The sequence below is a fragment of the Nycticebus coucang genome, chromosome 17 (assembly GCF_027406575.1).
Source record: "Nycticebus coucang isolate mNycCou1 chromosome 17, mNycCou1.pri, whole genome shotgun sequence".
In the NCBI taxonomy this organism is placed as follows: domain Eukaryota; kingdom Metazoa; phylum Chordata; class Mammalia; order Primates; family Lorisidae; genus Nycticebus; species Nycticebus coucang.
In genome coordinates this window covers 84547767-84836124 of record NC_069796.1, presented here as the reverse complement: position 1 = coordinate 84836124, position 288358 = coordinate 84547767, and the positions used below count along the sequence as shown (strand labels likewise).

The 288358-nt window shown below is 48.1% G+C and overlaps 2 protein-coding genes across 5 annotated transcripts; one reads left to right on the top strand and one right to left on the bottom strand.

Annotated features, from left to right (window-relative positions):
- The first annotated feature begins 9500 nt into the window (after positions 1-9500).
- ZNF354C (zinc finger protein 354C) lies at positions 9501-24987 on the top strand. 2 transcript variants are annotated; one of them, XM_053567199.1, is made up of 6 exons: positions 9501-9786; positions 11090-11152; positions 15517-15622; positions 20552-20678; positions 21178-21273; positions 22868-24987. In XM_053567199.1, exons 3-6 carry the CDS (start codon positions 15548-15550, stop codon positions 24271-24273), a joined length of 1704 nt encoding a protein of 567 aa, XP_053423174.1. In that variant the 5' UTR covers positions 9501-9786; positions 11090-11152; positions 15517-15547; the 3' UTR covers positions 24274-24987. The 2 variants fall into 2 exon arrangements, with proteins under 2 accessions (XP_053423174.1, XP_053423175.1); XM_053567200.1 differs by lacking the exon at positions 15517-15622.
- Positions 24988-50749: 25762 nt separating this feature from the next.
- ADAMTS2 (ADAM metallopeptidase with thrombospondin type 1 motif 2) lies at positions 50750-281125 on the bottom strand. 3 transcript variants are annotated; one of them, XR_008375251.1, is made up of 23 exons: positions 280862-281125; positions 279459-279853; positions 216917-217076; positions 147050-147252; positions 120315-120398; positions 98184-98340; positions 94208-94313; positions 93387-93530; positions 92807-92939; positions 91516-91629; positions 79045-79190; positions 77483-77658; positions 76270-76403; positions 71386-71509; positions 70210-70290; positions 68349-68515; positions 66799-66958; positions 64810-64942; positions 63777-63984; positions 62224-62353; positions 61691-61780; positions 53512-54150; positions 50750-53350 (listed from the first exon to the last, which is right to left on the bottom strand). XR_008375251.1 is itself a non-coding variant. In XM_053566963.1 (22 exons), exons 1-22 carry the CDS (start codon positions 280983-280985, stop codon positions 53693-53695), a joined length of 3627 nt encoding a protein of 1208 aa, XP_053422938.1. In that variant the 5' UTR covers positions 280986-281125; the 3' UTR covers positions 50750-53692. The 3 variants fall into 3 exon arrangements, 2 of the variants coding, with proteins under 2 accessions (XP_053422938.1, XP_053422940.1); XM_053566963.1 differs by having other exon boundaries at positions 50750-54150; XM_053566965.1 differs by lacking the exons at positions 216917-217076; positions 279459-279853; positions 280862-281125 and adding an exon at positions 188649-188735 and having other exon boundaries at positions 50750-54150.
- Between the last annotated feature and the right edge of the window lie 7233 nt (positions 281126-288358).

The window sequence follows — 288358 nt, the reverse complement described above, 5'->3', positions numbered from 1 at the left end:
ATCAATGGGCAAGAGACATGAATAGAACTTTCTCTAAAGATGACAGACGAATGGCTAACAAACATATGAAAAAATGTTCATCATCTCTATATATTAGAGAAATGCAAATCAAAACAACCCTGAGATATCATCTAACCCCAGTGAGAATGGCCCACATCACAAAATCTCAAAACTGCAGATGCTGGCGTGGATGTGGAGAGAAGGGAACACTTTTACACTGCTGGTGGGACTGCAAACTAGTACAACCTTTCTGGAAGGAAGTATGGAGAAACCTCAAAGCACTCAAGCTAGACCTCCCATTTGATCCTGCAATCCCATTACTGGGCATCTACCCAGAAGGAAAGAAATCCTTTTATCATAAGGACACTTGTACTAGACTGTTTATTGCAGCTCAATTTACAATCGCCAAAATGTGGAAACGGCCTAAATGCCCACCAACCCAGGAATGGATTAACAAGCTGTGGTATACGTATACCATGGAATACTATTAAGCCATTAAAAAAAATGGAGACTTTACATCCTTCGTATTAACCTGGATGGACGTGGAAGACATTATTCTTAGTAAAGCATCACAAGAATGGAGAAGCATGAATCCTATGTACTCAATTTTGATATAAGGACAATTAATGACAATTATGGTTATGGAGGGTGGAAAAAGAAAGAGGGAAGGAGGGAGGTGGGTGGGGCCTTGGGGTATGTTACACTTTATGGGGGCAAGACAAGATTGCAAGAGGGACTTTACCTAACAATTGCAATCAGTGTAACCTGGCTTATTGTACCCTCAATGAATCCCCAACAATAAAAAAAAAAACAAAAGAAGAAATACAGAACAAAAGAGAACAATTTTACACCAACAAATTGGATAACATGGAGAAATGGATAAATTCTTGGAGATATACAACCTATGAAATTTGTTCCTTTTTTCCCTTTTCTTTACAACCTACTAGATTTGAATTATGAAGACAAAAAAGTCCAGAAATGAATGGCTTAACTGCTCAGTTCTAACAATATGTAAAGAAGTAATACAAATTCTTCTCAAACTCTTCTAAAACTTAAAGAAGGAAGAATGCCCCCAAACACATTCTTCAAGGCCAGCATTACCTTTGATACCAAAATCATACAACAAACAAAAAAATAGCAAAACAATATGCCAATATTCCTGAAGATAAATGTCCAAATCCTTCACAGAATATTAGCAACCTGAACAACAGTGTATTAAAAAGATCATTCACTATGATAAAGTGGAAATCATCTAAGGGAAGCAAGAATTATCAACGTATGCAAACAAATACACGTGATACATCACTTTAACAAAAGGACAAAAACCATATGACCATTGCAATAGATGCAAAAAAAATTATGTGACAAAATTGTTGAATTCCTTCAGGATAAAAACTCTCAACAAATTAGGTCTAGAAGGTATGTACCTAAACAAGTAAAGGCCATATATGACAAACCCACAGCTCACATCATTCTGAATGAGAAAAAATTGTAAGCTTTTCCTCTAAGACCTGCAACAAGAAAAATATGCCTACCCTTCACAACATCTATTCAACACAGTAGCTGAAGTCCCAATGACAGCAATTGAACAAGAGAAAGAAATAAAAGGCATCCAAATCAGAAAGGAAGACGTTATATTGTCCCCGTTTATAGATATCATAATCTATATTTCTTTAAATTTTTTTTGTTCTTTTTTTTTTTTTATAGAGACGGAGTCTCACTTTATCGCCCTTGGTAGAGTGCCGTGGCGTCACACAGCTCACAGAAACCTCCAGCTCCTGGGCTTAGGCGATTCTCTTGACTCAGCCTCCTGAGTAGCTGGGACTACAGGCACCCGCCACAATGCCTGGCTATTTTTTTGTGGCACATAAGAATGTAGAACATTCAAAACATATTTATTCCAGTGGTATTAAAATACTATATTTCCTAGTAAAAAAAAAAAAATTTCTTTGCTTAGCTTCTTTTTGGAGGATCTATCCAGCACTGCTAGAGGGGTGTTAAAATCTCCAACTACTGTGGAACTGGAGGAAATCAAGTTGCTCATGTCTATTAGAGTTTCTCTTATAAATTGAGGTGCATTCTGGTTGGGTGCATAAATATTAATAATTGAAATTTCATCATATTGAGTATTGCCTTTAACAAATATGAAGTGTCCATCCTTATCCTTCCTTATTTTGGTTGGTTTAAAGCCTATTGCATCTGCGAATAGGATTGGAACGCCTGCTTTTTTCTGCTTTCCATTTGCCTGGAGTATAGATGACCATCCCTTCACCTTGACTCTATATTTGTCTTTTAATGTAAGATGAGATTCTTGGATGCAGCAGATATCTGGCTTGAGCTTTTGTATCCAGTCAGCCAACCTGTGCCTCTTTAGAGGACAATTGAAATCATTCACATTAATTGAGAATATTGATAAGCCTTTTGAGGGTCTGGTGGACATTTTTAATCCTTTTGCGACTGTGGAAGTTGGAATTTGATTAAAATTTTCTGGGTGGGTTTACTTTTGTGGTAGAGGATTACGCTGGTCTTTATGGAGGATAGGTCTGAGAATATCCTGGAGAGCTGGTTTAGTTATGGCACATTTCTTCAACATGTGAATGTCGTTAAAGTATTTAATTTCACTGTCATAAATGAAACTCAGTTTAGCTGGATACAGGATCCTGGGTTGAAAGTTATTTTGTTTTAGGAGATTAAAAGTTGATGACCATCTTTTTCTAGCTTGAAAGGTTTCATCAGAGAGATCTTCAGTTATTCTAATATGCTTGCCCTTGTAGGTGATGGTTTTCTTTCGTCTGGCTGCTTTCAGAATTTTCTCCTTCATATTAACTTTAGTGAAATTGATTATGATGTGTCTGGGGGATGTCTTATTTGGGTTGAGTCGTGCTGGAGTTCTGAAACTATCTACTATCTGAATTTCAGAATCTCTTGGCATGTCTGGAAAGTTCTCTTTCATAATCTCATGCAGAAGGGACTCTGTGTTTTGTGAAGCCACTTCATCACTTTTGGGGATCCCTGTAAGACGAATATTGGTTTTCTTTGAATTATCCCAGAGGTCTCTGAGAGAGTGATCTGTTTTTGCCCTGCATTTCTCTTCCTCTTTGAGAGTTTGGGAGTGTTTGAAAGCTTTGTCTTCAATGTCAGAAATCCTTTCTTCTGCTTGCTCCATTCTGTTATTGAGGGATTCTACTGTGTTGCTCAGATCTTTGAGGGCTGCAACTTCTTATCTCAATGTGTCAAACTCTTTGGTCATTTGGTCTTTGAATTCGTTGAATTCTTGAGATATCTTTTGGGTTAGTGCTTGGAATTCTAGTTCGATCTTATTTGCTATCTAGATTCTGAATTTGATTTCTGACATCTCAGCTATTTGTTTGTGCATGGGATCTTGTGCTGTGTCTGCCCCATTGATCCTTAGGGGAGTTGATCTACTCTGATTATTCATATTGCCAGAGTTTATCCATTGATTTTGCCTCATGATTGTGTTTTCACCGTTGCCTCTAGCTGGCCTCAGAGTTTGGGAGGTGCCTCTCCAAGATTAGACCCAAGCGGGATCACTCTATTGTTGCTGGATCTTTGTAGGGAGTGACCCTGTGTAGCTCCTCTGGGGCTGCCCCAGCCAGGGAATTCTGGTTGTGGGAGCAGCTCCTGAGTGTGACACAACTGGATCCAGCAACAGGGCAGGGGGTGGCGCACATGGTTCTGGGAGTGCCTCATGCCCAGTGACTTTGGCTTAGAGAGCCCAAGGCTCCAGCAGTCTCTAGCCAGGAGAAGGGCTCTGCACAGAGGGAGGAGGGCTCCGTCGGGCAGGCGGCTACCAAAGTCCCTGGCCAGACAAGCAGGCCAATGTGGAGGCAGGGAGGGTACAGAAGGGAGGAAGCAGGGTTGCACGGCTCCCAGAATTGCTGGCCAGGGCTTGCAGAGGCCCAGCGGGCACAGGTCTTACCAGGGTCTGGGTGGGGGCAGATCGCTGATCACGGCACAGCTCTTACGAGGTCCGGCTGCTGATCACTGATTGTGTGCAGCTCTTACAGACGTCCAGGTGCCAATAGCTGATTGCGCGCAGCTCTTATGGAGGTACGGGCACTGATTTCTGATTGCAGTGCAGCTCTTACAGGGGTCCGGGCGCGGATCACTGATCAAAGCACAGCTCTTACGGAGGTCTGGGTGCTGATCGCTGATTGTGCGCAGCTCTTACAAGGTCCAGGCGCTGATCGCTGATTGCAGCGCAGCTTTACAGAGGTCCGGGCCTGTCTGGCTAACTCTTAGCTGTGCCTTTTCTTCTGGAGAAATCAGACTTCTATCACAGCTTTTGCCTTATGACCCTACATTACTTTAATATAGGTGGTTTTAGACCCTCCAAAAGAACTCTAACAGGGACGTAACATCCCTTGTACATTCCCTTCTACTGACTCTAAGCTTACAAAAAGCTTAACTCTCTCAACCAATTACAAATTAAAGAATCTCTGAATCTGCCTATAATCTATAAGCCCTCCACTTTGAGGTGCCCTGCCTTTTGAGGCCAAACCAGTGTACACCTTCCATGTATCAATTTCTAATTTTACCTACAATTCCTGTCTCCTAACGTACATAAAACCAAATTATAACTTGACTACCCTAGGACCACTTTCTCAGGACCTCTCCCTAGCTGTGGTCACTCATATTTAGCTCAGAAAAAGCTTCTATAAATTACTGTAACATTTGATGTTTTTCTGTTAATAGTATAAAACTCAAATATCATAACAAAAGAGGAAATTACAAGGGTTTTAGAAGCTCTGTGCCATCAGCTGGAGACAAAGACCAATATTTCTCTTATATTACAGGATATCATATTCTGTTGAATTTCCTTAGACTTCTCTTTTATAGGATCATCCTCATGTTCCAGATCTTTAATAAAGAAATTGCTTCAGGGGATAAGACTTTGAATTATTTCCCTTTTACATCTCTAATCCTATCCTTCTGAGCACATAGTTTTATACTATTTACATGATTATCAAGTTCATATCACTTGACCTTGATTCTGTACTCAAGACTCATATACACAATGGGCTCCACAAAATCCTTGCTGGATGTCTAATAGCTTTCTCAAATTTAGTGTATTCATAACTCATTTCTCCTATCTTTATCCTTCATCCCTTGTCACTGGCCCCTTCCAGACCTACTCTTTCCATAGTTTTCCCAGTCTCAGTTAATGGCAATTTACTTCCTTCAGATGCTCAGCTCCAAAATTCCAGCATCATCTGTCTCTTCTCTTTCTTCTACACCACTCATCAGCTCTACTTCCAAAATGCATTCAGAATCCAAGCTCTTCTCATAGTAACTCTACTCATTTCCAAATGCTGTCTTTTCTCACAGAGAATCCAGAATAGCCTAATGAATCTTAGTATTTACGCTTTTTCCTTGAGCCCTTCACTTTATTCTAAGCACAGCAAGCACTATGGGAAAGCCAGGAGGATCACTTGATTGCAGGAGTGCGAGTCCAGCCTGAACAAAAGCAAGACCCCATCTCTACTAAAAATAGAAAAATTAGCCAGACCTGTGGCAGGAGCCCATAATCCCAGCTACTTGGAAGGTGGAGGCAGGAGGATCACTTGAACACAGGAATTTGTGGCTACTGTGAGCTTGGCTGATGTCACAGCACTCTAGCCTGGGCAACAGAGTGAGATTCTGTCTCAAAAAAAGTAAATAAATAAAAATAAATAAAAACAGAAGCCAGAGCACATCTCTTGTTAAAAAATTATTCTTACATTGAGGTAAGAAAGACTTCATTCAAGGGTGGTACAGTAGGGGCATTGCAATAGGGGAGAGAGACTTGGATTGACTGCAAATACAACAGGACAAGTGGAGATTTATAGCCAAGAATCTGGTTGAGGGGGGGTCATGTGGATGGGCAATTACTAAGGAGAGATACCAAGAGCAGGGGAATTCTTGCTAAACTGGCCTTACAGCATTCTTGCTAACACAACAAAGGCTGGGGATGATGAACTCTATCAGATATTAAGGGTGATCAGATATCAAGGGTGGGGAGATTCTTGCTAAACTAACTTATCAGAATTATTTGCAAAGATTGGGCTGGGTGGGCCAAAGATAGGTTGGAGGACAATTGTTAGGTAATTGCCCCAGAAAAGCCCCTCCTACTTTCTACAGACCAAGATTAACTATGGCCTGCCCCTAATGCCTCTTCTGGCCAGGGCAGTAACTCCTTATTGGCTATTCTACCCTCCCATCACCATTCTAAGACTTCCCCTAACCAAACCTATATAACTCTCTCTCGCACGCATGCTCTCTCTCTCTCTCCCCTCTCTCTCCTCTCTGTCTCTCTCGGTCTTGGTCTCTCTCCCCCTTTCCTCTCTCTCTCTTTTCTCCCCTCTCTCTCTTTCTTCCCTCACTCCTCCTTGGTGTTGTCCTGCAACACCCCCCCCACCAATAAAGACCTTTCGTACAAGCCTTGGTGGTCTATAAGATCTCTGCCGATGGAGTGCCCCCCACTTTCAACAATTAAAAAGAGAACTCAGACAAACTGACTGAAGGCTTGCCATGAAGAGAGTTTTTGTGACTCTCCACTCTCAGAACATCCTCATCTCATCCAGTTTAAAATTTAGTGACAAAATCCAAAAAGTGCCCACACATTCTGGCCCCCTTGCTTCTGGTCCCCTATGACTCTCGCCTATTTCTTTCTGCTTCAGCAACAATATCTGAAACTATCCTTTATAAAAATAATAAAAGGCTATAAGGTTAAGAACAATGGTAGGGACCCAAATACCACAAAGATATAGCCATAATGTATGTGTGTGTGCATGCGTGTGTGTATACATACATATGTATATACACATATATACCAGCCATTGCTTCCTAGCTTGCTTTCCTATAATTGCTTACTACTCAGGACTCACATAGCTGATAGTCATAAAGATTCTTAGCTTTGTTCATTGCTCCCACAGATAAATTACCCTTGTGAAACCTAAGACCCGTCTTTGAGATACCCTCCAGACCCTACATCCTGGTAGACTGACAAAACAAGACCAGTGGCCTAAGGAACCAACTCAACTGGTCTTGAGGCTCAGGGAACTGACTTAGCACAAGATGACAATTTCTACTTCCTAATCCTATGAGTTTATTCCCAGCCCATCAGCAGACCCAATTCCTTAGCCTGTTGCCCACCACAACCCTTTCTCCCAAATTCTCTGAAATATGAATTTGAGATATTCCTCCATCTTCTCACACGGCACCTTTCTCTGCTATAACCCCTGTTGTCTCGGTGTATTGGCTTCCTCATGAGCAGCAGGCAATGAATCTGGTTGGGCGGTAACACATCCTTATTGTTCTTTCAACAGGCCATCATCTCATGGCATGTGAATCAGCTTTTCATTCTGCCAGAGCCTTCCCACAAATACTTAATGTGGCTCCCTCCTCATTTTCTGTAGGTCTTTCTTTCCACCACTTTCTCAGTGAAATGTTTCTTAACCAATTTTGTAAAACCTCCTTTTCTCCTGAGTTACTGTTCCCATTCTTATTCTTGTTAGCACTTCTAAGGAAGTTTAAATTTGTCCCCTGAAGGTTTGATAATTTTGATTCTCTTATAAAAGAAACTGATAAGACAGATTAACAGGAGAAAAAGGCATACAAGTTTTGTTAATGTGCATGTAAGCATAAGGGTCATACAAAATATAAAAACTCAGAGGAAAGCAAGACGGTTGACACTTTCATATCATCTTGAGGTTACAGGAATAATAGGGATTTGAATTATGGCAAAGACAGGTTATGGGAGGGAGAAGAGAAAATATCTGGAGAAAAAGTGGTCTTGTTTGCAGATGTAACCTCACAGGTTGCAAATAGATGGTAACCTGTGGTTAAAGTTTCTCTGTCAGATTTTCAAAGGTGTCAAACTCTCAGTAAATCTTTCCTAGATCTGGACAAGGGAAGACCTCAGAGAAAGCCAGCCTATTCACATCTGTTGTTTATTTCACTTTATTTCCTCTACAGATAGAAGTCTCCTCTACAAAAGACAGCTTTGTAGGGCTGTTCCTGTCTGCAAGCACTCTAAATAGCCATCTCAAAAATATGTCAAAGAAGTACATTTTGGGGTGAAATATTTTGATCTCCTTTACACTCATCACTATCTCAAAACAGGTTCCTTTTTTTCATAAAATAGCTCATTAATATTCTTGTTTATAACCTGTCTTTTCTCTCCCCCAGTAGAATTCAAGCTGCATATGTGCACAGGTTTTGCCAGTTTTTGCTCACTGGTGTATTTCTAGAATCTGGAACAATGCCAGGCACAAGATAGGTGTTCAATATTATATCATTTTTTTTTAAAGTTGAACGAATGAATGGAATCCTGTAATGAAAATGAATGAATTTTGGATGTATTTAGATGAATTTAAAAGTGTTTGTGATGAACTTTGGATGCATTTAGACGAATTTAAAAGTGTTTGTGTTGAGCAATAACCGAAGGGGGGTGGAATGAATATATATACACACACACACACATATATATATATATATATATATATATATATATATACACATATACATTTAACATTTTGTTCACATAAAGATCAAAAAACCTTGCAAAAGTAAAATTTAATGTTTAGAGGCAGATGCATATGAAGTAATCATCAAACTAAACAAGGGAATACTGTAAGCAACTCAGGAAAATGGAGAACCTTGTGGCATAGGCTTCCAAAATATGGTAAAGCCAAGGAAGTTTGGGGTATGTGGGTATTCATTTTATTATTCTAAAAACCCACCTATGCATACGTTACCTTCCGTGTTTGGTACGCATTAAAATAATTGAAAACAATCATCAGGAGTGGTGGGAGCAATGGCACACTGATACTCCTTAATGCATCCGAAAGAGTTCTGGACAGCGCCAGCGGTTCACGCCTGTAATCCCCCGTACTTTGGGAGGCCCAGGCGAAGACCAATGGTGGCCAGCGCCTTCAGAGCCAGCTACTCGGGGGGCTGAGGCAGGGAGCTCGCTTCATCAGCCATTATACCCTAGCCCCCGGCGACAAAAGGAGACTCTAAATCTCAAAAGGACACCAGCCCCATATACCCAGGGTGGTGGGTTCAAACCCAGCCCTGGCCAAACTGCAACAAAAAATAGCCGGACATTGTGGCAGGCGCCTGTAGTCTCAGCTACTCAGGAGGCTGAGGCAGGAGGATCCCCTAAGCCCAGGAGCTGGAGGTTGCTGTGAGCTGTGACGCCAATGCACTCTACCAAGGGTGACAAAGTGAGACTCGGTCTCAAAAAAAAAAAAAGCTAAATGATTGTTTTTCCAAATCGTTTTGCCTGCTAACAGGACAATCCCGCCGCTGACTCACGCAGCATCTCCCGCAGCAGGAGCTCTGGAGCCGGCGCTCTCCCTCGCAGGAAAATAGCTCGCTGGGCAAGGGCTTTTCGTCACCCAGAAGTCACCGCGCGCACCGCGTGGCCCTCTGGGAAGCACGGCGGCGGGGACCCGAGGCATGCCGGGAGTCGTAGTTCTCTGGGGGGAGTCGGGGCTACCGGAACAGCTCGCGGCCTTTGTGGGGGTCTCCTGGCGTGCTGCTTCCTGGCTCCGCGAGGACCGTCCACCTGGGGCTGAAGCGCTCCCGGTGGCCTCTACTGGACTGCAGTTGGAGCCTGCGCCTCTAGCCGAGCAAGTGGGGCAGCGTGCGGAGCCTTGGCAGGGTCCGCGCGGCCAGGGGGTCCAGAGCCGCTGGTCTGCGGGCGGCCTGGGTGGCCGGGCCCTGTGGGGCGTCGCGCTGGCACCCCGGAGGCCCGCGCGGAGGGAGCGCCCCTGCCAGGTGAGCTGGGCTGTGCCGGGACCGCGGGGATGCGTGTCTGTCCGTCCTTTGTGGCCGCTTTTCTGACATTTCTTAATGAAACGGAAATAATAAAAACAATAGCTAATACCTACAGAGAAGGTACCCATGCCAGGCCCTAGGCTAGCGCCTACAATCAATTAACTCATCAAACCTCAGATAACAGATGCGTTGGCTGTACGCTTCCCATTTTACGGATGAACAAACCGAGGCTCGGAGTGGCTAGGTAATTTGCCGAACATGGACTCGGACCAGGATTGCCCTTCCTACCTCTATTATTTTTCTTCTTGGTGACTTTGGGCAGGTCATGGCTCCCTAGTTCTCAGTCTCCCTGACATATGGACAGTGGAGCAGCAGTATTTATAGAGGTGTTGTGAAGATTAAAAATAACCCACTGGAAGCATTCACGATTTCTTGGCATGGAGGAGGTGTGGGAGTACTTCCACTGCAGTTTTTCTCCACAGGTTTTCCCTCTTCAGGCACTGCAGGTTCATTCAGAAGCTGCTTCTGGCATCTTCTTCCCTTGCTCTCTGTAGTCAGGTGGGGTTTCCACCCCTCCTACCTGGGCTGTCTGGGAAGCTGTGTCCTGCTGTGATTTAAGAGGGGGAACAGCCACGTGTGTCTTGGGTGGGGTTGGAGGTTGCTGTGAGCTGTGTGAGGCCACGCACTCTGCCGAGGGCCATAGAGTGAGACTCTGTCTCCACAAAAAAAAAAATCATATTACCTTAGGTGGGATATGATAAGGCCAGACCCAGACCTGGAGAGAGAGACTGCAAAGTTTACTGTGTATTATATTCACAGTTCCTTAGAGAAAACACAGCACTCCAGGGTAGGGCCAAGCCCTGGGGCCCATTAGGAAGCAGAGAGGTGGGGGGATATGGTCAAATCTCTACTGCAGTTCCTACAGGGAGGGAAGGGCAGGCAAGGCAAGCAAGTTTAGAATAGGCTAGCTAAGTTCAAAAGTGGCATCCCCAAAAGCTTCACATTCACTGTGAGTGCTAGAGTGTGTAGTATAAAGCTGTCTAATGACTGGATATCTGTGGGTGAGTCACAGTTTGCTTACAGGTCGCTAATGGGCCTTAAGGTGGCGATGTGCAGAAATTAGGGCAAGGAAAGGATGGAGGTTGGCAGATTGGCTTGGTAAATGCTCTTTCTGCTTGGTTCACATTATTTACGTGGGGTGACTTTGTTGGAAGCTGTTGGCCATTATGGGTGGTTGTAACTTACTTTCTTCAATACATCCCTTGACACCAGAGTTCCTCATGACACCTTTTTTTCTTTCCAGATCTACCTTGACAGGAAAACTAAGAAGGAAGCAATGGCAGTGGATTTGTCTACTCAGATGACAGTAAGTGAAGTTTGTCTTTTTTGTTAATTGTCTTCTGGATTCAAAAATGGTAGACACATTTCCATACTTTGTCCAGTCCCTGGGGCATATCCAGGGACTATAGAAGAATCTGCCTCTTTTGTTCCCAGAACACTTTTGACATACCCCAAACTCAATTTGTTACCAAAATTTGAACATATATGCTTTCTGCTGTAATAGGTGCTTGGTGAGGAATATGGGGTATTAGGCAGGCTTTAACTTCACAGAGGATATAGTCACATTTGGGGCAAAGACATGGAAGGGGGGAAAGACACCCTTGATAACCATTTATTAAGCACTGACCATGCACAGGATCCTGTGCAGCACACTGGGATTACAAAGATGAAAAATGTTATTTCCTTTCTTGGGAGTTCATGGTACTCATCTAGGAAATGTGATTAAATGTCAAGGGAAACATCCAAGAAGCAAGGATATTTTGAGTTGATGCTAAAGGCCGGAACTGGGAAGACTAAAGGCATCCCAGAAGGAGTCAGCGTGGGGCACTGGGAGTTCATGGGCCTGGAACCTTTGTCTGCCTAGTGTAACTATGAGGTTACACTGTCCAAATGTCCTTTTTTTTTTTTTTTAATTTGTGAGACAGGGTCTTGCTCTGCCCACAGTCCGGAGTTCAGTGGTACAGTTATAGCTTACTGCCTTACTGCTCACTTGAGCTCCTGGGCTCAAGCAATCCTCCTACCTCAGTCTTCCAAGTAGCAAGGATTAGAGACATGTGTCACCACACCTATTTTTTTTTTTTTTTTTTCAATTTTTTGTACAGACAGGGATTCACTGTGTTGCCTAGGCTGGTCTTGAACTCCTAGGCACTTAGGATCCTCCTGCCTCAGGCTCACATAGTGCTGGGATTACAGGCAAGAGCTAAGGTGCCAATTGTCCCTCTTATCTGATTAATCAGTACTTTTACCACCTTCTCTGGTCCTTTCCTTCCCCTCCCCCCCACTTCTTAGACTCCCTACCAGGGCCCTTTTTTTATTTTTTGTTCTTTCCCTGTTGAGATTCATTTTCATTACTTAAACCATCTGCTTTCTGAATATTTTCCCCAAATCTCTATTCTCAGGCCAGATCTTTTTCATAAAGTTCCAGTTTGTCATTCCCAATCCTTTATTCAGTGTTTCCATGTGGAAGTCCCATCTTTCCCACAACACTGGCTCCCTTTCCTCATTGCCTCCTTTGTGCAGATTTTCTGCCATACCCCGAAACCTCTGTTTTCCACTGCCTGCTTTCCAAAAAGTAGTGGTAGCCTAGAGGCTAAACATGTGGACTCTAGAATATGACTTCATGATTTCAGATCCAAGGTAGGGATGTGACTCTGATCAAGTTATTTTATCTCTCTATGCTTCCTTAAGTGGGGTTAATAATACAGAGGGTTCCAAAAAAATGTATACACATTTTAAGCAAAGAAAAAACTGTATTAAATTTGTAATACTCAATATATCTTCTTTTTTTTTTAGAGACAGAATCTCACTTTATTGCTCTTAGTAGAGTGCTGTGGCATCACAGCTCACAGCAACCTCCAACTCCTGGGCTTAGGCGATTCTCCTGCCTCAGCCTCCTGAGTCGCTGGGACTACAGGCACCTGCCACAAAACCCAGCTATTTTTTGTGCAGTTTGGCTGGGGCCCAGTTCAAACCTGCGCCCCCCACCCGCCCCATGTGGGGCCAGCACCCTACCCACTGAGCCCCAGGCACCGCCCATCAATATATACCAATAACGAAAGATGAATACAATTCACATTGAGCACCTCTTATAATTGCAGACAGAAGTCAAATGTGACTTGACTATTACAAATTTAATACAGTTTTTTCCTTTCTTAAAATGTGTAAACATTTTTTTGGCACACTATACATTCCTCTTGAGTCGGTGTGAACATTGATATCAGTAATAACTACATTTACTGTGTAGATCCTGTAAAATGCAGGATGTATTTAAGTGACCCCTATGAAAGAGTCTTTCGACCCCCAAAGGCGTCACAACCCATAGGTTGAGAACCGCTGTCATAAGAGGACTAAATTTTACAGATGAGGAAACTGAGCCACAGAGAAGCAAGTAACTTGGTCAAGGTAACACAGTCGGCTTTTGAATCCAGACAAGACAGCCTATATACTGTTACCATTATGGTCTGAGAAAGCAGAGAATAGTGGATATACTTAATAAAATATCAATAAATGCTGGGTGTTACTATTATTATCAGCAGCAACAGTATTTTAGGACCTACTAAGTTTGGTGTGCTTCACTCACTAGGCTGGGCTTTACTTTGATTCCTTAATTACAAGGAAATGGACATCTTAGGAAAGCAAAATAAAAGAGCGGCAAAATGGAGTGTAAAGCAACACCCAGCTATTATCTGGGCTACCCTCTGCCCAAAGGTAGGGCTCTATACATATCTGAGATTTCCTGCCTTATTTAAACTCATATATACACAAGAGTTTGTTTGCAACTTGGCATCAAGTCTTTTGTGGACAACTAATTCAATATCTAACCCTTTCAATTAAGTCTCTTAAAGATCTAGGGTGACCCAATTATAGGCCTTATAATACCCCATTTGAGTCAGTTCAATAGTAATATCTAATCTCAACTTCTGTCCTAATTAAGAGTACTGAGGGATAAAGTTCTCTCTTCTGCCTGTTAGAAAAATTAAGTAGCAAAAAAAGTGTAATATGCGGGGTGGGGGTGGGAATAGGCTCTTTGTACATTTCATAACTGTTGCTTATCTGTTTCCATTACATAATTTATCATCTAGGGAAGGGTACATGGAACTTGGCACTGATTGCTTAATGGTCATGGTTTCTTAATTACGTTGTTTTTTGCAGTATTTAGTACCTTGTTTAGGTATTGTCCATATTGTTAAAAAGAATAATCTTAAATTTTTTACAACAGTTTTAGGTTAAAGAAAAATTGCATAGTTACCATATACTTGCAGCCACTTTTCCCATATGAACATCTCACATTAGTATGGTCCATTTGTTACAATCTATAAAGCAATATTCATACAGTGTTATTAACTCAAGTCTATATTCACATTTCTTTAGTTTTTACCTAATGTCCTCTTTCTGTTCAAGGAACCCATCCAGCATATCATGTTACGTGGAGTTTTCATGTCTCCTCAGGTTCCTGTTGGCTGTGACACTTTCAGACTTTCCTTGTTGGTAATGACCATAATGGTTTTGAGGAGTATTCTTTAGGTATTTTCTAGGCCACCTCACTGTATTATAATTTTTCTGATGTTTTTCTCTTTATTAAGCTAGGATTATGGATCTCGAGGAGGAAAACTACAGAGGTAAAGTGTTATCTCATGACATCCTACCAAAATTTCATACTCATTACATGATTTATCACTGTTGACGTTGACCTTGATCAGCTAAGGTCGTGTTCATCAGGTTTCTCCATTATAAAGTTTTACCTTCTTTTTCTATCCCATGTAGTCGTCTTTGGATGGAAGACACTATGTACAGCCCACATTTAAGGAGTGGCGAGTTATTCCTTGAGGGAATCTACATAAAATATTTGGAAATCTGCATGGAAGATTGTCACTTCTTCCTATTCAGTCATTCATTTATATCAGTATGGCAACCAGGGACCTTTCTGCTGTCTCTGTGTATCAGTTATGCATCTTTTTTAAAAAAAATATTTAGTGGTTACCCTGTACTTTTTAATATAAACTTAGAACTAGTACAAGTCCACCTTCAAATAACGTACCGTTTCCTGGGTAGTACAAGTGCTTTACCAGTGAGCATCCCCAGTTCTTTCCCCTCATTTCTGTGACGTTGCTATCATTTGTTTCACTCATCTATACGCTGTAATCACCTGGGACACTGTTAGTATTAATACAAGCAGTTATCTTTAAATCAATTAAGAATATGAAAAATACAATATTCTAGTTTGTCATTTATTCCTTCTCTTTCATTCCTCTTATCTTTATGTAGATTCAAATTTCTGACCTATATTATTTTCTTTCTCCCTAAAGAGCATCTATCATTCCTTGGAAGGCAGGTCTGTTGGTAATGAATTCTCTCGTTTTTTGGGTTTGTTTTTTTTTTTGTCTGATAAAGTCTCTAATTCTCATCCCTTTTGAAGAACGAAATTTCACAGACTATAGAATTCTAGGTTGGCAATTTTTTCATTCAACACTTTATTATTTTTTTTGTCTTTTATTTTTTATTACTCAAAAAAGCTTCATTTTCTTATTTAGCTTTCTGACCCTACGCTGTGCCTTCAACACTTTCACAGTGATTTTCTGCTCAATAAGGAAAGCATGCTTGATCCTGTCACAAACACATTTAGCACACATGGACCATGTGCCCCGCTGACATGTTTTTTTTTTGTTTTAGACAGCCTCATAGGAACTTTAGGTCTCATAGCATGAACCCCTCGAAGTCTGCCTGGGCACACACCACATGCAGATTTTGGTGCTTTCTCAACCTTCTTGGTATAAAGGTAAACAATTCTATTACCAGGGATTTGGGACAGCCTAGTTGTGTTAGAGGCTATATTGTAGGAAAGCCTACAACGGTATGTCAAACGCTGTACCATTCTGAGTGCCCCTAGACAGCATCCCGGGAAGAGCATTTAACACTTTAAATTCATTTCACTGTCTTCTTATCTACATTGTTGCTAATAAGATTTACTGTGATTCTTATCCTTGTTCCTCTATAGGCACAGTGTTTTATTGTGTGTATTTAAAGGTTTTCTCTTTGACTTTGTTTTTCTGCAGATTGAATATGATTGCCTAGGTATGCATAGCTCACTGAGGTACACTGAGCTTTCTGGATTTGTGATTTGATATCTGTCATTAATTTTAGAAATTTCTCCAGCCATTATTACTTCAGATATTCCCTCTTCTGCATTTTCTCTTTCTTCTCCTGCTGGCATTCTAATTATTTAGTAATTTTAAATTATAGAAACAGCTTACCACTCAAAGTCTGGAGTCTCAGCTGAGAGATTTAAAGACTTGAATCTTTAAAGGCTAGAATCCTCTAAAGTCTCACATGTATAGTAGTCAGTACCTGCTCTTAGCTCATGGCTGAGACCATAGGCAGGACTATCGGATGGAACGTCTACTGTCATCTCTCGTGTGTCTTAGGCTTACAGCATGGTGGCAAGGCTCCAAAAGTGACCGTCCAGTTAGCCAGCTGAAACGTGTCTTCTTCTACTGCCTCTCCTTGGAAGTCACATAGCATCACTTCCACTGAATTTCACGGGTTACAGCACTTAGAAGCTCTTGCACAAGTTCAAGGAAAGGAAATTTAGAATTCACTTCTCAGTGGGAGAAATGTCAATGTCACATTATACGAAGAACATGTGAAATGGGAGATAAGTTGGTGTTGTCTTTGTGGACACCAATATAGCCTTCCACATCTGTTAAGAGTTGAAAATGTGCATCAACTTTGACCCGATTAGTTCAGTTTCTAGCAGTTTCTCTTATAAATGTAGGTGTACATGTACCCAGAGATAATCTGCGTGAGATTGACCATTGTGCATTGCGTCAGCAAAAACAAGAAAACATCTAAATACCCATCACTAAGGGAAATGGTCAAATGAATTATGTAGGTAATACAATAAATTATGGAATTTATTTATTATAAAGGTCACAAACTCTATAGCCACCCTACATAGTGATTAAAAAGAAAGAGGTCTGTTTATGCAGATGTGACAGAATCCATTAGACACTACATACAAGTAAAGCAGTATTGAACTTGTTCCATTAGAAAAGGATACATGTACATATGTATATTTGCATTAAAAAAATCTCTGGAAAGAAAGAAAGTAAACTGATGCAACTTAGGATATATTTCAGAATTCATATCCAATTACACAGGAAGGGGTTCTTCTGCCTGTTTTCTTTTTGTTTTTTTAGAGACAAGAGTCTCACTTTATCACCCTCAGTAGAGTGCTGTGGCATGACAGCTCACAGTAACCTCCAACTCCTGGGCTTAGGCGATTCTCTTGCCTCAGCCTCCCGAGTAGCTGGGACTACAGGCGTCCACCACAATGCCCGGCTATTTTTTGTTGCAGTTTGGCTGGGACTGGGTTTGAAACCACTACCCTCGGTATATGAGGCTGGCGCCCTACCCACTGAACCACAGGTGCCGCCCTTCTTTTGCCTGTTTTTTAAACAAAAGGAAAACAGATACATGCTAAGGAATAGAAAGAATTAGAAAGAACACAGCTGATATGTTAAATATTCCTTCCCAACCCAAATTAGCAGTCCTACAGTTTCTCATCAGAAACAACAAAGGCCAGAAGACAATAGAGTGACATTTTACATGCTGAAGAAGGAAAATATCAACCTGGAATTCTATTCCGATGAAAATATTCTTCAAGAATGAAGGTGAAAAAACGGCATTTTCAGAACAAAGGAAAATTAAGTTAATTCATTGCCAGCAAGCCTACACTATATGGCATGCTAAAGGACATTCTTCAAGCTAAAAGGAAAATAGGCCAGATGGGAACTCTGATTTTAGGAAGGAATGAAGAGCATTAGAAATGGTAGCTATTCAAATAAAATTCTTAGTTCTCTCAATTTGTTTAAAATGCATACGACTTTTTTTTTTGTAGAGACAAGAGTCTCACTGTACCGCCCTCTGGTAGCCGTGGCGTCACACAGCTCACTGCAACCTCTAACTCTTGGGCTTAAGCGATTCTCTTGCCTCAGCCTCCCGAGCAGCTGGGACTACAGGCGCCCGCCACAATGCCCGGCTATTTTTGTGTTGCAGTTTGGCCAGGGCTGGGTTTGAACCCGCCACCCTTGGCATATGGGGCCAGCGCCCTACTCACTGAGCCTGGGCGCCGCCCAATGCATATGACTTTTTAAAGCAAAATTATAATATTTCATTATGGGATTTATAACATAGGTAGATGTCATGTATATGACAACTGTGGAGATGGAATTCGTTTTCATCAGTACTGGAAAAGCTCTCTCTTCATCACTGGGGATGCTTGCATCTCTATTTATAGACTCTTGGCCGAAACAATATAAGGGCAGCCTGTGTCTTGTTTAAAATCTAAATGCCCCTGGCTATCTCTGGTAAACTTATTTACTATTGCTTGCAACTGGCCTAAATGATTTGACAAGCCTCGCTTGAATATACAAAATACCCTTGATGAGAGTTCTTCCTTTGAGCTCTCCCCAAACCAAGATTCTTCACACAGATCCAGAGACAAGGCATAGTCTGTGTGTGCAACTAAGGGAGACTGGGCCTGGAAGGTCTCTTGGCTTCCCTGCTCTCTTTTTTTCTCTTGAGACGTTGTACTTTGCCTTTAAAGAAAAGCTTTATGTAAGTACGCTCAGTGAACTCTAGTGAGTCCTGTCAAGTCTGAACTGGGAAAAATCTTCATAACAGTTATAGCACAAATAAGAGGTAGTGGTGTCCTATATACTTACAAGGTTCTGGTGTTCAATGTGAAATGAAACATTATCTTTGAATACTGTGAAATCCCAAGAATGTATATTATCATTCTCAGGGTGATCACTAAAAATGCAAAATGGCGTAACCAAAAAGTCAACATATAAATTAAATTGGAATATAAAAAAATTCCAAAGAAAGGAACAGAGAGGGGGGGAAATGTAAGCCTAATGGAAGGGCATGAAGTAAAAAGTGAAAGATTGCTTTTCTCCCATCTCCACATATATCAAAGAATAATCAGGGTGAGAGCTTGTATTCTTCCGGGCATTTTTGAATATGCCATGCATATGTATAAACGGATGAACTTTTTCTTTTAACAAATGTAGACTGTTCTGTAGCTTGCTTTTTCATGTGAATCAATAATATGTCAAGGTCAAATTCCAATGTCAGCATAGAGATTTACCTCATTCTATTTAATGGCCGCATAATATTTCATGGAATAAATGTACTATAGTTCGCTTATCCCTTCTCTTATCGGTACCAGTGTAGGTTGACTTCAACTCTCTGGCATTGTTTCTATTTCCTATTGCTACTGTAATAAATTACCACAAACTCCGTGGCTTAAAACAACATAAATTTATTCCCTTATGGTTCTGGAAGTCAGATGTCTGAAATCAGTTTTACTGGCTTAAGGTGAAGCTGTCAGCAGGGCTGTTTCCTTCTGAAGGCTCTGCAGGGAAAACCTGTATCCTCAGATTTCTCCTTCTGGTGGTTGGCTGCAGTCCTTGGCTTGTGGCCCTTTGTCCATCTTCAAAGCATAGTACTTAAATCTGACTAATTCCTCTTGGGTTCTTACAAGGATTGTTGTGATTACGTCAGATCTGCCTGGATAATCATCCAAGGTAATCTACCATCAGGAGATTTTTTATTTAAACAGATCCCAAAGTCCCTTTTGTCATACATGTAACATTTACAGATTCATTGTTCAGCTCATCACAACCATTTACTTAAAGTAATATTGCAGTAAGCATCCTTGAGCAAGCATTCCTACCCAGTTGTGTGATTATTTCTTGTGAAGTACAGGGACAAAGTGATGTATGTTTTACATTTTTTACATTTTGATATATTCTCAGCAAAGTGTCCACTAAAGCATTGTACCCAATTTTACTTCCCTTAGTTCTTTCATACAAGAGAGGCTGTCTGCCCAGCCTCTTGCTTTCTCACGCTTTGGGGCTTAACTGGGGTTCTTACTGAAGAACTTACTTTCTCAACACTTCCCTCTTGCACCTGTGTAGCCTTTCAGGTCATTTAGTTCTTTTAATTGTCATAGTTAATGGAAACCCATCTTAGAGGGCTGTTTACCTGAATTCAAATTCTAGCGCCACAATTTCCTAACAGTAAATGACCTTGAGAAGGTTATTTAACCATTGTAAAGTTGTTTCTTCATCTGCAAAATGATTTAATTATAGTATTTTACTTACAGGATTTTTATGAGACTTAAATACTACAGACAAAGTTTGTATCATAGTCTCTAATGTATTCCATAATTATTAACTGATTCTATTTTTTTTTTTTGCTTTATATCTCCCATATTCCTTTATGGTTTTGTTCTGATGGCATTTTCCAAGTTTCCCACCATTTCTCTAAATATATTCTGACTTATATTATTTTATTTGGATTTTGAGTGGAAAGGAAGACGTAAACACGTATGTTCAGTCTCTTACAAAGACCCCAGGTTGGGGAATTTATTTCACCTGTTGGCAAGGACTTTGCCTTTTTCCCCTATCCCTGCTCTTCTCCTCACCTATGTGAGGACACCCATGTGTCTTTACCCCTAATTGGTACTCAATAAATACTTGCTTAATTAATTAGTTAATGGGTGGTTCAAAACATTGCATAACTAGTTGATTTGAAATACTTAGAATTCATGAGACAGTTTCACAATTGATTGCTACACATCCCAGTGTCGCCTTCTGTGGAAGATGGTGGTCTGTGAACAGGAATGGGTTTGCTGTTACAGGAGTCTGTGACATTCAGGGATGTGGCTGTGCTCTTTAGCCAGGATGAGTGGTTGCACCTGGACTCTGCCCAGAGAACCTTGTACCGAGAAGTGATGCTGGAGAACTACAACAACCTGGCCTCACTGGGTAAGGAGTTTTGCGGATACTGAAGAATCTGTTGTAGGAACACCTTCCAGCTTTGTCTTTGAGGGTCAACGTCTGTAGTTTTCTCCCCAGATGTGCGCCTGGGAAAGGTTAAATTGCTGTGGAGTTGAAAGTGTACACTTTCGTTGTGATGCCCTTCTTGCTATTCTTTTCTCCTTCTCTGCTCTTCCTCACACTCAGTCCCCAATCAGAGTTTCTGCTTTGGAATGGGCCAATGACTAAATCCCGTTTTAGATTCTGGAAAACATAGAAATGCCCCATTTTAGAAGTGTTCATTGCCAGGGCCTTATATTGTTTCTGAAATGAGTCCTCCCTCATGACACACATCCTGAAAGCTCCAGAACCCCCAATAGTGCCAGTGCGGCTACTCTGCCTCCTAAGCCTTGCTTTCTTTGCCTTGGAGGTTAAGAGTGAGTGGTATTGAGTCCAGGATTGCTCTTCATGCCAGTTGTTCAAACTCCATTTCTTTCCTCATGAGCAGGGATTCCATTTTCAATGCCAAAGGTGATCTGCCAGTTGCAACAAGGAGAGGATCCCTGCACTGTGGAAGGAGAAGTCCCTTCAGACTCCTGCATAGGTGAGTGAGAGACTGGGAACTAGGCACAGGGAGTTGTTATAGATGCGCTGGTCAGGAGGAGACAGTACTCTGGAAACTTTCTTGGAAATACGGAGCCCTGTTGAGATGGTCAGGGCCAATTAGATTTAATTTTGAGTTGTGTAAATTATTCAAGTACACACAATTACCTAATTGCAATGACTTAATTTTAATCTATTTCCAATTATGGATTTATTACATAAAACCAAGTTTTAAGTTAGAATACTCACACCTCAGCTCATGCTAAATTCATCTAGAATCAGAACTGAGCTTGGGGCTTGGGCGTATTTCAGAAATTTAAGACACTGACTTCAAATCTTTTATGGATTTTCATTATTCTCAAAAGATTCCTACAAAGAGAATCTTTTCAGTCTTCTGGTTCTAGTTTATTAGAAGAAATGAATATATGTATTTCTCCTCATGTTCAAATAAAAAGGAGAAAGGTGATAAAAGGGTAGGAAGAAGAAAATTGTTACTCCTCTAATAATCAGGCATAGGTTGGGTGATTTACTCCATATTTTTCTCTTTTTTTATAATGTGCATCACATCTTGAACTTAGATCAAATATTGTCCACACACAGTCACATTTTGGGGCTGTTGTAATTTTTTTTTTGTGGTTTTTGGCCGGGGCTGGGTGTGAGTCCACCAACTCCAGCATATGGGGCTGGTGCCCCACTCCTTTGAGCCACAGGCACTGCCCAGGGCTGTTGTAATTTTTTAAACCTGAATGTCCTCTTTTTTTTTCTGAGTCAGGGTAGAGTGCAGTGGTATCATCATAGCTCACTGCAACCTCGAGCTCCTGAGCTTGAGCAGTCCTCCTGCCTCACCCTCCTGTATAGCAGGGACTACGGCATACTCAACTGAGTCTGGTTAATTTTTTTCTGTATTTTTTAGAGATGGGGTTTCATTACATTTCTCAGGCTAGTCTCCCACTTCTGGCTGCAAATAATCCTCCCTCTTCAGCCTTTCAAAATTCTAGGATTACAGGGGTGAGCCACTGTGCCTGGTTCTCAATGTCCTCTTTTTACAGACTGTCTACCTTTTGACACATTATGATAGGAAATCACAAACATATATGAAACTATATAAAGTTTAAGGGAAACAATCTGAATATTTAACAATTACTGAGTATGGAGTTTCAGAAAAAGCATGGGAAAATGATGAAAGTAACATATGAGTAGGAAGGAGAGAATAAAGACAAGTTGTCTGTTTCGTTGCTTAGTATATGCAGACTGGAAAATGCTCATAAACTGAAGTATCCCACAGTATTTAAGTTTATCATCTTACATTTTCTGTAGCCTCATGTCTTCTGCTAAGCCTGTTCTGTCTTACTTTACATTTCTCAGGGATCAGTCTCTTCATTTTTAGTGTTAAAGTACCTAGTTTATTCTCCCACATCACTCTTTTACCCATTTATCTTTCTTTCCATTATGTTTTCCTCCAGATTCAAGTCTATATTTGAGATCAGATGTTTGCAAACCTGTTTTATGAGTATTGTTGCTAATTTTGTGCCCTACTGATGTATCAGTTTGTTTTTTCCAGCAGGGGAAGCATAAATACTTCTGATTTATTTCAGGTTTCAAGACCTGGCCTGAAATAGAAGGATTGCCTCCCAGACATGACATGTTTATGGAAGAAACCTCTTGGGGAATAATAAAGAAAGAATCAACTAAGTATAGTCATGGGGTCATCAACTTTGGAGAAGCTGTGGAATCTGAGAGCAATATAGAACAGGAACAAGAGAGGAAACCTCTTAGGGAAAGGGTAGCCTCACTTGAGAAAACCATCAGTGGAGATGGAAACCATACAAGTCTTGAATTGGGGGAAAGCTTATTTACAAATACAATTCTTGTTACGCAACAAAATGTTCCTATAGAAAGTGTACCCCGTATGAATTATACTTTTGGGGAAGATTTTAAACAGACTTTTAATCTAAGAAGATGCCTCCAGATTTACCCAGGAGAAAAACCTTATATCTGTAGTGAATGTGGGAAAAGCTTCAACCAGAGTCTTTATCTTATTGAACATCAGAGAATTCATACTGGTGAGAAACCCTACAAATGTAATGAGTGTGAGAAGACCTTCAACCATAGATCATCCCTTCTTTCTCATCAAAGAATTCACACTGGAGAGAAACCTTACAAATGTAATGAGTGTGAAAAAGCATTTAGCAACAGTTCAACCCTTATCAAACATCTCAGAGTACACACTGGAGAGAAGCCCTATCGGTGTAAGGAATGTGGCAAAGCCTTCAGCCAGTGTTCCACCCTGACTGTACATCAGAGAATTCATACTGGAGAGAAACTCTATAAATGTAGTGAATGTGAGAAGGCCTTCAATTGTAGAGCAAAACTTCACAGACATCAAAGAATCCATACAGGTGAGAAACCCTATAAATGTAATGAGTGTGGGAAAGGTTACAGCCAGTTTACATCTCTAGCTGAACATCAGAAACTTCATACTGGAGAACAATTGTGTAAATGCTTGGAATGTGGGAGAACCTTCACACGCATTGCAACCCTTATTGAACATCAGAGAATTCATACTGGACAAAAACCCTATCAATGTAATGAATGTAAGAAAACCTTCAACCAGTATTCATCTTTTAATGAACATCGGAAAATTCATACTGGGGAAAAACTTTATACATGTGAAGAATGTGGGAAAGCCTTTGGTTGCAAATCCAACCTTTATAGGCATCAGAGAATTCATACTGGAGAGAAACCCTATCAGTGTAATCAATGTGGAAAAGCTTTCAGCCAGTATTCATTCCTCACTGAACATGAGCGAATCCACACTGGAGAGAAACTCTATAAATGTATGGAATGTGGAAAAGCCTATAGTTATAGATCAAACCTCTGTAGACATAAAAAAGTTCACTATAAAGAAAAGCTGTTTACATGGAAGGAATATGGGAAACCTTTTGTGAACAGCTCCTCCCTTACTCCATATCAGAGATTTCTTAGAGGAGATAAGCCCTAGGAGGTTTAGTTCATCTCAAATAATCTAAGACTTCTACATGGAGAATAATCAGGACAAATATAAATAGGATACAAACTTCTAACAATTTAAGTCTTTTACTTCTCCTACAGGGAATATGCTAGTTACCACTAAGTAATGGTAAAATTAATCAGTGAAAATATAAAGATCCTCAACTTGTCAAGTTCTTTTTTTTTTTTTTTTTTTGTAGTTTTTGACCCGGGCTGGGTTTGAACCTGCCACCTCCAACATATGGGGCTGGCGCCCTACCCCTTTGAGCCCAATTTGTCAAGTTTTAAAAGAACCATAAATTCTAGGGTTTCTGAAAATCTACAAATAATTTTTTAATTCATAGAAAAATGTAAAAGGTCTTTTTATAAAATGATGAAAAATAGTTGAACGTAAGTTTTGTTTCTCTCCTTAGACCACATTCTCTTTATTAGAGTAAGCTTCAAGACATGACTTTTCTTCTGAAAACAGTCATTGAGTTATTAATAATGTGAATAAGTATGGGACTTTGTTTTCTAAAATGATAGGCTGACATAGGAAGCTTGCCTTTTCATGTGGAGATGCCAAAGATAAGAAAGAGTTATTTAAATTTGACTATTCACAGGGAAATAATAAAGTTCTTTATATGAGCTGCTGCAACAGCAAGTAATATACATAAGTGTACAAATACAGAATGCATATATGTGAGTGTATACATTTACACACATATAAACATCCAGTTTTGAAAAACATTTTTTCAAAGCCCTTTATGATTAAAAAATTCAACTTTATTAATTTAGAATTTCATTTTTAGAATTAAAATTTTGCCCAAATGAAGACTTTCTTACTTTCCTTTATCATTTCTTTTCTTTTTTAAGAGTCAGGGTCTTGCTCTGTTGCCAAGGCTAGGTACAGGGATGTAATCACAGCTCACTGCAGTATTGAACTAGGCTCAAGTGATCCTCCAGCCTCAGCCTCCCAAGTACTAGGGGCTACAAGTGTATATCACAATGCCCAGCTAATTTTTCTTACTTTTTGTAAAGATGGTGCTTCACTGTGTTGCTTAGGCTGATCTCTGACTCCTGGCCTCTAGTGATCCTCCTGCCTTGGTCCCTCAAAGCACTGGGGATTACAGGGGTGAGCCATTGTGCCTGGCCCACGTTCCTATATTATTTCTTAATTTGATGTGTTTCTGTATAACTGAACAGAATCTTATTATATTAGTATAATATGATGATACTTATAATAGTACTGTAGAAGGTAGAATATACTGAAGCAGTTGAAAAGACTCGTGCAAATACTTGTTATCTGTAGCATGAGACATATATTTGACAGTAGAACAGACTCTATGTCTGGTAGCTTATTAGAGCAGGGAGAGATTTTAGTGTAATTTAATTATAGCCTTTCATTTTACTAATGTTAAATTTGAGATTAGTAGGCAAAATCAAGACTAGAATCTAGGTCTTCAGGTCTGACATTGCATGATAATTATATTTTATCTTATTTCTGTCATCAAATCCCAAGACTACTATTTGTTTTATAACCTGGTTAGACACAGTTGCAGTAAATTATCAGTCACCTTTTTATCTTTAAGGGATTTTTTTCTGCCTTTAATCTTAGAAACTGACTTATTTACAACCACATTTTTTTTTCTTGAGACCCTCATTATACCTGTTTTCATAATAGCTATAGTTAAATCTTCAAAGCCGCCTGAGGTCCAGATGGTGTAAGTGCTTTGAGGGGTTTCATATAAATTACTATACATATTTTAAGAATTATTTTATGTAAAGCTAAATATGAATAGCTTATTATTAAACATTCATCAGTTAAATTTTTCATTTCCCCGCAGGCTTCTTTTTCCAATTACATATTTGACTTTTACAATTGGTATCAATTAAAAAGTTGTTCTCATACAATTAGTTGGACCTGCCTAAGAACCGTTTTAGAGTTAAACTCAAGCAGTCACTATAACCTTTTTTTTTTTCAAGACAGGGTCTCACTCCGTCACCTAGGTTGAAGTCCAGTGGTGTGATCATAGCTCACTGCAACGTTCCACCTCCTAGGCTCAAGTGATCCTCCCATTTCAGCCTCTTTAGTAGCTGGGACTACAGGCATACACCACCACACCCAGCTAATTAAAAAAAAAAATTGGGGGCAGGGGAGACAGAGTGTCACTTTGTCACCCTCAATAGAGTGCTGTGGCATCACAGCTCACAGCAACCTCAGACTCTTGGGCTCACACAATTCTCTTCCCTCAGCCTCCCGAGTAGCTGGGACTACAGGCACCCACCACAGTGCCTGGCTATTTTTAGAGACAGGGTTTCACTCTAGCTCAGCCTGGTCTTAAACTCATGAGCTTAGCTGATAGCCCGTCTCGGGCTCCCAAAGTGCTGGGATTATAGGCGTGAACCACAGCACCCAGCCTTGGGATGCTTTACTAAGAAGAATGTGTTCCACCTCCATCCAGGTTAATACAAAAGATGTAAAGTCTCCATCTTTATGGATTAACAAGCTGTGGTTATTCCATGGTATATATACATCACAGCTTGTTAATCCATTCCAGGGTTGGTGGCCATTTAGGTTGTTTCCACAGTTTGGCAGTTGTAAATTGAGCTGCGGTAAATAGTCTAGTGCAACTGTCCTTATGATAAACGGATTTTTTTTCTTCTGGGTAGAATGAGATTGCAGGATCAAATGTTAATCCATTCCTGGGTTGGTGGCCATTTAGGTTGTTTCCACAGTTTGGCAGCTGTAAATTGAGCTGTGGTAAATCGTCTAGTGCAACTGTCCTTATGATAAAAGGATTTTTTTTTTCTTCTGGGTAGTAATGGGATTGCAGGATCAAATAGGAGGTCTAGTTTGAGTTGTTTGAGGATTTGCCATACTTCCTTCCAAAAAGGTTGTATTAGTTTGCAGTCCCACCAGCAATGTAAAAGTGTTTCCTTCTCTCCACATCTACACTGGCATCTGCAGCTTTGAGACTTTGTGATGTAGGCCATTCTTACTGGGGTTAGGTGATATCTCAGGGTAGTTCTGATTTGCATTTCTCTGGTGATTAGGGACGATGAGCATTTTATCATGTTTGCTAGCCATTCATATGTCTTTAGAGAAGGTTCTATTCATCTCTCTTGTCTATTGATATATGGGATTGTTGGCTTTTTTCATATGGATTAATTTGAGTTCTCTGTAGATCCTAGTTATCAAGCTTTTGTCCAATTCATAATATGCAAATATCTTCCCATTCTAAAGGTTGTTTGCTTTGGTGATTGTTTCCTTAGCTGTACAGAAGCTTTTCAGTTTAATTAAGTCCCTTTTGTTTGTTTTTCTTATTGTTGAAATTACCACGGAAGTCTTCATAAAATCTTTCCCCAGGAGATATCTTCAGGTGTTTTCCCCATACTTTCTTCAAGGATTTTTATGGTTTCATGCTTTGGATTTAAATCTTTCATCCATATTGAATCAGTTTATTTACAGGGAAAATGAGGCTTTTAAACAGTTCTCAATGTTTAGCATTGTACCCATAGCCATGAGCATTCTTAATACCCCAGTTTTGGTTTTTAAGTGCCATTCCCCACACTGGAACGAACCAGGGCTCCTTGGAGAAATGGCTGATTACATGTTGGGAGCTGGAGAAGTGTACAGTGTGCCTGGTTTACCTTTTAATAAAAGGGAGGAAAAGTCAAATACCAGTAGGGTGATGTCAGAAGGACACAAGAGCCAATTTGAAAGTGCTCCCACAATTCATACATCAAAAAGAATCTCATCACTGTAATTGATAACACTAAGGAGGGAAAGGGAGCCCATAGTGATGAAAAATAGAGAACAAAAGGTATTTGAAGAATGTCATCCTTTATTTGTACACAGAAGGAAGATGTGGGGAAATTACCATTTTACAACCCTCAATGTATAATAATTAGTCTGGCAAAAATCTATGGATGATAAAACCCATTAGGTGAAAAAAAATTTTAAGGAACATTGTTTATGTGGTGTCAAAAAATCGCTGATGCCAATTGCAAAGGACTGTCTTTATGGTGGGACCAGACTGTCAAGCTGAGTGGTAGGTATTACTTGTGGAATAAGCATAAGACATTCTACATCTCCTGATAGGATGCAAAGTAGAGCATATATGATCATCTATGATACACTGCCAAACTGTCTAACCAGAACCTAATTAAATCTTATCTACAGTTATCTTCCCTTTTAAAGAAATACAAAGAATAGAGGAACAGATTGAATTTCACAGGTGTCTAAAACTAGACAAATCCAGAATTTGTACAAGACAACTGGTCTGGACTTCTGAAAAAGCAACGTAATAAAACAAAAAGTGGGACTCTTCTAGATTAAGGCAAGATACATAACCAAATACAAAGTGTGATCCTTTATTAGCTTCTGATTCAGAAAAAAAAAAAAAACAGTTGTGAAAGACATTTGGAAAGATATTTAAGGATGAAGGAAGATGGATGGGTATTAGTGTGGTATATTTAACATTTCTAGAAGTGATAATGGTACTGAGGTTAAATAGGATAACATTCTTAGGAGAGGCATGCAGAAGTATTCTTAAATTTGAAAAATCGCGATGTCTATAGCCTATTTTCAAATAAATATGTAAAATATTAGTTAACCATTCTTTGTGGTAGATATAGAGATGTTCATTGGTCATTTGATAGACGTTTCTGTCTGTTTAAATTTTTAATAAAAATTGAGGGGAAAAGTGATTGGATGAAGTGATGAATGTGAAATTTCTACTCAGAATTCTCCCTGTATAGTCTCAGAGAAAAAAATCTTGTTTGAGAATTTATCCTCCAAGGACGCAGTCATTGAAAATAAAATAACTGGGCAGTGCCTGTGGCTCAGTGAGTAGGGCAGTGGCCCCATATGCCGAGGGTGATGGGTTCAAACCTGGCCCTGGCCAAACTGAAACAAAAAATCGCCAGGCATTGTGGCAGGATTGCCCGTGGTCCCAGCTACTCAGGAGGCTGAGGCAAGAGAATCACCTAAGCCCAAGAGCTGGAGGTTGCTGTGAGCTGTGATGCCACAGCACTCTACCCAAGGTGACAAAATGAGACTTGGTCTCTAAAAAAAAATAAATAAATAAATAACTTTGGATTGGCACTGATTTGCCTTTAAATGGAGTGGGGACAGTCTATCTTCTCTCTCATACTAAATGTAAGTAATGCATGGAGCAGTTGTACAGGAAAACATACAGCAGTCATTAGAACCACACCCCACAACGGTGGACTGGAACTCTGATTACAACCTAACTAGCTAACTGGAACACACACACACCCCAGTATGAAGAATTAAAATACCCAGAGCGTCAAAATACACAGGATGCAAAGCAGAATTATATGAAATATATAATTAGGAGAATTTCAACAGTTCATAAGGAAAGGCATAACAGACACTAATCCCTCAACATCACAGATGTTGAAATCATGAGACAAAGATTTTAGGTACTACAACAATGTTTCAAAAAGTGTGACTATTCCAGAAATTGGTAGAATGTCAATTTTTTCAGATAATATAAAAAAAGAACCAAGTGGAAATTTGAGAACTAAAAACAAATTTGCATCAAAAAATCATTGGAAGGATCCAATAACAGAATGGAGATGACAGAGAAGAGTCGGTAAGCATGAAAGTGGATTTAAACATACTACCCAAACTGAAAAACAGAGAAATACGTCATCTTATTAAATGATGCAGAAAAAAGTGTTCGACAAGTACTCGTTTATGATAAAAACTCAGAAAATTCAAAGTAAAAAAATAACCTAATAAAAAGGGCATCTATCAAAACCTCACACCTGACATCATGCTGGATGATGATCAACTGGATGCCATTAAAATCAGGAACAAGTCATGGGTGTCCACGCAACATGTCCTAGTCAAGATTTTACTGGAAATCCTTGCTAATGCAATTAGACAATATGAAAAGGCATTCAGATTGGAAAGTAAGAAATAAAATGTCTCTGTTCACAAATGACGTGATTTATCCACTTAGAAAATCCTGAGGAATCAACAAAAGAAGGTCTTCAAACTAATGCATTTCACAGGATCACAGATAAAAAGGTCAGCTTATTCTGTATCTTTACGTACTGATAATGAGCAGCTGGAAAATGAATTTAAACGAGATACTCCATTTGTAATTTTAAAAAGGAGGAAATACATATATGTAAATTTAGCAAACATACAGGATTTCTGTGCTGAAAACTGTAAAATGATGGCAACAAAGAAGACCTAACTGGAGAGACAGACCATGTTTACAGATTAGAAAACGTAATGTACTTAAAATGTCAGTTCTCTTCAATTTAATCTACAGATTTAACACAGTTCCAAAATTTCAGTAGTGCTTTTTGTAGATATAGACAAGCTGGTTCTAAAATTTATATGCAAAGGCAAAGAAAATAAGGATAGCCAAAACAATTTTGAAAAAGCAAATTTAATGTTGAAGCTCTCAAACTACCCAACTTTAAGTCTTATTATAAAGCTAAATAAAGATACTATAATGCTGGTGCAGGGATATATAGATCAGTGGAACAGAATGCAAGTCCAGAAATAGGTGGTTTCAAAATTCTGAATTTTTTTTTTTTTTTTTTGAGACAGAGTCTCACTGTGTCATACTCTTATAGAGTGCTGTGGCATCATAGCTCATAGCACCTCAAACTCTTGGGCTCAAGTGATTCTCTTGCCTCAGCCTCACTAGTAGCTGGGACTACAGGTGCCCACACAACACCTAGCGATTCTTTTGTTGTTGTTGTCGTTTTTATAGCAGGCCCAGGCCGGGTTCGAACCCACCAGCCCTGGTGTACGTGGCTGGCGCCCTAACCACTGGGCAACAAACACCAAGCCAAAATTCTGAAATTTTTTGAGATGCTTCCATCCAAGTGATGGAGCTTAATACCCTGCACTTGAGTATGGACTGGATTTAGTGACTCACTTCCGATGAATAGGATCTGATAGAAGTGATGGGGTATCACTTAAAATACTTGGTTATAAAAAGAGTGTGGCTTCTGTGTTGGGCATGTGCTCTCTCAGTTCACTCATCCTTTGGGAAGCCAGCTGCCATGTAATGAGAACACAGAAAGCCTATGGAGATTTCCATGTGGCAAGTAATTGAAGCCTCTGGCCAACCGCCAGCAAGTAACCAGGGCCTTCTGGCAATCTTGTGAGTGAATTTAGAAGTGGATCCTCCCTCACCTGAGCCTTCAAATAAGATGCAGCCACAGCCAACTGCTTGCCTATGGACTCATGTGAGACACTGAGCCAAAAACACCCAGCTAAACCACTCATTCCTGGCTTCTTAACCCTCAGAAACTGTGAGTTTGTGGTGCCTGTGGCAGTGAGTAGGGCGCTGGCCCCATATGCCGAGGGTGGTGGGTTCAAACCCAGCCCCAGCCAAACTGCAACAACAACAACAAAAATAGCCGGGCATTGTGGCGGGCGCCTGTAGTCCCAGCTGCTCGGGAGGCTGAGGCAAGAGAATCACATAAGCCCAAGAGCTGGAGGTTGCTGTGAGCCGTGTGATGCCACGGCACTCTACCGAGGGCAGTAAAGTGAGACTCTGTCTCTACAAAAAAAAAAAAAAAAAACACATAAAACACTTAAGTTTTAAAACACTTAAGTTAATATTGTTATTTAGCAATAGAGAACTAATACAAAATGTGGTACTTGGAGGTAGATCGTTTCTATAATAAAAATGTGAGAGCGGGTTTGGAACTGGGTAATGGGTGATTGAGCTAAGTAGGCAAGTACTAGTAAAACCTAAAGTGCTTTGCAGAAAGCACAGAAGCCTGTGACCTTCAGCAGGGCTACAGATCAGGACTTGTATACAAGTGAATGTAAGTGTTATTGGCAACCGGAGAAAGATCTTTTAGAATGGCAGACTGTTAAGAAACACACTAGGGAGATTTCCAGGCAGAATGTTGAAGGTGTGACCTGACTTCTTGCTTATAACAAAATGTGAGGAGACAGACAAACTGTAGGAGAGACTGTTAAACAAAAAGGAGCCAGGACTTGATGGCTTTGGAGATTCTCAGCTTTACTAAGACAATAGGATGTGCTAAAATAAAATTCTTCCTTCCTAGGAAAGATCAAATTTAGGGAACTGCCTGGAAAACACACTCCAATAATGAACCTCAGTTATATTCAAAACAGGAAATGTAAGTGTTAAGTGTTGACAAGGATGTGAAAATATTGTAATCCTGAGACACTTCTGGCGGGAGTATAAAATGGTGCCGCCTCTTTGGAAAACAGGCTGGAATTTCCTTAAAGGTTTAGATACAGAGTTACCATAGGACTCAGCAGTTCCACTGCCAGGTTTATACATAAGAGAAATGCAAACTTGTTCATGAATGTGAACAATAGCAGCATTAATCATATTAGTCAAAAGTGTTCATCAACTGGTGAATGAATAAGTAAAAGCAGCATATTCATGCTATGAAATATTCCTTAGCAATAAAAAGAAATGAAACAGTGATGATGCTACAGCATGAGCCAACCCTGCAAACATGGTACTGAATGAAGGGAGCCTGCAAGAAAGGACCACATATTACGTGATTCTGCTTACAAGTGATGTTCAGAATAGGTTAATATGTAGAGACAGAAGAAAGATTATTGGTTTCCAAGGCTTGGGGGGGGGGAATATGGGGTGACTACTATAGAGTTTCTTTTTAGGGTGGTGAAAATGTTCTATTAATAAAATTGTGCTAATTATTGCACAAGTGTGAGTATACTACAAAGCATCAGACTGTACACTTTAAATGGGTGATTTGCACAGTGTATGAATGCCGTCTCAATAAAGTTGCTGTAAAAAATCTGTTCCAAATGCTTATCTGTTAATACCAATCTAATGTTTTGTGTATTTCATCTTTGAAAATGTTCTTTCACATGGATAGGTATTGTCAGATACTGATAACAGTGCATGGGCATATGATTTTAATTGAGCATATTCATTGCTTGGCAGTCATTTATAAAATGTCATTGGATTCTTCTTTAGATGTTTGCCTTTCAATATATCATTTCTTTGCAGATTAATCGCTTCAAATTGAAGGGTTAAGTGGATGCTCCTCAATTGGACTATTAAGTGAATTTTGAAATATGTAAATTTCCTTTGCATTTGCATCAAATCTGAAAAACGCTGTTGGAATTGGAGTTTTTGCTAATAATCTGTATGTGTGGGAAATATTTGTGAAAATCAAGATAGCCCTTCTTGTTTTAAACTTTGACAGCATGAGAAAGATGCATAGAGCACCTTGACATTATTTGTGATTCAAATATTAGTTGCCTTTGAAATGATTTTACAAGAGAATGAGTTATGTATGTGAAGGTCACTATGAAAGTTTTGGGACAGATTCTGTTATGGTCCATTATTTTACTTCCCAGCGTCCTTTCTGATTCACTCATTCAGGTTTCAACTTGCTTAGCTTATAGGTTAAGCTATTGTTGCTGGGAGGCTTCATTTGTTCCTTCTGTAGCAGTTGGCATCAGCCATGGACCTGGAAAGAGAGCACTTTTGTGCAATGATTTTCTATGATTTTAAAAGTGGGTTAAACAAGTCTCAAAGTCTTGAGCATTTACAACAGGTTTTGGGTGACCTTACTTCTTCCCATGCAATAATTTTTCAGTGGTTCCAAGAATTTAGAAAAGGCCAAACTTCACTGAAAGATGAGGAGAGGAGTGGGCTTCAGCAACTGCAGTGATGGAGAAAAACATCACCACTGTGAAAAAAATGTTTGTGAAAATTATCAAGTGACATTTAAGGACATTAAAGCAGCACTATAGATTGAATCAGCAACAATGGCCAAAATCCTGCATGATTATCTTCAAGTCAGGAAAGTTTTATCCTCATGGGTGCCTCACATTTTGACAGATGAGCAAAAGGGTATCTGTATTGAATGGTGTGAAGAAATGCTGCTCGGATTTGATGGAGGCAAATGTACACGTGTTTCTGACATTGTTTACTGGTAATGAAACTGGATTTGCTGGTTTGATCCAGGGAATAAACATCAGTTGACAGTGTGGATTTTTCCCTGTAAGAATCTACCAACAAAAGTGAAGTGGCCTCAAAGCATTGGAAAGAAAATGGTGGCAACTTTCTTAAGCAGTTATGTTGCAACTCTTCTTCTGGAGGAACGAAGGACTGCTACTGCTCAGGGGTATAACAGTATACCTACTAAAAGCATTCAGGAAGCTTCAAGAATGGTGGCCAAGCACAGGACAACAGGGGACCATCTTGCACCAGGGCAGTATGTCTGCCCACACAGCCAGCATCACCATTCAGTTCCTGGAGTCCACAGAGGTTAAACTTAAACTCATCCACCCTCAAGTCCTGACCTGGCGCTGGCCCTGGTCCCCACGGTAAAAAATTACGTGGGTGGAAGACAGTTCTCTAGCCCCGAAGAAGCTGTTCACACCTATGAAAGTGAGCTTACTTAGAGCACTTGAAGAAAATGAGTGAAGAGTTTCAAAAATGGTTTATAAGAATGCAGAAGTGCAAAGAATGTCACAGCAATTATTTTGAGAAAATGCAGTAATCAAAATGATTTTATGTTTCTTAATTTTTGTGTTATCTTGAAACTTTCATAGTGTTCCATAAGCTCTGATTTTCTTTGTTTTTTGTTTTTGCAGTTTTTTTGGCCGAGGCTGGGTTTGAACCCGCCACCTCCGGCATATGGGGCCGGCGCCGTACTCCTTTGAGCCACAGGTGCCACCCTGATTTTCTTTGTAATTTTAGCTTGAATTCATTAAACAGTTTGCAGCAAAAGCTAATTTCCAAAGCCATCTTATGTTTGACAATAGTGGTTGAACACAGTTCTTCTCATTCAAAAAAAATTTCATTCTCAGCCATATGCTTAAAATACTGCAGTAAAACTTTACTATTTCTAAGTCATTGAACTCGTGTGCGGCAGAGCAAGTAAGGATATTTGATTTCTATTTTGGAAAGAAATTCATGGAACTGACAATAGTTAAGCCCACAAGAACAAATAAAGTTCACTGCTGACATCTTATGTTCCATAAGGCAAATATTTTCTGCATAGTTCCTGCTGATGAATAACCACAGGTTTTTAACACCTTAGATTTTCAGGAGGTTTAAGTCTCAGAAAGAAAGCTTTTCACATATTTTTACCACAGTCAGTTGGGACACAGATTTTTCTTTGGGCTATACTAAATTATTTTTTTCTTAACTTCTTTGAAAATATTCCTGCCTGTGGTTGTTCCACACAATCTATTTACAGAGGCAAATTTTTCATTCGTTTCAAATACTGTTAACTCATCAAATAACCACCAAACCGTACCACTAACATCTGTTTACTCATCAAGAGCCCAGGAAAACCACTTAAAATCATTTGCCTTAGTAACTGACTATTGACATTGTTCACAGGTCCTCAATTCTTGGAACAACTGATGTCACTGGTTTGATAAAATGCCTCCAGGTTGAAAACTGGGGGTGCTGAGAGTTCACTTTTCTCCCCTTCATTCAGGGATTAGAGATCTGTGTTGCCTGTTGTCCATCTAGAAAAATAAAAAGAATTTTCTTTCTCTTGGAAAGACTAGTAACTGTTTCTCAATGATGAGGGTAGTGTAAGAAATAATCTTTAAATTATAATTTTGATAAATACTATTAAGGAAAACTACAGACTATCATGGAAGCATTGAATAAAAACTCCTATTTAGAAAAGCAGAAAGAGGGACGGAGGGAAGAGGGTGGGGCCTTGGTGTGTGTCGCACTTTATGGGGGCAAGACATGATTGCAAGAGGGACTTTACCTAACAATTGCAATCAGTGTAACCTGGCTTATTGTACCCTCAATGAATCCCCAACAATAAAAAAAAAAAACTATTTACTTCAAAGCCTGGTAAGAGGTCAGAGGCTGCTTCCTGGAGCAAGTGTCATTAGACAGAGCTTGGGACAACTGATAAACAAGACTTGCTCTAAGCAGAGAGATGGATAAGGACCCTGTTCCTCCACCCACCCATTCTTTTTTCTCTTTGCATTTCACTTTCTATTGACATAGCCTCAAGCTCACCAGTTCTTTCCTTGGTCCTGGGCAGTCTGCTGATGAGCCCATCAAAGGCATTCTTAATTTCTCTTAGTGTTCTTTTTTTGTTTCCAACATTTTCTTTTGATTTCTTTTTTTAGAGTTTCCATGTCTGCTTTTATTATCAATTATAATTGCACGTTGTCTACTTTTTCAGTTAGAGCCTTTACTATATTAATCATTATTATTTTAATTCCCTATGTGATAATTTCAAAATCCGTGTCATATCTGAGTCTGATTTGGATGTTTGCTTTTCTCTTCAGACCTGACTTCCTGCCTTTTAACATGCCATGTAATTTTTTGTTGAAAGCTGAACATGATATATCTGGTAATAGCAACTGAGGTAAGCAGACTTTTAGTCTGAGCTTTTATGTTAATCTCTAGTTCCAGGCTATGTTTAATATTTGCTGTAGCTGCAAGTGGTAGAGGCTTCGGTTTCCTTGTTTCCATATGTGTCTGTTGTTTTGGTTTTTACTTCCACATTGTCTTTTGCTTTCCTAAGAATTCCTTCTTAAGTAGAGTCTGTTTAAGAAGAATTCCTTCTTAAAGAGAGTCTTGGCAGTTCTTCTGTCTCTAATCCACTATCATTGTTCTGGAGTCCTACTGATGTTGTTGGGCTAGGCAATTAGTTAGATATGAATAGGGTGGGACCAGATGTGGTTAGGATATTTTAGCTATTTTGGACTGGCTTGACTCAGACTGGCCTGAGTTGTTATGGGAATGGGACTAATCAAGACCTTTCAATTGGGTTGCCTTGAGATAGAGGCTAATCAGTGTCCCAAGGACTTTCTGAAATGGACAGATGTGGTCATATGTCATACTGACTTGGTTTGTTTGGAAAACAGTCTGAATAGGATCTTGGGAAACTTCTAAGAAGCAACTGATACCCCTCAAAAGTTGTGTATAAAATCCATCTCCATAGCACCTGCACTTGCTTAGAATGGGGCCCAGCTTTCTATCCAAGTTGTTAAAATAAACTTTTCCTTTCTTGCTAAAACTTCACTTGCTCTCTTCAGTGATTTTAGTGACTACCTCAGACTGTCACCATGCTGCCCCAACAAAGTAGTGGTGAGGTGCTGAGGAAAGGAGGCATTTTACAGTTGTACTTATGATTCAATCTCAGGTTCTTAGTGGGCTTCAGTTCCTAGGCTGCGACCTTCAGAAGCATTTATTAGCCATTTTTCCTCCCCCTAGAGAAGAGGCTAGAGTTAAGTCAGACAACACAATGAGGAGGCAGTGTTTGGGAAGAGTCTCTCTCTCCTTAGCTATTATCCCAACTCCCTGAGAATTCAAAAGCAGAGTAGGTAGAGGAGAAGAGCTGACCAGTGTGCCCCTCTTTCCTAGAAGTCCAGTCACCCTTCTCCTAGGTCAGAAAAGTTCCTGTGAAAGTACTGCTCTTGAGGCCTTTATTTCAGATAACACTATGCACATTTCAAAATAGTAACTTTTCCCCTTTACATATTTCAAAATGGCTTCTTTTTCCCTCCCCTGCCAGAACAGAAGGGGATTTTTTTTCTCCCTCTTTTTCTATTTCACTGTGATAACCTGGCAGAGTTCCTGGAGGTAAAGTCCCCTAAGACTGTGTCCCCTTGTCTCACTACCCAGCCAGTTCCTGCTGTGCCTCCAGCAGTTCATCAATTATCATCTAAGTGCCCCTTCCAGCTATGGCTCCAGAAGCTTCTACTCCTGATAATGTGAATCTCCAGTTGTCAGGGTGGCAGTATGTACCTCAACTATCTGATGGATCTAAGAAGAATCACGGGTTTTCAGGTTAGTATTTTGCTTATTGTGAGGACCTGAGTGATGACTTCCAAACTCTACATGTTTCTAAGCTGAAACTGGAAGCCTCTCTCCTTAGCTATTATCCCAACTCGCAGAGAGGGTAAAAGGAGAGTAGCTAGAGGAGAGGCACTGACCAGTGCGCACCTCTTTCCATCAACTTCTTATAATGGGGCTTAAATGGCATCCTGCTGCAACATAGCTGGCATCATCTAGCATGAGCTCTTGCTGATAATGTCTGGGTAAGTGTCCAGACAAAGTTATCCCAAAGCAGTGGTTGGGAGGGAAAGAAGCAAGCTACAAACTCTTCCCAAACACTGCCTCCTCATTGTGTTGTCTGGCTGCTCCATACTCCAGAGTTTTGTAAAAAATCAAAACAAATTCAATTCCTTTTATGATTAGATTATAATTATCAGACTTTCTATTTCTCCTTGTGTACATTTTAATAAATTTTTTTCTGAGAGTTTGTTCATTTCACTTATTTTTAATAATATAAATTTGTTTATATTATCCTTTTGGTTTCTATTCTTTCAATAATTCTGGTTTTTACTCCTAAAATTATTCACTTATAAATGTGTCTTCTATTCTTCAAATGTTACCAGAAATTTGTAAATACTGAATTAGATTTAGGCTTTGTTGAGCCTTTCTTGTAAGTTTCTTTTTCTAATTCAATTCCACGCTTAAAATAAATATGGCTACTTGTTTATTTCTAATTTCATTGGGTTTGTCGGTTACACAATTCACTAATTTTCAAACTTTTCTAAATTTTGTATTTAAGACTTTGTATTAAGCATTTCCAAGTATCTCCTTGACTGAATTTCACAAGTTTTGCTATGTGATCTTAAGTTTTAAGTATTTTCTAGCATTTTACTTTTGGTTACATTAAAAACTGTATTGTTATACTTAGTTTGTGCAGGGCGTGTATATAGGCATTTAACATGAGGAATATTATTTCTCTCATGAAATTTTGCTTTATTACAATTACAAAAATACAAGGATTTATAACAGCATTTCCCCAAATTAATCATTCTTGAACACACTTTCAACAATGTACAATATATGTGTTTAATGTTTTTCCTATGTTTTGTTTGCTCTGATTATATTTATTGAAATGTAATTATATGTCTGCAGATAATGAAAATTTGAGGAAACTTTAGACATTTGTTATTTCACTTTTCCCTAATAACTCACTTTTGTTATTTTTTTCACAATTGTTTTATTGGTATATAATAATAGTACATTCGGAAGGTACATATGTTATTTTGACTCCTACGTACAATGTGTAATAATCAAGTCAGGGTAATTGCAATATCCATCACCTCAAATATTTATCTTTTGTGTTGAAAACATTACAATTCTCTTCTAGCTGTTTTAAAATATATAAGAAACTATTGTTAACAATTTCCCTACTGTACTATTGAAGATTAGAATGTATTCCTTCTATCTGAATGTGTTCTGGTACTCCTTAGCCAACTTCTCTTTATCCCTTCTCCCCACTTTACCTCTAGCCTCTGGTAACCACCATTCTACTCTCTGCCTCCATGAGATCCATGTTTTTGTTCTCACATATGAGTAAGAACATGTGATCTTTTTCTTTCTGTGCCTGGCTTATTTCACTTACCATAATGACCTCCAGTTCTGTCCACATTGCAGCAATGACAGGATTTCTTTCTTTTTATGGCTGAATAATATTCCAGTATGTACATATGTATGTGTGTGTACATATTTATACACATACACACACCAAGAATGCCAAAAAAAATACCCATTTTAAGAAAGGAAAAATCTGTATTAAAATTATAATACTTAACATATGCTAATAACAAAAGATGAATACAAGTCATATTGAGCACCTCTTGTAATTACAGAAGTCAAATATGACTTCAGTATTATAATTTTAATATTTTTTACTTTAATACACATTTATTTTTTCTCTTAATTTTTTATTAAATCATTACTATACATTAGTGAATTTATGGGGTACAATGTGCTGATTTTATATACAATTTGGAATGCTTACATCAAACTGGTTAACATAGCCTTCACCTCACTTACTTCATTATTGTGTTAAGACATTTATACTCTACTCTTACTAGATTTGACATGTACCCTTGCAATATGCACCATAGGTGAGGTCCCACTGATTAGCCTCCCTCCACCTGGCCTCCCATCTCCCTTCCCCTCACCCTCCTCTTCCTTCCTTTGTCCTGGGCTATAGTTGTGTTTTATCTTTATATCACCCACACTTTCATATAAAAGATAAAACAGGTTTTTTTTCTTTTTTAAAATGTGTATACATTTTTTTGGCATTGTGTGTGTGTGTGTATACACAGTACATTTTATTTATCCATTCATCCATTGACGGACACTTAGGTTGACTTTGTATCTTGGCTTTTCTGAATAGTGCTGAAATAAACACAAGAATGCAGATATCTCTTCAATATACAGATTTCCTTTTCTTTCTTTCTTTTTTTTTTGTGGATTTATACCCTGTGTTGAGATTGCTAGATCAGACGGTAGTTCTGGTTTTAGTTTGTTTAGGAACCTCCATAGTATTTTCCATAATGGCTCTACTATTTTACATTCCCACCAACAGTACATAATAAGCCTTCCCCTTTCTTGGGATCCTCACCAGCATTTGTTGTATTTTTGTCATTTTGATGATAGCCATTCTAACTGGGTGAGATGATGTTTCATTTGGTTTTGATTTGTATTTTCCTCATGATTAGTGATATTATTTTTTCATATACTTGTTGGCCATTTGTATGACTTCTTTCGTAAAAGGTCTATTCAGGTCTTTTGCCCATTTGTTAATTGAATTTTATTTTTTGTTTTTGCTATTGATTGAGTTCCTTATACATTCTAGATATTAAACCCTTGTCAGATCCATAGTGTGAAGATATTTTCCTCCATTCTGTGATTGTTTCCTTTGCTGTCCAGAAGCTTTTAAACTTAACATAATCCCATTTGTCTATTTTTGCTTTTGTTGACTGTGCTTTTGAGGTTTTACCCTCACCAAAATCTTTGCCCTAGCCCAATGTCCTGTGGCATTTCCCCAATGTTTTCTTTTAATAGTTTGATAGTTTCAGGTCTTACATGTAAGTCTTTGATCCATTTTGAGTTCATTTTTGTAGATGGTAAAAGCTGGGGATCTAGTTTCAGTCTTCTGCATATGGATATCCAGTTTTCCCTGCACCATTTATTAAAGAGACTCTCCTTTTCATAATTTGTGTTCTTGGTGACTTTGTTGAAAATTAGTTGGTTGTAAATGTATGGATTTATTTCAGGATTCTCCATTCTATTCCATTGGTCTATGTATCTGTTTTTATGCCAGTACCATGCTGTTTTGGTTACTATAGTTTTGTAGTATAATTTGAAACCAGGTAGTGTGATGCCTCCAGCTTTGTTCTTTTTGTTCAGGATTGTTTTAGCTATTCAGGGATTTTTGTGATTCCATATAAATTTTAGTATTTTTTTTATTTCTGTAAAGAATGTCATTGGTATTTTGATAGAGATTGGATTAAACCTATTTATTGTTTTCAGTAGTATAGACATTTTAACAATATTAATTCTCCCAATCCAATAGCATATAAAATATTTCAATTTCTTTGTACCTTCTTCAATTTCTTTAATCAGTGATTTATAGTTTTCCTTATAGAGATCTGTCAATTATATGGTTTAAATTTATTCCTAAATATTTTATTTTTTCTGTATGTACTATAAATGGGATTATTTTCCATATTGATCATTGTTACTGTACATAAAAGCCACTGATTTTTGTGTATTGTTTTTGTATTTACTGAACTTGTTTATGACTTCTAAGAGTTTCTTGAGGGGCCTTTAGGTTTTCCTAAATGTAAGATCCTGTCATCTGCAAATTTGACTTCTTCCTTTACATTTTAGATGCCCTTTATTTCTTTCTTTTGCCTAATTGTTCTGACAACAATTTCCAGTACTATGTTGAATACAAGTGATGAAAGTGGGCATCTTTATCTTTTTCCAGATGTTAGTGGAAAGGCTTTCAATTTTTTCCCATTCAGAATGATACTACCTGTGGGCTTGGCATGCATGGTCCTTTTGTACATAGTTTATTGAGTGTTTTTATCAAAAAGGGATGTTGAATATTTTTAAGGATTTTTTTTTACCATATATTGAAGTTATCATATAGTTTTTGTCTTTGATTTTGTTTGATGAATTACATTTATTGATTTGAATATATTGAGCCATCCTTGCATGCCTGGGATGAACCCATTTAATCAGGTTGAATAATCTGTTTATTGTGTTGTTGAATTTAGTTTCTTATTGTTTTTCTGAGGAGTTTTATATCTATGTTCATCAGGGATACTGGTCTGTAGTTTTTCCATTGTAATTGTTGTGTCCTTGTATGGTTTTTGAATTTGAGTAATGCTGGCCTTGTAGAATGAGTTTGGGAGTGTTACCTCTTCAATTTTTAGATGAGTGCAGAATCCTTGTTGTGGGGGCACATGTACAGGTTCCCTTCTACTCTGCCATCTTATTATTATTATTATTTTGAGATAGGGTCTCACTTTGTCTCTCTTGATAGAGTACAGTGGTGACACAGCTCATAGCAACCTCAAACTCTTGGGCTCAAGTGATCTTTTTGCCACAGCCTTCTACGTAGCTGAGACTACAGGCACCTGCCACAACACCTGGTTATTTTTAGAGATGGGGTCTAGTTCTCATTCAGGCTGGTCTCAAACTCCTAACCTCAAGCAATCCACCCACTTTGGCTTCCCAGAAAGCTAGGATAATAGGCATGAGCCACTGTGCTCGGCCCTATTCTGTCATCTTGGTGACCAGTATTTTCTAATTTTCAATATGATTTTTTGAACTATATTTAGAAATATTATTTTTTAAGTTTTTAAACATGTTTTTAACTAAATTTTAGATATTGATTTTTAAATTAATTATATGTACTTATATTACATTAGTATTAAATAGTTTTAATTTATTATGCTTTCTCAATTACCTGATACATTACCAGTTTTCATAAATATTTCATATGTGTTTGAAAAGAATGTGAGTTATTTATTTGTTGGGGGACCAACGATGTATGTGTATTCCTTAGATCAAGGCTTTTTATTGTATTATTCAAGTCTTCTATATATCATTAATATTTTTTCTGCTTGATTTATCAATTCCTGAAAGACATATTGCTTTCTCCTTAGGGTGGAAGCTTTGTTAGTTTATGACAACTTTTGATATATTAACCAGGTTAATAGAACTTTTATGCCTATATAGTATTTATGTGATGGCTTTTCTCTATCCAGTAATGCTTTTGCCTGAAAACCAAATGTCACTATGTAAAATTACGGTCATTTATATCACAAAAATTTTAGTTTAAGTTGTTGTAGGAATAAGGAAGGAATTGTCATATTTGGGAACTTGGCTAGGAATTTAAAGCCCTCTAGCATCTATTTTCTTTCATCAAAGGTGTGTCACACATTATTGGAAATGGTACCTAGTCCAATTCCAATTGTTAGAAATAGACAAACCAGTATTAAAAGTTGAAAATAGAGGTTCCAGAAATTTCAGGTTAGGTCATTGAGACCAAACATTCTGCTGAAAACAACTAAAAAGGTTGACCAAGAAAAACAAAACTCTTGAAAGCATAAAATAACCGAAGGGAGTTAGAAATTCTCAGCCAACACCAGGAAGAGGAGATTAGCATTCAGAGAGACAAACCATAGTACTAGAATCCTTAGACAAAAGCATCAACCCCCTGACCTGACACCTATATAATACTCTTGCCAACAACAGCAAAGTGGGCATTATTTTCAAACACACATGAACTCTGGATACACCATAAACTACGTCATTTAAAAACCCTTAATACAGGCTCGGCACCTGTAGCACAGTGGTTACAGCTCCAATCACATACACTGAGGCTGGCGGGTTCGAACCCAGCCTGAGCCAGCTAAGCAGCAATGACAACTGCAACAGAAAAATAGCCAGGCATTGTGGAGGGTGCCTATAATCCCAGCTACTTGGGAGGCTGACGCAAGAGAATTGCTTAAGCCCAAGAGTTGGAGGTTGTTCTGAGCTGTGACACCACAGCACTCTACTGAGGGTGACATAGTGAGACTCTGTCTCAAAAATAAAATAAAAAATAAATAAAAATAAAAAACCCTTAATACATTTAAAAGTATCACAATAATACAAAGCAAACTTTTTTGACCACAATGAAATTAAGTCAGAAATCAGTACAGAAAAAAAATGGGAGTTACCCAAGTATTTTGAAATTTTAAAAAATAACTTTTAAATAATCCATGAGTCAAAGAAGAAATCTTAAGTGAAATCAGAAAGTATTTAAACTTAATGCAAATGTGAACACAACCTATCAAAATTAATAGAATGCAGCTATTAGGGAAAAATAGCTATGAATGCCTATGTTAAAAATAAGAAGGATCTCGGGCTGTGGCTCAGTCGGTAAGGCTCCGGCCCCATATATCAGGGGTGGCAGGTTCAAACCCGGCCCCGGCCAAACTGCAACCAAAAAATAGCCGGGCGTTGTGGCGGGCGCCTGTAGTCCCAGCTACTCGGGAGGCTGAGGCAAGAGAATCGCGTAAGCCCAAGAGTTAGAGGTTGCTGTGAGCTGTGTGAGGCCACGGCACTCTACCAAGGGCCATAAAGTGAGACTCTGTCTCTACAAAAAAAAAAAAAAAAAATAAGAAGGATCTCAAATCAATGTTTTCATGTTAAGAAACCAGAAGAATGGGCGGTGCCTGTGGTTCAGTGAGTAGGGTGCCAGCTCCATATACCAAGGGTGGTGGGTTCGAACCCAGCCCCAGCCAAACTGCAACAAAAAAGTAGCTGGGTGTTGTGGTGGGCGCCTGTAGTCCCAGCTACTTGGGAGGCTGAGGCAAGAGAATCGCCTAAGCCCAAGAGCTGGAGGTTGCTGTGAGCTGTGATATCAAGGCACTCTACTGAGGGCAACAAAGTAAGACTCTGTCTCTAAAAAAAAAAAGAAAGAAAGAAACCAGAAGAAAAAGAGCAAATTAATCCCATGCAAAGAGAAGAAATAATAAAGAATGAAAAATTTTCATGGAATGAAAATCAATGCAAGAGAAAATAAAAAAAAAAGAAAGAAAAACCAGTGAGACCAAAAGTTGGTTCTTTGAAAAGACAACAAAACTGAAAATGCTTTAGGCAGAAAAAAAGAGAAAAAACATAAATGGAGAAAGAGGTGATGTCACTACTGACCCTACAGCCGTTGAAAGGATTATAAGGGAATACTCTGCATAACTGTATGCCAACAAATCAGACAACACAGATGAAATGGAAAAATTCCCAGGAAGTTACAAACTACCAAACGTGATTCAAGAAGAAATAGAAAATCATAATAGTAAGTAAAGAAAGTAAAGAAAGTAAACCTATAGTAAGTAAAGAAATTGAACTCATTAATTTAAATTCTGGTCACAGAAAAAGCCTGGTTCAGATATTTTCGCTGGTGATTTCTGTCAAACATTTTAAAAAGAAGTTAATATCATTTCTTCACAAACTCTTCCAGTAAAAAGAGTACAGGGAATACTTCCCAATTTGTTCTGTGGGGCTAGTATTACCCTGATGCCAAAAGCAGACAAAGACAGAGAAAACTACAGAATATAGATGCAAACACCCTTAACAAAATACCAGCACACCAAATCTAGAAACAGAGAAAACACATTATATGCTATGACCAAGTGGGATCTATCTCTGGAATTCAAGACTGATATAACAGCTGCAAATATATTAATGGACATTATCAACAGGATAAAGGACAAGAGCTCCATGATCATCTCAATATATACCAAAAAAGTTTTTGACAAAATCCAATACCCATTTATGATCAAAAATAAATTAGGAATACAAGTTATCTTAATCTAATAAAGTGCATCTAGTAAAAGCCTACAGATGACATCATAATTAATGGGGAAAGACTAGATACTTTTCCCATAATATGATGAGGCAAGCATGTCCATTCTTGGCACTTCTATTCAGCATTACAGGGAAGTTCTAGCGAGTCCAATAATGAAAAAGAAAGAGGCCCAGATTAAAAAGGGACAAGTAACACTGTCTTTATTCACCAACGCCATGATCCTGTACATAGGCAATAGGAAGGAATCAATACACGAAAGCTGTAGAACTCACAAATAAGTTCAGCAAGTATGAGGACTCAGGATTAAAATACAAAAAGCAATTGTGCTTTTATATGAGGTCTGACAATTCAGTTCATGAACTTGCCACCACGCAGTTATGTTAGCACTGTATGAACAACGTGGTAAGTGTTCATAACTTTGGTGTATCAGCGTCTCACAGTTGTGTTCATGTCAATGTGTCCTGGTGTCTTGCTACGTAGCATTCATTGTTGCCATCATAAGAATGTCAGAGCTTGAATTAGAGCAATGAGCAAACATTACATTTCTTGTTAAACTTGGCAAGAGTGGAAGTGAAATCAAGGACATGTTAGTCCAAGTTTATGGGGATAACGCTGTGTACAAACAGATTAAACGTTTTTCTGAGGGGAGAGAAAGTGTCACTGATGAAGAGACGTCAGGGTGGCCAATTAACAAGCAGAATTAGCTAGTTAACAAGCAGAAGTGATGAAAACATTGCAAAAATGCATCGAATTTGCCTTCAAAATGGTTGGCTAACTCTAAAAAGGATAACAGACCAAGTGACCATCGAGAGAGAAACAATTAAGAAAATCTTAACTGAAAATTTTGGCAAGAGAAACGTGTGGTCCCTGCATCACAGTGCACCCCCTCACACGGCACTGTCTTTGAGGGAATTATTAGCCAGTAAACAAGTAACTGTTTTGGAGCACCCTCCCTACTCACCCAGTCTGGCCCCCAGTGACTTTTCTTTACCTGAAGATAAAGGAAATATTGAAAAGAAGACATTTTGATGACATTCAGGGCATCAAGGGTAACATGGCAATGGCTCTGAAGGCCATTTTAGACAAGGAGTTCCAAATTGCTTTCAGCCATGAGCTACATGCTAGCGCTGGTGCACAGCTTCCCACTGGGAGCACCTTGAAGATGACTGTAGTGGTATTCAACAACGACCCCTGCAGCACTTTTTCTAGGGTGAGTTTGCAAACTTAGTTGTCAGACCACATGCTAGCAATGAACAATCTAAAAATGAAATTCAAAGAACAATTCCATCAAAGAGAATAAAATGCTTAGAAATTAATTTAACAAAAATGTTTGAGACTTGTACATGCAAAACTACAAGGCACTGCTCAGAGAAATTAAAGATTTAAATAAATGGAGAGTTCATATTTATGAACTGGAAATACAATATTGTTAGGATGTTGATTCTTCCCAAATTCACCTATAGATTCAAGGTAATCCTGCTCAGATTCCAGGAGGCCATTTTGCAGAATTGACAAGCTGACTTAAAAATTTATATGGAAATGAAAAAGACCCAGAAAAGCCAAAATAATTTTGATAAAGAACAAAATTAAAGGACTTATGCTTCCTGATTTCAAAGCTTACTAAAAGCTGTGATCATCCTGACAGTGTGATACTCGCATAAGGGAAGATCAATAGAACAGAATTAATAGAAAAATACTTAAAATCGTGATCACTTTATTTTCACAAACATACAAAGGAAATTTTCTAGGGAAAAGATAACCTTTTCAACAAATGACAATTGGATATCTACACACAAAAGATGGATTTAGACATTAATGTTACACCGTAGACAAAAATTAAATCAAAATGGATCATAGACTTAAATGTAAGAGCTAAAACCATTAAGCTTAGAGAAAAAAATAAGAGGAAACCTTCATGATCTTTGGCAACTTCGTGGGGAAAGCATAGTCTTTCCAATAAATGATGCTGCAACCTCTGCAGATGCAAAAAGAGGAATGTGGATCCGCACTTCACTCTGTATATAAAAATTAACTCAAAATATAGCATGAACTTAAAACCTAAGGCTGTAAAACTTCTAGGACAAAATCTCTGTGAACTTAAGTCAGGCAAAGATTTCTAGATACAACATGGAAAGCACAATCCATAATAGAACAAACGGATAAACTGAACTCCACTAAAAGTAAAAACTTCTGTTCTTCAAAATACATCGTTAAGAGAACAAAAAGACGAGCCACAAACATGTAGAAAATATTTGCAAAACATCTATCTGATAAGTTACTTCTGTTTATAATATAAAAAACTCTCAAAACGAAATAAAATAACAACTCAATAAAAACTTGGCAAAGATTGACAGACACACACACACACATTCGTCTCACCTGTATGACAAGATATGAAAAGACATGTCCATTAACTGGTGAATGAAGAAACAAATTATAATATAGCCATTTATCCCAGGAATAAAAGGGAATAACCTATTGATATAATCAATGACATGTATGAGTCTAAAAATAATTATGTTGATTGGAAGCAGTCACTGTAGATACTGTTTAATTCCATTTTTATGAAACTCTAGAATGTGAAAACTAACCTGTAGTGATTCAAACCAAGGAGACCAGTGGTTTTACCTGGAGATAGGAGGGACGGGAAGGGAGATTACAAAGGGGTAGAAATAAATCTGGGAGGTGATGGATGGAGGAGGTGAAAAATGTATAAATGGGACATTATCCATTTTTGATAAGTATAAATGTTTATGTACATTTATACATGTGTCATTTATACATTTATTACACATTTTTCAAAACTTGTCAAATTATACACTTAAGGCTCGGTGCCCATAGCACAGTGATTTTGGTGCCAGCCACATACACTGGGGCTGGCGGGTTCAAACCCGGCCTGGGCCTACTAAACAACGATAACAACTGTAACAAAAAATAGCTGGGTGTTGTTGCAGGCACCTGTAGTCCCAGCTACTTGGGAGGCTGAGACAAGAGAATCACTTAAGCCCAAGAGTTTGAGGTTACTGTGAACTGTGATGCCACAGCACTCTACCGAGGGCGACACAATAAGACTCTGTCTCAAAAAAAAAAATTATACAATTAAGTATCCTGCAGTTTGTTGTATATCAATTGTATGCCACCATTTTTATGTATTTATTTGTTTGTTTGTTTGTTTGTTTTTTGAGATAGAGTCTCATTCAGTCTCCCTGGGGTTGAGTGCCATAGCACAGCAATCTCAAACTCTTGGGCTTGCAACATGCGATCTTTATGCTCAGCCTTCCGAGTAGCTGGTGTGTTTTGTATATCTTTGCTTTTTTATTTCATTTTTCTATTAACTCCTTTTAAAGGGCACAATGAAATGAAAGTTGATAGTTTGAGGGCACTGCTTGAGAATACTGTTCAAAAAATTGCATTGTGGTCAAGAAAGTAAATTTAAGAGCCATCACAGATTCTGGTAAGTCAAGAATGCATGTTGAAGTTCCTTGAACAGTCATTAAAATAAGAGAAAAACAGTACATAGCTTCAAAACTAACAGCAAGTTGAAATGTAATGGGAAAAAGGGCCCCAACCCAATGGAGGGTGAGAAAGAAGAGAAAAAAGACACAGAACGTTCAGAACAAGTAGAGAGCACAGAAGACGGGCACAGGGCCTTGGGCTCAGTGATGACAGTAAATGTAATCTAAATGGCCCAATTAAAAGATCAAAAATATAAGACCATATTAAAAATTATATGTTTATAAAGTACAAACAGAACACATTGGATATAGAAAATTTGAAAGTAAAGGAGTAGAAGTTACATCGTGTAACTACTAACCAAAGAAAGCTGACAGAGTGCCACTGGACTAACACAAAGGGAGAGTTTCAAGGAAAATTATCTCTGGAAATAAAATCAGTCAATTCATAATGATAAAAGGATGATGCCACCAAGAAGATAACAATGAGAAATGTGTTTGTTCCCCTAAATGTGACCTCAAAATAGTGAAATAACAGAAATAGTAGAAATAGTTAAAATCCATGATCAGTGGGAGCTATTAAAATGATATTCTGTCAAAGTATAGAATAAGAAGAGAATAAAATCAAGATACAAAATATTTGAATACCAAACTAACAACTTTGACATAATGGCCATCTATAGAATACTGTTCCCAACAATTGCTGATTCCATATATAAAGAGTGCATGGAAATACTACAAAAATCAAGGCCTTAAGGAATCTCTTCTTTCTGCCCCCATCTCCTCGACACTGCTGGAAGCAGTGAGGGCCAGAGAGAACTGAGTTTCCTTTAGAAGTGGAACAGTGAGCACGGGGGACCAAATTTTAAGAATTGACAATACAGGAGTCTCAGTTAAATCTGAATTTCAGAGAAACAACAAATCATTTTGGGATAAGTGTGTCCCACTTTTATAGCAAAAGAGTATTCATTGTTTCTCTGAACTTCAAATTTAATTCTGCGTCTAGCATTTTTTCTGGAAACCCTAATCATGGGAAAGCAGGGGTTTTAATAGGGGATGGGGGAGAGGCGATGTCTAGAGATTCTTCATCTCTTCCCTGAACTCAAGGTTAAATTGGGGGCTTGGCTCAGTCATGTCGCACGGAGAGTCGACCTTGTGGAAAGCTGGGAGAAGAACCCTTTTCTGGGTGCCTTTGCCCTCTACAAGGTCCTGAGTGGAGCAGCACAGGCTCAGCTTCTCCAGGGTTCCCCCCACCTCATGGCCTCACCAAGCAGCTCAACCTTCTGTTCTGGCCAAGTTCAGGCTGGGGGTAGGGCTGAGGGTAGTCAAGGTAACAAAATGCAGACATGATTTGCAAAAACACAGACATTTTAACTTTAATAAGTTATAAAAGTAAGGAATCAAAGTTTACTACACAGAACAAATATGTATTGATTGTTGTTATCAGTAAGATAAAATTTTGATTCTCATTCAGCACCTTAATGATTCAGTACCGTGGCTGCCTGCGTGCAGGAGTAAATAGAATCACAATGCTTCATCTGACAAGATGTTGCTATTGAGCACCATTTATATACTCAAAACAAAGAAAATACCTCAAAATACAAATGAAAGGCTTATACATGAAATTCCATGGGTTTCCCAAAAGGAGTAAGTCAGAGAGCTGGATCCGAAAATCTAACACGCGTGCCTGCCCACGAATGAGGAGAGGAGGAACTCCCGGGCACCCCAGCAAATCTTCCTGTGCTATGGATGGCCTGAGTCTCATTGTGGTCATAGAAACTCAGCAAGATGACATTGTCTGCCTCCTCCAGGCACCAGGAGGCCCTCAGATTCAGAACCTGGCTGGGAAAGGTCAGGACTGTTTCTCAGCTGGTTCTCCAACCAGTCCCAGATCAGTGGAGAGTTGCAGTTTCTCAATGAACATTGAGTTCCTTGGACAGAGAGACCTCTGAGGACCTTCTAGCTCTAGAGATCTCTTTGGATGCAAGACTCAACACATTGATGGCACCTGAGGCCACAGCCACACCGGCCTACAGTCCCCAGAGTGACCTTGCTCCCTTCAGAGACAGGGAATGAGCCACCAGGGTCTCTTCCCAAAAGCTTTCAGCCGCAAGACATAAGCCCTAGATCTTGGAATGAATCACTCCCATCCTGAGGCTGGGTAAACCAATACTCTCCACTAGCATTAGTCCTAAACTTCCTCCTAGGTTCTAGGACAGACCCAAACCAAGACTGTCTAGTTCTTTAGCCCGTGAATAGCACCAGCTGTCCTGGGTTCAACAAATGATAGAAAGCCATGGGCTCCCCTTCCAAATTACAGAGAGGCAGGATTGCAGAAGTGCTCCAGACCACATCTTGTTAAAGATATGATATTGTGAGAAATAGTCAAAAGGTTTTTTCCAGTTTGGTTCTTTGGGAGAGACCAGGACAGTACACAAGCATGTGCGGGGTGGGGTTGGGGGGGGAGACTATTCACCCCCCAGCTGGAAGGTGAAGCACCATCCCAAATCCTGTTCTTGCTGGTTCCTGAACCCTCTCCTTGTTCCTCAGACCATACACACAGACCCATCCACACACATACACAGATTCAGACAAACATTCTCAGCACCACAAATCTCAATTTAGAAAGTAGCCATTAGGGATGATCCTGAGCCCCAGTATTCTCATCTATATGATGGGGAAGTAAACAAAAGTGAGTAAGAATACACAGCCTCTAGAAGTTTCCTGGACATGAAAAACTTAAGAATGATGTGTCAGGCTAGACCCAGCTAAGGAACTAACATGCCCCTGGGTCTTATAATTTGGGGAAGTTTAAGCTGCATGTTCATAAAACAGCAATGCACTCAGAGGTAACAATTAGCCACCCTCCTCCTATCCATCTCCACTCCGCCTTTCCTCCTATTTTTCTCTTACTTGAATCTTGCTCACAAAACACCATTTTGCTTTTAAAAATACAAGTCATTAAATTCTGAAAAAGCAGAAGATACAGCATGTTCTCTCCATGTTCCACCCCGAGCTTCCCATCAGAGGCCAAGCCTTGCAGTCACCACTGGGTTCTGAAACTTGGAAGGGACAGAAGTGAGGTGGGGCAGGCTAGAGCCTGTCCTCTGTGGGCAGGCGAAGCTGGCCCAGGAGCAGGGAGGAGTCCACAGAGCTCAGGGTCTGGGAACCCACAGGTGTGGCCATGCCAGTGGCAGCACCCCAGCCCCTCTGGGATGGGGGGGAGATCCCTGGGCCTGGGCTGCTCACTGAACTCTCCCAACAGAGCATGTGCCTCCCTCATTCTTTTGGGACACCTGGGGAGGGAGGAGGCTCTCTGGGGACCCCCGGGGCTAGGCTGGTCAGAGGAGAATGTGGGGCTCTTCCACCAGAGCCTGGGAGGTACCAGCAAGGCCAGGGTCAGTAGAGAAGGGAGGCAGGGGAGAGGCTGGGAGAGGCCAGTGTCTTCGTCATGTCTCCAGTTACAGGACTCTCATTACTTCCCGGGTGAGAAGGACAGCCAGGCAGCTTCAGGCTAGGTCAAGACGTTCAGATGCAGTACCATATGAGCACCAAATGGGTCAGATGACTTTCAGTCCTCAATTAGCAAGCCTGAGACTAGAGGTAGTGGAGACTAGAGCTTACCAGACTCCCACACTCTTTTAAAATATTTTGAGTAGACTTTTAAAGATTGTATTTTTCACATGAAAATCTAGACTTCTTCTGAAAAGGCACAGTGCCTGGCAAGGCCAGGGCCAGTGGAGAAGAGAGATACAGACTTCACAGTGGCAGCAACGATTAGAACCAACAATCAGGTCTCGGTGGCTGTGGCTCTCCGGATGGTCACAGTCCCCAGCTGGCTACTACTCTCATCCTTGTCACCTACCTGGCCCATGTGGGTGTTTGAGTTCATGACCTCTACTTCCTTGTGCCCATCATGGCAGCTGGTCAGTTATTAGGTACCTGGATCTGAGGACAGGAGGGAAATGTCCCACATCACCACGAAGGAGAGAAAGAGTCCCAATCCCTGCTCGACTACGTGGGGCGAGCTTATTCCTCCCAGAGTCACCCTCATGCCCTCCCCTGTGCTCCTCTCCCGTCCACACCCAGCTCCATCGCAGGAAGCACACCTGCTAGCCTAGTCGCCATGTGCTCACACCCACATTTTTTACATCACTCCTCTTTGTTTTCTCAAAACCTTTTGGAATCAGGAATTTTGGCTTCATCTTCATGATAGAGGATTTGCTATCCCATGGAATATCTCTATAAGCAAGAAAAATAAAATGCTATGGATGCTATCTTTCCACTTTATTAGACCTTTCCAAGCATCTCTTTCTTCCGCATCTCATCAATCAGCTCTTGGATTCTTTGGTTTCTGGTCTTTTCATACGGGCTCGGTCGTCGAGGGATCAGGTTGGGCGGCTGGACTTCATCATCCAGGCCGTGGATTTTGTAGGGTACATCTACAGCGTTAGTGTCCAGGTGGTCCTCCGTGGCATTGGTGCTGGAGGCATTGAGAGGGACCTCCTGGGGGGGGCCCGGGGAAGTCTGCACCTCCACAACTGCAGTGGGGCCTGGGAGGGTGGGCATGAACACGTCAATGTCATTGTGCTTCCCAGGCGGCGGCTCCAGCCCGTCCTCCACACCGGTGAGGTTGTTGTGCAGGTTACAGGATTTGCAGCACAGCTTGTTGTAGCCTGGGATGGAGCAATAGCGAGACAAGACTTCCATCCTACAGAATATTGACTTGTCACCTTGGCAGTGGCCCTCTGAAAGAGAAAAGTGGGACAAATAACCAAAGGACAAGATAAGGGGGCCTCTGCTCCCCTACAGGTGCAGCTTGCTGGAGGCACATGACAGAGCCCAGAGGCAGCACAGAGGCAAGTGAGCTCAGGAGGAAAGTCTGTGGGTTCAGTTCAAAGCAGCCCCAGAGCGGGCAGCACGCAGGAACGCGGCCCCGGAGTGCTGACACACAAGCTGTGAGCGCCCCTCCTCCAAGCAGGCCCGGACAGCTCTGGATGTTTCAGTATCTCCCAAAGCTTGAGAAAGAAATGAAGCCTCTTTGTTCTCGTGGAGTGATTCCAAGCTCATTTTAAAGAACAGGGTTTTGTCAGATCTTCACATTTGACATCCCAGGAGCACCCCAATGAAATTCTGTGGCAGAGTTTGACACTACAATAATCTAACAATTTAACTCTAATAAAATTAAACCTAAAGGAGCTGATTCCTAAACCCAGGACAGCAAGTTCCACAGCCATGGGTATGGCCTCACCTCATTCCACCACTCTGTTCCCATCCTGACCCCAACTCCCCAGATGATCTTTGTAACTGAATGTGACTAAGGGGAAATAAAAAAATCACCCCAATTTGTATGGGCTTCCTTACACCTGCTTCAACTCACCTGAAAGCCTCATGTCTTGCCACTTCTCCCACCCAATGGCCCTTTCCCATTGAGCTTCTGGCCAATTCCCAAACAAACTTGCTACCTTCACTAGGTTAATCCTTCTGCCAGCACATCTTTTCCTCTTCCCTCTCTACATGTGAACTGGCCATCCGTGATCAGCTTGCAGGGAGATCCCTGACTCTCTGCAGAAGCCACCCCTGGCCATCTCCCCCCGGCCTTCCTCCTGTTCCGTCCGTAGCTCAGTTCCTCCCACCTCTTGCTCTCATGCTCTCTTCACTCTCGGTCTCCCTAAATTTGTACCTGATCTCTACCCCCCACCACATCATTCCACAAAATAAATGTTTAGATGACTTTCAAAAAATCATACAATATGAAAGAGGAAGTCATATCACAGGGCATATTTGATCCACTATCAATTCCTGATCGCTGATCTGATGGGCTGAGCACTGCTTGGTGTGGTTTCTCTACTGTCCACACACACCTCTGATGGGCCCTCCTTTTCCTCACTTATTTGATCTCATCTCCTGCTGAAAGGAAGGATGGACAGAAAGGGGGCGGGAAGGAGAGGGAGTGGGCATTGGGGCATTGGGTGGGAGCTGCACCTGACGCAGCCATCCTAACCCCACACACACAGCGAGTGCTATCTACAGCTGAAGTCGCTGAGCCTTCTGGAACTTCCTGCAATGACAGACAAGCAGACCATCCTCCCCTCAAGGATTAGTGGTTCTGACATCCTCCTATTTCTGCATGGCCACGTCTCCAGCCTGCAATTTTCCATGAGAGGCTGGTAACTCAGACCACTAGCCCCAAACTCCTGAAGCTTCAGACTTTTGCTACGTACTATTTGCTGAGACACACACCCTTATGCCCCCAGGGGCCCCAAAGGTCCCTGAGACCCAACATATCCAGCCCAAGCTCAGGGCCTCTGCCAACATCACCTGCTTCAAGGCATGACCTTTCAGGCACACAAGCCAGAGACCTGGGGATCCCTCATATGTCCTGCTTCCTCACTCCCAGCTGATCATCTCCAAGTCTCTCTGAGTTTCTTCTTAGCTAGGTCCACATTCCTCTCTCTCCCTCTACCTCCCTGGACAACCTGCCTATTGGCTGTAACCTGCTACGAGCCTGCTTTCAGCCCTGGGTTCATACCTTCCCTGTCTCACCTAGCCATCCTGCTCCAGTCAGAATGCTGTTCTCTAACTGAAAACACAACCATGTCACACACATACCCCCATTTGAAGGCCTTGACCTGGCCCCTCGTCTCTCAGAACTCTGCTATGCACTGACCATGTGCTGGCATCTCCCTTCTGCATCTGGCTGCCACCACACATCCTTTAGGGACAGCTGGAACACATCTCCCCAGGCAGACATCACCCAACCTGAGGAGGGAAGATCCCGCAGCCCAGGGACTCGTGGTGTTACGTCTTCTCAGCTGGCAAGCTCACATATGAGCTGACCAGTTCCAGACGGTTTCATCAGCCTGAAAGCTCCAAAGGGCAGAGCCCCAGGCTGCATTTGGATGGTCCACTGGAGCCTAGCACAGTGAAGCGAAGGATGTGTAAAAGTATAAATACAAAACATAACTAGGAATGGCTGAGGAAGTCCAAAGCAGGGAGATTTGGGTCTTAAATAGCAAAGTACAGGGAAGAGGAACAGAGCAGCAGGTGCCTGGGGGGGACTCAGGTTTGGTTCTCAGCTTCTAAGTGGCCAAAATAAGGAAGAAAGGTGGCTGGCCACAGGGCCACAATGCAAAGAAGATGAAAATGCAGCAGCCACTCAGGAAAAGCCCAGGTCTCCCTAACACTGGGACTGAGAAACATGCTCCCAATGTAGAGTGGGGAGGGTGGAGGGCCTCGTGCCAAGAGGTGGTTCCAGAAATCAAATCAGAAGACCCCGAGATGTGGCTTACAGGGTTTTAAACTGGCAAAATACTTTCCTCAGATAAAACTCTTTGTTTTCTCTAGAAATAGTCTTACTTTGTCACCCTTGGTAGAGTGCTGTGGCATCACAGCTCACAGCAACCTCCAGCTCTTGGGCTTAGGCAATTCTCTTGCCTCAGCCTCCCGAGTAGCTGGGACTATAGGTGCTTGCTACAACACCTGGCTATTTTTTTGTTGCAGTTTGGCCAGGGCCGGCACCCTACTCACTGAGCCACAGGCGCTGCCCATCAGATAAAACTCTTATACAGATGCCCAGTATACATGTAAAATCAGAATGTCCTGGGCAGTGCCTATGGCTCAAAGGGGTAGGTAGGGCACTGGCCCCATATGCCGGAGGTGGCGGGTTCAAACCCAGCCCCGGCCAAAAACTGCAAAAAAAATCAGAATGTCCTATTTATAGTTAGGATGAGGGGGGGACACAGGGCTCCCATCCCAGCCCCTGCTCCTCACCCCTATCTCTGGAGCTACTAAGTCTGAACATGTGAAACCACCGATCACAGCCCATAGGGAGACACGAAGGGCTCTTGGTAAGATGTGGGGGCAGCCTCCTCCCTGTAGGTTTTGACAAAGGAGCTGGGCCTGATGGTGCTGAGAGAGGCCACCTCGCCACACTGTGACATTTCCTTCACATAATAACAAGATTGGTATTAAACAGTTACTTGTGTCTCCGCCTCCCTCATCTGTCTCCCCTACTAGGTTGGGATCCATGAAAATCAGGTATCACATCAATCTAGCGCAGGGATTCGCCAACTACAGCCTGTGGGCCAAGTCCATCCCTCCACCTGCTTTTGTAAGTAAAGCTTTATTAGAACCCAGCCAGGCCCATGCATTGCTTATCTATGGCTGCTCTCCCACTACACTGGCAAAGCTGAGCAGTGGGCCGCAATGCCCAAAATATTTTTTTACCATTTGACCCTTTAAAGAAAATGTTGGCTTACCCCTGGTTAAGAGTCTGGATCAGAGCTTGACACAAAGGAAATGCTCAGTGAATGTCTGCAGAATAAACGGCAGTGGTACAGGTGCTGGGCTCCCCTTCTACCTGGTCTACAGGTTGGATTTCCAAGCCTCATTGCCTCTGAGCAGTGGGCTGTATTGCTCTCAGTTTTTAAAAAATAAAAACGAGTCAATGAATGAATAAACTATTAAAAAATGCACTGGCCAAGAGCTTGGCAGCCTAGAAAATTTTCAAAATAATCACTATGAACCACTCTTAATAGTATTCTAATGGACAAGGCAAGGCGTATCGCACCTGTAATCCCAGCATTTTGGGATGGAGGGCAGGAGGATCACTTGAGACCAGGAGTTTGAGACCAGTCTGGGAAAAATAGTGAGATTCTGTCTCTATAAAAACTACAAATATTAGCCGGATGTGGTCCCAGCTACTTGGAAGCCTTAGGCAAGAGGGTTGCTTGAGCCCAGGAGTTTGAGGTTACAGTGAGCTATGATCATACACTGAACCCTAGCCTGGGCAATAGAGTGAGATCATGCCCCCCCCCCAAAAAAAAAAGTATACCAGTGGTTGTATAGTTTAAGTGTTGTCACTGACTAGAGAAATAAATGCTGTGTCCTGAGGCATTGTCTGGTGACAATGCTCTACCAAGATAATAATTCTGGTTTTATAATACTTGATCTTCAGCCATTTCCAGCAACAGCTAACTAGCAAGACTTAGTCTTCCTGTGAATGACAATCAACTGTTGAGAGCAAAGACACTTTTTGAAGACTGAGGTCATTGTGTGCCATTCCCAAAATCTCAACTATATTTGAATACCTACTGTACTATCACTTGCTTCGTAATTCCCTTTAAATTCACTCCTTTTTTCACTTAAAATTTATTTTAGAAGAAAAACGTTATAGCACTATCATTCATGGAAAACTACTGGGGTAAAGAAAGGTAACTGTCAACATGAATATAAATAAAAGTTTTAAAAGGAGTCTTTTAAGACAGTTTTTAAAACTTGAATGCAAAGCTCTAAGTTGGAGGAACATGAGCAGATGTGAGAGATGCCGAAGCTGGTGCCAAGTGAGACTTTCCCCTGGGGTGGCCCTGGAGGGTGAAGAGAGCCAGGAAGGGAGCACCCAGTGAAACAAAGGCCACGTTTATGCACCGCTAATCCTCTACCACCTCCTAAGCTTTGCTGGGATGGAGACTGCTCCATTCTCCTTCCTTAGTAAAATGGGCCCAGTCACCCATTTCAACATTCCAGTTCCTGCAGCTGGTTAAACAAGTGATTGACACCCTTCTACCCACATCCTCCATGGCACCTCGAGTGTCCCTTGAGCACACAGAAACTGGGCTGTGGGTAGTCGGTCTGCTGCTCTTGCTTGGGCCCCTTTAGAGGGAAATTGCTACCTACCCATCTCTGGGAAGGCAACTGAATAGAATGAAGGGCTGGCAGACACAATTTTCTTAGAAGTGCCTGTCTCTCTTAAGCTGTGATTTCTTTTAATGACTGGAGCTCTGGGGCACCTGAGTTCAGCCGTAATTACTAGGACCCTTCTGGAGGTTGGCACCTGGGGCCTGGCCCTGTGCCCCAGGCTATCTCCACAATGCTGGGCTCTCTTTTATGGTTTCCCACACTTTCTTACTCCCCCCTGGCAGATGAGTCCTTCGTAGTGGTTCAAAAAAGACAGTAGAGAGATTTCTACTGGCAGGTCCCAGGTCAGGAGCTCCCTGCTGAACCTTGACCCTCTGTCTAGTCACTGTCAGCAAGGTGAGTTAGCACAGACCCTGCTGCTCCCCAGGGCAGACCTGGGGAGACATGGCAGGCACTGCTGAGCACGTACACCCTCAGTGCCTGCAGGCCACTGCCCAGGAGACTAGGCTGCCTCACCCCTACCCCATCAGGGCTCTCCTGGTGCGGGCCCCACCTCTTCCTCTCCAAACAGGAAGCCCAGGTTCTTAGGCCCAGAGCTAAGCCTGGAGCCAGGGGGCTGGTGACTGCTGCCTCCCACTCCAACTCCACTGGCTCTGACCTCAGACTTAAGTAGAAACTCCTCTTGGGCCCTTTTCCTGACAACCTTGAGGATAGAACCTAAATATTGTTGCCGGGTGCTCATTTAGCACTCACGTTCAAAAGTCAAAGTCACCTGGCGTGTCTTCTCAATTTGTTTTCATATTCAGAAAAGAGCCCTGGAGTGGGGGGGGGTGGGGGCGCGCTCCGGCCTTTTGCCGGGAGAAGGAAGCTAAATATCTACATAGCATAGCGCAGTAAAGTCATTTGGATAGGAAATTGGGGTAACCGGTGCTACAGAGTGAGCCCCACAGCTCTCCAGCCTTGTCAGCCGGGAAGATGAGAGAAAGGAGCCACCAGCTTGCTGAACTCAAGCAAAGCGCCCAGTTTCACGGAACTTTTATTGAGTTTATTTGTGGGATGCATGACAGGAGGTCTTTCCACCATGAGTAGGAATAAAAGGTCATTTTCACAGTCACTTTGGCACACGCTAACGTCTCATAAAAAAATCGGAAAAGCAACGACAATGGAACCTATATAATACGTCATTAAATACATACAAAACACTAATAAAATATCCCTGATAAACCAAAGTGCATATAGACAGAGAGCACGATGCCCAGGGCCGCATTGCACCTTCCCCAGTCGCGCACGTCGCTCGCACAGCCTTGTCAAAGTTGGAAGTTAACAGTCGTAGGATTAGTAAGCGTTACACACCGGTTATTTACATAACAGTGATCAGAGCCGCGGAGGGGGGGTGCTATTAACAGAGGGGCTGATGGAGGGGCGGTGTGCTACATTGGTCTCGGCAGGGCCCGGGGGTCTCCCGGTGTAAGGCCGCGCTGTCGGAGCCCCACCGCCCCCCTGCGGGGCCCCACGCAACAGTCAGCGCCGCGGGCGGGGCGGGGCGGGGCGGAGCCGGCTCCTTCCGCGGAGACCTCGCGCCCAAGTGCGCAGGCGCTCAGCGGAGGGAGCGGGGCCCTGCGGCTCCGGAACCTTAAATTTGGCAAAAGGTGGATGGATTGGACGGCTCCCTGACACCTTCCCTGCCTCCTACCTGGACCGCGTCCCCCCCCTCAGAAGCTGGCAATTGCAGCTGATTCTGTTACCTTTCAACTTTAAGGCATTTTCTACATAGTTTTTCTAAGCAAAAAAGCAATAAAAATTGAGGTAATTCTGTAGTTGTTCACACTGGTAGGTGAGGCACATCCTTGTCTCTCTCTCTCTCAACCCTATGGACGGAGTGTTGTGCGCATGATGAGAAAAGGCCATTGGGGCTAATGGACAGAGAGTGTAAGTGCGGGGACTCCCGAGGTCCCACCACAGGGTCACGCCTCCTGCCGATCTCGTTTGATCCGGACCCCTGAGAGGACAGGGCACAGGCGGAGGGCTGTGGAGCTGGACGCAAAGGCCGAGTGGAAGCAGGCCACGGTTCCACGAGTCAGGACACTCAGCAAAAGGTAGCAGCAGCAGCAGTGGTGGCAGCCGGAAGCCCCTGGCATGGCGGGAAACCCAGCTGGGTCCCCCCCACGGCGCGGCGACGCGAAACCGCACGCCCCAGAGACCCCCTCCAGCTACACCCCACGGTGGGCAGTGTGAAGGAGCGGCCGGTTCCCCCCGACTTCCGACCTGCAGCTCAGCCAGGAGGGAGGCGGCCCAACGGGGTGATCCCCACGACGAAGTGGTCACATTCACACTGTGGCCTCTGGCCCCTCCAGCACCACGACAGATCTTTGCCCCTTTACAAGCCATCGCCAACCAGGTCCTGGCCCCCACACAATAGGCCAGAGCCCCAAGGCCATGCCTCTGCGAGGCCAGCCGGGCCTGCGGGCAGCAAAGGCTCCCAAGGACACACCGAGCACAGAGGCCCGGGAGAAAACTGATCAACCTGGAGAGCGTTCAGGAGTCAGGGCAGCTTCCCATAGAAAGAGAGGAGGGGGGCCCACGGCAAGCTCCACAAGGCGCAGGGCATGCACTGGAGGGCAGAGGCAGAGTTATAAACTGGGCGGTTACTTGACGAGATCTTCTGGATGGGTGAGTCCGGGTCTGGGCGGGACAGCCACTGTACCACGTAGCTCTTCTTGGAAGGGTCAGAGATGTTTCCTAGAGGGAGTAGAGAGGGGGCTGCAGCTGTCTGGACACTAAGCTGGGCCCATCTATGCTGGTCAGACCATGTTCTGGTTGTTCTCCTTTAAGAGCACAGGGCACCCCCTACTCACATGAGGACCTGACACCCCCTAGCTGGCTGAGTCCTGTTGTGCCTGTAACTGTGGGGCTGGAGTCCACCCACCCAACATAGTGCCATGGGGGCAGAGAGAAGGGAGTCAGCTCCACACCCACCTCTCCGTGGCCTGGCCTGGAGAGGTGGTGGTGCCAACTCCCTTCACTGCCCACCTGCAGAGGCCCAGCCCTAGCCCAGAATGCTCTGCTCCTCCAAGTTCATTGTGTCCTGACACTTTGGGGGAAGAGTCAAATCTGCCTGAACGTAGCCCCCAGCCTCCTCGCCCTGGGCTGCTGCATGCTGGGGCAGGGAGCAGAGGGCTTACGGGGACAGGGGCCAAGCCTGCAGATCCTCGTTGTCTCAGGCCGCTCCTCCTGGCAGACACCAAAGCTGTCGTCCACAGTGCGGCAGAGCACTGGCCTCTCCTGGGTGCCATTGCCACAGGTTGCCGAACACTGTAGGGAGGAGAGTCAGCAGGGGGCACAGTTCACCTCCCATGCCAGCCCCATGCCATCAAGCAGAGCTGGAAAAGACACACTTCCCATACATGTGACATGGTAGGGGGTAGGGCAGAGGTCGAGGGTGTCTTGCCGCTCCCTCAGAGGATGCCCAATCTCCTGGGGCTCTAAGGAGACTCACACACGCCCATTTCTCTGAACTGTTGTGAGTTAGTACGGACAGGCAGAGACTAGATGGGTAGCACTCCCATGTTCTCAATGAGCCAGAACCTTCTCTGGCTGCGGTGGCCTGGGGACCACTGGGAAAGCTCTGACCAAGCCCAGGAGGCTCTGACAGGCACCCCCGAACTCATGACTCTACCACCAATGCCCTCCTTGACCCCTCCAGCCACCCTGACAGGGATGGGCCAGTAGGAGCATTCGTCCCAGCCCTTGCCATGTGTTCAAGAAAGGACTGATTCAGCAGACAGGGGCTGTTCAAACCCTGCACTTTCCAGCAAAGGCCTGTTTTCAGGACTGCCTCTTATAAGGCTCCTGGAAAACAAGCTCATGGAAGGTTCTTTATGTTAAGAGGGTTTTTGTGCACTTGAGGCTTTGAGTCACACCACAGCAGTTTGGTTCAAGTAGTTCATACCAACAATGTGATTTATGGGCAATACTTGCTTTCCCTTTGGGGTTTGAGGTCAGTCACATGGGCTCTAAATACCTATGTGGCCCCCAGTGAAAACCTTGGATGCCCAGGTTCTGGTGGGCTTCCCTGGTTGGCACCCCTTCACATGTCCTGCCACACATAGGTGCTTGGGGATTGTGTCCCCTGTGACTCCACTGATAGGGGAGCATGTGCCTGATTTCCTCCTGACTGCCCCATGTGCTTCTTCCCATTGCTGATTCCACTGTATCCCTTTGCTGTGTGAAACTACAGCTGTGAGTACAACTTCTGTGCCCTGTGAATTCTTGTGAATTCTTGAGCCTGAGGGTAATCTCAGGGACCCCCTTGACACACCAGGCCTGTTGGTTGCCCTCGGCTGAGGCTCAGCTCCTGCCCCGAGAGCTGTCCCTCTCGCCCTTCAGTCCACTCATATTATTCTTTCAAGCACAAGCCTAAGCCTCTCTCCCAGCTTGCCTCCCCTCCTGTGAGCTTGGCTGGCCTTCTAGGTGGCCCCTCAAGCCTGTGAGATGAGACCCCAGACCTCCTATTGTATCCAGCAGCCCTGAGTACCCATTATGCCTGTGCACTAAGGACACACATTCCAGTGGTCTCCTCCCAGAGCACTGACCACATGGCACCCACTCATGCCCTAAAACCCATGGGACCTGGCCCATGACAGGAGCTGTGTCCAGAACCAAAGTGGAATGCTCTGGCCACCTCAGTTCTACCCAAACTCAGTGTGAAGGCCAAGGGGTCAGGGGGACTGCTTACCTGAGACCAGGGCCCAGCCCTCCACCGACCAGGACAGAGCTCACGGTTGCAGGCCCGGCGGCTCTCAGGCCGGGCGTCATTGCAGTGCTTGGTGTGCACAGAGCGGGTGGTGTTGTTGTGCAGCGGCTGAATGCAGCGCACGGAGCGCACCTGCATGCCTGTCCGCCCGCAGCTCTGACTGCACGGCTCCCATTCGCCTGCGACCCACCTGCCAGGGCAGAGCGGCACACAGTCAGGCCTCCTGTCATCCCCAAGGAGCCAGCCCAGCTGAACTCCAGCATCACTCCCTGCAGCCCAGGTGCGCAGCAAGAACAGAAAGAAGGCAGCCTCTCCCCTCCTTGGTGCATATTTTCTGTTTTTACAAAGGCACCAGCTGTGCAGACTTGCACAGAGGGGAAACTAGGCTCAGCTGCCCCAGGTCCTACTGATGATGAATCACTCACATGGCCACTGCTGGAGACAGTGGCAGGGCGGAGTCCCGGCCTGAGGAGCTTTGCCTGCCTCCTGTCCCTTCTCAGGCCCCTGGCCCTGCCACCTGCTGACATCTTGAGTCCTTCAGGGCAGAACTCAAGAGCTGTGTGGCCTCTCTCAGCACCCTGCCCACCACCTGCCTAATTACCAACCACCTTCTCCTCTCAGGACTCTGCAAAAGGAACGTCGGCCCCAAAATGCAGCAGGACCAAACCCCAGGTCCTGAGCATCAAAGCCCTGCTTAGGAAGCATCTAAGGACCAGAAGCCAGCCCTGGACCTGGAGCCTCAGTCTCCCCATCTGGACATCACCACTTGTTGTCATTTCTAAGACACATATTACTGTTTCGATTTAGTAGGTCTGAAGCTGGGGTACACCTTCTGACCTGACTTGCAGCATCTTGGGCTCCATGAAACATGGTGAGAAAAACCCCATTCCATGCACCAGGCCATGCAAAGCCCAGAGTCACTCAGAGATTCAGATCCCACACCTCCCTTCGTGGGAGCCCTGGTGGCCTCTGGCCTCTCCCCAAATAGTGGGACCCTGAGCCTGGAGGCACTTACACAGGCTGGGAGCACTCCTGTGGGTTGCATGCCCGGCGGATGGCTTTGGGCTTTGAGAGGGCAGCACAGAAGCCACGGTGCACCATCTTGTGGTCCAGCCTCCGGCGGCAGCCATACTTGGTAAACTGGGACCCTGCAGAAGAGAGCTCAAGGGGTCTCTATGGGGTAGCATGTCCCCCAAGGAGGCACGAGGGGTAGGTTCCGGTCCCTGTCCTGCAGTCCCCACCCTGTTCTCCTCTCCACCCTTGAGATGATGTAGAAAGTGGGGCTGGGCCCAGAACCTGGTGGGGAGCTGAGAGGAACCCAGGGAGGGGGCCAGATAGCACAGAGAGCGGACACCTTCCCCCTGTGGGGTAGGTCTTCTCCCTGGACATCACTGCGTTCTGGCTGGTGTGGAGCCCTGTCTCCTCCCTGTCTCTTGGGCACCTGCTCCATTGTGACTCAGCGTGCACAGGGGGCCGGCAGGAGCCAAGACCTGGACACACGCTGGGTGCATGGCCTACGGGCTTCCTCCCACTGCGCTGTGGGTGCAGCAGTTCTCAGCTGGGGCAGTTCTCTCTAGCAGGGTGGTGTCTGGTTGTCATAACTGGGGGGGGGTGCTCCTAGAACCCAGCGAGCAGGGGCGGCGTGCTGCTCCACACCCTACAGTGCTAGCACACAGGGCAGCCCCCACAGCAGAATGACAGAGCCGGGAGGCGAATGGTGCAGCGGCTATGAAGCCCCAGCCTGGTGGGGAAGACAGAAAGAAGGAGACAAGTCTAAGCCAAACTGGGTTCCGGGGCATCCCAGGGGCAGGGGAAGGGGGGCGCTGATTAGTGGGGAGTCCCGCACAGAGGCGGGCAGTACCCAAGGCCAGCGGGCCAGGGCCTGGGGAACAAGAGACAGGAGTGCCAACACGCCAGGAGACATCAGCAAATTCTCCATGAGGGGAAATTGGTTTTTTAAGAGCAGAGGGAGCAGCTGAAGACTATGGCACCGGGAAGAGAAACAGTCTGATGTGCCCACTCTGGGGGCCGGACTGGACACGCTAGTTGGAAGGAAGGTGCCAGGACCAGGGGGTGGCTGGGAAGATGGGAACAGCAGATGGGTCCGGGAGACACGCAGAGGGGAGAATCAGCAGGACATGCTGATGACATCGGGACAGGACTTGGAGGCACAGCAAAAGGTCGGGGCACCATCCGCCTGGGTGGGGCCCTGAAGAGGACCCTTCCCGGTGGCTGTGCCCATCTGTGTGCCCCTCCCTTGGTGAGCTCCTCCTGGTCCTGTAGGTGTGGGGTCTAGCCCAGCACCCCAAGGAGGTCTGTTTTGGCCACCTGTGTCCTATCTCCCCTGACCCCTGGGAGCACTGAGCACACTGGACAGACCACAGCATCCGGTGCCTCTGTATGTCCCATGTCCCACCCAACTGTGGGCTGTCTGAGGTCCAGGGAAGATGGGACCCCTCTGCACCCAGCCCTGCCCCAGGGAGATCTGTGGGGCTGTTCTGGATGAAAAGAGGGAGGGAGAGGCCTCCCGGGGTGTCTCCAGCACTCCCAAATCTTGCTCTGTCCCTTGTGATTCACCCGCACGCCAACCTCCTGCACGCTGGCCTAGCCCTCCCACACTGAGACAGGCAGAGCCAGCATGGTCTTCGGCTGCCTTTGGCCTGATGCCCCAGCACCCATCCTTCTTGCCCACCCACTGGGCCTGGCTAGGCCCTTGTCCACCCAGGTAAAAGTCCCTGACAATATTCCCCGGCCCCATGTGGCCAATTTTCTCATTCCTGGTCCATGCCCAGGCTTGCTGACCTCAGGCCCGGAGGTTAGCAGGGTACCATCTGCTCAGAAAGCCCTACCCCTGAAGACCTCTCCTTCTCTGCCAGGCCTCCTCAAGGGCTGCAGTGCCAGCTCCACACTCTGCTCAGATGGGGCCCCACCCCAGGGATGCTCCCCACCTCCTCATGATCCCCCTGGTGTCACACAGGGCCCCAACTCTGAGAAAACCCCTCACCTCCACCACAGGGCTTGGAGCAGGGAGACCACTTCTTCAGGGCCCACTCATAGACCACAGAGTCATCTTCAAGGACGTTGTTGTCATCGACATTGAGCGAGTCCTCGTGGATCATGTATTTGTACATCAGTGAGATCCGGGCGTCTCCTTTGGGGATGACCTGTGCCCACCCCAAGATGGCCGTGAGTGTGTCTGTCCTGCTCTCCTCCCTTCCTCTGCAGCCGGTTTAGGCACATTCGCCCAAGGAAGACATATAATTATTCATGTTATTCATGGCGGGTATGTCCTAGAAAGTCTCCCCGAGCCCTGAGTTCAGGAGCACTGAACTGTTACTCCAGGAAAATACTGGGCTGGTTCCTGGGAGCCTCTGGTCATGATGCCTTTGTCAAACCAATCCATGTATAACCTGGTTTTATGTGTGTTCTGTTTAAAGACACTTTATTTAATATATATTTTTAATTCATTAACATCAAACTCACTGCTGACAGTGCTATAACGCAGGCCTGAATGCAGCCTACACCACACGCACATGTTCTCCCTGAGACTCACCACAGCCTCTGGGCTCGGGGCACTATCTGGCACATTAGCAGTAGGCTCATATAAAAATACGGGACACTAAATCAAGCTAGAAAGGACAGTTGTTTATGGTCGGAGAGCTGAATGGAGGGAGCAGCACACTGCGTTGTTCCACCTCAGCTGGGGACATGCACATGAGGAGACTCAAATTTTTCACGGCTCTGTGAGTGTCTATTTGGGAGTGAGGGGCGAATGTTAGCAAACAGGCACATTGGCAGATACAGAACCCACAGGCACTAAGGGCCCACTGTACATGCACTGAGGCTGTGCTGGGGGTGAGGGTTGCTGCAGGTGGGAAAGCAGGGTGGACACAGAGCACACAAGGTCCTTGCCACACCTGCATAGGTGCGCCCTCGTAAGGGGCAGGCTAGTTGAACACTCCCCCAGCGTGCTCACCTTAGGGGAGGGGTCCAGGACGCTGGAGCCTTTGCTGTGTGTTTAAATTTTTCAACAAATATATCACTTATCCAATTAAAATTAAATTTTAAAAAGTGATTTGAAAATCCAGCCCCCTTAGTAGCCAGGAGCAGTCTGTGGTCCTGGACCCAGGAGATGTAAGGTCCAGTTCTGCTTAGAGCCATGTCCAGTGTGACCTGGGGCTTGTCATCTATCTAACTTCCTGGGTCCTGAATGCTCCTTCCCAGGGTGTCAAAGGGTTTCAGTGTGACCTCATGGGTGAACGAACATGAATGATATTCAGAAAGGGACACAAGCCTTATCAGAGAGAGTATGACCAAGGTCACCCGGGGGGTCACGCAGGGCCCAGACCCCTAACTGTGGGCCCATGTCCCTTTCTGGCTATGACACAGCACTGGAGACCTTGAGTGCAAAGGGCAGGCCAAAGGGACCGTGGAAACCACAGCCTGGAGAGTGTGGGAGGTACAGGGCTCCAGACATCCAGCCCTTCCCCAGGGGTGCCTATACCCCTGCCTAGGCAGCAAGGAGGTAGTGGGCCCCACCTGGTCTCGACTCACCAGGACAGTGATGGTGCCATGGAGGGGGCCCATGGTCTGCAGTGTCTCCCGGCCATCCTCATCCCTGTACTCCCACTCCACACCCATGGCGATGAAGGATTTAGAGCTGGCATCCACATCGTTCTCTTCATTTAAGATGAACTTGCCTGTTTCCAGGTTCTTGACGGCTGGGCATGGCAAGAGGAAGTCCCCTACTACAGTCACCCCAGCGCTGGGGGAAGGTTGCAGAGTGTGCTGGACTTCAGGGGAGTTATGGGAAGCACAGCCCTTATCTCCCCAGCTGCCTCTCCCAGCATCCACCCATGCCACTGACACCCAGCTCGTTCTGGGAGCCACCCTGCCTTTTGATGCCCTGTCGAAACCAGATCACCCCCCTACCCTAGTGCCCTTTCCTGGATCTACCCCCACCAGGCTGCTATCAAGGCCCTTTCCGCTGTCTGTTCAGAGCACTTGGTGGGTGCTGGATGGTGGCCACCAGGCAGGATGCAGGGAGGGGTCTCCACCCAGAGCAGGGCATCTGTTGGACATAAGGGCATAGGGCCTACTGGGGTAGGGGCCACAAGGGTGAGCCCGTGTCCCCTGAATAGCCAGGTCTCCCCATCCTTTCAGTAACCATGGCCAGGCTGAGGCTCCAATAGCTCCATACCCCCACTATGACCGCAAAAGAGGTTTGGCCTGCTGGGGGCTCCTGGGCCTCTGCAGACCATCTAAGAGCTGAGAACCTGGCTGATCAGGGGACCACACATCCCACAGTGAGGAAGGTGGCTACTGGGGGCTTCCGGGTGACTTCACGGAGGCCATAGGCATGGCATGAGTGAGAAAATCACCTCCCTGTACAAGCCCCCTGCAGCTATGCCCACAGCAGGCAGAAAGCCTCTGACTCCTGCCCAGCACTCACCTGCTTCCTGCAAAGTGGCCTGCATTCTAGGGACTTCAGGCAGGAAATAGCTTTGGGACAGAAGCGTCTTTTTTTTTTTTTTTTTTGCAGTTTTTGGCCGGGGCTGGGTTTGAACCCACCACCTCTGGGGCTGGTGCCCTACTCCTTTGAGCCACAGGTGGACAGAGGCGTCTTTTTGTTTGGAAATTGACTTTTATGTTAAGGTAAGTAGTACTGGGTTTGTACTTAAGGTAGTAACACAAAGATAACTCTTAAAATAAAAGAGAAAACGAGTACTAAAGAGTGGTATGTTTCCAAATGCTGCCACAGGCCTGGACTGCAGCAGCTTATGATCCTCTGACCCAGTCCAGCCTCCAGAGGACAGGGACAAGGGCGGAGCTCAGGGTGGGCAAAGGACTTGTCCAGGAAGCCCAGTGGTCCCCAGCACCTTTGGAGAGGGGGTGAGGATGGGTGGAGCACCTGAGAAGCGTCCCAGGCAGCTGCGAGGTGTCAGACTACCCATACTTTCAAGAGGCACTAGAGGTAGAATCTCTTGAATTTAAAATTAAATGAATTAAAAATATGTCACTACGTTGTGTGACCCCATTCTCTGGTCTTAGTATGGGCACGGAGGGTGCACAGGACCCTAACTGCCTCCCAGAAAGCAGGAGCCTACATACCTTGACCTGGAGACCAGGGGACAGGGAGTTACCATTCTGCTGGCTTCAGGGCATGGCCTGTCTTAGACACAGGTTCCTTCATAGCCACTGCCAGGTGCAGCCCTCTGATCTCAAACCCTGGACTCTCTACAGGGAGAAGACCCCAGAAAAGGCCCCAGATGGGCTGGCCCAAAGGACAGGTGGCAGCGGAGATTCCCCAGCTTAGGTTCCAGCTGCACAATCCAGGCCTCTGACCCCTGGCACTCTGCCCACCTCAGAAGAGCCACGTCTTGAGGACATCAGCTTGTCCGGCTCTGAGACTCACCCAGATGGTGGCTGGTGGTATCCACCTCCTGGATGAGCAGGTGTCTGGCTCCTGCAGGGATCTCAAACATCTTGATGTGACCTTTGTTTGGATGTGGGAAGACAAAGCCAAATGAGAAGAGAAGAGGCCTCTCGAATTCAGACAGTGCAAAGCAGCCTCCCCAGGGAAGGCAGTTCCACTGCGGGGCTGCAAGGCCCAGTGTTTCTCAGGCTCTGACCATTGCCCTGGGGAGGGGCCGCCAGGAGAGCAGCTGCATCTGGCCTGGGCTGCAGCCCAGTGCTGGTGGCACTTCCCGTCATGGCCCCTCTGTCCATCATCAAATCCCAGCCTTTTCCACTGAGAACTCAGGCAGGAACCCCAGTCTCTGAGTCAACCGAGGGCATAAACCTAAAATGCCACCCCTGGGAGGAGGCCCTCAGCAAGCTGCTTGGCCTCTCTGGGCATCAGTGTTTGTCTGCAAACTGAAGACACCACATTCCTGGGGGCTGTGGTGAGTCCCCTCTGAGCACCTGACTTAAAGGCCTTCCTTAAAACGAGCTCTGAGTCTGGCCCCATGTATTTGCTCTGTGGCCCTCTTCTAAAAGAGGCAAACTAAAGCGGCTTTTCCTCAGTTCACAGGCAGGCTGGCCAAGGCCCAGAGAGGAGCAGCCAGCTTCTGAGGGCCTTCCCAGAGGGCTGAAGGCCCGGAGGGGCATTGCTCTAGAAAGAGGTTCACCTAGACGGCCATTTTCTCAGAGCCCATCTTGGCTGGGGATCCCAAGTCCCCCAGCCCCATCCTGTGTCCCTGTAGGTACAGACCTACTGTACCCCAGGACACAGGCTACACTGACCAGTCCAGGAAAGCTCTACTAATAGCCAGCTGGGGGCAGGAGGGGAGAGGGAGAGAGCTAGGGATAGTCAGGCCAGCTGAGTGTCCCTGGAGGACTGGGAGGCCCCTGACATCCAATAAAGACTTTCAAGGCCCAACCCGGGCACCCTTACATCCCAGCATTCTCTGCTCTGTCCCCTGTGACCTGGGCCCCTATTTTCCCCTGCCCTGACTTAGAGTTCTCCCTCTACCTCACCCTCCCAGGACAATACCCCAAGAATAAGTCATGACCCCACACAGAGCCCCAAAGACGAGCCAGGCATGAGGTGCTGCAGATACTCAGGTCCCAGGCAAATGGGCTCACTCACCATGCTTCTTGGGCGAGCGTGTGAACGTGCCCTTGATCACTTTGCAGTGACTGTTGTCCCCTCCGCACACGCCACACTTGTCCTCCTGCTTGCTGGAGCCGATCACCCCATCACAGCCCACCTTCTGCAGAGGGAGGGGGCCGTAAGCACTGGAGACACCCTGGCCTCACTGAGGCCCTGCTCTGACCCCAACGTGTGTCCCCAGGGCTCCTGGAAGCTGTCCCCTCCTGCAGCAATCAGTCCCTGACACAGAGGAAGAAGATTAGGCTATGGAGCAAGACAGACCCTGTGTGCCATGGGTGAGCCACCTGGCCTCACTGTGCCTCAGTTTCCACATCTGGGAAGTGTAACCTGCAGAGCACAGATAGGGTCACATTCCCAAGACTGCTCTGGCACAGCTCAGCCGGCCTCTGGGCATGTGTCACACGCTGGACCTTGGCCCCTCCATGTTGCTCTCTCTCTTGGGTCATCCACACAGCACAACCCCAGAAGTGGCCCCTCCAGGACTCCCACCCAAAGGTAGGCCTGGATGTCCCCAGGCTTTGTGGATACAATATCCTCTTTAGTCTGTCTGTTTTTTTTTAGAGACAGAGTCTCACTTTATCACTCTCGGTAGAGTGCCATGGCATCACAGCTCATAGCAACCTCAAACTCCTGGGCTCAAATGATTCTCCTGCCTCAGCCAAGTAGCTGGGACTACAGGTGTGCACCACCACATCTGGCTAATTTTTCTACTTCTTGTAGAGATAGGGTCTTACTCTTGCTCAAGCTGGATCATAAGCTTTTGGGCTCATTTTTGAAGGTGAGTAGGGTTCAAAACAATCAATTAGACAAACATTCTCATATTTGTTTTAGTGATGCCTGAGGAAAAAAATTACCAAAGAGAGGAAACATGATATACTGGGACCAGCAAAGCACTGGCTGCCACTAGAAAGCACGGAACTGCCACCTCCTGGTTGCATAATCTTTGAGGGTGAGTCACTCAGAGAAGGAGGAAAGGGAGGAAGGGGAGAAGGCCCTTTTCAGGCAAGGACGGCACACTCCCCTTGGAGAGGGTTTGCCTCTAATGGGAGAGGAATTAGTTTCCAGGTTCTCAGTAGTTTCTCTGCCTGAAGAGTAGCCACAAGGCAAGTGGATCAGAGTATGTGCACAGGTGTCAGCGAGTCCAGCAACACCAGCGAAGTCCCCACGATGGCAGGTGCTATGTGAGACACTGCCTTAGTGAGCGTCAACCATGACTTAGGAGTTCTGCCCTGATCCACGTGCTCATTCTCGAAAGCGTGGAGCCAGTTTACAACTGGAGACACGAACTGAAAATTCAACTGCTGGCAGAGGAGGAGGATATCGGGACAAAACAAGAAAATAAAGCCACATGCTATGTTTCCAAACAGTAGCCCTGATTTTGTCCTAAGAGCGAAAGAAGAGGAGCAAAAAGAAAGCAGAGTAAATAAACCACTTGATCCTGGAAGACCCTGAGACAGAGAGATAGCAAAGTGGCCTGTGACCATCTTCCCTCACTTCTCAGACACATTTGTTTTTATCTTTTGTTATTTCTGAGATCAGCCAGGGGTGTCCAATCTGTTTTCTTTTCTGCTGCATATTGGAAAAAGAATTGTCTTGGGCCACACATTAAGTATACAAACAATGGACCAAAGCTGATGAGCAAAAGAAAGGTCCAAGCGTACTTTTTGTGATATCTGACCCCACAGACAAGTGGGAAAAGAAATCCTCACAAAATCAGCCTTCAGCCTCCAGACCACAGATTGGACACCCCTGGGTCAAGAGGACTATTCCTGCCTCCTACGGAGTGTTTTTGTCTGGACACCTGCTGGCTCATCTCTGGTGGTGTGGCCCAAAGGCCCAGGCAAGCATTATCCTGGCTTGGAACATTCTAGACCTGAACTAAGGTGGTGCTGATGCCAACACTTTAACCAAGTAGAAAAGGCCAATGAGGGCTGGGTCCTTCCCCTGATCTGGCCTGTGATCTCGCCTTGCACCTAATGGGGCTAACCAGGCCAGTGTGAGCTCAGGCCAGGGAAAGCCATGTGTCCCACATGGCTCTGCATAACCATGACCACTGCTGGCCACCGCTCGAGCCCAGAGGAGGCTGAAGGCTTGGATTGGACATCAGTGCAAGTCGACGTGAAAGAAGTTGGTCCTGAGGGGTAGCCGTGGTCAGGGTTGGGGGGTGGGAGTACATAGCTAATGAGGTGCTAATGAGGGCTGCCGTGCTGCCTGCCTTCCAGCCTGTCGCACAGTCCCATGGGTGACTTATCAGAATCAGGGAATATGTCATTTTATTTCTATCTCCCCCTTTTTACCGCAGTTTTTACATAACATCTGATGCATGTTATTGCCTTGTCAAGGTAGTATATTGTGCCCTTTATTAAATCAGAATGACCTCACCGGCCTCATTAGCACTTCAATTCTCTCGATTCCCTGCTCTGTGCGTGTGTGAGGGTGTGTGTGCGTGTGCACAAAGGAACATTGCTCTGATCTCTTGACACATCTTTGCCGTCATCTTACTTGTAACGTACCTGAATTATTGTGTTTTGTTATCCTCTAATTGACAGCATGAACTTGGATGTTATTTTTTAACCCAATAATAGATTATTTTAAAAGAAGAGTTCCACAATCACGTGTATCATTCAGACGGATGTTTAATCTCATTACTGCCCATTTCCTTTGTGTGTTTTCAATCTTTCCTCTTTGTCTCCAGTGTCGTCCATCTTTTGCAATATGACAACAGTCATTTGCTGGATAACTGCATTTCCGTCAACAATGGACCAAATAGACAGCAGTTGTCCCATATGATCATAATACCATTTTTTTACTGCTTCTTTTCCATGCTTAGATCTGTTCAGATATACAGATACTTATTGTGTTACACCTGCCTGCTGCATTGAGACAGTCACGGGCTGTACAGGTTTGCAGCTGGGCAGGAGGCTGTTCCATCTGGGTTTGTGCAAGAGCCTCTGTGATGTCTGCGCAATGATGAAATTGTCTAAGGATGCATTTCTGAGAAGCTATACCTGTCGTGGAGTGACAAATGACTGTATGTAAATACATGTTTTCTAATTATGCAAAATCTAGCCACCTGCTTTTATCCATCAAAATCACCACTAACAAAATATTTAACCTACTCTTTTTTTTTTTTTTCTTTTTGAGACAGAGTCTCACTCTGTGACCCTGAGTAGAGTGCCGTGGTGTCATCATAGCTCACAGCAACCCCAAACTCATGCGTTCAAGAGATCCTTTTGTCCCACCTCCTGAATAGCTCGGACTATAGGCACCTGCCACAACACACCTCTAGTTTTTCTATTTGTAATAGATATGAGGTCTTGCTCTTGCTCAGGCTGGCCTCGAACTCCTGAGCTCAGGCAATTCACCCACCTTAGCCTCCCCTAGTGCTAGGATGACAGGCATGAGCCACCACACCTGGCTTAACCTGCTCTTCTTTATGTGTCATTGTCAGGAGTGAAGTGACAGACATGCCCATCGACATAGTGACTTACTGCTCTTAACTATTAGATTTGCAACCATGGTCACAGCTGCAGTTAGAGTTACTGCAACTAATAAATGTTTCCCACATTTACTACCTGTGTTAATTATGTTTTTGTTTTTTAAAATTGCCCGTATGTTATGATATTTTGACATCTTAAAAATCTCTCTGGCCAGGGAGAGACTACTCCTCCCAGGGCTAGCCAATTCTGAGAGATGGTACCAGGCCAGCTGGGGACACACCCTGCTTATGCCAATCCCCAGGCAGACCTCAACACACCAACCCAGTACTTTCATCCCAGGGTCACATCCCACAACTTAAGACCAACACTAAAGCCCAGAGCCCACTGGCCTGTCCTGAGCTCTTCATCCTGCCTGCCTGGCCCTCCCCAGGGGGCACCAGTGCAGGCCCTAGCCAGGCTCTCCCCTTCTCTTGCTTCCTGACCCACCCTGACGCTTCCCCATGTGGTCCTGCTTGTCGTGCTGGGCCTTCTCTCAGGAAAAGCAAGTAATAAATTCTGCTTCCAATGGTATTAGCCTCACTCAGTCACCTCTATAAGCTCAATCCCATGGGGCTGAAGCAGACATTGCTTGTGATCATTTTTGAGTATTTGGTTTCACTGTCTCTGAGCCACCTCTGTGACCTGGCCTCCCCAAGGATCAAGCTGACAGCCTCCCCCAGCCCTGCCACCTCCAGCCACCTGTGGCCAACTGAAGTCTGAAGCCCTCTGGTACAGAGTGGCCCGTGTCCCTCCCCTGGGGTGCCTGCAGCATTCCACCAGCCTCTGTGACTCCTACAATTAGTCCCATCTGTACAAACCCTAGCAGGGGCTTTCAGTTGTTTTCCGGGGCATCTAGCTCATGTTACTACAGCACACACCAGTGGCCCACAGAGGTTTCTTGTGATGGCCTAAGACAGAAGCCAAGGACATGGTAACAAAGGAAAATAGACAGAGCATTTTTACAAAGTGACAAACCAATGAGACCCACCATCTGCCACCCGATCCCAGAGTAAGCTGCCCACAGTCTGGAGAGTGCAAATATGGGGCTGCTTCACAAGGGTCCGTATGGATCCTGTGCAGCAGAATCACCTGTGGACCTTGTAAAAAGTCATGTTCCCAGGCACAGCCTTGACCTGTGGAATCCAGGTATCTGCCTGGCTCCCTGGTGGAACCTAGGCACACTGGAGTCTCAGGTCTTCCAGCCTGGGGAAGGGACAACGGATACGTGCTAAGAGCCTGTGCTCCCTGGTCCTGGCACTATTTCTGCCACTTTGCATGATGAACCGCACCTCTCTTCCCAGTGACCCCAGGAAGTGGAAGCTGGCGCCCCAGACGCTGAGACTCGGAGGTGTGGCCCCAGCACTGGCCTCACAGCACTCACCCTGCATTCCCCGCGCACACAGAGGCTGAAGGCGTCCTTGTAGGAGCAGCGTGTCCCGTCATGCACCATGCGCTTCATGGACACCACCTCCCCGGTCTCCTTGGACTTGCAGTACAGGTGGCATCTCTCCTTGGCTGGAAGGGAAGCAGCAGAGTGTCTGGGAGGACGCAGAGTGTCCAGAGGCACAGAGCAGGTGCTTTGCTAGCACAACAAACAGGGAGCAATGACTGACACCCTGGCCTCCCTCCCCTGCCGGTGTTCCAGAGGAACAGAAACTATACGTTTAAAAGCCCATGACAGGGCCTGGCAAGGTGGCTCCCACCTGTAATCCTAGCCCTCTGGGAGGCCGAGGCAAGTGGATTCCTTGAGCTCAGGAGTTTGAGACCAGCCTGAGCAAGAGTGAGACCCCATCTCTACTACAAATAGAAAATTTAGCTGGGCATTGTGGCAGGTGCCTATAGTCCTAGCTATTTGGGGGCTAACACAAGAGGATCTCTCGAGCATAAGAGTTGGAGGTTGCTGTGACCTATGATGATGTTACGGCACTCTACCCAGAGTGACAGAGTAAAACTCTGTCTCAAATCAATCAATACAATCCCATGACGTGGGGGGGACCTAAATGGAACACGAGCACCCCATGCCTGAGGCTACCAGACTTTCCAGTTCCATGAACCAACAGAGCCTTTTAATGCTGAAACTAGTTGGAGTCACACGTTCTGATACTTTCAGCTGAGAGTCCTGACTAATAAAGAAAATCATGGGTTGGGCAGTGCCTGTGGCTCAAAGGAGTAGGGCGCTGGCCCCATATGCCAGAGGTGGTGGGTTCAAACCCAGCTCTGGCCAAAAACTGCAAAAAAAAAAAAAAAAAAAAAATCACGGGTCACCAGATTCTTTGGCAGGGTCAGCCCAGCTCCTCCACCAGCTGACCTCTCCACATAGCAGCTCCAGCCTCATCCTCCAGACGACGACTGTAGGAGCCTAACCCCAACAAGCCTGCAGCCCAGCCCAGTGTTCTGGCTGCTCTGAGACTACAGCCCTGCCCTGATCCCCCCAGCCCAAGAGAGGTCCCCAGCAGCCAGACCAGCCAGGGTGGGCTCTGGGGTCAGCCCAGTGTTGCCATGTGAGATCGAAGGCATAGACCAATGCAAGTTCCTGTCCCCCACCCCAGGCCCACCTGCTGAACCCCCACCATCACCTTCCCTGCCCTGCTCACCATCCCGGTGCTCGTGGGGCACCCAGTGGTGCTGGGTGTCGCCGTGATCAAAGTACAGGTCCCACTGGCGGCACTGCTCCTCGCGGAAATCGGCCAGGGAGTCAGGGCAGTCCTGCAGGTTGCAGAGCTGGAAGTCGTAGGCAAGGCCTGAGCAGGTGCGGCCCCCATTGGCCGGGCTGGAGAAGAAAGCAAAAGGCTGGATGCTTGGGGCCACAAGCCAGACGCCAGCATTTGGAGTGCCACTTGTGGGGTTGGGGGGATCCCTGAGTCTCAGGCATCTGTAGAGTGCAGCCCTGCTGAGCAAAGGGACCCTGCCCTGCTGCATACCAGCAGTAGGACCCAGCCACTTCCCCAGCCTGTCAGACCTCAGAGCATCAAGAGCAGAATGTGCTAGTAACGCCTCTCCCTCCTGAGATCCCTGTGTGCCCCTGCTCACCAGCAGCACCGATGCCTTGACGGGGCATTCAGATTTTGCCTACCCCACCGGGCCTAAGCCTCCAGGATGGGAAGAGCGAGGGAGTCTCCTCCACATCCAGGCTTTGGCACTGTGCCTGGCACAGCAGGAAGTGGGGGCCCCCAGTGCTCAACCTCTCAATGAGTACCTGGCACAGGCGGACATACCGTTACCACTAGGTTTTCTCGACCTCAGAGAATTTGGGCTGCGTTTCTGTGATGGCCTCACTTCACAGAGAACAGCAGCAATCTGCAAACTGCCTTCAAGGTTCCCAACTCATCAATCTCTTCCCACAACCAGTATAAAGCTACAGGGCTGCTTGAGGAGGAGCTGGAGAGCCACTGCCCTGCCTCTGCCCTGGCCCCAAAGTCTCCAGGCAAGAGGGCAGGAGCGTAGGGGAGGACCTCATGCTGGCTCCAAACACAGGCCCTCCTGCGCTGCTGGGCCACATGGCTTGGACCCTCTCCCCACAGCCATGACGGCTGAGCTGCTCTGGCTCCCTGGTGGCCACTTGGGGTCTGGCCAGAGAGAACATAGCAGCCTGAGTGCACGGAAACCACTGCAGAGGCCGAGCCCAGCCAGTCAGGGTGTCCCAGAGACCGCCACCCCAGAGACCACCACCAGCCGGAACTTGGGCCCGGGATTCATCTATGGTGCCGAATTTGGAAGCTGGAAACCTGTTAGTTTTTTAAATGTGAAATTCTCGATTTTCAGTATTTTCAGGGAAATCAATATCCCAGCCCTGTCTCACAAATAGCTACCCAGGCTCCCAGTATCCTGTCCTGAGGGCCAAGTGAGGCTCCCTCTCGACCCTCATCTCCCTAAGTCTGCCCCACTGTCTCTCCTCCAAGCACAGGACCAGGAAAGACAGAGTAAGCCTGTCTAGCGCAGGTATCAGGCATGCTGGGCAAGGTGCTGGCAGCTGGCAGGAGGCCGAAGTAAGGGGCACCAGCCTATCTGCGCAAGTCTCAGTTCTGGGCACGACAGCCCCCCTTGCACCCTCCCCAGAACGAGCACAGGAAACCCCAAGGGCAGGCTGGCTGGTGAGGGCCTCCTGGGACCTCAGCTGCCACTCAGGAAGGCTGGGGGCATGGTGGGGCCAACTCACTGTGGGTTGTCACACTGGCGGGTCCTGAACTTCACACCCGTGCCACAGGTGCGTGAGCAGGAGCCAAATGGACTCCAGGCGCCCCAGTTGCCATCCCGTTTGAGGATGTCCGGTGTCAGCCAGATGCAGTGTCCTTTAAAGCAATGCTGAAAGATAGAAAGTCCTTCCCTTGACCCAGCACTCATACCAGGGCCACTATACTCTGCTACCTGCAGCCCCTGTGACTTCTGCCTGGGCTGGGCCCTGGAGGCACAGACAGAGGCCATCCTACTGGCCCAGGATGCTCAGAGCCTCCCAGGAGGACACGGCTCATCCCATCTACAGCAATGAGAGGCCCAGGGAAGAGCTGCTGCCCAGCCCCCCACTGTACCCACCCTTGGTCCTTCAGCCAGAGGCTGCTCCACAGCGCATCCCCAGGATACCCCTGGACAAGTGCAGAGCCCGATTATAAAGATGCAACCTGCACATCAGACCGCTCACTCCAGAGACAGATAAGCGCTATTTAACTAGACAAACCCATGAACACAGGAAGCACACAGCACTGTGCAGGGCACGCATTTCACATCAGTCTGACTACACAGCTCCCACTCCTCCCAGGAGAGGGAGCTTCTGCCACTTAGAAGCCCACTTTAAGAAGAAGACCGCAAAATTAAAAATATCAAATTAGGTATAAAATGAATCACTGATGTAGAATAAGAAAATACACCACACTCAAAAGATTTAAAAACAGAGAACAACGATTTCTATCTGACACAACTTCTTCCACACGCTGATGACACACTCTTTCATGTCTTCCTCTTAGGATAATAATTTAGTAGTACCATTGTCCACAGAGAGAATAAAAAGAGAATGCAGTCGCTGCTCTGCAAACTTTTCCTGTAAAAGGGCCAGACAGTAACTATTGTTGGTTTTGCAGGTCACACGGCCTCTGTGGAATTACTCAGCTCTGCTTTGGGAGCATGAAAGCAGATGGGGGACAACATGCAGACGGAATGGACTCAGCTGTGTTCCAATGAGACCTTTTACAAAAACAGGTAGCATGTGGAAACTTCCATAAAGGAGATGTGAAGACACTAGTGAATCCTCTCCCCAGTAAAACCATCATTTAACTGATGAAAATTACAAAAATCGTCCTCAGGTCAAGACAACAAACGAAGAAATATTGATTTAAGAAAATCTACTAAACCTTTATAAGAATAGCAAAAGTCTCTGAGGACTGACAAGTTGGTGAACTCATCCTAGAAAAAGCACTCCCTACCTCGCTGCTGAATGCCACTATGGTCACCTTTAAAGTACTCCCTTTGGGAAGCTATCCACCAACGCCAGCATCTAGCCCACCCTTCAGAGCAATTTTGCACCTCTTTTTCTGGAATGGCCATCAGAGCTGTCACTGTGGTATCCTTGATGTCCCAAATGTCATCAAAATGTCTTCCTTTCAGTATTTCCTTTATCTTTAGGTAAAGACCAGGGGCCAGATCAGGTGAGTAGGGAGGGTGTTCCAATACAATTATTTGTTTGCTGGCTACAAATACCCACACAGTGTTCATCGGTGAGCTCCTTTAGGACCACTTTTGGACACGCTTTTCTCATGCCAAGATTTTCAGTTAAGATTTTCCTGTTTATGAAAATGTTTACTTGGTCTGCTATACTGTTTATCAATGTTTACTTGGTCTGCTATACTGTTTATCAATGTTAGCTTGGTCTGCTATACTTCTCACAGTCAGCTGACTATTTTAACTCACAATTTGAAGAATTTTCACAATGTTTTCATCAATTCTCATCACTGGCCACCCTGACCTCTCTTCATCAATGACACGTTCTCTCCCCTCAGCAACACATTTAATCCATTTTTACACTGGTGTTTTTTTCACGGCATTTTCCCCATAAACTTGGGCTAACATGTGCCTGATTTCACTTCTACTCTTGCCAAGTTTAACAAGAAATGTAATGTTTGTTGCTCTAATTCAAGCTTTGACATTCTCACGATGGCACACAAAAACACACAATGAAAAGAATGCCACTCAGCAAAACAGCAAGACACACTGACACAGACACAGCTGTGGGACACTGATATACTAAGGTTATTCAACCTTACCGAGCTGTTTGTACAGTGCTGCTGATGTAAGCACATGGCAGCAAGTTCTTGAACTTAATTGTCAGACCCCGTATGGCACGGCATGTAAGTTGCAACCCTCTACTGTTCCTTCCCACATTATCAATGTGACAAAAACTTTCCTACCAAGAATGGGGCTCCCTGTACTCCCAGCTCCTGGCCTTCGGCTACAGTTATACACCAAGAAAGGCAGGATTGGGGTATTTCCTATCCCTCCCAACTCTGTGCTATAGAAAGTCTATTCCAGGTGGGGTGGCCAACAGGACTGGGGCTCTCTTCCCCACCCAGTCCCCACTCATAGAGCAGAAGCTCCAGGTACGGAAAGCCCAGGAACAGTGGGCCAGATAGCCCCTTCTCCAGCTTGGTTTTAGGAAAGGGATTCTATAAGGCAAGAAGGCTAGGGGCTATCATTCCCATCTAGTGATCTGCATGTATACCAGGATGGTCACTCTGGGAGAAGCAGGCCACTGTCCCTGCTCCTAGCTCCGGTGCCATAGTGGTGGTCTGCTCAGAGGGAGAGGCAAGACATATCATTCTATACCTCTCCCTAAGAGGATAGACTTTTATCTGAAACAGAGCATGAGGTAGTTCATGCCTAAGGTCATTGTCAAAAACAATAGAAGCCAGAGAGGTGACTCACTACTGTAATCCCAGCACTTTGGGAGGCAGAGGAAAAAGGATTGCTTAAGTTCAGGAGAGTTCAAGACCTGCTTAGGCAATCCAGTGAGACCCCCAAGATCCTGTCTCTACAAAAATTTAAAAAATTAGCAAATGTGATGACATATTTCTATAGTCCCTGCTACTTAAGAGTCTGAGATGGGAAATTCACTTGAGCTCAGAAATTCAAAGTTACAATGAGCTATGATCACACTACTGTGTTCCAGACTGGGCAACAGAGTGAGACCCTGTCTTTAAAATAAAAAATAGAGATTTTGGTAGTGAATAATTAAAAGGAAACCAATAGTTCCATGATCTTAGTAGCAACAAACAAAATGATAAACCAATTACAGACGGAGTATCCTTTATTTGAAATGTTTGAAACCACAAAGTGTTTGGGATTTTGAATTTTTGGTTTAAGGATACTCACCTGTAGAGGTTTAACAGCAAGAACCAAGGACAAAGTCAGCTAAGAGCCCTCCTAAGATCTGAGTAAGCCTCAGAGATTGGAAACACCCTGCCCCTGTGAACAGTCTAGAATTTAATTGGACCAATATTGTAGGAGGCCAGGTGCAGTGTCTCACACCTATAAGGCAGGTGGATTGCTTGAGCTCAGGAGTTCCAGACCAGCCTCAGCAAGAGTGAGACCCCATCTCTACTAAAACTAGAAAAACTAGCCAGCCGTGGTGGCACATAACTGTAGTCCCAGCTACTCGGGAGGTTGAGGCAGAAGGATCCCTTGAGCCCAGAAATATGAGGTTGCTGTGAACTACAGTGATGTCATACTGCACTCCACGTAAGCAAATAATGAATTCACTGCTAGTTGATTTGACATATAAGAAATATTAAAGGAGGTTCTTCAAGCAGAAAGCAAGCAACACCAGGCAATAATTCAAATCCTTCTGGGGAAAAAAAAGCACTGGAATGGACAAAGTAAAGATATTAAATTAGTAACATAAAAGCTTCACACAGACAAACAAAGTCAGACCTATGTGGCTTCGCTAGTGAATTCTACCAAACATTAATTCTTCTGAAACTCTTCCAAAAAATAAAAAAGAATCCCAAGTCATTCCCTGAGGCTAGTCTTACCCTAATACCCAAACCAAAGACATAAGAAAACTACAGACCAACATTTCTTATGAATATAGAAATAAAAGTATTTACCAAAATACCAGCAAACTGAATTCAAGAACATACTGAAAGGGTTATACATCATGACCAAGTGGGATTTATCCCAGAAATGTAGTTTAACCTCTGCAAATCAATGTAATACATGTAAACCCTACTAACAGAATTAACACACAAACCATATGATCATCTCAAAACTCAAAAAATCATCTGGAAAAATCCCACATTTTTTCATGAAAACAAAAACCACCGAATAGAGAAGGAATAGAAGAGAACTTTCTCAATCTGATAAAGGAAAGCTATGAATTACCCAGAGCTAACATCGTGCTTAAGAGTAAAAAACTGAATACATTTCCCTTATGTTTTCCTCAGTGTGTACTGAAAACTAGGTAATTTATAAATAGTAAAAAGTTATTTTTTGCAGTTCTGGAGGCTGGAGGTGCAATATCTAGGTATTAGCACCTTCAGTGGCTAGTGAGGACTGGTTCTGTCTGCTTGCTGCCTTGTTCTCTGGAGGGGATTAACACTGTGTGTTCACATGGCAGAAAGATGGAAGTACAAAAGAATGGTCCTGGGTAGCTCTCCCTAGGCCACTAATCTCATTCAAGAGGATGAGCCCTCATGACCTAATCATCTCCTAAAGGCCCCACCTCTTAATACCGTTGTATTTGAAATAAAGTTTCAACATGAATTTTGGAAGGGACACAAACATTGAAACCAGAGCACCCTATAATCAGGAACAAGATAAGGATGTCTGCTCAGGCCACTTCTACACAATATTGCAGTGGAAATTGCAGCCTGCACAATTAGGCAAGAAAAGGAAAATAAAAGGTATCCATATTAAAAAGGAAAAAGTCAAACTATCTCTGTTTACAGACAACACAATCACAGATATAGAACATACCAAAGTATCCCCTAAAAAAACGATTAGAGTTCATAAATTCGGTGAGGTTTCAGGATACCAAAATCAATATACAGAAAATTATTTTTATAAGCTAGTAAAAAATGACATAAAAATTAAGAAATTAAAGAAAACAATTCCATTTATAATAGCATCTAAAAGAGGAACAAAAGCCTTAGGAATAAATGGAACGAAAGATTGTAATACTTGTCCCCTAAAAATCACCAAACATTGTTGAAAGGCATTAAAGAACTAAGTAAATGGAAGGGTATCTCACTTTCATGGGTCAGATTGTTCACACACCAATACTCCCCATCTACTGATCTAACCCAATTCCCATCAAAATCCCAACTAGAACTTTGTAGAAATTGAGAAACCACTCCTCAAATTCACACGAAAAGTCAAGAGACCCAGAATAACCAACACAATATTGAAAAAAGAGCAAAGTGGGAAGACACTTCCCCATTTGATAGTTTACTATAAACCTACAGTAATCAAGACAGTGTGGCCCTGGCATAAGGATAAATAAATATATCAGTGGACTAGAACTAATCCTCTACATTTGGTCCACTGATTTTTGACAAGGGAGCCAAAACAAGTGGATGAAAAAAGAATAGTCTCTTCAACTAGGTTAATGAGACAGCTAGATATTCACATGCTAAAGAGTGAAGTTGAACCACTTTCTCACACTTTACACAAAAATTAACTCAAAATGAATCATAGACTTAAATGTAAGAGATGAAACTCTTATAATAAAACACGAATCTTCTTGACCTAATAGCAATGGTTTCTTAGCTACAATACCAAAAGCATAAGTAATAAAAGTAAAAATAGATAAATTGTACTTCATCAAAACTAAAAACTTTTGTAAATCAAACAATACTATCATGAAAGTGAAGAGACAACCCCCAGAATGGGAGAAATGTTTGCAAATCATTTATCTGGTAAGTATAATAAAGTACTTGTATTCAAAATATAGAAAGAGCTCTTATAACTCAATAATAAAAAGACAAATAACTCGATTAAAAAATAAGCAAAGGATCTTTTGTTATTTTTTTGAGACAGAGTCTCACTTTGTCACCCTCTGTAGAGTGCTTGGCATCACAGCTCACAGCAACCTCAAACTCTTGGGCTCAAGTGATTCTCTTGCCTCGGTCTCCCATAGTTGAGACTATAGGAGCCCACCACAACACCTAGCTATTTTTAGAGATGGGGTCTTGATCTTGTTCAGGCTGGTCTCAAACCTGTGAGCTCAGGGCAATCCACCTGCCTCGGTCTCCCAGAGTGCTAGGATTACAGGTGTGAGCTACCGCGCCCCGCAAAAAATAAGCAAAGGATCTTAACGGAATTTTATCCAAAAAGATACGTATGTATACGTGTGCGTACATACAAATAATAAGCACATGAAAAGATGATCAACATTATAGGTCATTAGGAAATGCAAATCAGAATCCTGATGAGATAATACTTCCCATCCACTGAGAGAGTTATAATAAAGACCATTAAACGTTTTGGGGAGGATGTGGAGAAATCTGATCCCTCATACATTGCTAGTTGGAATGAAGCTCCTTTGAGAAACAGTCTGACAGTCTGACAGCTGTCAAAATGTTAAACACAGAGTTACCATAAGATCCAATAATTCTACTTCTAAGTATATCTACAAGAAAAATGACATATCCGAACAACAATTTGTACACAAATGTTCATGCGTTTCTCATAATAGCCAAAAAGTGGAAACAATCCAAATGTCCATCAACTATAAATAGGTGAGTAAAAGCAATAAATGGTTAAAATATACAAGTAATTATTCTTCAGCAAAAAACACATGCTCCAATGAGGATGAACCTTATAAATAACCCACTAAGTGAAAGAAGCCTGTCACTAACGGTCACATCTCGTATGATTCCACTGATATAAAATGTCCAGAATAGGAAAATCTATAAGGCAGAAAATGGCTCCATGGCTGACCAGGGTTGGGCTCGAGCAGGATGGGCTGGGATGACCACTAATGGGCACATCGTGTCTTTTCGGAGGGACAAATGTTCTAAAATTCAATTGCCATGATGGTTGTACAATTCTACACTGACGATCATTGAATTGTTCACATTAAAGGAGTGAATTTCAATGTGAATCACACCTTATTAAAGCTGTTAGAGAAAAAATACCAACCGACCCAGCAGGCGGCAGATGGAATTGGCCTCTGTGCTATAATTTGCTAACACTTGCTCTAGCATGTTGAGGGAAATATTTACTTTCTCTTTTTTCTTAATTATCAGCAATTTAAAGACGTTCTTGGTGATGTTATCTGAACATTTAGGACAAGTAAATTTGGAGAAACTGCTATCCAGCTTCCTTCTATGAACGTGAATTTCAGGGCATTTCAAGTTTTCTTGGTCAGAGCTTGACTTTATACGCTCTCTGGGTTAGCAACACTCAGGAACAGCTGCTGTCAATGTCCTCCTTGTAAGGGGCAATATCCTGAGCTTCACAGTGACTTTGATGCTGTCAACATCTTACGTCAAATTGGAAAGAGTTTTGACTGCTTTGCCCTTGTGTTCATGGCACACACTGCTCTGCATTAACTAAATTGTCAAATGCATCAGGAGCCTGCTACTTCTTTGATATGTGCCTTCCACCTACAGAAGGCCTGCTTCTGGTTTGATCTGAAACCTTTTCTCTTGGTTACAATGAACTTTCTGAAGTCAGAATTGTTTCTGTTGATTCCTTCACTCATTCTTTGATTGCTTCAGTTTCATACCCCATTAACTTTTATCTGAATTGTTTCCTTTCTTGAATCAATTTGACAACGATAAAAGATGACACTTTTTTTTAAAGATGACACTTTTTATATACACATCCAAATCAGAGTCTATAATTTCTCCCTTATTTTACTGAAACATTCCAAAACAACTTTCAAAATTGCAGCTAAAATGGTGTGTTAAGCCTTTATCCACATTCTTGCATCTCATTTTCATTCATGGTCTTTGCAAATTGATTTTAGAGTCCTCACTTTTTGTAATTTGTGTTGTGAGGCTGGCATAGCCTTTAAACAAGCAGGTTATCATGTTACACTTAGATTTTCTTTCTTTCTTTTTTTTAATTTATTGTTGGGGATTCATCAAGGGTACAAGAAACCAGGTTACACTGATTGCATTTGTTAGGTAAAGTTACACTTGGATTTTCTAAAGAAATATTCACATGGATCTGTGTGTAAAGCATTCCATCTATGAGGCAAACCCCAAAAGAAAACAAACTATCCCAAGTATAGAAGTAGTCACAACCCCTGGTACAGTTGAGGCACCTTTTTCTCTAAATATCGGAAAACAGGCTACGCATGACGTACACTCCGCAGGGCCCGGGTGGATTGGCACCACGGCCCTGTGAGTATTTCTGGAAGCTGCTCTTACGTGTGGACAGACACCATAATCTAACGCTACGTTGAGGAGACTGAGAATCATGTCAATAAACTAATACATAACCCAAATCCAATTTCTCTGCCCAAATCTGAAGAATGCCCACAGCCACTCTAATGCTAGCCCACAGGAGGAACATGTCCAGGGCAAGTAAGAGTGAAAAGGGAAGTGGCCTTAACTGACTGGTTAAAATATCTCTCTCTTGCATGTGACCATGTAAACACGTGGCCTGGCCCCTCCCAGGCCCCTTGGAAGGGGCTGGAGGCTCCGGCATCATAACCTTCATGGTAAATCTTCTCTGCTACAGGATGAGACAAGCCTTGTGCCTGGCAGCAGGGCCCCAAATCTCACTTCTTTCCCCGTCACCGCCAGCATGGGAGACCCGGCTGCTCTCTGAGCCAAGCTCTAAGCCTGCTGGCTCTCCTCCCTGCCTCTGCACACGCCCCGACCTGGGGACCCCACTGCTCCCCTCCCCTCCCGACGCACGCCTGGTGTAGTGACTCTGGTGTACATTCTGGACCACTCTCCAGGATCAAGGCGTTTACTCCTCAAGCTGCGAAGCCCGTTGGTTGCTCATGCTCAATGTGGAGTTCCTGTTCAGGGAAGCCCTCAGACCAAAGTCATGCCCCTTGTCTGGGACTGCCATAGCCAGTGGCCAGTCAAGATTGTGATACAGACAGTGCTTCAGCCCCCTGTTAACACCACCCCTGTACAAGGCATGACTCTCCCCACCAGTGTTGGCCCTGAGAGCATACCCCAGAAAATTCTTGTAATCAGGGCTTGGCCATTTCTGGGGGTACTTGCCTCTGCGTCCATGCCTGAGGTGTCCCTGTCACCCTTCCTGGTCCTCCTCTCTCAGGAGAGCCCTGCCCTGTCTGCCTCCTCCCTCAACTTTGCCCACATCTCTCCTCTTCCTTCCTAACAGAGGCCTGTCACCCTCCACAGCTGTTGAAGGGCTCCCAGGCCTGTCCCTACACCCATCCTGGCCATGTGAGGACTGCAGAGGCTGCCCCTAAGTGGGTCTTCCTGCCTGGGGCCGCACCCCACCAGGCAGGGCACACGGCTGGCAGCCATGGGCAGGAGCTATCTGGGGTCAGGCAGGCCTGTCTCCAGGCCACAAGGGAGCCTGGCCATCTCCTTCCTAGGCCATGGTCACCTCATCTCTTACCCCTAAAGCTGCCCTCCCTCAACCACAGAGGGGAGGGGAAGACCCCACAGAAATGCTGGCTGGTGTCCCCCTGGGCCGGAGGTGCAAGATGGAACTGACAGGCAGGAAAGAGGTAAGAGAGCACTATAGGCTGAATACTTGTGTCCTCCAAAATTCATATTGGTGAAGCCTTAACCCCCAATGGGACAGTATCAGAAGGGGGGGCCTTTGGGAGGTGGTTAGGTCACAGCCCTCTTGAATTCTTGCCCTTGTAATAAGAGACATGAGAGAGACGATTTCTCTACCATGTGAGGATACGATGGCCCTCTGCAGACACAGAAGAGGACTGCACCAGAGACCCACCATCCCAGCGCCCTGACCTTGGACATCCCATCCCAGTCTCCTGAACTGGGAGGAGTAAAGTTCTTCGGCTTAATTCACCCAGTCTACAGTGTTTTGTTAGCACAGCCAGAGGGAAAGGCAAGCCGGGTAGGCCAGCTGGGGAGTGGGAGGTGTGGGGAAGGTGCAGGGCCCTTATCTGGCCACCAGCTATGTCTCCATCCTGGCCAGGCTGTGCCCTGTTCCCAGCTCTCCGTCTCCTGGCTCCTTTGGTAGTTCTTGCAGGGTGAGGGAGGGGGAATAATTGCTTTCCAGATGTAACACCCCACTGCAACAGTAAGCAGGACTTTAACACACACAGACCCACCCAGCTGGGTTTCTGACAGGCCACCAGGGGGAGCCCTCGCTCCAGCTTCGCCCTTGTTCCCCTAACACACACCCTCTAACCCTGGATCAGGTCAGTTTCAGGCTGCGCTCCTCCCCAAACCAGGGAAGCTGAGGGAGCCCCAGCTCCGCCCCTCAGTCAGCACAACTCTGTTTTTTTCAGGGCATCAAATGGCAATTTTATTTACTGGGCTCAATGCACAAAGGGCCCTACCACGGAAGACAGCAGGGCTGTGGCCAGGTCAGCAGTCTCTTTCAGGGAGGAGGGGATACTTTGGTCACATCTTTTCATCCTCCTCACCAGAACCCCCCACCCCACAGAAGCAGCTAGGGTATAGGCCAGCCACCCTCAACTCATGGGCCAGCCCCTGTGCAGGGCCCACCTCCCATTTCATGTGCCTCCTCTGCCCAAGGTGGGGGCTGCCATGCCTAGGGGGTGTCATTCTCCAGCTTGGCATTTCACCTGCTTGCAACTCTGCTCCTTCCACTGAACTCCTGTGGCAGGAGGCAGGAGGGCAGCTCTGGATCCCTGGAGTGTTACCAAAACACCCCACCTCAGCCTGCTAGGTGTTCATTACGTCTGGGGCACTTCTTTTCATTTCTTTTTTCTTTTCTCCTAAACACGGCCTAAAGGGGCACTTCTTAAAATACCAATTCTCAGGCTCGGCGCCTGTAGAGCAGTGGTTACGGCGCCAACCATATACAATGGTGCTGCTGGGTTAGAACCCAGCCTGGGCCTGCTAAAACAACAATGACAACTACAACAAAAAAACAGCCGTGCATGGTGGCAGACGCCTGTAGTCCCAGCTACTTGGGAGGCTGAGGCAAGAGAATCGCTGAAGCCCAAGAGTTGGAGGTTGCTGTGAGCTGTGACACCACAGCACTCTACTGAGGGTGACATAGTGAGATTCTGCCTCAAAAAAAAAAAAAACATTTAAAAAAAAATTAAAAATACCAATTCTCAGGTCTTCAAACAAACCTCATACACAAACATTCATAGCACTGCTCACTATCACCAAAAGGTGGGAAATGACCCAAATAACTGTCACTGGATGAAGAGATAAACAAAATGCGGGACATTACACGATGGCACATCATCAGCCATAAAGGAATGGAGTGCGGACACCGGCTACAGCAGGAGGAGCCTGCGACGTGTTATACTCGGTGAAGTGGGTCAGACACAAAACCCCATTAATCTGAACTTCCAGACTAGGCGACTCCATAGAGACAGAGGCAGATTAGAGGTCGCCAGGGGATGAAAAGAAGAGGGGAGGGAGGAGGGATTAATGGGGTTTCCATTTGGGGTGACAAAAAAAGTTCTGGAAGTAGAAGATAGTGAAAATGGTGCCCCAATTGTGTGAGTGTATGATATGCCACTGAATGATGCACGTTAAAGTGGTTAAAACGGTGGATTTTACCATAATTTTGAAAAAATGAAACAAAAACAATTCTTGAACCTCACCTCCAAACCAAAGTTTGGAGGGAGTCCGTATCTTTAAGCAGTTCCACCAGAGACTACAATTAGGAAGGTGGCCTAAGTCCTAAACCAAAGCCCACCAGTGAGGAACCAGGCCCAGGTGACTGTGCAGGAACCGGGCCCACGTGACTATGGAGGAACCAGGCCCACGTGACTGTCGGGGAACCGGGACCAGGTGACTGTGGAGGAACCAGGCCCACGTGACTATGGGGGAACAGGGCCCACATGACTGTGGAACTGGGCCAGGTGACTGGGGAACATACGCTAGACTCCACTCCTAGGCCTGCCCCACCCTGCACTCAGTGGGGTGGAGCCCTCTAGGCTCAGGTTCCCCTGCAGGTTCCAGGCCCCTGGCAAATGATTGGCTGAGGAGTGGGCAGGAGATTTCATATGAACCAATAGGATCAGGCCTGGAGTTTGGGGGAGATTGAAAGGGAAGACAGAGTCTTCTTTCTATGGGGTGACCAGAGGGTGGGAATGGGCCTGGGCAGCCATTGAGTTACCTTGAGGGATATGCCTGCACAGAAGGAACAAACACGGAGGCTCCTCATGCTGGGCCTGGGGACCACGGGTCACTAGACCCCATGCTGGCCTCAAGGTGAGGTGACTCACAGTCACTCACGCTGTGCAGGAAGTGACAGAAAGCTGCTAAGACCCCAGAAACTGCCCCCTCAGAGGGGACATTCCTGAGGGGGCTGAAGCACAGGCAGCAGCCTGGCTTGATTTGTCTGGCATTAGATGCTCAGGTGTGTCGAGTATGGGCAGCAATTCGAAAGGGAGAAGGAAAGGCCGGTGGAGATCCCTGAGAAGGCACCCCACCCCCACTGCAGGACCTGTCCCTGGCAATCCGTGCACCTCAGGGTTCCTGCCCTCTGCCCTGACACCCGTGAGGAGCCCTCAGTGCTGACTCACCTTGCCAGGTGCGCACATAGTCCCATCCAGGGGGGGCCCTTTCTTGGTCTTGCAAAAGTAGGGGTTGTCAGGGTGGCTGCACCACAGCTGCTTGCAAGGGTCGAAGGTTCGGAACTGGAAGAGAGCACCAGCAGTTGGCCAGGCCACTCCCAGTCCAGGGGACTACCTGAGGGTCCTCCCCCAACCCCTGATCCCCATAGGCCTATATAGCTGGTGGGTGCTGGGAGCTCTGCATGATCTTGGGATGGTTAGGACCATGTCCACACTGTGTGGGGGCCTTGGTGTCCCTGCCCCTGGCAGGGCCTCCACTGCCAACCCTTGGAGGCTGCACCTCGTGAAGCCAGGTACTGGTGTAAGGGCTGGGTGGCCACCCTCTGGCTTAGTCAGGAGTCGCTGGTGGCTTCAAGGGGCTGTCACTACAGAGCCCTCCAGACAACTGCTGACTCCCCACTCCCCTCCTGAAGCCCTAGCAAAGCTCCTGCTGCTCCCATAGGCCCACCCTCATCCCAGCCAAGGCCTCTGTCCCCTGCACCTCAGTCACCTCTTCTCTGGCTTTTCTGTGTCCGGTCCTGACAGCCCTTCCTCTAGGACAGCCCTTCCTCTAGGACAGCCCTGAGACATTGACTAAAACTCTGGCCATGCCACTTTCTAGTCAAACCTTTCCAGAGCCTCCCATTGCCATAAGAATGAAGTCCACCATGCTCTTCTGGCAGTCAGGAGGGAGCCAGGCCTCCTACACCAGCTCTGAGCCCACCACTTGCTCCCTGTGTGGGCTCAGGCAGGTTACCGAATTTCTCTGGGCCTTGGTTTCCCCAGCTGTGAAAGGGATTCCTTTGCTTCCTACCTCTGCGCAGTAGGTACGAGCCTTCAGCCAGACGCTCATAGGCACAAACTCTGGCCACACTGCCTCAGTGCTAAGGACTGGGCTCCCAGGCCTGGGAGTATAGGGCATCTCTCTGCACTCTGCATTCCCCGCAGGCTCCTGCACATATGACCTTCCCTTCTGGAATGCCACCTCTCCTACTTAGCCTTCATCCCTTCCTTGTCCCTCAGGAAGCCCTCCTGACTGCTGCAGGCCTTACCAGGCTCCCACTGTTCCTCGCTGATCCCTGGTCACAGCCCTGTTGTCACCCACATGCATCCCACCCAGGACCATATCTGCACCCACCAGGCGGGATCTGGGGACTACCGAGCAAGCAGTGGTGGGTACAGGGGGTGGTGCCACATTGGGAGGGCTGCTCTGCCCTCCCTGCCCTGGGCGGCCCCCGCCAGCCTCCTCCTCACCACTCACCGCAGTGCACATCATGTAGCCCAGGCCGAAGTCAAAGCGGCACTGCTCGTTCATGGAGTAGTGCAGCCCAGGGAGCTGGGGCAGCGCCGGCCAGTCATGGGCGAAGGGGTCATCCCTCAAGCAGTCGTAGGAGCTGTGAGGGGATAGGCAGGCACCACAAGCAATCTTCAGCCCGGCTGGATGTCCAGCCTGTAAGGCACTAAGGCCCCTTCTGGAGCTGCCAAGTGGACCTGCCTGCACCCCACCCCAGCCCTTTGCTGTGTTGCCTCAGTTTCCCTGCTGTAGCTCTTGTCTGAGGTGCCTAGGTGCAGCTTGTCACCACAGCGGTTCCCCAAGCCAGGTCCTGTGCAGATCCCAGAGTAGCTGCCTTGCTGCCCTGCCATTCCAGACCTCGCTCCCTCCACCCCCCGACAATGGGCTCTCCTCCCGAGCACAGACTCCTCTCACAGTCCTGCCCTGTCTCCTCTCCTGCACGTCAGGCTGGAAGACGCAGGATCTGGGCACTCAAGCTGGACCCTGAGTCACCAGAGACAACTGCCCTCCTAGCACTGAGCCCAAGGGTGGAGGGGGTGGTACTCACTGCAGGTACCGGCTCAGCTCCTGCTGGCTGCAGCGTGACCAGTGGAAGCGGTGGAAGGCAGCCTGCACCAGGGGCGCCATGATGCTGCCCAGGCGCACCTCATCACCACAGCGGTTGCCCTGCCCGTCATGCTCCATGCCCAGCCTATAGGACAAGGCAGCTTGCTGGGCCCCCCCGTGCCAGGTCTGCCAGCCCCACCCCCCCAGGACCCCGCAAAGGCACCTCAGCCTCTCCATGGACTACACGTTTAAAAGTGGGCACTCTGGGGAGACTGTGCCCAGTGGGCAGCCCCCCAAGGAGGGGCACTGTTTCATGAGAGCCCAGTGGAGGCAGAGGCATCTGCAGCCCCTAGTCTTGGGCACCGGCTCCCCACTCAGCAGGACAGCTGTGGGAAGCTTCCCATCAATGCATACCCCACCTGGGATTTAGGGGCTCAGGTGCTCCTGGGCTCACACACCTGGGGGAGCCATGGCTTCCTGCATCTGGCTCTCTAGCCCTGGGTGAGCCCCCCAAGAGGCTTCATGGCTTCTTTATTACATGGGGTAGGAGACCCCCTCCCGCCCCATGGCTTGAATGGGATAAATAGTGCAAAGCCCCAGCTCCCACTGGCCCACAGGACAACCTCTCTTTGATTTCTTCCCATAGTAGAAAGGAGACGGCCCGCCCTATGCAGTGCTGGGACACAGAACATCAGATCCCAAGTGAAAATCACTCAGGACTTGCCCTTCCCAAGGCACGGAGAAGTGGGCCGGCAGGGGATCCTGTGCGGCCCCTCTGTGCCCCACCCTTCCTCAGACCGCAAGGATGGCCAGGCCACTTACACGTGGCCAGTCTCATGGGCCACCACGAATGCTGAGGAGAAGCCATCCTCGTGGTTCAGGGTGCAGCTGCGGACAGGGTGGCACATCCCGGTGACAGGAGCATAGCCTGGGAGGAGACAAGAGGCAGCTCCAACTCCAAGCTCAGAGCCCACCCTGAGGCAACCCAGACCCACCATGGCCCAAATGACCTAACTCCCAAGAGCTGCTTCTCCCTGAGGACCCCTCAGCTGACACAGCACAGAAGACCCCCAGGCAGCAGGCCCCAGCCCACCCCGGCCCGTGACTCTCTGTCTGTGGAGGCCACACTACAGCTGGGAGCCCTTCTAAGTACAGGTCTCAGAGACAAGGGCTTCCTGCACCTGAGCAGCTTCCTGCTGGCTGTCCCTTCCTGCCACCTGTGCCTGCCTGCTCACCACACTGAGGGCCCACAGCTCTCTGCCAGAGAGAGGCAGCCTGGCCCTCACCTGCCCGGCATCGCACCCTCTACGCCACCTCCTCTGGGGCCTTCCCTGGATCCCCCTGCTTTCTCGGGGGTCTTTGAGACCCTGGCTAGACCCATCTCCATGATTTCAGAGGCTGCAAGGCTGCTGAGCCAATGAGCCACACTGACCCTAGGCACGTCTCATCAGGGGCCTAGCAGGTGGCCCCTGAACTGGCAGCCCAGGGCCCAGGGCAGAGTAGCTGAAAGTCATGATGCTGAGACTCACATAAAACCAAAGAGACTGGAGAATGGGATCAAGCTTCTTCGTTTTTTAAAAAATATATATAGTAATCCTTATCTGCCCTTAAACATTTTTAAATGAAGGATCTGGTCACTTAATATAAAAGTTGTGTGGGTTCCCCCTCCTAGAAGGAAATTTTGCCCTAATCCATTAGAGCTCTCACCCAGATAAGAGAGCTGAAGAGTGCTCATCACAAATCAACTGCTGCATTGCATTCAAAGGGGAGCTATTTTCAGCCTTTTACATTAAAATCATTCTATTAAGTGTATCTAGTAACTCATTGTGGTTTTAATTGCATTGCCCTAATGAGGCTGAGGACCTTCTCATATACTTCTTGGTCATTCTTCCACTGGATTGTTTGTGTTTTATTATTATATTATGTGTAGGAGTTCTTTATATACTTCAAGTATAGGTCCTTTTTTTTAACATTTTATTTATTTACTTATTTTAGACAGAGTCTCATTCTGTTCCCCAGGTCAGAGCGCCTAGCTCACACCAACCTGAAACTCCTGGCCTCAAGCCAACCTCCTGCCTCAGCCTCTAGAGGGGCTGGAACTACAGGCACCCACTAAATGTTGGTCTAATTTTTTTTCTATTTTTAATAGTCTTACTCTTTCTCAGGCCGGTCCCAAAGTTCTGAGTTCAAGGGACCCAGAGTGCTAAGATTACAGGTGTGAGACACTGCACCTATAAGTTCTTTTTTAGGTACATATATTATAAATAATTTCCCCCAGCAAATTATTTTTAATATTAATGCAATACCATTTATGAATCTGTTCCATTGTGTTAGTGCTTTATATCTCTTTTTAAACAAAATTTGTCTTATTCCAAAACTATGGAACTTTTTTTATATTACCTTCCTTAGTTTTATTATTTCACCTTTCATATTTTTAGATCTCAAATTCATGAGATGTTCTTTGTATATGGAGTGAAGTGGAGACATCAGGCTTCGTTTCCCTCCCCCACCCCTCCAGTTCTCATAGTCAATTAACCCCACGTTTATTTAAAAGACTGTCTTTCCCTACTACTCTGAAGTATCACCTTTGTAATAAATCATAGGCATGCATAGGTCCAATTCTGGACCCTGTATTCCATTCTAATGATGTATCTTATCAAGCCTTGCCTCAAAATTGTGTTCTCATTATTATATTTTCAGAAGTATCAACTACTTTGCTTTTCTTCAGTTATTCTTGCCTATGCTTGGCCCACTGCATTTCTATGTAATATTAGAATCAACTTGACAATATCTTCACAATATTCTGGTGGAACTGAACTTACATTGGCGTGTAATTGCATTGACTGATATCTTTACAATTTTTTTTTCTTTTTTTAGACAGGGTCTGGCTCTATTGCTCAGGTTGGAGTACAGTAGCGTCACATCATCACAAATCACTATAACCTCCAACTCCTAGGTCCAAGCAATCCTCCTGCCTCAGCCTCCCAAGTACCTGGTATTACAGGTGCATGCCACCATGTCTGGTTAATTTTTTTTAATTTTTTCATAGAGATGGGGGTCTCGCGACATTATCTAGGCTGATCTCCAACTCCTAGCCTCAATCAATCCTCTTGCCTCCACTAAATTTTAATTTTGTTTGCTTCCTCTATTGTATTAGTGGTTTTCATTTCAAACATTCTGCTCTTGGGCTGGGTGAGGCGGCTCATACCTGGAATCTTAGCACTCTGGGAGGCAGAGGCAGGTGGATTGCCTGAGCTCACCAGTTCAAGACCAGCCTGAGCAAGAGCAAAACCCATCTCTAAAAATAGCTGGGCGTTGTGGTGGCCACCTGTAGTCCCAGCTGCTCAGGAGGCTGAGGCAAGAGAATTGTTTGAGGCCAAAAGTTTGAGGTTGCTGTGAGCTGTGATGCCAGGGTACTCTACCAAAGGTGACAAAGCGAGACTTTGTCTCAAAAAAAAAAAAAAAAAAATTCTGCTCTTATAATCTCCTTCCTTCTAGTTTTTTGGGTTTAACTTGTTCTGTGTCAAATTTCTTGAGATAGAAGAACACACGATATATTTTTTTCAGCCTATTTTTCTAATAAACGCACTTAAGGCTATAAATACCAACTTAATTATTGTGTCAGCTACATCCCCAAGTTTTAATGTGTCATGTTGTCATTATCATTCCTTTAAAAACCTTATTCTAATTTCTACTATTATTTCTTCTTTGACCCAAGAATTATTTATAAGCATATTATTTAATTTCTAAATATTTAGAAGTTCTCATATTTCTTTTTCAGGGTTGACAGGGAACATGCTCTAAGATTTTACATTTGTTGAGATTTCTCAATGGTTTAGCACAATCTGGTTTGACATATTTTCACATGCACTTGTAAGGAGCATACATTCTCACTGAGTGCAGTACTTATACCTATAATCCCAGCACTCTGGGAGGCTGATGCAGGTGGATTGTTTGAGCTCAGGGGTTCGAGTCCAGTCTGAGCAAGATGAGACCCTGTCTCTACTAAAGCTAGAAAAACTAGCTGGGTGTTGTGGCGGGTTCCTATAGTCCCAGCTATTTGGGAGGCTGAGGTAGGAGGATCACTTGAGCCCAAGTGTGGGCTCAAGCAACCTCAAACCCAAGTTTGAGGTTGCTGTGAGCTATGATGACACTCTACCAAGGATGACAGACTGAGACACTGTCTAAAAAAAAAAAAAAGAACATACATTCTCTGTTGATTTGGTGTAGGAGTCCATATACACCAAGCAGGTCAAGTTGCTTAATTCAAATCTTCTTTATATTTATCGATTTTCTCACCTATTTCTCTATTAGTCCCTAAGAACCATATTAACATCTTTAATTATTATTGTAGACTTGCCAATTTCTTCTCCCAGATCTGTCAGTTTTACACAGTTTGAATCTTTATGTAAAAAAAAATCTCTAAACTTTGGAAGGTTGGCAACTTGTTCTATTTGTTTTTTTTAGAAACCAGGAGAAGTAAATAATGCTGAAGCCCAGCCACAGACCCTGGCAAGTCTCCAGGCTGCCAAGGCCAGACTCTGCCCGTTTCACTACCTCTGACCTTCCTTGGGCCCCTGGGCATACAGTTTCTGGGGTAAATGGCAGAGGCCCTTCTGTTTTTTCAGAGCCATGTTACTAGCACTGACCCCAACTCTCCCCCAGCAAAGGTGGGCACAGCCCTCCCTGCCTCGACATTCTTCCTGGGCTAAGGCTGTACGGGAGGAATTAGGAGAGGGCTTTGCATGGCTTTCCTCCAGCTTCACTCCTCCCTGTGGCCCTGCAGGGGGAGGCTCACCTTGCATGCCTGAAGGCCCAAAGTCCTGCCGTGTGAGGAAGATGGCATGATCGTGGTATTCATCATGGCCTGTGTCCGGCTTTTGCTGGAGGTAGGCCCAGCGGCAGACGTTCTCCAGGCTCTGAGAGGGGTTCCCAATCTCAATGAGGCTCATGGACTGTAGGAGGGCAGGGAGAGATGGCAGAGGTTAGCATCTGGTAGACTAGCTGGGGGCTGAGCGGGGCATAGTGGTGACAGACTCCATCCACTGTGACTGGCCCAGGTGGCACTGAGCACCATGCCCCACTTCCCACTTGGCTCCATTTGTCTGAATGGAAGGAAAAGTTCCCTGTGTGAGTTTCCACTCTGGTGAGAAGTGGAGGCAAAGCTCTGAGGCCATCTAAGGCCTCACCAAGTCCATTACCGCACCCCACTTCTGAGAGCCCCTGCATTCTATTAGGCGCCTGTCTGCAGACCCTGCACAGGAAGTAAAGGCTGCTCGCCGCTCTGGGAGGGTCCAGGCTGTGGGGGAAGAAATCCCACTATGGCATGCGGGCCCCAAGCAAGCAGGAGGTAACCTTATGCTTTCTTCATTTGAAGGTACTTTCAGAACCCAAAATAATGGTGGAAAGGAAGCTATAAAAAAGAAACCGCTACAGAAAAGGAGCCATACAACAAACAGTCACAAACAGGCTTTCCCTCAGGAGCCACGGAGAGGAAGCCCTGGGAACAAGCACCTTCCATTGTATGTCCTGATACACACGTGCACACCTGAGAGCCAAGGCTGGCCTTGGTACAGACCACCCTGTGCACCTGCTCTGCACCATGACATCAGCAGACACTCTCATTTTGTGTTTGTTTGTTTGTTTTGAGACATCAGTGTCACTCTGTCACCCTGGCTAGAGTGCAGTGGTGTCATTATAGCTCACTGCAACCTCAAACTCCGAGGCTTAAAGGATCCTCTTGCCTCAGGTGAATGCCACAATGCCCAGCTAGTTTTCTATTTTTTATAGAGATGGAGTCTTGCTCTTGCTCAGGCTGGTCTTGAACTCCCAGCTTCATACAATCCTCCCGCTTCAGCCTGTGCTAAGATTATGAGTGTAAGCCACTGTGTTCTGCCTCCCATTTAGTCTTCAGGACTAAGGGGGAGGTCATGGGCAGGAAACTGAGGCTCAGAGAAGTTAAGTAGCTTGCTCCAGATTACACAATTAGGAAGTGAAAGAATTGAGATCTCAACCCAAACCAAAATCTATGTTCAGCCCACCACCCTAAACTGCCCTACCCACACAAAAAACATGTACCATATTATCTCAAAAGCAAGGCTCCCATGATTGACACATGACCTTTCCCCTTCGTGATCCCCATGGTAGGCACGGGCTTCTGTTCCCACCCCATATTCCTGCTACTGAAGTTGTTCCCTCCAAGAGAACTAAGAGTCCTTCTAAGAGCCCTAAGCATACATACATTTTTTTTCTCTTTAAGAATTTATCTGTCCACAGATCATTTATGTCCAAAATATGGAGACCAGCACATTCCTTGGTAAATCCGTGTGCAGGTGTCCTGTTTCTCCTTTTGCATAAACACACACACAAAGAATAGCCACATATTTCTCTTCATGTGTAAAGTATCGAAGAGCAGACAGGGTGCTGTTAGGAAGTCGGTAGTTTCAGAAGAAACAAGAAAGGTTCAAGGCCAAGGAAGGCAAGTCATTACAGGGGTGTCTGTGTTATCTGAGTTCATGGTTCACAAGATGGCAGATGGTTCCCCAAGGGTCAAGCACAGAGTCAACTGTGAAGACTCTGTATCCTGCTCCTGGGAGGTGAGACGGCTCATTCTAACCAGGTGTCAGTGTGTCCTAATGGAGTAAGCCATAAGCCAGAGTGAGACATCTTGTGATGAGGACCTGTTGGACACTGGCATAGAGACAGACTGCCCAGGGGGAGTTGGAGAGGCAGGGAGCACTTCTCACCCCCTATGACTGGAAGGAGCATGTGACTAGCTCCGGCCAATGAGCTGTCAGACAAAGTAGCAAGAGTCTCTTCTTGGCTGGAGCATTTAACTGCCCACTGAGACCCTTCAGAGAGCACTCCTTTCTGGCACATGATCCAGAAACACTGAGATGGTGGCTGCTCTGCCATCTAGGCCCCGAGTGACAACAAGACCAGAATCCTCTGCCAACCCACAGTAGAAAATCTTTGTTGTTTTAAGCCACTGAGATATGAAGCTTATTTGTTTCTGCACCAGAGCAGGCAACCTTACCCACTGTAATGCAGGAGGAGCCAGGGGGGCAGGGGGGAGAGTGGGCATCTGCCTCACATCCAAGCTGGACCCTCCAATGCACCCCCTGAGTCCTCTGAGCCAAGTGATCTCTGCCTCGGGTAACCCTGAGAGGTCATGGTTCTGAAGAAGGGGTCAGGTGGGACGACCTGCTTTCTCACTTTCACCTGCTAGAGAATGAGCTTTGGGTGTCAATGAGTGGGAAGGGACCCCCGTGGGTGGGTTTGATCTCATGCTAGAGCTTGGGGCCTTGTGGTTGGTTGAGCTTCATATTGCCAGCCCAAATACGGTGAACTCAGAGGACATTCTGTTAAGTGATATGAGCTGAGCACAGGAAGATAAATAACCACATGTTCTCGCTCACATGTGAATCTCATAGATGTAGAGAGTAGAATGGTGGTTACTAGGGCCTGGGGAGGAGACAGAGCCAGAGGGTAAGGAAAAGAGAGAACTATACAGCTTGCTAGGAGGAATGGGTTCTAGTGTGTCGACAGCACTACAGGAAGCTCTAATTAACAATTTATTCTATATTAGAAAATAGCTAGAAGAACAGATTTTGAATGTTCCCAATACAAAGAAATGATAAACGTTCAAGGTCATGAATCTGCTAATTACCCTCATTTGATCATTGCACATTGTATATTACACGTATCAAAATATCACACTTTACCCTATTAAATATGTACAAGTATTATGTGTCAATTAAAAATAATAATAAAAGACAAAAAAGAATTATCTTTCAAAGCAAAATTTAAAAAGTTTGTCAGTCCAGGTCCAAAGCCAGCATGAAGGTCACTAGGGACTACTTTATCTAAGATGACTATAGATTCCACACTGGAGTGCAAATCCTTCCATTCCACAGCACCAGGACACAGGGGCCTTGCTGGGCCTGCCTTCCTCCAAGGCTTGTCTCCCAGCCCAATGGCAGGAGATTATTACTATGATGAACTTGCCTGCTCTCAGGGCTCTGAGCCTCCTTTAGGGGACAGACAGTTCCCTCCATGGTGGGCTGCAGTGGTTCCTGCCTGCCCTCTTCTCACAGGTAACCCAGGCTCCCTTGGGTGAAGCATCCTCTCCTTTAATCTGTGCCAGACTCCAAGCTTCAGGGCCAGGCGAGCTCAGGCCTGGCCAATGCTAGCACCACATCTTCCTGGCCACAGTGATGGTCAGGGTTGAGCACTCAAACACAGCAGGCCACGGAGCAACAAGGCATGAGGCTATGGACCTACAACTTCTGGGCCCCCTGCACCAGAGGAGGAGAACCCTCCCCCAACTATGGAGCGCAGACAGCTCAGAGGTGAAGACAGGAGGATTCCTGACATCCTCATGCTGTATTACTACATTCTCTATTGCAGCATAAGAGATTACCCCCAAATTTAACAACCTAAGAAGAATTTGTCATCTCACAGCTTCCTTAAGAATCCAAAGGCAGGATGGATTTGGAGAACATGCTCCTAAGTAAAGAATCACAAGAATGGAAAAGCAAACATCCAATGTACTCAGTACTAACATGAAACTAACAGATGAACAACTATAGGCCCACACAAGAAAAAGAGGTGATTAAATTCCAGTAGGGGGAGGGGAAGCAGGGAAGGATGAGAGGGGAGGAGGTCTGGTAAGCTCTCACCTAAAGGGAACAAAGTAAGGGTTTTGGCACTCCTCCTGGGGGAAGGGGTCAACTAAAACGTGTACTTTCCCTAACAAATGCAAATAATACAACCTAATCATCTATACCTACGTGTTAATCTGAAATGTATACATAAAAGAAAGAATTCACGAGCAACTTAACTAGGTTCTTCTGGCTCAAGGTCTCTCATGAGATTGCTGTCTAGCTGAGCCTGGGGCTGCAGTCTCATCTGAAGTCTCCACTGGGATAGGTCAGCTCCCAAGCTCACTCATGTTTTTATGGGCTAGACTCTTCCTCAGAGGCTGTTGAACTGGCGGCTTCTCGCTGCACCATGTGAAGCCTCTCCCTAGCACAGCTCACCCTCAGCACCTTGCTTCCCCAGTCCAGGTGACCTGAGAGACAGAAAAAGAATGAACACACCTCCACAATGGAAGCCACAGTCTATCATCTAATCTCAGTCCAGCCTACACTCCGGGTGAGGGAACTATACCAGGGCATGAATACCAAGAGACAGGGTCACTGGAGACCATCTTAGAGGTGGTGTGCCACAGACGTGTCTCTTATGCATCAAGAAATTCTTGTGAAAGCTAATTCTAAGTTGTGTTTTGTCACGAGCAGCTAAGAGACTGAACAATGCACTTTGTCCTATGGGGGAAACCACAGTCAGGAGACTGGCTGGCAGGTGAGGGATCTTGGAGCAGCTGGTATGTCCCAGGCCAGCAGGAGCCAGGCTGACTCAGGGTGGGAACAAGCTGGCTGGAGATGTGCAGAGAGGCCACTGTCTTTGACGGGCAGACTGTGGGAAGTTCTGAGAGGATGCTACAAACCCAAGGGCCTAAAGATACAAGACAGGGGACACACGTCAGTGAGGCAGGTGGGTCATAGGCAAAATGTCTATCTTTCAAAAATTTCCCAGTTTTGGAGGGGAAAGGGTACAGAGGAGTGTTTCCCTATGATGCTGAAGAAAGTTGGCAGGTGCTAAGGCAGAGTGAGGGCTGCAAACCCAGGGGCCCACACTCCGTAGGATGGGAAGACACCCCCTCAGCACCAGCAGGACAGAGGCCTGAGACTGCCAGACTGGACCTCTCAGATCAATCATTTAATCTGGAGTTTAGATGGACGCTTGCCTAATAGTAAACGTTGGCTCGCACTAAAATAAGTTCCATGGACAAAACAAAACACATGCCCCAAATCCCCAGTTGGAGACCCCTGGAATAAAAGCCTTCCAGTGGACAGCTCCTTCTCCACATCCTTGTAGACTGAGCCGACTTCCTGCCCGAGGCCAGGCTTCCCAACCCCTCTTGGCAGCCAAAGTGATCTTGCTGCTGCGGCAAGATAATTTATTGAAATATTGATTTGTGTTTTTGTTCTTGCCTTGTTTTTGTTCTTCGCACATCTGAAGAGGGCAGACTGCCACTTGTGTCCTCCAACCCCCATGGAGTTTGTGCTGCAGGGTCCAGAGCTAGAGTGACCTAGGAACCCCACCTGGCTTCAGGGCTCTGAGACCCCTGAGGGAGAAGTGGAGGCAGGGCTGAGGGCACAGGCAGGAGCAGGGAATGGTGCACTGGAGCCAGGACAGCCCTGGGGGTAGGACTTGAGGAGATGGCCTCTGTGTGCACTGGCTCCAGGGATCCTGGGTCCTAGAGCGAGGTACCCCAAAAAGTCAAGAAGGGGTTCACATCAGTTTTTGGGCATCAAGGGATACAATCTGTCCCTGAGATCCTGGCTGAAGCTGCTCAAGCTTCATCTCTCTCTGCCAATGTCCCAACTTTCCCAAGATTCCAGATGGGCGCAGAGAAGCCTGGAGGCAGGGTGTTCACCCTTGCTGGGTCTATAGGTGCCCAGGAGCTAGCCTGTACCATCAACCTTGCGCCCAGAGGGTGGGGCAGGGCATTTTAGAAAAAGCCTTCAGGGTTCTTAGGGGAGAGGGGACAGTGGTAGCTGAGATGGATGAAGATGTGGCTAGTGCCAAGTCAGGAGGGTTAGAGCCTACAGGTCACAGACAGGGGCTGCAAAGCTCAGTGTTACGGGGTTGGATGGAAGAATCAGGGACATACAGGTTTCTGGGTTTGTGTTTGGTGGCAATGCAGAGAGGAGGTCCGGGGAAAGGGCTGTAAGCTTGGGAGGGAGAACTTGGCGTCCACAGAGCCCAGGGACAAAGTCATAGGGATGGTCCTTCCTGCCCAGCAGGCTTACTTGGAGTAGCTCAGCAGTTTTGCTTTAGGGAGTGCTCCTGCTTCTCAGGTCCAGCCCAATTGGGTGATCAGTCCAAGAACTCTACCCCGAGACCAAAGGCTGTCCAAAACCTAAGCCAGGCAGGTGGAGCAGAGTTAGAGTTTCTAAAGGACCAAAACCCTGGTGAAGCAGGTCTACCTGATGGCAGCCCCCCAAACAAACACCCCCAAACTCCTGCCTCTTGCACCCCAGACCCACCCCCCACCACTTCACGGATCCTATATGCTTCTAAGGACTCTTCACAGACACTGATGTCTGGGCCCACACATCTAGGTAGTTGGGCAGGTGGGGGGCCCAGGAGGGAGGTCTGGGCTGGTTGTGGGCAGGCTGTGGGCACCTGCTGCCAGAGGCATCTGACTGCCAAGAAAAGCCCAGGCCCAGGTCTCTCCAGGACCTCCCAGGACCTCCCTGCTGCTGTCCAAAGCATGTCAACATATCTTGATGGTCCACTAGCTTCCCCCGGGGTTCACTAGGACTCCAGTAGGATCACCCACTGGGATGAGCCTCCTCCAGCCCCTCCACCACCCAGCCTGAATGCACGCAGCCCTCAGATGCATCCCAGTTCCCTGGGGCACCAAAGACCCCACCATTCTGTGCCCTTGCCATGGATCATAGTGTGGCAACTGTGCTTTCCCCTGAGTGAGGAGGAGACCCTTCTATTCCTCATATCTGGACTTCCGGAGGAAGGAACACACGGAAGGAACACGCGAGGGAATCTCCTGTTTCCACTGATAGACACTCTCACCCCCTGCTCGTCACCCGCACCCTCCCAGCCCTGCAGTGCCAAACTCCTGGCTGCCTACTCCTCTGCACTGGTTCCTCCAGGACAGCCCTTTTGTGAGACTCCACATGCTCTCAGCTGTGCTGGGGTGGGGCAGGAGTGAGCCTGGGCCAGGTGCTCCTAAGAAGCAGTGCCCTGGGCTCTGCCAGGGGTGGCTGAAGAACCAGCCTGGGACTTCACAGGGCAGCCAGCCCTCTCTCAGGGAAGCTTCAGGTACCAGCCCTCCAGAGCGGTGGGAAGTGGAAGAGCATGTCCAGACTATGGGACTGGGTGACTGCTACAGGGTCCATTTTCTGAGTGAATGAGGACCTCTGAGCCTTGGGGCCAGGCTCTTCACAGCTTTTAGAACTTCTGGTCTCAGCATAGGGACCCATGGAGGGCCCGAGAAGATGCTGTTTTCTGGGGTTACTGCAGAGTCCTGGGGTCTACCCAGCCCTGGACACAGAAGGAGCACTGTGTGGGCTGACCTACCCTCACCCAACAATCAGCCTTGGCTCAGAGCACAGAGACAGATGAGCTTCCCAAGAGGCCCCTCCAGTGGGGCCCTAAGACAATGGTTGCCCCCTAGGGTGGCTCTACTGCCCAAGCCCCTGTTTGGACATGAAATCTGGCCCCAATGCCTGAGTGTCTTTGGGCCCCATGCCCGGGCTGGCCCCAGACATCCTTCCTACCCATTCCTGGATGTGGAAAGGAATCCTCCTTAGCCACTGTGAGTGCTGACCTGTCTCCACAGTGAGACCCTCCTTGCTAGGCCGGTTCACAGAGCTGCCCACATGCAGGAGGCAGACACTCACCCTGGCCCTTGGGGTCATCCCAGTGCAGCACTGGTTGCCTGGCCCTAAAAAGGGCAGCATTCACTCCTAGTCAGCCTGTCAGGCTCCCCCAGCCAGGTCTGGAAGGGGTCTACGGACTTGCGCAAAGGGGCCAATGATCCAACAGTGTGGTCCAAGGGCCTTATAGAAGCGAGGGCTTGGTGACCCCTTAGGTCAGGGGGATCAGGAGGGTCACTTTGCTGAACTTTCCCCAGGGCTGGCAGGAATCTGAACTAGGGCAAGGATAAGGGAACATTGCCAGTCCCAGAATCGCAGGCACAGCTTTCAGGGTCCCAGATGACCCCGCTGGGCTCTCAGCTAGCAGCAAGAGCTTAGAAAGTCCTATACAGGCTTTGGGTGACAAGTGGACTGTGTCCAGCTCCAAGCCTCACACCCTGCCCTGGCCTCCCTGGTCCTGGCTGTGAGCTGCCTGCCTCAGTCCCATCTCCTTGATACAGTCAGATGGCTGCCCGGGGCACCTCATGTGGGGGCATCTGTCACCCTTGTCGGCCTCTGAGTCTGCTGAATCAGAAGGCCTTGAAAAGTGAGGAGCATCTTTGCATTCATTCATGCCACAACTACGTAGTGAACAATCCCAGTCTCTGCTGTCGTTGCAGGGGACCTGCCTGCTGGGCACTGCCATCGTCACAAGAAATGAGGAAATGAGCACATGCACACCCAGGGACCTAGGTGGGGTAGAGATGAGGAACAAGGCCCTGGGGCCTATGGGACCATTCCCAGGCGCTCTGGGGTGGTGAGTGGCAAGCACTGACCCTACCTGATAATAATGCAACAATCAGCACGTAGCCGGCCGCTCTGGGCTCAGACTTTCCACACTCCATCTCACTTAAACTCCACACCTGCCCTAGCATATGGGTGCTGCCACTCTTCCCATCTTCTGGAGGACAAACTGCGTCTCAGGCAAGAGGAGGGAGGTGGACTCGGTTGCCCTGGCGCCGCCGGCTGGACAGAGGTGGGCGTGGCCCTGAGAGCCGCCAGGGGGCGCTGCTGCCGCAGAAAGGCCGCACGCACCCGGTTCGTGAATCCGGGGCACCTGCGGTCAAGCCGCCCGCACCCTGCCCCGGGCTGCGCAGGAGCCGAGCCGGCCTCTGGGGTCCCACCCAAATAAATCAATTAAGACCTGAGTAAAAGTTCTGTTCCAATCTTTGCTCCCTGACATTTCCATTGTTTGCTCTGGAGGGAGCTGAATTATTTATGCTCTTCCCTGCTTCAGTGAGGAGGCGTGGGAGGAAAGCGGGTCTACAGCCTGGAGGCGGGTCTGCCCCGAGCCCCGCTGGGCTGCGGCTCTGCCTGAAGCGAGCAGCCGCCCCAGTGGGCCCCGCGGGCCAAGTCTCACCTGCCACCACCGCCAAGTGGCAGGTGGGGCCACCTGGCCAGCTGGCAGGCTGGGAGTTGGAGGCCTCGTTCAAACCTCTCATCTGTTCTGCGTTCTGGGATGTTACCTCACTGTTCTGGGCTCCCCATCTGCATAATGGGCACAATGGCAGCGCTGAGCCTGGGGCGGGGGTGGAGGGTGAAGAGGAGGTTTCCATCTATGACGGTGCCTACAAATAGTCCTTGTCCTCGTCTCTGCCTTGATAGTGATAAAAACTGAGAAGGGAGGGCAGCGCCTGTGGCTCAGTTGGTAAGGCGCCGGCCCCATATACCGAGGGTGGCGGGTTCAAACCCGGCCCCGGCTGAACTGCAACCAAAAAATAGCCGGGCATTGTGGGGGGCGCCTGTAGTCCCAGCTACTTGGGAGGCTGAGGCAAGAAGAATTGCTTAAGCCTAGGAGTTGGAGGTTGCTGTGAGCTGTGTGAGGCCACGGCACTCTACCGAGGGCCATAAAGTGAGACTCTGTCTCTACAAAAAAAAAAAAAAACTGAGAAGGGCGGTGCCTGTGGCTCAAAGGGGTAGGGCACTGGCCCCATATGCCGGAGGTGGCGGGTTCAAACCCAGCACCGGCCAAATACAAAAAAAAAAAAACAAAAAGAAACTGAGCATGCCACAAGTCCCTGGGGCAGCTGATCGCCTGCAGGGGTAGGCTCATGCCCCAAGGAGATCTAACTTAAGCCACCTGCTCTGGCCCAGAAGGGGTCCTGCCTCAGAGCAGCCCTCCCAAACAGCCACAGAACAAAACAGCATAAAAGGACGCTAATGGGTTTGTGTTTATGTGAGCAGAACACATTACTCCAGCTGAGCACTACAGACATTTGGAGCCGGAGAGTTCTCTGTTAGTGGGAGGGAGCTGCCCTGTGCATATAGGACTGTCAGAAGCCAGTAGCACCCCTCCCCTAGTCCTGACAACCAAAGTCTCTCCACACATGGCCAAATGTCTCCTGGGAAGGGTAGCAAAATAACCCTTGGTTGAAAGCAACCGGTATAAAGGACCCCCTCAAGGGAGCAAGGGGCAAGGGACCTGAAGCTTGTGCTCCCCAACCTGCTGGAATAACAGAGTCCAGCACATCCTTCCAGAGAGAGGTTCCATCACTGTGCGGCCCTGAGCAGGCTGCTTACCTTCCACAGCCAGCCCCCTGACCGTCAAACAGGAATGGTAATAGTGATCACTTGTGCAAGGGGCTTCAGACAGTGCCTGTCCCCAAAAGGCTCTATAAGCAGTAACTCACCTGAATGCCTTTATAATTGTTGTTATTGCTACTAGTGTGCTGGAGTTTTACAGATGTCCTTTAATTACGGAACTAAGGTCCTATGACATTAAATAACTTGCGAAAGGTCTTACAAATATGTACAAAACCAGAAGGAATGCCTGGGATAAGGCCCCACAGTCCCTGCCCCACAGTTAAGTGCAATGTGGGCTCCCTGAGGCTGAGGGCTCTCATGTGCCAGGCGGAGCACACGGCTCACAAGAGATCCCCATAACAAGAGATCAGGAAGGGGCACCCTTCATTTCTCACTGTATTTTCCCCTATCATTAAAGCATTTTGTTTCCAGCCATCTTCCCAGAACCCAGAGAAAGGCGAGCTACCAGAACAGAATTCTCCAGTGAATTTTTAAAGGCATGAACATGAAGTCTCCCCTATGGGGAGCTATAGGCCTCTTGCTATGATCTGGATGCTTATGTCCCTTCAAAATTGATATGTTGAAAACTAATTTTGAATGCAATAGTATCAGGAAGTAGGGTGACTTTGGGATGTGATTGGGTCATGAAGGTGGAGTCCCCGTGAATTGGATTAGTGCCCGTATGAAAGAGGGCTGAGGGAGTCTGTTCACCCTTCTGCCACATAATGACACAGAGAGAAGGCGCCATCTATGAGGAATGGGCCCTCAAGTAGACACCAAATCTGCCGTCATCTTGATCTTGAACTTCCAGCCTACAGAATTATGATTAATAAATTTCCACTGGTTATAGTTACCCAGTCTAAGGTATTTTTGTTAGAGCATCCGGAATGGACTAAGTCACCTCCCAAGGGCAGGGTCCAACCCCAACGCCTCCTCTGTCCTTCTCTGGACCCAGGTGGATTTGAGTCAAGAAGGGGCACCCTTCATTTCAGGAGATGGGTCAAGAAAGACCAGCGCTGACCATCATGCCTTCGGCCCCCATTAGGTACCTAGATGCTTGGGAGGCCAGGAGCCTGTCTCTAGGGTAAGGTGTGGAGGTACACTTGACACCCCCCAAATACCTGTCTCAGGACCCTCCATGCATCTTCCCCAGACCCTCACTCCCTACTATCCAGCCCAGCTAGACTGCTTCAAGTCCTATACCCTGCAGGGGCTAGGAGTGGGCAGATGGAGCCTCACCCTGAGCTGAACTCTCTTCTCTTGCCTTCCACTAAGACTCACAGTAAGAATTTCTCAAACCTTTCACCTCCATTGCTGAAAAATTCCAGGGTTTCATACTTTTGTCTTGACCTGGTCTTTCACAACAAGACACATTCTGTCCTTCTCTACCAGTCCTCAAGTCTCTGATTTCCATGTGCTTTGATTTTCATCATCCTAGGAAATATTTAAAATGAGAACAGTTGAGTAGCTTTGCTACCTTCTCAAAAAATCAATTGAAAAGCCAGTTGCTATGCAACCCTCAAGTGTTGCCGATGCTCTGCTCCCTGGCTGATGGCATATTGTATAAAATAAGATAATCTCTTTTCTTCTGTTTTTTGTTTGTTTGTTTGTTTTAGGAAATGGAGAAAATGTTGTTTTAGGAAAAACTTGAGATAACTCAGAGGCTTCTCATAAACTGGAAGACAAACAACATGTCACTCACACAAGTGCTACCAATTTTATCCCCGCTAGAGCCTGGGGGGGGCCTGGGACAGGCAGTGGAGATGGTCTATTTCTGTCCCAATTAGGAAAGAATAACAGGATTTGAATACCTGGGCCACCTTCTGCCCAGCCCTAGGTCACCACCTCATAGCTCAAGTCTACCTTGACCTTGGGTGGGGGTGCACAGCTCAGCCCCCTCCTGGTTTTGCTGTGCTAAAATTCTCCCAGAGATTAGTTCCTGGACAGAAAACCTATCATCCCTTGAAGAGCAGCTCATCAGAATCCATCCTCATGGTGAGTCTAACTCTGTCCCTAGTGTCCCTTCCAGACACCCTGGCTTTGCTTTTCTGTGAACAAGCAGAGCGCATTCCTGTGGCCACAGGTGCTATGTCTCCTGTTCCCAGATCTCAGCTGGGAAGTCACCTGTTGGGCCACTCCATGCAAGCTCCCTCCCCCGCCTTGTCGCATTCCCTTGGTGGTGCTCACCACTCCTACATTACCCTTCCTGCTCCACTGACCTGATGGAATGCTCCTGCCGCTCTCCTGGTTTGATCCCCGGATCAAACACTGCAGCCAGAGTAGCTGCCTGGGAGAGGGGTTCTGGCCTGATGCCTTGGGGACTCCCAGGACACATCTCCTGCATCCACCACGCACCTCAAAGATCTAAATACCAGGTCTTGCCCTCAGGACTGTGTGAAGGGGAGCCTGTTACTGGTGGACACAATGGTTACTGTCCACAGGGAGATTAGTTCAGAAATCAGAAACTTACTGCAGCTGGATGAAGTGAATTTACGTCTATGGAATTTAACAATAAAAAACTAGGGATTTTTGTATGTTATGGCTGATTGTGGTCACTTTTGCCGTTTCCAATAATTCATTTTCAATGTATTTAACAGACTTATTGGTTTATAATGGTTTAGAAATGGGGTAGGGGGAGAAAAATGCCCAGGTTTTCAATTTTGAGGTAACCAGTAACTAGCTCAGCACCCTGGGCCCTGCTGCTCCCTGGATGGCCTCTCTCTCAGGTCATATGATGTCTCCCAGTTAGCGGATGCCTCCTCCTTCCCACAGACATGCCTCCGGAGCCCTACAGCTCAGGACTGCACTCAAGGCTCAATCAGAGCCTGCCTGCATACTCACAGCTGTGCCCTCAGCACTGTCCAGCAGGTTCCTGCCCCCCTCAGCTACCCATGCCCTCCCAACATGGTCATGTCCCTGCACTTCTGTAGCACACCTGCCTTCCAGAGACCAAGATGTCCAACCTAGACTCACTCCCCCTCACTATCCAGAAATGCACCACAGGAGGACAGGGCAGCGGGCTGGTCCCATGATGTTCAGGCAGTTGACACCAGCTGACCAGTCAATGGTTCCTAGAATCCCCAGGACACAGAAGACATGGTGGGCCTAATCTGGATCCTCAGGCTTCTAGGAAGGGGGTAGGGTGAGACGGGGCAGAAAAAGGTGGGTAGAGTATGGCTTTGCTGGGCTCTCCTCAGGGCAGGCATGAGTTGGGTGCAGGGAGAAAGGCCTGGAATGCTAGAATGTTCCAGAGCATTTCAGGAAGCCAATCGGTCCTGGATGGATCCCCAGAAGCCACCAGAGGGCCAGGCAGTGTGTTGTCCCTCCCGGCCAGGCTGAGGGGACTAGGGAAGGACACTGGGGCAGCCTGAGCCCCACTGCTTTCATATCCAGCACTCTGTCTACCATCACTCCTCCAAGGCCAGTCTGCTGAGCCCTTGGGGTGCAGGCCTGTGGCAGCTTCTGCCTAGATTTAGCTCTCAAAGCACACGCCCTGGGTTCTAGCTTCTGTCTTCCAATCCCCTTCCCAACAGGCAGACATGGAGGCAAGGCTGGCACTGGTCATCTGCGTCCTCTCTGTTCTCACTGCACAAGTCCCTGGTCTTGCTGAAGCTCTGCCTTGCCCACAGGGCTAGAACTACCCTGCCTTGCTGGCCATGAGATCGAGGTACCTCCCCCCAGCCTAGGGTCTGCATATGTCCCTGGCAAGAGCAGGCTGCATCCTGACAGTGAATCCCATGCCGTGCCCCTTATTCCCGACTCCTCTGACAGAAGTTGGGGTACCAGTTGGGCTGGGGCAGAACAGAACCCCTTTCCCTGAGATAGCCCATGACACATGGGGCCACATCAGCCCTGGCAGTGAGAGAGGTACAGAACTGGGGGATGTGGGCCTCCCCTGCAGGGACCACCCCATTCTGTGACAGCTGCACCCTCACTCCAGCCAAAACGGCATATACCAGAGGTTCCCCCAGCATGCAGATAGTCTCCGGCCACAGGACATGTAAGCCAGTGCCCATCGGTAGAACACAGACGCCTCCCTAACTGTCTCTGACCCACCACAGAGGGGAGGTGCCAAGGGAAAGAACAGGTTGCCGTCTGCCTTCTTCATATCAGGAGTAAAATATTCAGTGTGACAGAGCCCTGTGGCACACCACTGGACACCTTTCTCCAGAGTGCTGGAGTTAGTTCAACAGTATCATTTTTAAAATGTAGTTTTTCATAAATTAAAAGTTCACTATTTAGCTTATCTAAGAAATATGGTCATCATAGTAAATTAAGAAAATTCAGCAAAGAACAAAGAAAATAACACTGCTAACTTTGGACGCATGTCTTCCAGTCTTTTCTATATATATACACAAAATCCAGAACATTCTGTAAACTTATATCCTGCTTTTCAGACAAACAACAAACTTAACCCTATGCAGTAATCATTTCCCAATGCCATTAAACATGCTTTGAAAACCCCATTTACTGGCAGCCTAATACTCTACCACACAGATTTATTATTATTCAACTCAGTAGTCCCAAATTATTTTGGCACCAGAGATTGGTTTCAGGGAAGACAATTTTTCCATTGGGGGGATGGTTTGGGGATAAGTCAAGCACATTACACTTATTGTGCACTTTATTCCTATTATTATCACATTGTAATATACAATTAAATAATTATACAATTCCGCATAACACAGAATCAGTGGGAACCCTGGGCTTATTTTCCTGCAGCTAGATGGTCCCAGTACTAACATCCAAGTCAGATCATCATTCTCATAAGAAGTGTGCAACCTGGATTCCTCACACACACAACTTACAGTAGGGTTCACGCTCTTAGGAGAATCTAATGTCACTGCTGATCTGACAGGTGGCAGAGCTCAGGCGATTACGCAAGTGATATGGAGTGGCTATAAACACAGGCGAAGCTTTGCTCGTTCACCTTCTGCTGTGCAGGCCACAGACCCGTACCAGCCCACAGCCCAGAGGCTTGGGAACCACAGATTTTAACTAGAGCCCTATTATTGGATAATCAGGGTTGTTTGCATTTAGAAATAAGGCCAGGACAGATGACTTATTCCTAAAACTTGGTCCACAGCTGTGATAACATTTTGGGATAGAGTCAGAGCAAACATCAAGAGCCTTTTAAAGGGCACTGATAAATATTGTTACATTCCCTTGGAGAAATGTGTACACATTTATATTGATACCAGAAGAGTGTGCCTGCTTCATTCACCCAAACCAGCAAAAAAGAATCCCTCTTCTTAATCTTAATAGTGTTGGTGTTTTACAAAAGGTATATTATATTTCTTTAATTAATAGTAAAGTTAGATGTTTCTAGATTTTTTTTTTAGCCACTTGTATATTTTCTTCTGTTAACTGTTTCCTTCTATTGCCAACTTCGTTTTTCCTATGATTTATAGGAGGTCTACATATATTAGGATATCTCTGTCATATTGCAAATGGTTTTCCTGTTTGTTTGGCTTCTGTGTTTTTTGGACAGCAATTTCATATTTTAAGTATTCAAATAAATCTTCCTTCCCCTTTACAATTCCATCTATGGAATTTATGCTCTGTAAGCCCTTGACAACCAGTATTTTCTTCTTGATTTGTGTGGTTTAAATAAATGAATATTCTATAGGCGTATATTTAATCATACGAAAATTTAATTTACCACTTATTAGAGTTAGATACTTCATGTATTTATTTATAACGCAATTGTTCTATCTGTATTTATCATATATTAGGTTACCTATTACAGGGGTATTTTCAGGAGTCTATTTTATTCAACTGGTCTGTTAATGCTTATGCAAATACAGCATTATTTTAATTATTTCCCTTTACAAGATATTCTCAGTTAGTCTATTTACTTGGCTTTCAAAGCTTTTCCAGCCATCCATCTAGATGGATCTTAAAATCATTTCACCACATTTCCAGTTATTAATCTGGGAAAAATCAACATCTCTATTATATCCAATCTCTCCATTTATTTTTACTGTCTTCATATTGTTAACCCCTGGCAATTTTCTTCCTCTAAGTTCTGTGTCTGTCTTGTTAGGACTATTCCAGGTATTTCGTATTTTCAGTTACTATCATAAAGGGTACTTTTCCCTCCCTATTATTATACTCCCAAGGCATTGTTGGTTTACACAGAAGTTATTGATTTCTTTGTATAATTATCTTATATTTGGCCATGTCACTAAATTCCTTTATTAATGCTACACGTAGTTTTACAATGGATTCTTTTGAGTTTTCCAGATATATAATTAATAGAAAACAATTATAATCTGTCACATTAACACTGTCTAGAATTTCAAGAATCCCAGTAACAAGTTTATGTGTGTTTTCTTTTGTTTCTAATTTGACTGTGGCTGCCTCTAGGGCAGCATGTCCCAAGGCAAGTTCTGTACAATGTTAATTACGAGTGGAAGGGGTTCCCTTAAGAAACAGGTTTGAGGGGAAGGGGCAGTGGCTCATGCCTGTAATCCCAGCACTTGAGAGGCTGAGACGGTTGGATCGCCTGAGCTCCCAGGTTCAAGACCAGTCAGAGCCAGAGTGAGACCTCATCTCTAAAAATAGCCAGGCGTTGTGGAGGGGGCCTGTAGTCCCAGCTACTTAGGAGGCTGAGGCAAGAGGATCACTTGAGCCCAAGAGTTTGAGGTTGTTGTGAGCTGTGATGCCACTGCGCTCTACCAAGGGTAACAAAGTGATACTCTGACTCAAAAAAGAAAGAGATAGAAACCGGTTTGAGAGACTACGTGTGTTATCTGTCTCTTGGAGATTCCCCATGCGCATGTTCATAATAAAGTCTCTGGAGAATTTTGCCAGCAGGAATGCCTGTTTTCCTTTACATCTCCCAAACTTACCTTATCAAGGGACCCCTCTGTTTCCCCATGTAAACATCTATTCATATCCTAAGAATTAACTGTGCAGAACACTTTGAAATGTGTTTCTTTTTCTGCTTTTAAATAAAATTTCAGCTGTCATGTTACCATCTGTTTCCAGTTTTCCCAGATTTTTTAAAATGAAGAGATACCCTGTGAGCCGGTCACCCCCTTGCCCTGCCCGTGCCTTCTGCAAAGGGGAGCTCCGGGGACTCAGTCGCCCTGCACCCAGCAAGCTCCTGGGGTATAAAATTCTCACCTCCCATCTGTCTCCATGTTCCAGAGGTCCCTGCAGGGCTCCAGGCCCACATCTACTTCTTCCTGGCCACCTTAGCTGGGATGGCACCAGGCACCTAGAGCTCAGCATGTCTCAACTAAACTCATCAGATCCTTGCCGCTCCAGCTTCTCCCTCCCCCAGCTTCTCCCTCCCCCAGCTTCTCCTCCCGTGTTCCCTATCTCAGGGGTCAGCATCACCCTCTACCGGTGAGTTCCTTTGCCTTCACTCAGGTTGTCTCAATTTGCCCTCCTCTGTCCTTTTTCCATCCCCAGAGTCATGGGTCCAGTCTAGCCTCCATCAGCCTCCCCTTGGTGGTGTTGGCATCCTCCTAAGCCACCGCTCCCACCTGACAGTTCTGCACAAGAGGCCAGGGATTGTCTTAGAAGTGCACATCAGATCATGTCTCTCTTTGTTAAAACTGCCCTCTTGGCAAGCGAAACTCCTTGCAAAGGAGATCTGCTCCTTGGGGTCTTCTCCTTCTGGCTTCTCTGGCACCGGGTGTGCAGTTCTCACCCCTGAGTTCTTCCCTGCAGCCAGGGCTGCCCTCTCTCCCCTGCCATCCTTTGAACTTGGGGTATCCCTAGGCTGGTCCTTTCCTCTTCACTGGAACCCACCTTCTCACTGAAATGCCACTTCCTTCAGCCACTTTCCCTGGCCTTGTGAGTAGGGCTGCCCTGCCCCGCACCAACTCCCTCGCACCCCTGAGCCTCTCTGTTACAACTGCCTCCTGTCTGCCTCTCCCTTCTGGAAGCGGTCCCCTGAGGACAGCGACCATGTCAGGGCGTATACCTAGCACAGCACTTCCCACATAGAAGCCCTTCATGATGAAGCCTTAGATGATGAGTTTTGTCATTTGGAAACTGATGTGATGAATTCTATGAATAGATTTCCTGATATTAAACAATCTCCACATTCCTAGGATAAGCCCTATTTGATCATGGTGGAAGTTTCTCTTTATGCATTATTCAATTAAACTCTTGCTGCCTTGGGAATTTTACCTCTATTTTTAGAAGTGAGACGTTCTGTACTTTGTCTTGGATGTGCAACCTTTGGCAGTTTGGGGCTTAAAGGTCACATTGACTGCGAAAAATGAATTGAGTAGATTTCAGAATATATGAGTTTATAGGGTACTGTATTATATTTGCTTAATAATTTCTTGCAAATGAATAAGAATGCACTGGCAAAAGTAGATTACCTGACTCTCCATTTAGAGGTAATTTTAGAATAACTTTGGAAAAGGTGAAGAACTTGACTTCCCTCCATGATTTGGGGACTTATACTGTGTTCCACGTATTTTGGAGTTAGCTCGGAAATATTCACATTTTCTCCCAGGAAATCCTCAATTTCCCCAGTATCTCAAGGTCCTTGACAGAGATGTCCTCAAATTCTCACCTTCAGGTTTGACTCTCTTCTGCAAATATTCTGACTGTGGTCACATAGTCCTTCTACCTACCTGGGGCAGTTAAGGAAGAAAGAAAAAGATAAAGAAGTGGCTTAGGATAGGGACAATCTAGCCTAAAGCCTGTCAAGAAGCAGCTAATAAAGGAGGCTTTGTTCCATTAAGTATTGAGACTAGGAAGGAGACAGACACTTTTACACCAAATAAGATCCAAAGTTTTGGTAAGCAACTAACTCTAGATGATTTCTGAATTTTTCTTCTTAACCAACATGGGAGCAACTAAGGAGCACAGTAAGGTGCCATCTGGCACCCAGATCAATCCTTGCGATGGTCTTTTCTCCCCTTTCTATCTCCAGGATTAGAAGTTTCCCGTTTTTGGAAACTTCCAAAAGGGAATATGACTGTGTCCATCTCTCATGCCAAAGGCCTGAGCTTCCTAAGACACCAGAGGGTCCTGGCCAGGAATAGAAGGACTTGGCCTAGGGAGGGAGAGGACCAGAGAGAACAGAGGAGAGGGGACATGCTGACAGACTACTTCACTGGAGCAAAGAGAGAGCCACATAGGACAGTCCAAAGACCCCCTGCCTGTGCATGGACTGCTGGAACCAGATTGCTGAGTTAGGGCTCACACTTAGCTCCTATCTGTGGAATCCACAGGCCACCACCACAACCTGGGGAAGAAGCCTCAGTGAGGCTCTGACAGCTTTCTAGCTCTATCGACCCACGGAGGGGACCCTGAACCTTCCCTCCTCTACCCGTCACCATGGGGCATCCCAGCTGGCCCACTACAAAGTCTCCCACTCACTCCTAGGATGGCACTGAGTTCTTTCTCTTCTGCCAGGGGAAGCATCTTGGTGTTTTAGTTTAGTTTGAGCCTCTTGCCTTTTTTTTTTTTAGACAGAGCCTCAAGCTATCACCCTGGGTGGAGTGCCGTGGCTTTATAGCTCACAGCAACCTCTAACTCCTGGGCTCAAGCGATTCTCCTGCCTCAGCCTCCCAAGTAGCCGGAACTACAGGCACCCGCCACAACACCCGGCTATTTTTTGGTTGCAGCCATCATTGTTGTTTGGTGGGCCTGGGCTGGATTCGAACATGCCAGCTCAGGTGTATGTGGCTGGCGCCTTAGCCGCTTGAGCCACAGGAGCCGAGCTGCTTTTTGCCTTTTTTTCTAGATTAAATATGCCAGAGGTTTGCTCTTCCCAAAGCTCTCCTCTTGATGGATTCTATTGTTTTCTATTTTCTAATTTATTGATTTCTGCTTTTTCTAAATTATTTCTTTATTTTTTTTTTTGCTTTCCTTTGGGTTTGGGTTTTGGTTTTGTGCTAACACACGGAGCTGGATACAGAGTTCCTTCGCTTTCATTCTCTCACAAGTAATTCTGGAAAACGTTTGTGAATTTTGCCTCTGATACAGCTTTAGGCATATCCCATAAGATTTGATATGTAATATTCTTGTTTTTGTTAAATTTAGTCTGTAATTGCAGTTTTAATATTCTCTTTTATTATAAGGTTTTTTTTTTCAGTTTTTTTCATTTTTCTAGGTGTATATATTCTACCCCCACTGCCACCCCCAGTTTTAGGGCATTTAATCAAATAATAGAGCCTAGTTTTTGTTGTATAAAATTCATTGAAATTTTCTTTATCACCCAAAATATTTTTGTTATTTTAAGTGCTCTACGATTGCTCAAAAATAAGGTACATCTTTCTTTGTTTTTTTTTGTAGTAGGGCATCTTTCTTTGTTTTTTTGTAGTAGGGCAAGGAAAACATAACGTAACTACTAATTTAACTTTATTTGTATTGTTCCAAACTTCTATACTTTTTAATATCTAATCTGTTAAAGGCTTTGAAAAGGGTATTAAAGAGACTCCCACGGTTAGATTTTTGCCAATTAATGCTTTGCTTTAGAATATTTTATGTTCTTTTGGTATGCATAAAGGTCCACAACTGGTACCCACCCTGTGGCTGCCTCACTTCAGAGCCACAGGGTTGGCAGGGGTAAGGATTTTACTGGGATTCATTCTGCCCCACGAGCCCTCCATTGTCATTTTTACATTGACCGCCTCCTAAGCTGCGTGTGGTTTGATTTTATTTTTTGAGACCAAGGTTCTCTTATTTTGAACAGAAGAGTTTAACCTTCTATGTAATTATCACATCTGATGTTTTGATCTTACTACAATTTGATTTTCTACAGAATGAGTGTAGTCAGACCATGGACACTAGAATTCATATGCCTGAGTGAAAAACCTGCCTTGCCCTGGCCGCTGACCCGAGCATGTCACTGAATCACATTGAGCCTCCATGTTCTTTCTGTGAAATGGGCACTGTCATAGCACACACCTCCCCATCTACCCTATGGATTAGGTAAATTAATCCATGTAAGCACTTCCAACATGCCTGGCACTTGCACAGTCCACCCTGGCTGAACCATGGGGCTCCTCTTCCCTCACCATCGCTCTCTACAAAGCATCCCCTTTTCCATCCCAGGCCATTGTCCCCAGAGGCTTTCTACCCAGGGACCCATGAATAAGCCCACACACGTTGCTAGGAAAGAGGACTCCAAGTCTGACAGTAGGAGGAGGCAGGAAGGGGGAAGGGCCCAGGTGGGGCAGAGGCTCTGAGGCCAGAGGAGAGAAGGGCATGGATTTAAGATTCAGGAAGAAGTTGAAGGGAGATGTGTATTAACCATAAATTCCTGATCTTGTGACACCTGGAGACTTGCCGATCCTGGAGGGACTGCCCCTGCTAGCACCAGCCAATTCCTAGAGATAAGCAACTTGTCCACAAGCACACTCCCCCAATACAAATGAGTCAATCCAGAGCCTGCATCCTCAACCACCTCCGTTATTGGAGTCTGACTCTGGGTCACTATACACCTGTTCTAATCACCCCATATCTGTGTAATAGACAATTCAGGACAGCCCCAGGCCCCACAGCCCACTGAAATTATTCAAACTGGCCGGTCTTAAGCCAGCTTACCCTTCCTGCTCTAGTCCTTCCTGCAGAAACCACGTGAAGGCTCCTCCCCGTGTTCCCCTCCCTCTGCCTCCCATCTAACCCGGGAGCTCCCCAGGTGGCCTCTTGTGGTGCAGCAGCTGCAGGTGTGACTCCTCCTTGGGTCTGTAAGTAACAAGCTTTCTCCCCAGGGGCAGCTGTTTCCTGACCTGTTGGCCTAGAACCTACATTTTACAACAAGGGGTAAAGAAGAAAGGGAGAGTGGGGTCTAGGGCGATGCAGAGAGGCAGTGTGGCCTTGGCAAACACAAACATCCTCCAGGGAGGTCCCATGCATCCCCATGGGTGGAGGCTCTGGTGTGTCCGGCAGGCCCGGCCCGGCCCATGGTCCTCACTGACCTTCCCGTAGCTCAGCAGGATGATCCGCACCAGGACGACGTTGATGTGGGCCCCCAGGGACTCGTCATGATAGATTTCATTGACCTGAAAAACAATCAGGGAGGCGTCAGCAGGAACCATGGGCCCAAGGACCAGCTCGGGCTTTGCTAGTGGGACCTCCACCCAGGGGGCACCCAGGCCAGAGCCCCAGGACCCCAACCCCACTCCTTCCTCTTCCCACGCTCTACACCCAGCATTGCCATCAACATCAAACCACTTCTAGGTCCATTTCCCTCCTCCCCCACATCCAGTGAGCTGCCACCACCTGCCTGGGCTCCAGCGGCCCCTCCTGAGCAACCCTGCCCCCTGCCCAGGGATTCCTCACCAGGAAGCTGGACATGGTCAGGAAAACTGCCCCCGTATGTTCTGCACCTGCTGACTACAAGTGGCCTTTCCTTCAAGGACGAACATGGACAAAGGCCCTGAAGAAGCACAACACACCTGCTGCTGGAGGTGCCAGAGTTTACCCCACATGCATTGCTACTTGGAAATGGGGGCCCTTTTAGACCCACCACCAGGTGTAATTTTTTAATGTTCTAATACAGAGCAAATAGGAGAACATCACAAAAGCGCTTCCCCGTTCTCTCAGATAATTGCCTTTCTCTGCATTTTATTACTATTTAATTCTTACATGTGTTTTATTTTTTGCATTTATAAACATTCTGAGCAGGTGCCCTGGGCTTCACCAGTTGTCAAAGGGGTGGGTCTGTGGCCCCAAAAAGGGGATCACCAGGCAGCCCCTTCCACACAGCACAGCCAGCGTGACTTTCCAGAATACAGGTCGGATTAATCAGGACTGGGACTTTTAGAGGCCTCCTCCCCAGTGACACCACCCAGCTGCCCACCATACACCTGGGATCCCGTGGAATAGCTCCTCCTTAAGGCCAACCTAGCTGTCACTTCCTTAAGGAAGGGCCTCCCAGTCTGATCTGCTCCTCAGCAAACACTACAGCTGCTGCTTCTCCAGTCCTCTACGTCCCCTCAGTCTGGGGTTGCGCTCTCACCTGCATGTTCCTGCCCATATGCCTAGGCCCCAGGGCACAACAGCACACAGCAAGTGCTCAGGGAATGCAGGCTGAGAGGCTAAGCCCTCTGCACCTGCCACAGCTGAGCCCAGAGGCACCACAGGCCTTGCACCCTCCCTGTGCACAGGCTGTGTCCAGGGCCGGCAGGCTCGGCCACAGTCATGTCAGGCCAGTACCTGGGCTCTCTGCACTCCAATTTTTAGAGTCTCCATCTGAGCAACAGTAATTGGTACTTACAAACTGTAGGATGATACCTCAGGAAACCTGACAGGTAACAAGAGAAATCAAATCATGATGGATAAGATGGACAGGCATGCGGGGCAGACCAGACGAGGAGCCTGGGGCCTGCTGTCACCGCTGCTGTGTATAAAGACACCACCAATTGGAGGGCAGACCTTGCAGACCTGGGAGCCCCAGCTGGAGCCACCATTCAGCCCCAAGAACTCCTGCCCAGCAAATCTACCTCTGAGCAAAATTTGGTTCCTCCCACCCCCTCCCAGCTTCCCATAGGGAGGGGCAACCAATTACATGCACGGGAGCGTGTATGGTCACCATGGTTCCTGCTACAGGCTTGGCACTAGCCAGGGGAGGGCAGACGCTGGGTGCCCAGGGCTGTCCTGTGAGACCTGTGCTGACAAAAGTGGAGCTCCTGGGGCGGGGCACTAGGTTCCCTGGGAGGCTTTGCCAACACCTGTAAACTAAGGATGATAGGCCCCAGCTCCCGAAGCTGCTGTGAGGATGAAATTTCCACACGTGTGTGAAGGGACGATGTTGGTGTAGACAAGGAGGCAGAGGGCACCTGTACAGCTACACTGCCACCAGGCCTGCGCTCCCCGCGAGGCCCTGGCTACAGATGTCCTTGCCCAGCTTTGAGGACCAGACTAGGTTTTTCAGTCCATGCTGAGATAACAGCCTTAAAAGCCAGTTTTTTTCCTTACAAGAGAAAGAGTTTTTTTCACTCTTTGTCTATCATGAGCAAAGCCTGGCCAGGAGTTCCACGGAATCGCGATGTCTAAATGTGACCGGGGTTGGGGGGGGACGACGGGCAGGGCAGAGGCGAAGAGACAGGTGGGGTGAAGGCGAAACTTCTCTCCAGCCCTTTCCACTCCCAGGATCACACCTCTAATGCGGGGAGGGGCAGGGAGTGCACAGAACAGCCTGATATTAAGAGGAAAGGAAAAGCAGAGGGAGCTCGATTGAGCCCCCAGCTGCTGCCTGAGACCTGGGAGGGGACAGGTTCATCCCAGGAGAGGTGGCTTCAGAGAGCCCAGGGGGAACACAGCAGGCTGCAGTAGAAATAGACCTGAGAGGGCGCCCAGCTCCTAGCTACGTACAGCAGGTGACAGGGCTCCAGTACCTCAGGAACATGTGGGCAGAGTAGCGGGGGGCTGTCCTGCATGGGAAGAGGGCAGGCCTGTTTGCACAGCCACTACAGAGGGTACAAACCCCTAATGACCCCCGCTGGTCCTCAGCCTGGGATGGCGCCATTGAGAGGTGCTTAGGGTTAGATGAGTCCATGAGGGTGAGGCCCCTATGACAGGGTGGGGGTCCTGAAGAGACACCAGAGAGCTGGCTTCCTCTCTCTGCGTCATGAGGACACAGCGAGAAGGTGGCTATCTGCTGAGTGGGAAGGGGATTCTCACTGAGGACCCGAATCTGCTGGCACTCCAGTCTCCAGAAACAGGAGAAATAGATGACCGCTGTTTAGGCTGCCCAGTCTGTGATACTTGTGACACCAGCCCAGGCACACTAAGATAAGGGATTTTAAATGGGAAGAGACTGGTTACAGTTTTCCTTCTATCTGGAATCTGGGGCCTAGGGTAAAGGCAGCCTCAGATATCAGAACTAAAGAAACTTGCATTTTTCCCCACGTTTGAGCCTTGGTGTGTAAACAGTGACCCCACCCTGCTCCCAGACCTCTCCAGCCCAGCGATAGGCACTCAGAGGTCCTTAATGAGACTTAAACCAAGCCTCTCCAGCTGCTTGAGGAGCCCACCACACCCCGGGCCAACTGGCCTGGCCTGTCCCTCTCCAGGGGCCTGAGCACCACGGACCAGCGTTAGTGCTCAGCGCAGAGCTGGCCCCTCCCATAAGGAGGTGAAGAGGAGCACCAGAGCAACATGACCAGCTCCACAATCACTGGCCAAGGATCAGGCCTGGAAAGAAAGGCAGGGAAGTAGAGGGCACACTGATGGGGATGCTGCCCAGGTGACCTGGGACCCCCAAGGGTGTGGCTCCATGTGAGAGCTGAGAAACGAGTTCACTCAGCAGTGTGGGGATGGTGGTCCCGGCAGAGGAAGCGGCACGTGCAAAGATCCTGGGGTCGGGGCAGTGGGGCCAAGAACAGAGGGGATGGGGTGGGGAAGTCCACAAGAGGAGGTTGGGGGACCATGCATGTCAGGGGGAACCCCAAACCTACTCCGAGAGCCATGGGTGGACACAGAGGGAAGGATAATGCCACTGCATTTACAAAGATAACTCTGGCTCCCTAGTGGGAAGTAGATTGAAGGGACAGAATGTAGGGTTACAGGGTTCAGGTTTGGAGATGGGTGGAGAGGAGGGAGAGAGGGGTGGCGTGATAATGGAGTTGGCAGTGAGGGGGTAATCACAGGTTCCCTGGGACAGAGAAGCTTGCCTGGTTCCATCCCTTCAGCGGATAAGTGCAGGCTGCCCGTCTGTGCTCTGCATGGAGCCAGGAGAGAGAGCATTATCTGGGGATCACCTCTCAGAGCATCCCTGGCACGAGGCCACTCTGAAGCCCGTGCTTGAACCGCACTTCTCAGGACCTCTAGGAAGGCAAGTGTTGTGCTGGTCTGGTAGGCTTGTGACTGTAGATTTCTGAGTTGAGGTCACAGTCCCTCTGAGGGGCAGCAAACTCAGCCGAGGGTGAGGTCAGGAACCTGGACAGAGCAGTGGGCACCTGAGGCTCTGGGAGGGACTAGCCTGCTGTGCCCAGGGAGGAGGGGGAAGACACAGGTTCTGGCCTCCTGGTTCTGGCCACTCCTGGCCCTTCTCCCACTCTTCTGGGCCTACCTCTGGGGCCAAGGGCAGCTGCGTGCATCCTGAGCAGGGGGTCTTACGTCTCTTGGACATTGGGTAGATCTGACCTTACTTTCTGATTTGGGACAGGATACGATGCACCAAGCTGCTGAGCCTTGTGCTGGGGAAGCTCCACCCTGCAGCTGCCCCCCACAGCCAGCCCCTGCCTACTAGGCTGGGAGCCCTCAACCTTGGCCTCTGGAAGCCTCGGGTGATTCAGAGACCACCTGGGTTCCCCTGGGCTGCACAGGAAAGTAGAGGGCACGTTTGGGAATGCTTCCTACAGACAGCCAAGGAGGATGAGGCCAGGCCTCTTCTAGCCAGCAGCCAGCGCCCACTCATGATGGCTTCCTGCCCGCCACCAGGGCAGCCTTCAACTGTAGTGTGCATTCCCGCCAGGGCAGCTCACACAGCTTTCCAGGGACATCTCCTCTCTGTGAAACAAGGCTGAGCCAGGCTGTGCCCCAGCCTTGCTGTAGAACACCAGCACCTCTCAATGGTCGCCAACCAGGCCTGGAATACTACTCAGGAGACCTCACCTTTCTCCCACTTCCCCCAGGCCAGGCCTCAGCAGTCCCCTCCCAGTGGGCAGGACCCTCACTGGGTGCCATGGCTGGAGACCGCTGGCCAGCCTGGGTGATCTTCTTGCCCCTGAGTATGATAAAGCCAAACCATAAACCCCAACCCCCCTTGCCCTCTGGCTTTCCAATCCCTGTATTTTGATATTTTGGGAATAGAAATTATAGGAATGCAGGGTTTGTGGGGCATGTGAGATATTGGAGTTCCCCACCATGCCCTGCCCTCAGCTGGCCTAAAGAATGAGCCCTGTTGTGTTCCCTTCCCCACACCAGGGCTCCACCTGCTTTTTGAGGGGCTGTGAAATCACCACTGTCCCCTGAGTCTGCTGCGTCTGCTCCCCACAGGATGCTGCTGAGCCACAGGTGAGACTTTACAGTCAGCTGTGCCAGCCTTGGCCGGAAGCCTGCAGGGACCACCCGGGCTTAGGGACCCCTGGGAGTAATTAGTACAATTCCCAATGAAACATGCGTTTCCTCGATAGGGACACAGCTCAACATTTCTGCTAAGCAGAGAACTGGAAGACGTGGCAAAAAGAACAAGAGAAGACAGACTGCGGTCTCGAAACGCCTCCCTTCCAGCCCTCTTCCACTGGCCCCATCCACCTCACTTCCCAGACAGGAGCACAAGTGGCAGGTGCTCCCCAGTGGCTGCCCCACTTCGTTCTGCCCCACAATGTGCTCACCATCTTTCACTGTGGTCTCCATGCAGAACAGCTCTGACTTCCTCCTTCCTCTGTCTAAAACCCTCAATGGCTCCCCAGTGCCTTCAGAAGCAGAAGCCCCTCAGCCTAGGGCTCAAGGCCTTCTCCATGCTACCCCTGCTGCCTCTCCAGGCCCCACTTCCGCTACTTTCCTGCATGGAATCCTCACTCCCGACAGTTCAGCCCACCTTCTCCAAAGCCTGGCTATCCTCTCCTGCTGCCCGTGTGTCAGCTCATGCCTGGAATTCCCATTCTCCCTCTCTCTCCAGCCTCTGAATTCTTTATATATCTAAAGAACATATATAAAAAAAAAAAAGTCATAGGTGTCAAAGGAGGGAGGCAGTGACTCCCTTGCTTAAGCTCTCCCCACCCCAGGGTGGGCTGGGAGGGGCTGGCCCTTCTCACTGGCTCCCTGTCCCCACTCAGGGCCTTTGCACTGGCAGCTGCTCCCTAGCACAGTTGTTCCCAGCAGCCTCCAGTCCACAGGAGAGACTCACAGAGGGATTTTCACTGAATGAGCAAATAGCTTTGGGGAACGGGGAACAAGGAACAAGCTTAAATGGGCGTAATGTGAGACCCAGCACAGGCCAGTGTGATGAGAGAGGGAGGCCCCCAGCTAAGTGCCTCCTCTCCCCAGCCCCATCAACCACCCCCAGGTCAGTGTTTTGGGGAGGAGCTGCTGTCCTTTCCAGACCACAGTGGGAGGAAAAGCCCAGGGACAATGTCCTTGAGCCCTGTCTGAGAAATTGATTCTGGAATCTTTAAACCTTGGGGGGAAATGTTCCAAGCTGCAGCCATTCTCTGTGTGGAGCGGCCAGGGGCTCTCTTGTTTGGGGAAATACACTGTAATGCGCCTTTTGCTTATGCAAAGATGCAGCCAAGTTTCTGCTCTGGAATACAAATAAGAAAGGCGGTGGCTCCACATGACAATGTGAAAGTTAGACATGACAGTGACAGAGCTCCAGGGGACTCTCTGTGAGCCCTGAGAGGTGGCCTGAAGCTGCAGGCAGATGTGACTTTCTCCTCTGCCAAGGGGGAGAAGGGCACAGAAAGTAGGACCTGGTCTAGAAGATGGGGCTCCCTACCCCAACCTCCCCCAGCCTTCAGGAAAGTCCCCACTCCACTGGGCTGACCCATGGGCAGTTACAGGCCACCTGGCAGAACCCCATGGGAAAGCAATCAGGCCTCAGGAGTCCACAGTGAGCCCCTGCTGGGGGAGGGCACAGCCCGCCTGGTGGCTTTTCTGGGAACCCCTGAGGTATTCTCTCCAGGGCCCTTCAGGAGGCCAGGCTTGGGCCACCAGGGTGCAGGCAGGGAAAAGGGTGCAGCCAAAGCCAGAGGAGAGAGGACTGCCGGCCTCCAGGGAGGAAGATTTTCACTGTGTGTCTCTCAAGGTGCCTACCTGGCCGCAAAAGCCTGCTCTTACCACGACAATAAACATCCCTCTGCAGACCTTCCTCAATCTCTCATTTCTCAGCAAATGCTTCAGAAGCAACCCTCGCCACCACTCAAGACATCAAACCATCAGGAGATGCAAACAGGTGGCATCAGAATTACTCAGGTCACGCCACACACGGAAAAGAGGCTGTCAGACCCCCTCCTTCAACACCAGGGACAAGACTGCATCTACAAAGAGCACGTGACCCACTCTTCAGATGACATCTATGCAGGCCCTGGGGTTAGTTCCGCAGATGCCCCAGGGTGGGGATGGGCCTCCTCCACCACCCAGGCAAGTTACTCAATGCCAGAATCCAGGGGAGGCTCCACACACATTCCCTGCACACCACCAGCACAGCATGTTGAAAAAACAAGGTTGCCTTAAAAATTTTGCCACATTCGTGCCAATAAATGCAAGAAGCTGCCCTTCCCCATCCCCAGAATTTGCATGTGTTAAATTGCATGGGTTCCAGCCTGGGCTGTGCCACAACCCTGCCTGGTAACTTGGGGCCAGTTACTTAACCTGTTTGGGCCTCAGTTTCCTCACTTGTAAAACGGAGCTAATAATACTCCTTGCCTCTCAGAGCTATTGCTAGGACTGACTACAGCCATGTGTTCAAAGCATCCCGCAAAATCCCCAGTGTGTCTTGGTAATATAAGCTCAATAGAGTTGTCTTCAAATTCCAGGAGGGCCAAATACCATGCGCTATTTCTCCAGGATCCGAACACAAATGGCCCATCTGGGCTTTACTGTTCACCCACCCTGAGCTCTCCTGGCCACCACCATGGCCCAGTCCTGGAGTAGTCCTTGCCAGCCCACCATGGGGAAATGGACAGCCACGCCACCACATGGGGCCTGACCTTCCGGCTCACCAACCAATGATGCATTAGGACAGCTTGTTAGGGACAGGTAGGGAACAGGGTAAGAAGAAAAAGGAGAGTGGGCAATGGCTGAGACAGGAAACAGCTCCTCAGCCTGGACATGGGAGGAAGGAGATGGACTAGGCTGGGCTACTGCAAAAGCAGAACTAGCCACGACTGTGGTTAGAAAGCTTTAACATTCAGGCAAAGCTCAACTCCTAAGACCCCCACCACCTCCTCCCGTCAGTCTCAGCCCCCACAGAGGGCTTGATGAGTAGAAACTTTTTAAAGAGAAAGTGAGCCAGCAACCCATGACTAATCAATGCTCTAGTAATATTTTGGAGACTCTCCAAAGGAGAAGTTAGTTAAGAGTACTATAGAGTCAGCTTAACCAAGACCCTAGGTGAACCAATCAGCAAATACACGAGAAAACTGAGACTTCCAGAAGTCAGCACTTCCCAAGATACATAAACATGAGTTCAGAGACGCATAAACATTAAAGTAGGTGCAGCAAAGCTACGAACTGGGGAACAAATGCAAGGGGGAAAGTCTGTAAGGGGTGCGTCGCGTTCCCCAGGAGGAGCCCCACGCCGTTCTTAGAGGTGCTCTATTTGCTTATAAACGTCTTTCTGCTTATCAATTTATGCTTGTGCTATAAAACAAAACTTGGCTAATTGACGTCTTTTCCTGCCAGCTCTGCCGCTACCACTGAGTTTCCTCTTTTTGCACCAGCTAAGTCACAATGCTCTCAGATTCTGAGGGCCACTTGCTACTGGCACCCAGAGGAAGCCAGAACCAGGGCTGGGGTCTTCATAGCCCCTGACAGGGATAATGCTGCCAACAGGGGAAGTCATCACTGCGGTGGCCAAAGGCTGCAGAAGGACAGACAGCTGAGGCCGCAGGCTAGGGCTCATTGTCCCCCAGGGGCCCCTCAGCTGCCATGGGAGAGGCGGCCAGCAGCAGGGCTTCTGATTCCTGCTGGTAGTGGCGACAGCGACTCAGCACCTCCAGGATGTTTGCTGAGCTTGTTCCTTTCCCAAGTCCCCCAGGTCCCTGGGGGCTTTCCCAGGTCCTCCTCATGGAGTCTCGTTTCAGGGAAAGAGCCAGACCTTGTGCCACCTCCAGCCCTGGTATCACCCTCACCCCGTCAGTCTCAGGGCCTGTGGGGCCCCTGCCCTGTGACTCTAGCCTGGTCACCTGGAGCCATCTGGGTACCACCATGTAATCTGATAACATTACATTTTTATGCCCCCCTCTAAGTCATATTCTTCTGCTGCCCTGTAGCCATTTTGATCAAGGGAAAGAAAAAGGGAAAATGCCACCTTGGACAGGAGGGGGCCATGGCCGAGGAGAAGGGGGACGGGCCAGGGCAAGGGGGATCTGCTATAGGAGCTGGGGCAGCAGAGGAGAGGCTGGTCAGACCTGGGGTGACAAGCCCCATCCACGCGGCTGCCTCTTACTGTTAGTGTCAGACACAGATAGTCCCTGAGGTCTCTGGGCCCTGCTCCCCATTGAGACAAGGCCACATTCTAAGAGCAGAGTCCAACCCCCAAAATGGTCCCTAAGCAGGTGGTTAGGAATGGGAGGAGTGTTACGCCAATGAATGGTTCTGAGGTGGTGCCCTAAGGGTGGGCTCCAGCAGCTCCCTACTATGCTAGTTGGGTGGGACTAGCTGGCAGCAGACAGGGAGAGTCTGTAAAGCACAGGACCTGGACTGGGTGGGGGTCCAGCACAGATGAGCAGCCCAGGTAAAGAGCCCAGAGGCCAGAGCTGACCATAACCCCTGATCATCATCAGGGCCCTAGGCATCCCTACATGATGAGGAAGGGGGAGACCCCGGCAGAGGAGGCATGGACCCAGAAGGCACAGCGGGTACCACAACAGAAGTCTTGGGCTATCACCCTGCACTGCGCCCCCCTGCAAACATGGGCAGGCACAATTACAACGTCTCGGTGTGGTGCCCCTGCCTGCAGCCTCACAAGCTCACGGAACACCATGAGGGCCCTTCTCGCACTCAGGATGCAGACGCCACAGCACCTCCTCAGACTAAGCGGCGTGAATGGGGCTTTACCCCTCTGTGCAGCATCTGGCACATGTCCCCCTGAACCACCAGAATCTGTTTAGGTAGCTTTGTTCTCTTGCCAGACCCTGGCAGGTGAGAAAATGGATGACTACATTTCAGAGAGCCTGAAAACCCACCTTCCACTATGCAGGAAACTCAAAAGCAGAAGGAAAAGGGTTAGTGGCTAGAGGCACAGGGTCCTGATGGTTTCTGCACCGGTTGGAAGGGCCCCTGGGGCCCTGTTGCCTCTGCTGCACCCTCATGATCTCAAATCGCCTTCCCTGTCTGTTAGATTAACAGACGGGGCTCTTCCACGCCTTTGTCGTGCGTCCTCAGCACCAAGCACTCCGCAAGCTTCATGATGAAGGCCAAGCTTGGGTCTGCATGCACCCCCAGCTCCCATCTGGCAGCTAGTGACTTCCAAGCCCTCCCTCCCCCCCTGCCCCACTCACCATGCCTGCTCAGGCCACTTCTCCCCTTGCATATGCCCAGGTGTGGTGCCTCTTCTGCACACACTTGTCTGCACAGAATGATATTCTCCCCACCTCTGCACTTAGGACACATCAACTGAGCAGCCCAGGTAAAGAGCCCAGAGACCAGAGCTGACCATCCCCCCTGATCCCTGATTGCCAGACATGACCTTTTCCCTAACCAGACAGAGGGCGCTGACCATGCCTTTGGCTGTCAAGGCCCTTGTGCTTCTTACTGTGCTAAGGCAAGCAGGTATGAGGCCACAGGGACCAGTGCTAAGGCAAGCAGGTATGAGCCCACAGGGACCAGTGCTAAGGCAAGCAGGTATGAGCCCACAGGGACCAGTGCTAAGGCAAGCAGGTATGAGCCCACAGGGACCAGTGCTAAGGCAAGCAGGTATGAGCCCACAAGGATCAGTGCTAAGGCAAGCAGGTATGAGCCCACAGGGACCAGTGCTAAGGCAAGCAGGTATGAGCCCACAGGGACCAAGCTTCTCAAGAACAAAAGCCAGCTGGGCTGGTTTTGCAGATGTTGTGGACTGAATGAGCAGCTGCAGCACCTTGCTGGTTGGCTCTGACCTTCCAAGACCTGTGCTGGGTACTTCCCCAGGCACAGCAGCTCTTGCCTCCTACACTGCAAGTGAGCATTGTTACTCCAGCCCACCAGGGGGGAAACTGAAGTGCAGAGAGACTGAGCAGCTCAGGGTGGGACCCGAATCAGTATGGAGTCTTTGCCGAGCAATTTGGCAAATCAGCTGAAAGTACAAACTGTGATCTAGAGATTCCAGCCTCCAGCATCTACAGCGGAGAAGCACAGCCTCCGGGATGAGGAAGAGGGCGCAAGGACATGGGGCTGCTGGGACTTCTTTTCCATCAATGGTAGAGTCTACTTTTTAATGGGAGCCTGTGGAGCCCTAGTCATTTTGTGGAAATTCATTTGCTCTTTTATTTTTTATCTTTATTTTTTTTACAGATGAGAGTCTCATGCTGTCACCCATAGCTCCCTGCAGCCTTGAATACCTGGGCTCAAGAAATCCTCCTGCCTTAGCCTTCCTAGTACCCGGATTAAAGGCCCATGCCACCACAGCTGGCTATTTTTTAAAATTTTTGGTAGAGACAGGGTCCTGCCATGTTGCTCAGGCTGTTCTTGAAATCCTGGCCTCGAGCAGCTCTCCCGTTTCAGCTTCCCGATGTGTTGGGATTATAGGTGTAAACCACCATGCCAGGCCTACTCACTTATTTTTTCATTCCAAATACATTTACTGAATACCTACTATGCGCCAATCCCATTGCCAAGTCCTGAACTTGAAAAATCCGGTAGGCAGACTCTCTGAACCTGATACGTGTGGCAGCTTTGTGTGAGCCCCAAACCCTTCCAAGATACACCACCAAGGGCCCTCCAGACAGGGGAGCACAACCCAGGGTTGCTCGACTGAAAGTAAGTCCAGGCGACAGCCCAGCAGGGGTCAGGGGGTGGGTTCCGGAAACCTAGTACATGTAGTCTCTGCTCTCCTGGCTCAGCTGTCACCTTCTTGCTGGAGCCTGAATAAGACAAGCTCTGTAGCTGCCTCAAGCTGTCACCCAACAGCAATGATGCCCAGTCCTCCTTGTCCGTGGGGACTCTAACTCCAGCTCTGACAACTGTCAGCTCCCACGGGAGGCCAAGGACAGGCTGCTCTAAGGCTTCCTGCATCAGCTGTCAGGAGGCCTCACAAAGGAGGGAGGAGTTGGGGAGAGACAGGGGAGAGGGATACCACACATTTCGGGGAAGAAGCAGAGATGAGAACAGCCCGTGGTGCCCCCGTTTCATCATCACTGTCCTTTCAGCTGCCCCTCCTGCCCCACCCCACCTGGAACAAGAACCCCCCGTAGGCAGGACCCCACTTGCTCACCTTGACATTTCCAGCACCTAGAACGGCTCCTGGCACATGGTATGTGCTAAAAGAGTTAGTGGGTCAGTGGGAGGGTGGGAACCAAGAAATATAAGGTGGACATAAAGTTCATCTGCAATTTACATAGTAAACTAATGGTCAACTAATTTAAATTGCACAGAACTTTATGTCCACCCTGCATATATAGACAGCTGGGAGGAGAGGCCAGGGGTGTGGTCTGGTGATATCACAGTTGTAAGGAGGTCAGAGAGGGCCAAGATGAGGACAAAATTCAGGAGTTCTTGCTCTCAAGGCCGGAGGAACAGGGCAACAGGGGAGGGCCTGCACTAAGGAGGTGTGTGGATCCATCTGCCGTGCCCTGGCCACACTGCCCGACCTCCCCGAGCCTCAGTGACCTCATCCGGGAGAGGGAAGTTCACAGGGCACTGGGGCAATGGAGAGAGACCACAGATGTCCTCCTTGCAAAGGGCCAGCACGTGCAAAACCAGCCAATGCCAGTTTCACCTGTGGGGAGAGGTGCTTCCAATGGCAGAAGGCAGAAACCCCAAACTTGCTAAGAGATGTTTCTATCCTTTTGACACCCCACGCCAATGTCATCTCCTGCCTCTACCCCAGCTGCTTTTGCTGTAGCCGAACACAAACCACACACACACTGTGATTCAGCAACACCCCGGGCCCTCCACTCCAGCTGTGCCACTTCTCGGAGCCCTCCACATGTGGTGGCCCTGGTGGCCTTCCCTGACTAGCTGTACAGGTGCCCTTCCCTGGTGAAATCCTCATGCGTGTTAGCTGGGGTTTGATTACTTGTCCCTGAGTGCAGGGACGTGTCTTATTCCCTTCTGTAACCCCGTGCCCAGAGGCGGCCCCGATGCAGACCAGGAGCTCAGGGAGTCCCTCAGGAAGGCTCAGTATCTTGCTATGCTCTCTACACGCCAGGTGCTCTGCTAAGTGCTTCTCTGGTGTTTGAGTCAAGTTAATGCTCACAACAGCCCTGGGAGGTGGCACTGACTATTCCCATCACAGGGGAAAGCGGGGCAGGCAGTCACCACCTCGCTTCTAGGCCAGAAAGGACATTCTGGCCACCCGCATTCCAGACTTGTCCTGAAGCCATGTGCTGATTCACCTGTGCAGCATGGGTTCTTAATTTCAATTTGTTGCCCACAATGAAAAATAATTAGATTTTCTATAAAAATTGGATTTCCAGCTTCGCATGGAAAAAAAGAGCTGGCAGCCATGGGCCTGCTTATTCCTACATGACCACAACGAGTGGAGTCCAGAAGGCGCTCTCCAGTGGGTGGCCTCCGTCCTCACCACCACCCAGAGCCTGCCCAGCTCACGCCCTCCTGTGGGCTCCCAGTGGCATCTGAGTCTGCGGCCTTCTTCTAAGTGTGCTACACAACCTTACACATGTCATTGGCCCTGATGGCTGTATCTCCTGGTGGCACATGGGGCTGGGATCAAAGGCCAGCATGACGAGCATGAGGAACAGAAATAGTGGTGGGAATACCCCCGTGACCTATAGCACCCGCAGACCCTGAGGCCAGGAAGCTGCCACCCCTGTGCTGCCGTAGGCCCAAACTCAAATGTGCCTTCAACTTAAGGGAACCAACTTTCTACGTCCAGCTTCAGAGATGCTTTTCTCCTTCCCAAGAACCAGAGCCAGAGACACGTGAACAGGGACTGGGGGTGACGCCTTCCGCTTGGCTGATTTGCAGCGCAGCAGCCAGTTCATGAGATTTCCCCCATGACCCTCGGAAAGCATTCCTGTTTGGCCACTGCCTTCCCCATCACCACCACGTGGCCCTAACTTTCTTGAGAGTTGGTGAGAAATCGAGCCCATATGCCTTCTGATTGTTTGCAAACCCTGGCAAGGCTTGAGTAAGTCTAGGCCAATTTCTGGATTAAACTGGAAAAGAAAAGAGGAAAAATATCCGAATCCTGGCACAGACAGAAATCATTCATTAAAAAAAAAAACTGTTTAAGAACATACTGTACAGAGGATTGTTCTCATGCTAGGAGTGGTCAAGAGATATAGCCTTGAACCTGAAAGCTCAGAAGACGCATGGAGCCCATGTTCTCTGCAGGCCCAGGGAGTGTGTCTGCCCTCAGCAGACAAGATGCTTTGGGAGCTCAGGAATTCTTCCAGAACATAAGCAGTTAACATAGCTTGGAGACACTGTTCTGCTTGCCCAGAAATCTATTCCTCCTGCTCATGCTATGCTTTAAAAAGTCCCCAAAGTGACCTAACAGGTCCTTTGAACTGGCAAGGCTAGGGTGGGGGTGCTAGAGTCTGGGCAGGAAAAGGGTAGAGCTCAGCACAAGTGTGAGGCCCCTGTGACGCCTGCAGGAAAGGGCTGTTCCAGATGTAGGGGCTCAGAGGACTGGAGAGGGTAAGTCTGAGCTTGTCCCCTGGGGGTTCCCCTCTTGGCAGGACTTGTGCAGACCTTTGTGGAAGCTCAGAGTCCATGGAAGGAAGTAATGCCTCCAGTTAAAGATAAGAAAACCAAGTTCAGGGAAGGAAAGGAACTTTTCCAGGTAGGTAAAAGCCAAGATTAGGATCCAGTTGCTTCTGGCTTCTACGCTAAGGGGTTCCTTAGTGCGTACACCCAAGTGCACTGACAGGGTAAAATGCAAATGCTAACTTTAGAGGGCTGGGGCTGCATCTCAAGATGGGCACTAAGCAAGTAGAGGCCTTTAGAGTCTTTTTAGCAAGGATTTCTGTAGCACCACATAGGGACCATTTTCAGCTTTGTAGGCCGTGTAATCTCTATCACGTTGACTCAATCTGCTATCATAGCACAAAAGAGGCCCTAGGCAAATCATAAATAAATGGGCGTGGCTGTGTTCCCATAAAACTTTACTTAGAAAAACAAATGAAAGGCTACATGGCACTTGGGTTATCGTGTGCCAACCCGGCTTTAGAATCTCCAGTTTATCTTGAACAATTCATGTGAATTTTATTTTAGTGAAGGCATATGTCCAAGTTTATTTTCATATAAAATTGATGCTTCGACTAGGTGTGGTGGCTCACACCTGTAATCCTAACACTCTGGGACGTTGAGGAAGGAGAATCACTTAAAGCCCGAGTTTGAGACCAATCTGTGTGAGAGTAAGACCTTGTCTCTACAAAAAAACAGGAAAATTAGCCAGGCTTGTTGGCAGGAGCCTGTACTACTTCAGAAGGTGAGGCAGGAGGATCACTTGAGGTTGGATGTTTGAGACGAGCTTGAGCAATGCAGTGACATCCCATCTCTACAAAAAATTAGCTGAGCATGGCAGTATACTCCTACAATCCCAGCTTCTCAGGAGGCTGAGACATGAGGATCAGTTGAGGCCAGGAGATAAAGACTGCAGTGAGCTATGATGATGCCACTGAACTCCAGCCCTGGCGACAGAGCAAGACTCTGTCTCAAAAAAAAAAAAAAAAAAAAATTGATGTTTTAAAATAGTTAGCTTCCACAAAAGATGACACTTTTGTTGTTGTTGTTGTTGTTGTTGAGACAGGGTCCCACCCTATGCCCCTGAGCAGAGTGCAGTGGGCGTGGTAGCTCACCACAACCTCAGACTCAGGCTGCGGGCACTCCGCTGCCTCAGCCTCCGGAAGCCGCTGGGATTACAGGTGCTCGCCGCAGCGCCTGGCTGGGTTTTTCTATTTTTTTCATGAGTAGGGGTCTTAGTGTCTCTCAGGCGAGTCTCGAACTTCTGAGCTCAAGCAATTCTCCCTCCTCAGCCTCCCACAGTGCTGGGATTACAGGCGTGAGCCACCACGCCCGGCAAAAGATGACACTTTAGGAGGAGATGCCTCACATCTGTCTTATGATCTCAGTGGCCACTGCGGGACCTAAGAGTACATGTTCCCAGTAGCAACAGGCTGAATGTGGCCTTACTAGGGATTGGATACCACCTACCACAACAGTCTGCCTCCCGTCTATAAGGAAAGCAATCAGACTAAGGGCTTATACAGGCAGTTCAAGGTCTTTATGGATCCTGAGACTCTAGCAATGCTTTGAGGCCTTAGGCCTCTCAGGGAAGAGTAGAGTTGAAATTAATGCGTTAGTTTAAATGCTATAAGCCACAATTTTCTTGAAGTCCTGGCATGAGTAGATTTTACTTTTAAAAATGCATATGTAAACATATTATTTTAATAATGGCTCCGGCTATCCCTAAGGCCTCCATCCCTGACTCCTACGCACCTGGGCCTGGAGAATGGTCACTGTCTCTGCCTGGTAAGGAAACTCTGGAATGAATTCAAACAGGGTGGCAAAGACTCCCAGGGTCTGGATGGAATTGGAGAACATTCTCTTAGTGAAGTATCACAAGCACGGAAAAGCAAGCATCCAATGTATTCAGTGCTAATATGAAGCCACTAGATGAACTAATATACAAGAGAAAAACAATTTAATTCAAATTGGAGGGAGGGGGGAGGAAAGAGTGAGTAGAGGGAAGGATTGGTGCGCTCGCTCCACCTAAGGGGCCCAGTGTGAAGAAGGGTGCATGGCACACCTCCTGGGTGCAAGATCCAACTACAACAGGGACATTGCCTAATAAATGCAAACATTGTGCTCTCATATTAACCCTAATCATTTGTACCCTCATATTAATCTGAGAAGAAAAAAAGGACTCTCAGGGTTATGTCAAAAAAATCACAAGACTCACCTTTAAGAAGCTTCCGCTAAAATCTTTGGAACATCAAAGAAGGGTAATGTCAATGGATTAAAATATATTAAATATGCTTAAATTCATGTGTCCAAAATGGTTAATAATAAAACCTGGTTCACCTTTCAAAAAAAAAAAACAGCCTGGCCCAGCAGGCCCAAGCCTGCTCTCCAGGAACACAGACTGCCAGGGCGTCTAGTTTTCAGGCAGAGACTAGCCCAAGGGCTGACCCAACAAGTCTGAGAAGATGTGATCAGCAGCTGAGCCCCAGGGTCGGTGGCAGGCGTGCTGGGCAGGGTCAACAGCATCCCTTCGGGGAGCACCCCATATGGCAGGGAGCACACTTCCAAGCAGGAAGGGTCAAACAGGACAGTAGTTCCCAGTGCTGTGGGAGCCCTGACAGAGGGGGGCTGTGAAGGTGGCTCCACACATGGAGGCTAGAAGGAGACCCTCGGTGGACAGCTGACCATGCCAGTGCTGAGTAGGGGCCAGCAAAGCCAGGAGGCCACACATTTTCCTACGGCTCATACCCCTGTCCTCAAACCCTGGGGGGATGGAGATGGGGATTCTCAGGAGAGCATCCCCAAGGGGTCCCAGCCTCTCTGACCAGGCTGAGGGCCACCAAGCCCAAGAAGACTGGGCCCATCCCAGGTTTTCAGGAACTACCTGTAAGGCTATCAAGGCTGTAGGAGAACAAAAGCTCAGTGCAGAAGGCCTCAGAGGACAAGGCCACCACCCCAAAGCCAACCCCCATCCTCAAAACACCCCAGCACCCCCTCAGGCACAGCCTGCTGTACCAGGAAACCAAGTGTGGAGGCAGCATTGGGCCAAGCCTCAAAGGTGTGTGGACATGAACAGCCGTGGATGGGATGGGAAGGGCCACAGGGAAAAGAACCAGAGGTGGGGCTCACGGGGCACATCCAGGGAACAGCATGGTCCATGAGGCTGAAGGGTTTGAGTGCAGGGCTCAAATGCTTGGGTTTTCCCTGTAGGTAGGCAGGCTTCATGGGCAAGCACCCAGGGTCCCATGCTCAGAAGGGTCCTCTATTTGGGGCTTAATGCCCTGTAGCTTCTCCGTCACATCACCTCTGAATGTGAAGTCCCAGGGGACAGTGCAGCACAGTTCTATCTCCCAGGACAGGTTCTTGGCTGCACTGGCAGGTGCAGGGAAGGGTGGAGCAGGCTGGGAGTGATGGTAGCTCCCACCCAGGGCTGGCAGCAAGTGGGCATGTCTGGCGGGTGGCCAGCCAGAGCCCACTTTTCAAAAGAAGTAAGCTGCTTCTGTGCCCTGATACTGAGTGACACCCGTACAGAGATCAAATGAGCCCGGGCCACCTGCCCTGGCTGGAGCAGTGGATAAGTGAGAACGGGTTGTGCCAGCTCAACTACCCCAAAGTCCAACGTCCAGAGCGCAGGACAGTGTGTTCTTCCAGTGGTGGGCGGCAGGAGGAGGAGCCGGGCAGCTGTCAGACCCCAGTGGGCACATTCTCCACACCTGAGGGATCATTCCTTCAGCCACTCTATTCCTGTCTTCCTCCTCCCAACCTTCCTGATTCTGTGCTTGACTTGAACTACTGGCCAGCCTCAGGCACCCTCTGGGTATGAGCCATGAAATACAATTTGTTTAATTTCGGTGATTCCGCACACAAGTTAAATGTTCTAATATTTGCATAAAACAGACTTGGTACAATTTCAAGATGAATAGCAGTATGCTAATAATTTAAAATTTCAATTTTTCTTTATTTAGAACGACATTAAAAAGCAAATAAGAAAGGCTTGACAAGTTGAAAGGGAGACAGAGATGGAGGAAGAAAAGAACCAGCTTTTTATGTGCCGTTTACCTTTGAACAAGAGATCCCACATTTACATTTTGCACCAGGCCCTGGGAGTCACCTGCCAGCTCTGCCTGTGGGCCATTGCTCCCTTCTGGTAACATCCAGATGACTCCTGTGGCAGCCAGATGCCCCATGAATTAAGAGAGGATCACACATAAGAAAACGGGCTTCTGGATTCTCCCTCTGAGCTTCCTCTTACTCTGGGAGACATTCTGGGTCTGGGGTGCTGCAGCAGAACCCAGGTGTGGTGGGAATGGTCAAGTGGTCAGAGAGGGGCTGGAGCTTGGGAAACGGTGCTGCTGACAAGCAGAGCAAAACTTCTGAAGATTAACCTCTGGGGAGGGCAGGAAATGTTCAGCACATAGCCCAAGCGAGAATCTTTTCCCGGGAAGGGAAAGATGGCAGGATCCAACCACCGCACAAAAACCTAAGCCACCAAAAACTATCACAAGCAGAAGAAAACAAAAGGCAAACAACGAAACTGGGGCAAAAATTTCACACACACACACACACACACACACACACACACACACACACACACACACGACAGACAAGAAGTTAACCTATTTGAATATAAAGACTCTTCCCATGTAAATGTTTTGGCACAGTAACTGAGATAACGCCGGAAAGGCTATGTCAACCACTGTGATAAAAATGTGTCAAATGGTTTATGAAGTGAGTGTATGATGCCCCATAATCATATCATTGTATACAGTTATGATTTAATAAAAAAATTAAAAAAAGAAAAAAAAAAAAAAAAAAGACTCTTCCCAGTACCAGAAAGGCAACTAAAACTGCAGTAGAATAAAGGGCACGAATAGGCCAATCACAAAAAAGAGAATAATCTCTGTGTTAAAGTAGTTTACTTATACATACATATACATATGTATATTTAAATGTAACCTCACTGCCATGAAATAAATACAACTTATACAACAAAAAGGTGGGGACACAGATTTTGCCCATTGCAGCATAAACAGATGAAACGATAATAATCAACATCCCGGCATAGAAAGCTTTAAAATGTGCGTATCAGTTGGCTACGGGATCCACTTTCAGGAATTCAATCTAAGGAAATAAGTAAGGATGAGTGATAGATTCAGCTATTAGGATATGTGTATAGTACAGTAAGTGGCCTCTCTGACTTCTAACAGGAAATAAATTTTCTCACATGACTGTCACATTAAAAATGTTGCATAAAGCATCTGCTATGTCATATGGTGCGATGTTATACAGTCATTAAAATGAGGTAGTAGATAACTGCTGGGAGAAAACAGTCACATACCTACATGGATTTAGTCTAATTTTCCACTATGAATAATATATTATCTGGGTTAAATATAGAATATATTAATATTTTTAATGTTTTTTTTTTAATAAACAAAGCATGTTATTTTTCTAGATTTAAGGAGAAAACGAAGGAAATCAGACCTGGCAGGGGACAGGTTGGTAGGTGGTTGGTCTAAATCTGGAGAGAGCTTCGTCATGCCCTGGTGGCTCTTGTAAAATGCTCAGCAAATATTTCCTTTTCTTTTTTAATTTTTTTTTTAATTTTTTGTAAGACAGACTGTCACTCTGGATAGAGTCCCATGGTGTCATAGGTCACAGAAACCTCAATCTCTCGGGCTCAAGCAATCATCCTGCCTCAGCCTCTCAAGTAGCTGGGACTACAAGGTGCCAACCACAATGCCCAGCTAGTGTGTGTGTATATATATATATTTTTTTTTTGAGACAGTCTCAAGCTGTCGCCCCTGGGTAGAGTGCTGTGGTCATAGCTCACAGCAACCTCAAACTCTTGGGCTGAAGTGATTCTCTTGCCTTAGCCTCCCAGGTAGCCGGGACTATAGGCACCTGCCACAATGCCCAGCGACTTTTGCTGTTGTTGTTGCAGTTGTCTTTGTTGTTTTAGCAGACCCAGGCTGGGTTTGAACTCGCCAGCCTTAGTGTATGTGGCCAGCGACCTACCCACTGAGCTACGGGCGCCACCCTAGTTTTTATATTTTTAGCAGAGATGGAGTCTCACTCTTGCTCAGGCTGGTCTCAAACTCCTGAGCTTAAGCAATCTGCCCATCTCAGCCTCCCCGAGTGGTAAGATTACAGACAAGGGATGCAGCAGTGAGCAAGGCAGGACACAGCCTCTGCCACCACATCCGACCTCAGCAAACATTTCCAACCCTTCCTCCCTCCAGCAAGATTGAGATGAAAAGAGAGAGACTGATGAATTTCCAGTCTCCTATGAAAAGGGGGAATACAATGTCTTGCCCACTAATGTAGAAAGGAAGCACCATCACTGACAGTTTCCCACTGCCCTTAGAGGGCAATGTCCAGTTCCCTCTCTACATCTGGAAGCCCATAGGGACTGGCTTTGCCCACCTCCACCTTCACCCCACCTGTGCCCCTGACTTAGCACACCAGCCTTTTCTCATTTCTTCAGATGTTCCAACCCTATTCCTGCCTCAGAGCCTTTGCACTGCCCAGTCCCTGGGTCTGAAACACTCTACCCCATCTCTTCCCACAGCCCTCCCATTATCACTCCAGCCTCAGCTCCCAAGTTTCTCCTGTGCACCTGACATCCTTCCCTAACCCATCTTCCTTCTCCGTGTCATAACTACTTTAGTTCTTTCATTGCATTTATCATGATCTGAAAGATCCCATTTGCTTTTCGCTTGAATATTTTCTGTGTTCTTTTACCAGGATGCAAGCCCACGGTGACAGAGGCTGTGTCCTGCCTTGCTCACTGTTACACCCCTTGTCTGACATACAGTAGACATCCAATAAACATTTATTGTCCACGTGGAATGGGAGCCAGAGGTATCAGACAGAATCAGATGGGCTGGGCCACAGGAACATCTCGGTATCTCACCACAGTGAGGGCGGGCATGCGCCTCTTCACTCACATCACACTCCACGGCAGGTTGGGTGGCCCCGTCCTGTGTTGCAGGACACCTACTGGGACTTGTGGCTTCCAAAGCCACTGCGACAGAGAACGAGACAGACAGAGGGACACACCAGCTCTTAACTGCTTTGGTCAACAGGTGACTCGGATCACTTCCGTTCACACAGGCCACTAGACAGAACTAACCACACAGCCCCAAATTACCTGCAAGGGAGGCTGGAAGTGGAGGGATCACCTGGATATGTGCTGAGTCCGAAGCACCTATGCCACACCAGGGCCCCGCCTCCCAGCCCAGACTCTGCCCAAAATGAGATCCCAAAGGCTGTCCAGCGGACAGAAATCACACTGAACCATGAAGGAAACCAGGGCAGTAGAGAGCTGCCAGGGCAGAGCCATGCGAAGGCCCACCCAGCCTACCTCAGCCTCGCCTCCTCCGAGTCTGCAATTCCTGGTCCCTGCCACTGGGAGCCCAGGGCTTGATGGCCTTCCTCAGGGGACAGGCTGTGCCCACCACTCTTGGTGTCCAGTTCAGTGGGTAGCTAACTGCTGGCCCCCAATCCTGTGCTGTCAGCCCCGCCCCACCCGCTCTACCGCTGGCTGCCACCACGTCCATCCCCTATGCTGTTGCTTTGCTCCAGTCCTGGGAAGCCCCATGACCAGCTGTGAACTTACAAGGGAAGCCTAACAATCTAATGGCCAGAACTTTAAGGGCCATTTGGCAATCTGGCTCAACGTGCCCACACTCGGCACCTGCCCATGGCACCACAGTGGCCAAGTTCAGAGACAGGGCATCACAGACAGTCCCACTGTGTTCAGACGCAGAGCTTCACTATCCAACAGGGTAGCCACCAGCCATACTGCGATTTAAATCTATATGCAAACTAATTAAAAGGAAGTAGCCATTAGAATGGCTCCTGCCAAAAATAATAATAATAATAATAATACATGTTGTGAGGATGTGGAGAAACTGGAAGCTGGTGCACTGCTGGGGAGAATATAAAATGGCACAGCTACCATGAGAAACATGTGAAAGCTCCTCAAAAAATGAAAAGCAGCATTACCAGATGATCCAGCAAGGCTGTTAGTAGGTACACAGCATAGAAAGCAGGGTCTCAAATGGTTATAAACCATGCCCACGGCAGCACTACTCACAGAAGCCGACAGCCCATGTGTCCGTTGATGGATGACCGGACAAGCAAAATGGAATAGTATCCAGCCTTAAAAAGGAAGGATATTCTGGCACATGCTACAATACAGCTGAGGACATGATGCTAGGTGAAATCAGCCAGTTGCAAAATAACAAATACTGTATGATTTCATTCAGGTGAGGAGCCCAGCAGGTCCAAGTCACAGAGACAGACAGGAGCAGTGGTGGAGGGGTGGGAGTTAGTGTTTACTGGGTACAGAGTTTCAGCTCCAAGAAGACTGTGTGGATCAATGGTGGTGACGGCTGTAGCACAATGTTAATATATTAATGCCACTGAACTGTACACTTAAAAACGGTGAAGACAGTAACTTTTATGCTCTGTAGAATTTACAATTAATTTTTTTTTTTTTTGGCCTGGACGGGGCTTGAACCCACCACCTCCAGTATATGGGGCCAGCGCCCTCCTTCTTGAGCCACAGGTGCCACCCTACAATTAAATTTTTTTTAATTAAATAAAATGTTACATTAGAAAAAAATAACAAATTAAATTAAAACTTCAGTTCTTCAATTGTACCAGCCACATTTCAAGCACTCAAAAGCCAGGGTGGCTAGTGACTACCACATTAGACAGGGCAGAATGATAGAAACTGCTATGGTTGCAGAAAGCTCTGGTGGACAGCAATGTTCTAGAAGGTCATCCTTTCTCAAATACTCCCTCTTGCTCAAAACCCCTTCTGTCCAAGACCACCAAAGGGTCCCACATGCTTTACACTAGTCCCTGGGACTCTCTCTGCAGTAGGCACACACTCTGAGTGAGGACACAGGGTATTAATTGTCAGGGTAGCACCACACTCCTAGCCAGGCCCCACCATATCTCCCTTGTCCACTCTGCACTCTTGCCATCCGAGGCAGCACTCAGAGCAGAGGCAGAGACACCCCAGCCATCCCACCAGTCTCCCAGAGCCCCAGGACCCTCTGCCACACCCCTCTGCCCCTGCAAGACTCATGGCTGTGCCTGGCCCTAGGACACATTCAACAGCTTTATGCCAAATAAATAAATGCACATCTATGAGTCAGGGGAAAAAATATATGGCCCAATACTCTTTTTTTCTTTTTTTCAGATTAATATAAGGGTACAAACACTGAGGTTACATTGTTCACATCTATTAGGTAAAGTCCAAGTTGCAGTTGAGCCCTTCACCCAGGAGGCGTGCCATGTACCCCTAGAGTGTACCTGTTAGGTGAGAGCTCACCGATCCCTCTGCTCTTTCTCTTCTCTCCCCTTCCTCCTCCCCCTTCCCCTCTACTTGAATGTAATTTGTTTTTTCTTGTGTGGGTGGGTAGTTATTCAACTATTAGTTTCATGTTAGCATTGAGTACGTTGCATACTTGCTTTTCCATTCTTATTTTCTTGTGATACTTAGGAGGATGTTCTTCCAATCCTCCCAAGTAAACCAAATACTTTTGTGGGGGGGGGGGGGAGACGAAGTCTTATTTTGTCAGCCTCAGTAGAGTGCCATGACGTCATAACTCACAGCAACCTCAAACTCTTGGGTTCAAGTGATCCTCTTGTCTCAGCCTCGCAGGTGCCCTCCACAAAGCCCAGCTATTTTTTTAGAGATAGGATCTCACTCTTGCTCAGGCTGGTCTCGAACTCCTGAGCTCAAGTGATCCACCCCCCTCAGCCTCCCAGAGTGCTGGGATTACAGGTGTGAGCCACCTTGCCTGGCCCAAATACTCTTTCTTAACTCCTCCGGTTTATCTCCTAAAATCCTTTTTTATTTTTTTGTTATGATAAAATTCACTTCAATCTAAGAATTTTTGTATTTCTCATGTTTTCTAGAAGAACCATTCCATTATCCAAAATGAGAATACAGTTGAATAATTAGCATTTGTAAGAATGAATTCAAGTGGGATGGCAAAACCAAGAGAAAGTTCTAGACTTCCTCCAACCAGCTCTCTGTGACAAAGGGACCCTACACGCTAAGAAAAAGGCCTCCTGAAGAACTCTTCATGTACACCCAACTGCAATCAGAATTGTCAGTGGACTTCTCAAAAATGATTCCTATGTGCTGGTACTAAATTCAATACAGGATGTCCATAAAGTTCATGTGCAATTTAAAATAGCCTATTTTTAATTGCACACAAACTTTATGGACACCCTATATTGTCACTGTCAGGATAACAAAGCAAATTTTATTTCAGATTGAAAATGTGTTCACTGTATTCAGAGACTAGAACTCACCTACATTATCTCATTTAATCCTCACAATATCCCCCAGATGGGACTTATTCACCCATTTTAAAGATAAGAAAATCAAGGATCCGAGAATGGGAACAGTGTTCCCAATGACATCCCTGGAAAAGGTGGACCTGTGATTAATTACCATCTCACAGATGTAGTGTGACAATCTCCTAGGATAATTTAGCATGGCAAGTGCCTAGCACGGACCTGGTACAGAGACACATATGAAGACTCAATAATGCACCCATTGCGGTTTTATTATTATTTCACTAAGGGTACTTTACAAAAACAGGATGAGAATAAGTGTGACAATATTCTCTGAAATAAAATGCACTCTGCCAATGCAATGGACTCCGGCCACTCTGCAGATGAGAGGCTGGGCTCCAGAGGGCTCATTCACTTAGCTAAGGTAGGTCAAGAGGAAGGTGAACTCACAGACAGGAGTTTCCCCTTCCCCATTCAGCTCACTCACAGCCTCCCACCTCCCCTCACGTATCTTTTCACTTAGTTCCCAGGGGTTCACCACTTGGCCCAGAATGCAGAGCTGAATAGCAGGCCCTGAGCAGACTTCTGTACCCCTGCTGCCCACATACATTGGGACTTCTAGAGGACCTCATTCATTGACAAGCTTGTATGCATGGCCCTGTGGCTTTAGAAGTTCTCATTTGCCCAGCTTCCACTCTACCCCCAGCTCCCACTAAGCCTTGGCTTCCTTCAACCAATGCTCCCCATCCCACCACATCTCACCTTCCAGGCCACACCCTGGACCTCCTTCCCACCCCCTTCTCCCTGTGGAGCTGTGCTAGGCCAGCTCTGCTCTGCTGGAGCCTGCATTTTGAAGCCCACAGTAGCTCTGACCCATGCAAGGCAGAGTAAAGGAAGGGTCTCCACCCTGTGCAGGGTAGGTGTTGGGCATGCACCTGCGAGCCACTCATTTTTCAGCCCCCTGTACTTCCTGCCCCGGCTGGAGGGTCTGGAAGGCAGTGGAGCAATCCTTTAATCTCCTAGCGAGAGGTAGACGGGGGACAGATGCCCAAGAAGATGTAGGTGACACGCGGACTCTTAGGGAGAAAGGGATTCCCTCCTCAGTCTTCCATTCCTCTGACCACTTCAAGGAAAGGCCTGGATTGGTGTCCATCTGCCTTCCCCACCCTAATCCCCATACTGATCCCCCTTTTTGATAGAAAGTGAGCTGTGGCTCAGAGCCAGCAGAAAACAGAGGTTGTTTTTACATAAAATGAGGTGTCTTTTTAAAATAATTTTAACTTCTTTTTTTTTTTTTTTTTTTTTTAAGAGACAGAGTCTCACTTTATGGCCCTCTGCAGAGTGCCATGGCCTCACACAGCTCACAGCAACCTCCAACTCCTGAGCTTAAGCGATTCTCTTGCCTCAGCCTCCCAAGTAGCTGGGACTACAGGCGCCCGCCACAACGCCCGGCTATTTTTTGGTTGCAGTTTGGCCGGGGCCGGGTTTGAACCCGCCACTCTCTGTATATGGTGCTGGCGCCCTACCGACTGAGCCACAGGCGCTGCCAAAATAATTTTAACTTCTAAAAATCTTAAACATTAAAAAAAAAAAATACCAACCTGGTACACAAATGACAGGAGTTTATGAAAACCTGCCTAAGAGTGTAAACAGCCTTGCCAAGTTGGAATTACCCCCAATTTGCAGATGAGAAAACTGAGATTTGGTGAGGTCAATGGGATGGTCAACTTTTCTTACATGTGGACCTAGAGAGCCTCCCTGTAAGGATGTCACTCACCTCCAGCTAACAAGGACCTTAGCAGAGCTTCCCGGAGAGCCCAGGGGGCCTGGCCCCACCCCTGCCCTTCCTGGCCCCGCTCCCACTTACAATGTTCATGAGGGTGAGCAGGTACTTCTGCACATGCTCCTTCCCGTGGAACTGGACCACAGAGTCATCCACGCCCAGCAGCACCTCGATGTTGTAGTCGTCATCAGCAGTGTGTCTGCGTGCCCGCCGCCTGGAGCCATTGATGCGCTCCTCCAGGATGCCCAGGGCTTGGCTGAGAGTGTCCAGGCTGGCAGGGGATACCCCTAGAAGGAGAGGACACTGTCTTCAGTGGCAGCCCTGGCTCCCAGGGACGTCACAGCTGCACAAAACCCTACAGTCTGCAGGCAGGCACTGACCTCCTGTCCCCATAGGTTTTGCAACTAAATACTTGGGGCAGCCACACTGGGAAGTAGGGCCTCAGCTCGGGCCCAGCCCTCAGGATATCATTCCCACTGGGCCTGGAACCCACCGTGGACCAGAGCTACAGGTCTCCCTCCTCCCCTACCCTTATCCCTCAAGATCACCTTCAGCATCAATGGTGGCCCCAGATCACATTGCCCACTGCCTGCTAAGCCCCAATGCCAAAGGATCTGAAAGCTCCCTGCTCCTTGCACGGGGCTCTATGTCCAACCCAGGTCCCCCATCCCAGAGTCTTGTTTCGTTGTAACATTCCCGAGGCCGGTCTTCCTGGCTTGGGAGGGACCCAGAGCCACAGGTCATTGGGACATCAACAATTTATGCCAGGGTGGCCATGCCTGAAGCCTCTGCAGCTCAGAGTGGAGAACCAAGAGCTGAGCTGAGCTGCTGTTACTCCTCCAATGTCACTTCTCTACAAAGAGACTTCCAGAACAACTCTTCTCACTTATCCCCCAAAGCTTCATATTGCTGCCTCCTCCCAGACAGGGAACAGGCACTCCCTCAGAGTGGGCCACGACAGGCCCTGGAGGCAGCATGTTCATGAATAAGCAAGTCAGCCTGGCCACCCCTAGCCTCAGTGCACACGTTCTTGCCCAGCACTGACAGCAGGTCTCTTCAATGCAAAGTCCTGTCCCCATTTTACAGGTGGAAACTGATAGAACCTCAGGGTGGCCTATCTCAGCCAGGAGCTCTCTCCCCACTCCCTTCTGCCTGTCTCAGACAAGGCAAACTGACCACTGGTTTTGAGGCTTGAACCTGCTACTTTGCTGAGGGCAAGGGATAGTGGAGGCTCAAGAGGCTTCAGAAAGAAAAGAGGAGCACAGGGCAGGACTGAGCACTGCTGGGGTGCCTGTGCCTTCCAGAGTCCTGTCTCCCAGCTCTACAGTTCCCTGTGTCTCCCCAGTGCACGTACATGCACACATGTGCATAGGCATGCACACAGAGGCATGTACCCACAGGCATGCACACACAGGCATACACATAGGCATGCACACACAGGCATGCACACACAGGCATGCACACACAGGCATACACATAGGCATGCACACACAGGCATGCACACACAGGCATGCACACACAGGCATACACATAGGCATGCACACAGAGGCATGTACCCACAGGCATGCACACACAGGCATACACACACAGGCATACACATAGGTATGCACACAGAGGCATGTACCCACAGGCATGCACACACAGGCATACACATAAGCATGCACACAGAGGCATGTACACACAGGCATGCACACAGAGGCATACACATAGGCATGCACACAGAGGCATGCACACACAGGCATACACATAGGCATGCACACAGAGGCATGTACACACAGGCATGCACACACAGGCATACACACACAGGCATACACAGAGGCATGCACACACAGGCATGCACACACAGGCATACACATAGGCATGCACACAGAGGCATGTACCCACAGGCATGCACACACAGGCATACACATAAGCATGCACACAGAGGCATGCACACAGAGGCATACACATAGGCATGCACACACAGGCATACACATAGGCATGCACACAGAGGCATGCACACACAGGCATACACACAGGCATACACATAGGCATGCACACAGAGGCATGCACACACAGGCATAAACATAGGCATGCACACAGAGGCATGTACACACAGGCATGCACACACAGGCATACACATAGGCATGCACACAGAGGCATGCACACACAGGCGTGCACAGACAGGCATGTACACACAGGCATGCACATACAGGCATACACACAGGCATGCATACACAGGCGTGTACACACAGGTGTGCACACACAGGCATGCACACACAGGCATACACATAGGCATGCACACACAGGCGTGCACACAGAGGCATACACACACAGGTGTGCACACACAGGCATACACACAGGCATGTATACACAGGTGTGCACACACAGGCATGTACATACAGGCGTGCACACACAGACATGCACATGGCAGGGACACTCTAGGGGCAGGGCCAGCAGCCTGTGGATCAGCCTGCTCAGCTGCCTAGAGATGATTCAGGGCCATCCATGCCATTCCCAGAGGAAATGCTGGGGACTTAAACCTGACCGGGCGGTTGAGGAATTGCCACTCTATTTTTATACATTTATTTCTTTGCATTTCCAAACAGCAGAGACGGCTCACCTTCAAAACCACCTTGGAAAGCAGAAAAACGATAATTTCCACAGGAAACTCTAGGGAAGAGGCTAGACTGGAGCCTCTGCCCTCATCAATCTAGGGGTCACCCACAGCAGCCCCCAGAGCAAAACCAGACCACAAAAGTGTCTTTTAGGGCCACGAAGTATTTTTAAAATTCTTTGTCTGACAATATTTGAAAACAGGCAGATTTCACATTTTTAAAAATCTAGAACATCTAGCTCCTCTTGAGGAATTAGAAGATGGGGCCTCCTGGGGGGAACCCTAAGTTGTGATTATGGCCGTGACTGGAGACAGGACACAGGGATTGGGTCACCAGGCCACACGCTCACTACACTTGATGCCCTCCTGGTCCCCTAAGGCATCAGAGTCCTCATGTAGTAACATTCCCTACAGAAGGGCTTGGGGGTGGCCATCAGGCTAGAGCTAGGCTGGGGCATGTCTTAAAGTGGTTTATGCCAAACCAGCATCATTTTAAACTATATTTATGTTACAGGTTTATTAACAACAGCAAAGTTTTCTAAAGATGATTTAGAAATGTCCATTTACCTCAAGCAGAATTATCATTATTGCTGTGATTACTTTAATCATTATCATTTTGGGGGATGACACAGACATTACATTCTAGAACACTCCCCCTCTGCCACGGCCCTATAGAGCTGCCCCAAAGTCCAAAGGCAAAGTAGATAAGAGAAAGACCAGGGCTCCTGTATCACCAGGTAGGTGACAGACAGCCTTGCCCCGAGTCTGGCCTCTGGAAGCTTCAGTCTTCCTCAGGACACAGCACAAGACAGAAAAAACATACCCAAGGTCAGTGGGGTCTACTGACCCTACATAGCCTGGCCCTGCCACCCTTCCCCACCTCTTCATCCCAGCAAGACCTGGCAGCCAGGCTGATGCCTCACCTTGTCAATCACCAGACACCTCAGTCTTCCCTGCAATGGGCTTGACCCTGAAACCCAAGCCATGGAGAGACTCTGACCACACTCTATTCCTAAACAGACCTGTCCTCCAGATAGAGTCTTGATAAAGGGAGCGCTGGCCAGTACTCTGGCACAGTTGTGGGTTGGCTTCATCCCCTTGACAATATCTTGGCTTTGGGGTCTGCCCACCCACACTGGGCTGCCTACCTGGTCTAAGCTGCACTTGGTCCTTTCAGGCCAGAGGCAGGCTATTTGCCACTCTCCCCTCCTCCTCCAGGAGCTCCCACATGCTTATGCCTGGCCCTGCTAAGCCGCAGTGACCCGGAGCTCCCGTGGCCTTTGCTCCATCCCTCATTACCACACCAGGTTTGGATAACGAGCTGTCAGCACTGCCCATCTCCTGTGGAGGCAGGAGGACACTTCCCTTGGTCTTACTTCCCTCTGTGTGCAGCCTCCCCCACAAGACACTGTTGGTGCCTCTGGGATAGCTAATCCACCAGGACCCCAGCAATCATGCCCAAATGGGTTACAGCTCCCCTAAGGGAGGTGCCTGTAGCAGGATCCTATATTTTAAATGGGTAACCAAAAGGTTTTTAAGTTCCTGGCATTCCCTGTACATGGGGTCCCTTCCGGATGGCAGCTCATGTCTTGGCCAAAGGATGACACAGCAAGCAGCACATCTAAGAGCACTTTCTAGTTCCAGAGTGTCTAGAATGGAATGAAAAGTTTCCATCAGAGAGTCAATCAACAAGAACAGAATCAGGGGGAGCAGAATTATGGTCCAAGGAATCCTGACGGAACTGCCTTCCGGGGAACAGGCAGGCCACAGTGGCCAAGCTCACCCACAGTCCCAGAGAGCAAAGGGTGCCGAAGGGCCAAGGGCTGCACCTGCTAGCACCCTAGGAGTAGCCGATGGCATCCAAGCCTCAGGGCACAGGCCTCTGCAGAGAAAAAGCTGCCCCCTTCCCCTAACAGTTACTCGGCTCCCACACCATCATCATTATCGCCCCCATTTTAGCCTCAAGGAAAGAAGGAGCAGAAAGACTAAGAAGTGACTTGGCCAAGTCACCTCCACCAGAGAGAAAGAGCAGAGAGAGCCCAGACCTTTGAAGTGGCTTCTCCAGCACTGAGGGTTGACTGAGGGGAAAGGAGAATTGGTAGAAACAAGAACGTTGAGTCTGGAGAAGAGAAAACCTGGGCCTGGGTCTGTGCTCTGGAAGCATTGAGAAGCAGCGGCAGCTCTGCCCTGTCAAGGTCTAGACTAAACAGAAACTATAAATTCCAACTGTCGGCTTGGATAACGAGCTGTCAGCACTGCCCATCTCCTTTCCAAGTAGAAAGCCTGAGTAAACCAACAATCTTAGAAGAAATCAAAAAGTCGTCCAAGAAAAGCTTCCACAGAAGAATTTTACCAAACTACAAAGCATAGATAGATACTTTTCACATTACATAAAATAAGTATGCAAAGATCAATACCATTCTTGTACATACTAATGGCAATAACTAGCTAGAAAAAAAGTAGGAAAAAGGGGCTTATTAGCTATCACAACAAAACTTTCAAAATACCTAGGAATAAGCAAAAAAAAAAAAAGAACACTTAAACACTAGACAAAAAGTGATACAATGCGGTCTAAAGCTCCCTGAAAATACAGAATAAGACCTCAAAAAGTGAAGACAAATGACACAATCCTGGGTCGGAAGTTGAGTCTCCTCCACATTAATCTATAAATTTAACCCCGGCTCCACGAAAGAATTGTTAAAATGCAACGAAGTCATTCTAACATTCATCTGGAAGACTATACAGATGAGACTAGCCAGAACAAATATTTAAAAAGAATAATAATGAGAGGGATACAAATCTTTCAAATAATAGAACATATTATAAAATTGCATGAATTAGAACCTAGCCGTGCCAGTGTCCACAAATCAAAGGAACTGAATCAAAATCCCCCAAATCGAATCCAAGCATAGGAGGGTTTTCTGGGAGTGATGGAGTGAACATATACATGCATTTAGCTCCTCCCTAGAACCCCACTAAAACGTTCACACGGGAATTTTAAAAATACCTTTAAGTTACAAGTTGACAAAAGACAGGGTCAGCTGGAGAGGAAGAATTAACAACAGAACAGCTGGAGGCTAAAGAATATGAGCTGGGGGGTGTTGGACTTGGTGTATTGAGACAGTTGAATCCCAAGGCAGTGAGGAAAGGTCTACAAACTCTTGCAGGGAATAAGAGAAGCGGAAAGGTGGCTGAAGATCACATGCAAAGGATCCGAGGCAGAATGGCTTCGGTTTCTCAAACGTGCATTAGAAGCAGGCAAAGGATGGAGCAAAACCTGCAAGATTCTGACGGAAAATGGTTTCCCAGCTAGAATTCTGTGGCTCATTCAAGTATCAAAGTGGAATAAAGACATGTCTAGATATGTAAGTTCTCAAAAGATGGACCCACCAAGCACCCTTTCTCCAGAAGCCACTGAGGGATGTGTTCCACCTAACAAAAGACGTAACCAAGAAAGAACAAGAAAAAAAAGGAAACGGGAGCCCAATCCAGGAGGCCTGGCCAGGGAGTCCCTGGGGTCACAGCTCGGCCCCACGGTGCAGTAGTACCACTCTGGACGTAGACTTTCATCCCCAAGACCTCACTTCCAGCCGGCCATCTTTTTTTTTTTTTTGTAGAGACAGAGTCTCACTGTACCGCCCTCGGGTAGAGTGCCGTGGCGTCACACGGCTCACAGCAACCTCCAGCTCTTGGGCTTACATGATTCTCCTGCCTCAGCCTCCCGAGTAGCTGGGACTACAGGCATCCGCCACAACGCCCGGCTATTTTTTTGTTGCAGTTTGGCCGGGGCTGGGTTTGAACCCGCCACCCTCAGTATATGGGGCCGGCACCCTACTCACTGAGCCAGGCGCCGCCCTCAGCCGGCCATCTTTTTGACTGAGGACAGGATGTCAAAGAGAGGTCGGCCCATGTTCTCAGCAGGATTTGGCTTATCCTGACCATGTGCTGATGAGGGTCTCTCCCTTCCTGCTCTCGGAGGACACACACATCGCTCACAGGAGTTTCTGGCTTCCCCTGAGAGATGGAGGGAGGTTACAGGGAGCTTAGAAGAAAGAAGAAAGTACAGGGCAGCCCCTGCCCGCTGACTATATGTCTGGTTGGTGTCCCCCCTCTCAGCACTGCCGTGCTCAGCCCTGTGTTTCCCAAGACTCCCTCATGACCTTGCTCATGACCTCCCCAGAGGGGAGGGTCTTAGAGCCCAAACCCAGAGAAGCAGCAGCCAGACAACAACCTGGAGACCGACCCTCTCACCTGCTCCCGGAGTCTCCAAATAATTAACTAGTAGGTAAATTAGTCAGTGATAAAGATAGCAAATGCTGGTAGGGGACAGTGGAGATGGGGTGTGTGGAGATTCCCAGCAGCTGGCCACACTTAGTAGATTATTTGTAAGAGCACCATACGGGTGTAAGATACAGGATGTTTATCAGATATCCTCAGACTGACCTTTGCCCCTGGGCCATTTTTCAGTCCCCTAGCCTGGGCCTGCAGACAGGCCGCCTGTGCATGCCCACAGGTAGGCAACTTCGAGCTGTTCCTCATAGCACCGCCTGCGTGGGCTGGGCAGGGAGGGGCTGGAAACCTGAGTGACATCGGAGGCTAAGCGGAGAGGCAAATGTGGCCAGCCCACCCCACACAGTGCTACAGATGCTAAAAGTTTGATAGCCACAAACTTAAAAACAGAGTGCAGAGTGCAAGAGGCAAGAAGCGGGATGAGGTGCACCACACAGCACAGTTTATGTGAATTAAAAATATACAGATACAAGAAAAAATATGCACTATCAGAAGGATGCTCTTCAATCGCCTTAGAATGGTTGCTCAGTGCAGGAAAAAAGGGAAGAAAGAGAGAGGTCTGGGGGTAAATGGCTTTTGTTTGTTTTAATAAGGTTACGATAACGGGTTAGGACGAAAAGATCAAATTCTTACCTTGAGCAAAAACAAATTCCAGGTAGATGGATGACTAAAATAAAGTCATGGAAGTTCTACAAGAAAATAAGCCTAACTGCTTTTTTTTTTTTTTTTTTTTTTTTTTGAGACAGTCTTACTCTGTCACCCTGGATAGAGTGCTGTGGTGTCATCATAGCTCACTGCAGCCTCAAACTCCTGGAGTCAAGCAATCCTCCCACCTCAGCCTCCCAGGTAGCTGGTACTATAGCCACCAGCCACCATACCCAACTAAGTTTTCTATTCTTTCATAGAGATGAGGTCTCCTTCTTGCTCAGGCTGGTCTCAAACTCCGGACCTCAAGCAATCCTTCTACCTCAGCCTCCCAGAGTGCTAGGATTGTAGGTGCGAGACACTGTACCTGGCCCTAAATGCTTTTTTATGATCTCACTGTTGGGCAGGCTTTGGGCTCTAAGACCTGGGCTTTTTTCCAGGCCCCTCCATGGTTGTCCTATGCCCCATGAGCTGCCTTTCACTCTCCCAGCCTCTGCTGACTGAGTGTGAGGGTGGATAGGCACACTCGCTAGTCTAGGGGACAAGCATGAGGTGATGGGCACACTTGCAAAAGTGCCTGGCACACAGACAGATGCCATGCCGCTGCCCGAACCCTTCAACCACATAGATGAGAACAAATCAATTTCCCTTCCCTGTGCTCAGAAGTCCCCAAATGTAAATCTTTACAACTGCCCTGCAGAGCAGGAAGCTCCAGGTTGCTCAGGAAAGGAAATGAAGGCTGGGGAACTAGACTGAGGTCAGAAAGCCACCCTGCTGCTGCTCACAACACTGCCAGGCCTGCACCAGCAGCCTCCAGGACCACACCAAGACCCCCAACCCCAGGCGAGGTCATCTGGAGGAAGGTCATCCCCTCCCTTTGATAACAACCTAGAGACAATCAGTCCATGGCTGCACATTCCCCTAAAGATGATCATTAAGATATGTTTATGTAAAAGCATAATCAGGACTAGCAGAAAGCCCTGCTTGGAAGCAGGCAGGCACTTTGGAGGCTCTGGGAGGCAGAACGCAGGCTCAGCCCCATGGGGGCCATCAGCACAGAGCCCCACTGGTGAGCTTTATTAAAAGAAGCTCATTGTGATTATTTCATCCCAGCCCTTTATAATTTTATTACCAAATCTGAATTAATTTCTGCAACTCCAACAGACGCAGCTCATCCAATGTCATTTTTACGACCCGAGGGGGGACAGAATAGGGAGGGGCTCCCAGCCTGCCGGTCAAGACTGTACTAGTAACAGCTGCACCAAATCTTTGAGAGGAGATCTGGACTACCATAGAATGGGCTGCCCACACACGGACACTCCAGCCCCAGGTCTGCTCAACATTCCAGGGAGAAAAATAGAGCTCTGGAGAAGGAGGAAAAAACTTTGCCTGGCTGCTCTCTCTGGGCCGGTCCTCAGAACACGCTCTCCCAGGACAGAAGGTAAAGGGCACTCTCCAGCGGTAAGCGTGGAACATCCTGGCATGCCCAGCGCCAACCTGCCCTCACAGAGCCATCTGTAGGCATGCAATGTGATGACCTGCCCCCTTCTGGGCACTGCTCCTTTGTTTTACTTTGGTGATCCACCCTCCCCACTCCCACCCACATGTCTCAGGGGAATCCAATCCCACTGGAGCACCGCCAGCTCCAGCAGTGTCCGCGTGGCCCAGCTGGGACAATGAAACCCAATGCCATTTGTCAGTGTACATAGGAAGATAAGCTCCTTCACTTTTCTCTCTGCGGGGTTGCTTAGCTGATAAAATGTGATCCTGAGGCGACTGGCTGCCTCTTTGTCCCCTGAGATACAAAGAGGAGAGATGACCAAGGGCCAGCAACACCACTTAGGTGCCCACCGCCAGCTGTGGCTGAAGCTGATATACCCGTGGACTTCCCAGCTCTTGGAGTCAATTCATTTGACTCTTGCAACCACAGAATCCTAACATGACACCCCACTGACACACACACGCAACCCTATGTGTTGGCCTAAGCTAGACACCATGGTTTGGTTTTGCAGACACAGAACACGATTAAGGCCTCAGCCCGTGCCACTGTTTTGCCCTGTGCTATGCCTCTTACTTCCAGGATGGACCCCAGTGAGGAGTAAGCAGAAAGCCTGCTGGGTATGTAAGGTCTCTGGCCAGCAAAGGGCCAGACTCTGGTTCAGCCCCCAAATGCACGCCCATGGGAAGTGATGCCACATGGCCTAGCAGAGACGTGAGGCCACTGAGGTTGGACCTGAGCCAGCAGGGCCATGCTTGATGACAGGAGCTCTGGGAACCCCTTCAAGGCTTCCTGCAGCAGGGCCCAGCACCTATTGTCTTATGCCCCTCACACAGAGGCTCCATAAGATCCCTGAACTCCTGCCCTCCAGGGATTGCCTGGGCTTCTCCTTACCTGCTTGTGCCCACAGTGCCACCCTCCAGAGGCTTCTGCAGTCCTCCCCACCGGCCCAAACCTGTTCCAAAGATTCACAAAAGCTCCTTCAACAGCCTAGCCAGGGGCCTTCAGAAGCCAGGGCAGGGAGCCGGACCCAGCTGACTCCTTCCCCCTGCCAAACACCTGCTCAACTGGGAGGGCCCCCGGGACCAGCCGCAGCCTCCAAGGCCAAGAGCCTCTTCTCTGCTGGGCAGTCAGCCTGGGGAAGGGGAACCGGCCCAAAGGTCTCCTCACTGCACTGCCCAGCACGCAGAGGCCAGAGGGTGGGAGCCAGTGGAGAGACTGGCAGATCTTTAAAAGAAAATATTTACTCGGCCCAGAGGCTTCTCTCCCTGCACAGCCCATCAAAGCATGTCACAGGCGGGAAATCCCTGTCGCCAGCCTGGCACGTGCTTCCAAGTCCCTCATTTGGACATCTGGCAGCCTCCTGGCATTTTTCCCAAAAGGCCTCTGGCACCTCACACTTGGAATGCCCAGGACTGGACACTCCCTGCCCTTCCAGCTGCGCTGCTCACCTGGGGCACAGCATGCCAGGGCAAGGCTTACTCAGCCTGCCCTGTCCCCTCAGCACTGCCCAGGCACCTGCTGCCAGCAGGATTGCCACCTCGTCAGTCTCCACATTCTCCCAATCCAAGTGCCAAGGCATTTCTCTCTCCCTGCCAACTGCAGTCTCCCTTGTCAGCCCTTCATTTTCCCAGGTGCTAAGCCCAGGACTGGACACTGGACACTGTGTCAGACAGGGTGAGCAAGGGGACTACAGAGGAGGGATCCTGGTCCTTCTGGAGGGGCCTGCTGCCAACACGTGCATGTGGTCCCAGGGGCTGGTGCTACCAGGCCCTGCATGAGCTGGGTGCAGGGTTCTCAGACACCTGTCCCAGTTCCTCCCCAGCCCAGGACTGGCCGGCCTCTGCTGCCAGCCCTCCTCCTGCAGCCCCCTGGCCTGCTGGGGCCAGTCACACGCTTCTCCACACTGTACCACCAGGCCACCTTCCCAGCAGGAAGAATTCTCTAGATACCTTGTCACACCCCATGTTGGACATTGGGGGCTTGACAAACATCCCCCCATTTATTCTTCACAGCAGCCAGTAGGTGGGCACGGGATCCCTCTTACACAGAGGAGGGAACACAGCCGGGGACGGCAGGCAACAGGCACTCTTGTCTGACTGCAGCATCCAGCTGGCCCACTGCACCCCAAGCCTCTGACAGACCTCTCGGAGGAGCTGCATTTGGGCCCAGCACACAAGAGTGAGCTGAAGGAACCAGGGACCTGTTTAGCAGAGTCACACTACTGTGACCCTGGGGCACAAGGACGCACTGCACTTTCAGCCACAGTTAAAACAATCAACAGCCTGACACTTGGGGCTTTGACAGGACTGGGAGATACAGGAAAGATTCGCTGGATGCTGCAGAGCAGCCGGACCCCTAACCACCCAGCTGGGCCTTGTGCTCGCCTTACTGGTGTCTTCTTAGTAACTGAAACTGTGGCTGCTCTAAATGGCAGCGTGTGCTGGACAGGATTAGTGAGACACTGGGGGGGTCTGTTTTTGGGGCCACTGGGCCCTGGCGCTGGATGCCCTGCACAGCAGAGGGGTGCCGGTCACCTGGACCATGTTGATAAGAGCATTCGGGGGAGGGGGAGTGCAAAAATACAGAGACACACAGAGGGCCCCACTGGGCGAGCCAGGAGGGGCAGGGCTCTGCCAGGAGAGCCAGGTTGCTGCCTGCTCTTCCTCATGCCCTCTGTGTCCAGGGCTTGCCCAAGGAGCAATGACCAGGACTGCCCCATTCCTCCCTATTCCTCTCTTGACCAGCAGTCCAGGAGATCCACCCTGAGGTCCTCCCCATGCCCCTGTGCTTCTAGTGGGGGACAGAGGGTCCCTAGTGGCAAGCAGCAGCCTGGCTTGCTAGGGCTGCCCAGAGGAGAGCCCCACATGTCCTACCCAGCTCACATCCAGAGCTTCCCCAGCCCTCTATCCCCTCCTAAGCCATATGCCCCTTTCCTCTGCTCTAGCCCCACCTGAGGGCAAGCCCAGGCCTGTCCCTTCTTTCTTTCTGGCTTCTCTCCTGCCCTTCATGGGCCACAAAAGCCTCCATCAGTCTTGCCCCTGCCACAGGGGTGCGCTGTGAGGCAACCCATGTAGCCACCGCTCTCAGCCCTGACCACCCCACCCAACCCTGCAGGGTCTGGGGTCTCACCCCTGTTGGCCTTCCTCTGTGCACTTGGGCATCCGGAAGCCCAGGACTAGGGTGGGGTCACTGACTGGCCCAGGTGGACCCCAATCCCTCCATGATGCTTCCTGTCCTGGAAATGCCCCAGCTGCAGTCAAGGAGGGAAGGGCTCCCCTATGCCCTGCAGCCCAGGTTCACCACGCCCCCCACATAGCATCCAGCCTGCTGTCAGACCAGTGTTGACGGGGCTTAATTTGATCAGCCCCTCTTAGAGCAGGGAGGAAATCAGAAATCAGAGCAAGTGCTGAATACTGTAAATTTAATCCCAGAGGCAGCCTCACAGGGGCCTTTCCTAACAAAGTGGGGTGGGAGGACAGGTGGGAACGCACTCTAGGCCAGGTCCTGGGGCCACCCAGGGAACCAGGGAGGGGAGAGAGAGGCTCCATTCCTGCACAGCTTGCCAGGCCCTGGCTACTCTGAGACCCCAGGGCTCCAGAAGACAGGCCCTGGCCAGGCCGAGGCTACAAAAATCATCCTGATTTTACTCTGAAAGGTTTGTGGTTTCCTTTTCTTGTTTGAAAGCTCACGGAACCCTGCCAGGTAGCAGCCAGTTTACTGAGATGTATTGGGTGAGTGGCCAATCCAGTGGTGCAGCCCTGCGTGCCGTGTCCTGGCTCTAGCCCTGCCCTGATTCCCCTCTGAGGCTGGCAAGTGGTCCCCCGGGGCAGCAGCACCCGCCCCAGAATGGCTGACCCGCTGTCACCTTCACCTTCTGCCTGGCAAACCCTGTTTCTCCTTCCAGGTCCCACCCTAACTTTCCTCCTACTGGGGACAGGTCCTGCCTGCCTGCCTGGTCCCGTGCCCTTCACCAGTGGAGTTAGTGTCTCTGGCCCCCAAAGCCTGCAGTTCCATTCACTCCTCACTGTTCATTCACTCGTCAAGTATTTCAGTAACGACTGTCTGCCAGGCAGCCTCACCTCCATGAGGGCACTCTGGGCAGAGCCATCATCATAGTTCGCCAGCTTGCCGATCAGACACCGCACACGCACGCAGCACACACAACACACACACATGTGCTCCACGGGTAACTGGAAGATTAAGGCCTGACTGCTCTCCAAGTCCCCAGGAACCCACATGGGCCTTGGCAAAGTAAATAAATAAACTGACGTGCAAAACACCTGTTGGACAAATGGAGAACTAATGTTATCCTCATGCTACTTATGAGCCAGCTGAGGCCGGGTGGAGCAGGGACAGCCCCAGGCATGGAGGCAGCCGCAGTGTATACATCTCATGGCAGGAGCAGTTGGCTATGGCGCATCAGACAGCACGTCTATTTCTTCCCTGGTCTTCTCTGACAAGAGAGCACAGGAGGCACGTGGAGGCAGCAGCAGGCGCTGCAAGTGCCCACTGTGCACCTGCAGTGGGCACATGCTGTCCGACCTCTCCCCTGTCCCTGGAAGTTGTCGCCATGGCTCCTGGCACACCCCAACAACTGCACCTATCAGCCTAACAATGCGTCTCCTTCTGCATGGGCCTCGGGTCATGCCTCATGCCAAGGCAACTCCCACCTGGGGCCTCCCTGACCCTCGACCCGCAGGTGCCCATTGAGCCAGACAGTAGCTAGGCAGGCGTGCGTGCTTCACAATGCACCGTCTCTCTGCCCCACACACTTTGTTTACACATTTAACATTGAGAAACGGTCTGCATTTCCAGAAAGAAATATGCTCTCTTCCCTTTTTCCCTTGACACATGCAGCCCTCTTGGTTTATCTTTTATTTATTCCTCTTAACTAAGAAATATTTCACTCTCATAAGAAAAGCCATGAGTCAGTGTGGCCTGAGGACTGGGGCATGAGAGGTGGCAGCTGGGCAGGCTTTCTCCTCCCTGAGGCAGCTGGCAGTGGCTAGGAGGGTACAGGTCCACGTGGAAGGGCCTTCTGATTTTTGTTAAGAAGCCAGAAATCTGGATTTGAATGTAAAGTTGGCAGGCAATACACAAATAACATAAGCACTGAGATGCTTAGAAAAGGAGCCAAAGCTCAGGTTCCCAGCTCAGTCTGCAACCTCAGCTCCACACCCTGCATGCCCAGCTCCTCCCATCCAGAGAGCCCTCAAGGACAGTCAGGTTTTGACACCAGAGTGAGTCCACCTGCCTTCCATCCCCATAGTGGCTGAAGCTTCCTGGCCCAAGTTCCCCATACCCTATTTGTTTACCCACGTCCCTTTTCCCTTCTTGAAGACAGCTCCTCATGGGTGTGATTTATTGCAGCATCCTCACACAGGAGCCCAATAAATGCTCTCCGGTTATCCACACAGCAACAAACACTAAATGTGCACCAGTCTTCTCCTCTCTTTTATGGGATCTTAGTTTAGTCTCACACACAGCCCAGGACTCACCCAACATCATGTGCACTTCAGACAAAGGACTAACCTCCTTAATATGTAAAGTGTTTCTACAAATCAATAAGAAATAGTTCAGTGATCCAAAAGGGGAGTGAACAAACGGTATGAATGGACAGCTCTCAGAAAAGAAAATGAGTAGCTTTAACAAACATGAAATACCTACATCAGATTGTCAAAATAAAAATATGTGGATCAGGGCATGTGTTGAGAAAAATAAACTACGACACAGAAGGAATTGGCAAATCCATAAAGTTCCAGAATGGAAAATCTCCAAGATTGTGATGCAAAGTAGCAAAGGCAGGATAGAATACTAGAACATGATAACATTCACGGAAAAATTATAGAAATGAAAACATATATATACACACAACACAAAATCCTTTGGGCCAGAGATTCCAGTCCTAGTGCAAGCTATGCTCAGGCAGGAAAAACCAGAACCTCAAGTGACCAGGAGTGGACCTTCCCCCAGGGTGGGGGCAGAGGGATCCCCCGCCCAGAGGGGGCTCCCCCCCCCAAAAGTGTACAAAGGGCTGTACACTTTGCAGACTGAGGGAGCTGCCCGCCAGGCATCCTTGGTCTGGCCTAAGTCTGGGCGCTGGCAAGGTTGTGGGGGCCTGGGTGGGAGCCCTTTGAGGGTCTGGACCTGCTGGGATGAGGGGCCTGGGAGCCTGTTGGCCTGTCGCTCAGTCAGTGCACTCTTGGGATGGGGGCAAGGGGCGGGGAACTGGGGTTAGGTCACAGAGTGAGTGGATCCAGCCCCCTCCTAGACACCCTCCAGGCCTGCGGTGCCCAGACACGGATAGAGAACCTGAGCCCGCAGGAGGGCCAAGAGGTAGGCAGAGTGGGAAGAGTGACCCTGACCATGGGTGCTGCAGGACCCAAAGTGCAGTGGGTGACCTGACGTGGTGAGTGAGGAAAGCCGGGGTTATGCAGACAGAAGGCCAAGGAGAGACAGGGGAGCAGGGAGAAGGCCGTAGGTTTGGCCATGCTGTGAAAAGGAGCAGCAACTCATACTGGAGACAAGGATGCTTGGGAGACTGGAGGGCTCAGGGAAGCCCTGGCTGCGGTGGGGTGAGAATGCGGAGGGGCGGGCAGGAGCTATGAAGGATGAGCACAGGAAGATGAGAGGTGGGTCCACAGCCAGCCACAGGGCTGAGAGATGGATCTGAACAGGCAGCCAGTGACCAGGAACCTTTCCCAGCAAGGAGGACCTCGGGAGCGCCCTGCAGGAGGAAGGCAAGCTGTTTGGAGCATGTTGCGCTTGAAGCTCCTGTTGGGGACCAGAGGGCTGACATCCACAGGGCACTGAGGAAGGAAGGGCCCAGGGCCCAGAAAGGAGGGGGGCAGGAGGGTAAGCTGGGGAGGCCAGACTGTGCGGCGGGCGGGGGGGGGGGGGGGCCTGGGATGACTAAGATGAAGAAGTGCCTCTTAGTTGAGGTGGCTACAAACAGGTGCCAGACAAAGTTATTATTGACTCCAGCTCGGTCCCCAGGACAGACTAACCACAGCCCAAGGCCCCTGGTGCCCCAGCTCCTCCTCCCTTCATGTGCCACCGCCCAAAGGCCAGCACAGAGGTGACGGTATGACACGGACAAGTCCCTGCCACTGACCTGCATGCCCAGCGCAGCCTCTGCCCTGCATCTGCTGGATGCCTCTGTGCTCAGGGCAGCAACGGCTGGGGGGCCGGGACCTAGAGGCCTCTCCAGCCCAACCACCTCCTGGATGTGCCTGGGTCTGCTGTCCTTGCCCTTGGGACCAACAGAGTCCAACCAACAAAACCCAGCTCATGTCCCCTACTCTGCTGTCCTGTCCCAGTGCCTTTGAGGGAGCCCCTATGAGGCTACAGGCCCGAACAGTGCCTTCTTCACCTGTCATTTTATTCAAGGGCTACCACCCTGGAATTAGGAAACCTGCTGTCCCTCACAAGGAAGAAGCTAGGACTGTCAAAGTCTGGAGGGAGTCTCAACGGAGCACAACCACCCTGGGATACCCTCGGCCAGTCTGGTGAGACCCCGCCCACACCTGAGAGGCTAGTAGACACATCAGCAGGTGCCCTGGGTCTGATCCCAGCAAGGCCACCTTCTGATTGCAACACAACCAAGCCACTCTCCCTTTCTGAACTGGCAACACAGGCCTGGAAACAGGCCTCAGAGTAAAAAGCACATAAAAGGTCCAAAGAAGGCAAGGAAGTCCTTACAGCTTTCAGTCAGAGTAGAAGGAAGGAGGGGACAGCCAGAGATGCAGATTCAAGTGGCTTGGAACTGACCAAAATATGGGCAAGCCCATAGACAACAGACCCCTTCCCCACTACCAATGGAGAAGCAATTCCAGGTTGGCAGCATCCAACCTTCCCCAGCCCCCAGTTGCCACCAGCAGAGGCTCTTTACAGGGGTCCTGCCCCACTCATGCAGGGTCAGGGTGGCATCGCCAAAGGCCCACCCCTATAGGAAGCCCTCCCCCCACCTGCTCTTGAAATCACCTCCAAGAAGAAAGAATTCACTTCTGCTTCCAAAGATATCCCCAGGCAGGAAATGGGCCACAGGCACCATGAATGTTTAATTATGTTAATTGTCCAAGTTCAGTGTGCATCATCACTCCCTAAGTACCTTATGGGAAATGGTAATTAAGCGTGAAATGGCTCATTTTTTACAACTCCCCTTTCTCACGGTTCTCCGCCCTCTGGGAGCCCCAGTCAGCCAGGCCTCTCCTGCTAACGCTCACCTTCATTCTTTCAAATTTAATTCTCTGACCTTTTCTCTTGACATCTTTACCCCGTATGTTCCTGTGCCTTGGCACACAGCACCAAAGCACCATAATTACTTAACTATAAACCTCTAATGGAAATCTGCTTTTGACTTTGTTAGAAAACACTGTAATCAAATCCCTGAGAGTCAGGATCGATGGGCTCAGCCTGCCAGAGGAAATATATCACCGGATTAAGTGGTTTAGCCAGAGGCGGTCCAGCAGGCTGGGCCTGCAGGCCATGGGCAGGATGGGGGTAGGGGAAGCAGAGCAGGCAAGTGGATGGGGTGGAGGGGCAGGCTGATAGGCAGGGTGGGACTACTAGAAAGTGTGGAGCCGGTAGGTATCAGGAGTGCCCACCAGCCCCAGGCACCGTCAGGGTCTCAACTCTGAGATGCTGCTCTACGGTACATTGTGCAAAAAGCATGGGCATATCTCATGGCCATTCACCTGTGCACTCCAGGGGCTGCTTTCTTAGAAGTCAGGGAGAAACCCGGCCTTAAATATACCTCAAATACACACATCTGATGTTATAACCCCAAAGGCTGTGAATAAAGGTATACAGAGAGGGTAAGGCTTGGAGGGGTACATGGGCCCAATACCTTAACCTTGGGCCCCACTTCTGGAGCCCCCACCTGTAGGGAACGTGGACTTAGTTGGTACAGCCCGACTAAAGAGTGTTTGCATCTATATAGACTTCCTTCACTTCATGCACCTGCTTAAAATCTACCACCCTTCCTGTACCCGTTTAACACTTGGTTGTAATACAATGGGGCTCTCAAAAGATGCAAAGGACACAGGCCTGTCTTGCACATCCAAGTTGGTGACCACACTTATACACACTTGCATGCTGCAATAAGCCCAGGGGCTCAGCACCTGTAGCTCATTGAGTAGGGCGCTGGCCATGTACACTGAAGCTGGTGGGTTCAAGCTTGGCCCGGGCCTGCTAAACAACAACAACTGCAACCAGCCGGGTGCAGTGGCTCATGCCTGTAATCCCAGCACTGTGGGAGGCTGAGGAGGGAGAATTGCTTGAGCTCAGGAGTTCATGACTCGCCTGAGCGACAGTGAGACCCCGACTCATGAAAAAAATGGAAAAACCCAGCCGGGCGCCTGTAATCCCAGCGGCTGCTTCCAGAGGCTGAGGCAGCAGGGTGCCCACAGCCTGAGTCTGAGGTTGCGGTGAGCTACCACGCCCACTGCACTCTGCTCAGGGGCATAGGGTGGGACCCTGCCTCAACAACAACAAAAAAAAAAACAAAAAACAACTGCAACCAAAAAATAGCCTGTAGTCCCAGCTACTTGGGAGGCTGAGGCAAGAGATCACTTAAGCCCAAAGAGTTTGAGGTTGCTGTGAGCTGTGATGCCACAGCACTCTACCCAGGGCGACTTAGTGAGACTCTGTCTCAAAAAAAAGAAAAAAAATGCCCATCCCAGGACAAATACAGCATGCATGCACTTGTCTCCAATCATCAAATGCATGAAAGCAGGTAACACAACAGTGGTGGCCAGGGGCTAAGGAGGTGCAAATGGGAGCTGTCGTTCCCCTGGTATAGTTTGAGTCATGCCAGATGAGTAAGTCCTAGAGCTCTGCTGTACAACACTGTGCACATAGTCATACAGCAGTGTGCACTTCGAAACTCGTTAAGAGGATAGACTGATGTCAAGTGTTATTATCATGAAAGCAGACAAAGAAACTTTGGGAGGTGCTGGATGGGTCTACTCCTTTGATGTGGTGGTAGTATCACGGGTGTTTGCAAGTGATGAAACTCACCAAATTGTACACATTAAATACCTACGTGCAGACTTTTATTTATCAATTATACATCAATAAAGCTGCTTTTTACCCCAAGAAAAGGAAACGCCTTTTTAAGAGGCAAGTTATCTGTGCAATCCCAATCCATTACCATGTCTGAGCATAAGCTCACCTGGAATGAACAGGGTCACGATAACAGATTCCAAGTTACAAATACCAATACCATTCTGAGCTTGCTGGCAGAGTTCAGAGTATCCTGAAGGTCTTTAGTACTACTGAGAGTTCGGATGATCAAACAACTCAAACAACCACAAGTAAACCAAAGAACGAATTCGTACCTATAATGAGTGTTTCCCTATCTAAAAGGTGCTATATATGGATCAATGTTTGTCCAAAATTTTTATTCAAATTCCCATAAAATAATAGGAAATTAACCAATTTCCCAGAAAGTTAAGGCAGAACACAAAGCAGCTTAACCAAAAAACTACAACTTTATTGCTACACTTGCATCACGCCTTGCAAAAAGCATAAATTTTTAATTATGAAGCATAATACAGCTTTTAAATTAAAATTGATGCTCTAAGAAAATATTCCATTTTCTGCCCTCTTGACCCTTTATCATATAATTAAATTAATAAAAAATCTAGTTTGATTAGCAAGTGCATTTGTGAGAGGTTTCTTCATTGTACTCACATTTCACCCATCCTATTAAAACTCCAGCATTGCTGGTAGTGTGGTACCATGGAAAGGGATTAATAATAAAAAGAAATATTCACATTGTTCTTAAAAGGTTTAGGCATTGTTCTAAGTGCAGATAATAGCTGCCCATTTAATCTCCACAACAATTCAACAACTTAGCTATGATTATCCTTTTCATCCTGCAAATGAGGAAATCAAGGAACAATATACCAGCTTCCCACAGCTAGTAAGTATCAGAACCAGAAATTGAACCTGGACTATGCCAGCAAGAATCTGTGCTCTCTGGCAGGAGTCTGGCTCCAGGAGATTATGCGCTCACAGTCCAGGGTGTCCTTCTAGCTTTGGCCCTTAGAAAGACAGTATTGTCTGATCCCCACTGTGACATACTGCTCAATTTTTCTTTTTTCATTTTCTTTTTGTTTTTATCTTTTTACTTTTCTTTCTCTTCTATATCTGGTGGAAATGGGGTCTTGCTTTTGCTCAGGCTGGTAAGAAGCTCCTGGCATCAAGGAACCTTCCCTGCTTGCCCTCAAAGTCCTGGGGTTGTGGGTGGGGCCCATAGCACCCTGACGAAAAACACCACTTCTCCTGTTGCTCTCTTTCTCTCTTTCTGTCCTTCTTCTCTCCTTTTCTCCAATTCCTTGCTTTCACCCCATTCTTTTTAGTTTTGTTTGTTTGTTTTTTCTTTCTTTCTTTTCCTCTTCTTTCTTCCTGCTAGCTCTTTACCCTTCTATTCCTTCAACGCCTAAGCTCTGAGACAAAGTAATTCAAAGCAAAGGAGACAGTGAGAAGGAAAAAGTAAGGGAAGGAACAAGAAGAAAACACACATGGCGAGGAACCACAGAAAAATCCTGGCACCATGTAAAACCAAAACAGAGTAACCTCCTCCCCCAAGAGACCATGAGGCAGCTACTGCAGAGCACTCCACCTATAAGGGAGTAATGGAAATGACAGAAAGGGATTTAAAATATGGATGGTAAAGGCCATAAAGGGAATTGACAAGAAAGTGGAAAACCAGAACCGAAAAATGGATGAAAGATATGAAGATATAGAAAGGATATATAGCAGAACTTAAGGAAACAAAGGAGTCAATCAGGGAACTTAAAGATGCAGTAAAAAGTACAATAACAGATTAAACCATGGAGAAGAAAGAATCTCAGAGCTAAAGGATAAAGTTCATGAGCTAACTCAGGTAGTTAAAGAGGCAAAAAAGAAGAGAGAAGAAGAGAACATTCACTCAGAGAATCATGGGACTTTATAAAGTGTTCAAACATACGAATTATAGGGATCCCTGAAAGGGAAGAAGAATGTCCCAAAGAAATGAAAGCCCTACTGAAGGATATCATAAATGAAAATTTCCCAAGTTTTACTAAAGATCCTGAAACACTCCTTTTAGAGGGTATCAAATCCCAGGTCATCTCCACACAAACAGAGCATCTCCAAGATACACTGTCATAAACATGTCCAAAGTCAAGACAAAAGAGAAAATTCTGCAAGCAGCCAGGAATAGTGCCAACTGACCTACAGGGGCAAATCCATCAGGGTGACAATGGACTTTTCAGCTGAAACTTTCCAAGCCAGAAGAGAATGATCATCTACTTTTAACCTTTTTTTATTTATTTATTTTTTTTAGAAACACAGTCTCACTTTATCACCTTTGGTAGAGTGCCATGACATCACACAGCTCATAGCAACCTCCAACTCCTGGGCTTAGGCAATTCTCTTACCTCAGCTTCCCGAGTAGCTGGGACTACAGGCGCCTGCCACAACACTCGGCTATATTTTTGTTGTTGTTGCAGTTTGGCCAGGACCGGGTTTGAATTTGCCACCCTCAGTAAATGGGGCTGGTGTCCTACTCACTAAGCCACAGGCACCACCCCCTTTAACCTTCTTTAAAAAAAACCATTTTCAGCCCAGAATTCTCTATACTGTTAAAATAAGCTTCAAAATCAATGGAGAATTCAAATCTTTTACTGACATGCAAACACTGAGAAAATTTGCCACAACAAGACCAGCTCTAAAGGAAATACTTAGACCTATTCTCTACACTGACCATCACAATGGACCACCAAAGTAAACACCCAGAAACGAAAGGACAAAACCTAGCTTCTACAATGGTGCAAAGGATAAAACTAAGCAATAGTCTTTCACAAAATAAGATGACTAGAACTCCACCACACTTATCGATTCTCTCAATAAATGTTAATAGATTGAATTCCCTACTGACGAGGCACAGGCTGGGAGATTAGATAAAGAAAAGCATACGCTATCCATATGCTGTCTCTAGGAAACACACCTAACCTTGAAGGACAAATCTAGACTCAAGGTACAGGGATGGAAAACAGTATTTCAGGCAAATGGAAATCATAAGAAAGGAGGAGTTGCAATCTTATTTTCAGATACAAGTAGATTTAAAGCAACTAAAATAAAGAAAGACAAAGATGGTCACTTCATACTGGTCAAGGGAACAATACAACAAAAGGACATTTCAATTCTAAATATTTATGCACCCAACTTAAATGCTCTCAAATTTATGACATACACCTTGACAGGTCTGAGCAATATGATATCCCATCACACCATAATAGCTGGGGACTTTAACACTCCTCTCACAGAATTGGACAGATCCTTTCAACAGAAACTAAACAAAGCTACAGGGGTCTTAAATGTGACCATAGAACAATGGGCTTAACAGAACATATACAAAACACACAATCCCAAAGCTAAGGAATGTATGCTCTTCTTGTCAGCCCATAGAACATACTCCAAAATAGATGATATCCTAGGATACAAATCAAACCTCAAAAAAATTAAAAGGATTGAAATTATACCTTGTATCTTCTCAGACCACAAGTCAATAAAGGTGGAACTCAACTCCAACAAAAATTTACATCCCCACACAAAGTCATGAAAATTAAACAACTTTATGGTGAATGGCAGTCGGGTCAAGGAAGAGATAAAGGAGGAAATGGTTAAATTCTTCAAACATAACAACAATGAAGCTACAAGTTACCAAAACTTGTGGGATATTTCAAAAGCAGTCCTAAAATGTAAATTTATTGCATTAGATGCCTACATCTAAAAAGCAGAAAGAGAGCACATCAGTAATCTAATGAAGCATATTAAGGAAACAAAAAGGAAGAGCAATCCAACCCCAAACCCAGCAGAAGAAAAGAGATAACCAAAATTCAATCATAAATAAATGAAATTGAAAACCAAAGAATCATTCTGAAAATTAATGAAACAAAAAGTTGGTTCTTTGAAAAAATAATTAAAATTGATAAACCTTTGGCCAGATTAACTAGAAACAGAAAAGTAAAATCTCTAATAACCTCAACAAGAAATTAAAAAGTGGAAATAAAACAGGTATTACAGAGATATGAGAGATTATCTCAGACTATTACAAGAAACTCTATGCCCCCAAATTTCACAATGTGGAAGAAATGGACCAATACCTGGGATCACGCCCTCTTCCTAGACTTAACCAAGAAGAAATCGATCTCAGGGACAGATCACTATCAAGCACTGAGATAAAAGAAACAATAAAAAAAATCTTCCAACAAAAATATGCCCTGGACCAGATAGCTTCATACCACAATTTATAAACCTTCAAAGAAGAGCTGAAACCAATATAGCAGAAACTATTCCCAAACATTGAGAAGAAAGGAACCTTCCCCAACATGTTCTATGAAGCAAACATCATCCTGATACCAAAACCAGGAAAAGACCCAACAAAAAAGGACAACTATAGACCAATTTCACTAAAGAATATAGATGCAAAAATACTCAACAAAATCTTAGCCAATAGATTATAGCTACACATTAAAAAAATTATAAATCACAATCAAATAGGCTTCAACCCAGGGATACAAGGCTGGTTTAACATATGCAAATATATAAATGTAATTAACCACATCAAAAAAAGCAAAACCAAAGACTATACGATCCCCTCAGTAGATGCAGAAAAAGCATTTAATAAAATTCAGCAACTGTTTCTACTAAAAACACTCAAGACTATAGGTGTAGGTGGCACATTTGTTATACTGATTCAAGCCACCTGTGACAAACCCACAGCTAATATCACACTGAATGGAATAAAACTTAAAGCTTTTCCACTTAGAACTGGAACCAGACAAGGATGTCCTCTATTTCCACTACTATTCAACAGTAGTGCTGGAAGTTCTAGCCAAGGTAATCAGGCAAGAGAAGGATATAAAGGGCATCCAAATGGGCAGAGGAGATCCAGCTCTTGCTCTTTGTCAATGATATGACCTTATACTTAGAGAATCCCAGAAACTCTAGCACAAGATTCCTGGAAGCGATGAGGAAATACAGTAACATTTGCGGGTTACTAGATCAACATCCACAAATCAGTATCCTTTGTATATGCCAACAACAGCCAAGCTGAGAAACTAATTAAAGACACAATTCCCTTCCTAGTAGCTCCAAAGAAAATGAAATGCAGGAATATACCTAACAAAAAAGGTAAAGGACTTCTACAAAGAGAATTATGAAACCCTAAAAAAAGAAATAGCAGAAGATATTAACAAATGGAAGAGCATACCATGCTCCTGGCTGGGAATAATCAACATGGTTAAAATGTCTATTCTACCCAAAGCAATCTACAAATTCAATGCAATCCCCACTAAAATACCAACATCATACTTTAAAGAACTGGAAAAAATAGTTCTTTACTTTGCATAGAACTAGGAAAAACCCTGCATAGCCAAGGCAATTTGGCTAACAAAGCTGGAGGTATCACCCTACCAGACTTTAGGCTATATTTCAAGTCCACAGTGATCAAAACAGCATGGTATTGGCACAAAAACAGAGAAATAGACATTTGGAACCAAATAGAAAACCAAGAGATAAAACCAGTGTCTCAACAGCCATCTGATCTTTGATAAACCAAACAAAAGCTTACACTGGGAAAAAGAATCTGTATTTGATAAATGATGCTGGAAGAACTGGATGACCATAGGTAAAAGACTGTACCTGGACCCACACCTTTCATTTTATTCAAGATGGATAAAAGATTTTAATCTAAGGCATGAAATGATAAAAATCCTAGAAGAAAGTGTAGGAAAAACTCCCAATGATGTCAGCCTGGGAAAATATTTTACAAAGACTTCCATGGCAATAGTAACAACAACAAAAATAAACAAGTGGGATTTAATTAAACTGGAAAGCTTCTGCACAGCTAAGGACACAATGGTCAAAGCAAACAGATAATCTTTAGTATAGGAAAAGATATTTTCATGTTATGAATCTGACAAAAGTTTAATAACTAGGATCTATAGAGAACTCAAATTAATCAACAAAAAAGGAGCCCCCCCATCACTGGGAAAGAGACATGAACAGAACCTTCTCTGAGGAGAACAGACAAATGGCTAAGAAACATGAAAAAATATTTATCATCTCTAATCATCAGAGAAATGCGACTCAAAACCACCCGAAGATCTCACCTATTCCCAGTAAGATTAGCCCACATCACAAAGTCCCAAAATTGCAGATGCTGGAGCAGATGCGGAGAGAGGGGAACACTTTTACACTGTTGGTGGGACTGCAAACTAATACAGCCTCTTTGGAAAGAAGTATGGAGAATCCTCAAAGAACTCAAATTAGGGCTCCCATTTGACCCCACAATCCCACTACTAGGCATCTACCCCGAAGAAAAGAAAATCCTTTTAGACATTTGCACTAGATTTTTTTATCACAGCTCAATTTACAATCACCAGGATGTGGAAACGATGTAAGTGCCCACCAACCCAAGGATGGATTAACAAACTGTGTAGTGTGTATACCATGGAATACTATTCAGCCATAAAAAAGATGTTGACTTTACATCTATTGTATTAAAGTGGATGGAGTTGAAATACATTCTTCTTAGTAAAGTATCACAAAAATGGAAAAGCAAACATCCGATACTAATATGAAGCCAGATCTGATTCGCTCCCATATAGAAGAAAAACTCAATTCAATTCAACTTGGGGGAAGGGGGAATGAGGGAGGAGTTATAGGGGAGCTTTGGGGTGCTCCCACTTAATGGGCACAAAGTAGGGGTATATGGCACACCTTTTGGGTGTGGAACACAACTACGAGAGGGACTCTATGAACAAATTCAAATATATATATTATATACATATATATTTTTTTTTTTTTTTTTTTTGCAGTTTTTTGGCAGGGCTGGGTTTCAACCTTCCACCTCCAGCATATGGGGCCAGCGCCCTACTCCTTTGAGCCATAGGCGCCACCCAACAAATTCAAATATTATGACCTGGTTGTTTGTATCCTCACCTGAAAAAAAAAAATCTGCTATTAAGAACTATGCTAGGCTGCTCCTTTGAGGGTTTGTAGGTTTTAACACTAACATTTTAAGCAAGTAACTGTAATTTTTAAAATGACTTCTCAGTCTCCAAAATAAAACAATCATGGCTATGGTTCAGTGCAACCAGAATAGTGTTTTTCAACCTTTTTTATCTCACGACATACTTGAACCTATAGTTAAACTTTCTGCGGCACATTTAAATTCTGTTGATCAAGAAAAGAGTTTAAAAAAAAAAAACATACTTACTGTGCTTGGAACTTGTTTCACAAATAATTTAATTAATGATCTTTAAAACTTCTCATGGAACACCTAAGATCCTCTCGCACACCCTGAAGTAGAAGATTTTCCTGTGTGTTTGTATCAAGATCAAGATGAACAGATTAGCAAAGTATGCAGGGCCTTAAGGATTGTGATGATTATATTACATTTTTGTCTTTGATTCCACGGCTCGGACATTACGGTTGTCTTCTTTTTTTTAACAAAGAACTGTTAAACTGCCAATTCCTACCATGAAGTTTGTACACATCCTTCTTACATCTCTTTGCTTAACGTTTTAAGATGTCTTTAGGGTTCGAATGTTTAAAGCTCAAATCCTTTGTCTCATCGGGCTAAACAATACATAAAATACGGCATTTCTAACAAGTCTGGAAAATGAAAGTCTGTAGAGTTATATATGATCGAGAGACTCTCTGTCCAGGCACTCATGGGTACCTTTCAGACACCAGCTAAAAATGTTCTCCATTGTTAAAGGCTGCTGAAAATAACCACTCTTTACTGTAAGGATTGTTTTTCAGCAACTACGTCAAGAAAAGCAATGTGCAGAGAGGCAGATAACTACACATTTTGAAATAAAAGGCTACCACCAGGTGTACAAGTACACAAAAAAACAACTGAGGAATCGTTTTTCTTGTCAGTCAATCTTGACTAACTACCGATGGGATTATCAATGTCAGCTTCCTAGATTATGAAATTGTTTCCTATTATAGCTGCTTAGTTAAGTGCTATCCTTATTACAGTCTCAAAACAATGGCGGGGGGAGGGAGGTCAGGAACATTCAAAAACAAATCATGCCTGCCCCCCCACCCACACTGGCACAGGACTTAAAATGTATAACATTAAAAACAAAAGAGAGAAACACACACACACTCCTCACTGCTGAGGCCCCGAGGCTACAGAGCAGCCACCTGCAGACACCTAGGGACAGGTACCAAAGTCTGGGGCCAGTGCAGCAACCTCGTTCCCACACAGGGCCAGAGGAATGTCCGGCCGGTCAGGCCTAGCTTTGTCAGGGAAGGGCAGTGAGGACAGAGAGGGGAAGGACCATGGAATGACCGCCTCCATCCAGACTGAAGGTGAGGTCCAGTACCAATGCATGCCAATTAGGTACTGTTTCTGGGTCCCCATGTGAACTCCACTTAGCTCTTGGTGGCAGGTCCCCTCTGCCTTGGGACTGCTCCTGCAGTTCTCACCAGGGTCAGGACAGGGATCACTCTCCTCAGCTGGCTCAGCCCCTTCTCACATACCTTTCGGCCTCAGCCTTCTGTTATCACCCATTTCCCCCTGGCCTGATCCTGGTACAACTACCACTGAGCAGATGGGAAAGCTCTCTGAGACCCCAACTGTCCCAGCTCTGAAATAACACTCAGCCTCAAAGTCTCCCGACCCGCCACAGCTTCCAGATCTCACTATATCCTGCGAGACATTGACCTCACTCTGCCCAACCCTCTGCCTCGAGGTCAGCTCAACTGCTGGTTCAGAGGCAGAGCTACCCTGGGCACAAAGATGGGCATCAGCTCGAGCTGTGTTCAGGTCTTCCTTCCCTCCAATTCTCTAGACCCTGAACCCAGAAACCACACTCCTTTCCTTCCCTCTGAGAACACAAAGGGCAGACATTATCTTCAGGTGCTCGGGGAAGGTGATACCAGTCCCAAGTGTTCCAGCCATTCCCATGAGGGCAAATAGGGAGTCTAAATACCATATCTGCCAGTAAATCCCAACCTCTAAGCCCTGACAAAGGCCACAAGACCCCCAAGCAAGGAATAGTGACAGAAAGCCAGAAGCCCTCAAGCTAGGAACAAGGACGGGCTGTCAGAGATTGCTGATAAACAGGATTTTTAAAAGCTTTTCCCCTTTGATATTTGTTATGGACTGGATGTTTGCCCCCCTCCATTCATATGTTGAAACCTAATCCTCAGTGGGACACAGTTAGGAGGTGGGGCCTTTGGGAAATGATTGGGTCACCAGGGTGGAGCCTCATGAATGGGATCAGTGCCCTTATAAAAAAGACCCCAGAGGGTCTTGCCCCTTCCACGTGTCAGGACACAGCAGGAAGATGTCACCTACAAACCCAAAAGTGGGCCCTTGCCAGACACCTAATCTACCAGCCCCTTTATCTCAAATTTTCAGCTGCCAGAACTATGAAAAATCAATATTTAAGCCGCCAATCTACAGTACTTTTGTCACGGCAGCCCAAACTAAGATGATGCCCTTCAATTACTGTGAAGAAAGTCTTCACAACTTTGAGCCAAATCATGTCAGTTGCGTGCTGCTTCTCAGCACAGGGCCCTGCTGGCCTACGTGGTCACCAAAGTCACCGAGTCAGAATGTCCAAAAGAGTTTTGCATCCATGGAGGTTTAAGAAGATGGAGACTGACGAGGGGCTTTTTGTCCCTGTGCTGCGGGCTTTGTCTGAAAAGAAAGGAGGCATCTGGCGTTTCTGTGTCCTCTGACTTTACCTTGATCCCTGCATTCTCCAGGATGCAAAGGCCCAGTGCTTCTCGTGCTGCAAGGTGTTCCACAAAGGAAGGGCAAGCAAACAGCCGCAAGCTCATGACATCCTCCTTTCCCACAAGGCAACGTACAAGATGCTCGTGAGTGTTAAAGGACAGTCACTTAACCAGAACATGCAGCCTCCCCTCCTGCCCCTGCCCAACAAAAGCCCTGAACATCCTCCAATAAACACACACCAAACACACATTCTGAGAGAGACTTGGGAAGCTGTGTAGAAATAGCCAGGTTGTCTGTGGCTTGGAAGAAATGGAAGCAGTTCCATCTACTCTGGGATCACAGACATGCCTCCTAAGCTTGAAGGAAGCCACAGGGGAATTGGCACTGCTCTAGTTCTCTGGCACATGAAGCAGGTGAAACCTTTGCCATCTCTCTGTGGAGCTGAGTCTTGGTTCCCCCTGTGAGGGATCCAGGGATTCACTCCTCAGTCACTGACAGGGGCTGACTACCCTCCAGGGGCTGCCCCAGAGGACCTCGGCCAGCCCTGCACAGCCTCCCTGCGCAGCTCTCCTCCTGAGAGCTCCCATTCCAGCAGACGGCCCAGATGGGGCTGAAGCACCTTACAGACGGGGTGTGTGGAGGACAGGGGGCACTGCCGAGAGGGAAATGCTGTGTGTAGGGACTAGGGGCACCAAGGCAACGTGGCCAGGGGAGGGCAGCCTGCAGGGTACTAGAGCTGTCAGGGTCAATCTCATGAGCAAAGACCTGGATGAGGTAAAGAATGAGTCACGGGTGTTTTAGGAAACAGTTTCCAGGCAGAAGGAAGAGCCCATGCAGGGGGTTTGGGTAGAACGGCAGGGAAGGCAGAATGTCAGAAATACAGGAGGTGATGGACCAGATCATTCCGAGTTAGTAGATTACAAGGACATTGTCTTCTAAATGAATGAAGTGGGTCCAATGCTGGATTTCCAGCAGAAGACACAGTCTGATGGATGGTGTCAAAGAATCATGACCAAGGACCCCGGGGTGTATGTAGGATTTCAATTATAGAAAATGCCCGGAACAGGTAAATCCATAGGAGGAAGTAGATTAGCAGTTGACACTGATAAGGGGATGGAGGAATGGAGGGTGATAACTAAGGAGTGTGGGTGTCTAAAGAGTAAATGAGGATGTTCTCAATTGTCTGTGATGATGGCTGCATAACCCTCCGAATATACTAAAAACTCCTGAATTATGCACTTTAAATGGGTAAACTGCATGGTATGTGAATTATCTCTCAATGAAGCTGTTGGAGGAAAAAAAAATCCCTGCTGCTATGCTGAGGACAGATGGAGAGGGAGACACTGGGACTACCTAGGAGATGCCTACAACCATTAGGAGAGGACCTTGGCCCAAGTAGAGGTGTTGAGAGTGGCCAGGGTTAGGACAGATTTTTGAAAGAAAAGCCAACAGATGGGGTGTGAGGGCAAGAGAGGGTCAACCTCAACTCCAGAACATTGGCTGTGCAAATGGCAGGAAGGATTATCCAGCCCCAGAGGCAGAGGATGTGGCAGAGACGGTGAGCACCGGAGTGCAAGGAGAGGCATGCTGAGCTGGCGCTTCCACTAGGGTCTGAGGGGTGGGGATGCAGCCGGAACACGAGTCTAGGGTGCAGGAGAAAGGTCTTGCTGGAGACGCAGATCTGGGAGCCATTGCTTTTAGTGGTAGAGAAAGCAACAAGACAAATAAGATTCCACCCCCCCAGACGGGGGCAGAGAGACGAGCACAGGCCTGTGCCCTGGGACATGACCACACTCAGAGGGCAGGGACGGGGGCAGGGAGGATCAGCAAAGGAGTGTTAGAGTGAGCTCCTATCGTGGGGTCAGAGACCAAGAAAGGGAGTGTCTTGTCTCATAAGCCACAACAGGGGGGCGTCTGTTATGTGCCATAGATGACGGCTGAGGATTGGCCAGTGTTTTTTGCAGCATGGAAGTCATTGTTAACCTTGAAGACAGTGGCTTTGGAGAGTGCTGTGCACAGGAGCCCAATCTAAGTGGGGTTATGGAAGAGTGGAAGGGGAGGAATTGGAGACAGTGACTCCCCTGGCAGTGGGCTGGAGGGTTGCTACCAAGAGAGCAAGAAGATGGTACAGCAGCTGATGAACAAGGGGAGCCACCAGGCATTGGTGAGGACAGGGAGGAGATGCTGGAGATGTGAAGTAAGAGAGATGTGAAAGGTTGCCCACAAGTGGGAGGTGAACTGACTGAGGGGTGTAGTCTGGCTGCTGGCCATCTATAGCACCTGCTGGAGCCTTGCTGGTCACCATCATCGCAAATGAGACCACAGGCAGGGAGGAGGGTTTTCCTCCAGCCTTGCTCAGGGAAACAAACCCATGCAGGCTCTAAGTAGAGTCATTGGACCAGGACCACAGCATTTTCCAGCAAACATAAAGCAAGGACCACGGCATTTTCTAGCAAACATAAAGCAAGAGTGATATACGATGGGCCATGCTATTCAGGATAAGGAGGCTGGGTGATGACTGGAAGGAAGACAGGTGTGGGGGAAAGGTGCTGCCTGGGCTGCAGGTACCAGGGAAAGGGAACCAGGGACGCATCAGAGTGCAACGCTGAAACAGACTGTACAGGGACTGGAGCAGAAGAGTCTGGGGTATGGCCAACTCCAGCGGATGAGTCCCTTACGGAGGGCTTGAAAGCTGTTGCCATCACCAGTCTGGAGGGAAATCTTGCAGAACTCAATCTTCTGTCAAATAAGTTCCTTATGCATATCAAGGTGCAGATCTTGCCATTTAGGTGACACCTCACACTTGCTGCCCCCAACTCTGGCAGTCACTGCTTCTAGAGACACTCACTGCTATGGAAAACACAAATATTGTCAAATTCCCAGCCTCTTCCAGAAGTTTTTTTTTTTTTTTTTTTTTTTTTGCAGTTTTTGGCCAGGGCTGTGTTTGAACCCACCACCTCTGGCATATGGGGCTAGCACCCTACTCCTTTGAGCCACAGGCGCTGCCCCTCTTCCAGAAGTTTTATCCAGATAGGGAAGAGGAGCATGGATTTGAACTCTACTGGCAGAACTCCACAGCACTGCAGAGATGGCCTCAGTGAACTGGGCTCAACCCAAGAGGGGTTCTTTGGCTTTGAGAAAGAGGAGGAAGCCAAACTGTCAGGAGAAGTTCATGGGAGGAGTTAGCTTGAGCCTTGGTTTCCCTGATAGAAGGGTTTAGCTACACGGGTGAGGTAAATCAAGGCCCTTTATGGAAGACACCAGACAACAATGGTGTCCTCCATCCAGGAAGAAACAAGAATGTGGGTGAAAGGGAGACACAAAGTTTCCAGAACCAGAGGCCACGCCACTGCCCAGCTGGGCCGAGGGACAAAGCCTGGTCACGGTGCTGACAGGGACAGAGTGAGAGTTGCCTAGAAACCCTGCAGGACAATGTGGATGATCCCCACATCTTAGGCAGCCTCCACATGTGACCCTGAATCAGTGGCCACAACTTGCTGCCACATTCAGCCTCCAGGAAACACCCGTTGACAGAGATGACCTCACACTGGTAGAAAAGGAGGCAATAGCACATCAACCCAGCGAGGCTCCTCTCATCCCCCAAAGAGAGGCGAGCTCAGATTGTTATTCTGCACTTTCATGAGTCAGGGTTTTCAGCCTCACTATCATCAAAACAGACAGTCAAAATCAATTAGATGTTCCAAATGACATAAAAATTGCCATGTCAGAGACCACTCAGTAATTTCAATTTATTATAAATCAAAAGACCACAGTCTTCTTGAAGAAATTCACTTTTGGGAAAAATTCTAGTTTCCATGTTCTTTTACGTGTGTCCTTTGAACTTATTTCAGTTTTTCAGGAAGTGGCCTTTCATTTTTGCATGAAAAGTACAGCCAAAGAGATAATTTTTATGAAGTTTGGGTTCTGAGCATGTCAACAAGATCTACATTGCATAAAAATAAATTATAAACAAAATTATATGTGTACTTATCTATCATAAGTACAGATACACATTTTTTAAAAGGAGTGAGTGGGTATCATTTGCTGGTTTTTCAGACCAACACCCCTCTTCCTGCTGGCGGGGGGCAGGGAGGACCCTTCCTCACACTGGTCTCCCATAAGATCTCATCACTGGGATTAAAAAACATCCCTTCCTTAGATCAGTGCACTCACAGTGTAAGACAAACTGAGAGGAAAGCCAAGTCGAGGGAGGAAGAGAGAAGCAGAGCCTTGGCAGCTATTTGGAGCCAGCTGTGCCTGCTGTCTCACTCCTGTGTGCCAGTAAATTTCATTTTGGGGGTGCTGACTTGGAATTGGATCTGCATCAATTACACTTCGAAGTACCCTGAAAGACACAGAGCCTCTACCTTCCTTATTGCTGTGACCCCAAAAAGGGTAAAGAATGATCTGTCCCAACAGCTGTACTACTGGAATAGTGGTGTGAGGAGTCCCACAGACATATCCCCCACCAAACGACCATAACTGCTGAAAATAACTAAGAGAGAATCAACAACAATTTAAAATCTCCAGAAGAAATTGTCTGAAGGGTGTACAGCAAATGAAGAAACATCATTTATTCAAGAAAATCAACTAAATCTTGGTAAGAAACAATCCCAGTAAGAACTACAAGAGTCTATGGAACTTGAGGTGTTAGTAGCTCCCTCCTCTGACTTCTAGTCCTCACCGAGTCAAGGGAAAGGAAGTCCCATCCTGGGAGTGCAGATAAGAACAAAGGGGCTCCCCCTTCCCTCAGATCCCAATCATGGGATACACTAATTCATTGGGTTAGGTGGACCAACAGCATTTCTCATCCTCTCTAAGTTCAAGGTACAAAGGTTAAATTCTTGGTTAGTGTGGCTCACATGCTGGGGCTTCCTCTTCCACCCAGCCCTAACTCACAGGGCAGAAGCTCTGTCCTCGATGCAGCAATGTGAGTATACTCAGGGTCCCAATCACTCTCAGTCTAGCTTGCTTGTTGGGAAAAGATTCTATCCCAGGGAGAGGCAAACCAAAAAGATTAGAGGCTACCTTCTCTGCCCAACACCTGGAGAAGTGGCTAGAGAATTTTCCCAGTGAGGGAGACAGTCCTTAGGTAGAGAGATTTGAAGCTCTCTCCAAAAGATTGACTTTATTTGTAACAGAATGTGGAGAAGTTTAGGCCTGAATGAGTTCTCAAAAATGGTGCAGATTTTGGTGGTAAATATTTAAGGGGAGGCTGGTATAACAACCTGAGCCATAGGTCAGATAATTTACTAGAGAAAATCAGAAAAATAAGATGACCATGAAGATCCCTCATCTCAAAAACTAGCCCTATCCAAATTTAGGCTAGACGACGTAGCAGTTCATGCCCCAGGATATTACCAAAAATAATAGAGCAATCATCCATCAATTACTGAAACTTGACAGCTGGGTGTGACACCAAATGAAGCAGAAAACTGAGAGATCAGGGAAAGAGACAAAGAGAGGCCTGCTAAAACCACAGCTTAAGAAATAAGTAATAAGCAAAAGACAACAACAAAAGCCCTAGAGTAGAGGAGGAGAATGTAACAAATCTAATGTCTATACTTGTTATATCAGATTGCCTAAAATGTCCAATTTTACATAACAACAACCAAAATGAGACATGCAGAGAAAAAGGAAAGTGTGACCCATTGATAGAGAAAAAAAGATACAACAGAAGCTGCCTTTGAGGGAGCCCAGGGACATCAGGTTGACAAAGATTTCAAAACAGCCATTGTAAATATATTCAAAGAAACAAAGAAACCATGTTTAAATAAGCAAAGGAGAGATGATGACGTTGTCTCATCAAATAAAGAATATCAAAAAAGAGAAAGAAATTATAAAAAGAACCAAATGGAAATTCTGGAGTTGAAAAGTACACGAACTGACAGGCACACCAGTATTTTTCAACTGGCAAAAGAAAGAATCTTGAAAATAGATCAATAAATATGGTGTAATTTGAAGGACAGGGAGAAAGAGTGAAGAAAAATGAACAGGGCTAAGAAAAATGTGGGGCACAATCAGGGCAAAAACATATACATGATGGAAGTACCAGAAGGAGGAGAGTAACAGAAAGGAGCAAGAAAAAAAGTGACCACAAACTCCATAAATTTGATTAAAAACATTAGTTTGTTTCCAAGAAACTCAACTAACTTTAAGTAAAACAAATGCCAAGAGATCCACACCCAGGGACATCATAGTAAAAATGCTGAAAGACAAAGACGAGAAAATTTTGAAAGCAGCAAGAGAAAAATGACTTGCCACACAGAAGGGAATCCCAACAGGATTACTAGCTAACTTCTCCTAAGAAATAATGGAACTTTAATCCCTTATTAAAAAAGAGAACCAGAAACGTTACCTCCCTGATGTATATGTTTATGCCTTTACTGTGCCCCACATTTTACGTAGGCTATGTTCATTTTTCTTCATGTTTTCTCCCATCCTTCAAATTGTATAATATTTATTGATCTATTTCCAAGATTCTTTCTTCTGCCAGTTGAAAGCCAGAAGGCAGCAGAATGGCATAATCAAAGGAAAAAAAGCTGTCAACCAAGAATCTCACATCCAGCAAAACCATTTTTCAAAATGAAGGTGCAATATAGTCTCAGATAAACAAAACTGAGAGAATTTGTTGTTAGTAGACCCATTGTATGAGACATAGTAAAGGAAGTTTTTTAGGCTGATAGCAATGACCCCAGATAGTCACTTAAATTTATATACAAAAACCAAAGAACACCAAAAAGGTAATTGTGTAATTATGAAGGGAGAGGATGTCAACAAACATAAATACATATTTTTTCTTCTTTATTCCCTTAACTGACTTAAAAAGCAATGGTATAGAATTATATATGTGTATATATATGTGTATAAAAATATATATATATATATTTGGGCCTCTATAATATAGAAAGACAACATATTTGACTAGCATCACAAAGGAAGTAGATAGGAACAAAACTATATTATGGTAGGAAAATGGCATCAGATGGAATCTTGAATCCACAAGAATGAAAAAAGAGAACCAGAAATGGTAAAGAAGAAGGTCAATATAACAAACTTTAAATATGTACTTGCATGCTCTCCTTTCTGTTCTCAGCTTCTTTAAACATGACCTTATGTGAAGTAATCGTTATAACAGTGTATTGATGGATTTATAACATATGCAGTAGATAGAACTGTAGCCCTCCAAAGATATCCACATCCTAATCCTCAGAATCTATGAATATGTAAGGTTACATGGATAGGGAAATTAAAGTTGTAAATCAGATGATTCAAAGACAGTGAAATTATCCTGTATTAGCCTGTGGGCCTAATGTAATCACAAGGGTCCTCACAGGTAGAAGAGGAAAGCAGAAGAGAGAAAACTGAAGGGATGGCCTCTTGGGAAGGACTTGGCCTGATGTAGTTGGCATGAAAGATGAAGAACAGGCATCATGAGCCAAGGAATGCAGGTGGCCTCCAGAAACTGGAAAGGGCAAGGAAACAGATCCTCCCCCAGAGCCTCCAGAAGGAACAAAGCACTGCCAATACCTTGCTTTTAGTTCAGTGAGACTCATTTTGGGGAATAAGACCTTTCCAAAACTGTAAAATAATAAAATTGTATTATTTAAGCCACAAAATTTGTGGTAATTTGTTACAGCACAATAGAAAACTAATACAAAATGTATAGCAATAATAATATGAGGCAGGGTGGAGAAGTAGAGCTAAATAGGAATAATACTCCTATATCTCACTGAAACAAAGTTAATATAAATATGAAGTAGATTCTGATAAGTTAAGATGCATATGGTAAGGGAGAGGACATCACCAAAATGACAAAGTAGAAAATTCCAAAATTTCTGTAGCTCCCCAAAGGAACAAATAAGCTAATAAATCTGTCAGAATCAACTTTTTTGGAACTCCAGAATTTAACAACTTAGTAACAACCAAGGAATGCTTAGTGAGGAAAGAAACTGCTGAATTCCAATAAGTGTGCTGTGGTGTTTTAATTTATCTGCTTACCCTCTTATTCCCCAGCTCAGCGGTGGCTGTGAAGATAGCAGAACCACATTCTTAGTGTAGGTTGCTGCTAACAGAGAGAGAAATATGAACCTTATTCCCAAAGAACTGTGATTGCATGTTTTGACCTGTCTGGTGGCCTGCCTTTGTTTCAATGGCCTCAGAGCCTCCCCAGGGACGAAGTGGTTTCCCAGATGGTGCTTGTCAAAAGCATTTAAAGGAAAATGTATTCACTACAGCCACCTGGTGTATGAGGACAACAATTGAGGCATGTCATGCAAAAAAGAGGTCTAAAAGCTTGGGAAAGAAGAAGCTGGGGAAGGAGATACTTGGGGGAATAATGTCTTAGGAAAGTGCCCATGAAACCTAAAAGGCCACACATGCTTAGGGTCAAATGCATTCTCAGAAAAGAAAAGACCTAAGAAGACCCAAAGCTTTCACCTCTGACTTAGCATTAGGTTCTGTGCAAGTAGGAAGGGAAGTGTTGTAAACAGCCTAGCTAAGCACTGAAGGAGTGTCCCAATACAGAACCAATCTATAAACACTGGGAAGTATGTTTTTTCTACTGGCCACAGGAATTTTTAAACATCTCTGTCAAATCACTAAGTAAAGACCAAGCTAGCAGAAAAGAGGCTTCAATAGCCATACACAACAAAGAAAACAGACTTTAAACAGACTCGGCTACCCCCAGTTCCCTGCCCAGCCACACGGCAGGTGTTCAGGTCTCCAGACCCCAGAGTGAGGGCGGGGGAGCGCCTGAAGCTCAGAGCCAGCAGGGGGCTCCGAGCCGTAGGGAGCCCGGTCGACAGCGAGCAGATTCAGTTTCTCCCAGTCTCTCGCCCGGTTGTACTGCCGCAGCTCAAGCCTTCAGGCTTCAGAGTGGGGGCGGGGTGGGAGGGAGCGGCTGGAGCCCAGAACCGCTGGGCAGCGGACAGACTCTGCTATCCCCAGTTCCCTGCCCAGCCACACGGCAGGCATTCAGGTCTCCGGACCACAGAGTGAGGGCGGGGGAGCGCCTGGAGCTCAGAGCCAGCAGGGGCTCCGAGCCATAGGGAGCCCGGTCGACAGCGAGCAGATTCAGATTCTCCCGGTCTCTCGCCCCGCAGCTCACATGTGGTGCATCTTACAAAGGTACATGTGAGCCTTGGCAAATGTGGAATGTAAATGTCTTGACAAAGTAACTAGGATGATGCCAGGAGGGCTATGTCAACTAATGAGATGAAAATGTGTCAAATATTCTATGAAACAAGTGTATGATGCCCCATGATCATATTGATGTACACAACTATGATTTAATAAAAAAAAAATAATAATAAATAAATAAATAAAAGAAAACAGACTTTACAAAAATAGTTTAGAAAGGTCATTATAAAATGAGCAAAAACAACCCACAACAAGCAGCAATAAACCCTGGGAAGTAGGCAGAATCTAATTTCCAGAGTTTTCATGTTACAATATTCAAAATGTCCAGTTTCCAACAACAACAACCAAAAAAAAAAAATGAGGCAGGCAAAGAAATAAGAAAGTATAGTCTATTTGCAGGGGGAAAAAGAAATTATGACAAACTGTTCCCAAAGAAGCCCAAATATTAGGCTTGCTAGACAATGATTTTAAATCAATTGTCTTAAATATGTTCAGATAGCTAAAGGAAACCATGGGCAAGTAAGTAAAGTAAAATAGAGTAATGAATCACTAAATAGAGAATATCAATAAAGAAAAAGAAATTATAAAAAGAAACAAAAAAGAATTCAGAGCTAAACAGTGTAATACTAAAATGAAAAATTTGATAAATGGATTCAATAGCAGATTTGAGAGCAGGCAGAACAAACAATCAGCAACTTGAATTATCAATAATTATCTGAGAAGCAAAAGAAGGAAAGAATCTTTTTAAATGCACAGAGCCTAAGAGTCCTATGGTATACCATCAGTGTACAAAAATAAAAAATTGGGAGCCCCAGAAAGACAAGAGAGAAAGAAAGGACAGAAAGAATATCTGAAGAAATAATAACCAAATACTTCCCAAACTTGTGAAAGACATGAATCTACACATCTAAGGAGCTCAAGGACTTCAAGTTTGATAACTCAAAAAGATATACACTAAAGCACATTATAATCATCAAAAAACTAAAACAAAGATGAAGTCTTGAAAGCAGAATGAGAAAAGTGACTTGCCATATACAAAAGATTCTCCATGACATTAATAGCTGATTTATCATCAGAAACTACTGACGCCAGAAAGCATTCAGATGACAGATTTAAAGTGCTGAAAAAAAAGAAAAATATTGTCAACCAAGAATTTTATATCATCAAAACTATCTTCAAAAAATACAAGAAAAAAAATATTTCCAGATAAACAAAAACAATTAGGTTGTTTTCTAGTTGGCTTACCATGCAAGAAATATTAAAGAAAGTTCTTCAGGTTGAAATAAGAGGACACCAGATAATAACTCAAAGCCATATGAAGAAACAAAGAACATGAATAAAGGTAACTTCATATTCTTGGTTTATAACTCCTATCTTTTTTCTATATTATTTAGTAGATAAATGCATAAAACAATAATAATAAATCTATGTTGATAGGCACACATATATAAAGATGTAATTTGTGACAATAACATTATAAAAGGTAAGGAAGACAGAACCGTATAGGAAAAGAGCTTTTGTAAACTATTGAAACTAAGTTGGTATTAATTTAAACCAGATTGTTATATGTTTAAGATAATAGCTGTAATCTTCAGGGAAACCACTAAGAAAATAACTTTGAAATATACAAAAAAATTGAATGAGAAATTAATCAAAATAGAACATTAGAAAAAAACAATTAAAGACAAACAAGGAAATATTTGAGAAATTGAGAAATAATGACATGATTTGCATAAAACAAATAGCAAATTGCAGAATCCAGTCCTTCCTTATCAGTAATTCATTTAAATGTAGATGGATTAAATGCTCTAATTAAAAGGCAGAGATTGACAGAATAAGAAAAAAAGACATGAACCAACTATTCACTGTCTACAAAAGACCAAATTTAGACTCCAAAACATAAATATGTTTTTAAAAATGGGGAAATTTTCATATAAAATATAGTAACCAGAGAGATCTGGAATGGCTGTGCTAATATCAGGCAAAATAGACTTTAAGTCAAAAAATTATACAACAAAGAAGGGTATTATATTGATGAAGGGCCTATTCATCAAGAACATAACAATTATAAACATATTGCACTTAACAACAGTTAACATATTCTTCTTAGTAAAGTATCTCAAGAATGGAAGAAGAAAGTATCCAATGTACTCCGTACTATTATGAAACCAATACATAATCACCCACACTTTCATACAAAAGATAAAACACAACTATAGCCCAGGATGAAGGAGGGAAGAGGAGGGGGATGGAGGAGGTAGGCCAGGTGGAGGGAGGGTAATCAGGGGGAACCTCGCCTATGGTGCTATTGCAAGGGTACACATCAAATCTATTAAGAGTAGAGTATAAATGTCTTAACACAATAATTAAGTTAGTGAGTGAAGGCTATGTTAAACAGCTTGATGTAATCATTCCAAATAGTACATAAAATCGCACATTGTACCCCATAAATACATTAATGTACACGGTTATGATCTAATAAAAAAAGTGCTAAGAGAAAAAAATATATATATGAAGGAAAGACTGACAGAATTGAAGACAGAAATAGACAATTCTAAAATAATATCTGGGAACTTCAATACTTCACTTTTAAAAATATATGAAACAATCAGCCAGAAGATCAATAATGAAATAGAGGACTTGGACAACACTATAAACCAACTAGACCTAACAAACGTATATAACACTCTACCAAACAACAGCAGAATATATATTCTTATCATATACAATGGATCATTTTTCAAGATAGACCATATGTTAGGTCACAAAACAAGTATCAGTAAATTTAAAAAACTGAAATCAAACAAAGTGTCTTCTCCAACCACAATGAAATAAAACTAGAAATCAACAATAGAAGAAAAACTAAAATCCATGCATACGTGGAAGTTAAATAATACACTCTTAAATAACTACTGGGTCAGAGGAGAAATCACAAGATAAATGAGAAAATATCTTGAGATAAATAAAAACGAAACCAAACATACCTAAAACACACAGGATATGCAAAAGCAACAATCAGAGAGAAATTTATAGCTATAAATTTCAATGCTAAAAAATAAGAAAGATCTCAAATCAATAAGCTAGCTTTACACCTTAAGGAATTAGAAGAAAAAAAGCAAACTAAACCCAAAGCTAACAGAAGAGAGAAAATAACAAAGATTAAAGATAAACAAAATAGGGAAGAGGGAGGCAAGATGGCCAACTGAAGCCAGCTTTTGGTAGAGGCTCCCATCCAGAGGGAGAAATAATGGCCAGAAATAACCCAATTAAGCGGAAGATCAGGAGCTGAACTGAGAGAGAGGATCAATAGGTTTACATCCCCCCTGCTGCAACAAGCTGGGACCCCAAGGAAATAAATTTCAGGTACAAAACTCTCAAAGAGGATGGGAATCCTTCTCCCCAACCCAGAAGAGCAGTTTGAGGCAAGTAGAGAACAGAGGACCTTTTATTTCACCAAAAGGGAGAACAACTGAGGGCCGGGACTCCCTCCATGGAGAGATACCACTACAAGCCCAGGCAGTCTCTTGCCTGGGCCAAAAGTTGATCTAATATTCTCCCTACCTTCCTGAACTCCCAATCCACCCTCGCCCCTGCCCCCACCCCCACCCCCAGCAGTCTGGAAAACTAGCCCCTGCAAAATCCTGATCGTTTGGCAGATTTTTGCTAGGGCAGAGCACCTCATGAGCTGTGGGACAGTTGAGCTGAAACTATAACTTTAATAGAGGCAGGGAGTCACAACAGGAGGGAGACTTACCCTGTGTTGGAAAGAGCATAGCTCGGGTCCCACCACCAGGGACTGTGGCCCACCAGCTCCCCAGCGTGGCAGCCCGTAGAGAGTGGCTTAGCTCCCCGCCAGGCTCCTGCAACCTGCAGCCAGTGACTGGTGACTCCCACCCAGCTCCTGTGACCCACAGCCCACAGCCAGCAACTCCTGCCTGGGTCCTGCAACCTGTGGCCTGTGGCTGGCAACTCTGCCCTCCAGCTCCCCATCTGGCTCCTGTGACCTGTGGACTATGCCCAGACATTCCTGCCTGTCTCCTGCAACCCCTGAGGCCCGAAGGCCAGCAACTCTGCCCTCCGGCTTTCTGCTCAGCTCCTGTGGCAGAGGTGGGGTCAGTGGCTCTGCCCTCTGGTTCCCTGCCCAGATCCTGTGACCCTTGTGACTGGTGTCAATGCCCCTCCAGCTCCCCGCTGCCTCCTGCAACCTGCACACAGCACCACCCCGACAGTGGCAGCGCTGCCCCTGACAGTGGTGGTCCCTCCCACTGGGGTCAAATTGAGTTGCCAGTGGACCCCTGCTGCCTAGATGCTGAAGACCTTTTGAACTCTCCCACCTGATCGGTGTTTGTGTCTTTGTGTCAACTGGGACAACTGGTTTGGAACTCTTGACCTGGGCTGATCACCTGGGGATCCACCAAGGTTGTACTCTGGTTGAGTTGTGGGAATGTGGGATTCTCCCCTTCCAGTTGTAGCCTGTAGGGGGGTGGGGTGTCTTAGTTTCTTATATATCTCCACAGCTGAGATTTCAGCCCAAAGCCACTGATTCACTAGGATTGAAAAGAGACTAGCTGAATACCAGTCAGCGCTAGCTAGCCCCACCACACAAAGCAGGCGCCCAGAGTTTCAGGAAGTAGTTCTGAATGGGACTTTTCTAAGGCTCTAAGGGAAAAGCCACAATCACCAGTCCCAGTTCTTTGGTAAAGGGCTGGTTAATTACAACTCCAGGAGCCCTCAATTCAATTTCACCTTGCCAGCTTCTCTAGCGAAATGGTGAAAAATAATCATGGGGCGGAATCAGCAGAAAAACTCTGGCAACATGAATAATCAGAGTAGATCAACTCCCCCAAGGAATGACAAAGGAGACACAGCAGAAGATCACGTTCGTAAAACAATGGCTGAGATGTCAGAAATCGAATTCAGAATTTGGATTGCAAATAAGATTAACAGAATGGAGGTAAAGATGGAATTAGAAATTCAAGGAGCAATTCAAAAGTTGTCTCAAGAATTCAATGTATTCAAAGACAAAATCACCAAAGATTTTGACACATTGAGGTAAGAACTTGCAGCCCTCAAAGATCTGAGATCTGTTACTAATCCCTCAGTAACAGAATGGAGCAGGCAGAAGAAAGGATCTCTGACATTGAAGACAGAGCTTTTGAACACTCCCAAATGCTCAAAGAGAAAGAGAAGTGGAGAGCAAAAATGGATAATTCCCTGAGAGAATTATGGGACCACTCCAAAAGAGCAAATATTCACCTCATAGGAATCCCTGAAGGAGAAGAGGATGGTCCAAGAGGCACAGATACTCTACTCTAAGAGATAATTGAGGAGAACTTCCCAAGCACAGCAAGAGATTCTGAAATCCAGATGGCAGACAGTTTCAGAACCCCAGCACGACTCAACCCAAATAAAGCACCTTCTAGACACATTGTAATCAACTTTGCCAAAGTTAATATGAAGGAGAAAATCCTGCAAGCAGCCAGACATAAGAAAATCATAACCTACAAGGGAAGAATATTAGAATGACTGCAGATCTTACTGCTGAAACTTTTCAAGCCAGAAGAGGATGGTCATTGACCTTCAATCTCCTAAAACAAAACAACTTTCAGCCCAAGATCCTGTATCCACCTAAATTGAGCTTCATTTATGATGGAGAAGTTAAATACTTTAATGACATACACACATTGAAGAAATTTGCCATAACCAAAACAGCTCTTCAGGATATCCTCAGACCTATCCTCCATAATGACCAGCACAATGCTCTATCACCATAGTAAACGCACTCTGAAATTCTTGATCAAAAACCAATTTCCACAGTGGTGAAAAGATACAAAATGTCCACTGGACTTTCAAAAAACTTGACACCCAAAATACTACCAGGCTTATCAATACTCTCAATTAATGTGAATGGCTTAAACTGTCCTCTCAAGAGGCACAGGTTGGCTGACTGGATACAAAAACTCAGGCCAGATATCTGCTGCATACAAGAATCTCATCTTACCTTAAAGGATAAATACAGACTCCGAGTGAAGGAATGGGCATCTAAAATCCAGGCAAATGAAAACCAGAAAAAATCAGGGGTGGCAATTTTATTTGCAGATACATTAAAGTGACCATCTTTGTCTTTCCTTATTTTTGTTGGCTTTAAACCAACCAACAAAAGTAAGGAAAGACAAAGATGGTCACTTCATATTTGTTAAGGGAAACACTCAACATGATGAGATGTCAATTATTAACATTTAAGCACTCAACCAGAATACTCTTCAATTTATGAGAGACCCTAACAGACATGAGCAATTTAATATCTTCCAGCACCATAACAGTTGGAGATTTTAACACCCCTTTGGCAGTGTTGGATAGATCCTCCAATAAGAAAGTAAGCAAACAAATTTTGGACTTAAACTTCACCACACAACAATTGAATTTAACAGACATCTACGGAACATTTCATCCTAACAAAACTGAACACACATTCTTCTCATCAGCCCATGGAACATCCTCCAAAATTGATCACATCTTAGATCACAAGTCTAACCTCAACAAATATAAAAGTATAGAAATCATTCCTTGTATTTTCTCAGATCATCACGCAATAAAAGTTGAACTCACCAATAACAGAGATCTGCATACTCATACAAAGACATGGAAACTAAATAACCTTATGCTGAATGATAGCTGAGTCACAGATGAGGTTAAGAAGGAAATTGCCAAATTTTTGGAACAAAATAATAATGAAGACATGAATTATTGGAGGGATACTGCAAAGGCAATCCTAAGAGGGAAATTTATAGTGTTGCAAGCCTTCTTCAAGAGAATGGAAAGAGAGAAAGTCAATAACTTAAAGGGACATCTTAAGCAACTGGAAAAGGAAGAACATTCCAACTTCAAATCCAGCAGAAGAAAAGAAATAACTAAAATTAAAGCAGAATTAAATGAAATCGAAAACAAAAGAATTATTCAAAAGATCAATGAATCAAAAAGTTGGGGCTTGGTGCCTGTAGCTCAAGTGGCTAAGGTGCCAGCCACATATACCTGAGCTGGCTGGTTCAAATCCAGCCCAGGCCCGCCAAACAACAATGACGGCTTCAACCAAAATATAGCCAGGCATTGTGGCAGGAGGCTGTAGTCCCAGCTACTTGGGAGGCTGAGGCAAAAGAACTGCTTAAGCCCAAGAGTTGGAGGTGGCTGTGAGCTGTGATGCCACGGCACTCTACCCAGGGTGACAGCTTGAGGCTCTGTCTCAAAAAAAAAAAGTTGGTTTTATGAAAAATTCAACAAAATTGATAAACCTTTGGCCAATCTAACCTAAAAAAGAAAATTAAAGTCCATAGTATCATCAATCAGAAATGACAAAGGCGAAATAACAACAGACACCTCAGAAATTCAAAAAAATCCTTAATGAATACTACAAAAAACTTTTTTCTCAGAAATATGAAAATCTGAAAGAAATCGACCAATACTTGGGAACATGCCAACTTCCTAGACTTCATCAGAAAGAATTGGAAATGCTGAACAGATCCATATCAAGTACTGAAATAGAATCTACTATACAAAATCTCCCTAAAAAGAAGAGTCCAGTACCAGATGGCTTCACATCAGAATTCTACTAAACCTTTAAAGGGGAACTAGTACCTATATTACTTAACATTTTCCAAAATATAGAAAAAGAAGGAATACTTCCCAACACATTCTATGAAGCAAATATCACTCTGATCCCCAAACCAGGAAAAGACCCAACAAGAAAAGAAAACTATAGACCAATATCTTTAATGAACACAGATGAAAAAATATTTATTAAGATCCTAGCAAACAGAATCCAGCAACACATCAAACGAATTATACACCATGACCAAGTGGGTTTTATCCTGGGGTCTCAAGGTTGGTTCAATATACGTAAATCTATAAATATAATACATCACATAAACAAAATAAAAAACAAAGACCAGATGATTCTCTCAATAGATGCAGAAAAAGCTTTTGACAATATCCAGCATCCTTTCGTGATCAGAACACTTAATAGGTATAGAAGGGACTTCTCTTAAACTGATAAAACTGATTAAAGGCCATTATAGCAAACCCACAACCAATATCATATTGAATGGAGTAAAATTGAAAACATTTCCACTCATATGAGGAACCTGGCAGGGTTGCCCATTGTCTCTACTGCTTTTTAACATTGTAATGGAAGTCATAGCCATCACAATCAGACAAGAGAAGATGATCAAGGGTATACAAATAGGGTCAGAGGAGATCAAACTTTCACTCTTTGCAGATGATATGATTTTATACCTGGAAAACCTCAGGGACTCAACCACAAAACTCTTAGAAGTGATCAAGGACTATAGTAGCATCTCAGGATACAAAATACTCACAAATCAGTAGTTTTTATATATAACAATAATAGTCAAGCCAAAAAAACAGTCAAGGACTATTCCCTTTACAGTTGTGCCAAAGAAGATGAAATATCTTGGAATTTACCTAACAAAGGACATGAAAGATCTCTATAAAGAGAATTGTGAAACTCTGAGACAAAAAATAGCTGAAGATGTTAACAAATGGAAAAACATGATTTAATAAAAAAAAAAAAGAAAAGAAAAACATACCATGCTCATGGCTGGGAAGAATTGACATTGTTAAAATGTCCATATTACCCAAAGCAATTTACAAATTTAATGCAATCCCTATCAAAGCACCACCATCATACTTTAAGGATCTGGAAAAAATAGTACTTCATTTTATATGGAACCAGAAAAAAACCTTGAATAGCCAAGATATTATTCAGAAATAAAAACAAATCAGGCAGAATCACACTACCAGATTTCAAACTATACTATAAATCTATAGTGATCAAAACAGTATGGTATTGGCACAAAAATAGAGAGGTAGATGTATGGAACAGAATTGAGAACCAAGAGATGAACACAGACACTTACTGTCATTTGATCTTTTATAAACCTATCAAAAATATAAATTGGGGAAAAGATTCTCTATTTAACCAATGGTGCTGGGAGAACTGGCTGTTGACTTGTAGAAGACTGAAACTGGACCCACATCTTTCACCATTAACAAAAATTGACTCTCACTGGATAAAAGATTTAAACTTAAGACATGAAACTGTAAAGATTCTTGGAGAGAGTGCAGGAGGAACACTTGAAGAAATTGGCCTGGGAGAATACTTTATGAGGAGGATCCCCCCACCCCTGGGCAATTGAAGCAACACCAAAATTAGTGGGATATGATCAAACTAAAAAGCTTCTGCAAGCCAAAAACACAGTAAATAAAGCAAGCAAGCCCTCAGAATGAGAGAGGATATTTGCAGGTTATGCTTCTGACAAAGGTTTGATAATCAGAATCCACAGAGAACTCAAACTTATTAAGAAAAAAAGAACAAATGATCCCATTTCATTGTGGGCAAGGGACTTGAACGGAAGCTTCTCTGAAGAAGACAGGCACATGGCCTACAGACACATGAAAAAATGTTCATCATCTTTAATCATCAGAGAAATGCAAATCAAAACCACTTTAAGATATCACCTAACTCCAGTAAGAGTGGCTCACATAACAAAATCCCAAAACTACAGATGTTGGCGTGGATGTGGAGAAAAGGGAACACTTCTGCACTGCTGGTGGGAGTGCAAGCTAATATGTCCCTTTCTGAAAGAAGTATGGAGAATACTCAGGGATCTAAAAGTAGATCTGCCGCTTGATCCTGCAATTCCTCTACTAGCTGTATATCCAAAAGACCAAAATCACTTTATAACAAAGATATTTGCATCAGACTGTTCATTGCAGCTCAATTCATAATAGCCAAGTCATGGAAGAAGCCCAAGTGCTCATTGACCCATGAATGGATTAATAAATTCTGGTATATGCATACCATGGAATATTATGCAGCCTTAAAAAAGATGGAGACTTTACCTCTTTTACATTTATATGGATGGAGCTGGAACATATCCTACTTAGTAAAGTATCTCAAGAATGGAAGAAAAAATATCCAATGTACTCAGTACTATTATGAAACCAATTTACAATCACTCACACTTTCATATGAAGAATAGATCACAACTATGGCCCAAGATAAAGGAGGGGGGATGGGAGAGAGGGAGGAGACCAGATCGAGGGAGAGTGAAAGGTGGGATCACACCTATGGTGCATAATGCAAGGGTACATGTCGGATCTATTAGTATAGTCTATAAATGTCTTAACACAATAATTAAGTAAACAGTAAAAAGAAACAGGGTCAAAGGAGATCAAAGGTATTCAAAATAGAAAGGAAGAAGTAAAACCTGAAGGGAAATGGGAAATAACTTCTCATGGGTACAGGTTTTGGAATGATAAAAATGTTCTGAAGTTGACTGTGATGGTGGTTATGCAACTTGGTGGATATATTAAATATATTAAAAACCATGGAATTGCACACTTTAAACAGCTGAACCATAAAATATGTGAATTATGCTTCAATAAACCTATCATAAAGAAAAAAATAAAAGAAGATCTGCTCCTCGAGGTCTCACTCCTCAGAGCCATTTCCACTCTGGCCCAGGCCCCAGGCAACACTTTGCAGGTGATCAGCTGACTGTTTGCACCTTAAGCACCAGCTAACAGGGCCTCCAGGTTGTGCTTGGAGGCTGCCCAGTATTACTAGTGCAAATGGATATGTTGTGTTGTCATCTAGAAGGGGAGCAAGAAATCAAGTGACAAGCCCTGTGTAGCTGCTGCTAATTTTCATGCTGCCTGATGAGCAACGGAGCAACCCTCTCACTCCCATAAGCAGCCTCCGCTTATCTTCCAACGGGAGCACGGTCAGCCCACCAGCACCTTCCATTCTGCTCTCGCACAAGGCTTCTGCCAGGACAGGAAAGACTCAGAAACATCTAGAGCTCCTGGCCCTGCTTCGTCCACTCATCAGTTTGTCCCTCACAGGGACTCAGCAAGCACATGAAGCTAGTACAGCAGGAAAAAAGCCCACACCCACACCACACAGGCTTGGGTTCAAATCCTGGCCCCTCCACTTTCTAAGCATTCTGTCTCTCAGCTTCCCATTTCTTACCTATTAATGGAGTTCTTCCCATCTCTCCAGGCCCTTGTGAGATAAAGTAAGTGAAAATGACATTCATATGGTACTGGAAATACAGCTACAAAAAGCCACTGCAGCCAGACAAGGTTTGAACTTATTACTCACCCCCAAACCTCAGGAATCATTATTTCTGCCTGATGAGGGATCAACTTCAGCCTGGATTCAACAAAGAAATTAGTCTCCAGCCAAAAAAGGCAGGGTTCACACCCCTTTCACCGCCTCCCCCAAATTCTGGATGAAACAAACAGGGCTGGGGCCTGAGAACATCAAGTCCTCAGATGAAAGCCAGAAACCAGCACAGACGGTTGGTGGTTGTTGACCCCACACAGACGGAGATGAGCCCCTGCTAATTAGAAACCAGAGCCGCCTTCTGGGGTACCTCTGCGTGTTCTGCGCAGAGTGACTGGCCCTGACCTGCATGTTCAGGACACTTTGAAAAACAGTCTGCTGGTTCTTCAAAAGTTTAAACCCCGAATTATATCACGTGACCCAGCAATTCCCCTCTTTGGTATGTACCTGAGGGTCATGAAAATATTTGTCCACACAAAGACTTCAAACAAATGCTAACCCAGGAGGAGCTGCAGGAGGAGACAGCCCAGGACAGAGACACTGCCGCACAAGCAGCTCCAGGGACCCAGGGAGCAGGGCCTGGCCCAGCAGGTCTGCAACTCTGGCTGCAACGGCGGGGGGCGGGGGGCTCCTCCCACTGAGTCACCTTTGTCACCCCCAGTTAAAACCCAAGAGGACAATCCCTCCCAGTGCCAAAGGTGCTAAATCAGGTGCACAAGCTGAATTCAGCTGATAGACAGCATACTTTTTTAAACTCAGAAATTTCTTGCAGAATTACATATTTTTCACTTCTCTTATAAAAAGCTGAAAGATCTGGTAACATTGGCCCTACATCCTCCTAACAGGAGTTGGTCAGAACCGAGACGGTTTCCATTTCCTGATATCTGAACTTGTATTATCTTTTTCCTTCTACTTTCTTTGGGTCGATTTTGCTTTTCTCCAACTTCTTACACTGGAAATTGATCTCCTTAATTTGTGAACTTTTTCTTTTCTAAAATAAATTTGTTTGCATCCATGTTTTGATAGTTACTAGTATTATCAAATACTACAATTATTACAATACAGCTACAATTTTTTTTTAAGTTCCATTATTATTTCTTCTTCGACTAATGAATTATTTAAAAGGCTTTTTTTAGTTCCAAATAATAAGGACTTTAATTTGGAGGTTATTAATTTCTAACTTATAAGTACAATGGCCAAGAAGCAATGCCTGCTGCTGCTCACTATTCTTTTAATTTTCCTGAGACTTGGCACTAAATTGATTGCTTTTTATAAGTGTTGAATATATGCCTGAGATAAATGTGCAACCTCTACTTGTCAGATGCAAAATTTATCTATATCAATTAAATCAAGCTTGTTATTTATACTATTTAGAGCATCCTTATCTTTACTGGGTTTTTTCTTTGTCTACTTAATCCAACACTAATTGGAAAAAATGGCTGGAATCTCCCCAAAATGATAATAGATTTATCAGTTTCTCTATTTCTAATAAAGTTTACATCACATATGCTGAGCTATTTTATTAAGTGACTGTACCTTTAGAACCGGTATATCATCTGGGAGAAATGAACCTTTTCTCATTAAATGGTGACCTATCTTTCCCTAGCAAAGTCTCCTGTCTCGAAGTCTGTTGAGTCTGAGATTGATTTAACTTCAGCTCGCCTTTGGCTGCCTGGTATTTCTGCTTCTGTACTTTTACTTTCAGCCTTTTCTTGCCTTTACCCTTTACTTATATCTCTGGGAATAGCACAGGGCTAGACTGTGGATTTATCTTGTTTATGTAACATGACAGCCTGTGTGTTTGAACTGGTGAGTTTAATCCATTTATATTCACTCTAATTACTGATAAATTTGGGCTCTTTTTCCCATCTCACTCTGTTGTCTCAATTCATCTTGGTTTTTCTGTTTCCATTTTCTCCTTTATAACTTTTCTTATAAAAAATAGCACTCCTGGGGCGGCGCCTGTGGCTCAGTGAGTAAGGGCGCCGGCCCCATATGCCGAGGGTGGCGGGTTCAAACCCAGCCCCGGCCAAACTGCAACAAAAAAAAAAATAGCCGGGCGTTGTGGCGGGCGCCTGTAGTCCCAGCTACTCGGGAGGCTGAGGCATGAGAATCGCCTAAGCCCAGGAGTTGGAGGTTGCTGTGAGCCGTGTGACGCCACGGCACTCTACCGAGGGCGATAAAGTGAAACTCTGTCTCTACAAAAAAAAAAAAAAAAAAAAAATAGCACTCCTTTTTCTCTAATTTGTTCTCTCACAGTGTCCCTGGGGACATACATCCCTCCACCAGTGAGTACAAGCCCTTCCCACCATTCAGCCTCAGGAGACTCGCTTCCTGTCCCCTCATCATATCCACACCAGCTCCAGTTCAGTCCCCACAGGGATTCTCATGGGTTTTCCTCTTGGGGTGGACCTGGGAGTGGAGGTCAGGGTGCTGAGCCCCACACTGGCCCCACATTTCCCAGTTGACAGCTGCTCCAGAGATGATAGGGGCCCCTCTAGATGCTATCTTTGGGGGGTGACAACTGGCACTTCAGTGTCAGCACAGGACTCATCAAAAGCTGGGAGGAAAAAAATCATTTTGTCTTAAAGACATTTGCTACTTAAAGTAGATTTTTTATCACAGCTCAATTTACAATCGCCAAGATGTGGAAACAACACAAGTGCCCACCAACCCAGGGATGGATTAACAAACCATGTTGTGTATATACCATGGAATACTATTCAGCCATAAAAAAGATGGTGACTTTACATCTTTTGTGTTAACCTGCATGGAGTTGAAATACATTCTTCTAGGTAAAGTATTGCAAGAATGGAAAAGCAAATATCCAATGTCCCCAATACTAATATGAAGTCAGTAGACCATCTCATTCATGCCCACATAGGAGAAAACCTCAATTCACTTCAAGTTGGGGGGGAGGGGGAACAAAAAGGGGGAGAGGGCAGGAAGGGGGATTTGGGGCGCTTCCATTTAATAGGCACAAGGAAGGGGGTGTATGGCACTCTTTGGGGGTGTGGGACACAACTACAAAAGAAGGACTCTACCTAACAAATTCAAATATTGTGACCTAGACGTTTATCTCTTCGCATTCATCTGAAATTTAAAAAAAATTTAAAATAAAACTACTGTATAATCGGGTGGCGCCTGTGGCTCAGTAAGTAGGGCGCCGGTCCCATATACCAAGGGTGGCAGGTTCAAACCCAGCCCCGGCTGAACTGCAACCAAAATAGCCGGGTGTTGTGGCGGGCGCCTGTAGTCCCAGCTTCTCAGGAGGCTGAGGCAGGAGAATCACTAAAGCCCAAGAGCTGGAGGTTACTGTGAGTCCTGTGACATCACGGCACTCTACCAAAGGTAGTAAAGTGAGACTCTGTCTCTACAAAAAAAAAAAAAAAAAAAACTACTGTATAATCTAAAAAAAAAAGCTTGGAGGGTGCTACCCCTTAGGAGGAATGTTCTGGAGTTTTCTTACCGCAGTTCCCATTGCTCCTTCTGTCCTATCTGTTGTCCTAAGCTTCATAAATAGACCCGCTGCCTATTCTAGGGGGAGGGGTTGTGAAATGAAGCCCCTGTTGTGGAGAGACACAGGAACCCAGCTGACTCAACCCAGCCCTGTCCCTACACTCAGTGACAGGAGCAGGGATGTGCACAGCCCCCGCGCCTTGGACCCAGCATCCACAGCGACTTCTTTCTGCCATTGAGTGACTGTGCAGATTTGTGGCAGAAGCAATCTAGGTGTTATTCAGTATTATTATTACTTTATGGTTATGACACTGGGCCTCTGACGCTCCCACACAGTGTGACCCTGGGACTACACACCTCTGCAGAGTCCTTGTAAGGACTGGCCTAAAACCTTCATGGCATGGCCTAAAACTAGATGTTATTTGAAGAAATGAATGAAACCCTTCATCCCTGTTTCTGGAGGAGACCTGGGACCAACAGAGAAGCGACCATGGTCATAAACAATCAGAGAAAGGAACCAAGAGACTGTCCAGCAGCCTCGGGAGGGAGCCTCTGGGTTTAGGGGGGTGGCACAAGCGTGTGGCTCTGAAAGCCCAGCATGGCCAGCTGCCTGGCAGGGCCAGAGGCACAGGTGAGAGTGGAGGTCCCGTGGAGCCTCAGAGACCAACAAGGGACAGGATCAGGCCAGCACAGGCACGGGGGAAGAGGACCAGTTAACGCAGCACATGGGTGAACCATGGGCCTGCACATAAAAGACCAGAAAGTAAAACCAGACCCCAAAGGCCATATGTTGTTATGATTATATTTACACAAAATACCCAGAAGAGGCAAATCCATGGATACAGGAAATAGACTGGTGGTTGCCAGGGCCTGGGGTGACTGCTAATGGTAAGGGAGTTTCCACTTGCAGTGATGAAAATGTTCTGGAACTAGGTAGTGGTGATGGCTGAGCAACATTGTGAATGTACTAAAACCATTTGAGTATATATTTTTAAACGATTGAAAAAGTGACTTCTATGAATAAGGCTAAACCTAGCAACTCAAATGCTTATAGAAGCCCACCGGAGACACAAATGAAGGAAGCCAGTGGGAGCCCAGGGGTACAAATTAGGCCAATAAGAATATTCTCTAAGCCAGCAGCCACATGCACTCTCTCTCTCACTGTAGCCCCTCTGCCTGACTCTCCTGTACCAACTATTGATACTGTCAAGAATGCAGAGAAGGGCCGTGCCTGCGACTCAAAGGGATAGGGCGCCGGTCCCATATGCCGGAGGTGGCGGGTTCAAACCCAGCCCCGGCCAAAAACTGCAAAAAAAAAGAATGCAGAGAAATACATTCTGGTTAAAAGAAAGACAACAGGGCACAGGATCTCCAAGCCTCAGACTCCAAGCCAGGGAGTCAGTGGGGACAGTGGAGCTGGGGAATGGAGCATATATTCCCCCTACCCAGGGAATGGCCCCTCAGCATACCCATTGCAGCCACACATAAGGGCAATGTAAGCCTGGTGCTGCCAGGTCCTGATTTCTTGTGGAAAGCTAGAAATCCCTCTGTGTGTAAAAATTCTCTTAAATATTAGCTCAATTTGTTCATTTTGGGTTTTAACACTGTGCGAGAAAAGCAGAGCTTATCTTAGCGTCCAACAAAGCCTGTGACTGGCAGTTCTAACTGTCCACATAGCTCTAGAAAGTCCCTGGGTGCACAGGGCAGGTGTTGATGAGGAGGTTCTATACCCCCATCTCCAGGGCTCCAGGAGGCCCATTGGGGCGGGGGACCAAGCAGCGTAGGTGGCCCTACCCCTGGTCCAGATCATGCCCACTTCCCACACCTGACCTGGTGAGGCACGAGGGCAAAGTGGCCTGGTCCAAGATCACTAAGATTGCCCCACTGAGCCCAGCAAACAGCTGCTGAATAAATGTAGTGTGAGCAGCCACCCCTCAGAAGAGGCTGGGGAGCATACACTTGGGGAGCTCTCTAAGGAAGCCTTTGTCTCCCACATCCAATGGGCCCAACAGAGAAGTTGGGAGAGAGAAGGGCAGAGTGAATGCCTGTGGGCTGTGCCCCCTGTGAGGATATGTTGTGAAGAGACCCTCTCCCGGTGGCTGTGGATGGAGGTGGGGCTTTCCCCTCTAGTCACGACAACACTTCATTACCCACGAGGCACCAGGCCCTCCCAACCCCGCTCCAGGTGTGATGGAGCCTAATCCTCCCAACAACCTACTGAAGTGAAACCCATTAACTCTGTTTTTCAGATGAGGGCACAGAGACACAGGGAGGTGGAGAAAAAAGCCAGGATTCAAAGCAGGGAGCAGGACCTCAAAGTCCACATTCTGAGCCAGCACACCCTGCCCCGGCCCTGGAGCCAGAGCACAGCCACCCAGCCTGTGAGGCCTGACCAGCTTCGTGGAGCTCACCCCAACCAGGACATCATCACTGTACCTCAGGCCTCTCTAGAATTTTAGTAGCTCTCAACATGGTTCATCCTCTTGTCTGCCTCAACTACCAGCTGGACTCCTCCAGGCAGAGACTAGACCAGTGATCAACCCGTGTGCCGTGAAAGGATCTTAGGTATGCCTTGAAAACTTTTATAGGTCATTAAAGTATTTTCAAAAGTAGTTCAAAACACACTAAATATATTCTCTTTTTTATTCTTTTTTTTTTTTTTTCTGAGCAACTTAATTTAAGTGTGCCATGGAAGTTCAACTATAGGTTCACGTTTTCTGTGAGATAAAGAAAGTTGAAAAATGCTGGACTAGACTGTACATACTTGGTACCCAGCACAGGCCTAGGGCTGCTCACAGACACTGGCTGGCTGGCTGGACAGACAGACAAATGAACAGTTGAATGGATAGGTGGACAGATGATGGACAGATGGACACGCTCTGACACTGGAAAGTGAGTCCTTCATATTCATGGCAACTGAACCAGGCAACAAAGTTAAGGACGAAGCTATGGAAGCACCTTCTTTTTTCCCATGCCACGGGACGCATGGGCAGCTTAGCCCACGACAGTGAGCCCCAGGTCCCAAGTTGTCCAGCTTGTGACCTACTCCTTGGGCTTTAAGCACCCAAAAAGGAAGAGTAGTGGGACTTTCTGAAAAGAACACAGTGTCAGGGCAGCCCTCTCTGAGGCCTCACCGGAGCAAGACTCATCTAGACACAGGCCAGACATGGGGCTCCTGGCAACAGCTCAGGGAAGCTCCTCCAGGTGGCTCAGTGGCTCCGTCCATTCCAGAGTTTCGTACATGGATGAAGACACAGATGTGCTGGCTGTGCACATGCGCATGTCCGGGGGCGAGGAGGCTGTGTGTGTGCAACTACCAGCCAGAGGTCATCTTTGGCCAGGAGTTTCCTGCTCCATTGTCAACCAGGACGGCAGGCCCAGAACGAGTAGGTGCATAAGACGGAAAACAGGCAAAAGGGGACATTCCCGCCCCTTCTGGGACAGAGCTGCCTGTGGGAACACGCCCAGGGTGGCCAGGCTTCTGATCTTCCTGAAGAAACTGAAAATTGAGATTTTAATATGGAAACTTCTGATTTCTAAGTATACACACAAAAGTGTTTGAAGATACTGCATGATTCAAGTAAAACATGTCAGTGGGGGAGGGACATGGAGACATAGACCGTGAACCACGATGAGCTGCGGGCTGAGGCCCAGCTCTGGTCCAACACTCCCAATTTTATAAATGAGGAGATTAAGGCCAGGCCAGAGCAGGAGTCAAAGCCATGTTGGGCATCCTAGCTGCCCGGCCCACCTCTGGGGCTGCCAGTTTGTGGGGAGCACCAAAGACACTACAAAAGGCAGGCCCTGCCCCAGGAGTCCTGTCCCCAAGGTGGTTCCTCTCATGGATCCCTCTTCCCCTGTGCCAGGACCCCGTCCTCTAACCCAGCCCAAGGTCTCAGGACAGATCAAAGTCCAATTTTGTCTTATTGGTCACGAAGGCCAAGAATACAAGCAGCTCCAGGGATCCCGTCCAGAACCCAGGATCACAGGCTCCTGGGCTTTTTGGACACTGGTGGGGATGGGGGAAGGATCCTCTTATGACTACAATTGCTTCCTAAGCTGCAGGGGCCTGGAGGACATCCAGGCCTGGATACGAACTCAGGGAGCTCAGGGAAGAAAAGCTTAGGCCCCAGGGATGGGCACCAGATGCACTGCCATGGGCCTGTCCATCTGCCCTACAGACTGGCGGTGGGCGGGTGTGGGGGAGGAGGCGCCTCAGTGCTGTCCCGGGCAGGGGGCCGTTTCCAGGGATCTAGAGGCTGACTCCTCCAGGGCCCCCACCCTGTCCAAGGCTCTTTGGGCCCGAGCAGAGTACCCCACACCCACACCGGGTAATGCACTGCAGATGGGCTTCCTCACTGGCCTCCAAGAAAAACAGGACGACCACAGATTTCTCCTCACAGACACAGAACCGCTGGAAAGGTCTCCCTCAACATTCCCGAAAGGAAAATAAAACTTCCTCTGAAGTACATTTCAACTCAGAGGCAGGCCTGGCCACATCCAAGAGGCTTGGTCCCCGGCTGCTGCCTGAGCACTGTGGACTCGGGTGCAGGTCTCTGGCACCGAAGCCACAGTGTAGCCCACACCCCCACTGCGGCCCAAGGCTGCTTGGTCCATATATGGCTCTCCGAATTTTTGAATTAGCTGCCAACAACTTAAAATGAAGAGGTCCCATATAAAATCATGATTTCTGGCTTCTCCCAAAAAATCAGAGGCCTCACCCGCCCTGCCTCTGACCGAGCTGGCGTCCACCTGCTCCCAACACACACCCAGTGCACTCTGTCTATACTGCCCAGCCAATTCTCACTGGTGTTCCCACTTAAGACCTCTGCCCCCCATGGATGCCTGCCCCGGGCTCTAGGAAATTTGTAGGGACATAAGCTCCATCCTTGAGGGTTCTGATCTTTCCAGGGGTCAGTGTCACCTGGCTCTGCCCCTCCCTCCAGGGCCCAGGTACTGAGTTTCAGGTCCCCACACCTTCTGCACACGTTCCAGACTCTGACTGTCCATGGCTGTAGGCTCCAGCTGGGCAGTAGGGTTGAGCAGGCCATCACATCTCTTCTTCCTACCCTGAGTCTCCTAAAGCCCCCCACGCAAACGAAGTACCCTGAACTTCCAGTCAATTGACCTCCTGAGTACACCTCCCCACAGCCAACTGGGGGCCTCCTGCTGTGGCTTGGAGATCTCAGGGTGGCCCTTCCCCTTGTTGGACGTCACTAGGCCAGAAAGCCCTGATCTATCTCCATTCTTTATTCTCCTGTCAAATCCACTCGTCCCTCCAGACATGGGCACCCAGTTCTGGGCCCAGCCCCTGTCCCATCCCCTGCCACGTGAACTATCAAAGGCTGAGTATAAAGAGGTTGAATACAGGCCCCTGTGGCACATCTCCACAGAGACCCTGCAGTCAGCCAAAGAAAGGCTCGAAGCCCGGGCCGCCTTTCAACCAGCTAGGAATCCCCAGATAGATGCACACATGTATCCAGAGATATCTGAATAGAAGCCTTGAAAAGAGGTCCAGACACACAGGGGCCTTCCCAGGCCTGGATCCAGCAAAGGAAACGCTTCCTGTGAGCAACACCCCAGTGGGCTTGCAGGGCTAGGTGGGCAGGGATGGAGATATGAGGGGAAGCTAGGCCTGGGGCTGCAGCCTAGCTCCTCCCTGGCCTTGGTGTGATTCTGAACAGGAAGGTGGTTCTGCCCAGTGAGTAGCGGCCCCCTCTGGCCAATGTGGGGATTGCTTAGCACGAGCCCCCAACACCCTACTGTTCTGCAGCCCCTCTGTGGCTCCATGCCTGTGATCCAGCCGCTCTTGTCCATCCCCACAGCCACCCTGCTCCAGGCCACACCCTCCACCTGGCTCCCTGCCTCTTCCCCTCACCTTCACAAAAACCGGACCATTGCCACCTGCAGCAGGACACAGCATGGGAACCACTGTGATCCACCCCTCAGGAGCCCAGGCCCTCACCCAGCCCCTACTGCCAGACCCCCAAACAAGCCTTGTCCTCGTCCCCCATACCCCTTGAGATCACTGCCCCCAGCCACTCTTCCCTCCTGGGAAGCAGCAGTCCACACTCAGGCCTCAGCCCCAAGGGCCATTTACTTCAGTGTCCTTGACCCCTGGGTCTGAAACATAGCTCCAAGAGGAAGGAGCGAGGAAGCAGGGTCATAGGAGGGAGAGTGGTGAGCAGAACAGTGCAAAATGAAACAGAAGGTCCCTTATTCAAAAAGTGATTAAGAATTTCAAGGCGGTGACAACAGACCATTAAAGCAGAGGTCAGCCCTGACTGACAGGTAATAAGCCTGAAATGCCAGCCCTGGTCAGCAGTGAGGAAACGGGACCAGCACAGGCCCACAGCCTCCTGCTGTCCCATAGGAACAACAATGGCCCACCGCTACACCCCTAAGAATCCACAGCCAGGCAAGTCCAGACAGATGTCCTGATGCTGCAACAGTAACAGCGTTGGCTACAGCAGCCAGCCCTCCGACATCTCCAAGGAGCAACTGCCCCTCCAGCAATGCAAAGCACCTGGCCAGGCCTCCCAGGCAGCTGCCCTGGACTTTCCCTTCACAGATGTTTAAGCACCTGCTGTGTGCCAGCCATAACACGTAGCTGGGAATTAAGCTGCAAGCAGATTGTCCCCGAAGCTAAGGTGCCAAATGACCCATAGACAGGTCCTCACTCACCCTCACTAGGCCTCAGTTTCTGCATCTATTAAGTGGAGCTCTAAGCCTCAGTGCTCAGATGGCCCTCTGTGTCCCTTCAGGTGGGGTCTGGGATGGCCAAGTCTCGCCAGCCCAGGCTCTGGCAGGCAAGAGGTGCTGGACAGGGAGAAGACAGCACTGGCCCTGGGCCTGTTCCCAACTCCCCCACGCAGGAGTCAGATGGCCTGGCTTCAACTGCGGCTCTACAGCTTACTAGCTGTGTGACCATTGGCACCTTACAGGTGGGGATAGTGACAGCAGCCCCATAAGGTCATCACGAGAGTCCGCTGAGATGATGTCCCTGCCATGCCCTGGCAGATGCAGACACAGGTAGGAGCTGGACTTTCCTTGCCACTTGCATCATCACTCTGACTAAATGACACCAATGCTGAGTGCTCACCCTCTCACAGACCCTCAAGCAGGTCCCTGAACCACTAGCTCAGCTCCACGGGGGTGGAGGAAGATGCTTCACAGACTCAGCTACAGCCACTAACACTAACAGAACTGGAAAGGAAAGAAGGACGATACCAAAACCGACAGAAAGTCAATGTCTAAGGCAGATTAAGGGCTTATCCCAACACACCAGACCCCAGGAGATAACTGGGCAAAAGACTTAAACAGAAAGACAAACAAAGTGATCAAAAACAGGAGGGTCACTCTTCCTCACCAACAATCAAAGAAGCACAAATTAATGCAAAAGGCAACATTGCTTTACTGCCAGAGAGGCGAAATGTGCTGGGGAGGATCTGGAGAAACCAGGAGCCATTCCGGGAGCCAGTCTGGCTCTGACCCGAGGGGGGAGTCCATTAAGTGCTGGGATTTCATAACTCGTTCAGTCACTCAGCAAATGCTCCCTGATGGCTGCGCAGGGCCAGAGCTCCACGGCCTCTGGGTTGGCTCAGGCTGCTATCTGTGGGGTCAACAAGAACCTGTTCATAGGCATAGACCCTGAGGACAGCTGCCAAGATGTCCCCAACTCCAAATTCCAAGAGAGGTTGCAACAGGGGCCAAGGAGTGGTCTGCCACCTTGAGGCCACGGCCATGTGGAGAGCAGCTGGCAGAGCTGCCGGTGGACGTTATGGCTCTACCGTCAAGGGCTTAGAGGCAGCCAAACCCTGCTGTGCACACTCTCACAAGCACATGCGGGCCACAGTGCCAGTGTTCATGCATCCTGGCAGGTCCCCTTCAAAGTGGAGGGCTGGAAGAGGACTTGGTCTGCCAGGGACCTTTGACCTCACACCATTCCCAACAGCCCATCCCACAGAGCAGGACCTGTGCCTCCCAGGACAAGAGGAGCTGCTAATGCACCGTGGGGCTTTCCTCCACCCCATGAGTCTGGAAGCATACAGGATGTGGCCTGGGACCCACACCTCCTCTCTTGGGACAACACCTCTCCCTGACAGAGCAGCGTGGAGCAGTGGAAGGGGCAGCTGTGAGGTAGCACAAAGGGCCCCATCTCTGGCTCCTGCACTTTGGCCCAGGCTGCCTGACCTGCCTCCCTCCCTCAGAAAAGCCCTTGGTTAGCCTCACACCATCAACTGCCCCCAGGCTGCCTGGCCTTCCAAGAGCCAGGTATTGCCTTTGATCCCCTCCTTTACCCCCAGGACCTGGGAACACCATCTCAAACTCATCCTGAATCTGTTGGCCCCACTGCATCAGCATGGCCACCTCTCTGTGTCACTGGGTTCCCCCCCTGCTCCCACTCTGTCCATTAAAAGCCTCCCCAAGGCTTCCAGCTGCACATGAATAAAATCCCACCTTGCCCCACCACCGTCACTCGAGGGACCAACTATAGGCCCATCACTCGGGGCCCAGTGCCTCCCACTCCCCCATTACTCCTTGGGCTCCCAGTATCAGCTCTTCTTTCTGTCCCTGGGTCACACCGGGGTGACTGCCTCAGAGTTCCTGCACATACTGTTCCCTCTGCCTGGAATACTCTTCCCAGGGCTGGGCCTTCCTATCACTCAGGTCTCACTTCGACCACTGCCCCTGGACCTACAGCCTCCTTCCTTTCCCACCCTCTCTTGTGCGACCCTTTCACCCTGTCTGGCTTAGTTTCTGGGATTTTCCACTCTCTACGAGCATCTGTACATTGGGTCTCCCTGGTTCAACTGAGAGCCCAAGAGAGCAGACTCTTGATCTGGCTGGTCTTCGGCTGCTTACCCTGCACCCAGGGCCCCAGACACACAGACAACACACAGTGAGAAAGCGTGGATGGATGAACGAGACACAGGTGGTGGCAGTGGGCAGGGTGAGCAGGGTGCCGGCCCTGAGCCTCAGCCTCCCATCTAAGAAGTACACTTGTTATTATCATCATTCCTCCCGTGATCTGGGGAGCAGGCGCCTGCTCCCTTCCCAGCGCAGATCAGCCCCAGCCCCTCCCCACACAGGCTCAGCTCCTAGGCCACCTGCGTCCCAGCGTCCTGCGCTGCCAGCTCCTCTCCGATGCCTCCTCCCATATGGGCACCACCACCCTACCTGGACACCCATGGGGGCTCCAGCTGGGCTCTTCCTGGGTCCTTCTGCCGGTTCAGACAAGTCTCAGGGGCTTTCCTGTGGGGCAGCCCACACCCCAGGGCCAGGCTCAAGCCAGTGAAACCAAGTCAAGAGCTCTGCGGGGACACATCCCAATGAGGACACCAACCCCAGTTCCAAACATGTGAGACAGGAGGAGGAAAAATAGAGCCAGAAAGAGGGAGGTAGAGCCAGACACCAACATTCCCACCTGATTGCGTGACCTTTTCCCAGCTCAGAATTCCTCCAGGGCCAAGTGCACAGTGCTGCTTAGTATTAATTTCAAAGACAAATGGGTCAAGGAAAATTGGAAATTTTTATAGAAGACACTTCAGGCTTGGAGCTGGCTGAGTGCTGACCTGCAGAGAATTCCGAGAGGAGCTGGGGCTGTGGTCAGAGGCCTCCGGCTGGCACAAATCAGCAGGGTTTGGACCTTGAGTCCAAATGCAGTTTCTGAGCCAGTCCTGTCCTCACGGCTTCTGGGAAAGAGCTTGTGTCCCCTTCAGATATCCCTTGAGCTGGCTCTGCAGCCCCCTAGCAGCAGACACCTTCAGCTCTGATTCTGGGCCCTTACACCTCTTGCTGGCGGCTCCCAGCACCCTGCATCCTGAGAGGCCTCTGTCTGGACACACCATGCACACTGTCCCTTCCTCCCCACCATGCTGGATGCCCACGTCTCTTCCACAGTTGTCCACAGGACTCCCAGATCATGGAGGGGGCCTCATACCGGCCGACCCCACCCCATCTCCCACACCAGAGGCACAGATGTCAGAGACACAAAAGGTTGCCCTGGAGACATGGCCTTTCTCCCAGAAACCTGTGTCTGCAAAGAATGGGTCGAAGACCCACAATGAGTGGGTGTGCCAAGCCCACAGCTGCTAATTAAACACCAGACATGCCATGAGCAGACGGCAGCTTCACCCCTGAGCCTTGTGCTTCCTGCAAGCCAGGTGTGGTACCTGCACACCACCAGGAAAATTCTTTGAGGGACATTTGCAACACAGATCCAAGGGTAGGGAAGAGCATCAGATCATCGTGTCTGTGGAAGAGAGCCCAGCAGGGAAAGGCCGAGAGGACTGCGGGGCCTGAGACGAATGCCCCTGAAACGGTGAGGGTATATTACAGCGTGCACAGAACAGGTCCCAGACCTCCAGGAGAGGAGCATTATCTCATCTAATTCCATTGTACCCAGTTAGAGACGGGGACTCTAAAACACTGAGTGGATGATAAAGTGCCCAGGTCCACACCGTCAGCCAGGGGAGCAGCCAGGTGGGCAGAGCCAGGCACACTCAACCATGCACCAAACTGCCTCCAGCCCACCCCCTACTGAGAACAGCTGCCCAAATGGCCTTGAGGCAGCTCCTCTGAGAGCCACAGACCCATATTTGAGAACTGTCCCTTGCACCTGAGTTGGGGTCACAGCCAAGTCAGAGCCAAGGCCAACATGCTCTAGATCATGGTCATGCTTATCATCTCTTCATAAACGAACTTCCCAGTCCACACTCATCTCATCAGCTCCACTCCTGAGTCAGCTTCCACACACACATGGGAGGAGAGGAAGTGCATGGCGGGCAGGCCTCAGACGTAGGGAAACTAAATTTGTGGCAGAGGCACAGGAGAGGACCCAGGCATGTGGGACTGTCAGACAGTGCCAGTCACAGGTGACACAGAGGGGAGCCCCCACCCGGCACATGTCAGGGGGATGAGGTGGGCCCAAGTCCCTGCAAGAATCACTCTGCCCTCACAGGCCAGGGGGAGGGAAAAGCCCGCCAAGCCTGGGAGCTGGGTGCACTCCCCTCATCTGACCCCAGGCGGCTCCAGGCCTCTCATTCCAAACCCGCCCGCCCACCCTTCCCAGCGTGGGGCCACATCACCACACTGGCATCTCCAGCAGCCATCTCGAGGGCCCAGCCTGCATGAGGACAGGAGCTCTGTGGCCTCTGCCAAGGGTGCTCTCAGCTTGGAAACACGTCTCCAGCGCCGCCTGGGTTTCGCAATCAGAGCATCGCCCTGGGTCTCCTCTGGTCCCCAGTCTGCAGGCACAGCCCAGTGGGGAGGGGAGAGGAGGGGCTGGGAGGCCCCAGAAACCAAGCACTGAGGTGCTGAGCTCAGTGAGCCAGCTCAGAAGGACCCAGGGCCACCCAGTGCAATTGCCCCAGGTCATGACAACAGAGGGCCAGGTGTCAAGGGTCTGGAAAGCAGTACAGAAAGTGCCTGGGTTACAAACACAGAGATGAGTCCCAGCACAGACCCGGGGCTCGGGCTGCCAACGCAGCCCCAGGACCTCAATGCCCAACACTTAGACATGCCACTGAATCGTGACCCCCAGGATGTCTACATCCTTATCCCCAGAACTGGCAGAGTGTTACCTCCTGTGGCAAAGAGATTTCACAGGCAGATTCAATTAAGCATCTTTAGAGGGGGTGTTATCCTGGACCATCCCACTGGGCCCTGAATGTAATCTCAAGTGTCCTCATAAGAGGGAGGAGGAAGGAGGGTTGGAGAGTTGGCTGCAGTAGAGAAGGAAGTGACATGACCCAGGAGGAGAGATTGGAGCCATGTGGCCACAGGCCAAGGCACGCCAGCAGCCACCTAGAGTAGGGAGAGGCCAAGAGCAGATTCTCCCCTGGAGCCTCCAGAAGGAGACAGCCTTGCTGATGCCTTGATTTTAGCCCCTAAAAGCCCATTTTGGATTTCTGAGCTCCAAAGAGCTCATTATTTATTCTGAAAGAATAAATGTGTGGTGCTTAAAGCCCTTAAATGTGTGGTATTGTCCCAGCAGCCACAGGAGGCTAGGATAGGCGTAGAAGTCACAGGCAAAAAGGCTCCCAGAACTGGCTTTCAGCACATCAGCCCCACAGCCCACCAGGCCTCACCTCAGCAGGGCTCTCTCCCTCACACCTCACATGGACTGTGTCATTGTCACAGGAACTGTGCCCACTTCCCAGGCCTGTGGGCTCCACTCTCTCCCGTGCCATGGGTCCAACCTCCCTCTCACAGGAGGCAGCCAGTGTGGTCTTGCCAAAACACAGAACTCTCCATCAGACCCCTTCCCCAAGCCCTCTGGTGGCCACTCGCCACCTGCAAAACTCTGCAGCTCCCACAGAAGTCTCAGCACGGGCTCTGCCTCCAGCACTTGGCCCTGCATGCCCCCTAGACTCCACGCCGGCAGGCCTGGAGAACTCGTACCCGACCTGGCCTGGCAGGAAGGGCTGGCTGTGGGCTGCCAGGTAGAGACCTTGAGGGGAGCCACACTCAGCCACATGGAGGAGACACCCAGGGGACACCCTGTCCTCTCTCCCTTCAGCAGGCTTTCCCTGGCAGCTGCAAGGCAGAGAGGCTCTTGAGGTGGCCTGCCCACACCCCCGCCCATCAGGGAGGACACCACAGCCTGACAGCAGCAGGCAGAGGCTTGGCACCAGCTGCCTCTGAGGAGGAAGCAGCCAAGGTCATGGGCACAAAGCTGTCGGACTTTTATTTCAGCCCAGCAGGGCATGCGGGCACAGCAGCCCCGTGGCAGTTCCCCAGGATGGGAACCACCAGCCCTTCCTCCATCCCAAGCCCAGGAGCGGGGGGGGCCCCAGGAGGACAGCCCCAAAGGGGGCAGAGGACACATCCGCCTCTGCGGAAGCACAGCTAGACGAAACAAAATACGGCCGCCATTGATGGTTTTCTGAAATTTGAAGCCACATTTTAAAATCAGGAGGATTCGCATAAAATTCTGCTATCTGGGTTCTCTTGACAGCAGAATGATTGGCTGCCCCAGAACCACAACGCCACCAGGTGAAAGTCAAGGAAGCCTAGGAGGGGCCACTCCTTCACAGGGAGTCTCTAGTCTGCCCTAGGCCCAGGGCAAGGCCAGGGCTGGACCCCACGAGCTGCTGCCTTCCCGCTGGTAGGTTCCTTTTAGCAGAGATGTATTCTGTCATCTGTGCTTCTGTCAAAAGGAGGGAAGTGAAACCTAGGCCAAGGATGAGTGTGATTAGCTCTTTCCTCTGCTGCTGTCCTCACTGGTACTGGCTGCTGGGCACACAGGGCTCCGAGCTTACAGCTCTTGTCTTGGAATGGCAGGACATTCTCTAAACGGCACAGTGTGTCTGAGAGACCACATGACTCAGGATATTTCCCACCCTGTGGTGACCTTTGCAAAACCCCAAGCTTGGCCCCTTGCAGCTGATACAGCCAGGTCTTGGGCAGCAACAGTAAGGCCAGCTTCTCAGCACACATGGGCTTAGGGCCAGTACAGCCACAGCATGGCCCAGCCTCTCCAGGCCTCAGAGCATAAGGCCTGCTTGGCTGGGACAGGCACTCTGGCAGGCATCGGCAGTGCTCCCCTAACCACTGGCCAGAGGGTACAGTGGGGGCCATGGCCTGCCTGCGCTGTGCCTAAGTACTATTCCTGAGACACCATGGGAGACACCTGCAGGTCCTACACATGGGCTGCCCTGGGTGCCTTGTGGGTATGCACCCCTCCCCTGCATAGCCAGCCGCACAGGGTGGGGGGGAGCACTGACCTCCTATAGTTGGCACAATGGTAACCCCCTAAACACACCAGGTCCTAATCCCTGAAGCCTGTGACTGGTAAATTACATAGCAAAAAAGGACTCTGCCTATGGCACGCCCCAACCCTGGCCTGGGCCTGTGTTTAGATTAAGGATCTTGAGATGGGAACCTGTCCTGGACTATTATTATTCAGGGTGATCCCTGAATGCAATCACAGCACCCTTACGGGACAGAGGCACAAGGAGATACAGAGGAGGTGGAGAAGGCCTGGCAATCAGGGAGGCAGAGAATGGAGTGATGGGGCTAGGGACCTAGGAACACCCACATCCACGAGGATCTGGGAGAGGCTGGGAGCAGATCCTCTCCCAGAGCCTCCAGAGGAAGCACCACCTTGAGACACCTGGATTTCAGCCCAGTGAGACCGACTGCAGACATCTGCCCCAGAACTGGAGAGTACATTTCTACGGGGCTTTAAATGCAGCTGGAGGTGGTATATCGCAGCAGCCTGAGGCCTGGTGGCCAGCAACGCACACAGAGCAGATCTCCTGTTGCCCACCCACCAACCCTGGGCTTTCCTCAATAGCCCCAGGCGGGACGAGAGGCACACTTGCACACACATGCACACCAGCAAAGGACAGCATCACACACAGTCCCCACCCCCAATATAGCCCTAGGCACAGGGCTGGCTTTGGGGATGGCAAACAGGGATTCAGGTGCTTGTCACTCCTGAGAAAGGCCAGACCCAAAGGAAGCCTAGGGGATGCCCCAACTGCCTCGCTCTTTCAAAAGGCCACGCTGGCTTCAGGGCCTCCTGCCCTGGCTGTACTCCCAGGCCCAGCAGCACCAAGCAGAGACACTTCTACAGACCCAGGCATTTCCTAGGAGGGGAGGAAAGGGTCCTCCCGTCCTCCCTCTACCGCTTGCCATCCTAATGCCCTCCTCCAAGGAAGAGGGTAATAGTCAGCTACCCATGGCACACCCCAACCCTGGCCTGGGCCTGTGAAATGTGTTAAAACTGTCACTTTCCGTCTGTTTCCACAGGCAATCCACAATTCAGCAACTGATCTCAGATGACAGAGACTATGAGCAGGAATGAATGTCTAAGACTCCCTGCATCCCTGGTATTACCCCAGGCAGGCTGCTGGCTTCTCAAGGAAAATAGGACAGCCACCTCAGTGCCCCTGTGAGTGGCCATGTGGGCCCCAGAACCCCAAGCACCACCAACCCACCAAGGAGATCCCTCTGCCCAGACAGATGCCCACACAGATTCCCAGGACGGCTATTTTCCCTTCCCACGGGACCCATCCTACCCACCACCCACTGATAAATAGCAGGGTGTTTCACACTTGCTTTGGAGGCAGGAGGAAACTGCCAGTCAGCACCTCCTGCCTGCTTCAGCCACAGCCACGTTTTCCATCAGAATTCCCCAGAAGGGTCCTCTGGCTTATACGCATGTGCACACACATATATACAACCCTCTGCACCAAGGTTCTAGGGTTCTGTGTCCCCTCGCTACACCCAGCCTCAGGACAGTTTTTAAACTTCTCTCAGTTGCAAATCTGGGCCCTGACAAGGCCCGGCTGATGGAAAGCTGGACATCTGAGGTCACCACGGGCCCTCAGCCCAGCCCTGGCATTAAATGCGTCTGGGCCCCCTCCAGCCAGTGCAACCTCAGCCCAGGGCCATGAGGGAGCAGTCAGGCATACAGAGCAGGGACAAGCTCTCTGAGGACCAAGTCACTCATGCAGGGTCATGCTGACACAAGACGGGAAAGTCAGGCAAGGGCGACTTGGCCCTCACCCCACAGCCTGTGATCTGGACCTGCAGCCTGAGCCCCATGCCCACACCTACAGCCTGGTCTCCCAGCTGGAGACCCTGGGCTTGCAGCCCAGACCAGGCCTAGCGCTCAACCTGGACAGCCTCCCCTCAGCCACTGTCCCCACCCCACCTTCCAGTCCAGCCTCACCCCTGACCTGGCTATTGGCCTGACCCAGCATCTTCTAAGGCCAATGGCTTCTGGGCTTATTCTGAGTTTCAAATTCTTTGCCTGTGTTCTTGAATTCCAAGCTCTTGTTAAAGATATGTGGATAGGGGTCAGGGAGGTGGTGGAGGGAGAATTCAGCAAAAGATGCCAAAACACCAGCAGAAGCCCAGAAAATAAGGCAAGGCCAGCCAGGCCATGGGGGGAAGGGCTGCCGTGTTCAGAAAGACGCACCATATGGAATTTGGGATCAGAGACATGGCCAAGGGCACCTGGCCAGCCCCACTGTGTCGACTGCACCTCCCCCTGTCTGAACAGAGGCCCCTAGAACCACCCTGAATCTTCGAGTAGAGGCTGACCCACAAGTACAAAGTAGCCAGGCCCTAAGATCTTGAGAGACAAGCATTTCTAACCCCACTGAGCAGATAAGAAAGCAGAGACGAGAGGCCCACACTGGCCCAAGGGAAGCTGGCTAGCAAGGAGCCAAGTCAGGGAAGGAAAGGCTGAGGCTGAGGTGGGGAAAGCCAGGTAGGCAGTGCCCAGTGCCCCAGCTGTTGGTAGTCTAGGGAGACAGAGATTCATCACCAGGTGAAGAAGGGGCCACAGGGTATACAGATTGACCCCCAAGAACACTGAGCTTCCTGATGAAACAATTCTTTGCAAAGGTACCTGACACCATTTTATAGAATTAGAATGGTGCTCTGCCAGCCTGCACCCAATTTATCTGTCAAGGTGGGAACTCAGAGAAACCTGAAATAAATGTGACAGGCTGCTATGTCTGGTGGGAGTCTCTCAGTAAATCACAGCACTGGAGCTGACCCAACTAGGGTCATCTGCCTCTAGAGCACCCACTGCCAAGAGGAGATGCACTTGACCCCTGGCCCAGGCCTCTATGCCCTGGGCTGCACCTGTCATGGCTCTCTCCAGCTAGGGGTGGGGTCAGATGCTGAGGACGGGGCCAGGCACAGGGGAGGTGGCCTCACCTGCACAAGGGGACACCGGGAACTATGAGGCCTACAGGACAAGTCTAGGATCAGAGTCTAAGATCAGAGATCAGGGGTATGTATGCTGGGGTGGTGAGGCCTGCTCTGAGAGGCCACAGCCACCTGTCAGCTCCTTCCCCATTCCTGGGCCCAGGGTACACTTTGGTGCTAGGCAGTGAGTCTGTGCAGAGGATGCCGAGACTGCCGGAGCAACTCCCAGGTCTCCTCTATGGGGCACATTTTCCCTGTGGGTTATCTGGAAAGAGCAGCCAGGAGAGGACTGAGACCTGCACAGGCCCTATCTCAGGGACCATGGTGGCACAAAGGTACGCGAGGGGTGCCTGGGGGCAGGGGACTTCACAGGCACAGACTCAGGGCATGGGTAGGCCTGATCTGGGCCTCCCCTGCTCCCCAGTACTTAATGGCCCCGGGCAGCAGAAGGTGGGTCCTGGGATAGCCTTGGGGGGGCCCACATTTGCAGGCAGTGGGTGCTTGGGCTACTTGTCACCAACATGCATCCAGAGCAGAGGCCTTGCACTCCAACTATGCTGTGGGGTCAGCCAGGTGGTTGACTCTTTCCTGAGCCACTGAGACTGGGGCTCAGTCTCACCAGTGACCAGGCTACAGAGGATGTCTGAGTTCCCCAGGAAGCTCCCCTGGTGACCAGAGGCTCGGATGGCCAAGGGGAGACATCCAGGCTCTCCACGCACCCCACCCACCATCAGCAGCCTCACCTGTGTCCAGGACCTGTGACCCTCCCAGAGGAGGGGGTGTAGGGGGGTGCGGCCGGCGATACACCACATGCACGCGGCCCTGCTCAGCCTCCTGCGCCGCCAGCCCCTTCTCCATGGGCTCAATGAAGAACTCCTCCTCCTCCATCCGAATCAGACCAGCCTGTGGGAGCAAAGATGGGACGTTCAAATTTGCAGAACACAGCAGATGAAGGAGGAGGTGCAGCAGGGACCTGGGAACAGCAAGGAAGGCCCTGAGGCCAGCACCTCCCACCTGAAGACCATTCCCAGCACCCAGCTAGTGCTCCTCTCAGGTCCTAGGTAGACAGAGGGCATGGGCAGGTGACCCTAGCAGCTCCCATCCACCCAGAGATTCCACTTCCAGAGTCAGTGCCAATGGAGAGCGCTCAGCCCTATCTGGCGAAGGGCTCCACTGGGGTCACCCAACCACGTCCAACTCTCTCCTTCCAGAAAAGTTACTGTGCTTGCAAACCCAAGGCTGTCCAGAGCAGCCTGAAGGATTTCAAGCACAGCTGTAGCCCTGTGCGTGTCCCCAGGAGGACATCCAGATGCTTAAGGGCCAAGCGTTACCCTCACCCAGGAGCCCAGAGTGGAAGACAAAGGGAAAAGCAGCCAATCCAGGGCTGAATCTGCCCACAGAAATGTTCCATTTGGGCCAAAGAATATTTTTAAAGCCTTGAAGCCAATACTCAAAACAATGAGATTTTGTGTTTTAAACACGGGATTCCAGCTTGCCTTGAAAAATGCAGGCTCTGACCACAGTGGGCCTCGGACAGAACACATGCCCCTGCAGCTGGCCACTCTCCCCGTCACCCTCCCACTGCTACGCCTCCATCTATGTCAGTCTGGAGGTGTCCAACCTGCAGCCCACAGCCCAAATGCTGATTTTGTGAGGACTTTTTTGCTTATCTGTGATATCCAATATCAAGAAAAGTATGTGCAGAGCTTTTTTATACTAATCAGCTTTCCTTAGTGTTTGTGTATTTAATGTGCAACCCAAGACAATTGTAGCAGAAAAAGTTTGGACACCCCTGCTCTAAGGGCAGCTGCACTGCTGCCCCCCACCAGCCAGGGCTCTCCCCAGCTGCAAACCCTTCTCGGGATCCCTTTTCCATCTGGACCAGGCTGAGCCTGCTCTGCCCTTCCCATCCAGCCCCTGTGCCTACTGTTCCCCAGGCCCAGACGTCCCTGCACCACTGCACCCGGGCCAGCTGGTAAACCCCTGTTCTCCCTGTGAGGCCTGGCTCAGCCCCTCAACTATCCCCTCTCTGTGCACATGGCCCTGCTCTAACCTTGGCCAGGCTGCCAGCTCGGCCCAGCCACCTGTCCTACAACCCCTCCAGCTCCCACATTTTTATGTTTTGGTCCATTATCCATAAACCAACGGTCTTACACTGGAAGCCCACACCATGTCTGACCTGCAGATGTATTTCCTTTAGATTACACATTTATAACCCATGCAGGGCTTTTTAAAAGCTTGAAGTCCTTGCTCAGACTTACGAATCAGGAGACTTCACATAAACAGCCAGATTCCAAAAACCTGGCATTTTTAGTGCCCATTGACACTCTAGCTTAGACGGCAGTAGCCAGGGTCCCCCATCCAGTGGGGCTGTGCCTTTCAGCTGATAGCCCCTGGCATCCCTGTCCAGATGTACAGAATCCACACACCTCCAAATTAACCCAGATAGCCTCTGCCACATCATCATCTTGGCTGAGGAAAGGACAGAGAGGCTGTACAGGCTGCCCTCCTTCCAGCCCCTCAGGTGCTCTGTGGACACCGTCCTGGTGCTGGTGAGGAGCCTCCCAGGACCTAGATGCAGTCGGCGTCACCACAGGGCCTGATGAACAACTCTGCCATTTGTGTTGAGACTAGAGAGGATGCTGGAGCAATTCAGCCAGGGCCCTGTCAGAAGCCCTGCAGGAAGCCAGCATACCATTGGGTAACAAGGACCTCTCAGCAAAAAGTGTTGGAGCCAGGAATAAGCATGGGCCGGCAGACATGCAGGTCACAGCATTAGGCCCAGACTCCAGAATGAGGGGAGTTGCCTGTGGGCAGTGATGTCTACCCAGAACCTCCCCCAAACCCTTGAACTGGCCAGGCAAAAAGTCAGAGGGAGGGACATTATTCCAGACAGAGAGAACCACCCATACAATAGCCCTGAAGGCAAACTGTGGGTGATGGGAAGAGCAGACCCATTAGGTGGGTGACAACATGGAGGGCAGATGCTGAGGGGCCCATCACACGAACACGGCGAGCAGCCCAGAGGCTCTGGGTAGGGAGTCCTTGATCTGTTCCTGTTCAGGACCCTAAGGGTGGCTGCAGGGAGAATGCAGTAGAGGACAGAAATGGGTCTGGGGGACTGGGAGAAGGTGCTGTAGGTACCCAGGAGAGAGGTCATGGGAGCATAGGGGACAGGGACAAGTGGCAGATACAAAGAAGCTGAGGAAGCAGAGCCAACAGGAGGGAGGAGCCCAAGAGGGCTTCCAGGGCTGTGGGTGGCTAAAACCCAGCCCCTCAAGGGTACCCAGGTCCCAGAGCTGGGGACATTGTCCTGGACTCTCGGGGCCCTTGGGACAGTCATTTGCCGCTTCCTTGTGAGAGGAAGCAGAGTGGATGAGACAGCACAGAGAAGGCCACAGGCAGAGAGAGGGGAGACACCAGACGAAAGGCGGAGGGAGCACGGCGGCTGACACCTGGATTCCAACCGGGTAATACTGATTTTTTTTTTTTTTTCAATACTGACAAGTCAGTATCTTTTTTTTTTTTTTTTTTTTTGTAGAGACAGAGTCTCACTTTACCGCCCTCGGTAGAGTGCCGTGGCGTCACACAGCTCACAGCAACCTCCAACTCCTGGGCTTACGTGATTCTCTTGCCTCAGCCTCCCGAGTAGATGGGACTACAGGTGCCCGCCACAACGCCCGACTACTTTTTTGTTGCAGTTTGGCCGGGGCTGGGCTTGAACCCGCCACCCTCGGCATATGGGGCCGGCACCCTACTCACTGAGCGACAGGCGCCGCCCGGGTAATACTGATTTTGGACTCTGCCCATCAGAAGTGTGAATAAAGAAATTTCTACTGTTTTAAGTCATTTGTCATATACAGCAGCCGTGGAAACTAATTCAGGGTACTGATAGGACAGAGGGGTGCATCCTGTGATGCATGGGAGGGGGTACATTTGAGGGTGCAGGAAGGACAAGGCCAGCAGCAAACGTGGGTTTGTGGCATCTCTGGCTTCCTGGGGGGTGGCGGGGCAGGGGCAGCAGGAACCAGAGCTGCTGAGCAGAATGAGGTCAGCAGGGCTGTGGGGAGGGGGGCCGGTGGGAACTCCACAGGCCCCATACTCTGACTCACCCCTGGGTCTCAGGGCCCAGTCAGGCCTGGCAGGGAGTCAGCAGATGCTTGTAGGATGAGGGAATGGATGACCCCAAAGCAGTGGGCTATGTCCTTTGAGAGAGACAAGCAGGGGGAGGCCTTGGCTGCCCCCACTGCCAGCATGCAGGGGAGTGTTCATAACAGCATGATTGCTTCCAGCTCATGGCCACTGCCAGGCCTGTGTGTGGTGCGAGAGTAACCTTTTTTACTACTAAAACTCATCCAAGGAAGGGTGGGCAGGCTGTCCTGGAGTCAGGCATTCTGGGTTCCTGGCCAGGTGACTTCAGGCAAGGTGACAAGCTCCTTGGGCCCCCACTTCCTCACCTGTAGATGGGCTGGTCCTCCCTTTCCCCATATGGTCGCCAGGGAGCATGTGCCACCTGGGACCCACCAGAATCAGGGCACACGTGGTCAGGGCTCCTCCACCCAAGTGATGTCATCCAGTCTGTTTGTTTTTCAGATGAGGAAACTGAGGCCCAGGATCTAGGAATCAGAGCCCAGATCTCCCATGGAAAGGACTTCTCCCAGATGGGCCTCACAACCAGACCAGGCCCACACCAGGCCCAGAACAGGACACTGGAGCACCAGGACCCAGCGGCAACCCCCTCTTCTGGGGAACTTTGCACCCCATGCCAGAAACCATCCATACCACAGGCCTAGGGCCCTAGGATTATCCTGAATGACCCAACATGACCAGGAGGCCAGATCCAGCCAGGTATGGAGGAGCCCTCTCTGGCCAGAGCAACCCAAGGGGCAGTTGGGGGTCTCCCTGTGCCCCAGGTTTCAGCTTCTCCTCCTGGTTGGCCTCCTGGGGGTCACGGGCTGACCTAAGGACACTGGATCTTTCTGAGACTTCCCTGAACCTTGCCAAGGTAAGGAAGCCAGAGCCCAAGCTGCCCACCAGGACACCCTCCCAGGTGCCCTCCTGAAGAGCACCAATGAGCACTGAGATAGGTCTGAGCATGAGGCCACTTTGCTCAGGTCTCCTCACATAACCAGAGACCGTTAAGTGACAGTATTCTCCAATGGAGATGTTCATACTTCCCTCACCAGCATCAACCTATCTCTGTTGTCTACCGTGACATGCACATGCACATCATATTCATAAACATAGGTGGTACCTGCCCCAGGACCAACAGCCAGTCACCCCCAAGACTGGGGGTTCATTACCTCTTTTTGGTAATGAACCCATAATGTGGCCAACAGCCTCCTTAAACAAGTGTCCAGAATAATGCTCAGGCAGAGACTTCACAGAGAAAGTGGAGTTAGCTTCATTGCCTGATTTTCAGACATTTTAGTATGCATGCCAGGAATGCCCTGTCTAAAAACCACAGAAGAAAACTGACAAGAAAACGGGTGCAAAATGTGAGCTACCTTTTGCTGAGTCGTTTCCAGGACTTTGATTTTTCCTGCTGCCAGTGGCGAGTGTATCTGTTTTTGCATGTAATTTTTATTAATTAGAATCAGTTTCCTCTCTCCACTCAATAAATATTTAAGGAACCCCTGAAGCACACTGGTCTGAAGAGCACTAGGTTGGGAGCCTGGTGGTGGCCACCTGTCCAGCCCCACGTCTGTCCAACCAGGTGTCTTGTGGAGGGGCTGGAACCCTGGCCCTGCTCTCACCGTGAGGCCCTGCTGCTCTTAAAGTCTGTGACTGGTGCCAAACCAACTAGGCTCTCCTCTGGGGGGTGGAGGAAGGCTCCTGGGAGGGCTCTGTCCCTCACCCTCGGCTGCTGCCACAGGAGCCCAGAGCCTGGCAGCACCTGGGTCATCAAATCGAGTTGCCACCATTCAGTCGTGGTGAATTAGAAAACGCCTGCCTGGCCTCTCCCTCCTTCTTCTGTGCTCTGCTCCTTTGCCTTCAAGGTAAAGTCGTCACTAGAAACAGCAACTAAAAGTTGAAAACTGACAAGAATCTGAAGCCTTAACAACTATCCTCTGTCACTTTGAGCTTTAAAGAAATCAAAAGGCTGACCTCCTCAAAGTTGGGGGCTCCCAGACAGCGTGAGCACGTGTCCTCTTCTCATCTGCAGAGCCACCTGCTTTGCCCCTCCTCGCTGGCTCCGTCCCTGAAAGCCACCGGCTGCAGCGCACCAGCAGGCGACCGTGTGTGCACGACGAAGACAAGGTCTGTCACTCAACCTTGTCATTTTTGCAACCTCCGGCACAAAGACTGTCAGATGTTTGTCAAGGTTGCAGGGGTGACAATCAAGAATAGAAAGGAGCAGAAAGGATCCGCAGAGGGGTCCAGGCTTTGACAAGAACAGGACAGCATGTGCTTGCATCAGCTCCCCGTTGCCCCCAAACTCAACCTCGCTCTCAGGCACTGTGCCCAGACACACACACACACACACACACCCCATGCACACCTGCCAGAGGTATCCCCCAGAATGCTGCTGTCTGGTAATATTTCCCTTCCTAAAACTACTCTGACTCGGAGAGAACCCTTCTCCCCCTCCTCTTTTTGGTAATGAACCCCTAAGATTCAGCTAGGCAATGAGGCAACAGACGTTCCCCTTTCTCTGCAGCAACACAGGCTGGTCTAGTGATGGTCTAAAGGGGGCGCTGCACAAACAGCATCTGTGACTCCCAGAGTGTCCCCTAACAGAGCCTGTTCTGTTCAGGGGGCACACTTGCCCCTCTCAGCCATCTGGGGATGGCTAGGGAACCCCTGGGACGCTCAGGGAAGTGAGCTGAACTCGTCACCCCTGGAGAGTCACGGGGTAGGAAATAAGGGTGCATCGGGGTTTAAGCCACTCTGCCAGGGGGGTGCCGTTTCACAGTTCAGCCTCCCAAAGGATGTTTTTTGCATATTGACTTTCGACTTTTCCACATGGGGTATAAGCAGGCAAGAGCAGTCCATGGGGTTAGGAGACTCCATTTGTCCTCTCCGCAGTAGTTCCATTGGCTCCTTCTGGAGCACCCACTTCCACAGGGGCCTGTCCATGGGTCATCCTTGTGCCAGAGCCCTTGCCTCCCCACTCATGGGGTGGAAGCATGAGGTGCTTGTCATGTACCAGCCACTCCCTTCCTTCCTGTTGGGGAGCCACCCTGTCCAGGGCTCTGTCCTTCCAGGTTGGAGGGGAGCTGTGGCCAAGGCGGGGCTTTCTAGGGATCACTTGAGTAAACCGACCATGAACAGGGTTGTCTCTGAGCTCCACGGAATCCCAACAAGTTTCCCCATCAGTTCTATCCCTTTCTGGACCTGGTTTCAGGCCCTACAGCTCTTTTACTCCAGAAAGTCTCTTCTTTGGCCTAAATTGGCCAGAACAAGTTTCTGAGGCTCATGACCAAGGATCCCTGACAGTCCTGAACCCCCAGCACAGGGTCCAGTGCCCAGTGAGTGTTAACTAAAGCCGGACCCTACTTGGAAGGGCAGGGTGGAGGGAGAGGGAGGTAGGGGCACAAAGCCAGATCATGGTCATGGCCCAGTCCTGTCCTATCTGTAGTCCCCAGGTCCCTCTTCTCCCAAGTGAGGAACTGGGCCAGTTGACCTTCACTGGGTCCTCTTTATTCTCCTGTAAACCTCACAGGACCAAGGAGAGCTCCAGGAGAAAGAGCTAAAACAAACCAAAGACCAGAAACCCATCCCTGCAAAATAAAGGCCAAGGTCATCTCCTGGCACCCAAGGCCTTCTACAGAGTGCCTGCAGCCCCCCTCTGTCCCCAGCACACCCCAAGGTCATTCCCTCCATGCCTGGGTTTCCTTTGACCCTCAATGCTTGTTGGGGCTCTTCGCTCTATAACAGAGAGGTGGGTAAGCATTAGAGAGGTGTTAAAGATCTGTCAGCACCAAACTGAGATTCCACTGACTTAATCACAAAGCATAAAATACTATGTACAATTGAAAAGGGAATCATTTTTTGCATTATGAAGTTCAGTGCTTCTTAAATTCATAACAGCTTTATGGAGCTATAATTCACATACCATACATTTCACACATTTAAAGTGTACAATTCAATCATCACCACTATCAATTTTAGAACATTTTCATCACCTCGAAAAGAAACCTCATACAGATTAGCCATCACACCCCATGTTCCTCTACCCCTCCTCTCCCCACCCCAGCCCTGGGCAGCCACTAATACATCCGTCTCTATGGATCGGTCTATTTTGGATATTTCATGTCAATGCAATCATTTCAGACTACATGGTCTTTTGCGACTGCATCCTTCACTTAATGGGTTTTCAAGGTTCCTCCAGCCTATACCTTCTATCGCTATGGGATTATTTTTCTTTTATAGACTTATAAGCACTCTTTATATATTTATTTTATATATAAAAATATTTATATACTTATTTTAGTACTCAAATATATACTCTTTATATATTTATTTTATATATAAAGCACTCTTTATATATTTATTAGATACATGATTTTTCTCTTGTTTTGTGGGCTATCTTTTCACTTTCTTATTTTTTTTGGCTGGGGCTGGGTTTGAACCCACCACCTCCGGCATATGGGACCAGCGCCCTACTCCTTGAGCCACAGGCGCTGCCCTCTTTTCACTTTCTGGACAGTACCCATTGATGTAATGAAGGACGTTCATGAAGTCCCACTTATTTAGTTTCTCTTTTGTCACTTGTGTTTCTAGTGTCATTTCTAAGACTTTGCCAACTCAAAGTAACAAAGACATACTCCTACATTTTTTAAGTATTATATAGTCTTAGCACTTACATTTAGACCTACGAACCATCCACAAGTTAATTTTTGCATATGAAGGGAGGAAGGAGTCTAACTTCATTCTTTCACATTGCGGCACCAATTGCGCCAACATCATTTGTTGAGAAGACTACTCTTTGCCCTGTTAAATTATCTTGACGAGGATTTATTTCTAAACTCTCAGTTCTATTCCATCCATCTGTATGTCTATCTTTCTGCTAATACCACACAGTCTTTGTAACTACCACTTTGTAGAACGCTTTAAAATCAAGAAATGTGAGTCGTTTTTCTTTTGGCTAGTCTGGTCCCTTTTATTTTTGTCTGAATTTCAGGATCAGATTTTTAATTTCTGCCAAGAAGTCAGCTGGGATTTTGATAGTACTCAATACTTTCTTGTTTTTGTCTGTTTGTTTGTTTTTAGTACTCAATACTTTCTAATGTCCTGTTTTTTACCCAGTAGTTCACTTCCTAGGCCAATCTTTAGGAACCGTTGGCCTAGAGAGAAACACTGCATTAGGAATGAAGGGCTTGAAATGGGAGCCCTAACTCTGCCAACAAACCGGAGTGCCACCTTGAACAATGCTGAGCCTCAGGGAGTGGGGCGCATAGAAAGAAGGGTAGTGCTTCATCCAAGCTGCTAGAGAATGCACTCCAGGGCATCCAGCCTCAGCTCTGCTTTTCATCACTCACCATCATTCCTCACCTGCCATTTTAGGCAGCAAGGATTGGTTTTAAAATCAAGCCACCACAAACAGGAAAATTACAAGTTGAGACGCCAGAGTTGATTTCTGCATCTCTTCCACTGAGATAATTACGATTACAAACCAGAGGTCATTTACTATATATTCTGGAAAGGAAAGCTATAGAATGTAAAAATAAGTCATAATTTGATTTTAATAATTTTTGTCATTTTGACACAATGACAAATTTGATTTTAGACACATAAAAGTTGTCAAACAAGTAGACACATAAAAATTGTCAAACAAGCTCACAAAAATTAAAGAAAGGGTAGAGGGCAGAAGGAAGAAATAGTTTAATTGAATTGATTTCCTTATCTTCCATAGATGGATCAATAATTGCCAATAAATTTCTAAAGCAAATAAATCTAAATTTAAGAATACTACTCAAAGTCAGAGAAGCCATAATTAGTAAAAGCAATATACAACTTCCTAATCACTGAAGCTAGACATATGGAAAACATGGTAGAGTAGAAAAACAGCACCAAAAAACCCCCCAGAGAAACAGAAAACATAAATCAGATGATAGAAGTTAAGAATAAATATATAACAATAAATGTAAATGGTCAGATTGTTTCAAAAACTTTATGGCCTAAAAAAACCATTTTTAAAATGACAAAAAGGTTTTTACAGATTTTTGACCATTTAAGGAAGAAATACAACCATGCTATATTTATTGGTGAATGAAGAAGGATGACCCGGCTTCAGTACGATCCCTTCCGTAAAATCATAAATGTCTCTGTACCTAAAGTCAGTACAGCCTAATAATTAAAAGAGTGTGGCCTCCAGTCACTCTGCTTCAATTCAGGTGCTTACTTCCCCACTGGCTAACTGTGTGGGCTTTCTGACCCTCAGTGCTTTTGGTGTAAAATGATGGCAAAATAGGATTACACAATTGATGTGAGGGTGAAATGAGATATTGTATTTAAAGCACTCTGTACAGTACCCCACTAAATTAGACTATTATCTTTTTTCTCTCTCCTATATTTTATTTCATTTTTATTAAGTCATTTGTACATAGATCATGAATTCATTTATGCCATTATGGGATTCAATGTGTTAATTATTTCTACTAATTGGAGTGCTTACATCCTACTAATCAACATAGCCTTCACCTCATTACCTTTATTATTATTACAATTATTATTATTATATGAGAGTTGTTTAGAAACGTGTGTAACAAAAGATAAGCAGTGTTAAGGTTCAGGAGGAGTTTCACTTTTTTATTAGTATTTTCTGGGGGTTTTGTGGGTTTTTTTTAGGTTTCCACAAAAAGCACATATCAAACTCATTTATAGACAGGAGCAGGGGAAATGAGTGGAAGAGGCAAGGAAAGAAAGATAAGGGAGAAAAATGTGATAAATGAGATGCCATCAAGGATGCCTCACAGCGGGCCGGCACAGGAGCCAGCCAGTCGGCCTTCCCACTAAATCAAGCAGCTCTAGAATGGTTCCCACGAGACCTGTGAAGGTCCAGAATGTCCCACACTTGGTCTTTTGCAGCCAGTTCCCCCGATCTTAACAGCCCATGAGCATACCATCCCCAGGAAGACTCCAGGAAACAGAGCTGGCCCGTAGCCCTGGCCAGGACACAGGGGTCAGCAGGCCAGACCCAGACTCTGGGACCATACCAGGCCTCCCCATCCATCACAAGAACTGACACTCGCCCCGCCAGATGCTCCACTGACATTTCCCAGGTCTTGCTCAGCATGAAGATCATGTCGGGGAATGTCCCCAGTCACAAATTAACATTCACATAAATAACAGGGCGCTTTCCACTGAAGAAGAAAAATGATTCTTGCTGCAGGAACACCTGCCAACCTATCAAAAAGTGAAATTTTTCTTTCTGAGCTCCCCTATTTCATCAGCTAGACCACGGCAGACCATGGCCTTGAGATAGGTGGAAAAGAGCTCATGGAGTAAGGCCGGGCACCAGACCCTGGGGCAGCCCACACCAGCTGGAATCCAGCCTCCCCCCCGAGGTCTGAACACACTGCCCCTCCTCCTCTCTGCTGACAGCCCTGGAGGCCAGCATGTCTGAGCACTCCTGCCCGGCCCTGTCCAGAGAAAATCTGCTCAGTCTGGCCAGGGGGCTAGGGTGATAGGGGCTCTTGTCTTTGAGTGCCAATGTTTGCTCTTTACCTAGATGTATGTTATTTGATGGGCTAAGGAAGACCATAAGGGGGCCAAATACCTTCAAACCCAATGTCACTGGTGGCCGGGGCATTAGGGCAAAGCCATCACCAGCCACCGGCACTCACAGAGCACTACGTCTGTGGATGTTGCCACCCACACCATTGGGGTACTCAGTCTGGCCAGTGACCAAAGCCTGCAAGGCCCCACCCCAGGACCTAAGGCCTGGGGCCCCCAGTCTATGCCTCACCATCCACTGAGAGGCCAATGCCCACAAGAGGCCAATGCCCGTGCTTCTGCATCAGTGCTGGGGCCACTGCAACGAAGTCCCACAGACTGGGCAGTTTAAAGAAGAGAATTTATGTTCTCACAGCCCTGGAGGCTGGAGGTCTGAGATCAACATGTCCACAGGGCTGGTTCCTCCTGAAGCCTCTCCCCTTGGCTTATCAATGGCGTCTTCTCCACGCGTCCTCCTGTGGTCTTTCCTCTGTGTATGCCTGGGTCCTCATCTCCCCTTCTTAGAAGGGTGTGGGTCATATTGGATTAGTGACCTTATTTTAATTACCTCCTTAAACATCCTATCTCCAAATCCAGGGGGGATGGGACTTCAACAGAGAGTATGGGGGTCAGGGGACACCACTCAGCCCATAGCAGCCTCTGTGTCCAATGCCACACAGAGCTGGCTGCTGGCAGGGGCACCGGGCCCCAGGTAGCCAGAGCTTGGGGGATTGCTGCTCAAGGACGGCACCCACCTCTGCATGGACAGGAAGGTGGGGTATCACCTGGGCAGGTCACTGTAGGTCAGAAACCAGGCATAGGAGCACTGCCACTCCAGGAAGTCAAAGCCCAGCCCAGGCTGGCCACACGGGATGCCTGTCTTGTCCTCCCTTCTGAACTGGGCATTCTCACCGCAGGACACAGAGCAGGCATGTAGACACAGGGACATGAGAAGCCTGCACAGCCAGCTGGCAGCACTGGGGCATCTGAACCCTCCCCACTAACCGTTACTTCCTGAGAAGGGGAACTCCACCCTCACTCCAGAGCCCATCCCCAGGGCCAGCTGCAGGCTAACGTCCTCCATTCCTGCGGAGAGGCTGGTTACGCCTCCAGGCACTGGGGAAGGCTCCTGCCAAGGGTTCCCCACCTGCCCACTGCACCCCATGATTTTCTAGGTGATCCCAAGGCTGAGTCCGCACAGCTGCTGGAAGACAGAGGACACAGTCTGGAGTGTTCCAAACAGGATCCAGCACCTTTTTCAGGGCAGTGCAGCCGGAGAGGAAGCCCCCAGTCCCAGGGACCCAGGAGGCAGGTTCCTGCTCTGTCCCATTTGGTCTGCTCCTCCAGGAGGGTGCAGATTGTCAGACAGGAGACGTAACCTCACCAACGCCTGCCTGGTTAGAGGACAAAAGTGGGTCCGGTGGGCAGAGAGCTGGTAGGCTTGCCCTCAACTGGAATTCCCTCAACAACCATCCCATAGTCAAGATAGTTAACAACCATCTTGACTATGGGATGAGTCAAGGCCATGGTAGGGTTGATAGAAGTGGTGTTGGTGGCCCTGCTCAGGGCAGTGTGGGAAAGACACATTACCCAGCCCCAGCCATGTGCCCCTCGGGAGCAGGGGCAGATACACCCACCCTGGCCAGGAACACAGCCCACCATGCATACGTCCTAAGAAGTGATGTGAGGTTCAGTAGAGGGTTCTCTCCACACCTTTGGGTGCTGGGCTGCCCAGGTCTGAAAGCTTTCTCAGCTCCCTGCTTTCGCTCTCTGCCAAGGGCTGTCCCTGGGCCTCTAGGCATCTCGGGCCTCACACACACACAGGGCTGTCCCTGGGCCTCTAGGCATCTCGGGCCTCACACACACACAGCCTGGCACACTAGCTGACTTCGGTTTCCTTCAACTTGGGCTTCTTTTTCTGCTCTGATCTCTGGGGCCCACCATGGTATCCGGGGCAGGCTGACCGCTGACCGTCCTCTGCCCACCTGCCACTCCCGAGCAGGCAGCCTTGCTGGGGCCTGAGGCTGTCTGCCACTCCTTCTGTCCAGATTTCCCAAACAAAAATCAGGCCACACAAGCTGACGAAGGATATTGTCTGGTTTATTTATGGGAAGAGACGAGACTCTGAGGGCCAGGTTGTCTGGGCCATGGCCAGGCTGCTCCACAGGCCTTCAGACACCTTACTCGCCTACTATTGATCCAAGGGCGGGAGAGGTCCCCAGCACTGGCAAGCCCCCCACTAGTGACATTGGGATGTTTATTTGTTCCAGAGCTAGGACTGCTTCCCTCCTCCAGGGCTCTGCTCACTCCCTCACCACGTGACCCTGGGCCCCTCTGCGGGTGGTCGGAGCCCAGTGGAGAAGCCTGAGCAGCCAGGCCAGCAATGACCAAAGCTGCTGTATGTGGAATACGGGCAGGCTCAGGTGCGCTGAACAGCACTGCAGAGTCAGGGAGACTGAATGCATGGTACTGTCCTGCTCCTCACAGGGGACTTGGCCACCAGGTGTCACAGTGGCAAGTGTTGGTGAGTCCCAGGCTATGAAAAGTGACATCAGGCCTATGTCTGGTACCCTTGCCAGCTCCAAACCTCCACCCATGGCACATCACAGCACTCATACATACCACACAGCTCCACCTACCGGCAGAGCCATGCCTGAGCTCTCAGCGCCTCCTCCAGAAACCAGGCAGTAAGTGGTGGCAGCTCCACCCCAGGTGCACACCGTGGCACCAGACCATCCCTGAGAACAGGCTGCACCCACATGTTGGCTCCCACTGTCACAGGACTGGTCCCCTCCTCCAGGGTTCTGCTCAACTCCCTCAAGAGCCTGTGCAAAATCACTCTGAGCACAGTAGGACAGAGGATCCAACTTATTGGCCAAAGTTGGGGTCATTTGAACAAAATAATGAACACCGATATTAATGGACTATAGCCCAGTGGATTAGTGACCACAGAATAAAGCAAATACCCACAAATCTGTACTGGTGTAAATAAGTAACCAAATAATACATAAATGGGAAAGGAAGGGCAGCTCCTCATCACAGTGGAATTCAGTTAATAAACATAGAAGAAATGAGATAGGAAATCTCCCTATTAAACCCCAACAGCAACACCATCATGAAGACTGTGGCAATAAGAATCATCTGTGCCAGCTAAAATTCGTGGGTAAACATATGAGAAACAGGATATTTGCATCATCTCAAAATGATGGAGAACCCCAACAGACACACCTTAACCAAGTGTAGAAAGTTATCACTGACTGTGAGACAATCTGACACTCTGAGGTGGCACTCCCAATACAATGCGATTACCAGGGGAGAGCAAACCTAATTCCTGATAATCCTGCCAAAAATGCATCCACTCCACGCAGCATGAAGGTACCACAGACAAACCCACACAGAAGCCCAGGCCACGAAGGAGCTGCCCAGTCCTCCCCAAAGTGTTCAGGTCATGAAATCTCAGATAGGAGGAAATGAGAGGGCCCCAACAGATAAATGCCACGTGGGATCCCGAGTGGCTACTGTCCAGACATCAGACATGAGTCAGGAAACCCGAAGAATTCAGTGACATCTGCAGATTACATGCTATGACATGGACACGGTTCATTTGTCCCCATGAAAACCCATGTTGAAGTTTGGTCCCTAGTGTGGTGGTGTCGGTGAAGGAGGTCAGTGAGAGGTGTCTGAATCGTGGAATCTCTTGTGATGTCGTTCTCAAGGCAGTGAGAATGGATTATTTACCCCAGAGACTGGGTCCTATAAAGCTGGGACGTCCCTTCCCCCTTCGACCTTCTCTAGCACATCTCCAAGCCTCTACCCCAGCTCCTTTCAGCATGCTTTTAATTCCCTTCTGTGTGAGTCACAACCGCTTTTCCATGGAAAGAGAAGCCTTCCTGTCTTCCTAGAGGTTGGTAGGAACTACACCAGCCCAGCGGATTCCTCGGGCCTGTGACATCCTCCCTGGGGGGTAGGAACCATCAGTCCCAGGCACCATGACCTCACCCTGGTGCTGGGTGCTATGACATCCTCCCCAGGGGGTAGGAACCATCCGTCCTGCAGCCCTGGTGCTAGGCCCTGCTTCTCATTCCCATCACCCCCTCTTAGTGCTAACCCAGGCCTCCCCTCCTTATGGGCAGGGGAGACAGCCTGGCCTCACTTTCTTCTGTGCTCCCAGACGAGGGGCACATTACTGTCACTTTGTCCTGACAGACTTGCACTTCCCTAAAAAGTGCTAACCTTCACAAAGAGGCTAAGGCACTGTGTGTTCCTCTAAGTAAGTTGAATTAATTAGCTGATTCACACATGAGAAAACTCTTATTCTTGTGGGCTTTGTTGTTTACGGATCAGAAATTAGACTTGATGCAAAAACTGACATCTCAACATGAGTATTTTCCCTTTTTTTTTTTTTTTTTTTTTTTTTACAGTTTTTGGCGGGGGCTGGGTTTGAACCTGCCACCTCCGGCATATGGAGCCAGCGCCCCACTCCTTTGAGCCACAGGCACTGCCCAGAGTATTTTCCCTTTTAACTTCAGTGAATCAGGGCCATGAACTCAGACAAATTGGAAACTTTGCCTTCTCATCACTGTGTACAGACCAGAGCCCAGGACAAGCATAGACCATCCTCTTCCCACCACCGTGGACCGGAATGAGCCAAAGGACCTCAAGCAGTAGAATTGATATTTCAGGATGGCCTTTATTTTATTAATACTTTTTAAAGGTGTTGGTATATCCCAAATACTCAGCTGTCTGACCTGGGAACCAGGCGGACGGTGCTGTGGTTGGAGCGGACAGCCCAGAAACAGGTCCAGCCAGCCAGTTATGTCCAGTGAATTCTCTTCCCTCGGCAACACAGCCTCATGCACCGGGCAGATATGTGCATAGCTGGAAGCACTACTAGGCTTTGAGAGCTACTCCCTGCATTGGGAATAGGGAGGGTATAGAGACAGGCAAAGACCTTGGGAGGAGGCTGCCCAGTGAGGAGGGAAGGATCCTCCAAGCCAAGACTCCCCATCCAGGAGGAAATGGCCTTCTGGGATGTGGTTGGGAGCTGGAGGGTCCCGCTCAGCCACACAGCATGAGGCCCACAGGCCCCGTCCCCCTGAGGGTTTCATACATTGTCTTAGTCTGCACACGCTGCTATAACAAAAATACCATAGATGGGGTGGCTTACAAACAACAGAAATTGCGGCCAGGTGCAGTGGCTCACACCTGTAATCCTACCACTCTGGGAAGTTGGGGCAGATGGATCAGGAGCCTGAGACTAGACTGAGCAAGAAAAGACCCCATCTCTACTAAAAATGGAAAAAAGAAAAACTAGTCAGGTGTAGTGGAGCAAGCTACTCAGAAGGCTGAGGTAAGAGAATTGCTCAAACTCAAGAGTCTGAGGTTGCTGTGAGCTATGATGCCATGGCACCCAGGGCGACACATGCGCACACACAAAAAAAACACAGAAATTTGGAGGCTGGGAAGTCCAAAATCAAAGCACGAGGAGGAATCCCTTCCTAACACCATCACCTTGGAGCTGTGGACGTCAACACATGACTGCAGGGCACACAGCTTTCAGACCACAGCACGCACAGCTGAGGTGGTTGCCTTCCGTGGTCCCACCACCAGGAAGCCCCTCCAGCCGACTGAAGGAGGAATGAAAATGAAAATCACACGGACGGGGAAGGCGCAGACCAAAAGCAACAGCAAAAACTGCCTGGGACCAATTAAGACTAAATCATCCTGAATATAGTTATGAAACTAAATACAGGAATCAAATAAAATTCTTGAAACAGAAAATACATATAATTTAAAAAAAATAGTAGGGGGCTGGGCATGGTGGCTCCCAGCAGTTTGGGAGGCCCACGCAGGAGATTGCTTGAGACCAGTAGTTCAAGACCAGCCTGAGCAACATAGAAAGACCCTGTCTCCACGAAAAAAAAAATTTTTTTTTAATTAGCCAAGAATCCTGGTGTACATGAGTAGTTCCAGCTACTCTGGAGGTTGAGGCAGGAGGATCACTTAAGCCTGGCAGTTGGAAGCTGCAGTGAACTGTGATGATGCCGCTGCACTCCAGCCTGGGGAACAAGGGAAGGGGCCAGCCCAGGGCATTGGGAGGCAGCACAAGGACCCTCCATGTGCCCCGCAGAGGGCCTGGGGATAGAGCTGACATCAAGACCCCCGGTGGAGCCCCTGCCTGGTGCTCTCTCTCAGCAGGCACAGGACTTGGAGGCAGGACTGAGATCTTGCTTCTGCTTTGATTTGGGGACCGAGGACAGAGAGTGAGTAGGAGGAGCTGTCATCCTTGTGACACCCACGTCACAGGGCAGGCATGTGCAGAGACAAGACATAATCTCAGGGAGGGGCCCATTTGAGCCATCAGGGTGCTCCTCAGACACTCAGGATGGCTGAGATCACTGGGAGGAAGTGCAGAGGGTCAAACACCAAGGGCCCCCACCAGGTTGGGGTGAGCAGGGGAAAGTGAGGAAATCCAGGAGCAATCAGCCTCGGGGGCGGCTGCGGTGAGGCGGGAGCAGTAGGGTGGCCTGGGCTGTGGGAAAGACAAACGATTCAGGATCCCACGCTTCCCTCTGGAGTCAGTGGAGACCTTGGCAGGAGCTTTGGGTGATGCAAGGTGGCAGAGGAGGGGGTGGGAGGCAGGGCAGGGCCTCTGAGACACTGGCTATGACAGGACCAAGATTTAGATGGAAGCTTGAGGGACAGGCGGGGGTCCTTGCCATATAAGGGGAGGGAAATGGCCTTCCAGGCTGATGAGCAGGTGAGGGGAGGTGCTGCAGCTGGCGACAGGGCACCTCAGGAGGTTGAGGCAGGAGGATCACGTAAGCCTGAGAGTTGGAAGGGCTAACCCTGCAGCCAGGCTAGGAGGCCTGAGTCAGGGATGGAAGGGCTAACCCTGCAGCCAGGCTGGGAGGCCTGAGTCGGGGATAGAAGGGTAAACCCTGCAGCCAGGCTAGGAGGCCTGAATCAGGGATGGAAGGGCTAACCCTGCAGCCAGGCTAGGAGGCCTGAGTCAGGGATGGAAAGGTAAACTCTGCAGCCAGGCTAGGAGGCCTGAGTCGGGGATGGAAGGGTAAACCCAGGGATGGAAGGGTAAGCCCTGCAGCCAGGCTAGGGGTGGCCGGAAAGTAAAGGGGAGGGAAGGAAGTGGGCCCAGCACTTCATCACACCAGATGGGGCCTGCAGGGAGGGCACAGTGTGGAGGGCAGTGGCATCAAGCTGGATAGGAAGTGGGGGAGGGCGTAGGCCCAAGGCAGGTCCTGAGTGGCATTCTGGGCAAGGGAGCAGGAAGGAGAGGGAAGCGGTCAGAGAGGGTCAAGTGCCTGAGAAGACCAGCTCCCAGCCTGCCCCCGAGGATGGGGACAAGCCAACAGAGAGACATGAAGAAACAGGCCAGACGACAGCAGCCGGGCCGCTCGAACCACCAACACCCTGTCTGTGGGTTCCACCTTTTGGTCATAGATGGATCAGATTGAGTTTAGAACCCAAAAGGCATGCTGTTCTAAAGACATACCTGCAATATGCTGAAGGGGAGGCAGAGGAAAACGCACCACAGCCAGCACAGTGCCTTTAACATCGTAACACAGAATTCTGAGCCAGGAGCAAATGCTTCCAGGAGACTCCTGCTTTACTGACAACACATGGTGGAAATACAGTCACCAAGTTTTACAAACCAAGCCCTGTAGCATCTGCCACTGTGCGATCCAGGAAAGGGTGGCCTGAGAGCTATGTTGGATAGAAATGACAATAGGTCACTCCCAGTGAGTGACAAGTCCCTAAATCAAAGCAAAGGGGCACGATTCATTTAATAATGGAACGAGCCGGGCTGACTTATGGGTGGACATGACAACTTACAACTGACAGCAAATGGATATTCTTTACAAGCACATGGGAACATTTACTAAAACTGATCCCTGCCTGAGTGCTCCCTCCCCGTGGTCCCAGCCCCTGAGCACGTCAGTTTCTGGCTCCGCCTGCCCTGCAAAGACACCACCTAAGGTCACTGTCAACTCTGCTTCTCGCACCAAGAACCAAGGGGTGAAGTTGGAGAGGTCCCCACACTGCCTCTTCCCCTGCCCACATGGTCTAGCCAGAAGCCCCTCCACAGAGCCTGCCAAGCCTGTCTCTCTAGTATGCCCCCCCAACACTCTGAGCCTGTGTGTCTGCAGTGACCCTCCTCGACAGCCCCACTTCACATGCAAGGCACAACTTAGGCTCCAGCATCACAGGATCGCTGGTAGAAGGCTGCCAGACCCCCTTTACTGCAATCCTAGAGAGTGAAGACCTCCCTCCTCCTACAAGGCAAGGTGAGTCTTTCCAGGTCCCTGGTCCCTCCCCCTGCTGTGTCCTCAGCCTTCCTGCTCCAGGGTCCTTTCTCCCAGCCCAGCAACACGCCTGGACCTCTCTCGTCCTAATAAGAAGACCCACTACTGCCCCTCCTGGTGCCGCCAAGAGCTCCCACCCCTTCAGTAGGCTGACCTCTGAGGCCCCTTTCCCACCCGCCAGCACCTATGGCCTCTGTCCCTCCTCCCTAAGGCCACAGGGCCCACCAGTCCCTCCTCCTCCATTCTCTCTGGCTCCACTATGGTTTACGTGGCACGGAGGGCACCTCCTTCTTCCCTGACCCTACAACACGGAGCACACACCCCCTCCAGAAGCCCACCTAGCATTTACAAAAGCTGAGCAACACCAGAAGAAAGGGGCCATTTCAGAAATTCCCCAAGGCTCACAGCACCCAGGTCTTCCCCTGTGCTCAAAACTCAGAGTGGTGGGCATGGCCAGGGTGCCCCTGCCAGGTCTCCTGGAGATGAGCTGTCCCAGTCTGCCTTAGTGTGGTAGCTGTGGAAGGTTCCCAATGCCCTGCGGCTGTGGTCTGAGTGTTTGTGCTCCCCCAAAGTCTATAGGTTGAAATCATCACCCCCAGGTGCTGGTGTGAAGAAGCAGGGCTTTTCGGTGGTGATTAGATCTTAAGAGTAGAGCAGCCATGGATGGGATTAGTGCCCTTATCAAAGAAACCCGAGGGAGCCTGCTTGCCCTGGCTGCCACATGAGGACACAGCAAGACGGTGCCATCTATGAATCAGGAGATGAGCCTTCACCAGACAATGAATCTGTCAGCACCCTAACCTCGAACTTCCAGCCTCCAGGACTATGAGAAATAAATCTCTGTTGTATGTAAGCCACTCAGTCTATGGTTATGCTATCCCAGCAGCCTAAACAGACTCAGACACCTGCAAGCCTGGGATGCCCAGGACACACACTTGGCAGAAGGGTGCAGAGAAGCTCCACAGACCTGAGAAAGAACCTGAGGATGCCCAGACTTGTTTGGAGCAGGGGGACGCTAGGGGACATAGGTGCCTTGCAAGAAAAAGATCTGTGCTGGTTAGGGGTGAAGTGTCATGGAAATGGTGAAATTCGGATATAAATGCTGATGAAATCTGATTTAAACCCACAATACTGCAGTCTGAAAATATTTGGGTTGCGCTAGGAATTAACACCAAAGGTTAACAATCTAAAACCCAAGCACTCGAAAGTTTTGTAAACTTTCCCCTAAGTAGCTTTTAGGTTGTTGGAATCAAAATCATGAATACGTTTTAAAATGATGACAGTGAGAATTAGGCATATCAAAATTTGAGATGAAGACCAGATGTGTGGCACATGCCTATGATCCTAGCACTCTGGGAGGCTGAGGCAGGAGGATCCCTTGAGCTCAGGAGTTCAAGACCAGCCTGAGCAAGAGCCAGACCTCATTTTTCTACTAAAAATAGAAAAATTATCCAGTCATGTTGGCAAGCACCTGTAGTCCCAGCTGCTCAGGAGACTGAGGCAGGAGGATCATTTGAGCCCAGTAGTTTGAGGTTGCTGTGAGCTAGGACACCATGGCACTCTAGCCTGGGCAACAGAGTGAGACTGTCTCAAAAAAAAAAAAAAAGAATCAAAAATAAACCTAAACATAAAGTAAAAAATATAATAAAAATATCCTGAGGGATACAATCACACTTCTGAAAAAAATCACATATATGTAAACAAGATGAAAAAATGGTCACAAAAACTAGCAGCACTAGTTTCTAATGCTGCTGTAACAAATGACCACAAACTTAGTAGTTTAAAACAACACCAATTATCTTGCAGTTCAAGATCTTGGTCATAATCTAAAATCGGTCTCACTGTGATAAAATCAAAGTGTGGGCAGGGATTCGTTCCTTCTAAAAGCTCCAGTCTAGGGAGAATGTTTCCTTGTTCTTTCCAGATTCTACTCCTTGGCTTGAGGCCCCTTCTTTCAAACCAGCAGAGTAGCATCTTCCAAGTCCTCTCTGACTCTGAACTTCTGCCTTCCTCTTCCACTTCTAAGAATCCTTGTGTTTACAATGTGCCTTTCCTGGATAATCCAGGATGATTTGTTCACTTTAAAGTTAACCCATTAGCAAGCAGCTTTATTTGCATTCCCCCAGCCATGTAACATGGTCCCAGGTTCTAGGGATTAGGACACAGGCAAATTTTGGAGAGCATTATTCTGTGTCCCCCAGTGGTTATCTCAACATGGTAGGATTCCATGAGTTTTGCTTTCTTCTTCATACTTTTCCATGCTGTTTAATATTTTTGGTTGGCAAGGAACATATATTTCACATGTTCAAAAATAATTTTAATTGTCCATTATGAGAATATATATGTTTCATTATGCATAACAGAAAACTAAAGAAAAGAATAATAGGTGCTTTATAGCACCTATTAATGTGGTCTTTGCAACACTTTTTGATGGGTCTTTCGTCCTTATCCCACCAGCTATGACCCACCTGAAGACAGGGCAGACCCCTTCATCTCTGCACCCTTAGCACCAAGCCCGGGCGCTTTGGCATAGCAGGCTTTAGCAGACATTTCTCAGACCAAAGATAAATCTCTCTACAATGGAAGCCCTGGTTCAAGAGGAATGATGTACACACTCAAAAATGTACTTTAAAACCAAGATTCAAATAAACACAATATTATTTAAGAGTCCGCATACATAAAACTTAATTCAGAAACAGTCTGAGAAATGCAAGCCAGAAGACAGATAAAGCGTTACTGCTCTAGCACTGGCAGATACCGTCCATCTGTACAGAGCCAAAAGAAAGATGTTAAAAGTCAGAGAGGCCCCACAGGCCAGAGGCAGGAGGGTGTTCCCCACAGACTGAACACAAGCCCCAGACACAGGCCTCCCAACGCCACCCCGCAGCACTCCCTTACCCCCTACCCCCTGGCAGAGACCTCCTGGCCTCTGTGAAGACCTAACTCCTCAATCCGACCAAGTAGAACCAACTTGTCTCTGCTACAAGAATGCCCCACTGTGACCTGGGCTGAGGCTCAGGGGGGCTCACCTGCACCTACCCCTCCAGAAAGAAACCCCCACAAATGAGTACATTGCTCAAGGGTCCAAGGTGGCTGTGCTGATTACCTGGGCTGAAAGGAAAGGAAAAAAAAACTAGATTCAGCTGAGACTTGTCTGAGATTTTACACTCAAATTTCTGCTCTGTCACTTCTCAGCTATTTGGGTCAGCCCTCTGTTTTACCTATAAAATGACACAATATTACCTACTTTACAGAGCTGTCAAGGGATTAAAAATAAAATAATGAAGTCACAGTGAGTGAGCTTAGTATCATTATTCCCACTTTACAGATTGGGAAACTGAGATTCCAAGACATTACCCAATTCTTCCTGGATCAGACAGATAAGGATTGGCCGATCCAGGTCTGCTCTTCTCAGAGCTGGGCTCTTCCTCCTAGTCCCCTTCAACACTCTGTGTTGGGGGAGTTCCCAGCAGGCAGCCCTGTGGCCCATGGAGAGGCAAAGCTGTGCACAAATCTCCCCGCTGGGCCACACGGGAGGAACTGAGGGAGAGGAGGGCACTCCCCAAGTGAGTGCATTGTGTCTGAGGATACTGAATTCTGGTTTTGGTGTAGAACTCAGAGACAACTCAGTCTCTGGGGAAAGAACACAAATTAAGCAGGAGCCCTGCACCATCTGACCTGCAGCCCCCAGCAAGAGCCTCTCACACAATGAAGGCTGTTTGAGGGGTACAGTAAAGCCAGAGAGCCACAGCACAGGGGTGTGTGGGATGGCCCTGCTCGTAGCGTTAGGGGGCCAGGCAGGCCTCCCACAGCTTGGAAGGAGCCAGCCTGCGCACCTCACCCATGGGCGCCCTTCCAAGGCAGCCCTCAGGCTCCAGGCCCCAGGCTCACTGTAGGAACCTGGAGGTCAGCCCCACCCCAGCAAGGGCCAGTTTCAGAAAGGGAAGCAGAGTCCGCAGCCCACACACGGGCAGGTGCTGGGACATCTATATCTCATCCCGCTGCATTTATAAAAATAGAAGGGGTGGTCAGGGCTGCAGGGGAGGCCCTGGACAGCCCTCCCCTTGCTCTCCACCCTTCCATCACATTGGCCTTCCTTTCCTCAACCATGGCAGGTCTGTTCTGACCTCTGGGCTTTCGCATTTGCTATCGCCTCTCCCCAGACCTGTGAGTGGCTGGCTCTTTCTGGTCATTCTGGCCTCAGCTCCCATTTCACCTCCTGCAGGGAGCCCTCCCTTTCTTCTCCTCCCCACCCTCTCCAACATTCCTCTGAATGGCTGTCTTCATAGCTGCAGCACTCTCTTACACTTGCACAGTACAGCTCTGCTTGCCTTGGTTACCTCCCCTTGGCCCTACTAGAAGGCAGTACCTGTGATCTCTATCCAGCCCCAGGTCACAGATGTGAATGTAAGTCAGAAAGATGGGTGGGGACAGACTGCATAGGTCCTCTTTTTCCTCCTACAGGTATGAGTTTGAATTTTCTCCTCAGGGCATGTTGTGAGAATGGCTGGGTGCACGTGCTGCGGAGCCTCTCTCCCTCTCTGGGAAATGCCTGTTGGGGTAGAATCTAGTTATGCCTGTGTTTCCGCTGGTAAAAGTCCCTCCCCTGACTATAAACTGCCCAACATGTAGCGGGTCTCCTAGGAGGGCTGGTGCCAGGTGGAATGGTGGTACAAGCACACTCCACCCAAGTCTCCCACTCAGCGCAGCCGTGCAAGACAGACTAAATGCAGGAGCAGCCGGCTGAGGATTCTGGAAAGTAAGCAATGACTTGCAGGCTGAGGAAGAGCCGAATGTGAAGTTCACCAAACCAAATATTATTCATATATTTTATTCTCCAATATCCTTTGGCCCAGGCATTTCAAACCCTAGAAGCAGACACTGGGTGCAGACAGAGAGAGCACAAAGAGAGGAAAAGTCTCTCCCCGTGCTCGTACAGTGAGAGAATACCTCATTTTTCTTCTCTCTGTGCTCTCACTCCCCACGTCTTGGCAGCCCACAGGTGCTGAACTCTGAGTCAGGAGAGCCTGACTCTCCAACTAGAGTAGCTGTGGTCCCAGAAAGGCAACAACCCCACTGCCTTCTCCTCTCTCTGCCCTCCCAGGAGTGTAGTCACAAGAGTGTGCAACAGAACAGGGTAAATAAAGCTCCTACCTTCTGGCCAGAGAGCCTTAATAGGGAGCCTCAGGAAACTGGAAAGTGCTAGGAAGATGGTAGAGACAGTTTAGGAAATTGGTATCAGAGAATTGTTTACAACCTCCTGGACTCACACTTGAGTCATGCATGATGATCTGACCCTAAACAACACATCACAGGCTCTGAAGACTGACTGACAAGATGGACCAATACCCAGGCCCCAGACATCCCACCAGGAGGTGTGTGCACAGTACTGATGGGAATAGCACTGGAAAGGCTTTGAAAATGGACCTGACATTGAAACCACAATCCATAGGCACATTGGAACTTGCAGCCTGAACCCAGCAGGGTCAATTATCTGATGAAAAAAAAAGTATCGGCCTTCTCCATGGCATTTGAACAAGATCTAGAGTCTCTTAGCATAATATCAAAATGTCCAGGATACAGTCCAGAATTACTTGGTATATGAAGAACCAAGAAAATCTCAACTCCTCTGGAAAAAGACAACCAAAAGATATCAAGACTGAGAGAGCGCATATGTTGGAGAATTACCGACAATAATCTTAAAGTCGCTGTTATAAAAATACTCCACAAAGTAATGGCAAAAACTCTTGCAACCAACAGAAAGGAGTCTCAGCAAGAAACAAGATAAATATCAAAGAACAAAATGGAAATTTTAGAACACAGGCTCAATAGCAGAATGGATATGACAGGAACAAGTCAGTGAACATGAGGATAGATCAATAGAAATTATCCAATTTGAACCATAGATAGTAAAAAATACTTTCTTTAATGAAAAGAGTTTTTCGGGGTCGGGTATAGTGGCTCACGCCTATAATCCCAGCACTCTGGGAGGCCGAGGCGGGTGGGATTGCCAAAGCTCAGGAGTTCAAGACCAGTGTGAGCTCAGGAGTTCAAGACCCAAGAGCAAGACCTCATCTCTAAAACTAGCCAGGTGTTGTGGTGGGTACCTGTAGTCCCAGCTACTCAGGAGGCTGAAGCAAGAGGATCACTGGAGCCTAAGAGTTTGAGGTTGCTGTGAGCTATGGCACCATAGCAATAAAGACAAACAAAATGAAAAGGAAAGAGAAAGAAAGAAAGAAGGAAGGAAGGGAGGGAGGGAGAGAGGGAGGAGGGGAGGGGAGGAAAGGGGAGGGAAAGGAAGGAAGGAAGGAAGGAAGGAAGGAAGGAAGGAAGGAAGGAAGGAAGGATCCTTTAGCGACCTATGGGAAAATACTAAAATATCTAACATTCATATCCCAGAAAGAAAAGAGAAAGAGTGCGTTATTGAACAAATATCTGAATAAACAATGGCCGAAAACGTCCCAAATTCTGTGAAAGACACAAACCCACAGATTCACTACATCAGCAAACCTCAAAGAAATAGATCCAAAGAAATATACTCCCACACACATTATAATCAAATTGCTGAAAAATACAGACCAAAAAAGCCTTAAAAGCAGAGAAAAATTGTGCATTACTTACAGGGGGAAATGTTTCAGGTAACTGCAGATTTCTTATGAAAACCATGAAATCCAAAGGAAGTAGAAAAACATTGTTAATACACTGAAAGAAAAGAATTGTCAACCCAAAATTCTATTTCCGGCAAAAATATTCTTCAAGAATTATGGAGAAACAAAGACATTCTCAGTTGAAGAAAAACTAAGAGTATGCTGCCAGCAGAACTAGCTACCCTAAAATGGCTGCTAATATGGAAGTTCTTGAGACGGATGAAAAAGAATACTAGAAGGAAATTTTGAAATCAGGAAGAAAGGAAGAGCAACAGCAGCTGGGCGCCCGTAGCTCAATAGTTAAAGCACGGGTCCCCGTGCACCGGGGGTGGCGGGTTCGAACCCAGCCAGGGCCTGCTAAACACACACACACAAAAGGAAGAAGAACAAAAATGTTACATATCTGAAAAAATAGACTAGTCTTTTGAGTACTTTAAAATAAAGAGGCATTACAGCACTGTAATTTCCCACATACGTAGGCATGTAAAAGACAATTACAGCTTAAAGGGCAGAGGGGGGATGGACCTACACAGGGCGAGGTCTTAACATGAAACTTGAGGTGGTGAAATCCTGATCCTACATAGGCTCTGAAAAGTATGTTTATCCTACAGCAACCACTAACAGCTCTATATAAAAATATATAGTCCAACACAAATTAAAACGGAATGCTAAAAAATGTTCACATACGTACAGAAAAGTAAAATAAACCCAAAGCAAGCAGCAGTAAAAAAGGAAATAGTAAAAAAAAAATCAATGAAACCGAATACAGAAAAGTCATAGAAAAATCAGGGAAACCAAAAGATGGTTTTTTTGTAAAGATCAAATCTCCAGTGAGACTGACAGAAGAGAAAAAGAAAGAAAATATGAGTTAGAAATAGCAGAAATTTTTTTAAAGGCTATCACTAAATATCTCATAGGCATTAAAGAGTGGATGAAATAACAACAAACAACTCTAGGCACCCACACGCAACAGTATTGATGAAATGTGTGATTGCCTTCAAAACCATAAACTATCAAAACTCACCCAAGATAAAGTAGATAGTCTAAAAAGTCCTGTCATTATTAAAGAAATTGAATTTAAAGTTTAAGAATTTTCAAAAACGAAATCTCCAGGCCCATATGGTTTTACTAGAAAATACTCAATATTTAAGGAAGAAATCACACCCATGCTGCACAATCTTTTTTAGAAAATAGAAGAGGAGGAAACACTTCCCAACTCATTTTGTAAGGCTAACATTACCCAGATACTAAAACTAGAAAATGTGCGATAAAGAAAAGAAATGATAAACCAATATCCTTCATAACCACAGACACAAAAATCCTCAAAAAAACATTGGCAAGTCTAATGCAGCAATGTATAAAAAGTATAAAACACCACAAACAAGTTTATCCTAGAAATGCAGGCTGGCACAATATTCAAAACTCAGTGTAATCCACCTTATCAACAGACCAGAGAAGAAAAAACACATGATCACATCAAAATGATGTAGGAAAACATACAATAAAATTCAACATCCATTCATGAATAAAAATATAAAATTCAGCTAACGAATATGGAAAGGAACATTCTCAACCCAATAAAGACTGTCTACAAAAACAGGATGGCCCATGGTGAAAAACTGTCCTCCCCTAAAATCAGCTCATTTTCACGACTCCAATTCAGCCTTGCGAGAAATCCTGGACATGTCACTCACACACACCCAGCAGTGGGCACAGACTCCAGGGCCAGGGCAACCTGTGAGCAAGGGGTCTCAAAGAGCTCATTTTGTAAGGCTAATATTACCCAGATACTGTGTTCCCAGGAAGGGTGCCCTAACACACCTACGAGAGGGAGGGTTCCCTGCTCACCCATCAGCCTCACTGAACCTCTAACCTCGGTGCCAGACCCTGGGTCAGCAGATGGCCAGGCAGATGAAACCAACCTTGGAATCAACACCCAGAAAGGAAGCCAAGCCACAGCACCAAGTGCTCCGATGGTTCTGAGGACAAAGCATTTGTCCTAAGACCTGCCTGACAAGAGGGACTGAGGGACTGGAGGGCCCTGCCCTAGCAAGCGGCCCCAGTCAGGTGTAGGTGGGGAGTGGGCCAAGGGGACTAACCCAGGAGTACCCGTCCCACTTCTGTTATAACCCTGAGAGGGTCAACCCTGGGCCTGAGTCCTTGGGGGCATGCCTAGCATGAGTAGAGAGGGTCAGCCAAGTAAGGAGAAACCCTCAGGTAAGCCAGCAGCCGCCAGTCCCAGGGCAGCCCCTGGTGTGGCTAGCGTAGGGCAATCAGAGGACACCCACACCCCACCGCTGCCCTGCCGTGCACTGCCATCCACCCAGGAGAGCTGCTGTGACAGCAGTGCCACCCTCCCAGGCTTCAGTGACAGCAAAGTCCGGGGCCCACAGGAAGCCCAGCAGCCCTCACCATGCTCCAGCACCTGGCCAACCCATCTGGGCCTTGCTCCTCGCTCAAGGACAGCTCCATGACAGAGTGGAAGCTCTGCCATGTATGTTCACAGCCTGGTCCCACCTTGTAGGGGGTCCCCAGGCAGCACCACACCATCTGCTGACAGTCCCATTGAGCACTCCAGACTAGGAGCCAGGGCAAGGTGAACCTGTGTGACCTGGTTTTCCATTCTCCACACGGCTGCCCAAGAGAATCTCTGAAACGTGAATCAGACCCGTCACCCGCCTGGCCAAACCCTCCAACAGCTTCCTACCACATGACTGCCCTCGTCACCACGGATTTCTTCTTCTTGGCTCCAAGTTCCAGCCGCAGAGCTCTTCTTTCCGTCCTTGGCTCACTCGGGCTTCCTGCCTGCCTCAGGGCCTCTGCACCTGCGGTTGTTACCCCTGGAACAGCCCCTTCCCGAAGTCCAGTCTCAAATGTCTCCTCCTCAGAAGGACCTTGGCTAAAAATGCCCCTTCCTCGTCATGCCCAGTCTGCCATCCTGCTCTATTTTTTTTCATAACACCATTTCCGCATCATCGACATGTCATGTGGATTCTAGTAGGTCTCAGGACAGCAGAGTGTTCCTGGCTGCTCCCAGACCAGAACCTGCCACCTCCTTCCGTAAACATAGAAAGCAGCTCCCCTCCAGAGGCTCTGCTTCCCTACCTCAGGAGGACGGAGGGCTCCCTCCTCAAGGCCCCCACTGCACATAGTGGGCAAGTTTGCTGCCTTTTGGAGCAAGAACAGGCAGAAAATAAGTGTTTGTACTGAGAATTCTGGTTGATTTCTCAGTTTGTAAAGCATGCAGGTTGCTTGCGCCGAGGTGGGAAGACAGGCCCTGGGAGTCGTCTAACACGGCTATCTTAGCAGCAGGGGACTCTGGCAAGATGTTGGGAGGCATCGGGACCATCTGACAAATGACCGCCTTGGGGATTCACGGTGCTCCACAGAGCGGAGAGAGAAAGCACTGGAAATGCCAGCCGGAAAGGTCGCACATGCCAGCTGGAAGGGGAGCCACTCAGCCCCACAGGCAGGCCAGGACAGGCACAGCAGCTGCCACTACCACGAGCAAGGTGCCGGGATGAGGGACTCCGGCAGCATGGTAACGTCCCACAGTCGAGAGCCTCTTTTTCTTCTAGGCAAAACCTTTGAGAGGAATCCTTTCTTACTGTGTTCACAAAATAGTTTCTCCCAAAATGATGCCCATGTGCGTAGATGAGGGGAGAAGCCCCAAAGCCTCTCAGAGAAGGGCCTCCTCCCCGGGGTGGCAGGTCCAGATGTACCTGACTGGCTTCCTGAGTGGGCCCAGGGACACTGCCTGGCAGGGAATCCTTCCCTCCTGGCCCTCTGCCTCCCTCCTCAGAAACCCCAGTCCCTCCTAGGGTCCCTGGATGTGGTTGGGCCAGCCCAGAGCCTGGCACCAGGTGGAAGCCCTCAGGGAAGAGGCTGAGACCATTCAAGGAGCACCAGAATATTGCCGGCACGCTTGCATGTCCTGGTTTTTAACACCACTCAGGTCCCCATCCATTCAGCCACCCTTCTGGAGCAGTAGGCTCAGGAGAGGCCCTGGGCCCAGGAAAAGGAACTAGGAGGGTTGGGGCAGGGAAGGTTGATGGCCTGGACCTCTGTGTCTCCTTCCCCCTGCAGGCCCTCACCTCCTGGCTGCAGACTAGAATGCTATAGCCACATCATCCCCAAGTTACAAGGAGGGATAGTCCAGCTCAGTGGAGAGGCACAAACACCAGCTCACTGGAGCTTCAGTGTTCCCTGCTAAAGGCCAGTTAGGAGCCAGCATGCTTCCCAAGGCTATGCAGGGAGGTGCCAGCCAAGCCACCTGCTGGCCACCAACGGCCAGAGGCCTGGGGCCATTGGTGGATGAGGCTGAAGAAGACCACCTCTTTGGGGCTGAAGTCACACACAGTATTGTCCCCAAAGCTCCCCTGGCAGTAGTGATCCAGGCCTGACCTTCAACCCCAACTGTGCACAGCTTCCTAGTCAGCCTCCTGAGCCTGAGTCTGGGCTTCAAGACTTTGCAGAAAGGTTGGGGCTGAGTTTCTATCATCACATGGCTCTGGCCCTGCCACTTCACCAGCTGGGTCTCCTCTGTGTCCCTCACTTTCTCTTCTATAAAGTGGATGTGGGAGGGGAGGGCAAGAGTGGCATGCCATAGTGTTTGCTGAGGACAGGGTGGGCCCAGTGCCCAGCTGGCCCTCAGCCATGCTCCCTTCACTCCTTCCCACCCTCTGCCCTCCCTGACCCACCCACCATCATTCACACTGCCAGGGTTCAAACTAGGGGGTGCCAGTGGGGTCAGCCTGTGGCTCTAGGGACACACAAGTGTGCCAGCAACACTCTGGGCACCCCTTGAATCGCCCCAGTCTCAGCTCAGGCTGCTCCTTCCTGTCAGCCAGGTGTCACATTGCTGAGACTGTCAGCTCTCTGTCATCACCAGGCTGACGCTCCCTGGGGACAGGGGCCTGGGAGTCCTTTGTTCACAACACAGGACAGGAAAAAAACCATAAAGGAAAAGAGTGAGAAAAAAAAAAGAAAGAAAGAAAAAGAGTGAGAGAACAGGCCTCATTGTTGCTGAAACTCAGCACTCCCCAGGCTGGAGGAGCAGGGGGCATCTGTGAGTCTTCTCAAAACCCCCACACGTGCTTCCTGAGGCTGGAGGCAGAGGGGCTGTGGGTCATAGGCATGGCCCAAAGGGCCCCAGAGGACTCTACTCATCCCCCCATTAAATGAGTATTTAGGATTAAATTGGTGTACCTACTTATAAACTCCAGTTCTAGTATTGGGGATTCCCTGAACTAGGCAAAGGCCTAGACCATAAAAGCATTTGTCCCTGGGGGCTTGTGAGAGCCCCAGAATCCCAGTCCCCACCCCAACCTGCTGAACCAGAACCCGCATCTCTTCAAGTTCCAGGTGATTAGAGGATTTTAAAGTCAGGAATACACTGCTCTAGACCCTCCCTGGGTCCCTCAAAGGTCGCAAACGGCCCTGCTGTCTTGCTTGGGGGTGGGCACAGGAGGAGCCTAAGGCACTAATTTAACTCCCCCTCACCTCACTGGCCCCTGTCTCACCAGGGGTGAGCTTCCTGAGCTCCCTGAGCTCCCTGAGCTTCACATCCCCCAAATGCAAAATGGGAGATGATGTTAGGAAGCCCAGGGAGACACTGCTGGGAAGTCCAGGGGAAGCAGAGGCAGCAGGGCCTTTGTCAGCCTCCTGAGGCAGCAAGAGGGCCACCACCCCAGACTGGCACACGGGTCCCCTCTAGAACCTCATCTCAGACTTCCAACTTCCAGAGCTGTGAGAAGTAAACTTCTGTTATCTGTAGCCAACCAGTTTATGGTTTCTGTTACAGAGCCCAAACAGACTAAGACAGGCTCTAAATGCAACCTCACGTCTTTATAAGAGGGAAGCAAAGGGAAAAGAGCCAGACGACCAGAAGCAACATCACGAGAAGACAGAGCAGAGAAAGGTTGAAGGTGTCAGCCTTGAAGACTGGAGCAATGCAGCCACAAGCCAAGGAACACGGGAGCCACCAGGACCTGAGAAGCCAGAAAGAGGCCGTGCTCCCCAGAGCCCGTGGAGGGAGCATGGCCCTGCGGACACCCTGCCTGCACACCAGGGAACCAAGTTAGCCTCCAGAACTGTGAAAGAATAAGTTTCTACTGTTCTAAGCCAACAAGTTTGTGGAGATTTGTTGCAGTAGCCACAGGAAACTGATACAACGGGGAATTTGGACACGAGCTAGAAGTGGTAAAAGAATTATTCTAGCAGAACAGGACAGGGAGAGGCAGCAGGGTTGTCAGTAAGCTAGACCCTCATCTTCCACAGCAGGAAGTCGGCAGTTAATGATGAAACTCCACACATCAAGGAACAGCAAGAGGGCAGTTTCAAGGACTTCTGGTAACTACCAGAACCGAACAGCAGACTAAAACCCTGCAAGGGCTCCCTTCTCCAGAGGGGCCTGTGCAGAAGGGGCTGTATACAGGCACACACGTACACGCTCACCCACACACAGAGCCAGAGAGGGGTCTGGTCAGAGCTGGGGTGCCAGGATCGGGGGGGCTCCCCACACCCTCCCCTGCCTGTGCCCAGAGCCCCGGCTTCAGGCTCCTGCATCTACAGGGAGGCTTCGGGTGGGGTGCAGCCAGGGAGCGTGCAGGCGGTGCCAGGGCCAGGGATGGCATTTCCCAGGCTCCTGGTCCCTTCCTGCCCCTCCCATCAGGTCAGCCCTATCCTTGTCTTGCTCCGCTCGGGGGAAGCACCTCTCGCCAGCCATCTGGGGCTTGGCTGAGCCTCAGCCTCCCGGCTGCCACGTCTCACTCGGAGCTGGGTGACTGCCAGCTCTGAGCTAAGTGAGCGGGAGGGGTGCAGAGAGCCAAAGGGACAGACTCCTCCCCACCCTGCAGAGTAGCCAGGACACACACTGCTTTCCATTCTTTTTGAAACAAGAGTAGTTGATCCACGGTGCTGTACTCTGCCCAGGGACCAGCCCTCATGGGCTTGTGGCCTCCACCAGCTCATACCCCACCTGCTCACCCCTCTGCCAGCCCCCAGGCTGTGTCCGTCCCTCATCAGCCCACACTTGCTCAACTATGCTTTCATTTCACAGATGAGGGAAACAAAGCTTACGGAGGCAGTGTGCTTGCCCAGGAAGGCAACCTGGGCCCGAATCCAAGACCCAGACTCTGGGGGCCACCCTCTTCTGCAGGCCGCTTATGGCCTCCATGCACCCAGGCAGGGCTCCCTCAGTGCCCCCCGACTCCACACCAGCAGGCCCTCCACCAGTGGAGAGGGGTCCCCAGGTCCCACATCTTTCTGTGCCAGGGCCAAGCAAGAGCTGCAAAGGCCCCAGGGATGTCCATTAGCATGGCCACAGGAGACTCAAGCAAGGGACCCACCTAGTCTGGACACTCCTTCCTCCTGACACTACGTCCCGCCCCTCCCCAGAGCATAATCACTCAGAGATATCCCCTCCCAAAACTGAGAGCCTGGACGCCATTCTGCATCCCTCCTCCTTCCCACTCCTCCTCCAGGGCCCCATCCAGCCTCCTTCCTTCCCCTGCCTCGGCCAGCCCCCATTCATACCTCTCTTCTGTTCCTCCTGGGCATGATGCAGACCCTCCCTATCCCATCCCAGAGAGACACAAGTCATGTGCGATCATGGACAAGACTAAATACCCTGCCTTCTGAAACACACCGAGGCCAAAGTGCTGTGCAACAATCACGTCATGGTCCTGGGCCAACTGCACTGAAGTGGGGGTGTCCCCCAAAGGAGTCCATGTCCCACCATCAACCCAGGGAGCTGGGCTCCTGGGTCAGTAGGCACACAGTGGGTGGAAGGAAAGCCAGATCTGGGGCCCACTCCCACTCCCTGGAAGGGGCCTGAGCTGGCAGGAGCCCTCCCTACCCCTGCACAACCAGCTAGTCACTTACACACACCTGCTGGAGAGCAGAGCTCACATCCGAGCAGCACGTGTACCGTAACAGAAAGACCCGGCCCAGAACAGCCTAGGACAGACGGCAGAGTTGAAATAAGCATAGCGTGTATTCTCAGAGACATAAAGAACAACACTCGAAACACAGCAAGAATGAGCAGCTACAAACAACTGGTCGGTACAAATGTTGTCATTGGAAAAAGGATTGGGCTGCTGAACTAAACAGCAGAACGGATGAGGCCAACAGCCAACGCAGACCCTGGAAAGTTAATCAAGAGTGCTGGCTGGATGCTTTGGGAAGGAACAGGAGAGGGAGGGCTTGCGAGAAAAGTTAGGTGATGTGCATGATCCCAGGTGAAGTGGGCGGGGGAGAGAGAAAGAAGATTTGAACAAATAATGGCCAAGAATTTCCCCAAGTTAGATGAAAGATCTCAGGGCCCTGGGTTCCTAGACTGCTTATCAATACATAGCTCAGAAAAGCCCCATACCTAGACCCATGATAATGAAACCTACAAATATCAAAGACAAAAAGAGAGTTCTAAAAGCTCCCAGAGAGAAAGAGCAGCTCACTACAAAGAGGGCAGCATGGGATTAGTATCAAAGGCCAGGACTGGGGAATGGGGAATGAGCAGGGGAGACAGGCGACAAGAGCCCCGGAAAATGCATATTTGCGAACAATTAAAAGGATCTTCCCTGAAGGGAAGAGGCTACTATTCCCTGAGGCCAGAGTGATAGTGGCCAGCAGCAGAGGACAGCAGCATCCCTCAGGAGGGTCCACAGTGGCTGAGCCCACACCTGAGCAGCAGAGCTGCAGCAACCCAAGTGCAGGTGCACCCTGGGGGACGCTGAGAACAGCTGGGGCACAGGCCCTCGGGGGATCCAGCCACAGTGTTGGGGGGTGAGGGGCCTCCCACCTGTCTACATCCAGGGGATTCCCACCCTACAGGATACCCTCCCCCTACTCCCTAGGATGGCGTCTGAAACCCTCCTGATGTGTCTCTCCGGGAACCTGGGCAGCAGAGGCTGGACTAGGGCTCTTTACAGCAGGTTCCACGGGGTCTGGGGCAGAGGAAGAATGAAGAAGTACAGAGAGGGGATAAAGGAAAGAAAAAGAAGGGAGGGAGGGAAGAGAAGAGGGAAGGAACAAAGAAAGGATGGACAGAAAGAAATGCCAGCTAATTCTCAGCAACAGATGACTAGAGGTATGCAAAGGGCAAAGCCCAAAGCCAGCCGGCTGCCCCAAGGGCCCCACTGGCTCTGCCCCTCTGCCAGCTCTGCGACTGCAGTCAGCCCACCGCGCGGCAGCAGGGCTACCTCCTCCAAGCACCCCTGTCCCCAGCACTTCAGTTGCTTTCCTCCTCATGTTTTCCTGACAGTTCTTCATAAATCCCTGCCTGGGCTCTGGCTAGAGCTGTCCTTGTCCCTGAAGACGTACTCAGCTGGCAGAGCTGCTGATGTCATAATATGGTATCATTCGGTGTGTTCACACCTGCTCAGACAGTGCCCTTCTGACCCCAATTCCTGTCACCAACACAACAGGGAGAGAACATGAAGACCCCAGAGGCCCACAGCCCGGCTCCTCATGAAAGGTGAGAGACACAGACGTGTTGGGTGTCCAGGTAAGTGACAAGCATGCTCATCGGCCACAGGGAGGGAGGCCCCGGGACACAGAGGACTGGTTTGAGTGTGCACTCCCCCTAGATACACACACCACTCGGCTCCTAACACCTATGTGTGCACCAAGAAATACAGAGAAATTTCATTTACTTTCTCGTATTTATTGCCTGAGTATAATACAGAATATATTTGCTTCAAGAAAGCTAGAAGAAGACATCACCCCGACCCTATCCATACAGTAGCCCCAAGTAAACCACTGGGTGTGGTGCATGGGCTGTAGGTACTTCCCCCATAAACAGAGGAGCAGGTGTCCAAAAGAGCAGTCTACCAGCACACAGCACCCACACGCCACCCCCAAACCAGCTCTACACTTCCGACGGGCACCCCTCTCATGCCTGCAGCTCCCTCTCCCTTCTCCTAACTGCTCTGCTCAAAGTGAGGGCACAGAGTTCATCTAGCCCTTCCCAGCTGCAGACACACAGGTGGCTAACATGCTTTCTCTTGCACAGTGGTGGCCCAGGGCCACCATGGAGACTAGGGGCAGTAAGTTGGGCAGATGTACTCGTTAAACTCCTACAGGCTGTGACCCAGCAGCCATCCCCAAGACATGTGGGAACACGCCTGCATTTTTCCTGCCACCCAGCCTGGGTGGCCAGCAGCTCTAGTGTAACTTGTGTCTCCTGAATTGCAGCGGGCTGTGGAGCAGACACTTGTTGGGAAAACACCATTTCAACACCTGTCTAGCTGAGGCCCCGCCGAGCCGCCAGCACCAGGCTCAGCCTAGGGGAGCAGGCGTGCAGGCTGGCGGTAGGGCCACGCCACGGGGAGAGAAGGAGGTAAGTGCAGACTGGGCCAGGGGAAGATTCTGGAAACTCAGACTAAAGCTCCCCAGGGTCTCTGGGAGCCATGTCCAGGGCCAGGGTAGAGCTGGGTCATGAGGAGGAATGGGCCATTACGTCATCCTCACCTGAACGTCTTCCCCAAAGGTCAGGGGTGGGCGTCAGCCTGGTCAGGACCTCTGCCCTGGCCATAAGCAAAGGGCGAAGCAAGCCAGCTCTCCTGCCCTCCCAGCCTGACACTCCAGACAGGGCCTGAAGCAGCTGGCCCAGCACGGCCACCCTGACAGAGATTCCGGGCTGAGAGGTCCCTAGCAGAAAGGGTCATTTATCTCAGTGCTTAACTAGCCTCTTCCAATTAGTGAGAAATAAAATGGCAGCATTTACTCTGAAGAACTGCGATGTAAGAGTATTAATTAAATGCACTGCCACTGAGCCGCCGCACACAGGAGGCCAAGCCCTCATTAAAACAGCAAGAGACTAAAGCTGGAGAGGGAGGAGCAGCGGGGGAAGCCAGACACGAGCTGCTGCGGAGAGGAGAGGCAGGGCCAGGCAGGGGACAGATGGGGACGCCACGGCTGCCCTGCCAGGAGGGACGGGCCCCTGCAAACTGGTACAGCTGCTTAGAGCCCTTGCAGAGGAGGGCTGGGAGGAGGAGTAAACCAACCAAACACAGGCAGTGGCTGCTCCAGCAGGCGCTGGGCCTCCACCTCTTTGAAATCTTTATGGTTAGAAGAGGGACCAGTCCAGCAGCCGGCGTTTGTCTCTGTGAGGCCACAGAGAGGCAGAGGAAGCCGCCCTGGACCAGAGGGGATGGGGTGATGCCAGGGTCCCCCTGGCTCTAGATGGGGCTGAGCCTTCCCTGGACAACATCCTCAGGGGAAACACTGATGTCCGACTTGGGGCATTGAGACATTGAGTCCTGGCCTCTGGGTAAGGAGGGAGCAGTGCTGAAGGGCCTTCCAGGAAGATCAGGCCCTGACCCAGAAGCAGCAGGCCTGGGGCACAAACAGTGCCAATCACCAGGCAGGACAGCCCTCTTCAGCCACGCTCTCTGGGCAAGGGGTGTCAGGGTGCCCTATTAACACACCTGCATGTCACTCCTCTCCTATTTCCTCCAGCTGTGACGGAGGTCTTGTTAAAGATTTCGGATTGTTCTCGGTGATCCTGTGGGTTCTCAGCAGCTGTGCCCTGACACAGAGACGCCCACACATGTACCACACATACGTGCACTCCCACACAAATGGACCACGTGTGTTCACACACAGGCATCGCTCATGTGTCTGCATCCCCTATACCACACACACGCGTCACGTACCTGTGCCCACACATGTGCCCTGCACACGTGATGCAAGTGGCCTCACACACGCGTGCCCCTCCCGGGACCATATCACACGCACACATATATCACGTGCACAAATACGCACTACACCCATGCATCACACACGGCGCACACGCATCGCCACGCACACGCACACGTTCAGACCTGAGCTGCACCCAGCCTCACTGCCTGCTTATTTCCCAGTCCTTATGGCCACCCGGAGTGCTGGTCACTTGATCTCTTGCTTATTGTCTGTCTGCCCAAGCCCAGCCCATATTCATCCAGTAGAATAGAAGCCTCCACCCCACAGACAAGGCTGTGATCTGCTCTTCACCCAGAGGACACACAAAACATACCTGCAGACAGCGCTCAGCCTCCACGCACCTTCCCAGGAGGGGCAGCCGTCACACCTGCTCCCCAGCCAGCGCTCTGGCTCAGGTCTCTGCAGACCACATTCATACCCAGCCTGCCCAAACCAGACAATGCCTGACTCCTAAGGCAAGGGGCCTGCTGTGCCTGGGCCAGGGCTTGCTTCTCCGCATTCAGGCCACTCCTCAGCTGCCCAGCCCTAGGGCTCCCAGAGCAGTTCCTGATCAGTCAGCCTCCAGCTTGATGCTCTCCCTCTAGAGTCTGCTGTTGCTCAGGAGTGCTGCAGAGACCAGTCAGCAACCTTACCATCCCCACCCTGTCTGGAAAGGAGGGGGAGGCCACAAGGAAGTCCCCTCTTACTCCGTACCTGCCTCTCCGTCCTTCTCTCTCTGTCTGTGCTCCTAGGGCGTAGCTCCCTCCTCCACCTCCCTGGGGCTACCCTCTGCCTGCCTGGAGTCCACCATCCTGCTGACAACACAGCCCCTGTGTTTCTCAGAAGCCACCTCTCCTCCCTTCTGTCACAGTCCCCAGCCAGGCTGAACAGAACAGGTCATCACCTGGATTTAAATTAAATCCAGGAACTCGTGCTAGAACTGTCGGGGCGGGGGGACCTAGGAGGATCTAAGATGGCAGCTGTCTGCAGCCATTTTGCTTCCTCCTGTGAACAGCACCCCTGAGAGTAACATCAACACAGCAGGGTCCAGCCGGGAGGGGGAGAAAATTAAGAAAAAGTGACTGAGCATTTACTGGGGTGCCTGGATCCAACCCCTACCTGAAATTAGATAGCCCTTGATCATTTTATTTTTATAACCTTATTCACCAGTGAAGCATTTTTTGCTCCAGTCAGCTTCACTTAGATTTCCAGCACTTGCAGTATAACTCCTGAGATACCCTCATTCTCTTCCAAAGCTCAAAACCTGCTCTTGGATCTTTGTCCTTGGCCTAGGAGCCTCTATATCTGCCTCTGTGTCCTTCTCTGCCTGTGCTCCTGGGCCAGGAGCTCCCACCTAAAATCCTCTAGGCAAAGAGGCAGAGTCGATCACACACACATACACAAGTGCACACGTAACACCCATACACAAGTACACACATAAATACTGTACCTCAAATCTTCTAAGACTGCAAATCCCCTTCAACCCGACTTCTCCCTCCCTACGTGTTTGTGTCCACAGTGCGGCAACTTCCCTCTCACAGGACCCTCACCCGGCTGACCTGGCTCCCACCCACCCCCTAAACTACACCCCTGACCCTATAAAGCCCCCTCCATCCCACTTTGCTGAGCCCTCCTCTAGGGTCGCACCCAACCTGTACGCATGAGCAGCCCCTCTCCTAAGACTCCACAACCTCCTCTGCTCGTCTGCACACAGAGGGGACCAAGGAGCACTGTCCTCTGCCTCCCTCTCCCTTTCACACCCACCACCCCCAGGCAATAGAATCCACAGCCTTCCCTGCAGAGTGCACCCAACTCAAACTCTACCCAGACCTCACTCTGGCTCTCTCCAAACTATCTCTCCTCTCTGGCCAGAGCCCTCTCCTTCCCTGCCACCCATCTGGCCAAATCAGAGGCTAGGGGTGCCCCTCGTCTGCCTCTCCCTCACACCCAGGCCCACAGGCTCCCTGTACCTGAAGAGCCTGGCCTCTCCAGGTTTCCCAAGTAGATGATGCTGCCTCTGGTCAAAAATGTTAAGGCAGAACACTGGGTGATGGAGAAATATGTCCATTATATATGGCGCGAACAAAAACAAGTCACAAAGGGAATGTATGATGTTCCCCTTCATTTTGTTTTGTTTTGTTGAGATGGAGTCTCTGTCACCAAGGCTAGAGTGCCATGGCATCAACCTAGCCCACAGCAACTCAGACTCTTGGGCTCAAGAGATCCTCCTGCCTCAGCCTGCTGAGTACCTGGGACTACAGGTGCACGCCACAACGCCCAGATAATTTTTCTATTTTTAGTAGAGATGGGGTTTGTCTTTTGCTCAGAATGGTCTGGAACTCCTGAGTTCAAGTGATCCTCCTGCCTTGGCCTCCCAAAGTGCTGGGACAACTCTAGCACGAGCCACAGTGCCCGGCCTGCCCCTTGTTTTATGACTGTGTTTATATGCATGTCCAAAGATCAGGGAGACCCACACTAAAAAGTTAACAGTCACGGGATTGCAGGGATTTCAATTTTCTTCCTTCGATTTGCTTAGGCATTCTGTTTTATATGTAGGAATATCAAACAGTTTTTCATTTCAGAAAGATAGACCAAAGAGTTGTAAGCCATTCCAGGACTGCTGGCACTGCAAACTGCAAATTCTGATGGGACCCAGCACAAGTGGGGGAGAGGACCTGATAATACGCCACGGTCCCATGGTGGAGACCCTGGAGGCTCAGAGAAGTGAAGTAATCTGCCCAAGGTCACACAGCAGTGAGCACGCAGTCCAGTTCTCTCTCCACAACCCAGGTCCACACTGCAGGCTGTGATCCACCCTCTCAGTTGAGGGCAAACTCTGAAGCAATGCCAGGCGCTCCCACAGGCCCTGCAATAGAGCTGTACTGCCACAAAACACCCAGGAGACCCAAGGAGGCTAAGAGCCAATACCAGAATGGCCCAGCAGGGCCACGCCAGCCGCAGAGTGAGGGAAGCCTCTGGCTGCCTCTGAAATACAAGACACAGGATAGGAGGCCCCTCTGGGAGGGCCTTGGCAGCTCCGTGGGCAGGTGGGGCCCAGGCCAGGTAAGGCAGCAACTCAAGCGTGGTGACGAGAGAGCAAGAGAGAAAGAGGTCTCTCTGGGCTGTGCCCACGTTCAGGGGACCTCAGATTGCCAGGGCCGAGTCTGGTCTCTCATGCACAGATGAAGCCTGCTCGCCAACTTCAGGCAGTCCTAACAGAGATGTCTGGTAAGGTATCCCCTCATTGTGGAGACTGTCCTCCAAGCACTGCTCAGAGGCGGTGTTGTGCGCAGCAGGGACCTGGAGGGCTGGTTTCTACCCGTAGACGGGGATACAAGGGAGACAGAACCTGAGACTCCCAGGGCTGAGCCTCCACAATACCAAGGAGCCCTCAGCAGCTCCACGGCTGGCAGGGGCTACATAGGAAGTGACAGAGGCCTGGTGCCCTCCAGAGGCAAGCGCTGACCCAGCCTGTGGCAGGGAGCCAGGTCTGTGCATCTGAAGTAAAATCCATCCACAGTCCCCCCTGCTGACAGGCCCTGGGCTCTGTTCCCTGCTAAGCAGCTGTGAAGGGAAATGGCCTCACAGAAGGAAAGACATTGGGGGCAGCAGGGTGACAGTCAGGAGAGCCTGGGTTCCCTGCCCTTGGGCTGCAAGGACTCCCAAGGTAAGGACACAGAGGACACTTGGAGGAGAGAGGGGAGCAGGACAGCGCCCTTCCTGGTGGGCCACACAGCATGGTTGAGAGCTGGACAGCTGGACAGCTGGTCCAGACTCACCAGGATCTCTTGGGACCAGGAACTCGTCACAACCCTCAGAGAGTTCCCTGGAGGGTTCTTACCCTGAACTCTATAAACTGGGGGATGAGAACACCCCATCTTCACAAACTGCTAACTGGAAGCCGGCAACTGCTGCAACTCTGGATAGAGGCAGCAAGCCCCAGCAGCATCAGCCACACCTGTGCCCATTATGACAGACACCACAGGCATCTGCACCTCTCATCACTGCTGTTGCAGATGAGACCAGACGGTGTTTACACTTGGCACACAACACAATTAGAGAGTTTATGCACTCCTAGGTCTTGTTATTTAATGCAGTAATTAAAAAGCACATCAGAAATTTGCACAGGGTGCTGTGAATGTTCACAGCAGCATTACTCTCAAGAGCTAAAAAGTGGAGACATCCCAATCCATCAAGTGACAAATGGATTTAAAAAACTTGTGGTACATCCATACAATAGGATAGTATTTGTCCGTAAGACATAATGAAGTTCTGATACGTGCTACAATATGGGTAAACCTGAGAACGTGACACCAAGTGAAAGAAACGAGATCAAAAGGGCAAATAAATACTGTGTGACATTTATATGAAATGCCCGGAATGACAAACCCACAGGGACTGAAAGTAGATTAGCGGTTGCTTAGGGCTGGAAGGTTATGGGTAATTGGGGGTTATACGGGGTCTGAGTTTCTGGGTGATAAACATGATCTAAAATTACGGTGATGGTTGCACCACTCTACGACTATATAAATTTTACACTATAAATGAGGAAAATAATATAAGTGAATTATATCTCAGATTAGATGGGGCGTGTTCAGGGTGGTATGGCCATAGACAGGGTTGTATCTCAATAAATTATATCTCGATAAAAGTTTACCAAAAAACTTTAAAAGCATGATGAGGATAAGACATTAAAAAGCACATTTATGGATATAAGTTTTTTCAACATTGATAGCTTTATTTTGATAGAATCGGTCTTCTTCGTATTGCACGTATATTGTGCATTAAAAACATTACTTTAATAAAGCAGCCGTGGGCCTCACCAGACTGCCAAGAGGGCTCAGGGGAAAGGTGACAGGGAGGTCACACAGAACAGTAAAGGGGTGCAGCAAAAGGGAGAAGCAATACCACCGTGTTGGCTGCCATGACTTCCTGGAAAGTGGGTGGTGGAAGCTGGCCAAATGGGGCTCCCAGTGCTTCAGGCAAAAGCCCCAAAATCCTTGGGGACCCCCACTCCGTCTGCTCTACTAGTGTGAGGTCATGTGGGCCAGAGGAACCTCAGCTTCCTCAGCAACCAGATCACATTCTTCTTGGCCTGGGCTGATTTGCCCCAGGTTTTCTGTCACTTTGAGTCATAGGAGTGGACCTAGGGACGGCCCACGGGAAGGGACAGGGTAAAAGGATGGGAACCTCCCTGCAAGTCTCACCCTCCAAATTCATGACCACAGAAGAAATGACAGGACAGGTCCTCCCTGTCTAAGAGACTGGGGACAGCAACCTGGGCTCCCCATCCCTGCTGGCAAAGCAGGACAGTCCACTCGCCACCCCACCTGTGTTTCCTTCTCAGGGCCTGCCTGCCGCCTAGACTCTCTCCTCTCCAGGCTGGAAATCTTTTCCACATCCTGACTAATTATGTTCAGGTGGGGAGGACTTGGTAGACGAAATGGTGCGTGTGCCTGCGTGTCCACCCCCAGCCCTGGCAGCTCCCCAGGAACATTGGCAGGAAGGGATGGAAGACCCTCAGCCTGGGCCGCGTCCTGAGGGGCTCTCGGTGATGTCAGTGGCTCTTGGCCTCTTCTAGCAAACATCTGTTCTCCTTATTCTGACCCAGGAATTCCATTTCAGAATAGTCACAGCCTCATCTGGCAACCCGTCCCAAGCGATTATGCCTGGGGCAGGGAGGGCATCCTACCCTGGCCTGTGCCTCTCCCCCAGCCCTGCCTCCCCGCTCCCCACCCGCTCACAAAGCCCTCTACTGAGGACTATCTGCCCTGAACTTCAACCTGCCGAGTAGTCTCACACTTTGGTCCCTCCCAGCAGTGCCATGAGGAAAATACTACCTCGTAGTAACAAAGGCTATTTGCTACTTAGGGGCCACAAGCTTTACTTCATCTCTTCCTCATAATAACCCACCACAGCAGGTGACCTTTACCTTGCATAGATGAGAAATAGGAAGTCTGGGCAGAGAGGGAAATAGCCAGAACCAAACACACCCCAATGGCATGGAACTGTGTTTGACTTCAGCGCATGGGGCCTGGCACAGAGCCGATGGTCCATAAACTGAACTTGTGGGAAGGAGGAACGGCCATCTCCAAAGCCCATGTGTGACCCTACTCAAAATTAAAGAAAGTCTCAGGTACACGAGGATGACACAGGAAGGAGACGCCAGTGAAGCAGGACAGGGCAGTGACAGGGGGCTGCAGCGGTGGGACGCCTCCCAAGGGCTCCATCCCTGCTCAACTCCAGCCCCAGGAACACAGGCCTACCAGATCAGGTTTTCAAGAGAAACCGGAAATCTTGAGCTTTGTAAGAAATGTGTCAAACACTGGGAAGGCTAAACAACATTCATCTGTGAGTGGACATGGCACACAGCCCACCGATTTGCAAACTCCGCCCTGTACAGTGAGGACACTGAAGTTCAAGACATTATTTTACTGGTAAGGAGCAAGGCAGGGACTCAAACAGGGCTCCTAACTACAAATTCTTGTGGAGTTTCCAGACTGTACGACTCAGGACAATCTTCAGAAACTCAGGACAGTCTTTCAAAGGTAGCAATTTCCCTGCCTGCCCCGCAAACGGTCCTGTGCATGCCCAAGTGTACTGCTGTCTAGCCACAGGGTTACACCCAGACCACAGGTTGCTGAGAGGCTCCTTGACCTAAAGGGGAGGTCAGTTGCTGCCGCTCCTCCCCCATGAAACCACTGCCTGGGCACTCCAGTATTTGAAGCTCTACTTAATGAAACAGACCAGGGACAGAAAAGCCACCATGGTAAATGAGAGATCCTCCTGGGTCAAGGTTTGTCCACTTTGGGTCTACTGCCACCAGCATTCACAGAAAGAGAAGCCAGGACCTGGTTCTCCATTCTCTTAGACAGTGGGCTATATGCCCTGATGACGTGGTTGTATTTCTCACACGAAATTACTAAAATTCAATTTTACACTCTAGTCAGCATAATATGATATAAAATAAACATTGAAAATAAGAGACAAAAATATTATGAATTGCAGATTATTGCATACTTAGAACATTCCCCCCCAAAAATATCCACAATAAAAGGGGAAAAAAGACTAATAAGGAAGTGCATGAAAAGTCTAGATACCAAATAAACATAGAAAATAATACATGCATATATCCGGGAATGCAGACATGGGAAACATCCAACCAAGAGATTTATTTTTAAAGGATGTTTTGTGATTATCTGTGTTTCACATTCATGCTGCTGTAATAACCGAAGACTAATTTGCTCAAGCACAAGACAAAGATGCAAGTCATTAGGACTAAGAGATCAGAAGCCAGGGTGCTTGGGGGGCCAAACCATGACGACAGCAGCGCAAGGGCTTAGGGTTCCCAGGTCAACAGTGGTTGTGAAGTGTCGAGCCATGGTTCTGCATACGCTTGTATAATTTGTACTAACATGTACAAACATTTTAACTGTTTGCTCATTAGGACTGAAGATATCTAAACTCTAAGAATATCGTTAATCTGGAACAAGCAGGTCCCAGGTAGATCTGACTAAATGGTAATCTACTGTGGAATGAATGAAAAGTCTCCCTAGATATCACTAATAACCTGCTGTAAAATACAGTGGAAAAGACCCTATTCCCAATGGCAATAAAAAGCTAAGTCTCTTTAGTAATAAACCTACTGGGATATATTTTTTAAGATTTCAATGTTCTTATTTCCATGAGAAAATTAAACATCATGAAGATGTCATTCACTTGTTCAACAAAGATTCGCTGAGGTCCTGCTGCAAGCTGGACGCTATTTTAGGCATGTAATATCGCTCAAAATAAAGAACCTCTTATGATAGTTCATTAAAAATCAAACCCAAATCCATTTGGAAAATGTACCAAAAACAGCCAAAACATGTTTTTTTAAAGGCATGATGGTGACGCTTGCCCTATCAGATATTGGAACATATTGTTAAGCGAGAGCAATTAAAGAACCTGGGATTAGTGCAAAGAAAAACAGGCCAGAAATAAACCAGATCACCTCCTTGAACTTCATGGGCGATGGAATATGCATCTCAAAGACAAGAGGAAAAAGTGAATTGGGGGCGGGGGGGGGTAAGGATGTACTCTCACTTAAGGGTATATGGCGCACACCTCCTGGGGGAGGGACACAACTACAACAGAGACTCTACTTAACAAATGCAAACATATAAACCAATTGTTTATACCCTCACATTAATCTGATTTTTTTTTTTTTTTTGAGACAGAGTCTCACTATGTCACCCTTGGTAGAGTGCCGTGGCATCACAGCTCACATCAAACTCTTGGGCTTAAGCGATTCTCTTGCCTCAGCCTCCCAAGTAGCTGGAACTATAGGCACCCACCACAACGCCCAGCTATTTTTTTTTGGTTGTTGTTGCAGTTGTCATTGTTGTTTGGCAGGCCCGGCTTGGGGTTCGAACCTGCCAGCCCTGGCATATGTGGCCAGCACCCTAACCACTGAGCTACAGGTGCTGAGCCTAATCTGAAATTTTTTTAAAAAGTGAATTAGCAAATAAATGTGTTGAGACAACAGTTGCAATTATGAAAAAAAAAACAATGCTGGGCTGTGACTGTGGCTCAAAGGAGTAGGCGCAGGACCCATATACCAGAGGTAGTGGGTTCAAACCCAGCCCCCGCCAAAAGCTGCAAAAACAAACAAACAAACAAAAAACAATACTTAAAACCAACACCTTATACAGTACAGAAAACATACTTCACTTGAATTAAAGGAGTTAACTATTTAAAAAGCAAATCAATATGGAGCACTTCTTCAAAGGTCTGATTATTTTCCTTTTTTTTTTGTTTGCAGTTTTTGGCTGGGGCTGGGTTTGAACCCACCACCTCCAGTATATGGGGCTGATGCCCTACTCTTTTGAGCCACAGGCGCCACCCCAAGGCTGATTATTTTCTATAACCTGAGTAAACAGAAGAAATCAACAGGAGAGGCCTGGCAAGCCTGACCACAAGAAACAAAAGCCAGCAAGGTAGAATAAAAAGGAAATTCCGGCAAATATTACACACCCACCCAAGCTAACAGAGGGTTAATGACTAGCACCTACCTACTGAGAAAGACCATCAGCTTCACAGGAGGAAAGCTGGGGGCAGCAACCACCAGCTATCAAAGAAATACTAAGTTCAACAACGACCAGGAGAAACTATGCCCAGGACCAAGGGTCCCTGGCCAGCCCAGCCTCCTCTAAAGGGCTAGAGAAGCCAGGTGGGCACCTGAAGCCTGGCTTAGGGTGTGGGCTCGGGGAAGGTTGTGAGGAGCAGGCTGACACTGAGACAGAGCGGGCCTCCATCTCCCCGCCCTCGCCAGGCTGACCAGGAGCATTCACCCCAGCCACAAAGTGACCACAGCCAAGGATGCCCCAGCCAGAGCAATTCTCAATAGCCAGCAGCCTCCCTGTGACCGCTGTGGCTTTGGTTCTTATGCCCCAAGTCCTGAGAACACAGGAGCCCCAAAGAGAACAATGCAGCAACTTCAGTGACCTTCATCGTGGGGGCAGGCACCTGGCACACCCTTCGCCCTCCTCCAGGTCTGCCATCCTCCATCCACTGTGGGCACCATCCACCCCCCACTCCGTCCACTCTGGGACAGCAGGAGCTGGCCTCATGCTCCCTCTCGCCTATGGACCTTCCTGCAGGACGCCACCTCCACAACCTTCCATAGCAGCCCTGGGCCAGGGAACAGTCCAAGGGGACCACCCTCCCCACTGAGGACACAGCCAGGGAGGGCCTGGACACCCTGAGGTGGGAGCCACTATGGCAGGGCAGGAGCACAACCTTGACCTTGTTTCCTGCAGCAGGCTGGGAAGAGCAGTTAATCCTGCCTGTGTGGGTGGTGGGAGTGAGTTGCTGTACCTCTGAGGAGGGCCTAGGTTTCATCTGGATCTCCAGCTGCAGTGGAAGGAGCCACATGCTGGGCTCTGTGTGACCTGTGGTGGGTCAGGCCTCCGCTCTGTGTCACGATTTCCTCACAGTTCCCAGTGTGCCCACTGGTAGAGGGGGCTTCTGGGTGGTGTCACAGGAGGCAATGACGGCCCCCACCCAGGAAGGGTCTCTAGGAGTCCTGGCTAATGAAGGAGTCTGGGAAAGAAGGAGAGGACAGAGAGATGGGAGGGGAGGTGGGAAGGGAGGAAGAAGGGAAATGGGGAAGGGGGGGTGAGAAGTAAAGGGAGGTGATTAGGGAGAGAAAGGGGAGAGAAAGGAGGACGGGAGGAGAGGAGGGAAGGGGAAGAGGAGCTGGAGGGGGAGCAGAGAGGGAGACAGAGGGAAGGGAGGGGGGCTCTGGACCAGACCCAGCACTGCCCCTCCTGGGACAGTTGTCTCTGCAGCTGCATTTGGGGCCTTGACCTGGGACCCCGCCTCCTTCACCTGTGTGCGGGTCTACTGTGATCTGGTTTTACTCACACCACTTTTGACACCAAATGTGTGGCTTTTATCCTCACCCCTACCAGTTCTCCAGCTCTCAGGACACCAGCTGGCTGTCCTGATTCATCCCGATATCCACACTTCCCAGAGTCAGTGCAGACCCCGCAGATTAAGGGCTTCAGTCCCAGAAGACTATTCCCCCACTTCAAATGCCAGTCATAAGTTCCAGGCTTACACCTGCACTTCTGACCGAGTGGCTCTAAATTGGGAGGTTACCACACTCCCTCCTCATTTTCCATAAAGGCTCACAGAACTTCCGAAGACACTTCACTTACTGTTAACCAGTTTATAAAGGATACAACTCAGAAATAGCCATAGGGGAAAGGTGCATAGAGAATGGTGTGGGAAGGTGTGCAGAGCTGCCACACACCCCGGGGGGCTCCACCCTCCCAGCACCTCCAAGTGTTCACCAAGAAGCTCCCCAAGCCTTGTCCTTTAGAGTGTTTTATGGAGGTTCTATTACTCTCCTCTCTAGAGGTTGAGAGAGTAGGGCTGAAGTCCCAACCCTCCAGTCCTGCCTTGGTCTTTTGGGGGACCAGCCCCCACCCTGAAACTGTCTAGGAAGCCCCCCACCAGTCATCACACTGGCATGCAAAAGACATTCCTGTCACTGCAGACTCCAAGAGCCTTAGAAGCTCTTGCATCAGAAACCAGGGGACTAAGACCAAATATTATAATTAGAGACGTTCCTGTCACCCTTATTACTCAGAAAATTGCAAAGGTTTCAGGAATTCTGAGACAAGGACCCGGGATGAAGAACCAATATATATCCATCATATCACACTATTATCACAGGCCTTGGACAAGCACCCCAGCCTATGAGAAACCCATGTTGTCCCAGCGGCCCAGACCTCAGCTCAGGGCTAGTGAGCTCAAACCAGTGGCCAGTGGCTGGCCCTGGAGCAGACAGGGACAGGCGGGAAAGGGGAGAGGGCTGGGTGGCTCACAGGGCCTGAGGACCTGGCTGGGGGGACACTGAGAAGCACCATTGTGTCCCAACTGCCCCCTCGGTCCCAATTGGGTCTGCAGGATCAGTGCCCAATGCCCATGGAGTGCCAGGTGCTTGCTGTGTGTGGACAGCACAGCAACAGGTGCTAATTGCTAACCTGGGAGTCCATGCCCCCATTTCCCGCCCAATTCCCTGTGAGGCTGGGCCTTGGGGACAGACATGGAAGAAGGAGACCACCTGGTCAGAGAGGGTCAGGAGCCTGTGACCCTGGACACCACAGAAGACCTGGCTGTCCCTATTGGCCGTCACATCCTTCCACTCCCCCCAGGACATTCCAGCTGCCTTACTCCCCTTGGCTCCCTCGCTGACACATGCCCTGGGAGGCAAGTGGCATTGCAATTTAGGAAATAAAGGGTCATAGGCCAGCGGGAGGAGAACCGAGCCCCAGCCCTGGCCTGTCAGACCTCTCTTGTCCCGACCTTCCTCTAGGTCGTTGGGCACCCATCACGCTGTGCAAAAGACCATCCCATGTGGCTTCTGAAAGCTATAGATCCCAGGTCCCACCCAAGTCTAATAAATCAGAATCTCTCAGGGTGAGCCATGGCACAGACACTGTTCAAAGCTCCCCAACTCCATGCCCATCAGTGGGCAGACAGATCACACGATGAAAAACAATTTTATTTTCTGCAGGATAGGCCAAAGATTTCCTCTAAGGGGGAACTATCTTTGTTTGAAAAAATATCTTCTAGAAGCATATGGGATAAAAAGTTAACAACAGGACTTGGCAGGCTGGGGGCCATGCAGGGTGGTGCCAACACCACAGAGCAGAGGGCAGAGTCTGTGTCAGACACAGGAAAAGAATCCAGGTGGTCTGCTCCGAAAAAGATGGACAGAGGAAGGAAATCAAGGTGGAAGTTTCCCCACACACAGTCCAAAGAGCTTACGAAGACAAGCCCTGATCCCCCACAGCCACGTATGTGGCAGGGAGGGACTACCCCCTCTCCCTTCCTCAGCAAAGCTGCTCCCTCCCCACAAATGCTTCCCGTGAGTGGGTTATGACACCTGTAAATGGGGGAGGGGTTCACTTCTGGGCCAGCAAAGAGGGCAAATGAGAACTAGCACAGCTGAGGCTGAAAACACCAGCCACAGGGGACAGCAACACCTTGGAGAAGGTGAGGATATGGTGTTCAGAGTTAAGACATTTTATCTAGATTTCAGCTCCTTTGCTGATAAAAATGGGATCTCAGAAAACTAGAATTCAGAGGATATTGCCTTCACATGAAATCCATCTTAATCCATGAGCAAGCATTATATTAAACAGAGAAACACCAGAGGCGTTCCCATTAAAGTCTGGCGCAGACAAGGGGGTGCATAGCCAGTGCTGTTATTTAACATCACTCTGAAGTTCTAGGCAGTGCAGATTGGAAATGAGGATCCAAAACTATCACTGTTTACAGACAGCACAACTGTATACCTAGAAAACCCAGGGAGATCTACAAACATACACTGTATTATAATTAATGAATTCAATCAAGCTGCTTAATGAAAGATAATCATATAAAAATCAATAGCCTTCCTATACACCAACAATAGATGGAAAGGACTGGATTTGAAATGGCAGAAAAAAAATACCCTTGAGATAACTTTGATTCTAAAAAATGGATGACATGTAGGAAAAAGGTATAATACTTTACTGAGCAATATCGAAGCAGAATTAAATAAATGGGGGGGAGGGGAAACCATGTTCCTGGAAAATATTCTAAATTATGTCAGTTCCTCCTTTAATTAGTTTCTAAGTTTAATTTACTGTCAGTCAAATTCACAAGGGATTTTTTTAACCTGACAAAACAATTCTAAAATTCATTTGAAAGAATAAACAGATGTGACCAGCCAAGAAAATTTGCAAGAGAATAACAGCAAAGGGGAAGAATCCAGCCAGATGTTCCAAAGCAGTGCTGCCCAACAGAAATATAATTCAGGTTTTATATGTAGCCAAACTGAAAAAAACAGGTGAAATTAAGTAATATGTTTCACTTAACCCAATATGTCCAAAATGGTATCATTTCAACCTACCATCAACACTTTAAAATTATCTATGAAATATCTGACTTTTTTTTGAATATATTAAGTGTGTATTTTACATTCAGAACACCTCTCAACTCAGACCAGCCATATTTTAAGTGCTCAACCTCTTCATGTGGCTTGTAGCTACCACACTGGACAACATAACTTCAAGGTACCTTATACTTGATATTGAAGCCTTAAAGCTCTAATAATAAACACAATTTAGTTTTGATACAAAAACAGACTGACAAAAAATAGAATTTATCTGTAGTATTTCTTAATATGAGGTTTCATTTGCAACTGACTGGAAATGGTATGTGTATAATCCATAACATATCCATATGCACATGGGGAGACGCCATCTCTACAAAAAATAATTAATTAGTGGAGTGTGGTGGTGTGCACCTGTAGTCCCAGATACTCGGGAGGCTGAGGTGAGAGGTCCCCTTGAGCCCAGGAATGTGATGTTGTAGTGAGCTATGATCATGCCCCTGAATTCCAGCCTGGGTGATAAAGTGAGACTGGGTCTAAAAAAAAAAAAGACCTATGTATAATATCTACCGATATGTTCACAGCTCCTGAAATACTTTTTTTCATGCCTCCAGAAGCTCTGGCCCAATCAGAGTGGCCACTTGCTGGCCTTACACAAGCCCTGCATGAAACATAAATTCACTTTACTTTTCAGGTAGTTCCAATCCCTGCTTTCAAAGGGGAAATGCCCAGGCTCTAAGGCAGCGGTTCTCAACCTGTGGGTCGTGAACTGTAAAGGGCCATGGCGTTAGGAAGGTTGAGAGCCACTGCACTAAGGTGAATCTTGAGTGTTCTGCTCATAGAGCTGGTTCCCCCAGCCCGGCCTGCTACCTGCTACCTGCTTCCCCAGCATGGAGCTTGCATGCCAGCTCTCAGACAGGGTCCCAAAATCATCATCATCCAACCATGTTTTTAGGAATCTAAGACACACATTTTTCATATTTACCACCTCTGATCTCAGGATGCAACAGTGGGTCTTAGTGGCGTGGCTGGCCTTGACTGGCACTCACCAACTCAGCGTGGCATTTCCCATTGCCATCAACTTACTTGCGGCATTAGCATTTCTTGTCCTTTGCCACTTACAATGATTTCAACAAGTCACATCGATGGCACAAAGTTAGGGTGTGGGCCAAAACGCGCAGACATAACAGAGTTTGCAGCCTTGGCATCAGTGAGGCAAATACCTATCTCTGGAAGAATAATCACTACTTACACTTTACCAAAGAGAGAAAGACATCTGGAAGTGGATGAAGCTGTGCTATCCGTAGGACTGTACTGAGTTACTCTGAGATGTGCACAGTGACAGTGAGGCAGGAGAAATGGGCCCACTCAGGGTGAGGAGAACAATCAGAGCAAACGGGGGCTGCAGGAGCTAGTGCCGGTGCCTCAAGGGAATCATGATCCAGGGTGTCGAATGGTGGTTTAAATGGAAGTTTCTCCTCTTCCTTGGTGGCATACAAAGTAATAGTGTGTCCTATAATGGATGGCAGCTTAGATCCAATGACAGGCAGAAAAGGCAAACGTTGCGGCACCCTCAGGCCTGCTCGTTGTGTACCCATCCTTCCAACTGCATTGCTGGGTCCCCCTTTTGCAATCCGAGGAACTGAGGTTTGCAGCGTTGCTGTGCTTGTCTGGGCTGCACAGCTGTGAGGGGCAGAGCTGACCACATGACCTGCAGCAGCCACCAGCCCACACTAACCCCACTGCCTCCCAGTGTAAACCGCTGAAATGTGCAGGGCACCGTGGGGACAGTACTGAACCCGCCCAGTCTCTTCGCAGGGCTCGGGCCTTGGTCCTGGATGCTAATGTTTCTTTTGCCTCTGAGCGGAAGCTGTGTGCTCCACTCTGCAGGCCCTGGAGTTGATGTGCAGCGTAATTGAAATTCATGGATGAGCCCGAGGAGCTGGCTCCAGGCTCCGTAATAACTTCTCCATATTAATGGCAGCAGCGCAGACCCGGTGGACAGCTGACATTTAATATAAAACATACACGGCAGAGTGAGAGGCTCCTACCTGGGTCCTCCCATGCCAGAGCACCCATCAAGGGTGGGGTCTGAGGAGGCACCAAGATTTAGGGGGCTGGGGTCTTCCCCTCCCTTCAGCGCCCCCACCTCAGGACTTGCCCCTGCAGGAAACCCCCACCAAGAACACACACACGCATTCACTTGAATGAACGCAGGCAAGCACGTGCACATGCCCACATGCTCAAAAGTGCACACGTGTCTACACAGACGCACGTATGCACCCAGATACATACTCACAACATGCACATGCTCACTCCAATACACACACATGTACACACTCACAGAGCACACACAGATGCACGCTTACATGTACACTCACACCTACATGCAAGACATACGCACACACACTCCACACACACTTCCCATGCAGCCAACAGCCTGCTGTGTGCTGGCAGCAACACAGGGTCCCCAGGGCTGCCCAGGCCAGAGAGTGAGGCAGAGGTAATGAAGTACACATCTGCCTGCCCATCCAGACCCGGACTCCCAGGAGAGGCCCCATGCACACTCGCCCCCAAGATCTCCAGGACTATAGTGGGGATGCTCAGGCCCCCAAGAAGTAAAGCCAGCCTTAATGAGTGGATGTGCCAGGTCCCGGGGTGCATCCTGGGGCTTAGTGTGGGTGATGACTCCCCTGTTCACACTGGCTACAGCACTTACGACCCTCACAGGAGGCCTGGCTGAAGACCCAGCCTTCTACACCCCTCATCTGACTCTGAGTGAGGGCCTGCATCCACTCACCCATCACTCATCACTCATCCCTCACTGGGTACGTGGAGGGACAGGGCAGCTGAGGCCAGCAACCAGGCAGGAGGAACCTGAAACCTACCAACACCTGAATAAGCAGCACCATTACACTCAGCAGCCAGGGCCAGAAATGGAGTGCAGGGCCCCAGGCAGCAGCATGATCCAAGTCCTAGGTACAGCTGGCCTCCCTGGGCTCAGGCTCAAAGGCCCCTGACTAACCATCCTGCCCTTCAGGGTGAGGGCTAGTTCCACTATGTCCCTCACTGAAAGATTCCAAGTGGAGAGGCCACCCCCACAAAGTTGAGCAACTCCATGGAGCCTCAGTTTTCTCATCTGTACAATGGGGACGCAGTGGCTGGCTCACACAGTACTGCAGGGTTTGGGTCCGAGGCCCCAAGCAGAGAGAGATGGTGTAGACACTGATCCTCAGACCCACGCCTGAGACTGACAGGTCCCCTGAGGGGCTCTGCTGCAGCTGGTGGATTCTTCAGGCACAAACAGTGGAGAAAACAAGCCACTACCCCATCGTCTGAGGGTGAACCCAGTAGAGCACTGAACCTAACATTTCAGGCCACGAGAAAAGCACATGACTCAGTCCAGAGCCAATCAGCACATCACATTCCTGGGCCACAGTGATTAGTTTTGAAAACGGCCCATGACCTAAGCCTATCCAATCAGAGTGCAGCTCAGGGCTACAGTAGCCACCTGTGGCAATGAGCACCTTCTCTTTTCCACCAGGTGGTCCCACCAGAGGTTTGTGAGGGGCCTGGGGACAGCTACAGCCAGTGATCCCCTAGGGAAGAGTCACGCAGAGCTGGCGAACATTACTAGGCCCTTGAATTACCCCTACCCCATCCCACAAGTCCTCAGATGCCTTATTAGCTAAAGCCAGATGAGTCTGGGTTTCAGACCAGGGATGCCCCTATATCACTCTGAGGGCCACCATGAGGCAGATGAAGGGCCATGGGCTGCCACTCTGCCACCTCGGGCACAAGCCCCTGACAAGTCAGCCTCCATCTTGGCAGTCACATCCCTCCCCAGCCCTTGATTAGGAAAGAACCCCAAGGGAAGCCTCTTCCCTCCCACCAAATAGCTAGTGCCCAATAAGAAGTGGTGGTGAAGTTGTCCAGGAGCTTGTAGACAGCACAAGAGGGTGAAGGGGGTGGCTGTGATGAAATACAGCTGTATTCTCAGCACTTGCCCTGGCACAGCCCCTGTCTGCCAAGCTGCCCCAATCATGCTGCTCCCAGCACAGCCCCCAGCACTATCCTCATCTGCCTCTAGAGTCCCCATCAGGGCCCACATGAGGTCATCACACGGTTCTTCTCTGCCCACACAATGACAACAGAAGAAGAAATATGACACAGAAACACATCTTCTCTGAAGAAACATGGAGTGTCCAGCAGCAAGTCCATGCTCCTAGGGGCAACACCAACCCTGTCCCCTCACTCGTATCAGGCCCCTCTGGCCTCTAAGGCATCTGAATGTGCAACTCCAGCTTTGGAGGATCCCAGAGATGGCCGATTCTAGCTCCCACTTTCCACCTGGACAAATGGAGACTCAGGTGGGGAGGGGAGGTGGCCCAGGATCCTGTGGTAAGTCATCAGTGTCCAGCCCAAGGTCCTCTCACCACCCACACACCCATCCCTTCCCACACGTGCCCAGGGAAAGGGTTTCTTTCCTTGCTTAGTTTGATTTAAACCAGGGGACTTGAATTCACGTCTCATGAACCCCAAGGTTGAGGGAGGAAACCCATGGACAACCAAATATGTGCTGGAAAAGAGGCAAACCTTTGGCCATTCTCCAAAGGGGGCCTGCCCCACTGAATGCAGACATCCTGAGCCTGGCAGCAGAGCAGACCAGGCCTCCCTGAACAGGCAGGTCCCACGCCCTTTCCTGCACAGGTTTCTAGCCCCCACTTCCCAGGCACTCTCATTTCATAGCTTCCAGCTGCACTCTGCTCAGTCTGGAGCTGGACCCTTTGGACAGAGCCAGGGACACCGTGGTACTAGTTGCCAAGAAGCAAAGGATACAACGCAGCATGTGTCCCGGACACATTCCTGAATGAACTGCCATTTAGCTAAGACTACAGGATGAGGCAGGTAAATAGATAGGGGTGAGTGTCCAGGCCAGAGCACAGCCTGTCAGAACCGCTGGGTGTCCAGTGTTTGGGGAACATAAAGCTCAGTGAGAACGGAACACAGGTGTGAGGACAACTCAGTGACAGATAAGGCTAGAGGCACCCAGCCAGGACAGGTGGGTCTTGAATGCCAGGCCACTAAGTTAGGATTTTTTTTTTTTTTTTTAGGAGCAATAAGAACCACTGAAAAATCTTAAGCAAAGTTGTGGCATGAGTTGATGTATGGTTTATAAAATCACTCTGGCTGCAGTGGAGAGAAAGGATTGCTGCAGAGGGACCAATCAGGAGCAGCTGAGAAGCACGGGAGCTGAAACTGAGGCTGGAGGCAGGTGTGATGAGGAGATGGGGTCGTGCAAAGGAGCAGGGATCCTGGGATTCCCTCCTATGTGAAAAGTGGAATCTGGAGGAGAGTGAGAGAGCCACATAACTTGTGAAGTGTGAGGTGGTCCAAGGAAAGAATCTGCCAAGTCTGGAGCCCAGGAGAACATCTGAGCTGAGCACAGGGCCTGGAGTCCATGTGGAGGGCAACCACTTTCATCTCCCGGGCACTTGTCCTTCCCCTTGCTTGTATGAATAGAACCTCTCTCCATTCCAGAGTCTGGGGATATGACCCTCACCCTCAACCACAGGTCAGCAAGAGACTCAGGGCAGGCCTACACCATAGCAAGTGGTTTAAAAATGGGCCTGTAGCCCAAGAAGGGACAATCAGATCCCTCTCCAAGACGCTCACAGAAAAGAGAGTTTTCCATTTCAGAGAGCTTGCCTCCTCAGAAGACAAGCTAGTCCTGGAGCCACGCTGAGATGAACACAGAGAGTGGCAGAGCTGAGAGATGGATGGCATGTTCTGAGTGCCTGGATTCAGCCATGCCTGAAGCTAACACTTCTCAAGAACCCCAGATAATTTGGTGCATGACATCTCTCGTTTATTTCATCCAAGGTGAGCTAGTTTTCTGTCATTCAAACTGAGCAAGTGTTAAACAAGGAACGTAACAAGCTGAGGAAGTACTGAGCCCTTTCTTGGCAGCTGTGCAGATTGCTAACAACAGGTGCCAAGCAGGTGCTTCTGCTCTAACCTGAGGAGCCCAACACTTAGGAAACCCAAAGGTTCCCACCGGCCCACTTTGGTATTCCTGACACTCTCTCATTGCTCTCCAGGCAGTGGCGAGGCAGGTGGGAGGAAGGAAGACCGAGGAGGGACAACTGCAAATCCCAGGCGCCCTCAGGCCTTGGAGGGCAGACTCTTCCCATTGCCCAGCCTGTGGAGGCTTCCACCACTGGCCTTGCCCAGCCAGGCAGAGAGGTCCCCAGTGCTGCCCTGACTAAAGAGGCAGAGAGGGGCAGAGCAGCTTCCATCCTACTGAAGTCCAGCTGCAATCACTCACCATGAGAAATCAGACCACCCATAAGGAGTTGTAACCCAGAGGGAGTCACCAACCAGTCTATGGGTCACTCAGTTACCAGGCTTGCTCCCAGCTCCCACTCACACTGACCTCGGTCAATGCCCATGACTAAGAAGATCTCCAGGAGTTGAATAAGAAAGCTAGAAAGTGTTTTAAAGAAATACAGTTCTTTTTTAATTCATTTTATTGGCATACAAAAATAAAATAAAACCAAAAAAAAGCAATAAAATGTAACGAGCCTGGCCTTGCAATCAGACAGAAATGTTTTCATATACTGGCTTGAAAGCTTGAAGCAAGCTAACTGGGCTTTCGTAGTTTTGACTTATTCATCTGTAGAATGGGGATAATAATATTGGAGGATTAAATGAGGCAATATAGCAAAGGGGGCTCAGCAGAGACCCCGGCACGTAGCAGAGACACAGTAAATTGTCACTTACTATTACTTTTCATGCTAACAGGCTTCCCACTGAATTTTTAATAAGTATGTAAAATGATGTGAAATTAGCCCAAGAAATACTAGAAAACTCTTTCATAGCAATGTGATATACAATACTGCATTAAGCATTTTTTTCTCATGCATTGTAGAACGGCAAATTTTAACCCCTTCCTGTAAATACTAGGAGTAACTTCTATCCAGGGCCTATGAAAGAACATTTATCAGCCTCTCTGGAAATAAGGTGCCTGGCCTGGTCACATGGCACTTCTTGAGGCTGCATCTCCACCTGACTCCGGTAGAACTGGCACCTTAGGTGGCCCAGAGTCCCAAATTCTGGCAAAAACAATCTCATATCATATCACCTGGGGGACCAGCACCTCCTGCTGTCTTAATCTATAGGATTTGCAAACCTCATGCCCCACTTCTCATAGGAGCACCTGACCCCAGCATAGACAGAGTAATACACGAGGCTCAGCTAGAATTATCAGAAAAAGATATAGGCCTAGCACTGCTTGAAACACTTGATCCACCACAGAGGGGCTCTATCTGAAATAAAGCTGACACAGGGGAAGGCAGAGGCACGAGGTGGTGAGGGTCCTAATGACCTGGCAGGAGGACCTGGATCCAGCCACACCTGAACACTTCTCATTTTGTGAGCTAATAATTTCCCGTTTCTGTTTAAATTAATTTGACTTGAATTTTCTGTCACTTACAAGTGAAAGGAGTTTACCAATACAATGGCATAAGAATCCCCTTGTACTAATAATTAAGAGATTGCTAGGGGGCAAGACACGATTGTAAGAGGGACTTTACCTAAAAAAAAAAAAGAGAGAGAAAGAGAGAGATTGCTGTCCATGGTAAATAAAGTTACTTACTGCCTTCCTTCAAAGCAAAGAAACACACTCAGATGTCTCAGGACCAGGCAAACAGATGAATGTGTGTCCCAGGCCAGGGGCAGGAAAATGGGCCAAAAAAGGCCTGTGGCACTTAGGACAGACTTATCCCACCTAAGCATCTAAACTTATGCAGTGAGACCACAGCTGCCTGTCATAGTCTGCATGTTCATTTGCCTGGGAGGCTAGTCTCACTTGTCCTACAAAGAAAGAGTTCAAGTGTGACACACACCAAGGCCCCACCTCCCTCCCTCCTTCCCTCTTTCTGTTCCCCCCCATAACCATAATTGTCATTAATTGTCCTCATATCAAAATTGAGTACAAGGGATTCATGCTTCTCCATTCTTGTGATGCTTTACTAAGAATAATGTCTTCCACGTCCATCCAGGTTAATACGAAGGATGTAAAGTCTCCATTTTTTTTAATGGCTGAATAGTATTCCATGGTATACATATACCACAGCTTGTTAATCCATTCCTGGGTTGGTGGGCATTTAGGCTGTTTCCACATTTTGGCGATTGTAAATTGAGCTGCAATAAACAGTCTAGTACAAGTGTCCTTATGATAAAAGGATTTCTTTCCTTCTGGGTAGATGCCCAGTAATGGGATTGCAGGATCAAATGGGAGGTCTAGCTTGAGTGCTTTGAGGTTTCTCCATACTTCCTTCCAGAAAGGTTGTACTAGTTTGCAGTCCCACCAGCAGTGTAAAAGTGTTCCCTTCTCTCCACATCCACGCCAGCATCTGCAGTTTTGAGATTTTGTGATGTGGGCCATTCTCACTGGGGTTTGATGATATCTCAGGGTTGTTTTGATTTGCATTTCTCTAATATACAGAGATGATGAACATTTTTTCATGTGTTTGTTAGCCATTCGTCTGTCGTCTTTAGAGAAAGTTCTATTCATGCCCCCATTTATGGGGGCAAGACATGATTGCAAGAGGGACTTTACCTAACAATTGCAATCAGTGTAACCTGGATTATTGTACCCTCAATGAATCCCCAACAATAAAAAATAAATAAATAAATAAAAATAAAAAATAAAGAGTTCCACGGTCCCATCTGTGTGGGACGTGCTGCCTTACATAGAATTCATGAGAGGTCTTTACTACAGAACTTCTCAGAGAGCCTGGAAGACCCCATTGACTCTTCCAGGGTGAATGCAGATGTGGGACTTCCCACACTGGTTTGTCCACTGAACCCCACTTGCTCAGAGGAACTTGTCATGCAGTCCTGCAGAGCCCTCTTGGAGAAATGGGACTACCAAGCCATGCTTCTCAAAGAGTGGTCCAAGGACCAGGAGCACCAGCCTGGGGGCTTATTAGAAATGCAGAACCTCAGGCCCCACCCCAGGTGTGCTGCATCCATATTTGCGTTTTAACAAGGCCCCTGGGACCTGCACGCACACTGCACATATCGTGACACACCTGCCTGGGTGTACTGAAAGATCTGCCGCAGAAGGGACTCTGCAGCATAGTGGTGAAGGGCCAAGCTTGTGGGTTGAGTCCGATATATTTATATGGTCCATTGGGAAGGCATTATTTGCTCCTGTTATCATTGCTCAGTGTCTTCCAACCCATCCAGACTTGGGAACACTGTGGCAGAAGGGGACAGACAGAACCAGGCCAGACTCCTGCCAACACTGGCTATGTGGCCTAAGGCAAGTTACCCAGAGCCTGAGTGCCTAGTCAGGGCTAAGGATGCCTCCTCCCCTCCAGGGCCTCTATGAAGTCCAGAGGCACCATGTATAAAGCCCCAAGTCCTTAACAAGTAGGCCTATCATGGAAACACAGAGAGGCTTAAAGTGTTAAGGAATTAATTAGTATAAAATCAGAACAGGCACATACATACAGAAAAAAAGGAAAAAACAGAAGAACCAAGGATGCTGTCCCTCTCTCTCAAGGCCACTGTTCACTGACAGCATTCAAGGCCACTCAGGCAAGTCCCAGCCCCTCTTCCAACCCGAATATTCTTCCCATCTGTGTCTTGGACCTCTACCTGTGTATGTCAATAGATGTGACACCTCAGCATCTTGTCCTCCCAGCCCAGTTCACACCTGGCACCTCTGCACATGCAGCACCTTGGCGTGCCTGTCCTGCCCAGCAGAATTCACACCTGGTACCTCTGTACACACCCCTCCTTCTGCCCAGATTGCCAACCTGTGCCTTTTCCAGCTAGGCGCTCATTCTTTGAGACCTCCCAGAAGCATATTCTTTATGTCTTGACCAGAGCACCACAGCCACCAGCCACCCTGAGAATGTGAACCCAGAATGTGGGTACCAGGCCTGCCACATCTCTGACCAGATGTGTTAATCACATTAAAAGGTGCTGGCTGAACAAATGAATCACCAAATGAACAGCTGAATGAATGATATAATGACAAAGCCTCCCTAGCACACAGGTGCTGACCCACCAATAGTTTACATCCACTTCTGCTCCCCCACCTCATCCCAAGCCCCGGATTTCCTTTCATTTAGGAAATGTACCTTCAGCGTAAAATGAGACATGCCTCTGAGGTTCAGGACATTCTCAGAGACAAAAGGGGGCTATAAAGGCCCACCATTTTAACCCAGCTCCTCCAAGGACATTCATAGTTGTTTGCAATATGCCCAAGTTCTAACTAAATCCAGCCAAAGGCAGTGATTTTCCAAAGCAACAAGTCACATTTCCTGTGTCTCCATAAAAAGAACGCCAGTGGTTGCGGGGCCCTAATGTAATTGCTGGCTCTGCAGACATGACAAGCCCCAGCTGCCTGAGGACGGGTGTGCTCAGGGGCCACGGGGCATAGGGAGCGGCCACTTGCTCAGAGCAGGAGTTCCCTGAGCAGCAATTAAAGCAGATCCCACGGTAGGTGGCTTCAGATGTCTCGCCAGCACCGCCTGCCTGACCATCGCACACCCAATCCAAAACAGAAAACTGCAGTGGCTTCTGCCATGTGCCAGGCCCCTAGGCAGCCAGACAGAGCAACGCCAAAGTCAGCTTCCTCCCTGAGCATCAATCCCTGAGCTTCTTGTGAGGCCCCCTTGTGCCACGCCATGGTCCCTCTTGGCCCCCAGAGGCAGGAGAAGCTCCCAAGGCTCCAGTCAAGCTGGGTGGCTCAGTCAGTCCCAAAAGGGACCTCCCCCAATCTGTCTCCTGTCCTTCAGGGGCTGCCCCCAAAAGATCAAGCAGTTCAGGAGCACTAGAGCCTTCATTTCCAAATACTCCCCTTGGCTCAAAATAGAAAAACCAACTTTTCAAATAACTAGCTGAAGTTCAACAGGAAACCACAGCATAAAACCCAGTGGCTCCCAGTCAGTCAGGGAACAGAGCCACTCAGAGCCACTACCTACCCCCAGGACTGGCATCACCCACACACACAGACACAGGAAGACTGACTGCTGGCCCACGTGCCAAAAAGCCTGGGACACACACATGTATACTCAAGAGACACTCTGCCCGTATGAGCAAAACCCCACAGACACATAGGGGCATGGGAGACACGTGCATCTGTTCACACAGGTGCACACGCACCCACACGGAAAGTACACACCAATATTCCAGAACCCGTGCAAATGCACACACTCACAGAGGTATACACACACACCGACCCACACCTGGAGGCCAGCCGTGGACATGCACAGGCAGGCGTGAGAGTGATGCCCCTGATAAGCATTATGGAGACCCTGGCCCTCCCCCAGCATAAATCATCCCTTGCTCAGACTAAGCAAAAACAACTTGCTTCCAGCCCACCAGTCAATCGGTGCAGGTGGCTCCTAAGCACTCAGAAGGCAGAGAAGGCACAAGTCCTGTCCTTCCAGAGGACTCTCAGGCTCAAAAAGCTCAGGCAAGCACAGCAAACAAACAAGAATGAGTAGTGGGTACTCACCAGACCATCGCAGTTGCTGAGCGCCACGGAAGAGGCTTCAGCTAGGCCAGCCACGTCCCCGACGTAGAGGCAAGTCCCACGCAGGGGCTCCACGCGCGTTGTGCCTGTCTCACCCTGCCACTCCACAGTGGCCCCAGGAGCCACGAGGCGGGAGTTGGGGCGCAGCCGCAAGTGCAAATCTCGGCCGAAGACTGTGACATTGTAGAAGAGGCGACTGCCGGGGTCCTCCTCGCTATCTCCGGGGAAGCTCGGGGTCCGAACCGGGACAGCCCTGCGGGCTCGTACCCCCGCCCCAGCCATTGCCGCCGACACCACGTGGGACACCAAGCGGCCCTGGGCGTCAGTGCGCACCGGCACCGCCAGGATGCGCTCCGCTCCGTGCCCCAGGGGCCCGCCTGCAATGGGAAGGGGCGTTAGACCAGCTGAGACCTCGGAGCCCCAGAGCCCCAGCGCCTAGCCACACGTCCCCTAGACCCCGCCCGACTGCGAAGGAAAGGGGCATTCTGCCAGGAAACCCCCCAAGGCAGCCCTGCACCTCCCGGCTTTCTTACAATCAGGAAGGGGCGTTAACAGTGCCACCACTCCGGAGCCCCGTCGCCTCTGGGCTGTCCTTTCAGAGACCATACCAAACAAGAGCCATGCCCCCTGCCCTGTTTTGGGTCGGGGCTCGGTGTGCACCTCACAGTTCCCGAGGGGACGACCGCATCAGAGAGTCCCCCACCCCCTGAACCTGCCGTCCTTGGCAGGACTTGGGGCTGCTCGGAAGCCATTCCCAGTTGGTCCTCTACCCGTGCGTCTGACCCCTCAACGGCCCCTGCCTCCCGAGTGCCCTCACCGTTGGCCTCCGGAGCGGCGAGGTCTCGGCTCTCCCGATAACGGGCGGCCTGCCCTCTGGGTCCGGTTCCCGGTCAGCCCGCTGCCGGCCCCCTTTCCCCCGCGCGCACGAGGACAGGCAGGGGTGAAGCAGGGTCCCTCCGATCTCCAGGCATCCCCTCGGAGAGCCCCAACCAATCCTCAGGGCCCAAGGCAGCGCTTTCCGCACCAGCTCCTCCCGAGCGTCCCCGGACGCGAGCCCGAGCACCGCCTAGCCCTGGCTCCCCTGGACCCGCTGGGGCTGACTCTGCGCTCTCCGCCCCGGGGCTTTCCCGGCCCTCGGTCTCCACTCTCCGCGTCTCGGGAAGCGCGAGTGCTCCAAAGCTCCCCTCGGCCCGAGGAGCCCGGCTGCGCCCAGGGGCGCCCCCTGCGCGACCGAGCCGGCCCCGAAGTTGGCCAACTTGGCCCCGGGCGGGGCGCGCGGAGTTTGCCCAAGTCGGGCTGGACTACGCCTGGGGAGGGGGCGGCGGGGCGCGCTGGGCCGGCCAACCGGCCGGGGTCGCGGGGCGTGGGGGCCGAGCCGCACCTACCTGGGGGGTCGGCGGCGGCGGCGAGCCTGGCGTTCGCGGGCGGTGGCGGCAGCAGGAGCGGCGGCAGAAGCAGCAGCAGCGCAGGGCAGAGCAGGCGGCGAGCGGCTCCCGCCGGCGGATCCATGGCAGCCGGACTGCAGCCGCGGCCCCGCACTCGCAGCCGGCGCGAAAGTTCCCCGCGCGCCGCCCAGCCCACATCTGGGGGCAGCTGGAGCCGCCCGCAGCTGCAGCACCGCAGGGCGCGGGGCGGAGGAGACGAGGCGCGGAGGAGAGGGCGGGGGAGCTCGGAGGGAAGGCGGGGAGGGGAGAGGAGCGAGCGGGCGAAGGAGGCGGGAGGGAGGGAGAAGGAGAGAGAGGAGGGAGGGCGGGGACGGCGGGCGCCTCAGCCTGCGGTGACCCGGCGCTTCTTGGCGCGGCCGCCGCCGCCTGCTCCCCTCCTTGCGCCGCCGCTCCGGGCTCGCAGCGAAGCAGAGACACCCCGAGGCGGCAGCAGAGAAACGCCACGGGCCGGGCCAGGGGAGCCCGCCGCCGGCCACCCTCGGCGTTCCCCGCGCCCTCGCGGCAAACAGCCTGGGAGGAGCGGGGCTGCCAGAGCATTCCCACCCAGAGAGCCCTCCGAATGTCCGGGCTCCACCCACCAGCCCCGGGAACCTCGGCCCGCCTAGCCCTCTCTCAGTGCCCCGGGGCAGGACAGGGCTTGGGAATGGAAGGGGGAAGCGGTGGAGGCTGACTCTTGGGTCCTGGGGGGATGATCCAGGCCTCGTGCCCCCAAAGGTAGAAAGATGCGGTTACAGGAGGTGCACTCCAGGGGCTACCCAAAAGATCAACTTTTTGCCCTTACTCAAAGAGACAAGATTCCCTTAGTCCCCAACCCCCCTCCTCCTGAAGTCCTGTCTCCCCCATCTGCCTTTGCAACCCTCTCCTGTCCAGACCTGAGCCCTGCGTCCTAGAGGGCATCTCCACAGTCTGAAATGGCCTCTGCACACTCCACCACCTTTTCCAACTGAGTGTCCAGGGGCCTCTCAGTTCATCCTGGGAGAGTTTGCTGCCCAGCCCTTGGTAGCAGGAATCCCTCCTCTCCAGCAAGGCTCCCATCCTCCCACTGCCTGGAGTCCCTGCCCCACTAGTCCTGCTGACCCTTGGCACAGTGAGCTCACCCAGGACCTGCCTAGGAACCCCCTCTCAGGCATGTCTGCTGGACTGTCTCTGCTGTGTGATCCCCAGCTTCCACCTCACTTTCCCAGAAGGTGGACACCTGTCCCTTTGATCTTCTCATTCACCCTGACCCAGCGTGATGACTCAGGTTCCTCCCTGCCAGCCAGGAGGGCCCAGTCTTATGGGGAAATACATGACTTGCACAACACATTTTAATTGTGATTTTTTATCCCCAACTCAGTCATTTCTGGGGCCCAGTGAGGACACTGCAGGTTGACAGCCACCTTCACCTGGAAGCTCCTCTCTATATGTCACCTAAGGGTGCCTGAGGCTGGATCCAGTCCCCCAAGCATGGTGGACGTCAACATTAAAAATGGTGAAATGTCACATAGAAATTTAGATGTTGAACATTTCTTAAGAAACTGGAAGGTGTGGCCACCCTGGGCCTACATTCCTGCTCTGCAACCATTAAATGGGGGTACTTCCCCTGCAGTTTGAAGGTCTCCCCCCAACTCCCTCTTCTGCTCTTGTGACCTCTTGATGACCCAGCCTGTTCCAGAGAAAGTTGGAACTAGAATTCCAGTTTATCAGAAGAGAGAGGACCCCAGAGCTGAGCATCCAGGAGGACTTCCTGTAAGAAGCAGCTTGAGTTGAACCCTCCAGGCTGGAGCAGTCAGGTAGCCCAGAGTCTGGTCCAGTCAGTTGCTGCCCAGGAACCCACGCTGCATTCCTCCCGTGGTCATCTGTGCTTTCATCTTCCTCCAAAGACAAAGTAGAACACGGCCCCTCACCTACATAGGGGGCCATATTCCACTCCCTTCCTGCCCCATTTATAGTCGTTATCATATGTCCTCCTGCCACCACTACCACGACTTATTTCTTTTTTTTTTTTTTTTTACTGGGGTATATTTTTCATGGCTTTATTGACATATTGTTCACATACTGCACTTTATAATCTACTTAAATTTTTAAAGGATGCTTTACTACCATGAATGGAAAAGCCAGCATCTAACCTTCTCATCATAAATCAAAGATAACAGCCAAAAATGAATAAAATGAAAAGAAAAAAATGTTAGCACATTCTACGCACTAGTACCTACAAAAGGCACTGGGGCTGAGTGGGTTGGCGAGTGTTACGAAAGTGTAAAGGTAAACCAGCACAGAGATCTTTTCCTTAATGTGACCAGAAGGATCAGAGAATTGAAAAGGAATAACTCTCTGACTTGAGTTGCAGCTATCTTTTGACAGGTCTGTGGAACTACATCTTGCACAGTTTGGGGCACTTGCTCTAGGATAATTTTTGGAGAGTTTGTCTCCCTGACACTCCCAAATAACCCCTTTCCACATAACCTCTGGTAAGGCTGTACCCAAACAGAGCCCTGACCCCCACCCCAGGCCAGGGACAAGTGGGAGACCACCGTTAGCCAGCCCACACTGTCCCCACAAGGATGCCCACAAGGATGAGAGGCTGAACAAAGTATGCGCCCATCAAAATTTCCAGTTAAGCCCCCAAGGGTGGGAGACTTAGAGGCACATCCCAGCACCCCGACCACTTGTCCTCAGCTCAAAAAAAAAAAAAAAAAAAAAGCCTCCTACTTTTTTAAACTTCTGTGGTTCAAATCTCTCCTTTTCCTCCTCCAGGAAACGTTGCCCCCTTCCCATTCGTGTTTGCCATTCCCTCTGATCCCCCGTCTCCTCCTCCAGGTAAAATGTGGGACACAGAAATCCCAGTGGTCCTTTGTGCAAGTCTACTTATTAAGTCTGGATCCCAGAGAAAAAAACTAAAGACCACAGGGCCAATTCAGCTCCAATACTTGCTCAGTGTATGCCATGTGTACTTGTTTTTATTTGAACTTGAATGCCTATAGGTCTGGCTTGTGCTCTCCCACAGGGCACAGTCCCCATGAGTGTGGTCCTATGCCTGCCTCTGGCTCATGAGTGTTACCAACCTGGTCCCTGAAGGCACTGGGGTCGCAGCCCTGATCTAGAAGCCCACTGTTTGAGAAAGGAGATGAGGATAATCTGAGATTGGTTCAGGTCCTACAAACCCAGGCCCTTAATATCTTCCTAACAGTGTGAGGGGCAGAAAGAATTGAGGCCCTTTTCTGGTCATCTTGGGTGCCATGGGTCACTCCGTATATCTCAGAGAAGGGACATTAGGAAAGAAAAATGTCTTCCTCTATGCTGGTCCTGGTTTTCGGCAGGAGGGTGCCTGCATTACTCTGCAGAGGAGAGTTGGAGCTCTCTGCCCTGCCCCTGGCTTCCAGGCCACCTAGGCCAGCATAGGCTTCATTAGAGACAGCAGCCCACTTGAGAACCATTGCTGTCCCCTGATGTCCACACAGAAACGAGCCCCCCCAGAAGGTATTCTGTCCCTTTAACAAGGTCACCTTCCTTGGCAAAACCTGCCAAGCAGATGGAGATAATGAAATATCACTGTCCTCCCTCCAGACAAGCAAGCCCCAGGGGTTGTGGGGAAGGACCTAGACTCTTCCAGTCCCATTGGGAACCATGTGCAGAGCATACCAAGAAAGAGGGGCTAGTGACCTTGCCGAGGGGCCTCTGAAGACAACAGCTCTGTTCAACTCCACCATTGGCCCCTTCTGCGGCACTGGCAGAGCTCTAGCTGGGAGTGGCCTTGGCAGGCAGTATGTCAAGGGAATGCTGATTGCACAGAATGTGATGGCCAGGTGGCCTTCGGGGACTGTGGTTCTTGTTTCTTGAGCAACCTGCCTCCAACATACACACCATGCAGGGAGCTATGTTGGGCAAAAGAGGAAACATGGGCAGTGTCTAGGTAGCCACTGTTTCTATTGCCATTGCACCACAGAGGTATCCCATTGTCAATGGCATCAGTTGTGCCTGGAAATGAAAGAAAAAGTGCTTGATATCTGGAGGTTTGGGGATTCATGCTTAGTTAATGCTTCTACATGGAGCTACAAGAAGGACGCTCATACTCGATCTAAGCAGCGATGGCCCAGGGAAGGATATAGCTCCATGCCTACTTGTGACTGTCCACTTGTATATATGCTCCACACAGCAGAAGAGCAGAGAACTTTAAAGGGGCCATCTGGATGTGGCAGGCAGTGAGACCCAGGGCCCACTTGGGCCAGTGTCTAGAGCCCTGGGTTCACCCGTGTCTAGCCTCTCACAGGGGTTGGGGGGTGACCATTTGGTCTGGCCCTCCCATCTTGGGAAGGCATCTGGCCGCCCTCAAAATGCTCCTGGCTGCAAGAAACAGACAGTTTAAACCATAAGGAAATTCCTCATCTCACACAGCAGTAAGTCTGTAGGTATGGTAGCTGCAGTGCTCAACCACACCATCAGGGGACCTGCTGCCTGGGTATCATCTTTGCTCGTGACCATGTAGAAAGATAGTCAAAGCACAGGTATCCTACCCTCCCCAGAAGGGCTGCCATTTCCACCATGGTCTGTGGGCTGAGGCTTGGCCATGGGCCTATTGCTGAGCCAGCTGCTGACAAGGTGGGGTGAGGGATTACTAGGACAAGCCTGTATTAACTACCTGGGCAGACAGATGTTGGGCGCCAAGCCCCATACCTCGTCTGCCCTCCTCATCTGCCCACCTCGTCTGCCTTCTCCACTCCCAGACAAGCTCAGGACATAGTGCCAGAGCCCCCATACTTAGTGAAAGATGTTCCACATGTGACTTTCCACTTATGTCCCATTCCTACACTGCCTCTTAGAATTCACTGGCCTGTGTGTAAATCCTATAGGTAACTTGTGAAGGACCAAATTCTGTTACTTTGTGGGGGTTTGTGTTCCCAGCCTATTCCAAGCCTATTTGGACATTTCGTCACTTCTTATAATCAGAGGAGCACAACCAGCAGCCCTGCCCAGGACTTGCCAGATACCCAGATCTCTGGCCCCTGGTGTTTTATGCCTTTTAGATTACCTTCTGTGTCAAATCCCTTCTGTCAAGGCCATCCTGCCCCTGCTGGGTTCACAGCATCAAGTATGTGGGCCTCAAATGGGCTGAAGCTCCTGGCAAGAGCTGGCCTTGGTGCCAATGATGAGGCCCTGAGACTAAGACCCCTGTGGGAGGAAAACTCTGGGTGCAGGGTTGAGGGTCTCTGGCCATCACTGCAGCCCCTGGAGATTCCCAGAGACCCCACCACTGGTAGGATCCTTCTCAGTGGGTTCCTTCTACAGCTCCAGGGGGTCCTTCTCCCTCTGAGACCAGACACAAAATCTCAGGGCACTTAAAGTGGAGATCGTGGAGGAACTGGTCACCTCTGCTCCCTGCAAAATGGTGTTCCCTCCCTCTGATGATTCCAAAAGAGAAGAAAAGAAAAATATATGCCTATGTCCTTTGTGACAGTCTCTTAAGTTTGTTGGGGGTTTTATGAATTAAAATGTCGCTGTGCCCAGCTGTTCTTATACCCTCCCCAAGTCAGGATCTGGGCAGCACCTGGGGAGGAGAAGCCTTTTCTCTTCAAACTGTCCCCAAGGCCTGTTGACCCTTCCTGGGGCATCTCAGCCTTTCCCACGGATTCCAGAACCCATATGCCTGCGACCCCAGCCTCTGTCAGTGCAGTTCCTCCCAGACACCTCCGTCAAGATGTCTCAGAGCCCCACCAACCTGCCCACCCAGAACTGCCCCCATCTCACCCCAGCCCACCCCCTGCCCTGCCCTCCCATCTGGACATCTGGCACCTCCACTCTCCATGTACAGACCCAGCCAGGGGCCAGGACCATCCCAGGCCCCTCCCTCTCTGTATGTCAACATCAAAGCAGTCATTCAATCCCTCTACACTCTCATTAGCTCTGTGATCTGCCAAGTCCCTGCCACACCCTCAACCTGGCCTTGACACCTTTCACCAATATGGTGGCAGCACCCACACGGTCATCCCATTTGGGCACTGGACATCTGACATTGAGGCCAAGGACTCAAATGCCTTTATTTCCTGATGGTCAGACAGGGGTGTCTCCAGGACAGCACCCTGCATTCAGTGACCTATACACAGTACCCATCTTCTCCTGCAAAGGTTGGGGCCTGGCTTACATTTGCTTTTAACAGAGGAGCCCCTAAAACAGTGAGCAGCCCCTAATACAAGTAGGTGCCTAAACGGCCCTTTTGAAATAACAAGGCAAATCTCCACACTGGAGCGCTACCTCCCCACCCTGTCCCTGTGGCTGCCCCAAGCAGCAGGGGCCCTAGTGCCCTGGGGCTGCTGAAAGGGACTTCTATTGTGGCTCAACAGCATAGATGATTTCAATTCCCTGTCCAGTCAGATGCCCTTGGGAAACTCGCGCCTCAGTTTCTTACACTGTGCAATGGGAATAATAGTATCACCTACCTGACAGGATGGTTTTGAGAATCAAACATTTAACACAGATGAAGGGCTCCCTCCCAGCTGACCCAGGGCAGAGTCAGCACTGACACCTGGGCTAGTGGTGCTCTCTGTCACTTCTTGTGTGTGGCTGTACCCTCAGCCCAGTTTGGGGCTATAGACACAAAACAGTGGGCACTGGAAATTTTCCCAAGTATTCTGACCATGGCCTTTTTCATGTCATCACTGAATTTGGAGCCAAACCCTGGCTGTACTGTAGGACTTCAGCAGAGGATTCCAGGCTTCATTTTGGCCTGATAACCTTGCCGAAGACTTTCAGGAAGCATGGCCATTGACAAAACACAGCCTGCCACGTTGTAGGTGCTCAGTAAATATTTGTAGACTGAATCAACAAAGTAAGAGAATTTTCAAAGATAGATGCTATGAAGAAAATAAAAAGAGGCAGATAATATTGAAAACATGGGCCAAGGAGAGTAAGGGGGGAAGGTTTGGGCTAAAAGCCAACCAGAGAAAATTTCCCAGAAATGAGTGCCTAGGCAATGAGCATCTCAGGCAGAGACTGGCACATGCAAAGGCCCTGTGGCAGGGAGACCAAGAAGAGCAGCCAAGCCAGAGAGTGGGGAGTGCAGGAGAGAACAGGTGGAGATGCAGTGAGAGAGGCCACAGGGATCAGGAACGTGGCAGTGCCTCTTCATTCTCAGCCAAGGGCGTAAAGCAGGGAAAGGAAGAAAGATTGTGTTCACTCAAAATGCTCTAGGATCTAGGAGCCCTGAATGAGGCTCCCCAGTGCCCTTCTCAGGAGAAGGATCCACCATATCCCTGCCCCCTGACTATCCTCATCTGTCCTGGTCAGAGGTGACCAGCCAAGCTGGACCCCACAGTTTCCTCTTCTGCTGGAGCAGAAAGACAAAGCCACTGGGAACAGCAGGCCCCAGGGCAGCTCTGCTGGTGAAGCAACAAAGCTCTTAGGTGAACTACCTTCCCTATTTTCATGATTCCTACGTGGCAGGATGGCCGTGGTCAAAATATT

What these genes read in the sequence shown, in the direction of transcription:
- ZNF354C (XM_053567199.1), top strand. Translation starts at nt 15,548, where the DNA reads ATGAACCCCTCGAAGTCTGCCTGGGCACACACCACATGCAGATTTTGG. An exon ending in CAACAACCTGGCCTCACTGG is followed by an intron (nt 20,679 to 21,177) that starts GTAAGGAGTTTT and finishes CCTCATGAGCAG; the next exon opens with GGATTCCATTTTCAATGCCA. An exon ending in CCCTTCAGACTCCTGCATAG is followed by an intron (nt 21,274 to 22,867) that starts GTGAGTGAGAGA and finishes GATTTATTTCAG; the next exon opens with GTTTCAAGACCTGGCCTGAA.
- ADAMTS2 (XM_053566963.1), bottom strand. Translation starts at nt 280,985, where the DNA reads ATGGATCCGCCGGCGGGAGCCGCTCGCCGCCTGCTCTGCCCTGCGCTG. An exon ending in GTGTGCGCGGGGAATGCAGG is followed by an intron (nt 71,510 to 76,269) that starts GTGAGTGCTGTG and finishes CTCCCTCTGCAG; the next exon opens with AAGGTGGGCTGTGATGGGGT. An exon ending in CTCCAAGCCCTGTGGTGGAG is followed by an intron (nt 64,943 to 66,798) that starts GTGAGGGGTTTT and finishes TCTCTTCTGCAG; the next exon opens with GGTCCCAGTTTACCAAGTAT.